The sequence below is a fragment of the Adiantum capillus-veneris genome, chromosome 15 (genome assembly GCF_014529385.1).
Source record: "Adiantum capillus-veneris isolate H3 chromosome 15, ASM1452938v2, whole genome shotgun sequence".
In the NCBI taxonomy this organism is placed as follows: domain Eukaryota; kingdom Viridiplantae; phylum Streptophyta; class Polypodiopsida; order Polypodiales; family Pteridaceae; genus Adiantum; species Adiantum capillus-veneris.
In genome coordinates this window covers 52,503,604-52,791,961 of record NC_140945.1, presented here as the reverse complement: position 1 = coordinate 52,791,961, position 288,358 = coordinate 52,503,604, and the positions used below count along the sequence as shown (strand labels likewise).

Genomic DNA, 288,358 nt, shown 5'->3' with positions numbered 1-288,358 from the left:
CTAGCACAAGAGTTATGATAAGTGAGGAACTAGCTCTTTCTCGTATGAAATGTTTCTTCTTCCTCTTCCCTACCCTCATTCCCTGCTAGCTCTCTCCACCTTCGAAGGTGTTTGAGGTCTTGGGACTGAGGCTTGGTATAGTTAAATCTTTCTTCAAGTTTAGGTTATGCTATGATGGTGATGCATGAAGCTTTCCATCTTCATTGCTTCACCTAGGTCACAAGGAACACAAAGAATGTATTGTACCAAGTCTCTCTTTATGGGAGAAATCATAATACAAATGCCTATTGGAGGGGGGACCGGCTCCACATAAATCCGGTCCTCAACTGTTGTCATGTTCTCTAAATTCTCTCTCTTGCAAAAGTATTGTTCATGCCAAGCTAACTAATTGCTATGATTATGTTGCTATCTTCAATTATGTCTACCCGCTATGCTCACAAAATCATTTCTTGAAAGTACTCTCATTGAATTCCGCTACTCTCAAATTGAATAGGCAAATTCCATTACATTGGTATCAGAGCATTTGGTTTCTCTTTTCTTGCTTAAGAAGAGAGGTCCTTAAGTAGCCTATAAATGGTTGATGTTGTTAATTATAATAGAGTAAGTGGAACTGGGATCTAATATCGGTTTTGTTAAGCCCACTATGTGGGGGATGGTGCACACCTCGGGAGATTTGGACTTAATAATGGAGTCTTTTTAGACATGCCTACGGCTTTACCATTATTGAGCCATAACAAGTCCGAAAGGAGCTAGCCCTTGGCAACTCTGCTATGTTAGACCTACTCCTCTACTCTCTATAATTAACCACTTTGAGCCGTGGGTGTAGATACTTAAGAGCCGATTTTCAAAGGCTAAGAGGAGTGGCAACTAAGGTTTTGAACTGCCAAAGCATACACTAAGTATAAACATAAATTTTGTTAACATGGCTGACAATAATCAAGAGAGTAGAATGAACATTGATAGCTTTGATTTTGCACATGAAGGTGCTAATGATGATGCTCCCATGTTTGTGAATTATCTCGTCGCTAGGTTGCAACAAGCTATGGGAAACCCTGCTTTGCGAGCTTAAGTTACTCAACAAGTTTGTGCTTATGGAATTTCCCTTCCTCTCCCAGAGGAGAGAGAGCTTAGGAGGCCTCTTGAAGAGACCCCCAAAAGAAGACTCTCTCGCATTCGAGAGGAGGAATCCAAAGAGAAAGAAAGCAATGAAAGTCTAAGCTCTTCTGAAGAGGTGGCTCCACGAAGACGGCGGTCTAGACAATCGCCTACTCCTCCCAAGAGGAAAAGAGCAACCTATAGTCCTTCTCCTCATCACTCTGAAATGCAAGAGAGGAAACAAAGGAAGAAATGGGCTAGGAAGAGGTCGCCCTCTTCTCCTTCTTCTTCACCTTCCTCCTCTTCTGATGAAATCTATGGCTATTCTCCTAGAGAATATAAGAGGGGAGGACATCGCAAATCATTTCCTGCATGGCGAAGGTCACAAAAGCTAAATAAGTTCAAGGAGGGAGAAAAGAGTATCTCTTTTCTCACCTACGATGGCACCTTTGGTGCTACCGACAAAGTGTTGGCCTTCATCCAGCAATTTGATGCGGCCTTTGGGGACGAGGGCTTCACAAAGTCCTCCAAGCTACGCCATGTAGCTATGCACTTCCAAAAATCAGCTCGTCATTGGTGGGCTAGCCTTCGTGGCAATGGAGAAGCCCCAAAGACATGGAAAACTTTACGAGTTTCCTTCATGAAGCAATTTCTTCCAAGAGATACTAAAGATAAAGTTCTTACCGAATGGCGCGGCTTCAAGCTTCTCTCTCATGAGTCTATCAACAAGTATGTAGACAAGTTTTGGGATTTACATCTCAAAGCTACTGTCTTTCAAAAGATAGACTTTGCCGAGCAAAGACAGCAATTCTGTGCGGGATTACCTGAAGAGATGGCCGAATACATCAACTCTCAACGGCTTGGTACTATTACCGAAGTAATCCATCACACCATGGTTGCTTCACGCATCAATTTCCATCAAGGGGCTAGATGTAATGTCAAGCCCATGGAAAACAAAGATAAAAATGATGCAAAGGGGAAATCCAATGCACAAAATAATTCCCAAGGCACTTCCAACAACAACAATAACAACAACAACAATCGGTCCGAGGGAAGGGAGTTTACAAAGGTAAAAACAAACTCTCTCCTGAAGAGCTTGAAGCTTTTCGCAAGGACCATAAATGTTTCAAGTGTGGGGAGCAAGGACATGGCTATCGTTCTTGCCCCAAGAAGAATACTCGCAATGAGACTCCTAGGGCTTCCACCATCGAAGCTCCAAAAGAGGATGCTCATTGCAAAGGATCATCACTCTCCTATGCTTGGGGAAAGGTAAGAGAGCATGATGCATTCATCTTGTTTGACCCTGGCTCTACTCTCAACTTCATATCAATAGATTTGGCCACCAAGTTGGGCATTCAAGCTTTTGAGATGGGAGATATAGTAACAGCTGATGCAGCTTTCAAGGGACAACAAGCCTCCGTTACTCCCTTGATTGGGAAGTTGAGTCTTCATGTCCAAAGCTATGTCGACAAAGAAGACTTCTTCATCTCTCCTCTCCAACATCAGGATGTTATCCTAGGGGCACCATGGTTTGATCGCATGGTTGCCAACATGAAGTTCCCTGAAAGGAGAATTTACTTCACCTACAGGGGAAAGAACATGTATATAGATGCTAGTGAGCTTGGTCGCACTATTCCACTTGTAAATCCTCTTTCTTTTGATAAATCAATGAAGAGCTCAGTTTCTGCGTACATGATTTATGTCAAAGAGTCTCTAAAAGCTAATAATGTTTCATCAAATGAAAATGATAGGAATCAAGAAGAGTAAGACTTGTCTACTTTTCTAAAAGGATTCAAAGATGTGTTCATCGATGATATCCTTATGGACCTACCTCCAAAACGAGGGGATGATGACCATCGTATTGAGCTCCTTCCAGGAAGCTCACCGCCTAACAAACCTCCTTATCGAGTCTCACAAGCTTAACAAGAGGAGATTATGAGGCAAGTACAGGAATTGGTAGACAAAGGGATGGTGAGGCCTAGTTCCTCTCCCTTTTGTTCTCCAGTCCCTTTAGTGCAAAAGAAAGATGGTACATACCGTATGTGTGTGGACTATCGAGCACTAAACCATATCACTATCAAAAACAGATTTCACGTGCCTCGGGTAGTAGATCTATTTGATAAGCTACAAGGCTCTACCTACTTCAGTAGGATTGACCTTAAGAGTGTCTATCATCAAATAAGGATAGTGGATGAAGATATCCTAAAGACCACGTTTCGCACAACATTTGGTCTTTATGAATATCTAGTCATGCCTTTTGGCTTGACTAATGCACCAGCTACTTTCAATCGTCTCATGGAGAAAAAATTTTAGACCATATCGTAAATTCACTGGAGTGTTCTTTGATGATATCATCATCTACTCCAAATCTTTGGAGGAACATAAGCAACATCTCCAAGTGATTTTTCAAGCCTTGAGGGAAAACAAACTTTTTCTCAACCAAAAGAAAAGTGAATTCTTCCTTCAAGAGATTCAATATCTAGGTCATATTATCTCTCACGATGGTATTTGTATGGATCCATGAAAGGAGAATTTACTTCACCTACAGGGGAAAGAACATGTATATAGATGCTAGTGAGCGTGGTCGCACTATTCCACTTGTAAATCCTCTTTCTTTTGATAAATCAATGAAGAGCTCAGTTTCTGCGTACATGATTTATGTCAAAGAGTCTCTAAAAGCTAATAATGTTTCATCAAATGAAAATGATAGGAATTCAGAAGAGTTAGACTTGTCTACTTTTCTAAAAGGATTCCAAGATGTGTTCATCGATGATATCCCTATGGACCTACCTCCAAAACGAGGGGATGATGACCATCGTATTGAGCTCCTTCCAGGAAGCTCACCGCCTAACAAACCTCCTTATCGAGTCTCACAAGCTCAACAAGAGGAGATTATGAGGCAAGTACAGGAATTGGTAGACAAAGGGATGGTGAGGCCTAGTTCCTCTCCCTTTTGTTCTCCAGTCCCTTTAGTGCAAAAGAAAGATGGTACATACCGTATGTGTGTGGACTATCGAGCACTAAACCATATCACTATCAAAAACAGATTTCACGTGCCTCGGGTAGAAGATCTATGTGATAAGCTACAAGGCTCTACCTACTTCAGTAGGATTGACCTTAAGAGTGTCTATCATCAAATAAGGATAGTGGATGAAGATATCCTAAAGACCACGTTTCGCACAACATTTGGTCTTTATGAATATCTAGTCATGCCTTTTGGCTTGACTAATGCACCAGCTACTTTCAATCGTCTCATGGAGAAAACATTTTAGACCATATCGTAAATTCACTGGAGTGTTCTTTGATGATATCATCATCTACTCCAAATCTTTGGAGGAACATAAGCAACATCTCCAAGTGATTTTTCAAGCCTTGAGGGAAAACAACTTTTTCTCAACCAAAAGAAAAGTGAATTCTTCCTTCAAGAGATTCAATATCTAGGTCATATTATCTCTCACGATGGTATTCGTATGGATCCATCAAAGTTAGAGGTAATAAAATGATGGCCTAACCCAAGGAATCTACATGAGCTAAGAAGGTTTATTGGTGTGTGTGCATACTATAGACACTTCATAGCAAAATTCTCTCAAGTAGCAGGACCATTACACGACTTAACAAAGAAGAACGTTAAGTTTGTATGGACTGCTAAGGAGCAAAATACTTTTGAAAAACTCAAAGAGAAGCTTACTTCCCAACCAGTCCTCGTGCTTCCGGATCTCTCAAAACCATTTGAGGTCCAATGTGATGCTTGTGGTGATTGCCTTGGAGCGGTTTTGCTTCAAGAAGGGCATGCCATAGCATATGAGAGCCGAAGGCTCAATAGTGATGACCAAGTCTTGGGCATTTATGAGAAAGAGCTTTTAGCTGTTCTACATGCCCTAGATACATGGAAGCACTACCTATTGGGGACTCCATTTATCCTACGAACCGACCACCAAAGTCTCAAGTATTTCATGACGCAAACCAAACTTTCCGACAAACAAATGAGGTGGGCAAATTTTCTTTCGCAATTTAATTTCCATATTGCTCACATAGCTGGTAAGCACAATCAAGTTGCCGATGCACTTTCACGATGACCAAAAGTTAATGCGGTGTCTATAGCTACTCACAATGATCTATCCTCTATGATAGATGAGTATGCTACTGACCCTGACTTTAGAGACATAACGTCAGGCCTTGCTTTGGGGAAGAAAGAGGAACCATTCACCTTGCAGGATGGTTATCTTCTCCACGGCAATAGGCTATGTGTTACCCATTCCCTTCGTGAGAAGGTTATGTATGAATCCCATGCTCCTCCATATGCAGGGCATAGAGGTATTCAACCTACTCTCTGAGGAGTAGAGACGTATTTCTATTGGCCTACCATGAAAGTGGACATACAAGAGTATGTTTCAAAATGTGTAGTATGCCAAAAGACCAAGTATGATAGAGGGAAGCAACCTGGATTACTCCAGCCATTGCCTATTCCAAATTCACCATGGGAGAGTATATCCATGGATTTCATCATTGGATTACCCAAGTCTATCCATGGGAATACAGGAATATGGACAATAGTCGACAGGTTTAGCAAGCAAGCACATTTTATTCCTGTCAAAAAGACTATTAAGGCACATCAAATGGAAACTCTCTTCATATCTCAGATTTTCAAGCACCATGGATTACCCATATCCATCGTGTCAGATAGAGATCCTAGAATGACCAGTAATTTTTGGAAAGGTCTCTTTGAAAATCTAGGAACAAGATTGAATTTGTCTTCGGCCTATCACCCACAAACGGATGGCCAAAGTGAGATAGCCAATCTTACGATACTCGATCTACTCAAGACTTATGTTACCGAAGTAGATCAATGCTCACAATGGGAAAAGTATTTACCTCTAGTAGAGTATGCCTACAATAATACTGTACATACTTCTACGGGGAAAGCACCTTTCGAGATCATAGAGGGAAGACCTAAAAGTCCCTTGCTACTCAAAGTACATGGGAAGATCTTCGCCGCCGATGAGTATAGCCGTGACCTACAAGAATCTTTTCAAAAGATTAGGGAGGCTATAGTCATCTCTCAACAAAGGCAAAAAGCTGTTGTTGATAAGCACAGAAGAGCCTTAATGTTCAAAGAAAATGATTGGGCCTTACTCAAGTTTCCTAAGGCTCGATTTAAGGCAAACGACGGGCAAAAATCCTACGGGCCATCAAAAGTATTATGCTAAACTAGCAAAAAGATACTATGGTCCTTTCCAAATCTTGAAGCCCATCAATGAAATGGCTTATCAACTCAAGTTGCCCAACCATTGGATTATACACAATGCCTTTCATGTAAGCCTACTTAAGCCCTATAAAGGAGAGCCACCAACTGAACCAATTATTGAAGACCCTCCCAAAGTTGAAGACCAAGAAGAGGTGCTACAACCCGAAGCTGTCCTTCGGCATGAAGACAAGGTACTACGACATGGTAAGATAACCGACGGTATCTTATTAAGTTCAAAAATTATCCTTTTGAAGATGCTAAATGGATGCAAGGAGTACAACTTAAGGATAGTATGAACCTTGTCAATGCTTACAATGCTACATTAGACTAAGCAAATGTACAACTCTCTTTTAAATGACTCATGTTTTTGTCTTATAATACTAATCCTTTTTTTAATTGTGCACAAATTTAACTAGTATGCATGCTTAGAATCATGTTTGTGATGACGACGTCTCTCAAACACCAAGTAGAATTTGTCACTCTACTTTGGGAGAATGAAATGGACTAAAGAGCAGACATGCTTGCGGCAGCTATGTCTCCCAAGCACCAAATGGATTAGTCATCCATCTTGGAAAGATGTCGTAGGGTAAAAAAGGGATCCTCTACCCGCTAAGTACGATTGACTAATGACTAAGGCTTTATCTCTTCTACCTCATAGCCGAGGACGACAATGATTTCAAGAGAGAGAAAATGCCATAAAATCTCATATCTAACCAACCCAAATGATTTTCTCATATTAAATTGATCACTTAATGTGGGAGAATAAATGGGAACAACTGTTAAGATATAGATATGTGCTTATAGATCTATCTCAACACGGGGCCAATAGTAAAGGGGCCCAAATGGGAGATGGTCTATCAAGAGCAAGGCTAACCAATGGAGCATAAGACCTTAGGGTTAGCTTCATTGAAGACCTCCAATAATGTGTGTAAAAGTCCTTTGACCTTAGGTAAGCTAGGACTGAGCTTAAGGTGGGAACCCGGCCCAAGCTCAAGGTGCTTGTCGTGCTTGAGGTGCTTGATTAAGATGCTTGAGGTGCTTGAGTGGCTCCATGCTTGAGGTGCTTGACTTGGTGCATGATTAAGGTGCTTGAAGTGCCTTGAGAAGCTTGCCTGAGATGCTTGTGGGAACACCCCCTACTTCAAGTGCTTAGTCATGCTTGATGACTAAGGGGCTTGCTCATCCAAAGTCAAAACGATCCCTACAAGGAGGGGGGCGAGCCTACAAGGGGGGGGGATGAGAGAGAACACACACACACACAAGGGAAGCCCCAGCTTGAAGAGGCAGCAAGGACACTTGTCAAGTTCCTCCTCATGTTGCCCTCATGGTGTGCCTGAAACCTATTGGTTGGCCACCCAAGGGGTCCAATGATAATTTAGGATATTTAATTAATTGATTTTGCATTTATCAAGTCCTCTCTCTCAAAGGGGAAAGGGGGACACTTGTCCCAAGGCTACCCATGTTGCTTGTAATGGCTCCTGCTTGTGATTGGCTAGGCCTGGAGGGGTCCAATGAGCTTCAAGCATGAGCTACAAGGGAGGATCGACCCAAGAAAGCTAGGGGGGTGCTTAGGGGGTATACTCACCCACACACACTCACAAACACTCTCATTGTGTACTATGCAAAGTGCAAGAGCTCCCTCTCTTTCTCCAAGCAAGTAGAGGTTGAGAGCCTACACCAACACTCTTGGCTATGGAGTGCAAATCCATCCAAGAGCCATGCTTCAATGCTTGAGCTTTCCATCTATTTCTTCTTCATTACTATGCTATTATGTATGCTAGCACAAGAGTTATGATAAGTGAGGAACTAGCTCTTTCTCGTATGAAATGTTTCTTCTTCCTCTTCCCTACCCTCATTCCCTGCTAGCTCTCTCCACCTTCGAAGGTGTTTGAGGTCTTGGGACTGAGTCTTGGTATACTTAAATCTTTCTTCAAGTTTAGGTTATGCTATGATGGTGATGCATGAAGCTTTCCATCTTCATTGCTTCACCTAGGTCACAAGGAACACAAAGAATGTATTGTAACAAGTCTCTCTTTATGGGAGAAATCATAATACAAATGCCTATTGGAGGGGGGACCGGATCCACATAAATCCGGTCCTCAACTGTTGTCATGTTCTCTAAATTCTCTCTCTTGCAAAAGTATTGTTCATGCCAAGCTAACTAATTGCTATGATTATGTTTCTATCTTCAATTATGTCTACCCGCTATGCTCACAAAATCATTTCTTGAAAGTACTCTCATTAAATTCCACTACTCTCAAATTGAATAGGCAAATTCCATTACATTGGTATCAGAGCATTTGATTTCTCTTTTCTTGCTTAAGAAGAGAGGTCCTTAAGTAGCCTATAAATGGTTGATGTTGTTAATTATAATAGAGTAAGTGGAACTGGGATCTAATATCGGTTTTGTTAAGCCCACTATGTGGGGGATGGTGCACACCTCGGGAGATTTGGACTTAATAATGGAGTCTTTTTAGACTTGCCTACGGCTTTACCATTATTGAGCCATAAGAAGTCCGAAAGGAGCTAGCCCTTGGCAACTCTGCTTTGTTAGAACTACTCCTCTACTCTCTATAATTAACCACTTTGAGCCGTGGGTGTAGATACTTAAGAGCCGATTTTCAAAGGCTAAGAGGAGTGGCAACTAAGGTTTTGAACTGCCAAAGCATACACTAAGTATAAACATAAATTTTGTTAACATGGCTGACAATAATAAAGAGATTAGAATGAACATTGATAGCTTTCATTTTGCACATGAAGGTGCTAATGATGATGCTCCCATGTTTGTGAATTATCTCGTCGCTAGGTTGCAGCAAGCTATGGGAAACCCTGCTTTGCAAGCCGAAGTTACTCAACAACTTTGTGCTTATGGAATTTTCCTTCCTCTCCCAGAGGAGAGAGAGCTTAGGAGGCCTCTTGAAGAGACCCCCAAAAGAAGACTCTCTCCCATTCGAGAGGAGGAATCCAAAGAGAAAGAAAGCAATGAAAGTCTAAGCTCTTCTGAAGAGGTGGCTTCACGAAGACGGCGGTCTAGACGATCGCCTACTCCTCCCAAGAGGAAAAGAGCAACCTATAGTCCTTCTCCTCATCACTCTAAAAGGCAAGAGAGGAAACAAAGGAAGAAAAGGGCTAGGAAGAGGTCACCCTCTTCTCCTTCTTCTTCACCTTCCTCCTCTTCCGATGAAAGTTATGGCTATTCACCTAGAGAATACAAGAGGGGAGGACATCACAAATCATTTCCTGCATGGCGAAGGTCACAAAAGCTAAATAAGTTCAAGGAGGGAGGAAAGAGTATCTCTTTTCTCACCTACAATGGCACCTTTGGTGCTACCGACAAAGTGTTGGCCTTCATCCAGCAATTTGATGCGGCCTTTGGGGACGAGGGCTTCACAAAGTCCTCCAAGCTACGCCATGTAGCTATGCACTTCCAAAAATCAGCTCGTCATTGGTGGTCTAGCCTTCGTGGAAATGGAGAAGCCCCAAAGACATGGAAAACTCTACGAGTTTCCATCATGAAGCAATTTCTTCCAAGCGATACTAAAGATAAAGTTCTTACCGAATGGCGCGGCTTCAAGCTTCTCTCTCATGAGTCTATCAACAAGTATGTAGACAAGTTTTGGGATTTACATCTCAAAGCTACCGTCTTTCAAAAGACAGACTTTGCCGAGCAAAGACAGCAATTCTGTGCGGGATTACCTGAAGAGATGGCCGAATACATCAACTCTCAACGGCTTGGTACTATTACCGAAGTAATCCATCACACCATGGTTGCTTCACGCATCAATTTCCATCAAGGGGCTAGACGTAATGTCAAGCCCATGGAAAACAAAGATAAAAATGATGCAAAGGCGAAATCCAATGCACAAAATAATTCCCAAGGCACTTCCAACAACAACAATAACAACAACAACAATCGGTCCGAGGGAAGGGAGTTTACAAAGGTAAAAACAAACTCTCTCCTGAAGAGCTTGAAGCTTTTCGCAAGGACCATAAATGTTTCAAGTGTGGGGAGCAAGGACATGGCTATCGTTCTTGCCCCAAGAAGAATACTCGCAATGAGACTCCTAGGGCTTCCACCATCGAAGCTCCAAAAGAGGATGCTCATTGCAAAGGATCATCACTCTCCTATGCTTGGGGAAAAGTAAGAGAGCATGATGCCTTCATCTTGTTTGACCCTGGCTCTACTCTCAACTTCATATCAATAGAGTTGGCCACCAAGTTGGGCATTCAAGCTTTTGAGATGGGAGATATAGTAACAGCTGATGCAGCTTTCAAGGGACAACAAGCCTCCGTTACTCCCTTGATTGGGAAGTTGAGGCTTCATGTCCAAAGCTATGTCGACAAAGAAGACTTCTTCATCTCTCCTCTCCAACATCAGGATGTTATCCTAGGGGCACCATGGTTTGATCGCATGGCTGCCAACATGAAGTTCCCTGAAAGGAGAATTTACTTCACCTACAGGGGAAAGAACATGTATATAGATTCTAGTGAGCGTGGTCACACTATTCCACTTGTAAATCCTCTTTCTTTTGATAAATCAATGAAGAGCTCAGTTTCTGCATACATGATTTATGTCAAAGAGTCTCTAAAAGCTAATAATGTTTCATCAAATGAAAATGATAGGAATTCAGAAGAGTTAGACTTGTCTACTTTTCTAAAAGGATTCCAAGATGTGTTCATCGATGATATCCCTATGGACCTACCTCCAAAACGAGGGGATGATGACCATCGTATTGAGCTCCTTCCAGGAAGCTCACCGCCTAACAAACCTCCTTATCGAGTCTCACAAGCTCAACAAGAGGAGATTATGAGGCAAGTACAGGAATTGGTAGACAAAGGGATGGTGAGGCCTAGTTCCTCTCCCTTTTGTTCTCCAGTCCCTTTAGTGCAAAAGAAAGATGGTACATACCGTATGTGTGTGGACTATCGAGCACTAAACCATATCACTATCAAAAACAGATTTCCCGTGCCTCGGGTAGAAGATCTATTTGATAAGCTACAAGGCTCTACCTACTTCAGTAGGATTGACCTTAAGAGTGTCTATCATCAAATAAGGATAGTGGATGAAGATATCCTAAAGACCACGTTTCGCACAACATTTGGTCTTTATGAATATCTAGTCATGCCTTTTGGCTTGACTAATGCACCAGCTACTTTCAATCGTCTCATGGAGAAAAAATTTTAGACCATATCGTAAATTCACTAGAGTGTTCTTTGATGATATCATCATCTACTCCAAATCTTTGGAGGAACATAAGCAACATCTCCAAGTGATTTTTCAAGCCTTGAGGGAAAACAAACTTTTTCTCAACCAAAAGAAAAGTGAATTCTTCCTTCAAGAGATTCAATATCTAGGTCATATTATCTCTCACGATGGTATTCGTATGGATCCATCAAAGTTAGAGGTAATAAAATGATGGCCTAACCCAAGGAATCTACATGAGCTAAGAAGGTTTATTGGTGTGTGTGCATACTATAGACACTTCATAGCAAAATTCTCTCAAGTAGCAGGACCATTACACGACTTAACAAAGAAGAACGTTAAGTTTGTATGGACTGCTAAGGAGCAAAATACTTTTGAAAAACTCAAAGAGAAGCTTACTTCCCAACCAGTCCTCGTGCTTCCGGATCTCTCAAAACCATTTGAGGTCCAATGTGATGCTTGTGGTGATTGCCTTGGAGCGGTTTTGCTTCAAGAAGGGCATGCCATAGCATATGAGAGCCGAAGGCTCAATAGTGATGACCAAGTCTTGGGCATTTATGAGAAAGAGCTTTTAGCTGTTCTACATGCCCTAGATACATGGAAGCACTACCTATTGGGGACTCCATTTATCCTACGAACCGACCACCAAAGTCTCAAGTATTTCATGACGCAAACCAAACTTTCCGACAAACAAATGAGGTGGGCAAATTTTCTTTCGCAATTTAATTTCCATATTGCTCACATAGCTGGTAAGCACAATCAAGTTGACGATGCACTTTCACGACGACCAAAAGTTAATGCGGTGTCTATAGCTACTCACAATGATCTATCCTCTATGACAGATGAGTATGCTACTGACCCTGACTTTAGAGACATAATGTCAGCCCTTGCTTTGTCATGCTTGATGACTAAGGGGCTTGCTCATCCAAAGTCAAAAATATCCCTACAAGGAGGGGGGCGAGCCTACAAGGGGGGGGGATGAGAGAGAACACACACACACACACACACACAAGGGAAGCCCCAGCTTGAAGAGGCAGCAAGGACACTTGTCAAGTTCCTCCTCATGTTGCCTTCATGGTGTGCCTGAAACCTATTGGTTGGCCACCCAAGGGGTCCAATGATAATTTAGGATATTTAATTAATTTATTTTGCATTTATCAAGTCCTCTCTCTCAAAGGGGAAAGGGGGACTCTTGTCCCAAGGCTACCCATGTTGCTTGTAATGGCTCCTGCTTGTGATTGGCTAGGCCTGGAGGGGTCCAATGAGCTTCAAGCATGAGCTACAAGGGGGGGTCGACCCAAGAAAGCTAGGGGGGTGCTTAGGGGGTATACTCACCCACACACACTCACAAACACTCTCATTGTGTACTATGCAAAGTGCAAGAGCTCCCTCTCTTTCTCCAAGCAAGTAGAGGTTGAGAGCCTACACCAACACTCTTGGCTATGGAGTGCAAATCCATCCAAGAGCCATGCTTCAATGCTTGAGCTTTCCATCTATTTCTTCTTCATTACTATGCTATTATGTATGCTAGCACAAGAGTTATGATAAGTGAGGAACTAGCTTTCTTCTTCCTTTTCCCTACCCTCATTCCCTGCTAGCTCTCTTCACCTTCGAAGGTGTTTGAGGTCTTGGGACTGAGGCTTGGTATAGTTAAAGCTTTCTTCAAGTTTAGGTTATGCTATGATGGTGATGCATGAAGCTTTCCATCTTCATTGCTTCACCTAGGTCACAAGGAACACAAAGAATGTATTGTAACAAGTCTCTCTTTATGGGAGAAATCATAATACAAATGCCTATTGGAGGGGGGACCGGCTCCACATAAATCCGGTCCTCAACTGTTGTCATGTTCTCTAAATTCTCTCTCTTGCAAAAGTATTGTCCATGCCAAGTTAACTAATTGCTATGATTATGTTGCTATCTTCAATTATGTCTACCCGCTATGCTCACAAAATCATTTCTTGAAAGTACTCTCATTAAATTCTGCTACTCTCAAATTGAATAGGCAAATTCCATTACATAGAGGTGTTTGAGAAAATCCAAGTGCAACCACGCCATGTTGGATCCCTCGAAGACTATTGCATATTCTTCCATGTGCTCCATCATGTAGTCAAGAAAGCTTTGGAATCCCTCTACATGAAGGTTAGCAGTGGCCTGCATGTCGATCGTCCCCTCAAACACAATAACTAGTTCATGTGCATGATCTGCAAGTCCTATCTTCTTTAATTGTGTGAGAAGTGCATCAGAAGATGTTGCCATGGGTCTGTTCGCGAAGAAGATGGGAAGAGAGCTGAAAGCTTGTGTTTTGTGAATGTGAGAAATGAAGTTTAAAACCTAAAAAATCACTTTGATACTCAATGTCACTTTGATACTCAAAAATCACTTTGATACTCAATGTCACTTTTTAAAAGCACTTAAAATTAACGTCACATTAACTTAAAACTATAATTATAAACAAAATCATGCAACAAGCATTGAAAGACACCAACATTGAAAGTATTCACGCTCCAAACTAAAAAGCTTGCATATTTCAAACGAAATTTTAAACAAATAAAAAATGAAAAAGAGATTCAAAACGCCATATGTATTAATGGGAGCGAAATAGCTTCAGTTACAAGCTTTTACATTGTACATCGTGGAAAACCAATGTTTTCACACAAAAAGCTCTTCTCTTTTCCTGAACGAACAACCTTTTTATTGATTACAAAAACATATTGATTGAGCAAGGTATATCTTAGATTAAGATACTCGCGAAGGTGACTGAGATTCTAGTCGTTATCCACCGAGATGTCGTACACTACATTGTTGTGGAGGCATATTTGCAGATCAATTGATTCTCTAGGAGCAACATCAGAGTCTAGTGCCTCCCATTCAGGAAAGACAATTGACAAGCTTTGCTTTGCAATATGGTATCTGCACGCCACATTCTCACCAACTACAGAGCACTTGATTGTATCTCCTTGGTGGTTGAACACCTTAGTCTCCCATCCAACTGCAAGGAAACCGTTGATCGCACTTCCCCCTTTGCAAGTCCACATTGTTGGTGTCCTGTGAAGACTCTGCAATCAAAAGATAAACATGACCACATGAAGGGACATAAACCAAGTTAGGGAAGCTTTATGAGAACCGTAGGTGCACTTCAATGATGAATGCACATCTGCCTCGATTCTCCTTTTGGTTGATGTGATTAAGGCACTATCAGGCTTATGCCATTCCATACTCTGCAAGGTTGGTGGATGAGCCGGAGAAAGATTACCATACCCAGTTTTCCTATGCGTTACATAAGTATCGTTATAAAAGAAATGTCCGATGAGATAAGCTCCACGGATGGACAACCAGCATAAATCAGCTTGCCAAGGTGAACGTGGATGGCCTCAAAAGTTCTTGTGAAGGACTCTATTGTCTCCCACTCTACAAATCGGATGGGAATACATTTGTAAACATGAACAAGAAATGAGCACCTTATAGACATCAAAGAAACATATACAACAGAAATACAAAATATACAATGTAAAAACTTGATAGAGGAGTGAAATTACAGTTTGCAGGAAACCTCGACGGAGCCACTATTGTCTCTAGCTTCACTTGTGAAGCAACATACACATGTTGCCCCTTTGCAAAATGCTTGCCGTCATAGGTTTGCTTGAACTCCATGATCCTTCCCTTCCAATGGTGTGCTCGAGAAGCCATGTGTCTCCTTGAGACCTTGTGTGCACCTCTTGAGCTGGGCTGCATTGTCACCCACATCAATCGTTTGAACTCCATCATCACCCAACATCTGTTAGAAATAAGGCGTAGCTAAATAGATAATTGAGTAGATTACTTAATAAAGAGATACAAATTTACATACAGGAGATTATACAGGAAATTTACATACAGGAGATTACCCACTGGCCATTGACTTCCGACCACCGGCCACCGACCATTGACTACTGGCCACCACCGGCCAATCGCGACGGTTGTTTTCCGACCAATTTTCGGCCGTCGTTTGGCCATAATATTCCGGCGAAAAGGAATATTAGGGCGAGGGAAAAAAAAGTATCAGGGACTTCCGCCCCCAAGGCCCCTAAAGTTGCCCCTGATTTTTTGCCGTGAAAATTTTGGTTTCCGACGAGTGATTTTCCTTCACGCACGATGGCTTCTCCTCATAATGGGAGCCTTACAAATGTGCGCTTTTACCACAAAAAATTACAAGGGTAAATCAGGCTCCATACTTAACAATCTTCCACTTGGAGACTGATCTCCAAACCAAACCTGTGAGACTGCTTTTCATTCTGGCTTCTTATCCTTGAATGCCGATTGAAGATGAGCAAAAGCTCAACTTCTCCTTGTTGACCACCTTTGTAAACATGTCTGCAGGATTTTCACTTGTATGCATCGTTCCTAGCTTTAGCTATCCCTCTTCCAAAAGAGTGCGTATGAAGTGATATCTCACCTCAATATGCTTTGTCCTTGAATGAAAGGTTGAGTTCTTCGCAAGATGGATAGCGCTTTGGCTATCACTGTACAAGACACACTTGTCTTGTTTAAATCCAAGCTCTTCTAAGAATTTGTGAAGCCACAGAATTTCTTTGCTTGCCTCCGTCATTGCTACATACTCTGCTTTCATGGTAGAAAGTGAAACCACTTTCTGCAGCTTTGAAGCCCAGCTTATTGTTGTGCCTCCAACCGTGAACACATAGCCAGTAGTGCTCTTTCGAGTATCTTTGTCACCTGCCATATCTGCATCAGCATACCCTTCTAGAAAAATATCAGTTCCTCCAAAATACAAAGCATTTGTTGTTGTCCCTTTTAGATACCTAAGTATCCACTTCACAGCTTGCCAATGCTCTTTACCTGGGTTGTCCATGAACCTACTCACAACTCCCACTGCATGTGTAATGTCTGGCCTTGTCCAAACCATAGCATACATTAAAGAACCTACCGCTGCAGCATATGGAATTTTAGACATATAGGCTATCTCCTCTTGAGTCTTTGGACACATATCCTTCGTTAGTTTAAAGTGACCAGCCAAAGGTGTATAAACTGGTTTTGCATTTTGCATTGCAAACCTTTCTAGTACCTTCTTGATGTAATTTTCTTGAGATAGCTTTATTGTCTTCTTCGTCCTATCCCTTGATATTTTCATACCGAGTATACTCTTTGCAAAACTTAAATCTTTCATTGAAAAAGATTTAGACAGATCCTCTTTTAGGTCTTTGATGTCCTGCATGTTAGCACTCGCAATCAACATGTCATCAACATATAACATTAGGATGATGAATTTTCCATCTCCCAAATTCTTCGTGTAGACGCAGTGATCTGAGTTGCATCTTGTGAATCCATGATTCAACATCCATCGATCAAACTTCAAGTACCATTGTCTTGATGCTTGCTTTAAACCATACAAGCTCCTCTTTAATCTGCAAACCATTTTCTCCTTACCTTTTACTTCATACCCCTTTGGTTGAAGCATGTAGATTTCCTCTTCTAAGTCACCGTGAGGGAATGCCGTATTTACATCCATTTGCTCGAGATTTAGATCATGAGTAGCCACAAGGCTTAGGACAAGCCTAATTGAGTTCATTATTACAATAGGAGAAAATATTTCATTGAAGTCGATACCTTTTTTTTTGAGAAAACCCTTTTACCACAAGCCTAGACTTGTACCTTTTGTTCCCACCTTCTTCTTCCTTCACCTTGTACACCCATTTGTTTTGAAGTGCCCGCTTACCTTTAGGCAACTCAACCAACTCCCATGTTTGGTTGCGATGTAGTGAGTCCATCTCCACTTGCATGCTCTTCGTCCATTCTTCTTTGGATTCATGTTGCATAGCTTCTTCGTATGATTCCGGCTCTCCAGAATCTGAGATCAAGAGATGGTTGAAGGAAGGAACAAACCTTTCTGGAGGTCTACTTGCTCTTGTAGATCTTCGGGGAATAGGTTGAGGCTCCTCACTTGATTGACGTTGTTGCACATTGTCCCCGTTTGTAGTCCTTGAGTCTTCACCGTCCTCAAGCTCCATGTACTCATCACCTGTTTCTTTTGTTTGTTTTCTTTCCAAGTAATCTTTGTACATATTTTGTTCGTTAAAAATTACATCCCTACTCCTTAATATTTTACCATCTTCAGGATTCCATAGGTGATACCCAAAGTCACCTTCTCCATAGCCAATGAAGAAACACTTTTTGGACTTTGCATCTAGCTTTGATCTTAGGCTTCTATCTATGTGCATGAAAGACTCACACCCAAACACTTTGAGATTATGCATAATTCACCGGTTTACCTGTCCATGCCTCTTCTGGAACTCCCCCATCCAATGCCGTTGAGGGTGACCGGTTGATTAAGTACACAGACGTACTTACAGCTTCCGCCCAAAGCTCAAGCGGTAGGCCTGCATGTAGCCGCATGCTTCATGCTCGCTCCATGATTGTCCTATTCATCCTTTCCGAAATCCCATTTTGTTGAGGTGTCCTTGGGGTTGTCCTTTGCCTCCGAATGCCATTGCTAGCACAAAAGCTTTCAAAAGCTTGGCTACAATATTCGCCTCCATTGTCGGATCTGAGGCATTTAACCTTGGTACCTGTTTCATTCTCCAGAAAGGATTTCCACCTTTGAAATATGGAAAATACATCGGATTTATTCTTCATGACATAAACCCATGTTTTTCTAGTCGTATCGTCTATGAATGTTACATAGTACAATGAGCCACCAAGTGATGGTGTACTTGCAGGACCCCAAACATCAGAATGAACCAACTCAATTTTTTTATTTTTTCTTTCATTTCCTGATTTTTGAAATTTTACCCTCTTTTGTTTACCATAAACACAATCTTCACAGAACTCTAAGTCCACTTCTTTCAAACCTGGTAGAAGCTTCTTTGTTTGAAGGATTTGCATTCCTTTGGCACTCATATGCCCATGTCGATAGTGTCACACCGCACTGTCAACTTCTGTAGTTGCTGCACAAGCTGAAGGTTGCATGCTAACAGTACACAAGTAAAGTGTACCGACTTTTTCTCCCTTGGTAACCACCAAAGATCCCTTTGAGATCTTCCACCGTTTGTTTTCGAATGCAATGTTGTGACCTTCATCGTCCAATTCTCCTGTAGAGACCAAATTTTTACGAAGAGAAGTAACATGCCTAACATCTTTAAGCTTCCATTCATTTCCGTTAGTAGTTTTGACAGAAACTGTACCTTTGCCGACAATCTCACAAGCTTCATCATCTCCCAAGTATACATACCCAAAATTACCTTTGATGTAGTCTTGGAAATGTTGCTTGTGTGGTGTCGCATGGAATGAAGCCCCGGAATCTACTATCCAGGAATTAGACACATTGTCTAATGAGAGAATTAGAGCATCTTGCTCTACTTTACCTGCCACATTGGCCTCCGATGTTGGCTTGTTGTCTTGAGACTCTGTCTCCTTCTTCTTCTTGGACCAGCAATCCTTCTTGACGTGGCCCTTCTTGCCGCTGTTCCAACATTCAAGAACTGACTTTGTGCGTGACTTGCTTCGTCTTGAGCGATCACGACCCTTTTGGTTTTTGAACCTCTCCTTAGGCCTTCCTCTTGTTTCCACTGACAATGCAGCACTTGATGATTCTCCTGTGCTTCTCCTTCGTATTTCCTCACTTAGGAGAACACCCACAACATCATCAAACTTAAGAGTATTTGTGCCAGAAATAGAACTACTTACAGCCATCACAAGGCTGTCCCAACTATCCGGTAGAGATGATAGTATAAGGAGAGCTTGCACTTCCTCATCGAAATTGATTTTCACCGATCGAAGTTGACTTATGTTTGTGTTAAAGTCATTTAGGTGTTCTGTAACAACTGAACCATTCTCTGCCATCTTTAGATTGAACAAGCGCTTCATAAGAAATACCTTATTGGATGCTGATGGTTTCTCATAGAAGTCGTCAAGTGACTTCATCAAGTCCTCCGTGGTCTTCATCTCCGAAACATTGAAGGCCACCGTTGATGCCAAGCTTAATCGGATTGTTCCTAGTGCCTTTCGATCAAGGACAATCCATGCTTCATCTGCCATCATTGCGAGCTTCTTTGCAACACCGCCTAGTGGCAAATAGAGGTCCTTCTGGTAGAGATAGTCTTCAATCTGCATCCTCCAATGTTGGTAGTTCTTGCCGTTGAACTTCTCAATCTTGAGCTTCCCTTCCTCTGCCATAACTCCCACTCAATTCAAGGAATCCTTTCCTTGAGATAACGTAGCTACGAGCAAACCTTGCTCTGATACTAGTTGTTAGGAAATAAGACGTAGCTAAATATATATTTGAGTAGATTACTTAATGGAGAGAGATAGATTTCACACACAAAAGATTATAGAGTAGAGAGAGAGAGAGAGAGTACACACGATATACGTGGTTCACCCAATGTGGGCTACGTCCACGGGAAAGCAGCCACTCAATCACTCACCACCTCACACTCACCTTGTTGTATCAACTTCACACTATGAAATGTGTGTAGAAATGGCCTCTGTTTATAGGCCAAAAGGGCTGCTCTCTCTCATGAGAGGCAGCCATGTGTAGCCGCCCTTGTGTAGATAAGTCCAAATCGGACCCTTCAATCCGCCCATTTGTGGCCGCCCTTGAGAAGACAAGTCCGCTTTTAAATTCGGCCACCGGCCATTGAATTCAGCCACCGACCACCGGCCATTGACTTCCGACCAACGGCCACCGACCATTGACTACCGGCCACAGCCAATCGCGACGGTTGTTTTTCGACCACTTTCCGGCCGCCGTCCGGTCATAATATTCCAGCGAAAAGGAATATTCCAGCGAGGGAAAAAAAAGTCTCGGGGAATTCCGCCCCCGAGGCCCCTAAAGTTGCCCCTGATTTTTGGCCATAAAAATTTTGGTTTCAGGCGAGTGATTTTCCTTCACGCACGAAGGCTTCTCCTCATAATGGGGGCCTTACAAATGTGAGCTTTTACCACAGAAAATTACAAGGGTAAATCAGGCTCCATACTTAACAACATCCACTGTCGTCTTGTACATTGTTGCATGAAATGGAGTCAATTACACTTCTAGGTCGTCGAGTACCTGATGATGCCATGGGGAATAGTGGCACAACGTGCAGACAAAAACTTCTGATTAGAGATTGCACATCATGTTCTCAGTTGTATGGAGCAAGATTCTTGATGGTACAGAAAGACGAAGGATGCCACTTACTGCTATACTACTCCACCTTCTTGTTGGCTTAATAGGGAAGATAATGTTGCAAAGCTTGAGAGGAAAGTAGATCCTCTCTAGAGAGCACAATGGAGAAGGAGCAAGAAACCTGTTGAGGAAAGAAAGAGGGATGATCTAGCAAAAGGATATGCTGCAGATCTTCAGCTTTAGGTAGAGATGTTTAGTTAGGCTCATGGAGAAATGGAGAACTTCAGCTTGAGAAGAATCCATCAAGCATGAGGAGCATGCAGTAAGCTTGAGGAGAGAAAGCAGGTTTAAACTTCTGCTGCAGAGTTTTTGGGAGGAATAACTAAAAGGAAGGAAAGAGAAGCAACTCTTGCAAGGTGAAGTGAAGAGAAGTGAGAGATGGTACAATAGAGAGAGAGGGAGGGAATGATCAGCACGTTTTTGGTGGGACCCCTTTTTAGGAGAGAGGGGCGAGAAACTGACAGCCACTAGAGAGAAAAAGGATTGGTTTTTACTCAACTATTTAGAGAAAAGTTCATTTTTTTGAACTTATAAGAGATTTTCTCTTTGTATTTTATGATAGAGTACAAGTTTGACCACTTACTTTTAGGCCCTACCATACCCACTATTTAAGTCCGCATGGCATCCACCCATTTGCCCCTTCCATAATCTCCTTTTTAATCCCATGGCAAATAAAGAGGCCCCCTTAGACCCCATTCCCTTCCTAATGTGTGGTTTCTCTCCGAGTCATCCTAGTGGTGGCAACACACATTGTCTCGCATTTGGTAGAGTCATCTACCTTTGAAGGAACGTGTTTTCTTGTGGTGCTGCTTGGTGGGAGCTCTATCTGTTGGCAGCGTGTTACATGCTCGGCATATTGCGCCTTCCCACTACCCCAGATGCCTTGAAGCTGAGGTGGTCGTGCCACACTTACTATGGCGTTGTCGCCACTCCAGAGCCTTTATTTGGCAAGTGTCGACTGCTCTTCCGCTGCGTTTTTCTTCCGGGTCTTTTTACAGACGCTTTTGGCTTTTTGGGGTGCTCCAGTCACCGCATTCTTAGTTTGTGGTGTTCTTCACCTGGGTCAGATTTTGGACTCTGTGGGCCATCCGGCACCATAGGAACTCCTTAACGTTTCAAGGCACTTATGTTGACCCCTTCACCTATTTCAAAATATCTCTTGGTCAAGCACTACAATTTGCTTATGACACTGGAGACATCACTCTTGATGCCTACAAGATTTACTTTGACTAATTCTAGCTTCCAGAGCCTCATAGTGCTCCGCTCTTTGTATGCCTTTCTTTTCGTGGGTTTTCCTCGCTTTGAGGTTTCCCACTTGTAAAGTAATCAAAGCAGATTTACAAAAAAAGTGGGTGTGTGAGTATGCTAATAAAACAAGGTGAGATTTCACGATGGCTTTCCAAAAAGGAAATCAAGATATGAGGAAAATACACATAAAATATATAAATTAGTATTTGTATTTTAGCTTTGTAAATAACACAATCAAGTATTGAACAAGCATAATTCAAAAAGAGAAAGAAAAACAAAAGGTGACTGAATCAAAACCATTTAAAAAAAAGGGATAAACACAAAAAAATGTACAATAATTATATTTTTAAAGAAACACAAACGAGTACTGAGCAAAAAAGAACCGGATTGCTACAAGGTCAAATCTAATGATGGCTTGCTGAAAACATGAGAGAGAGAGAGAGAGAGAGAGAGAGAGAGAGAGAGAGAGAGAGAGAGAGAGAGTCACAATCGCTTGTCCTTGTGAGAAAGGCTCTTCTATACTATACTAGTAAAACGGCACCGCCTTCGGCGGTGGCATGGCCCCTCTCACCCTCAAACCCCTCGCTCTCCTTTCATAAAAGCAGATGAATAAAAGTTATCTTTGTCTGTGTGTGTGTGTGTGTGTGTGTGTGTGTGTGTGTGTGTGTGTGTGTGTGTGTGTGTGTGTGTGTGTGTGTGTGTGTGTGTGTGTGTGTGTCCCATCGCCCCCCTCTTACCATAAGTTTAGTGTAATCTTTTCTCTTTCTAAATATTTTCTTGCTCTCTATCTATCGCTATCAATCTCCATTCTTGCTCTCTCTATCTCTATCACAAAAGTGCAAAAAATGGTTATCACAATTCAATGTAATATTTAGTTTTAGTGATCACTCATACTCAAACATGGTATCAGATTCACCAATTTGTAACAGTCATTTTGGCCTCTCTATATCGCTCTTTCACTTCATTTCTCTCTCTCTCTACCACTCTATTTCCCCCTTTCTCTCTACCCCTACCTCTCGTTAAGCTCTCTCTCTCTCTCTCTTCTCTCTCTCTCTCTCTCTCTCTCTCTCTCTCTCTCTCTCTCTCTCTCTCTCTCTCTCTCTCTCTCTCTCTCTCTCTCGGCGGGTCTCATGTGCTCTATCACAACACGTGTGTCGAATGGTGAAGGCAGATGGAAGGCTGACAGGGCAAGGATAGAACTCGACCATAGATGGAAGAGCAAGCCCCCCTTAGGCTCATCATCCACTTCTTGTGCTTCTAAAACTGCACCACAATTTATTAGAAAAAATCATGCCAACCCTCTACATAGTGTGGCATGTCATCAAATGTCAAGCATAGGTGGTTGTGTTAGAGAGTAGCCCTCATGCCAAAGCCCTTGCCTAACCTAAAGGTTATGATAGGCTACAAGGGAACATATGTTGGAAAATGTAGACAAGGTAGCCGTGGGAGCTTTGATCACAATCTGCTACCTTCTTGGGAGAGACATAGAAAGACAAAAGGTAGTTACACATGATTCTCAGATCACACAGAGAGAGAGAGGGATGGATTCTACTGGAGCACTCCATGTTGCAGACTATCGACAAAGCAGGAAATGGATGTAAGCTTGGCTACATAGGACGCAAATGAATGTTTAGCCAACCCTTTTGAGGCCTAGTAAACAAAGAACGATGCTTACAATTGGTTGAGTTTTGAGGATCTTTAGTTGCTGATAGACAATGAAAATCTCTAATTTGAAGGTGGATAATATCGACGCTCTTTAGTGGTGTACGGGAGATCGATGCTCTCGGGCTGTTGGGGTCCCTGCCTACCTCAAATTGCACATAACAGCAACGCACCATCCTCAATGTTCATATTGTGGCATTTGCCTCAAGGCTTGGGTGAATTCTGCTCCATTGTGGCAGCTGCATGGAGATGAGTGTCATGGCGAGAAGGTTGCTAGGAGTGGAATTAGGTGTGAAAGCATCGACGCCTAGAGTAGACAATTTGCAAGCATTTCAATTGGGCAAAATTTTGACGAAGGCAAAGGATGAACTGAAGAGGAGATTAGTAGGCTGAGCACATGACAGTGGGCTGCACCACATGATTGGTATGGTGACAGCTCAGAGTGAAGCAATCCAAGGCATGTGCATTATGCAGCGCCACCATGTCACACAGTTAGAGGAGTCAAGGATGCAGGTGCGGTTATAGCATAAAGCTTGCATACAGGGAGTATGAAGAAAATTTGAATTGGTAGAGCATAGGTCATTTGGTTGCCTCCCCGTGGGTCGAGTGCCCACAACTTGTATTCGGTTGGCTCTCGCTATTCGAGGCATTGCGTCTGGTGTCTGTGCTAGCTCCCTAGCTACTCGTCCTATTCAAGGCAAGTGATGGGATGCTAGTGTGCTAGCAACGCATTTGCCAGGCTCGAAGTAAATTCGGCCGCCTCTCTCTCTCTCTCTCTCTCTCTCTCTCTCTCTCTCTCTCTCTCTCTCTTCGTGGAGGCTGTTTCTCCCTCTTTGAGTACGCTGAGCGCGGTGGGCTGCAGGCTACACTGGCTTGGGCCCATGGATGACATTTCCAAGTCTTTTCGCTTGCATAAAGGAATTGTGCGAAGACAAATTTCTCTTTCTATTGTACATAAAATACATGTGTACACCAACATAACTATTTTTACAAACAAAATACACGCTTAGGTCATCTTGCATGCTTGGAGGCCCATGTGAGAAATGCTTGGCAATGTTTGAAGGTGCTTGGGGTGCACTTGTAAACATTCATAGGTTGAAAGAAGTTTTCTTTGCTGGAGTGCTAAGCTAAAAAGGACACCTTGTGAGGGCATGCTCATCATGCAAACATTAAACAGTAAATTCATCAAAAACCAGTTATGCTCAAATCTGCAGAGCACACAAGAAAGGATCAAAAGTTTCTGTAGACGAAGGATGGCACAGGCTACAGGGACGAAAGGCGCACAACAAAAATCAGGGCAACCTTTGGTGGCTAGGAGCGGCACGAAAACGAAGGCCACTTTGCAGCATCTGAAATAAAATGCATAGCCACCTTACGTCGACAGGAAACTTTCATGACCAACAGGGAACTCCCATCGGCTCTACTCATACATCAAGAACTCAAAGTGCTTGGCCTACATTTGTTGCAGGTGCCAACGAAGAGTACGACAATAGCAGGTTGGCTTGAAGGGAAGTGTCTTTGAGAGACTGCCAGTAGGAGTTAAAGACAAAGGAGGCATGCACCGCTATGGAGTTGGGTTGGAAGCAGGGCACGCCGGGTTGGTGTTAAGTATGGAGCCTGATTACACTTGTAATTTCTGTGCTAAAAGCGCACATTTGTCACAGGCCCCCATTATGAGAAGAAGCCATCGTGCGTGAAGGAAAATCACTCGCCGGAAACCAAAATTTTCATGGGCCAAAAATCAGGGGCAACTTTAGGGGGAATATTTCTTCGACTTTTTTTTTCCCTCGCTGGAATATTATGGCGGGACGGCAACAGGAAAGTGGTAAGAAATCGACCGGTCGGTTGGCCGGTGGCCGGTAGTCAATGGCCAGTGGCCGGTGGCCGAATTCAAAAGCGCATTTTTCTACACAAGGGCGGCCACACATGGGCGGATTGGAGGGTCCGATTTGGACTTATTCCACAAGGACGTCTACACATGGCTGCTTCTCATGAGAGAGGGGAAAGCCCTTTTGGCCTATAAAAGGAGGCCATTTCTACACACATTTTATAGTGTGAAGTTGATGCAACAAGGTGAGTGTGAGGTGGTGAGAGTGAAGCAAGGGGGGAGCTCCATTAAGGGTATAATCCCTTTGTAAACTACTTCTTGTTTTGAAGTACTAAAGCCATTGAGTGGCTGCTTTCCCGTGGACGTAGCCCACATTGGGTGAACCACGTATATCGTGTGTACTCTCTCTCTCTCTCTCTCTCTCTCTCTCTCTCTCTCTCTCTCTACTCTATAATCTTTTGTGTGTGAAATCTATCTCTCTCCATTAAGTAATCTACTCAAATATATATTTAGCTACGTCTTATTTCCTAACAACTGGTATCAGAGCAAGGTTTGCTCGTAGCTAAGTTATCTCAAGGAAAGGATTCCTTGAATTGAGTGGGAGTTATGTCAGAGGAAGGAAAGCTCAAGATTGAGAAGTTCAACAACAAGAACTACCAACATTGGAAGATGCAGATTGAAGACTATCTTTATCAGAAGGACCTCTATTTGCCACTAGGCGGTCTTGCAAAGAAGCCTGCAATGATGGCAGATGAAGCATGGATTGTCCTTGATCGAAAGGCACTGGGAACAATCCGATTAAGCTTGACATCAACGATGGCCTTCAATGTTTCGGAGATGAAGACCACGAAGGATTTGATGAAGTCACTTGACGACTTCTACAAGAAACCATCGGCATCCAATAAGGTATTTCTTATCAAGCGCTTGTTCAATCTAAAGATGGCAGAGAATGGTTCAGTTGCAGAACACCTAAATGACTTTAACACAAACATAAGTCAACTTCGATCGGTAAAAATCAATTTCGATGATGAAGTGCGAGCTCTCCTTATACTATCATCTCTACCGCGGATAGTTGGGACAACCTTGTGATGGCTGTAAGTAATTCTATTTCTGGCACAAATACTCTTAAGTTTGATGATGTTGTGGGTGTTCTCCTAAGCGAAGAAATACGAAGGAGAAGCACAGGAGAATCATCAAGTGCTGCATTGTCAGTGGAAACAAGAGGAAGGCCTAAGGAGAGGTTCAAAAACCAAAAGGGTCGTGATCGCTCAAGGCGGAGCAAGTCACTCACAAAGTCAGTTCTTGAATGTTGGAACTGCGGCAAGAAGGGCCACGTTAAGCAGGATTGCTGGTCCTAGAAGAAGAAGGAGACAGAGTCTCAAGACAACAAGCCAACATCGGAGGCCAATGTGGCAGGTAAAGTAGAGCAACATGCTCTAATTCTCTCATTAGACAATGTGTCTAATTCCTGGATAGTAGATTCCGGGGCTTCATTCTATGCGACACCACACAAGCAACATTTCCAAGACTACACCAAAGGTAATTCTGGGTATGTATACTTGGGAGACGATGAAGCTTGTGAGATTGTCGGCAAAGGTACAATTTCTGTCAAAACTGCAAACGAAAATGAATGGAAGCTTAAAGATGTTATGCATGTTCCTTCTCTTCACAAAAAAATGATCTCTACAAGACAATTGGACAATGAAGATCACAACATTGCATTCGGAAACAAATGGTGAAAGATCTCAAAGGGATCTTTGGTGGTTGCCAAGGGAGAAAAAGTCGGTACACTTTACTTGTGTACTGTTAGCACGCAACCTTCAGCTTGTGCAACAACTACAGAAGATGACAGTGCGGTGTGACACTACTGACTTGGGCATATGAGTGCCAAAGGAATGCAAATCCTTCAAACAAAGAAGCTTCTACCAGGTTTGAAAGAAGTGGACTTAGAGTTCTGTGAAGATTGTGTTTATGGTAAACAAAAGAGGGTAAGATTTCAAAATTCGGGAAATGAAAGAAAAAATAAAAAACTTGAGTTGGTTCATTCTGATGTTTGGGGTCCTGCAAGTACACCATCACTTGGTGGCTCATTGTACTGTGTAACATTCATGGACGATGCGATTAGAAAAACATGGGTTTATGTCATGAAGAATAAATCCGATGTATTTTCCATATTTCAAAGGTGGAAAGCCTTTGTGGAGAATGAAACAGGTACCAAGGTTAAATGCCTCAGATCCGACAATGGAGGCGAATATTAAAGCCAAGCTTTTGTGCTAGCAATGGCATTTGGAGGCAAAGGACAACCCCAAGGACACCTCAACAAAATGGGATTTTGGAAAGGATGAACATGACAATCATGGAGCGAGCACGAAGCATGCGGCTACATGCAGTCCTACCGCTTGAGCTTTGGGCGGAAGCTGTAAGTACGTCTGTGTACTTAATCAACCGGTCACCCTCAACAGTATTGGATGGGGGAGTTCTAGAAGAGGCATGGACAAGTAAACTCGTGAATTATGCATTTCTCAAAGTGTTTGGGTGTGAGGCTTTCATGCACATTGATAGATTCATGCACATTGATAGAAGCCTAAGGTCAAACCTAGATACAAAGTCCAAAAAGTGTTTCTTCATTGGCTATGGAGAAGGTGACTTTGGGTATCGCCTATTGAATCGTGAAGATGGTAAAATCTTAAGGAGTATGGATGTAATTTTTAATGAACAAAATATGTACAAAGATTACTTGGAAAGAAAACAAACAAAAGAAACAGTTGATGAGTACATGGAGCTTGAGGACGGTGAAGACTCAAGGACTGCAAACGGTGACAATGTGCAACAACGTCAACCAAATGAGGAGCCTCAACCTATTCCCCGAAGATCTACAAGAGCAAGTAGACCTCCAGAAAGGTTTTTTCCTGCCTTCAACCATCTCTTGATCTTAGATTCTAGAGAGCCAGAATCATACGAAGAAGCTATGCAACATGAATCCAAAGAAGAATGGACGAAGAGCATGCAAGTGGAGATGGACTCACTACATTGCAACCAAACATGGGAGTTGGTTGAGTTGCCTAAAGGTAAGCGGGCACTTCAAAACAAATGGGTGTACAAGGTGAAGAAAGAAGAAGGTGAAGGTACAAGTCTAGGCTTGTGGTAAAAGGTTTTTCTCAAAAGAAAGGTATTGACTTCAATGAAATATTTTCTCTTGTTGTAAAAATGAACTCAATTAAGCTTGTCTTAAGCCTTGTGGCTGCTCATGATCTAAATCTCTAGCAAATAGATGTAAATACGGCATTCCCTCACGGTGCCTTAGAGGAGGAAATCTACATGCTTCAACCAAAGGGGTATGAAGTAAAAGGTAAGGAGAAAATGGTTTGCAGATTAAAGAAGAGCTTGTATGGTTTAAAGCAAGCATCAAGACAATGGTACTTGAAGTTTGATCAATGGATGTTGGATCATGGATTCACAAGATGCAACTCGGATCACTGTGTCTACACGAAGAATTTGGGAGACGGAAAATTCATCATCCTAATCTTGTATGTTGATGACATGTTGATTGCAAGTGCTAACATGCAATCAACATCAAGAAGGTACTAAAAAGGTTTGCAATCCAAAATGCAAAACCAGTTTCTACACCTTTGGCTGGTCACTTTAAACTAACGAAGGATATGTGTCCAAAGACACAAGAGGAGATAGCCTATATGTCTAAAGTTCCATATGCTGCAGCGGTAGGTTCTCTAATGTATGCTATGGTATGGACAACGCCAGACATTGCACATGCAGTGGGAGTTGTGAGTAGGTTCATGGACAACCCAGGTAAAGAGCATTGGCAAGCTGTGAAGTGGATACTTAGGTATCTAAAAGGAACAACAACAAATGCTTTGTATTTTGGAGGAACTGATATTTTTCGAGAAGGGTATGCTGATGCAGATATGGCAGGTGACAAAGATACTCGAAGGAGCACTACTGGCTATGTCTTCATGGTTGGAGGCACAGCAGTAAGCTGGGATTCAAAGCTGCAGAAAGTGGTCTCACTTTCTACCACGGAAGCAGAGTATGTAGCAATGATGGAGGCAAGCAAAGAAATTATGTGGCTTCACAGATTCTTAGAAGAGCTTGGATTCAAACAAGACAATTGTGTCTTATACAGTGATAGCCAAAGTGCTACCTATCTTGCGAAGAACTCAACCTTTCATTCAAGGACAAAGCACATTGAGGTTAGATATCACTTCATACGCACTCTTTTGGAAGAGGGACAGCTAAAGCTAGGAAAGGTGTATACAAGTGAAAATCCTGCAGACATGTTTACAAAGGTGGTCAACAAGGAGAAGTTGAGCTTTTTCTCATCTTCAATCGGCATTCAAGGATAAGAAGCCAGGATGGAAAGCAGTCAGAGGTTTGGTTTGGAGATCATTCTCCAAGTGGGAGATTGTTAAGTATGGAGCTTGATTTACCCTTGTAATTTTATGTGGTAAAAGCGCACATTTGTAAGGCCCCCATTATGAGGAGAAGCCATCATGCGTGAAGGAAAATCACTCGCCGAAAACCAAAATTTTCACAAGCCAAAAATCATGGGCAACTTTAGGGGGAATATTGCTTCGACTTTTTTTCCCTCGTCGGCATATTATGGCCGGACGGCGGCCGGAAAGTGGTCGAAAATCGATTGGTCGGTTGGCCGGTGGCCAGTGGCAGGTGGATCGGAAGTCAATGGCTAGTGGCCGGTGGCCGAATTCAAAAGCGGATTTGTCTACACAAGGGCGGCCACACATGGGTGGATTGGAAGGTCCGATTTGGACTTATTCACACAAGGACGGCTACACATGGCTGCCTCTCATGAGAGAGGGCAACCCTTTTGGCCTATAAAAGGAGGCCATTTCTACACACATTTTATAGTGTGAAGTTGATGCAACAAGGTGAGTGTGAGGTGGTGAGAGTGAAGCAAGGGGGGAGCTCCATTAAGGGTATAATCCCTTTGTAAACTACTTCTTGTTTTGAAGTACTAAAGCCATTGAGTGGCTGCTTTTCCGTGGACGTAACCCACATTGGGTGAACCACGTATATCGTGTGTACTCTCTCTCTCTCTCTCTCTCTCTCTCTCTCTAATCTTTTGTGTGTGAAATCTATCTCTCTCCATTAAGTAATCTACTCAAATATATATTTAGCTACGTCTTATTTCCTAACAGTTGGATAGCCTACATGGATGCCTGCAGCACGTTCGGGTCGGCGCCTGGATTGGCCACGCACCACTCCTTCATGACAGCTGAGCGGTCGGAGCAGGTGCAGGGGAGGGGCTGGTGGACGCTGAAAATGGTGAAGGGATCATTGTGGGAAAAAGGGGCTGAGAGCTGGAGAAGGTGGAGGCATTACTGCAGCAGGAGAGTATGCTAGTGTTGGCACTTGTGTAGGGAGAGCAATTCACAGGGTGCAATGGTGGAGCCTGCATGACCTGGCGGAGCTTCTGCTATAGGTAGGCAGAGGCGATCGAGGAGCAGGGTGAGGAGAGCAACCATGAGTGAAACGTTGACTGCAGAGCTGGAGAGGGGTTGGACTCCTGGAGTTGGAGAAGGCGTGGACCTGTTGAGTCGTACCGCATGGCAAGAAGCTTCAGTTGTGCCTCTATCTATGTCATCAAATGACGTCACAATTCGTAGCTTCCAATGGATTCTTGAATATCTTCTTGATAGCACACACACACCAACACATCGGTGATGATGTTAACAGGGAGCATCAGTTTAGTAATTTGGCTCCAAATCCGTTGTTGCCAGTGCGCACCTACAACATTCAGGTTGCTGCAACTGGTGGGCTGTTGCTGCACAGTATTGCAACCCCCAATCTTTAGCATCTGCAGGGCCAATGTGTAGCTTGCATGCGCAAGCTTGGGCTCGGATAGGAGAAAATTTGGCGATGAGCTCTAGCCGGATGACTTGATGTTGCGAAGGAGAGAGAGAGAGAGAGAGACATTTGGGCCCAAGTTCCAACGTGGGTAGAGCTCATTAAGTTTCTTTACTGAGAGGGAAGCAAGAGAGAGAGGAGTTGTAACGGTACTAACGTCGACTCTGTGTATAGATAGAGGAGCCGTAACGTCGTTCTGTGCATTTAAGAGTGCCAACTTGCTTGCAATGCATTTCAATTTCAAGGGTATGTGGGGAACTGGCGGAAGTTTTTCTATGTCACGTTGTTGCAGAACTCATTGGCCGGAGGAAGTAGGGATCAACATGTGTCCAGGGGGAGGGGCCGGAATCCCTTTCCCCATTATCTATTAGTATCTATACTCTTTATAATGCAGCTTAAAATTTTCAAGGAAGGAGAGGGTGTCCACGCGTCACTCCTTGATTCATTTCAAAAAAAACCTTACAAACCATCTAATCTAAAATGTAAAGTAAAGGGTAAGATTGTAAGAAATGACCGCCTTTTACTTTTCAAATATAAGAAGTGACAAGCCTTTTGAAATGTAAAATCAAGAGACTTTCTATTCCACATAAAATAAATGTTGAAGTTTGATTGCACATAACAAAAAGGGGATAACTTTAGTGGAGGTTTTGTTACTACTTTTTGAAGATATAACAAAAAAAGAAAAATTTTAGTGATTTTTTTTGTTTAATGGAAATGTAATTTTTGAAGACATATTTGGTTTTATCTTTTCAAGGGGTTTTTTCAAGACCAATATTGATATGTTTTAGAAAATTTTGGAAATATGTATTTCTTTAAAGAGCTTGAGAAAAAGAAAAAAGCTCGCCTAACGTCGACTTGGGGTTGTCTCGCTTTGAGGACATGCATGACATGCAAATGCAGGGAACATTATCTACATTATTGACCGAGAGGGAGAGAGAGAGAGAGAGGGAGAGACCACCACATTGCTTATGTGTGTGTGTGTGTGTGTGTGTGTGTGTGTGTGTGTGTGAGAGAGAGAGAGAGACCATCACATTGCATGTGTGCATGACATGTACATTTATGAGGGAGAGAGAAAGAAAGAAATATTTTACCGTTGAGCTCACGCACTTTTCAAATTTTCAAGATATTAATTTTTGGCATTAGTGTATTTTTAAAAGGGTAGCTAAAGTTTTTCACCTATAGAAAATAGATTAAATGCTCGACAAAGATCAACCCTCACATTAACACCCCAAATGGGTAGAGAGATTTCCTAGTTGATGGACCGTTTACCAATTCTTGAATATTTTTTTCTTTTTATTTTTAAGAGTTAACATGTGGGCCATGCTCAAAAAATCTATAAATTCCTTAAATTTTGGCAGGCAAGGGTGCCAATCTAAAATCAACGAGAGTGAACACCACAAATGGGTAGAGAGATTTCCCACTTGATGAACCTTTTACCAATTCTTGGATATTTTGTTCTTTTTATTTTTAAGAGTTAACATGTGGGCCATGCTTAAAAATCTATAAATTCCTTAAATTTTGGCAGGTAAGGGTGCCAATCTAAAATCAACAAGAGAGAGAGGGGGGGGGGGGGGGGGGGACAATTATTAAGTGCCGTATTTAATGTGTTGAAATGCAAAGTCCAACAAATGACGCAAGAGTAGAGAGGAGGACATAACAAAATGCTCATGTGCAGCACCAATCTAAAGTGACTTTAAAAGTTACAAGACAAGCCTTCAACAAAAGTGAATATCTATGAGGAGGAGGAGGAGGAGGAGAGAGAGAGAGAGAAGATAAACAAGAAGAAATTTTTTAATGCCATCGGAACAATCCCAAAAGATATATCTCACAACATCGGTAAGAATAAAGTTCTTTTTGTTTCATCTTCTCTCTCTCTCTCTCTCTCTCTCTCTCTCTCTCTCTCTCTCTCTCTCTCACTCACACACACACACACACACACACACGTCTTGATAAAAGGAGAATTTGAAATGTTGTAGGAACATCCAATGAGATCTCAAATATCTATCCGATGGTAGAGAGAGAGAGAGAGAGAGAGAGAGAGAGAGAGGCAGAGAAGATAGCCCTATGAGAATAGAGGCATTGTTTCCTTAGCCGCAGCAACACGCGGGTCACATACTAGTAGATATGAAGCACCTTACAATTATCAAGGAAGGAGAGACCCTCCATGTGTCACATTCTTCTTCATTTCAAAGAAAACCTTGCAAAACAAAAGTGAAGGGTTAGATTTGAAATGCAAAAGTAAAGGGTAACATTGTAAGAAGTGACACTATTTTCATTTTCAGAATGTAAAGTCAATAGACTTTCCACTTTGCATAGAATAAATTTTTCACTTTAAATATATATAACAAAAAATGGATAATTTTATTGAAGATTTTATTATTTAATAAGAATTTAATTTTAAAAAATATATATTTGGCTTTATCTTTTCAAGGGATTTGTTTCAAGACCAATATTGATAATTTTTAAAGATTTCTAAAAGTTTGTCTTTTTTTTAAGAGATCGAGGAAAAAAAAAAGCTCGCCCCATGTCGACTTGGTGATGTCTTGCTATGCATGCAAATAAAGAAGTCGATTCACGTTATTGGCTATGAGAGAGAGAGAGAGAGAGAGAGAGAGAGAGAGAGAGAGAGAAGATTTTATCGTTGAGCTCATAAGCACTATATCTCACCAAGGGCATCCTTCAAGCCCTTCCAATTTCCAAGATATTATGCATAGTTTTCTTCACATTATAGTGTAATTTAAAAGGATAGTTAATTTTTTTCACCGATAGAAAATGGATGACATACTTGATAAAAACCAACCCTCACATTGGCACCCCAAATGAGGAGAAAGATTGTCCAATTCACGAACCTTTTACCAGTTCTTGGATATTTTTTCCTTTTTATTTTTAAGAGTTAAAATGTGGGCCATGCTTAGAAAACTATAAATTCTCTAAATTTTGACACGCAAGGGGGCCTATTAAAAATCAATCCTAGAGAGAGAGAGAGAGAGAGAGAGAGAGGGTAATTTTTGAGTGCCCAATGAATGATACAGCAAGGAGAAGTAAGGAGAGAAAGACATAGCAAAATGTTCAAGGGTGTAGGAACAATTTAAAAAGACACTGAAAGTTGTATGAGTCTTCAACAAAAGTGAATATCTATAGAGAGAGAGAGAGAGAGAGAGAGAGAGAGAAACTGACCAACCATAGTCCATGTGTGTGTGTGTGTGTGTGTGTGTGTGTGTGTGTGTGTGTGTGTGAGAGAGAGAGAGAGAGAGAGAGAAAGAGGTTGAGCTGAGGGGGAAAGAAATTTTGAATGTCATAATTACTATATATGAAGCACCTTAAAATTTTCAAGGAAGGAGAGACCCTCCATGTGTCACATTCTTCTTCATTTCAACGAAAACCTTGCAAAACAAAAGTGAAGGGTTAATTTTAAAATGCAAAAGTAAAGGGTAACATTGTAAGAAGTGACAAGCTTTTCATTTTCACAATGTAAATTCAATAGACTTTCTCCTTTGCATAGAATAAATGTTTCAGTTTAAATATATATAACAAAAAATGAATAATTTTAGTGAAGATTTAATTATTTAATGAGAATTTAATTTTGAAATGTATATATTTGGCTTTATCTTTTCAAGGGGTTTTTTTTCAAGACCAATATTGATAGTTTTTAGAGATTTCTAAAAGTTTGTCTTTTTTTAAAGAGATCGAGAAAAAAGAAAAGCTCGCCTCATGTCGACTTGGTGGTGTCTTGCTATGCATGCAAATAAAGAGGTCTATCCACATTATTGGCTATGTGTGTGTGTGTGTGTGTGTGTGTGTGTGTGTGTGTGTGTGTGTGTGTGTGTGAGAGAGAGAGAGAGAGAGGGTTTGTATGTGTATGCACACATACACATGCACATGCATGAGACACAGGTCTAGAGAGAGAGAGAGAGAGAGAGAGAGAGAAGATTTTATCGTTGAGCTCATAGGCACTATATCTCACCAAGGGCATCCTTCAAGCCCTTCGAATTTCCAAGATATTATGGTTTTCTTCACATTATAGTGTAATTTTAAAAGGATAGCTAAATTTCTTCACTGGTAGAAAATGGATGACATGCCTGATAAAAACCAACCCTCACATTGGCACCCCAAATGAGGAGAAAGATTGCCCAATTGACGAACCTTTTACCAGTTCGTGGATATTTTTTCTTTTTATTTTTAAGAGTTAAAATGTGGGCCATGCTTAGAAACCTATAAATTCTCTAAATTTTGACACACAAGGGGGCCTATTATAAATCAACCACACACACACACACACACACACACACACATAGAGAGAGAGAGAGAGAGAGAGAGAGAGAGAGAGGATAATTTTTTAGCGCCCAATGAATGATGCGGCAAGGAGAAGTAAGGAGAGAGAAAGACATAGCAAAATGTTCAAGGGTGTAGAAACAATTTAAAAAAACACTAAAAGTTGTACGAGTCTTCAACAAAAGTGAATATCTATAGAGAGAGAGAGAGAGAGAGAGAGAGAGAGAGAGAGAGGTTTTTGCTGCGGGGGGGGAGGGGGGAGCATAGAAATTTTGAATGTCATAATTACTGTACTAGAACAATAGCAGGATGCCTCAAGACCTATGTGGCAAATCTTTGATTCAAGCATTATACTCACACATACACACACACACATATATATATACATACATTTATTTATTCATTCATTCATTCATTTGTTTATTTACACACACATATACATACATTCATACGTACACACACACATATGTACATATGCATGTGTCTCTGTGTGTGTGTATACTTATTTATTTATATATACACACTCGCAGAGAGACACATGCATATGTATATATGTATATGTGTGTATCTATATATATTTATATAGGAAAAACTACCAAAATACCCCTTTAATTTATGGAAATTTCCAAAATATCCCAAATATTTTGTCATAAATTCCCAAAATACCTTGGTTGTGAGATTAATTTTCTCCAACGATATGTAGCTTTTCATAAGAAGACTGGTTATCTTTGAATACAAGAAGCTAAAACTAGAATTCGAGTTAGTTATGTAGATTTTGGAGATGAATTGCTTCATTATTTTTAGACATAATATGTATATGTATGCATATATACATGTATACATACGTATGTATGTACACACACGCACACATATATAGAGAGAGAGAGCATCACGTCTTTTAAAAAAACCATAATTTCAAAGAAATATATATTCATAGAGTCTTGAACTCAAGCACACATTTTTTTTTTGTGTGTGTGTGTGTGTGTGTGTGTGTGTGTGTGTGTGTGTGTGTGAGAGAGAGAGAGAGAGAGAGAGAGACTTATATGTATCATTTCTATATCATTCCAATTTTATTAGATTCTTCAAATCTTTAAAATAATTTGAGGTTTTTTCTATGATTTTAGATTATTCTATAACTTCTTTATTGATGTCAATGGTGACATCTTCTTTATTGGTGGTATCTTTAGAGGGTTTCCATAAAGAAGATGCTCCGCTACTATGGATATAATGGTGGCAACTAACAAATTGAGTCCATGAAGTTTCTAGGAGAGAAAGAAATGTAGGCCCTGATCCAAGCTAAGATGTAAGAAAATAAATTTGACGTGATCAAAAGCTGAACATTAAAGTAGGGTATGGTATTCATACTCTCAAATTTTCAAAGGATATAATGTGCATACAAAAAGACTCTCTCCTACATTGCCTGAATGTAGGAGAAAATAAATTTGACGTGATCAAAAGCTGAACACTAAAGTAGGGTATGGTATTCATACTCTCAAATTTTCAAAGGATATAATGTGCATACAAAAAGACTCTCTCCTACATTGCCTCAATGTTCGGTCTCACATGTAAGGGAGCAAGAGCTAAGGAGCTAAGCCGAATGGTTGGTATGATATAGATTGTGCATAAGGGAATAGTCTCAAGCGTGTAAATGGTTGAATACAATATGCTCTCACAAAGAGGAACATGCTTTTGTAATTCAAGGAGAGAGGGAGAGAAAAATCAATGGCATGCATGATTTCAGGTCATCGACTTCATTTTGCACCACATCCTTCAATTTAACATAATGGCCAAAACTCTTACAAAAATAAACAACTAAGCAATCTTATTTTACTTTCAGTTCTATCACATTTAAAAATGCAAATGACGTGAAAGTATAAATGAACAAATAGTGTGAACCTTATTGTATTAAGTTGCTTATGCATTATGTGATTAGGCGATGATTTAAACCATTACTATGCTTGTGCAAAAAAATAGATATAGATGCAAGCGAGTCATCTAGAGAGAAACATATATGGAAGGGTCAATCACAATCTTAATATTAATACAAAGCCAACTCATCTCTTTGAAACTTGACACTTTCGTGGTACCTTGGAAACTATGAGCCCTATTCTTTTCTTACACAATGTAGCAGCCATTGGTCCTCACCTTCAATAGCTTGCTAGCTTACCCAGTTTGTACTTCTTGACTTGGTCGCACTTTTGTCAGCCCTAGGTAGACCAAGGAAAAGAAATCCTTCTTATTATATAGGCAGTTATGATGTGACCTACCACCATGTCTTGCTCATAAGAACGATGCAAGGATAGAAGCAAGTACGAGAGTGGAGTAGAGACATTGAATCCAATTGTGTTCCTATCATTGAAACCAATTCTAGAACCCACTCCGTTTTCAAAAAAATTATTCACATTGACTTCTCTTAGCATTCATCTCTACACACCATACTAACTTACCTAATCTCTATAATAAAGTTTGGTAGCATTACTAGATCAAGATAGAACAAAAGGAGGACTCTGTGTGTGTGTGTGTGTGTGTGTGTGTGTGTGTGTGTGTGTGTGTGTGTGTGTGTGTCTCTCTCTCTCTCTCTCTCTCTCTCTCTCTCTCTCTCTCTCTCTCTCTCTCTCTACACCCACCCCAATAGGAAAACACTCCTAAGTTTGTTGAACAAAGGCTAGCACCTCATGAAAGATAATGTTCATGAGAATCTCCCAAGCTTGGTTTTAAAGTATGCTTTGCATTATAGACCAAAGGAGGAATCTTTCTATCACCCAAGTGTGGTAGATTGGTTATGCCATTTCCCTCTTGAATAACAAGTCTTGAGTTCAACTCCTCATTGGCTAGATCTTTAAGGTCTCTTGGCCGGATAGTTTCCTACGCTGTTAAAACTCTCTTCTTCTTCTTCTTCTCTCTCTCTCTCTCTCTCTCTGTCTCTCTCCCCACCCCAATAGAAGGAGAGCACTCCTAAGTTTGTTGAACAATGGCTAGCACCTCATGAAAGATAATGTTTATGAGAAGCTCCCAAGCTTGGTTTCAAATAATTCTTTGAGCATCTTACATATATTCATGTTTGTTAAAATCTATCAAGAGGTTGTGTCATGCATCATTTTTAGAAATGCAATAGATTATACATGTAGAAAGAGAGTATTGATAGTGTTCTAATTGGAACATAAGATAGACCTATGAGAATACATGTCATGTTTCCTTGACCTCAGCAACACCCGGGTCACATACTAGTTACTCTTTAAAAGCTTTAAAAAAGAAAGGTACACAAAATAAAAGCAATGCAGTCCCATCCTAAGAAAAAATAACTGTCCCATCCTAAGAAAAAAGAACAAGTATAGATTGTGTGTTCATGTTGAAAAGAATATTAGATGAGCAAGGACAAAAAAAATAAACAAGGTAAAGCTTTAAAAAGCCATATAAAGCTTTGAAACCAAGGGACCCATTTGACAAACTCCATCATCTATACTCTATATGAATGAGACTAAAATTCAGGCTGCTACGTGTCTTCAAAAGCACATTCCGGCTCAAATACAAGCGGGGCGATCTGAGGAGTTAAATTGCAAGAAAACGTTAGACGAGCACTTCAACCAACCTTGCAAGAAAACAAGAAGAGAGAGACCCTTCAACTCACATGGCCGTCGTGCTATAAAAGCATCTATGAGTGAAAAGTTTCGATGCTGCTAACCTACGACTTTGTGCAAGGTGAGCTAGATACTCTACAATTTGGCTCTCTCCCGCCACAGTATGTAGACAACTAATGTTCTTTTTGTTGCTAGGCGGTTCTCTCCATTGGCTATAGGCGGTTCGCTTCTCTCCATTGGCGCAGCCAGCTGACCTACAACGACCAGCTGCCCAGGTTCTCTCTCTCTCTCTCTCTCTCTCTCTCTCTCTCTCTCTCTCTCTCTCTCTCTCTCTCTCTCTCTCTCTCTCACACACACACACACACACACACACACACACACACACACACACACACAATGTAAAGATACTCTGTCGGGAGGGCAGTAGGAGCCGCTTATAAGCCTTTCTCAACCTTTCTCTTTCTCGGTTCTCCCTTCGGCCAGCAGCACAACGCTTCAACGTAGGGGCACTTCTCTCCGACAGTGAAGCGACATCTTCTGGCTGCTATAACTGCAGTGACGGATGTCGGCTCCATTTGCAGCAGCAATATTTCTGGTTGCATGGCTGCATGCAGGGCCGTCATCATTTGACAGGGGGGGGTATCAACCAAGGCAACAGGCCGTTGCGGTGTGTGGGCAGCTACTTTGTTAGTGGTGTACGCGTGCGCGGCTCAGTAGAGGAGTAGGCGCTGGGAGGTGCAGCCAGTTTTGGGCTCCGGCAAGCCTGCAGTGTCGTGCCCTTGCATGGAGGAGGGCACTGGACCCCACTAAACCCATGCGGCCAACGCCGCTGCCACCCCAGCCTGCAGTGCGAAACCCATGCGCCCATGAATATTTGCTTCATTATTTTTAGCACTCAGAAACGAATCTCAGGAATAAAGACTAGAAAATCTTTAACAATCCAACCAAAATAAAAACAAGGGTATTTTGGAAAAAAGCGAAACCCTTTCGCCCATGAATTGCTTCATTATTTTTAGCACTTAGAAACGAAAACGAAAAATAATGAGCACTCATTATTTTAGAATCTCAGGAATAAAGACTAGAAAATCTTTAACAATCCAACCAAAATAAAAACAAAGGTATTTTGGGAAAAAAAATGAAATTTGAGGGGTATTGTGGGAATTCCTACAAATCAGAGGGGTATTTTGGTAATTTTCCCTAAATGTAATTATGGGCGGCACCCACATGTGCATCCTTGCGAGAGTAGAGGAGAGAGAGAAGACCTTTTACCGAGCCAATACCGGATTCATCGAGGGGTGAAGGGGCAGTGTCCTACTCCTCGCTCTCCTTCAAACACTAGACTCTCGACAAACCGGGGTTAACAGTCTTCTTTAGCCCTGCATGTTATGTGAGGTTCTCAACAAGTGAGCTTATATTACTAAGAATGCCTTGCTCAACAGAAAGTTACGAAGGTACCCAAGCTTTTAGGTGTAAGTTGCAGAGAGAGACATAGGCAAGACCCCTGCGTTTAGAAGTAGCCGTCCTTGCGGCCCTTGAATCCATGAAGGAGAACAATGAAGACATTGTCTTCTTCTTTATATTTTATGGGAATTTATTGCACCTGCATGGTACCGCCCCCTCCCCCCCTCTCTCTCTCGCAGGTGGAAGAATAAAGGTTACTTCTGCACAAAAGGTATAGCATTGCCCATAGGTCCACCATTCCACTAGTGAGCCCTCTCCTCAAAAGATCACACAATCCCATGGATGACGCCATCGCACAATCCCACGGTGCACTATTGAAGGCGTTCCCTCCTCAGCATACCACACAGTCACATCCCCTAGTCTCCAAGCATACTGTCAAGCTCCTGCACAGTCCTTAGCAAAGCAATTGAGTAGTGCAATTTGTCGGCATGGGTTTGCATATGGGCAACCGTGTTGTTTTAACTCTCTCTCTCTCTCTCTCTCTCTCTCTCTCTCTCTCTCTCTCAAGTCCTTGGGCCTAAGTGACACCTATATTTAATGCGGAGCCGTGTAATGGGATTGACGGTCTGGGTTGGGGGCGGGATCTCGAGGCACACTAAACTTGGCCAACATGAAAAACGAGGCGCACCGCAGAAAAAATGGGGGGCGCTAAACTGGGCCAGCGCGAAAATCGTCCACGTGTCTTGATGAGGCAAGGGTTGGCTCCAAGATGCCTGCGGCATGAATCTTTCTATACTTAATCTATGTATGTAAGTTAGCTCAAAAAAATAGATAGGACCTTGGAGCTACTCTAAGCAGTGGGATGTTGGGGCTTATTCCTTCCCTTCCGTTTGCCAAGAGGAAATTTTCAAAAATTAGGGTTATTTTTTGGGTTTTTACACTATTTTTCATATCTTTTTCCTCTTGCCCTCAATCAACATTTTTGAAATAGTTGAGACACATTTTCCCCAAACACTGTTGTTCACTGTCCAAGTTGTTATATTGTGATGATACGATCGTAGAAAAATGCTTAGTGCTCATTTCGAGTAGAACTCGAAGATATCAATGGTCATGGTGGAATGCATTTTTAGACGTCAACAAGGTAATAATGACTATATATACATATGGGATAGGCTCAACACTTTGTATAGATGGTATTCATGACTAAACACTTTGTATATATGGTGTCATGGCTTGAGCCTATCCCATATTATTTTTCTTCAAACGAGACCCAAGATCTTGCTTTGTTTAGTCATAACGTTTTGCACAATGCCATGACACCAAAAATTAGTTAGCAGGTTGTGAAAGTAGATGATGGATTTGGCCTAGAGTCTGCATGCTTTGTCTGCATTTTTCTTTGTCAAGTAATACTTTGAAACATATTCCATGAGTAACTCTAGGCCCGCGTAAGTTTAGCTTAAGGTTTTAGGAGAGAAGTAGGTGAATCTCTACGATGGCCAGACACCTAAGTTTAGTGTACTATGACCTATTAAGTTTAGTGTACTCTAACCTGTTAAGTTTTTGAAAGTAAACCCTCAAAAAATTAATAAACAATCAGGGAGAGTAAGCTTATATAATTTCTACTTCATTTTCTCTGCCCATGAGAAATACTACATCTAATGTCTTGCAATGACAATTTTGTCCCTCCCTCTCTCTCTCTCCTCTCTCTAGACAATGACAAATATCTTTCTCTTTTTATACCTAGATTTTCCCACTTTATCATAATTCACTTAAACATGTTTCTCCCCCCCCCCCCCCCCCCCCCCCCCCCCCCCCCCCTCCATCTATCTTTCTATCTCCCTCTCTATATATGTCCATGTTATATGAATCTATTGAATTTGTCAATGAAGTCATCATGCCTACACCTCCAGGGCGCAATAGCGTGCGAGCCGCATATTGCCAACAATAGATAGGGCTAGGGCCATAAAGCTGTGGCCTATTTTTAGTGGATGTGATGTGGAGAGGTCTCTCTAGATGAAAGCCTGATGCTTGGCCGAATGTGGTCTCCCCCCCTCTTCCCCCCCCCCCCCCCCCCCCCCCCTTTATCTATCTTTCTATCTCCCTCTCTATATATATCCATGTTATATGAATCTCATGACTAGGTTTATAATTAATTATAATTTGCCACATGGCGGGCTTCCCACAGCTCTTTTAGGTGCAGCTGTTGCCAAAGAGCATGGACGAGCTATCTATCTATCTATCTCCCTCTGTATATATATTCATGCTATATGCACCTCCATGACTAAGCACTGACAAGTGTCTCTCTCTTTTTAGACCTAAGTTGTTCCACTTCATCATAATTTGTTTCTACTTAACCATACATGTTGTTACCAACATACATTTTCATGATCACTTGCAATTAATCGATGCATCTATTCTCTTTCAGTGATGGATAGCCCTTCTTCCGACTCTGGGAATGTTTCTCAAGGAGATCATGATGTAAATGAAGTCATCATGCCTACACCTCCAGAGTGCAATAGCGTGCGAGCCGCAAAGCAATTGGCTAGATCAGGGGGGCAATTGAACTGCGAGAGTCCTTCAAAGCATTTACAAATCATTCATGGACTTTGTGAACGCAACGAAGTTGTCCAACAAGAGTGCAAAAACTACTTACAAAAGGTTTGCAAACAAGTTCAAGGTGAAGAAGACCACATCACCTTTCAAGAGGAGGTGATTTTGGCATTGCAGGGTATCAAGGACGAAACTGCACGTTTGGAAATCAATCAACATAAAATCTATACATTCATGAAAAATTTCCAGAATGAGGTTGTGCAACAATTGTCTTTGTGCTTCAAGGAACACAAGGACCAAGTCGAAGCCTTGAAAGCACTTGTGATAGGTTTGGGGTTTGAGATTAGGACCTTTAAAGAACAGAAGGAGCAAGTTGAAGCTCTGAAAGTGCATGTAGCAGATTTAGGGTCTAAGATGAAGACCTTAAAAATTGCAATTAATCGCTTGAATGCCATCGATAGGAGACTTAGTCGTGTTGTCATGCCTAACGCACAGGGAGGTGTTACTACATCCTATCCTAAAATGTAATGTTTTTTTAACTAATGCTGTAGCAAAACTTCAAATTATCATTGCCACGCCTAACGCACAAGGGGGTGTTACTGCATCCTATCCTAAAATGTAATGTTTTTTGATCTAATGATGTTGCAAAACTTCAAATTATCATTGTAGTCTCTCTCTCTCTCTCTCTCTCTCTCGATCAGGTAGCGAAAGGGGGAGGAAAGGAGATATGGAATGATAAGTAATTCATACCAAACTTATGTGACACAAATATTCAGGGACAAGTAGATTGGTGGCTCATATTAGATAGATGCAAATCTTCCTATTTAGAAGACTCAAATTTATTGAAAACCTTTAAAAAAGTATTATTTAACACAGATGGTGTCCGAACCATGGGTTTTGTCCCCAGGAAGCACACATCGAGCTAGATTGTGCAACATTTCTCGAAAATCTAGGCGAGAAACATCACGGGCTAGGGCTCAACGATCTTTGCAGCAAATCCCATTGGGTATTTTAGGAGATTGTGTGAATATCATGCATTTAAGCCATGGCGGTCAACAAATGGATGCAATGGCTATGCATATTGAAAATTGTACTACAAATGCTCAAAGCACTAGACCTTTAGAAGTATGTTCCGTTATGGGAGTTGCCAACAATTGGGAGGGTCAACAACAACATCCTTGCATTGTTTTTGAAGAAGGAGGATTCTCTAAAATTGAGCATTATTGTCTATCTATTCGTTGCATTTCTCCAAATGCAAAAATATTGAAGCATGACTCTATGCTTGCCCTCTACCATGGAAAATGCTTGGTCCACAACTTGGGTGGCTTAATTTTGTGTGCTCCTTATGTGGTGCATGTGCTTGGAAGGTTGAAGGTAGGTCTATATGCACATTTGTAGGTAAGTATTGTTGCTTATCAGGAAAAGTCAAATTACTTCCTTTGAGTGATCCGCCAATGGAGCTCAAAGAATTGATGCAAGGTGGTACTACCAAAAGCAAAAAATTTCTTAAACACATCAGAGCATATAATAATGTATTGGCTTTTGCCTCTTTGTGTGCTCATGTTAATGAGCAACTTACACAAGGGAGAGGTGTGTACACTTTTAAAGTTCACGGTGCCATCTACCATAATATTGGGCCCATGACACCGTGCGAAAGAGTGGATCAGATCCCTTGCTTTGCACAATTGTACTTTTTTGATACAGAGAATGAGCTCAACAATAGATTGCATCATGTGCCAGATTTAGATAGAGATTCCTTGCATAGTTTGCAGGCTATGATGCATCGTGTTAACCCATATGCAAATGCCTTTCGGTTTGCTGCTACAACAATGGGGAATGAAGGAATCCCAAACATGAAGATGGTCATTACTGAAAAGCGTACAAATGGTTGGCAATATTTAGCCCCACGTGGATCTGAGTTTGCAGCAATTATGCCAGGGCAAGGAGATGAGAGCAACATCGGCCATCGTGATATTGTATTGCAGTATCGTGATGGGGGGCTTAAAAGGATCTCCAACCTACATCGATCATATATGCATTTACTATATGTTCTATTATTTCCTAATGGAGAGGATGGGTGGCATCCATATATACCGCAAACTCCCAATGAGCAGCAATTTGTTACACAAAAACAATACTACACTTTTAGGTTGCAGATTAGGAGTGACACCACATAATGCCTTTTACGTGGAGGACGATTGTTGCAGCAGTACATTGTTGATGCCTACAATACTATGGAGGAGTCAAGGTTATTATGGTTTAGAAACAATCAGAGATCAATTCGTGCAGAAGTGTATCAAGGGCTTGCAGACATGGTTGCTTCCAGTGACAATGCCCATGGGGTCATGGGTGTTAATGTTGGAAGAAGAATTGTATTGCCTTCATCTTTTGTGGGGGGACCTCGGTACATGCAGCAACTCTATCAAGATTCCATGGCAATTGTACGTAAGAGAGGAAAGCCTGATCTATTCATAACTTTCACATGCAACCCAAGGTAGAAGGAAATACAAGATGCGTTATTGCCAGGACATACTGCTTCTGATCGTCCTAACTTGACTACACGTGTCTTTTATCATAAATTCAAAGATTTGATGGACTTGCTTCTTAAAAGGGCTATCTTTGGAAAGGTTGTTGGACATGTTTGTGTGATAGAATTTCAGAAGAGAGGTCTTCCCCATGCTCATATCTTATTGATTCTTGCATCCGAATATAAGCCGATAGAGATGTGGCATTACGATAGAATGGTTTGTGCTGAGCTTCCAGATAAAAATTTATTTCCTGATTTGTATGATGTTGTGAGTCATTGCAATGTTCATGGTCCGTGTGGCGCATTGGATCCAAATGCTCCATGCATGATAGATCGAAGATGTAGATTCAAATACCCACGCGAGTTTTGTGAATCTACTTCTATTGATGGTGACAGATATCCAAGGTATATGCAGCGAGATGATGGTCAATATGTGGTTCAAAAGCAAGAGAGACTTGATAACAGATGGATTGTTCCCTATAATCCATTGTTGTCTCTAAGATATAAAGCTCACATCAATGTAGAGATATGCTCGACCATATCAGCAGTGAAGTATCTCTATAAGTATGTGTACAAAGGACATGATAGGGCCACAGTTGTGCTCCAAGATGGAGAAGGAGTTCTTGATGAAATCAAAAGGTATTTAGATGCATGCTACGTATCCGCATCGGAGGCAATTTGGAGAATTTTTGGATTCTCATTGCATGAGGAAAAACCTGATATATTGCGTTTGCAAGTGCATCTCCCGCAATAGAATATGGTTGCTTTTGGAGACTCTACTGACATATCCAATTTGGTGAATAATGATGATAATAGGAATACAACACTTACAGAGTGGTTTGTAGCAAATCAACAATATCCAGAAGCAAACGATTTATTATATATAGATTTTCCCTCCGAATGGGTTTGGAACCCCAGTAATAAAGTGTGGTCACATAGTCAAAGAGGTGGTACCATCGGGAGAATGTACAATGTTGTTCCCAATGCTGGCGATCTTATTATTTGCGTATGATACTTACAATATGCAAGGGTTGTAAATCATTTGAGGAGCTTCGCACTTTCAATGGACAAACATATGCCAAGCTTGCAGTGCCAGAGGTTTGCTACAAAATGATGATGAATAGTTTATGTGTTTGCAAGAGGCATCATGTACAAGTACCGGCTTGCAATTACGACAACTATTTGTTGTGATCTTTGTATTTTGTGAGCCATTATGTCCAGGTACATTGTGGCACCGATTCTCCTTGGAGCTTTCTGAGGATTATGTTTATGATTTGCATGAATGTACAAGTGATGAGGGTGTATGTCATGAGATAGCTAAGAATCAAGCATTATGTAACTTAGAGTCTCTGCTTCAATCATATGGGAAACGACTTTGTGACTACTCTGGGATGCCCGAAGTAGACCATTCTGTATTATCTGGATGTGGGAGTGGTTTGATAGCAGAAGAGAGGATGTTCAATGCAAACGAGCAAATGAATTTAGCCATTCATATGGAAGCATCTTTGAATTGTGGACAAAGAGCTACTTATAATGAAATCATGCAAGCAGTTGACTCATCAAATGGGACATATTTTTTCTTGGATGGACCCGGTGGGACTGGGAAGACTTATCTCTATAATGCACTACTTTTTCGTGTACGTGGTCAACAAAATGTCGCTTTAGCATGTGCATCCTTGGGAATTGCAGCTTTACTCCTTAGCAATGGACGTACAACACATTCGAGATTTAAGATACCAATAGAAGTGCATTCTGAATCAACATGCAACATCAAAGTAAATAGTCAACTTACAGAGCTTTTGAGATTAGCATCATTGATCATTTGGGATGAGGCTCCTATGGTCCATCGTTATGCTTTTGAGGCCTTGGGCAAGACATTGAGAGATGTTATGCAAAGTGATGCATTGTTTGGGGGAAAGGTGTTTCTCCTTGGGGGTGATTTTAGACAAATTTTGCCAGTTGTACCCAAAGGAAGTCGAGCAGATATTGTTGATGCCTCTTTGTGCCGATCTTATGTATGGAAACATGTGAAGACTCTGAAGCTAATAGAGAATATGCGTGTACTTCATTGTTCCAATGACTTGGTTGAGAGACACTTTGCAAAATGGGTACTAGACATTGGCAATGGGAATGTATGTCATGGGGATTTACTTGATAGTGTAGCATTTCCAAGTAGTATGATACTCGAAAATAACAATGTTCAAGGCCTAATTCACAATATATATGGTGACTTACAAAATGTCCAAAGACATGCAAGCTTCTTTAGAGAGAGAGGTATTCTTGCACCCCGCAACAAGGATGTTTCCATAATCAATGACTTGGCTATGCGTAAAATGAGAGGACTTGACAAAAAATACTTAGAGTGCAGATTCTCTTTGTACATCAGATTGTAATGGTGGGTTATATCCGATAGAGTTTTTAAACTCATTGGACCTTGGTGGTGGCTTCCCACCACACTGCTTGCACTTGAAAGAGAATGCTCCAATCATGCTCCTTCGCAACCTGGATCCAAGGCGTGGTTTATGCAATGAGACAAGATTGATATGTAAGCATTTTTATCAAAGGGTCATTGAGGCGGAAGTAATCACAGGTTCTCATGTTGGAGACAATGTGTTCATACCAAGGATCGACTTTATCATAGGAGGTTCTCAAGGATTACCTTTTGAAATGAAGCGCAGACAATTTCCTGTGAGACTTGCATTTGAAATGACCATCAACAAGGCACAAGGTCAAACACTTGGATTCTTAGGTTTATACCTTGCTACACCTTTTTTTACTCATGGTCAGCTCTATGTAGCAATGTCTCACTTGCGTTCTTCTACTGCCATAAAGATTTTGATAGATGGTAGTCAAACATCAATAGCAAATTCAAATGCAAATCCAATGGCTTGCAGCCCAAACATTTTCTACAAAGAAGTGCTAGAGGTCAGAAATGTTTAAGGTATCATACTATCTTTCATCCATGCATTATTCTTTGTCATTAAATTTTTGTTAAATGAAGTTTTATATTAATCCTACTTTTTTTTTATTGTTTATAGATAGCCAGCCAATCTACAATCAAATACACAATGGATAGGGTATCTAAATATATTCGAGGTAATTTGTTGAAACTTTACAAAAAATGAGCCTCACTTTAAAGTTTGAATGACTAAAGCATACTAGCCATGTTGTACGAAGCATAGATCCACTTTTTTGGAGGGGACCCATACCTTCAAATGATGTTGTCCATATCTTAGAAGACTTTGATGTCATAAGGTATGGCTTTTGAATTATTATTATTTATGTCTTGCAATAAGTTTGGATTTTTCTTAACATACTCTTTCTTCTTTGTAGAAAACACTATTATCCAGCCCATCTATTGGTAGGTCTATATGAGTCCACGTGCTATTTAGGACTCATAGGATACTATCATGTTGCCTTAGAGCTAGACGAGGCAGCAGGACGCGGTGATGTCTCTCTTAGAGAGATAGGGTATCAACGGCCCATAAATGCACTACCTTCCTTTGGATTCGAAGTAGAGAATTGGAAAGTGAGAATGTATGTTGTCGATGATACTCCAAGGCGGCTTGGACAAAGTGTGCGATACATTGGGTCCTGGGTGTTACGAGTGCGAACCCGTGTCTATCGTAAGCTTCGCTTTAAGTCTAAATGATGCCTTCTACAATGAGCTTGGTTTGATGTTTGGGACTCCTCTCTTATCAAGAAGCCTCTTTTTTGTAACAGAACTATTGGCTCCTATTTGGAATGAAAATCATGTTGCTCTCTTTTTGTGTGTGTGTGTGTGTGTGTGTGTGTGTGTGTGTGTGATTATTTTAATTTGTGTCATAATAAGAGCGAGCAAGACCCGTCGGTAGGTAGGTCGCACAAGCTAGTAACATTTAAGATAAGTCTCCATCATGTCACTGAAAACATTGAAAGTACTAGCTTGCGTGACCCGCCGGCTCGCTCGCTCTTACTATGACACAAATTAAATTAATGACACACATGGTATTCATAAGTTGTGCTTGTATGATCTTAATTAGTTGTTTTCATGGTTCTCTCTCTCTCTCTCTCTCTCTCTCACACACACACACACACACACACACACACACACAAAGAACGCAACATGCTTTTCATTCCAAATAGGAGCCAATAGTTTTGTTACAAAAAAGAGGCTTCTTGATAAGAGAGTAATCATCAAAGACATAAGGGATAAAACATAAGAAATCCTAAGCCCAAAAAGAGATCACCATCAAACCAAACCCATTGTAGAAGGCATCATTTAGGTTTACGACGAAGCTTGCGATAGACACGGATTCGCATCCCTAACACACAGGGCCCAATGTATCGCACACTTCGTCCAAGCCACCTTGGAGTATCATCGACAATATACACTCTCACTTTCCAATTCTCTGCTTCAAATCCAAAGGAAGGTAGTGCATTTATGGGCTGTTGATACATAAGATCAACACAAAGAGGCATTAAAAAAATTTGCTCGACTTCCTTTGGGCACAACTGGCAAAATTTGTCTAAAATCACCCCCAAGGAGAAACACCTTTCCCCCAAACAATGCATCACTTTGCATAACATCTCTCAATGTCCTGTCCAAGGCCTCAAAATCATAACGATGGACCATGGGAGCCTCATCCCAAATGATCAATGATGCTAATCTCAAAAGCTCTACAAGTTGATTATTTACTTTGAGGTTGCATGTTGATTCAGAATGCACTTCTATTGGTATCTTAAATCTCGAATGTGGTGTATGTCCATTGCTAAGAAGTAAAGCTGCAATTCCCGAGAATGCACATGCTAAAGAGACATTCTGTTGACCACATACACAAAAAAGTAGTGCATTATAGAGATAAGTCTTCCCCTTGCTCTGAACCGGCGAAAATGGCGCGATATTAAGAGAGAGACGCATTTTTCCCTAAGATTGGGACTCCACACTACAAAGCTATGGGGGTTCTAAGCATCTCTCTCTCTCCCTCATCATGCAGTGTCGGTATTTTTTAAATTGGAAACGACACAATATTAAGATGGGATGCATTTTTCATGAACACTGCTCCCGAGTCTTTTCTCTCTCTCTCTCTCTCTCTCTCTCTCTCTCTCTCTCTCTCTCTCTCTCTCGTCAATGGTCATGCTTACCATCTCACACAATCCGGACCAATCATTTTTTCAAGCATATAAAATTCCTTTCCTTAAATTTTCCAAGAGCAAATTTTATAAATTTACGTTATTTTTTTGGGGTTTTGCATTATTTTTCTCTATTTCAAGGCAGAATTTTTCCTTTTCCCCTTGCTCTGAACCTGCACGATTTTTTGGGCTTTTGCGTTATTTTTGTCTATTATGGGGCAAAATTTTTCGTTTTCCCCTTGCTCTGAACCGGCGACAACGTACGGCACGATATTAAGAGTGCTTCGTAGACTTGCATTGATTGATGACAATACCCTATAACAACCCATTGGTTCCTTTACAAACAAAACCTTATGCTTTAACTAAAACTGGAGGGGTGTTGGTCTTAAAATGGAAAACCAAGCGTACAGGCTACATATAATGTTCTTAAAAAGACCACCATTGGCACAAAGAGACCCACCTATATCTTTCACCGTTGAAACAAACCTACAAATTACTAAGTGCAATAGATGAAATTCCACTCAAGTCTCAAGTTTGCAATTGAACAAAACTTGGAATGACCCAAAGAGATCTCTACATCAAAAAAGCATGACTTACATACGTGTGACAGATCTTGTGAAGACGTTAATGTATTATTAAAAGCCTTACCAAAATACCCCTCTAACTTGTGGAAATTTCCAAAATACCCCTCAAATTTCAAAATTCCCCAAAACACACTTGTATTTATTTTGCCTCAATTGATCAAGATTTTCTAATCATTATTCTTTTTTGACAATTGAGATCTTCAAAAGAGGCAATTATGTTTGAAAATAATGACGCATTTCATCTCGAAAGCCTACATAACCAACTCAAATTTTCGTTATAGCATCTTGTATTGATAGACAATCAATCTTCTTATGAAAAGCTATAAATTTCTTTATCTTTGGAGAAATTTAATCTCACAACCAAAGGTTTTTGGAAAATTTGAAGGGTATTTTCAGAATTTGTGACAAAATAAGAACGGTACTTTGGAAATTTTTGAAATTTGAGGGCCATTTTGGAAAATTCCACAAAGTAAACAGGTATTTTGGTAATTTTCGCTATATTATTTTGGACGGCCTCTTGAAGTCAATACATCATTTTAGCCTCAATCTTATTGTTAACATATCATTTCATTTCTTTCCCATGGCCATCAACTTCAAAATTCTAAGGATCAGATGGTTCTCGCTCGCTCGCTCGCTCTCTCTCTCTCTCTCTCTCTCTCTCTCACACACACACACACACACACACACACACACACACGCTCTTTCTCATGCGCGCACACGAAGACGGGATATTCTCTCTCTCTCTCTCTCTCTCTCTCACGCCGATGGGCAACGCCTATTACAGGTGCTAGGATCTCTCTCTATCTCTCTCTCCCTCTCCCCGTGCGCCTCAAATACTCTCTTGAGTGAAGTTCACTTTAAAGCATTCATTGCAAAGAAAGAGGACATCACGTTCAGTGGCGTGTCGCGCTCGCTGTTTTGCCCGGTTGACTTGAGAGGCTCAGAGAACACTCGCATGTGGCCACCTGAATTCCTATCTCCTTCATCTATAAGTAAAACGAAGCGGCCCCCTCCTACCCTCAAGCCTTCCACCTTATCTAATCCTTCTTAGTCGACTACTTCTTTCACAACTTTTCATGATTACATGATAGATTCAAGGGCTCCTTTTGATGATTACATGACAAATTCAATAGCTCCTTCGAAAGCGGAAGAAAAGAGAGCAAGATGCAAGCCAATCAATGATCTTGGTTATTAGGCTATTTTGGTCCATTTGTGTTCTTGTTGAGCAATGCAACTTGTGAAAACATAATCTATATCGCACGACCCACCGAACGATAGGTCTCGCTCGGTCTTACCAATAGTTTCAAATGATAATCTTATACAATTTCTCAAGCTCAATCATGAGTACACACTAAAACACTAACACTATCTCTCTCATTTCTCTATCGCTCTGAATGTATGTATGTGTGTGTGTGTGTGTGTGTACCTAAGAGCCAATGGGAAATCTGAGGGAGAACTCAAACTTTAGATTTTAACCTTCAAGTTGTAGCTTGTGACACGTGTGAAAGCCATACAGATATACAGAAGTAGACAAAGAGGGGGGATTGAGAGAGAGAGAGAGAGAGAGAGAGAGAGAGAGAGAGAGAGAGGCAAGACATTTCCAACCAAAGGGGCAATGAATGTGTGACCCTTGGGAAGTTGTGCATACACACTTTGCTAAGAATTTTACTTGCGAGTAGACCATACAGCAAACGAATGCAAGCTCGTGCATGCACAAAAAACATATTGATCTTCACAGCCTACAAAGGTCACTTATGTCTTATTGGGATTATAATTGTGACCTTCAATATGATCTAAACAATACGGAATTTACATAAATTTTTTGAGCATCCATTACAAATTGATGCACAAAACCAGTGGCACAGTGAAAACAGCATTGAAAAAGAGAAACCTTGGAAACATTGAGAAGAAGAGAAATGAGTTAGCATTATATCTTCTAGTAAGTCTGTAGCCCACAATAGGGGTTTAAACAACATGCACAATAGTCATTTACATAATGAACCCAAAATTGAGCGAATAAGGTATCAAGCAGCCAAAAGACTTGCAATCCATTCTTGTTATAAGCATGCTTCATTCGACATGATTGAGAGCTACCCTTCTTTCATCAGCTATTGACTCCTTCACGCAGTTGGTCCCAGAATCAAGGGCTTGATTAGCATGCTGAGCTTGTTTAGCATGCTCCCCAAAAGCATCCAAAATGACTTTCCACAACTCAGTTTGCAAGGTACGATCTTGGCTAGCATATCGCCTTTCTCGACTCGTTCTCTTTTCCATCTCAAGAATCAAGAAAAATTCTCATGGCAAAGAGTTATCAATAGACTTAAAAGGTCACCCCAACTCTTGCTACACTACAAAGACTTATATGCACAAAGGTTATGCCAAAGTATATTAGTATACAGTGCACAATAATATAAAAAAAACTAAGTACAAAGAGAAAGCTTCACTTCACTATCATATTTCAAAAGAAACAAACATGGGTTTGTTATATTGTACATAGAGCTTCAAAACAAATGTGTGTGTGTCACGGCTTTTAATAATGAGCAGGTAAACAATGAGGTTCCCCATAAATAGTGTTAGCTGTATTGTAAAACATAATCATAAAGAAAGCGAGATTAGTTCTGCAGCGGACCCAATGCCAAAACTTCAAATAATACAACCAAAGTGGTATGCTGCAGCCTGCTCTCAATACCCAAAGTTTCAGACAAAGAAGGGTTTGCACTCTCTTATACATATGACCTGCTAGCCACGATAGTGTCAATTCCTCTCTCTCTCTCTCTCTCTCTCTCTCTCTCTCTCTCTATAACACACATGCACACACTCACTAATACCTTCTGGCATTTTGCATCTCATCTTGTCACTGCCACGACTGAGGGCTAATTAAGCCTCTTTGATCTCTATCAAAAGCTATAGCTTGTAGTGCCCCATGAGAGGCACGCTACAGGCGAGAGTCCTTGAAGTTGGTGTAGGCGATGACCCAGAGTCAGAGCTAGGTGACCTAACTTTTGAGGATAGCGAGGTTAATGAAGCAGGCTTAGAGAGCTAGCAAATGAAGCTTTTGAGGGCAGGAGCTCCATACAAGAAAAGAAATCGTGTTGTATGTAGGAGAGAGAGAGAGAGAGAGAGAGAGAGAGAGAGAGAGAGAGAGAGAAAATAACGCATTTCTGGGCGCAAGAATGCAATGAGAAAGCGATGGATTAACTAGACACAGCTATGGACAACTTGGACGGCCTCTCTTGGAGGTGCTGGCGCCTGGCGGGAGGATATGCGTCTGTCGTAGCTGAGGACTCGCTGAGCCTCCTCTCTATTGAGAGTTGCAGATTATAGTGTCCCATGAGCTGGTGGATGCTACAGGCAAAGGTGAGGGTGGTGCATGCGGTAGGTTGATGATGAGTAGGCACAGGGTGCAGAGCGAGATGGGCAGATGAAGAGCGGAGGTGAAGGTTGTGAGCAGGTGAGCAACCATGGCCAGGAAAAGGTAAGTATAGCATAGGAGCTAGCCTCGACTTCTAAGCCTTGAGAGGAATGTTCAAGAATTACATGTGCATCGCATTAGAGGCAAGTCTGGAGGAGGTAGTTGACGTGTCAGTAGCCTTTATGTTTGGGCGCTCCTAGCTAGGAAATTGGGAGAAGAGCTCCTACGTGGCACTGGCACGCACTGTCTTTCTGGCTCATTTTGCTTGCACTTAGCGGTTTGCGCCATGTGTAAAGGGCACTCCCCTCCGCCATATTATGTTAGTAGATGCATAACCCAACTCAACACTAAGAGAAAGCCAAAAAGGGAAACTTTATAACCTTTCTATCACCCAAGTGTAGTAGATTGGTTGTGCCGTTTCCCTCTTGAATAAGAGGTCTTGAATTCAACTCAAGTTTCTTGGGATAGTTTGCTACGAAGTCTTCTTCTTCTTCTTCTCTCGTTAGTGCGTCTTGAGTTCAAAAGTCGCTCTCTCTCTCTCTCTCTCTTCTCTCTCTCTCTCTCTCTCGTCTCGTCTCGTCTGTTCACTTTCTCTCTCTCTCACAGTGAAAGTGGATAAGACTTCATGGGATGGCTGTGAACGCGAGAAAGAGCATCTTTTCTCTGCATACTTGCAGGGGATGGCGAAACGTATCGAGGCCTGGCTGCATAGCTTCGACTCTGCTCTGAGGAGCAGAGACATTCCTTCTGCTGTCGAGCTCTTCAGTGCAGAGGAATGCTTCTGGCGAGACCTTGTGGCTTTCACTTGGAACCTCTACACTGCAGAGTCCCGAGAGGAGATTCAGGCCATGCTTGATGCCACCCTTCATCACACCAATCCTTCTCTTTGGACTCTTGACGGACCGACAGAGGAAGCCGAAGACGGTGCTGTCCTCCAAGCCTTCATCACATTTGAAACGCAGAGAGCCAGAGGCAGGGGCTATCTCAAACTCAGAGGGGACAAATGCTGGTGCTTGCTTACATCCATACTTGAGCTTAAGGGTTTTGAAGAGAAAGCCGGGCCCCGACGAGAGCTAGGAGTACAACATGGTGCCATCAAAGGCAGGAAAACTTGGTTAGATGGCAGAGTTGAAGAACTTCAAGGTTTGGGCCGAATGAGGCAGCCTTACTGTTTGGTAGTCGGAGGTGGGCAGGCAGGCATCGCTCTCGGAGCTCGTTTGCGGCACCTCTGTGTGCCCACCATCATCATTGAGAAGAATAATCGGCCCGGGGATTCATGGCGCAATCGATACAAGTCTTTGTGCCTCCATGATCCGGTTTGGTATGATCACATGCCTTACTTGCCCTTTCCTAGCCATTGGCCCATTTTTTCGCCAAAAGATAAGATTGGTGATTGGCTTGAGGCATATACCAAGATAATGGAGCTTGTCTATTGGAGCTCTACAGAGTGCAAATCAGCACATTTCAATTCAAGCAAGGGTACTTGGGAAGTGCTTGTGGAAAGAGAAGGAGAGAAGATAATGCTGTCCCCTAAAGAGCTCGTTTTGGCTACAGGCATGTCTGGATTTCCGAACGTGCCTAGATTCATCGGTTCCGAAACGTTCCAAGGAGTGCAATGTCATTCCAGTGAGTACAAGGGTTCAGGCAAGGGCTGGAAAGGGAAGCACTGTGTAGTCATTGGGTCCAACAATTCTGCCCATGACATATGTGCAGAGATGTGGGAAAATGAAGTGGCAGAAGTAACCATGGTACAAAGAAGCTCCACTCACGTCTTGCGCTCAGAGACCATGCTGAAGCTAGGGCTTGGTGAGTACTCCGAGCACCCTCGGCTCTCCATAGATGACGCCGATCTTTTATTTGCGTCTGTGCCTTACAGGCTCGTCCATAAGGATGCCATACCAGCATGTAAAAGACTTCAGAGGATAGATGCTGAGTTTTACAGGCGTCTCAAGGATTGTGGGTTCATGTTGGATTTTGGCGATGATGAGTCTGGGGTGGCTGTCAAGTACTTGCGGCGGGGTTCTGGGTATTATATTGATGTAGGTGCATCGGATTTGGTCATCAATGGGGACATTAAACTGAAGAGTGGAGCAGAAGTTAAAGAGATTAAGGAGAAGTCAGTGATATTTAGTGATGGCACTGAAGCCAAGGCGGATGTGATCGTATATGCGACCGGATATGGATCCATGAATGAGTGGGCTGCTAAGCTTATTTCTCAAGAGGTGGCAGACAAGGTGGGCAAATGTTGGGGTTTGGGGTCAGCAACTACCAAGGATCCGGGTCCGTGGGAGCGAGAGCTGCGCAATATGTGGAAGCCCACACAGCAAGAGAGTTTGTGGTTTCATGGAGGCAACCTTCATCAATCTCGGCATTACTCATTGTTGCTGGCTTTACAGTTGAAAGCACGCATGGAGGGAATCCCGACCCCTGTGTATGGTTTGGCCAAGGTCCACCATATTAAATAGATGGTATCAGCTTCTGTTGATGAATATTATCTAGCTAGTCTTATTTGGATATCAATACCTTATTTAGATATTAATATCATCATTGGGACCATATAGCTTGGGTCATGTACATCCTTGGGTTCTCCCGAGTAAACATGGCCAGAAGACGGAGCGGACAAAGACTGTCAATAAAGGATCTTGATCAGGAATTGTTGTCGAGCCACCTTACTGTGTGATTTGGTTGTATTGGATTTTTTAAAGCCAATGCGGCATGCTCATGAGGACAAGAAAATTATGTCTATGTGGGGATCATCTTGTGCTTTATCGTATGGGTAGCATATGAATCACTCGGGGGATTCGATAAGGTTGTCGTATGGTAACATGTGAGTGTAAGGAAGGGGGGGATTTACAAGGGAGAGTCTCATATATAGGGGTCAGAAAGGGCCTAACCATATGAGTTACTCAGGGGATTCACTAAGGTTTATCCTATGGTAACATGTAAGGAAGGGGGTTTTTGCAAGGGAGAGTCTCATATTTAGGATGAGGTGACAACCCCTTGTTATAAGTGAATCCCCCGGGATCAAGGCATATATTAGTAGTTTAGTATACAGTGCTTTACCTTAGCCAGCTGACTACATTTGAAGCCTCTCTTGGAAATCCATCCAGTGAATTAAGGGGGAATTTGTGTTTGGATGTAAACCTCATATATTTACAAAGAAATCTAAGGTTACACCACAAAGGTTTATATCCCCGCCTTTGGGGGTCGTTTCTCTCTCACTGGGCTGGCTCTGCCATTAGGTGTAGATTTCAAATTGGACAAGGATCTAAGGATCTAAACTAAAGCTTGCATGAGTGTCTCATCATACAATGGGCTTGACCCCTCACGTTTGTCATCTTTTATTTTTCCATTGGCAAACTTCATAGGAAAGAGGCTTCCCTAATTACGAACCACAATTCCTCAATATGTTTTTTAAAACAGGATTTTTCTGAAATTTGAGGTGATTTTTTCATATTTTTTCAGCATGTTTTAGGTGAAATATCTGATTTCTCACTTGCTCATGCCCGGCATTCAGTGGAAAATATCTCATTCTCTTAGATTTTAGGTGTTCTCCTCTTGCTCCTAACCGGCATTATTGAATTTTCAAGTGGCACAATTGCAGGCTGAGACACTTTTCCAATAACACTGAATGCCTGGCTGAACATTGAATACCTGGTTTAACAAGTCTCCAAATTACTTTGTATGTCCGAAGAGGGGAGACTAGGCGTGCTACTATTTCGATTCTCTTTTCTCCTCCCAACCTCCTACTCGTGTTAGAAAAGTGCACTTCAGCAACCTATATATGTCTGCTACCATTAGAATTGGTGTGTGCTTACTTCGTTGCCTATTGCATTTTGCTGTCTTTAATAGCAATAGTTAGTGAAGGAGCCCTCCTTGCCCATCATATCATATCAAGATGTATGTGCGCGTGTGTGTGAGTGTGTGAGAGAGACAGAGAGTGTCGGGACTACATTGCAAACACCATGCAACAATTGGGATTTGGGCGTAAGCTCTCCTGTGTGGTATTTTTCTTGTATGCGTTCTTCTGCAGGTTTGTTGGGTGGATTTCTTGCAGACTTTTGGCCTTTAGATGGTCCCTGAGGCAAGGATGTCCTCTCAGTGCTTTGCTTTATTCATTCGCTACCCACCCCCTGCTTATGTATTTGGATTTCTTGACTTCCACTGGTAGATTGCATGGTCTAGCATTACCATCTTGGCAGCACTTTGTCAGCCAGCCTTATGGAGGTGACACTTTATTTATGCCTCACAATCACTATGATGATGTGGAGCAAATTATGCATGCTCTTCACTTGTTTGGATTGGCGGTAGGTCTCAAAGTTAATTTTCATAAGTCTAAGTTATTACCTTTGAATGAGTATGTCCCTACGATTTCTGGAAATGATTGTGAAGGCGAGAATCTAGAACGATGCTAGGGACACAATGCTGCATGAGAGCCGAATTTGATAATGCTGCAAGGACTGCACCAGTGCAGGGGTGCGGAGCGGTCGAGAGTTTCTCTCTGTGTCTCTTTTTGCCGCCTCAGAGGCGATGTGGAGAGGTCTCCCTCCCTCCCTCCCTCCGTGTGTGTGTGTGTGTGTGTGTGCGCGCGCGCGCGAGGCCTCAGAAGGCTCTCTCTCTTTGTGTCCGTGAGGGCAAGGTTGTGGGAAGGAGAGCTCGCGGGCAGGGTTGTGGAGAGCAGGGATTTTAGAGGAGGGCGGGGAGAGGGGAAAGGGGGGGAATCTTCCCACTAATGAATTTATTTTCAAGCCTACCAGTATGACTAGCATTATGGCCATAGGGGAGATTGTTTCTCCAGACAGTATAGTTCGCCATTTGGGTTATCCGCTCGCTTGGAATGCATGAACTGCATAGAAAATGGATTGGGTTCTCCAACATCTACATTCCAATTTAAATTATTGGAAATTGTCCACTTGGCCACTACATGTGCGTCTCAGCATTGTCCAGTGCATTCTCATGGCTTATGTGCATTTTTACTTATCTTTGTTATCTTAGTCTCGGTTGCGCTTGCAGTCCCTTATGTCTAGTATTTTGGAGCATTTTTAGCGCACCTTGTCTCACAAAAAGGGTCTTCCATTGTTATCTATGGACAAGTTGTGTTCTTCGAGGCGCCTTGAAGAACAGAATATTTTGGATTTGCAAAGTCATGTTCAGGCTCAAAACGCTACGCTATTGCTAGTCTTGGTGAACAACAACAACCATGGACACTCATGGTATCGCATTTGTGTGCACATATTGTCACATCATCCTTTGGTCATTGGCAGCCAGTATATTGCGAAGTCATTTTTGGGAAGCTTGAAGGGCACATTCCAAGATGTCCCTTCACCTTTTCTCTCATTGTCGATTGCAAGGTTATCACCTCATATTTGGAATGCCATGGTCGACAATCCTCTCTCAACAATTCCCTTCGATTGGAGAGCCTGCATTGGAGCAAGGCTTTCTCTTTGACTTTGGTCCGATGGTCTCGTCGTTAGGCATAATTTCTTTCTCAAAAAGGAATATGCCAAGGTATATCAGATGGTGGATGACATGGATCATGTACTTTCGTTCTCTAATCTGGACTCTCATTTTTTATTGGGATTCTATTATTCTCCTCTTTGGCGGGAGATTTGAAGATGCTTGTTGATCTATCACCTATTCCTCCTTTGAATGTGGACTTCCACTGTTCTGATTAGAATCTTGCTGATACCAGCTTGGAATGCATTTCAGACGATAATATTTATGCCCTCTTGCAATCTGATGCATGGATTGTGAGTCATGGTAATCAACTATGGTCACTCTCCAAGTCATCCTCATGGTGTAAAAGAACATTGTATACCATTTGACAGAGTCATCTCCCTCTGAAGCAACATATTTTTTTTGTGGTGTTGCTTGGTGGGAGCTCTACCTGTTGGTAGCCTATTGCGTGCATGATATATTGAGCCTTCTCGTTGTTTCAGATGATATGAAGCTGAGGAAACTATGCCACACTTATTGTGGGGTTGTCGCTACTCCATATGCTTCATTTGACAGGTGTTGAGACTGCTCTTTGGGTCCATTTTTCTCTTGGAACTTTTCATAGATGGTTTTGGTTTTTGGGATGCTTGAGTCTCTGGAGTCTCAATTATGGTCTTTTTTGGTTGGGTCAGATTTTGGGTTCTATGGACCTTTTGGGACCAAGAGTAATGTCTTGAGCATCATAAGGTCACTGCAACGCTTGACCAAGTGACAGTTTTAAATAGGAAAACATGTCAACATCAGTACCTTGGTGCCTATAGGATTTAGTTTTGACTATTTCTAGGCTCCAGTGCTCGAAAAAAACTTTTTTCTCAAAACTTGGCAAACCTACATATGTGAAACAACAGAGGCAAAGTGACAAAATTTGAAGGTTTTTACACCAAAATACACTAATTTTTTCGAAATTTTGTAGGTTTTCTCACCTTCAAAAATAAAATTTAGAGGTAAATTTCAAAATTTGTAGGTGGGATTACACTAAACCTAGGTTTTTTTAGAGTAGCTCTACTTCATGTATCTCTTCTTTTTCGTGGGTTTTCCTTGCTTCGAGCTTTCCCACTCCTAAATTATATCAACTAGAGTGCTTCGTTAGCTGGATTGTAGTGTGCAGTGCGTAGGAGCAGATACAAAGATGACAGCCTGAAGTAGATTAATACTTCTAGTTCTGTCTTAACACATTTATTGCGAGAGAGAGAGAGAGAGAGAGAGAGAGAGAGAGAGAGAGAGAGAGAGAGAGAGAGAGAGAGAGAGAGAGAGAGAGAGAGAGAGTGCGTTCCAAGAGATGACATTCTAGATAGGAAGCTCGTCGAGCACTTTGTTGAGCTTCGTAAGTATTTGGCATACATGTCAACCAAGCCATTTCCAAGCACAACGTCTTTTTTCAATAGCCTTTTCCCATATCAACATCTGCATAATGCCAGATGCCTTTAAGATGCAAGTGTAGGTGATTGCACTTGGTGAGATGCCATCTCTTTACATCTGTTGAAAACAGCCTCAAGCTTCTTGGACCTGTCTCTATTGGGCATATTCTGCAACAATCAATGCACTCCAAGAGACGACCTTCTGGACAAGAAGAGAAGCTTCCAAAGCAAGTTTTATGCTTTGTGAAGTACACCACATTTGGCACGCGTAGGTGATTGCATCTAGACAGAGGTCCTCACTTTGCATTAGCTAAAAATAGCCTAGAGCTTTCTGAACCTACTCATGTTTTGTGTATCCCGCAATTAGTGCATTCCAAGCGAACAATAAGCTCCTCAAGCACTTTTGCGATTTAGACATTCTCCCATGTAGAACCTTCTTCAGGTCTATCTAGCCATTTTACCAACACCTGTCGTCTGACATGATGTCTGGTGTGAAGCTCATGAGAATCCAAATCTTTTTCGGCTCATGAGGAATGCTTGGCGGTTTGATAAGGTCAACTAACACACCTGTGTCAATGACATTATCATTCTATCCTAGCTGTTTTCATAAACGGTTAACATGAAAAACATGATGAACTCGTGAGTGCTCTAGGAAAGCTAACTTATAGGCCACTTGACCTATACATTTAAGAATGGTAAACGGTCCACAATAGCACGGTGAAAGTTTAGCAACTTTTCCCGTCTTCAAACTTTCTGAATGCTCCGGAAGTTTGAGGAAAACCTTGTCTCCTTCTTCAAAAGTAGCAAGATGAAGATGCTCATCTTCGTACTTCTTATATCGATCTTGAGCTTGGTTAACATTCTGTCAAGAAAATCGAAGCATGACAAAATGGTCTTGGAGAAAATCCTTCGCTTGTTGTATCTTCTCCTTAGCCGACCCCACCGTAACGGGTGATCTAGGTTGAAATCCATATAAAAGCATAAATGGACTAAACCCTGTACTCACATGCTTTGAACTATTATAAGCAAATTCCAATATAGGTAAGTAGTCTTTCCAATTGGTTTGCTTCTTGCTAACGTACGCTCGTAGCATATCTTCTAGCACTTGATTAACTCTTTCCGTTTGACCATCCGTTTCCGGATGATCAGTCGTACTTAGATTAAGTTTAGTTTTCAACTTTTGGAACACAGATCTCCGGAAGTGATTACCGAACTTTCAATCTCTGTCACTAATGATACTAGCTGGAAGACCGTAGAGTTTATATATATGCTCTACAAATAGCCGTGCTAATTTCGGTGTCTTAACCGTAGTTTTAGTTGGAATGAATCGACTCATCTTTGTGAGACGGTCTACAATTACCCAAGTGGCATCATGGCCACGATTTGTAGTAGGTAGTCCTACTACAAAATCCATAGAGATACTCTCCCACTTACCTTGTGGAATCTCTAAAGGATGTAGAAGGCCACCTACCTTAAGGCACTCTGCTTTATTAACTTGGCATTGTTGGCAGTTTAGTATGTTATCTTGAACATCATGATGTAAGCCCGGCCAATAAAATTGATGTCGAACTTAGGTATACGTCTTACGAATACCTAGATGACTAGCACTTGGACTGCCGTGATACTCAAATAAGATTTGGCGCCTAGTGTCTGAGTCCTTTGGCACACATACTCTACCTTTCTGGAGTAAGTAGCCATAATCAATGGAAAAATTCTTCCATCGCTTAAGCTCTTTCTGAGTAGGGGTGGAGTTCTATGTGTTAGAGTTTTTATCTGCGCGTCGAGAGACATCTTGATCTGGCTGTTCAGAGACATGTGACTGTGAGGGATCCCTTTTTAGAACTGCACTCCACACTTTAGCATATGATTGATCTTGTGCACACTTACCATGTAATGACTCCAAAAATCCACTCTTTAGTTCCGTGAAAGGAAGTGAATTAATCTGAGGCATCCCGCTTAGTGCATCCGCTACTACATTATATTGCCCCTTGCAATAACGTAGCTTACAATCATAATCTTGAAGGATTTCTATCCATCTAGCTTTACGGCCCTTCAAGTCTGTTTAAGTAGTGAACCATTTGATACTCTCATGGTCAAAAACTACTTCAAACTCGGCACCATATAAATAGTGTCGTCAGAATTTTATAAAAACTGATGCTTCTACTTGGGGTGCCATTACAAGAGCGGCCTTCCCTTCGCATCTGCTAAAAACAGCCCAGAGCTTTCTAGCAAGAGCCAGGTTGGGTATATCTTGCAATCAGTACGGTTTGAAAAGCAAAACCCATTGCCTTTAGCCCTTCATCATGCTCTACTTGTCTATGCTTGACTTGTCTTTTGAATATTGCTTGTTCTTCGGATCTTGTTAATCAAAAACTGAGAAAATGAATTGTGTTTGAAGATCTCGTATAAGGCCACAAGCCTTCGAGGTGAAAGCGTAGGTGATTGCAATTAGAGACATGCCTTCTCTTTGCATCTGGTAAAAACAGCCCAGAGTTTTCTTGGCACAGCTAGGTTGGGTATGTCTTGCAATCAGTCCGGCTAGAAAAGCAAAACCCGTTCCTTTTAATCCTCATCATGCTCTGCTTGTGTATGCTTGACTTGTCTTCCGAGCATTGCTTGTTCCCTGGATTCAGTTAGACAAAAACCGAGAAAAAAATTGTGTTTGAAGATCTCGTATGAGACCACAAGCCTTTGAGGTGGAAGCATATGTGAGTGCAATTAGAGACGAGCTTTCCCATCGCATCTGATACAAAACAACCAAGAGTTTCCTTGCCACGACAAGGTTGACCATATCCTGCAATCCACTCACTCCAAGAGATTACAACCTAGAGAGGATCCCCATCAAAAACTTCTCGTGCTATGATGACGACACCACATTTTGCATCTGTTGAAAATAGCCTATAGCTTTCTCGCCCTGCCCTCGTTGTGCACATGCCACAATCAGTGCATTCCAAGAGGCAATAGTCCGGACAGATAGCTCCTCAAGCACTTTCTGTGCTTCCCAAGCACACCACATTTGGCATGCATATCGACCAAGGAAATGCCAATCACGACATCTTTTTTCAACAGCCTTTGACTAACAGTATAATTGTGAATTTTTTGTGTCCATGTCAGCATCTTGCATAGAGCCACATGCCTTCGAGATGCATGCGTAGGTGATTACATCTAGAGAGAGGCCCTCACTTTGTATTTGTTGAAAACAAACTAGAGTTTGGCCTTTCCCCTGGGGGAAAATCTTGCAATCAGTGCATTCCAAGAGTCCACACTCCAGACAGGAAGCTCCTCGAGCACTTGCCTAGAGCTACATGCCTTCAAGATGTAAGCATAGCCTTCAGGACCAAAGTATTGGTGACTAAATTTGGAGAGATACACTTGATTTGCATTTGATGGAAACAACATAGAGCTTTTTGGAGTTGCTCTTGTTGCGCACATCCAGCAATCAATGAATTTTTAGAGGCGACATTCTAGACAGGAAGCTCATCAAGCACTTTTTGTGCTTTCTCAAGCTCTCCACTTTTGGCATACATATCGACCAAGGCAATGCCAAGCACAACGTCTAGTTTCAACAATCTCTGACTAATAATATAATTGTGCCCATATCTGCATCTTGTATAGAACCACATGCCTTCAAGATATATGTGTGGGTGATTGCATATGGAGAGTATTTTTTCAACAATGTAATTGTGTATTTTTGTGGCCATAGTAGCATCTTGCGTGGAGCCACATGCCTTCAAGATGATGGGGCGTCGTGTATGATAGAAGAAGATTGCATGCGTGGTCCATTGTACATAAATAAGATGTTGCGTAGGTGATTGCATCTATGCTTGTGTAGGTGATTGTTCATCTGGAGATAGGCCCTCGCTTCGCATCTGTCTGGGACAAAAAATTGAGTGCGCAGATGAAAAAAATTGCAAGCTCAGCGTGCAGATGAAAATAAAACGTTAAATAAAAGAATTGAGATTGAGAAAAATATTGGAAACTATGTATGCCATTTCAATTTTTAATTGCATTCCTAGAGGTGACATTCCGAACAAGAAGCTCCTCAAGCACTTTTTGTGCTTTCTCAAGCGCACCACACTAGGCAGAGTCAAGCACGACATCCTCTTTCAATAGCCTCTGACTAACAATATAATGGTGAATCTTTGTGCCCATATCGGCATCTTGTGTAGAGCCACATGCCTTCAAGATGCATTCTTAACTAATTTCATCTAGAGAGAGCCCCTCGCTTCGTTTCAACAAGAGCTTTTTGGACATGCTCTTGTTGCACACATCCCTCAAGAGACGACAGGAAGCTGCTCAAGTTCTTTTTGTGCTTTCTTAAGCACTCCACATTTGGCTTACATATCAACCAAGGCAGTGCCAAGCATGACATCCTTTTTCAACAACCTCTGACTAACAATTTAATTGTGAATTTTTGTGCCCATACCAGTATCTTGTGTAGAGTCACATGCCTTCAAGAGACATGCGTCGGTGATTGTATCTGGAAAGAGGCCCTCGCTTTGCATATATATCGACCAAGACAATGCAAAGCACGTTGCACAAGGAAAATCTTGGAATTAGTGCATTCCAGGAGTCCACACTCCAAAACAAAGCTCCTCGAGCTCTTGCATAGAGCAAGATGCCTTCAAGATGTAAGCATAGCCTTCAAGAAGAAAGTATAGGTGACCAAATCTAGAGAGATACAGTTGCTTTGCGTCTGCTGCTGCTGAAAGCATCCTATAGAATGACATGCTTCCCCAAGAGCCCCGGACGAGGTATGGCCTCATTAATTCTCTCAACCATGTCAACGGCTTGTAGAAGGTCACATTCAGACTGAATTTGGAGAGATGCATTGCTGAAAACAACCTAGAGCTTTCTGTCGTGCGTATCGTGCAATCAATGCATTCCAAGAGATGACATTTTGGATGAAAAGCTCCTCAACCACTTTTTGTGCTTTCTCAAGCGCACCACATTTGGAAGGCAGTACCAAGCGCAACATCTTTTTTCAACAGCCTCTGACCAACAATACAATTGTGAATTTTTGTGCCCATATCACCTTCTTGCATACGTGATTGCATCTGGATAGAGGCTGCTGAAAACAAAATAGAGCTTTTTGGCCTTGCCCTTGTGGAGCAAATCATGAAATCAGTGCATTCCAAGAGTCCACACTCAGGACACAAATCTCCTCGAGCACTTGTGTAGAGCCACATGCCTTCAAGACGAAAGTATAAGTGACTGAATTTGGAGAGATATACTTGCTTTGCATCCGCTGAAAACAACCTAGAGAATTTTGTCCATGCTCCTGTTGTACACATCCCGCTTGCATAAGGTCACTGGTCTTCAAGGTGCAAGAGTAAGTAGTAGGTCTCATGGTGCCAAGCATGCCATCTCTTTTCAAGAGCAAATTGCATTGAGCCACATGCCTGCAAGATGCACACGCAGGTGATAGTGTATGGAGAAAGGCCCTCACTTCGCACCTGCTCAAAACAGCCTAGAGCTTCTTGCCCGGCCCTTGTCGGGCATATCATGCAATTAGTGTGTTTCAAAAGATGACATCCTACACAGGAGCACCACATTTGGCATACATGTCACCAAGGCATTGCGAAGTACGACAATTTTTTGCAACAACCCCTGACTAACAATGTCAAGGTGAACTTTTAAACCCATATCGGCTTCTTGTGTACATCCACATGCCTTCAAGCTGCACGCGTATGTAATTGCATTTGGAGTGAGGCCCTCACTTTGCATCCGTTGAAAACAGTCGAGAGCTTTCAACGGATTTCGTGCTTCGCAATGCCTTGGTCGACATGTATGCCAAATGTGGTGCTCCTGTGCAGGATGTCATCTTTTGCAACAACCCCTGACTAACAATGTCAAGGTGAACTTTTAAACCCATATCGGCTTCTTGTGTACATCCACATGCCTTCAAGATGCACGCGTATGTAATTGCATTTGGAGTGAGGCCCTCGCTTTGCATCCGTTGAAAACAGTCAAGAGATTTCAATGAATTTTTGTGATTGTATTGTTGTGCCCATAGTAGCATCTTGCATGGAGCCACCTGCCTTCAAGATGATGGGGCATCGTGTATGATAGATGAAGATTGCATGCATGGTACATCGTACATAAATAAGATGTTGTGTAGGTGATTGCATCTATGCTTGTGTAGGTGATTGTGCATCTGGAGAGAGGCCCTCGCTTCGCATCTATCTGGGACGAAAAACCGAGTGTAGATGAAAATAAAACGTTAAATAAAAGAATCGACAACGCCTGAGAAGCCAGATTTTTGAAAATAGGAGCAGCCACGTGGGTTAATAAATAAGATGTTGCGTAGGTGATTGCATCTATGCTTGTGTAGGTGATTGTGCATCTGGAGAGAGGCCCTCACTTCGCATCTATCTGGGACGAAAAACTGAGTGTAGATGAAAATAAAACATTAAATAAAAGAATCGACAACGCCTGAGAACCCAGATTTTTGAAAATAGGAGCAACCACGTGGGTTAAGGAGAGGGAAGCATTGCGATTTTGGCTGCTATGCTAATGAAGTAACAAGATTTACGAAAATAAAAGTGTGTGTGAGAGTCGACGGCTTTATCTCCATCGCTTCCTCTATGTTTTCTACATTTTGGCATGGTATGTCACCTTGCTCAGTGTGTGTGGGTGTGTGTGCTCTTTCTAGACGATCTCAAGCTCTGTGTCTAACACGTGCATGACTTGGGCAGTCCCTATCGTCTATAGAAGTGTTTCGTAGTTTCATGATGTATAGTCCGTGTATCTACAAGCGATGCAAAGGGATGGATTCTTCACTAATGGGCACTATGTACCTCGGTAATGAATGCTTGCATGAGGATTTTGAGGATGTCTTTAGGGTTTGGGAGGGGATTTTGAGGATGTCTTTAGGGTCTGGGAGGGCCCCAAACTTGAGAAAGAGGTCCTCATTTCTGCTCAACAACTGCTGGATCACACCGCCTAAATGTGGTTATACTTTTTCTTTCCTTGCAAAATGCCTACGGCTCAAGATGTAGGACAATGGATGGGTTTTTTGCTTTAGCGTCAAGTAGTTCGAGGAGTTTACTTCGGGGCCCGAGGTTTCTATGAGGTCTTGTTGGCAGACATTGAGGCCAGCGATGCTCTACTTGAAATGTCACCGTTGTTTTTTAACATGGAAATGACACATGTGTTTCCATGGGCTCTTACCAAGAATTATTAGAGTCTCATTCGGCATAAATGCCCGGTTTGAGTGGAGATCGTGGATTTTCCTTGTACATGGTGTCACTTTCTACCGCTACACTTGTTGCTAGTTAAGTAAAGTGGTTTGCCCTCCCAGGTTGGATGTGAATGCTAATAGAAGACATCCCCACATTAGTAGGTATAACGATCAACATGGGGGACTCATTGGTAGGGAAACGACCCTTTAAGCTCAAATGGGGCAAATTTTCCAGCTCATGTTTTTATTGTGGTCATATGCAATCTGAATGTCCAAAGCTGTACTTTCAGCTTAACTACCTTCACAATCTTCCCCTCCCCCAAAATCCCCCCCCCCCCCCCCCCCCGGATTTAGACACAATGGTGTTTCAACTTCTACAACACCTCCTTTTGTGGATAAAGGGAAAGTAAAGCAGGCATTGATGTCCTTCACTCCTCACTCCACAATATCAAAAGAAAAAGAAAAAGATATGGAAAAAGGCAAAGACAAGGACACAGCAAAGGATGCATGGACATTTCCTAAAAAGATGGTTAAGGTTTGAACTCTAGCTTCTTCCCATGATTATTTTCCCGTAATTATGTGCCCCCCTTGAAGATTGCATCTCAAACAAAGCTTTTTCGATAATAAGTATATTGTCGGGAGCCCTTCAGGCCATGCCTTCTAGCCATTGTCATAATGTACCTACAATTGCTTCTTCAGAAGCGGATGAAGATGTGTCGATATGCACCAATACTTGGTTCTCCTACTCCTTTTCCCTTTGTACATATTGCATCCTATGCATAGTTCTTTGAGATACATTTCTTATAATGTGTGTGGGCTATGCAATTACGACAAGTGGAGGCTATCCTGGCATTATGGACCTACATGTAAGGCAAATATGGTAGTTATTCAGAAGCATAATCAACATCATTTTTCCAGTTAGACATCTTATTTGCGGGTTATTGGATAGCTTATGCAAGCAATGCCAATTATTCAAGAGTGTTGATGCTTATTTGACATGAATCATACCCAACTCTTTCTTTTAATGACCGAAATGATAGGTGGATAGTGGTTCAATGTATCGTCTATAGGGAAGTCTTTGAGGAGAGGTATATGCTTTCACAACCTCTCCTGATCATGCAAGATTATGGAATGATATCTCCTCGTATTGCTGGCATTTTGATGCTTTTTTTGGAGATTTTAACAATGTGCCAAATCATACGGACAATGTATGATGGGTTCTTGTAATGCAATGGACTTTTGGTCATTGTTACATAATGGTGATTCACCATTCACTTTCTAGCACAATGTCCAATCCTCTTACCGAGCTCTCCTTGATCGCTAGTATCTCTTTCATAGGCAGCAATATATGCCTTTGTGTGTGATCTGAGGATTGATATACTTTATTTCTTTTGGATGATGCTCTCATATGTCTGACTTAACGTTTTGGCCTGTCACTTGATGTTACTTTTTTGCCCAGGAATCGGATTTTGCATGTCCATAATGCGTATCTGAAGCATGAAGTTTTTTGTGATATGATTATGGATATAATCCCACCCTTGATCTCCTAGATGCATATTAATACGAATAGTGATTGATTCCACTTTGTTATGCGTGTTCAATGTGTTGTTAGTAATTATGACAAGTATTATATGTCTTAGTTGCGGGGCAATGTTCATCAAGCAAGGAATACATGTCAACGATTAGTACATATGGCCAATTCTTTCTCACTTTCGGAGGCTAAACTTAATGCATTACGTCCATCTCACACTATTATATGACATAATGATGAGAGAAAATTGGCTAAATGACAAATTTGTGCACGAAGATCTTCTCAAAGTGAGCACAGGCTTTAGTTGCTCACTTTGGGAAGACCTTCAAAGCCCTACCTCCTCTTGAGCAAGAAGCTAGACAAGCACGCAATCTTTTTCTGTTGCATGTTTCTCCAATCATTTTCGTATAGTGGGCACAAAATTTGGAAGTTTCCTTTATTGAGGTAGAGTTGCATGCAAGTTTGTTGGACTTGGGCAGATGGAAATCTCTTGGTTGGGATGGGCTTACTGTCAAAGTCTTCCTATCCTTCTGAAAAAAATTAAACAACCATTATTGCTAATGATGAATACCGCCTGAAAGAAGGATGATGCTCCTCTTTCTTGGAAGAAAGGGCGACTCAAGTTATTGCCAAAGCATGCTTTTGGTAAGCAGTTTTCTCACTGACGGCCAATGACTCTTATGCCGGTCTTCTACAGATTAATGGCCAAAATGATAATCGTATTAAAGTTTACATGCATGAAGGACTTCATTAATTCCAATATGGTTTCATACCTCATCGATAAATCACTCACAACCTGATGAATGTTATCATTGGAATGGAATATGAAAAATGCACTCAACAAGATGTATTGGTCATGCAAGTTAACATTGAAAAGGCCTTTGATACTATGCTTTGGTATTACATTGCAGAAACAATACAAAGGCTAGGCTCTAGGAAAAAAATTCACTGGTAGTCTTTCTCTTGTACGCTCATAGTACCTCTACAGGTTGTTGGGTGGTTCTCAAACAAGCCCTTGGGATTTGGGATTTCAGTCAGACAAGGGTGCCCCCTTAGTGCTTTGCTTTATGCAATTGCTTTTCACCCCTTGATGTTGCATCTTGAGGCCCTCACTTTTGCTGGCCGTTTGCATGGTATGAATCTCCCTTCTGGAAAACAATTCATTGGACAAGCCTATGCTGATGACTCTTTATTCCTGCCCAAGAACTATAAGAAGGGTGTACAACCGATTATGCATGTTCTGAATTTTTTTGGTTTGTCAGCTGGACTGCATGTCAACTTTTGTAAATATAAGTTGCTGCCTCTGAATGCATTTGTTGGCACAAGCTCCTCTAGCTAGGGGAGATTGTTCCTTCCTAGGTCATACTGTGTCATCTGGGATATTTGATTGGTTGGAATGTGTCTGCAACACAGAAACTAGACTCGGTACTCCAAAGATTACAATTGAAGCTAAGCTATTGGAAATTGTGAACCTGGCCATTCCATGTGCGGCTCAGAATCTTCCGATGCATTATGATGGCTTATGTACTCAAGGGGGTCACTATGTATAAATGATGTATATCGCATTCATTCAAGGACTATCTCTAAAACTCCTCATCTGTGAATTTATGATAAATAAAATGCACTCTTTTTCTATTCAATCTGCAAATTCTTTCCTTGATTTCATTATACAATACCCTTCGGTATGTGAAAATGTGAGAAAAAATGAAAATAAGCACTTTTGCTGCACTCACGTGATAGTCACGTAATTATTAAGTGATCCCCTCGAGGTTATGTAAATTTCTATTTAGTGATTTTATCCTGGCCTCAGAAATGCCTATGGTCTCTTATGTCTTGCATATTGGAGCAATTCTGGCGACATTTCTAGCGCACATCCTCTCACAATAAGGGGTTGCAGTTTTCATCCATGGATAGGTTATACACACTCAAGAGATTTGGAGGGATTTATATTTTGGATCTACGTCACCATGTTCTAGCTAGGAAATCCATGCTCCTTCCAATTTTGGTGAAAGAACAATAGCCATAGACGTTCATGGTTTCACATTTATGTGGTGGTATTGGCACGCCTTCTTTTGGTCGTTGGTGCCCCTCGTATTGGAATGTCATCTTTGGGCAGCTTGATGGCCATACTCCATGATGTCCCTTTGTTTCATCCATGGTTGCTGATTGGAAGGCCATCACCTCACATTTGTCCTAGCATGGTCGTCAATACCCTCAAGGAAATCCCCTTTAGTTGGAGAGAATTTACTGGAGCAAAGCATTCTCTCTCACTTTGGTTGAATGTTCTCCTCGACAAGCATACTTTGTTTTGCAAAAAGGGGTATCCCAGGTTGAGGAGGTGGTGGATGACATTGGGAAATTCCTCTCCTTTCCTACTACCACTCTTCATTATAAGTTGGCACCCCATTATCAACATTTGTAGTAGAAAATTTAGCAGTTTCTTGCTCGTGTTTCCCCAATCCCTCCATTACTTGCAAACTCCTAGCTTTTGGATTGGAAGCTCACCCATACTAGGTTGGAATGCATAATGATAGGATTAATTTATGCTTTGCTATAGTTTGATACATGTATTGTGTCTCAGGGAAATTAGTTGTGGTCACTCTCCAAGTCTAGATAATGATAGGATTAATTTATGCTTTGCTATAGTTTGATACATGGATTGTGTCTTAGGGAAATCAGTTGTAGTCACTCTCCAAGTCCTAGTTGTAGTGGCAAAAAATGCTATCTCACATTTGGAAGAATAATCTACCTCTCAAAGAGCACATTTTCTTATGGCAATGTATGGTGGGTGCTTTATAGTTTGGTACTTTGTTGCATGTGTAGAGAATCATTTCCTCTCGTTGTGTCTAATGTCATAGAGTAACGAGATTGTGATGCATTAGCTTTGGGATTACTACTGCTCCCGATATTTTATCAGGCAAGTGCCCTTTGCTTTATAGCTTCAAGCATAGCCTCCAGACATTATCTAGCCTTTCCTCTAAGGGTGCTTTTGGATGTAGGGGTCCCACCTCCGCCCTCTCTACCCATGCCCTACTATAGCCATCAATGTTGTCCTAGCATAACATTAGGGAAAATTTGGACTCTCAAAGGGGCTGTATAAGGAGGTTTGACTTTGCCTCTCTTGTCCAAAGTGGGCAACCCGATGAAGTACATAAAATCTTTGTCAAAACCTTATCAACCAACATATCATTGGAAAGATCTTAGAAAGTAGGTTCTAAATCCCCAAACTTCGACAAATTTGGAGTTGATTTGTAGAAGTTATGGCCTCTCCACTAAAGCTAAAATGTGGGCAGAGATTCCATTTATAAGACGGAGTTGTCACATCAAAAAATGGAGTCTAAGAGAATATAAAGAATTTGATGGCATGCTATATATCAATTGATAGATCTCAATGAGTACATTCAAAATCCAAAAAGCCAGACTAGTTTTGATTTTATTTGTTAAAAAATTACCATACGTCCATTTTGGACAAGAGGAAAAAAGTCAAAGTCCTTATAGAGCCCATTTGAGAGTCTAAGAGTGCTCCTCCATACACCATCTAAAAAGGCCATCGGAGGAATGGGTCCTTTTGTACTTTTTGGGCCCTTCTAAAATGGGAAGGAGCCCGATTCAAAAGATGGAATGGGTTCAACCCCTCATGCTCATTCAAATAATAGAAAGGTTCTATGAAAAGAAAGCCCTTGGTCAACCTTCAACCTACTATAGGGAGGCCACGGGTTTGATACTCGTACCATTAGGGAGCGCGTCAATGGCATTGACTTTTTTGCAACCATTCACGTGCCTCAAGATTTCTTGGCTATATCGTCTGTTGTGGATCCCAGGGTTCATTAAAGTCCAGACTCACCCATGCTGCTCACATATCCGGATATGTAGTGCAGTTTTTGGTTATAATTTCCATTTTACCTAACTTTTAATGTCAAAATTTTGTGGATATCTTAAATTTGTGTAAATCCTCATTGTTGAATAAGTTTTCCCCTCATTATGATCGATTAAAAAACCGTTTTGGGGCGAGATCATCAATTTGTAGTTTAAAACGCATGAGGATGGGAGAGTGACGTCCCGAACTAGAAAACTTAGAAAAGTTGATTTGCATGGTTTGACCTGAGGACGTGAAATATGTGGGTCAAAAGTCTAGGTTGACTTGGATTATGGGAGTTTCGTTGGAAAGCTCCGGGTCAAAGGTTGTGTTTACGTGAATTGCACTAGTGTGACGGGGCGAGTGACATAAGGGCAGGTGCCAGGCTCACATGAGGGGCAGAGTTCGGCCATTGTAGCTCTGGCTATGCTTCGATGCTTCCGCGTCGGTGTGCGCACCGCTGCATGCCATCTGCACGTGTTCTAAAGAGAACCAGTTCTGCACGTGACGAAACCGTCGCCTCCTCCGAATATAGACCACCTTCTCTTCTCCTCATCGCTGCGCTTTGTAGTATGAGCAATACCAGCAGCCCTGCTTTCAGCCCCCCCAGCTCCACCCTTGGCGCCGAATCCGGGCACGACAACGACAGCCCACCCTCCCCCTCCCCAAGCATTTCCGCCACTAGCAGCGGCTCCCCTCGCTTTCGCGGAGTTCGCAAACGCAATTGGGGAAAATGGGTCGCCGAGATCAGAGTGCCCCGCAAGCGCTCCCGTATCTGGCTGGGCTCTTACTTCTCCGCCCGCGCTGCCGCCCACGCCTTTGATGTCGCCACCTGCTGCTTGCGCGGACCCTCTGCTAAAATGAACCTTCCCCACCTGCTCCCCCCCTCCGTGAGAGCTCTCCCTGCCGGCCAGCTCTCCCCCAAGTCTGTGCAGCGGCTCTCTTTGGCAGCAGGTTCCCAGGTGGATGCAGCCAATGCGGAGACTTCGCCCACTAGCGCACACACTCCGCCGTTCCACGAGCAATTGCGCTCACGTCGCCCGAGCAACACTGTAGCCGACGCGGCAACTGCCTCTAAATTAAGGCCTGCCCCGCTTCGCATTGCACCGTCCGCGGAGCCTTTCAACACCCTTTCTTCCTCAGCGCCCTCTGCTTGGATGCCGGGTGCCACGCTGGATTTCTCGCCAAACCCTACGATTGCACAGCTTGCGGATGCCATGCTTGTAGAGGCGCCTTCCCTGCATGATCAAGATCCTAAAGTCGAAGCTTGTGAGCCGTCAGATTCGTCCTTGTGGTACTTTTGAGAAAGGACCTTAAAAACATTTTTGGATAAAGCAAAGGGTTTTTGTATTGTGTCGTCACAAATGAGAAAAACATAGGCATAACATCCCTATTTAGACTTCTCACTGTAAACATTGACACCCAAATTGACCTCTCTCAAAGTTGTATAGACTATTATTGTAGTTTCTAGAATGTGATTGTGCGATTCATTGCTTCTTTTGGTGACTTTTAACACTAATAATATAAAACAAAAATTAGAGCTTTATTTCAAATGTTCGTTTTTCTATGAGATCTCTCTTGAGTTTAAGACTCATCAAATAGACCTCGGAGGTTTCTTGGGCCATAAAAAATAATCTCCTACATTCAACACTTTCACTAGTTCTCTAACCAATTGTTGATGGGGTAGAGAATGGTCTACCATTGAACATTCCCAGGAATGTAGGTGACCACATGGCAACTACCACGGAGCCAGGAGCCATGGTGGGAGGCTCATTCTCACCGCTGATGTGGATGCAACACAGAGGAGTTGCAAATACGCCTTCTAATTGTTGATGTGGATGCCTTTGATTGGTCGCAAACTATTTGACTTTGCTAATTTTGTAGACTGCAATTGTATCTGCAATTATAGTCTTGGTGTGGTTTCATTAGTGTGCACACTTTGAAATCACGTGTGCTGACGTGCCAACTGTAGGATACATTCCAGACACAAATTTGGGAGCCAATGATCGGCAGCCTGTCAGTGACTCTGACTTTTTCGGGTGCTGACTTCGTTTATAATGAACACGGGGTGGACTCGAGGGATCAAAGGCATGCATCCGATCCACCATTGATCCATGCTGCGTGACCTAAAAAGTTTAGGTTTCCATCGCCACATTCGCGCATCGAGCCCCCGACCTCATCCAACAAACTCCGACACCCTATCCAACCCGCCTATCATGCATCCGTGCAAGCAATGTAACGTTGCGCATATGAATCCTTGTCCCTCCCTGTCTCGTGGATCTGACGGTCCAAAGGCCACCGGCCCGGCCGTTAAATCGCCACGCTTCGAGTCCCACCCCGTGCTATTTATAAACGAGGCTGGGTGCCCCCAATTGCTTTGCAAAGTGTCCACAAGCCTTTGACATTCCGCCAGCTCAATTGTCCACCATCTAGTGACTGTAGACAACCAAGAAAAACATGCAAAAATGGTTGTTGCAATTGCTTGCCTTCTGGACATCCATTTCTCAAATGTTAATTATATTGAAGTTTATTTATATGGAACTGTCAAGGCTACACCTATGCCAAAATTCTTTACATGTGTTTCTCTCGTCACCATTCACAAGAATCTTGTGAGATTCCCATGAAAATAAATACATCCAAAATGGTAACCACTTACTCAAGATTGTGTAGAATCCAATATCATATATGTGCCTACTCGGTCTGCATCCGCATTAACGGGAATCTACCCAGATGCTGCTGTTCAGCTCAGCGGATACCGCGTAGCGCCATGGATGCACCCACAACCCTGCTGTCTCTCGCATCGCATCTCCTCCACCCCCTTGGGACCCAAGCTCCCCCCGCCTGCACCCACAACCGTCTTGTCCCTCGCATCGCGTCTATTCCTCCCGCTCCGCACCAAACCTGCCCCCGTTTGCATCCGTTGTACCGAGAGAGAGAGAGAGAGAGAGAGAGAGAGAGAGAGAGAGAGAGAGAGAGAGAGAGAGAGAGAGAGAGAGAGAACATAACCTGCGCATATAACTTGCGCCCAACACAGATACACATGGCATCCCTTGGTTTCTCTCTGGCATGGCATCTCTTGCTCCCCCTCTGCGCTGCATCCGCTGTACCGAGAGACAGACAGAGCAGAGAGAGAAATGAAATCTTAATATATATGCGCCCAATATACAACATGGCCTTTTTCTCCCGCCTCCACGTGTGTCCTCGCCACTTTTTCACTACAAATTTTTCGAAGGCATCTCCCAAGATACCGGTTAATCAGCTGCTTCCAAAATTGGGCACGCCTACTCAAGATTGTGTAGAATCCAATATCATATATGTCTATTTTAGCTAAAAGAAGGTTGGACAAGCATAGAAAGTAGGCGTGAATTTTATTTTTGGCACACCTTTAACAAAAACAACCGAAGAAAATGTTTACTTATATAATTGTGTGTGTGTGAGAGAGAGAGAGAGAGAGAGAGAGAGAATAGTTTTTGGCATCGATTTTAATTTTAATTTTTAATTATTTTTATGTTATTTTTTTCTTTTCTTTCTTATATAAAAGGAAGGCATTATTAAATTTGAATCTTCCTTTTTATGCTCCCAACAAGTGATGAGAGCTTGGCACATGCCCTTATGTCATTTGGCACGTGGCCTTTGGCAATTCAAATTATCCACGTCAACCTAAAGTCTTGACCCACATAGTGGAGGGCCGAGCCTCAGGACTATATGACACGAGCATGGGAGCATGGGATCTATGGTGAGAGCATTGAGCGTCGTAGATCTTGTCGGCACCGCAAAAAGTAATTGTACCCGAGATTACTTTTTGTACCTTAGATTACTTTTGGTCACATTTGGTATAAGAGTAATCTCAGGTGGGCCCATACCATCACAAAAAACCCGCGGGTGCTGGTGGATAGGACATGGGAGTCGCAAAGGTGAGGTCAAGGGTTCGAGGGTCAGCCGCGAAGTAATCTCGGGTGCGTACCCGATATTACTTTTTGTAATCTCGGGTACCCGAGATTACTTTGTCGCGCCCGAGATTACTTTGCCACGATCTACGGCTCTCCTTCATCCTACCATAGATCCCACCCCCTCAATGCCCGTGTTAGATAGTCCCGAGGAGGGCCGAGGCCAGGACGTCAAACCATGCAAATCAGCCTCTCTAGTTTGAACTTCAATGGGTCACAACGCGCCAAACGATGAAACTTTAAAGGTTTTGAGGGCAACAAGTTTTGAGGATACACTAAGGATACATGCTAGTGAATGAGATTTCCGATTAATCTACTAACATAATATGGCGGAAGGGGGAGCTCTTTACACTTGTCGCAATCTGCGACCTGAAGGCTAAAGTCCAAATTTAAAAAAGCCCCATTTGCACGCGATAAAGAGGGAGAGAGGGGAGAGAGAGAGGCCCCGAAGGCGGCCGGCCGTACTAGTAGCACCATGTGGAGCCACAAGTAAGCCACCTGAAGCTTGTTTTTGTGCTTTATATGTAGCCCTACGTAAGTACAAGTCATGTGTTCAAATGCGGCCAAGCGACTCAGAAAGCACTCACGGACGTTTGTATCGCTTCGCACGGAAAAAGTGTGATTTGCTACAAAAACAATTATCACACCAAAGGATTTTGGTGTATGATTCACCATATTTCTGATATCTTGTTTTGAAGACTTGCAGCGACTAAAATCCTTTCCTTGAAGCCTAGTGTTAGCTTCATTAAAAAAGATTTTCTTGCAGACAAACACAAGAGTGTTAAGGGCTTTCAACACAAAAGATGCTAAGGAGGTGCACTATGTTAGCATGTTAATGTACCATGTGAGTTCAAGGGGAGGGGTTTTTTAACGCAAACATTTTAGAGAAATTAATAAAGATACATTAACAAAAAAGATTTTTATATTTTATTTTAATAAAAAATGATGGGTAATTTTATTCATTTAAACATGTTAAGAAGAGGGTTTTTTAAATATCCCAGAAAGCGCATGTTATATAAGAGTGTTCTCAATAGTGAATACAGCAAAGAGGCCTTCCATGTTCATATGAGAATTCCTATACATGACAATGATAACATTTCTAGTAAGTTTTCTTCTTTTTTTTCTAAGCCCAATCATCCAGTAGGGTCTTCCACCACTTACAAACAATATTAGTTATACAGCAATGACATTCTAGGAATTAACTTCAAAAAACCATAGTATCTCTTCTTATAATGTATACTACAAAATTTGACGGGCAGTATCAACTTTAAGACTTCGCAACTCTCATTTTGATACTATGAAACACCAAATTTGACATTGTATAGCTCCTTACATTGATACTTGTACTATAGAATGTTGACAAATGTTAAAAATAACTGGAGTGTTATAGCAAGATTCGGACTCTGGAGACCTCACATTACACTTGATAGTGGAGTGTGGGGACCTTGCATTACACTTGGCACTCCTAAGTGGAGTGTGGAGTCTCCACACTCCACCTAGCAGTTCCACTTCATAGTGCCAAGTGGAATGTGAGGACATTGCACTCCACTTGGCATTGGAGTGTGGGGACATTGCACTCCACTTGGCAATGGAGGATGGAGACAACACACTTCACTTAGCGTTCCAAGTGGAATGGGTGTCCTTATACTCTACTTGGCAAAAAATTTGATTAAGAAAAAAATCTTGGAAAGAAAGCTTGCAAGATATGCAGTAGTATTTCTATCTCACATCAAGACCACACCGTCAAAGTCCAGGGTCAGGGGGCTGAGCATCTTGGCCCTCCATCTAGTGTCTATTGAAATCCATAATTGACACTAAATGGAGGGTTAGGATGCTCCATCACACTTGATCCTGTCAGCTACAGCACAGTCAACTATGACAGTGAAAACCTGCACACAAATTGTCATCAACTACACACACTGTCAACAAGTGCACACAACTACTGACACATCAGCATCCAGAACATCAACCTAGGGCAGACAAATCAGCAAACAGAATTTCAATCTAGTGTTGACACATCAGTAAGCAGAATTTCAATCTAATGAAGACACATCAGCAAGCAGAATTTCAACCTACTGTCCTTGTAGTTTGCTACTGCTGCTGAAGTCAGAAAGATGTTGCCTATAACCAGTGCTATGCATTCCCTTTTGTAGAAATATTATTACACCAAGAGAGAAAAGAATTGAAAATATAACATCGATCTCCATAACAAACTTAAACCAGCAAAACAACCTTGATCATAGTTCTCTGCAGCACAACTACTACTTGTCGTAAACTACAAACTTTCCAACATTCCAACTACTTCTTCTCCAAAGGTACACAGGGCATGTTTTTCTTCCCGACATACACATTAACGCAATTTGACATGTTGCACACTGGAAACACTGACACGGGAGGATTCCGACCACCAATACCTAGAGCTCTAGCCGACTCAGGCGGAAGCTCATACAGAAGGCTCTCATGAAAAGGAATGCCTTCCCCTATTCTGTAGGGAACAAAAGGCACACTTGGCTTCAAATGACCACCACCTGAACCAGCAATACCAATTGAACATCCTTTACCAGCAACAACAACTTCCTCACTGCCACCTGAACCAACAATACCAGTTGAACATCCTTTACCAGTTGAACCAATATTACCAGCTGAATCACAAGAACAACAACCAGAACTACCAACATCAAGTGACATATCAACACTAGAAGCGGTGCAACCACCAGCAAACCCTGCTGATAACCCTCCAGCAGAACCAACACAAATGTGTCCACCACCACCAACAGTGGCAACCTGTCCACCAACATCAGCAACATCTTGCTTCTTTCCACGAGCACCACCACCTGAACCACATAACAAAAACCATAAAACCAATTAGACTACCAACACCAACAATCATCAACTTACAATAACACACCAAAGGCACCACCTTCAATATTATGACAGAAGTTCGAGAACTTTTCCTCGAAAACCTGCGGGTAGGCCTTTAGTCTTCCACACCCGTCAAAAGGCTAAGACAAAATATCTTGCGCAGCAGCCATGCGCACCTCACTTGAGAGGTCATACTTCTCATATGACGTAGGACGCTTATGTTCTGTCACCATCATTCCAACCTCGCGAGGCACATGTCCAAGACTCATTCGAGTCACACAAGTGCTTCGTAAGCTCTTATTACTGAAATTTCCACCAACTCCTGTCCTATCATCAATTGACTTCACAATATTGCTCAACACCTTCACCGAGACTCTGTTACGATTATATCAAACCTGCAAGAAATTTAGTAATCGATAATTGACTCAAACAAATGTAAAAATTGCACACCAAAAAATATGACAAAAAAACTTATTAAACCTGCGTGTGAGGAGAGTTAATTGGCTGCAAAAACAAAAACAACAGATTCTTATCACCCTCAACAATACACGGCATGTGACGCATCAGCTGATCAAATGTCAATACAACATCATCATCACAAACAGTAACAGCAGGTCGAAAGTGCTCCGGCTGAAAATGCATCAAGTCAACCTTATAATTTTTGCTAGCACACTCACAAAACCTGCAAGCACAAAAAAACTCAATACCACTAAGTGCCAACTAAAAAGCTTATTGCTATAAGCCTAAAACTGACAAACCAACCTAACATATTCTCCAACCTCATCTTTACCATGTGAGAACATCATCCTCTCAAGCTTATAGAGCTCTAAACCACCCCTAATTGAGAAATGCAGCATGCAAAAGTAAGCAAATCTCATTTGATAGCCACGACCATGCTGGATACTGAAATGAACATCTTGAAGAATCTCCTGCTGCAAACTAACACCAATCACTGAAGCTTTTTTCCTCTCCTTGCAAACTCCAGCAGCCCTTCGCATCGTAGCTAGAATAGAGTTATGAGTCAATTTAAAGATAGGATTCCGTACAATATCAAACGGCACCTCAACAATACCAGTAGCAGCAACTCTCAAATCCTGCTCCTTTTTCATCATTCTACCAAAGCACCGCAACATTCCCATCAATGTGTCTGATGGAAATAAGCCACCATCCTGTTTACATACCACAACAAAAAACCTAGCAAGCATTTCATTCAATTGTTTCACGAAGATCCAGCTTCTCAAGAGGAGTATCACAATCCACACTAGACATTTTCCTCCATGTATCAAACTTCTTGTGTGCCCAATTATCCTTGTGTTTTGTGGCCCCACTATCCCCAACACTCAACAACTCCTCAAGGTTGCTATTACCAACAAGAAAACATGGCAGAGTATTGCTACCAGCTTCCACATCCAGCACAAGTAGACCACCAACATCACAACGTTCAACAATACTACAAAGCACAACACCTACACAAAGCAGAAAACACAAATTACAAAGAAAACAACATGCAGACATTGTGATCAACAAAGCATCAGTAAAAAAATCCAGATCTAAATAATCCTAAGCAAACCTACTTACATGCATATTCTACAATCACTAACAATAACATGCATGCACAAAGAAATGTTAAGAAATACAAGCAGGTCTTGTAGCACAACAAAAACCTCCATCTACTGCAGATGGACAAATTTCTCCATCAGCTGCTGATACAAATTTGAGATTTGTCCCAGAACCCCCAAATTTGCCGATATTTGTTGCTATAGAAGCCCCAATCCCTTCATCTGCTCCAAGTTCTACGACTACTTCAAAACCTCCTCCATCTGCAGCAGCTTCATTAGGTGGACAAGAACCACTACCCCCATGAAATGCACCACCCCCAAGCTACCCTCCAACTTCACAACACCCAGATGCACCTCCTCCAATACCCTCATCAACATCAGGCAGAAGCTCGGTTGCGAACTCATTCCAAGCCCTCCCTTTGAACAAAAAGACACTATACTCTCTGAACTAACAGTGAGTTTCACCCCACAAAAAACCTTCCAAAATGTTCCACACTCGTTTTTCAAGATGGCTTCCAGCAAACAAACTTCTTGCGGAACTCGGCCCCTCAAAACACCACCTTTCAAAACCCTAAAATCCATGCCTGCCCTAGGCAAAGCCACAACACTCTTCCCTACGCACAGAAAACCCTAAGCAATGCATAGAACTTGCACAAACCCTAGGAGAACCTGCAAAAACCCTAGGAGAAGAATGTAGCAGAGAAAACCGTAGGCAAAGAACCTGCACAAACCCTAGGAGAAAGGAGAAGAATGCAGCTTGCGACCATGCAGCTCAAACACCATTGCCATCGTAAACTCTAATGACCCCCTTCCCCTAGACCTTTGACGGACGGGAAAGGACCTCAAGTGTCCTTTCCAAGAAAATAATTGCTCCCACGTGGCTCCCGGCTACTAACGCCAGTCGCCATGTGGTCACAATTATTTTTGGGTAAGGACACTTGAGGTCCTTTCCCTACACCATAATATTAGCGTTCTTATCAAGAGAAAGGAAAATTTTGTTTGTATTGAGCCTAATGGCATAATATAGACATTCATTACTTTGGCAATCCTTGGTGTGTATGCCTCTAGCAAGGTCTAGAAGCCAACATATAGCTTTTTATAACTTTTCAAAGTACCCCATTTACACTAACAAAAGTCAAATCACCCCTCTAGTTGTGACATCATGTGAAATCATCGTGTGTTCTCGTGGCTCATCTAGACACTACAAATTTCTTTTATCATTGATAAATTGCATTAGACACTCTTTTTACTTCTGACCTATGGATTCATATTGTTCGATGACTTAGCAACAACTAACTCCACTTCCCAAGTCTATAGCGTACTTGCTCACTAGCTCCATTAGGGAATTTGAGAGGTCATTTGGAGGGCCTTATTGAGGAGAGAGAAAAGGAGGCGCATCCGATGAGTAGCAAGCCAATGTAATGTAGAAATAGGAAGAGATAAATCAAAAAATGCAAAAGAAAGAGAAGAAACATGAGGTAAAACCTTGTTTTTATGGCATTTAAGGTATCTATATGTGGGCTCAGGGTCTGAATGTAGTTAAGGTACTGAAAGACAACTACGATAATGTATCATACTCCTATCACTAAAATCTCTTTCTCCATTGACCAAGCGTTCAAAACCGAATTTCCCTCCATTGGAAGCAAGTTCATGATTTCTTCTACCACTCAGAAAGAGCCATGGTTTCTTCTTCTTCTTCTTCTTCTTTCTGCCCTAATAGCTCTAGGGGTTGTTGTGCTCTCTCCCTAGCCAGCCTCGCCATTAGTTTCCCAAGGAGGCCAAGTAGCACCATAAGCTCTATCACTATCTCAAACTCCATCAATATAGATAGTCAATGGCAACAACAGACAATATACAAAGGTTCTTGGGTTCTTATGCAACCAAGAAGGAGGAAAAGATCCTCAATAGTAAATCTATGTCGTTCAGCAAGGAAAGCACAAGTGCTAGATTTCAAAGTGGAGGTGGCCAAGAAAATTGTTAAGGAGGTTTTGGTATAGCATGTCTATAGTCACTCCAATGTGATTGCTAATAGCGGAGATGTCTCATTGGCTTATCATCCTTGATGCAACTGTAAGTGTGTTCATAGCCTTCCATCTCTATTATTTCTTTCAGACCTTGCTACTCTCTTAATTTATTTTTTCTTCTTGAAGAGGTAGAACAATATTAACAGAGGTAAATCAAGTTCTCATAAGTTCTAAATTCTATCCATTAGTTAGACTAGGTAGTCTATTACATTTTGTTGTTGCAATTGCAGATGTCTATCCTTCATCATACGAGGAATGGGAGCCAGGTCTCATCCCCACACTGACATTGGTGTTTTACAATATGATGGAAGAACTAGCAAGAGTCTTGCAAATGAGGGAATTTTCTTCTATGAGAATTTCTACGAGCTCAACCTAAAAAATCAAAAAGGTACTCTGGTTAAACTCCCTCTCTCTACCAATTGGAGCTGTATTGGATAGCCAATCCCGGACACCACAGCGTGTGAAGCTCTTAGAAGCAAGCTGTTTAGGGATGTGTAGAGGTCCCTACAAAATTTAGTGGCCACTAAATTGGTAAAGAATGCTAATTTTTGTCGTATAAGTTTATTTGTGGAAATATTTCAAACCTGCCACATACATGTTGCAAAGACAATGCTGGTATGTAAATCTCTAGATGCTTTCTTCAGTTGCAAGCTTTTTGATAGAGATTAGTGTGTTAAAGAGGTGGACGACATACATTGCGAGGTTGCACTGGAGACTTTGGTGGCCAAGTACATGATCGACACACACTCCCTTCTCATCTCCTTCTGGTACCATCACTCTCAAATTGTTGCAGGCTACTCTAAGTTTATTCCTATTGATCAAGAGTCGGCAGGCCCGGAGAAAAATGGTGTCATAGATGTGGAGGTATTTGACAAAGAGCTCAACCTTGTGACAATGGTCACGATAAGAGAGCAATGCAACCTTCTGTAACTTCGACACGACATCATGGACGAGACTGCAGAGTACGATCCCTCGAAGTTCTATTTCTTAATTGGTGGACGCAAAGTAATGAAAAAAAGGGAAAAAGAGTTTGTCTGTAGAGAACTAACTGGCCGATTCCAAATCGTGCCAATGTAACTTGAATGAATCTATATATATGAATTCCATTCCAATGTTTCTTGCAATTTAAATCTTGTGGTTCAATTCTAAGATGATTCCCACAATTTGGTTATAACTTTATTTCAATTGTAAGATGAAACTATCTCACTACCTCTGTTAGCTGGAAGTGTGATTACTGTATACTTTGAACAACGTATGAAGAGTTTGATGTATAACCCCTCTCTCTCTCTCTCTCTCTCTCTCTCTCTCACACACACACACACACACACACACACACACACACACACACACACACACACACACACACATCCATTTCCATGGCACCACATTGAGAATTACAAAGACTCCGTATTAATGTAGATAGTTATCATTTCAGAGAGTATTTGTAAGATGAGATTATAAAACAGTAAATGGACTGAAATACAAATTCTAGAGATAAGGGATCAAAATGTCCTCTAGAGAAAAGTCATGCTCATGACATTCAAACAAGGGTGGGGAGAGAGTGGTTCCCGATGGATTTAGCAAGCCCTTACGGCGTGTGTCATCTATCAACAAAGTGTTGATATCATCTTATGGGACATGGATTTGGAAAAAAGGTTTATATATAGGAATACATCTGGTTTGGTAGGGTGGTAGTGGCCGTCAATGAAAACAAACTCCTCCTACAAATACAAAAAATCAAATTGTGAACGTTCAATTCCCGCTACATTGCAAACCATATTCACAAGGGGATTGAGGTTTCTCTACAACATAGAGGACCATATCGCAACTCGAAACCTTGGAAGTAGAATTTGTATAAATTCCTTGGTTCTCAGATGCACAATGGCTATGCGACCACCTATCGTGAAGGTGCAGCAAGTTGACAAGTTCTGTGTGGGGATCATATAGCTCCCGAAACAACAACAATCCATTGAAATTCAAAATAATTAGTCTCTGCAAACATTTTGTAAAACAAATAAGTAGTTAGACAATAGGTTGACTTTCATATTATTTTACATTGGTCATTATCAAAACAATCATGTCAATGTCTAGCAAAGGTCCATATTGGGTTTGCCTGCCATTGAGGTTGTCTTTCCAGTGTTGACATCCTTGAGCTTCTTCTCTTGTTGTTTTGCTATTCAAGACTCTTGTGTCTCCAATGTCGAGGGATCCATTGTGTTGGGTATGCAAGCCCAAATTTGGTCCGATGTGTCAACTGTGGGAAACGCCTCTTAAAGGCATGCAGATCTTTTGGAGTGTGCATGGCAATTGCATGATCAAAATATATATGTAATAGTTTTGCAAACAATCAATAGCAGCGTGTGGTTTACTTGCTGTGTCAATTTCTCTCTCTCTCTCTCTCTCTCTCTCTCTCTCTCTCTCTCTCTCTCTCTCTCTCTCTCTCTCTCTCTCTCTCTCTCTCTCTCTCTCTCTCTCTCTCTCTCTCTCTCTCTCTCTCTCTCTCTCTCGCTCTCTCTCTCTCTCCATCTCGCTCTCGTTCTGCAGACCTCCTCTCACCATGTTTCCTTCTCGGAGGCACCCACCATAGGTGGGTGCAACAGGTGGTATCAGAGCCTGCGATTCCCAGGCCATAGGTGTGGTGGGCATAACGTCTCAAGGTGCTGATCTAGGAGGCACATAGAGCGTCAAGCTCTCAGGTGGGCAGGAAGACAAGCATAGTAACACTAGGGATAGGGGAGCAAGTTCGAGAGGTGTTGAGGTCTCGGTTTACAGAGCTGGAGGGTGCATGAGACCAGGAATAGACCCTCAGCTGCGCAACCACAGGAAAGAGAGAAGCTGAGCACAGAGCTTGTGAGCCACGCCGTTGGAGGCTAATGCGGTGCCATCCTAAACCCCTACTCATTTCTCGTGGTGCTTCAAAGAGCCGAGGAGTTGATTGTCTGACTACAGAATTGTTACTTTTTAAAAGGTTTTGATTAAAAAATCTCCTATTGAAGGTAGGGTTCACACATAGTGTGATTACCCACTAAGGCTAGCATTTCAAACCATCCACATACACTGCCAGGCTATTATCAGTGGTATTCCTCCTTGCAATGCCTGTGCTACATCAACAAAAAAAAAAAAAACATTCCCGTAGTGACGATCAGGCTTTTCCAAGACTCTCAAAAGGCTCACTACAAAGAAGCTTACAAACTTGTCAACGGTCGACATAGACAATTCTTGGCAACGGCATAGACGGAGCAGTCACAAGAAGACATACACATATGCAGCTTGATTCGAGGTATTTTGTACCAATTGAAGCTACCCATGAAGCTAGTGAAGACCCTTCCAACCGTTTGCTTCAAGCACTGGTCGACATATCATTAGATGCAACCCATGAAGATCTGCTTCGAGATTGCGGTACAAAATTTCACAAAGTACTTTTGCCAGTTTAGTGTCATAGATTTGTCATCTTTTGTCTATTGTCACAACCATCATACACTTTTTTGTCAAAGCCTCTTTTACCTTAAAGTTCTCAGTCAAATGCCAAAAACTTTGTACGGGTTATAGACACTGCCACATAAAAAAGTGGTAAGACCACCCTTTTGTTGTTTGGTCGAGTTCTGATATGTCTCACACTGATAGTTGTTTGAGGGAAGTACACACACATCCCTAGGCTATAGTCAAGGGGGGGACTTCTACTCATGGTTTCAGGTGATTGGACTCTGCCATGGTCTGTATCACATACTCTACGATGTACTTCTCCAATGCACTCTGCAAAATAAAAAACAAAAACAAAAAGGAACTGAGACACATTTTTGTCTAAACTATCACAATGTTATAGGAATGCTATGCAAAATGCATACCTTTGACATGAATGGCTTTAGTGCAAAAAAAATCTGCAGTATATACTCATCATGGAGGAGGCATCTCCATCCACACGAGTTTCCATCGATCTATGAAGGTACCGCAACTTCCTTAATTTTTGACATGTACAGCTCTAGATTTTTGCATAGCCTTCCATATACGTGCAACAGTCTTTTTTAAGCATCTACAAGCAGGAGGAGTTGGTATGAACCCAACACAATAATTGTCTCCATACTTTATTCACAATAAAACCAATTTATAATTCTCATACTCTCACAGTCTCAATTCTAGATGCGTTCCTCATGTCTAGGTAGCTATCTTGTCAAGTTCAATGCAAACGGTAAGGCTCGAGTGGTGGTTGGAAAAATTATGGTTGTTACTTGCATCATTGGACAATGGGCAAGCCACTTCTCAAATGTGATGATAGGGGTGTTTTTCATTCTGACAAAGACAAAAATTTGGGAATCCAAGATATATATTTCTACATGGCATTGTACAGGTAGTTGGCTCTTTATCAAACTAAAAGACAATTACTAGTTGTTAGTCTCTAGCCTCAAAGGATGAATAAAAATATGTTGAAGCTTGTGAAAGCATCTTACTTCAGGAAGATATATACAATTGAATCTGTGATTTGAGCATCTAGATCCCACAATATATTGATATCCGTAGAATCTAATGCAAGTCTTTTAATACCATCTTCTAGCTGTATATCTACTATTAATCCTTGCTCCATAGATGATAAAAATTTGTTGTTGCTGACATCGATTTCATGTGTAACAATGTGGTAGCTGTTAATCTCTTCTTCTATATCATTTTCTACCTTTTCCTTCTCTTTCAGTTTATTCATATCCTCTGCACACTGATTTTCTTGCTCAGCTATGGCCCTGGTATTCACATCGTGGGTGACTTCTACCATCTTCACTACCTCTAGCTTTGATGGAGGAATAAGCAAAATTTCCTTCATTTTATTGTCTATAAATTCATTGGGCTGGAACAGCTTATCATATCTCCACCTTATTCTTTTCAAAGTTTCATTGTCCTTGTCCATAATCATTACCCTATGTGCATGTGCTGCAAAAATTGTTATGTCATTGAAATATTCTAGCAAAAATCTTATGCTGCCTCTTGTAGTGCCAATAGTGCAACAAGTTTCCACCCCCTCATGGTCCCAAAACATGCTTCCTCATATATTGACCTGACTAGTCTTTGGAATGGAAGCTTTGGTACTAGAAGCTCAATACATTTCTGAGTCTTCTTGATTTCCTTAAGCAGCTTAATATGTCTTTGTAGCCTCTTCATCCTTGGAGCTTGGGATTTCTTGGTCTCTTATTTTTACTAGCAGATCTTCCTCCTGCTTTAGTAGCCAAACTTGGTCTTTTGCCCGCATTTCTCGTAGTCGCCTTTGTTCTTGCCATTTACCTCTAAGCCTCTCTCTCTCTCTCTCTCTCTCTCTCTCTCTCTCTCTCTCTCTCTCTCTCTCTCTCTCTCTCTCTCTCTCTCTCTCTCTCCCCCCCCCCCCCCCCCCCCCCCCCCGAAAGTGGCATTATGGCGCGCAGGGGAGATTTAATGAAAGATAGATTGATAGCCGCACACAATTGTGCACACTAGTCCAAGTCATTGTGCCATAACATTAAAATTATTTTATATTATACACAGGGACACCAACACACAAACCCGCTCTCTCTATCTCTCTCTCTTCCTTTTTGTAGCCTGGCTCTACTTCTCCTCCGTGGTTTCATTCCCATATCTAAATCTCTATTTGGGAAAAAGTGGCAATATGGTGCACGTATGACATTTAGCTAATAATAGAATCATCTCCGCGTGCCATTGTGCAAACTCGACAAAATTATTGGCAGTTGTCATTTTGGCTTATGTAGTAGTCCCAATAACATACCATTTCCAGTTTAGCATACACACACACACACAACACTACTCTGTGTCTCCTCTTTCACTGCTCTTAATCTACTTCCGTCTCTATGTCTCTCTGTCATACCTGTAGGTATATGTAGAATTTGGGTTTCTCTGATGGACAGCAAGACCTTCAACATTTTCACCTTGTGCGATGCTCTTTCGAGCTGTGGTTTCTTTCCCTGTCTCTCTCTCTCTCTCTCTCTCTCTCTCTCTCTCTCTCTCTCTCTCTCTCTCTCTCTAAGGTGCTACAATAAGCATGCCAACGAATATTGTACAACCCATTAAGTGTGAACGTGACCTCTCAATCAAACTTATACGGTGCAATAAATGTCCACTAGTTAATTTTAGCCGTTTGACACGTGTAAATCATGTAGTTATTTTTTGTGCATGGCGGCAACGGTACTAGGAATGATTAGAATATGTGTGTGTGTGTGTGTGAGTGAGTGTGTGTGTGTGTGTGTGTGTGTGTGTGTGAGAGAGAGAGAGAGAGAGAGAGAGAGAGAGAGAGAGAGAGAGAGAGAGAGAGAGAGAGAGAGAGAGAGAGACATGTACGCAGAAATAGAGAGTAGAGAGTGGTCTTGAAGTGTGCCCAAGGTACCAGTGAGATTTTCATCTCTCGAAGGTTGCCATGCCAAGACCAAGAAAAGGTAACAGCTACAGTTGCTCATTTCTGATAGGCACGGTTTAATGTAAATTTAGAGAGAATGAGAGAGAGAGAGAGAGAGAGAGAGAGAGAGAGAGAGAGAGAGAGAGAGAGAGAGACGATACTATTACTTGTCTTATGGTGTGCGGACGGGAGTCGTTGGTCCGCCGATTGTCGTTCACCCGCCGTAGAGCACAGAATGGGTATGTAGAGGGGGGTAGGCACTCAAATAAGAGGAGATGCTCTGCTAACCTTTTTAAAATACCAACATGACCTATGAGACCAATCTGTCATAAAGAGAGAGAGAGAGAGAGAGAGAGAGAGAGAGAGAGAGAGAGAGAGAGAGAGAGAGAGAGAGAGAGAGAGAGAGCGACACACACACACAGAGAAAAGAAACTTTATTTGTTGTCCTATGGCGCGCATATATGTAGAATTGGTCTGTTGATTGTTCTTCGCTCGCCGGGGAGCATATAAGGGGTTGCAAAATAGGGGGAGAGAGGAGTTAGAACTCAAATAAAATGAGTTACACTAGTAGGCTCTGTAAAATGCCAACTATGAGACCAATCTGTCATTCACACACACACACACACACACACACACACACACACACACACAGAGAGAGAGAGAGAGAGAGAGAGAGAGAGAGAGAGAGAGAGAGAGAGAGAGAGAGAGAGAGAGAGAGAGAGAGATACCAACAGCTTGCAAATTAGGAGAAATGTGTTATAATATTTAATTAAAAAGTCAAATGTTGGTGTCTCCCAATACTTACCTATTATTGCATGTATTATGTTTTTCTTAGGATTAAGATCTCACAAAATGAAGAGGCAGAGTGTTAACTGAGTCAACGTCAGTTAACAGAAGATGCTAAAGATCGAAGACGTACGAATGCACATCGAGGATAAATACAAAGAAGCATTGAAAATTGGAGTTACACACTTTTCACACTTTTCCAAAATGGCCATGTTTGTAATTTCCCGATTTATTTAGCCATTGTGATAATTGTAACGTGTTACGGGCTCAATAAGAGTTCCAAGATGTAAAGCATAGGACAGCTAGTGTAACTAGGTTGCAGATACAATAACTGTGGAGCCTTAAAGGTCTTGGGCGCCGGACATTACACATTTTAGACCTTGGGTAAGGTATAAAAGCCAACTTTGTAAAGTTTTAATTATGTTTTGGATAATGAAATACACAGCGTAAGATAATGGCGCTCACTTCTCTCCTTCTCGCGCTTCCTACTCCCTCTCCGGTTGTCACATTGCAGTCGCGTCTATTGCATTGCAACCGCAGGTAAGAGCTCTACGCATTGACGTAAGCATTTCACGATATTTCGTAGTTTTGACGTCGCCGACCCGTAGACTAATTTCATCATAAGTAGGAGTTTATACTTCAAAATAAAAAACTAAGTATAGGCGGGGTATTGGGACATCATTGCTAAGCATGTAGATGCATTCTGGGTCAAAAACGACTAGGTCAAAAATCCAATGCTGTTAATAATCACGATTTTTGCACTTGACCTAAAGTGGGATTCGAGACCATAAGCATGTGTGCTTAGGTCTTATAAACTTGTCCTAGAAGTTTCGTTACATTTGGATGTCATTTGGTGTTGTAACAGATGTGATTTGTTTACTGATGAGCGATTGGCTTTTGGTGATTTCAGTTACTTGAGTGTAGCTTGAGTTAGATGCGAGTTGTTTTTGTTGTTTTCAGAGAGATTGACAACCTCTTGTAGCCTCTATGCAGTAGTCAGTCTGCTTTGTCCCATGGATTGACACTTTAATCTCGGTTCTCGCTAAATCTGCAATAAGATAGGAGTGAGGTTAGACACCCGTTCCACATTTGGCGCCGCTGCCAGGGACGAATAGACCTAAACTAGGGAAAATACAAGCGTCTTGTGTAGTTGTCCATTAACTTCCTGTAGGTTCACCTAGAGTTAAACTTTGTCTTTAAAACCGCATAGCTTAAGAGTGTCATCTTTTGCTGTGTAGAGGTAGCTTGGAAGTAGATTGTACTTGCTAAGTACCTTGTAGGATTAGATTATGATTTTGAGAATGATTGATGGACAAGACAAGTCTTAAGATCAAAACTCAAAAAACCATAAAAAACAAGAAAACTAGTGTTTGTGGACACTTTCCACAACCCAATTGCAGAAGAACCTAAGAGTAGGGTAAGTAGAATCCGAGGTGAGATCTCAAATCATTGCTCACTCCAAAAGAATAATCTTTGAGTTGTTTATGTGAAGTTGCAGAATTTTAGGTCTACAGCTTGAAACAACACCAAAATACTGTTAGCCAGTGAATCCGACTGGAGATTATGCTTTAAAAGTTGTATGAACCAATGAGTAAGCTAAAGGACGCATTTGAGGTAAATTTTCAAGAGTTTGCAAAAACTCAGATTATTTACTTTTTCTTGACATTTTAGACCAAATTAAGTTTTGACTTGACTCAGAGGCTCAAAACATGTCATAAAAAGATTGAACTCTAAAAAAAGTGCAAAAAATATTCATTTTAGGTCAAAAGTAAATAATCGTATTTTTGCATTTGGCTCAAAATGGATCAAGGTTGATACCACAGACTCTATGCATGATTACAAACATCTTTTGTAAAGGTTCATAGAGTTAGAAACACAAAACAAACCAAAAACTTGGCAAAAACTGAAATCCGTACTCATCGTCATGAAATTGTGTCTGACTTTATGAATCTTGTTTAAATTAAGTTTTCACTTTGACTCAAAGGCTTAAAACATGTCATAAAAAGACTATCCAGTGAAAAAATTACAAAAAGTGTTCATTTTAGGTCAAAAGTAAATAATCACATTTTTTGCATTTGGCTCAAAATGGATCAAGGTTGATACCAAAGACTCTATGCATGATTACAAACATCTTTTGTGAAGGGTCATAGAGTTTCGATCATAAAACAGACCAAAATCTTAAAAAAAACTGAAATTTGTACTGATTGTTGAGAAATTGATTTTGACGTGGTAAATCTTGTCCAAATTCAGTGAAACTTGACTCAGAGGCTTAGATTGAAGGTTAAACAAGTGTATATGCTCAGATGACCAAAAATATGCAAAAAATTACCAAAAGTAAATAATCGTGATTATTTACTTTTGTCCTATTTTTCAACTTTTTTGACCAACTAAGCATACCACAAGTTTTATCATGCTATATTGAGCACACATATCAAATTTGGTAAGATTTGGATCTCTTAAGTGAAAATTATGGCCAAATTTGTAAAGTCAGTGTGCAAACAAAAAAACTATTGACAAATTGAGTAGTAATTATTTAAACTTGGTGAAACTTGGCTAGGGAGCTTAAGTTTAGTTGCTTAACCAGTTGGTATCAACATTCTAGCAAAAAGTCAAGATAAACAAAAACTCCGTAGTCAATAATCGCGATTATTTACATTTGCTCTAGAATTGAGAAATTTTGCACAACTGAGTATACCACAGGGTCAAGCATATCAAGTAGATTCCACAAATCAAATTTGGTGAAATTTGGATTAAAAAATTGAGACTTAAACCAGATTCTGTGGACACTAAACAGTTGATAACTTGGACAAATCTTATTGAAACTCAACCAAACTTGTCCAGAGACCACAACAAGGTGATTACTTGGAAAAACAAAAAGTATAGAAACTGAGAAAAGTAAATAATCACGATTATTTACTATTGGGGCCCAGAGACAAAATTTTGGACTTTTGACCTTGTACAGTGTTAGAAAACATAATACAAGGCCATCGGTCAAGTTTGGGTTCTATCGGGTCCAAATTGGTACCTGTTTACTCAGTTTCTAGATTGCACATTAGGTTATTCAAAGCCCAAATTTTCATTAATTTTGACACTTTTGAGCTAGAGTCTAAGAGTAATCAACGGCCAAAAGTACTTTGGCAAAAGCAGTCTTATCAAACCAAGCAGAATTTTTTTTTGCTAATCAATACCAAAATCTGCTAGAAGATAGTTTTTAGAGAACCAGTCGACATAGACTCATCTCAACCTGAGAGTTCAAGTACAGCAAAGCAAGCTAGTAGTAGTGGTAACACAAGTACAAGTGCAACATACCAGATTTTACAACTATATGGCTACGATGGAGATAAAGTCTTATATGCAGATTCATAAGGCCATAGATATTTAATGAGCAGCAAAAGTAGCACAGGAGCCAAGATCCTATTGATCAGAGTAAAGGCAGATTTACAGAACTCCCAGATATTCACAGACTTCAGTGGAGCCGAGTATTACAAGCCCAAAGATGAAGTGCAGATAGAATTTCAAAAAGTCAATCCAAGTGTTTACCCAGAAACCTGAACAAGCCAACAAAACATACAGTTGGTGTATATGCAATCAGGATCATTGTACATGGACTACAGTGGTCAAATCTATAGTCGAGAGCTAGAATTGCAAGATCCAATAGATCAACCAATAGAAGCAAGTCTAATTGGAGAACCGAGCCAAAGACGGTACAAAGGTCAAGACGGAGCAATCTATAACTTGATGCTCAGTGTTCTGAAAGAAGATGCCGACAACTTGGCAAGCACAGAAACAGGAGCTCCTCTTCAAGATCTTGACATGATAGAGCCAGTTGAAATACGACCAGTCATGGTGTACTGCTTAGACTGTGGACGAAAAGATGAACATTTTTCAGAATATTGTCCAAGAAATCCAGACAACAAGGACACGTCAACTGTCAAGCAAGGTACATAAAAAGTTGGAAATGAGAATCTTGATGTAAGTGCATTTAACTCGTCACTTTTAATGCAATCAGATGATTTTGCATTACCGTTAGAAGCACCAGTAAAAGCATTGCAAGTTCAAAATCAGCATAAAGATGCACAGGTACCTGAAAAGCTTAAAATTGATTCTTTGAACAACAAATTCCTGCATGACTTTGGTCAAGATGTCCAGATATCATCGAATGTTGAAAAGACTGTCAGGTTTGCAAATGATTCTACATCCACTGCCACAAGTGTGCAATCATTCACGAGTCTAAGGGACGCATCAAACAGAATGTTGTTAGCTTTGTATGGCACCCATAATTCATATGCACACTATGTAGACCAAAAAAGGGCAATTGTACAAAAAGAATCAACCATTGTTTGAACAACCCACATACTAGCTCATAGAAGTGCGTCCAGTGATAGATCAGAAAGGATGGTTCATTTCAGAGGAAAGAATCTATTATAGCCCATCCTCTCTAGAGCTGAAGTATATTACTCGAGTAAACCCAAAAATCTGTTCAGAGCCAAACTCTCCTCCATCAGAAATCAGACTTTGATGTTGTGACCAAACGAGCGTATACTTTGACCAAAACAGTCGTAGATATAGACGAGAGTCTAGCATCTATGATGCCTTGGGTCCTGAAACCATAGAAGCTCATATCATAGGAGACCCATGGGATAGACAATATCATGGCAAGGATAATGCTATCTATAGCTTGACTCGGGGAATAATTTGTCATGTTTCACGGAGATACATAGGAAACTATACAGAAGGTTTACAAATGCCAAACATCAACAATGCTACCCAAAGTGTGCCTGCACAATCCCAAAAGGTGAGACTCAACTAGAGCCAAACAATTTTGAGCTCTCACAATGAAGCAGGCTATAGTGACCACCCTAGGAAGGGGGGAGCTGCAAATTCATCAAGATGAGCTCTAGTACTAGGAAATGCTACACCAGATAGAAGCCCAAGAACTTCTAGCTAGTAGACCCCTTCAAAGCAAAAACCATTGGAAGATCATATGGTTGTTGGAACTTTTCCACTGACCCAAAAACCATCAAAATCTGCAAAAAAAATCTTCTATGAAGATCATAAAGGGACAAAAGTTTCAGTTGATCTCCACGAGTCAAAGTCAAAAGCCAACAAATCCCATAGTGTTCAAATAGTTGCATGAGACCAAGCTCGCATATGCATATCGAGATGCAAATGGCAATGATTCTCAGTAGGTTCATGACCTTGTACAAGCCCCTAGGGATGCTAAACTTGAAGTCAAGGACTATCTGAAGATGATGCAAAGCCTCAAGCTGCCAAAACAAGTGGCAAAAAAGTCAAAGTCAATGAAAGCTAAAGTCTAGAAGGCTACATAATGTTCACCACCAAAATCTCCTTCAAAGAGACAGATTCTACCAGAAAGTACAGTGGATCTTCTAAGATCAAAAGTTACTCAAATGCTGGCACACAATGCTCAACAATTGCAAGAAAAAGGTGCAGTAGTACAACAAAATGAGCCAACACCAACGGAAGCAGGTGATCAAGACAAAGCCAATGTAGAAAAAGTTCAACCCACGGACACTGCCACCACAAAATTACTCAATACAAAAAGAAATCTTGAGAAGATCAACTGCAACATTGTTGGTGAAATCAAAGAAAATCTGCTGGGAGAAGTAAAGCTAGATTTTCAACTAGACAAAAATCTCAAGTCCTTTCGCACTTGGAAAAGATGTGGCCAACCACAACTAGAAGATGCTCCTGAATTTGTGAGCATATCTAGAGACAAACGAGTAGAATGCTGGGGAATCATCTCCACCACCATTGAAGTAAGTTCACAGATCATCATAGCTCAATTCCACATGATCACAACAAAAGATATGCCAGAAGACATCCTAATGGGAATGCCAATGGCTCAGAAGATGTTAAAGATACACAATTCAAACATGACGGAGTCATCACAGACAAAAAATAATGGAGACCAAGACTGGTCACCCACGGACGACAGCACAAAGTCCTCAAGCACAATTCAAATGGAAGATCTTATGGAAGATGATTCATCTCCATCGCACAAAACTTCAAAAGAGCTAGAAGCAGATCAGGCAACAACAAGTGCATATCAAACAAAGCAAAGAATGCCACCAAAGTCAGAGGTTAAGAAGACTAGGGTTGCAGTCAACCAGGAAACAATAAGCGATCAAAAGATCTAAACATTTCTAGCTGAATCAACTCATGTCTCATGTCAGTCAGATTGGAAAACAAAGTCTCAAGCCACCCTCCATAGAGACATAATTAGATCAAGATGAGACCATGGCAAGAGCAAGACAAAGATCTTCAATGGAACCTCCAATGAGAAAGGCTGTAGTTGTCAGCAGTACAAAAGGAGCAAGTGCCAGATGCAATGCACTACTGGATAAAGAAGCAAAGTACAATATGGTTGCAGACAATATCCAGAGCATTCTAGAGATTACTCAAGGCAAGCCAGGTAACAGGGAAATCATGTGTAAGGTTACAAGTCAAGAAGAAATGGTTGCTATCCTTAGCATCCAAAATCATGAAGAGCAAGTAAAGTTTCAGGTGAAGCCTTTAATGGAAATGCTTGCAGATGTAATCCTTGGACATCAGTGGTCAGATCAACACACAAGGCCTACAAAGAAGATACAATGCTAATACTTTCTTTTCCAAGAGGAAGCAAGCAACAGTTACAGACACCATTAATGATAAATTTAGAGTTGCATAAGTCACAAGTATCAAAGACAAATCTTGCATACAAAGGTAAAATAAAGTGGACCCTCCACCAATTAGTACAAAAGAAGGCGTAACATCATATGCCTCTACATCAAAGAATCCTCATGGATCAGCTTCTTCAAGCAAGTCAGGCTTTCACAATTTCAAGTCAATTGCTGACCCAACTGAGACACCCAGAAAAGCAAAGATATATCAGCCAAAGTACTCAAGAAATCAAAGGAAAGTCAAGAAAGTGTTTGTTTCGAGCAGTTTAGTCAAAGTCAATGATCCGGTTTGGATTAAGGAAGGGAAATCAACACAAAAAGACAAACACATGGGATGAATAGCATCACAATGGAGCTTAAAACAATAGGAGTACTATAGCGGTAACAGACGGCCAAAACCGCAAGTTAGAGCATATGAAGTAATGTCAAGTCCCTCCCAAGAAAGAAGGCCCATTAGGTATCAACCTTGACAATATCCTAGGATACCTAAGAAGCAGGTATACAACAAAACAACATTGAAAGATGCTAAAGTCAACCACAACTCTCAAGAGGATACAGAAAAAAGATAGATCTCAAAGAATCTTACTCTTGGACAAGGATTCTACAAAGGATATACAAAGATTTGGCTACCAGTCAATCGCAAACCAACTGCAACTACACCAGACCTACATGAAGATCTTAAAAACTCAACAAGACCTAGAGCTCAACAAAGTCAACAATGGAGATACAAAGGTCATCAAGAGATTTGGATTCCTAAATCTTCCAATGCTCCTAGTAAAAAGCCAGATGCGGATAGTGAACAGAGACCTACAACAACATCAAAGACTCCTATCAACAGGCCTAATTGGAGAATCAAACAAATAATGGAGTCTTCACAGTCAAAGAAGGACAACCCAACTAATGCGAATGCAGATTCAAAGATGATAAAACAGGTATGGCAAAAGAAACCTTCAATGCTGATGGGGGCTTTTCACAAGCCAAGCTTCCATACCCCTCTTCTCTCGTCTCCACCCCATGGAAACCTCCTCTTAGGGAGGGAGTGATAAAAGGCATTAGAAAAGTAAGAAAAAAAAAGTATGATTATGTAAATATATGAGAAAGGTAAAATAGGCCACCTCATGCCTGCGGGGCAGCCCATCCCCACCTTGCCTCCTTTTTCTTCACTGATGCCCCGCCGTGTGTCCCTTTTCCTCTCCTCCACTCAAAAGGTCAACCCCCTCTCTCTTCCCCTTGTCCTTTCTCCTTTCTCTCTCCCCTCAAGCTACCCCACCTCTCACCAATAATGCATTCTAACTCACGAATAATGCACCCTAACTCACATGCAACTTATCCTATCTTCCAAAATAGTATACCCCACCCCCCCTTTCTCTCTCCTATCATATCCCATGACCCAAATACCCCCCTCTCTCTCTAAAGGGCGCCATGTCTCTTGTCTTGTAGCTAAATAACCTCCCCCACACTCACACACACTCACTTTCACTGAAAAAGGTGCCCAAAGACCCATCCCCACCCGGTGGTTACCTGATTTTTCTTGTGTTCACACACATCTGCACACAGATTCACCTCTGAACACACTCCCCTCTCTCCCCTTTTGTAATTACTTTATTCTCCATGTCACCTCTCACTTTTTTTCATCAACCCATCTCTCTCTCTTAGTCTCTCTCTCATGAGACTGCTGTTCTGGCACATATACACACAGCCAGACAAGTGGGGCCCACAGTCACATGGCCTATGTAGATAATGATTTCTTCATTTCTAAATTCTAGAATTTCTCCCCCCTCCTCCCCTATATAAAGAGGGGTCACCATCACACTAAACACACACACAACATCACCAAAGAATACACTATGCACTGTGTGTGCCTAGTGAACACACACACACACACACACCTACACCATCGCCATCGCCGCAATCACCATGCTCGTCTTGAGCATGACCTCTACACCCTTGGGCTATGGAAGATGAAGGGCAGCTAAATGAAGGATGATGGCCATAACCATCGTGCGAGTCTTCGCCATCAACTCCCACCTATCCGCCATGTGCTCTACCACTCTCTCCCTTCTCATTCCCCTACCTTATGCTCCCCATTTCATCACCTTATTCTCTAAATAAAGCTTGAGGTTTTGTGAGTATGTTTTCTTGCAATGTTTTGCCCATGTGAGGTGTGCGGAATCGCCACCTAGTCTTGTGTTTGGAGTGAGCTTGTGTATGTGTGAAGGGTGTGCGGATTCGCCATCCTTCTGTGGTGCCTAAGTACTAAGCCGCTATACCCCCTCCCTCACTCTCTCTCTCTCTCTCTCTCTCTCTCTCTCTCTCTCTCTCTCTCTCTCTCTCTCTCTCACTTGATCTGATTTCCCTTCCTCTTCATCATTACTCCCAAGCATCCATCTCTCTTGGATGAAAACTTTGTTATGGTGGTGTGTTTTTTGCGTCCTAGCCGCTGAAGCTAGGTGGTGCCCCCTGTTTGCTTTACCATGACAGGCTCGAGGCGTGCCATTCGGTCCCCGGTGTTTTAGAGGCCATCGGGGGTTCGGGGTTCCCTTTGCGCCCGTCATTTGGTGCCGCCACGGAGGATATTTTCATGAAACCCTTCAGTTTACAAGACTGAAACCCTTAAACTATTGTGAATGGATGAATGGCTAGCAGGATTTGCTAATTGGACGACAAAAGAAGAAGAGCTCCAAGCACAACTAGACGAACTCCGCATCTCCATCGAAGCTCGAGTGCTAGGCGTAACGGTAATCGATTTGCAGTGGGAGAGTCAACCAACACGCCAAACCCAGTGGATATACATAGGCCAAGTGCCAAGAAGAAGAAGGAGAAGGTCGAAACCATGTCCGCAACCTACAACCAACCCACAACAACAAAATGGAAGGAGCTCTACACAATAGAGAATCAACACTATTCTACTTTGAGAATCGGGTAACTCAAGTCACCGAGGTAATTATCACAGTCAGTTTTCAAGTTGCACCTGATGCTGCAGCATAGATAACGGAAGCATTGGCTCACACTCTCACTAGAGAAACTAGGGATCTACTGAGTTTGTTTCAGGAAAGAACACCACCCTCTCCCACAAGCTTGGACAGTGACTAAGCACCGCTAAGCTTCACATGAATCAGTACAACCTACCTCAAGACAGATCACACATACCAACACGTGTACGCTCAATCAAGGTAATACTGGATTTGAAGGCTCACTACGAGCACGTCATTAACACCATGCCGGGTGGGGAGCGGTTTGTGGAGGTTCTGGCATCAGATCAACCATTTGTCTTACCTTTGGTACAAGGCAATGTACCGTTTGATGTTTTAATCTATGTCCTAGTATAAGAGGGTATACATGCCTCCTTGTAAAGAAGAAAAAAACTTTTTCAAGTTAAGCAGTGTGTCTTTCTAGCTCTCTCTCACTAATCATGGGCAAGTGTAGCATTTCCAACATTTAAAGGAAAGGAGGGGGAGGATTTGGTAACAAACTTCCTAGATGACTTTGAAGTAGCATTTGTAGTGAGCAACAAAGATACGGATGAATCCCGGGTTAGAATCTTTAGGCATCTCATGAAGCTAGAAGCTAGATCATGGTACAATGCACTTCCACAAGCAACCAAGGATGACTGGGAACCCTTAAAAACCGCTTTTAAGAGGCGCTTTGGGGGAGGTACCACTTCAGAAAAGTTGTGGGACAAGTTGAGAGACTTGAAGCAAGAGGGTCTTTTAGAATATGCCACCTATGAGTCCAAATTTGTGGATTTGTGGGAACGGTGGGTTGAGTCACTGGCTAGGGGGGAAGCTGCACCCGATTTCCTAAAAAAGAAAAACGGTTCACGCATGGCTTATGGCCGCTTCTCAAGGAGAAGGTGAAAGGTAGATTCCCGGCTACGTACGAGTTAGCCGTTGAGATTGCTCGCCTTAAAGACAAGAAGCTGCGAATGAAAGCCAAAGAAACCGAGTGAACAGAATCAGAAACATCGCGTCGACCAGCAACTACGACAACCACCATTCCACCACCACCACCGGATCTTGGGGTAAGAGATGACCAACAAGATATGTTGGCCCATATTACTGACCAACTGCAGAATTTGTCTGTCCACTTAATACAGCAAGGGAGGAGTCAAGAAAGAGATCAAGACCCTGGAAGAGCACGATGACAAAACAGGGAGTATCACTGCTAAAACTACGGAGAAGATGGTCAAGGTATGTACTACTGTTCCAAACCACAACAAAACTATAATAGAGAAGGTAGGAGGAACCAATTGTCACCCCCTAGAGAAAGAACACCCCCACCCCGAGCACCAGCCCCACCAACACAAATTCTACGTCCGCCACAATCACCACTTACAATCATCCTACGCCCACCACCAATTGGTAACCGCACACCAAGTATCATTGGTCTTGCAGAAGAGGTCAAAATGAGTGTAACAGAAGAAGGATCAAGTAAGAAGACTATTCAAAGAACTCAAGCAGTGGAACAAGAGGTTAAAGAATCAAAAGATGCTACCCAGGTGGGGGAGGTAAGTCAAGAAAATTGTGTTACAAATGTGAGTACATCTTTAACCTTGAATGAAATAGGCACCAAAGCGATCAATCAACAGCATTGGGCAGTAAGGATAAGAAGGTGTAAAGTGTTGATTAGGCCTCGTCAGAGTAAGAGGAATGCAAAGGTCATGAAAGATACAAGAGAAGAGGAAAACCAGCTTGTTAGCAAGGCTTTGCAGAAGATGGACAACATATCAAGCAAAAAGGAGGGCTTTGAAAACGGAAGCCTATGCACCAGCATGGACCCAGGACAGTGTAGCAAGCTAAAGAAATCTTGCATCAAGGCAATTTCACTTGAGGACCATAACGAAGAGGTAAGTATGACTGAAGGTATGGAGTTGGCTATTGCTCCAGAGGCTTGGCAGCTGAGCAAGACTTTATTGTGTAGTGTTATAGATTTGGAGATGGGTAATGCCTCTAGTCTACTGAAGGGTGTTATAAACTTGGATATGGATAATGCCTCCAGTTTATGTGAGGGTGTTCAGAGTAATTTTGATGATCAATATGTTGCCAACCTTTTAAGGATGTTCCAAACTCCTCCACAACACAGCATTGTGTTTGCATGGGATGCATCAGACCTATGGCTATGGCTAGCTGCTCTAACATATAGAGAGAAGATCAGCATGGAGATAAGAGCAAAGGAGCCATGGATAGACAAAAGCCTGATAGAATGCAAGAATAAAGACCTCATTCGCAATTTGGTACAATTTTTTACAAATAGTGCATCCTCTCTTTGGAGAAAGGTAAGTGGATTACGCTTGTATTTAAGCCGCAAGGTAGGTGGCTTGCTATTAGCATCAGTAAAGGAAGCTGACATGTTTGAGCACACCCAAAAGAAGCATGATATGCTTGCAGTTTTTTCTAATGGCAGTAAGCAAGACTTTGAAGACAACTTGAGCTCACCACACCAACAAGGCGGCCATATATGGTGGATTCTTGGTACACTCTTGGGAATCATAATTTTCAGTTCTGTCTTTGCAGGAGCCAAGATGCTCATTTTCCCTCTCGCTACTGGTGGTTACAAATTTGATCCAATTTGGCATGCAAATTTTATTGTTCGGACACTACAAACAATGATCTTATTTTTCACTTGGGATCCAGGAGGACATTGGCACAAAGTTCTGGAAGCCTGGGCTTCCCATTTAATCAACCGACACTATTCCAAGGAACAAGTTATCACTCAAACCTGTTACAGATTCATGAATATCCCAGAAATCTCACCAATGGCCAAATGGAATGGCTAGTTCCGAAGGCAACTCGATATCGGATCCTACAGCTAAGCGGAAGAAGAAACAGAGCTAGAGACATGAATGCCTCTAGCCAAAAGGGGAGGGTTAATGATGGGGGCTTTTCACAATCCAAGCTCCCATACCCCTCTTCTCTCGTCCCCACCCCATGTAAACCTCCTCTTAGGGAGGGAGTGATAAAAGGCATTATAAAAGTAAGAAAAAAAAAGTATGATTATGTAAATATATGAGAAAGGTAAAATAGGCCACCTCATGCCTGCGGGGCAGCCCATCCCCAACTTGCCTCCTTTTTCTTCACTGATGCCCCACCGTGTGTCCCTTTTCCTCTCCTCCACTCAAAAGGTCAACCCCCTCTCTCTTCCCCTTGTCCTTTCTCCTTTCTCTCTCCCCTCAAGCTACCCCACCTCTCACCAATAATGCATTCTAACTCACCAATAATGCACCCTAACTCACATGCAACTTATCCTATCTTCCAAAATTGTATAACCCACCCCCCCTTTCTCTCTCCTATCATATCCCATGACCCAAATACCCCCCTCTCTCTCTAAAGGGCGCCATGTCTCTTGTCTTGTAGCTAAATAACCTCCCCCACACTCACACACACTCACTTTCACTGAAAAAGGTACCCACAGACCCATCCCCACCCGGTGGTTACCTGATTTTCTTGTGTTCACACACATCTGCACACAGATTCACCTCTGAACACACTCCCCTCTCTCCCCTCTTGTAATTACTTTATTCTCCATGTCACCTCTCACTTTTTTTCATCAACCCATCTCTCTCTCTCTCTTAGTCTCTCTCTCATGAGACTGCTGTTCTGGCACATATACACACAGCCAGACAAGTGGGGCCCACAGTCACATGGCCTATGTAGATAATGATTTCTTCATTTCTAAATTCTAGAATTTCTCCCCCTCCTCCCCTATATAAAGAGGGGTCACCATCACACTAAACACACACACAACATCACCAAAGAATACACTATGCACTGTGTGTGCCTAGTGCACACACACACACCCACACCCACACCATCACCATCGCCGCAATCACCATGCTCGCCTTGAGCATGACCTCTACACCCTTGGGCTATGGAAGATGAAGGGCAGATAAATGAAGGATGATGGCCATAACCCTCGTGCGAGTCTTCGCCATCAACTCCCACCTATCCGCCATGTGCTCTACCACTCTCTCCCTTCTCATTCCCCTACCTTATGCTCCCCATTTCATCACTTTATTCTCTAAATAAAGCTTGAGGTTTTGTGAGTATGTTTTCTTGCAATGTTTTGCCCATGTGAGGTGTGCGGAATCGCCACCTATTCTTGTGTTTGGAGTGAGCTTGTGTATGTGTGAAGGGTGTGCGGATTCGCCATCCTTCTGTGGTGCCTAAGTACTAGGCCGCTATACCCCCTCCCTCACTCTCTCTCTCTCTCTCTCTCGATCTCATTTCCCTTCCTCTTCATCATTACTCCCAAGCATCCATCTCTCTTGGATGAAAACTTTGTTATGGTGGTGTGTTGTTTGCGTCCTAGCCGCTGAAGCTAGGTGGTGCCCCGTGTTTGCTTTACCATGACAGGCTCGAGGCATGCCATTCGGTCCCCGGTATTTTAGAGGCCGTCGGGGGTTCGGGGTTCCCTTTGCTCCCGTCAATGCCAACTTGGTCCTTCACTAATCCTCTTTTTGAGGATTCAACCTTACTTTTACCTGAAGAAATGTTTGTAGTAAGCACAAGAATGTAAAAAGTCGTCACCAAGGTGCAAAAAACACTCTTTGGCATAGTCAGAGTCGCAGGCTTCTCAGCCATAAAATGAGCAAAGCATTAGTCCCAAAGCTTCAAGTCGTAATAAACTTCGTGCTAAGAGTCGTAGTTATTAGGCTTACGCTCAAGATGGAAGAGTTGAGCATATCCAAAATCATGTCGCTCATGCTGCATGAGATGAGCGTAAGAGTCAAAGTCTGTTAACTTAGAATTGGTGGAGTGTCGTAGAGTCCAACACTCAACACACAGTGCACAGTAAGATGAGAGCACTTATCCTCATCAATGAAAACCATCTATAAAGGGGTGCGAGCTTGCAAATCCATGTCATATGCTTTTATAGCTACACCATCTTTCTGAAGAACCCCTCAAAATATTTCTTGCACAACATATTGTTTTCCATGCATTTGTGTGTATGCATATATATGATGTCCCACCATTGGACATATGCATTAGATACTCTTTTCTTGCTTCCACCTATGCACCTTGAGTGGACTGCATCAGGCAAACCAATGTTCTATCATGCTACCCTCTCATATTTGCTACCTTTTTAATTCCATATCTATCAACAAATAATCCCTTGAGTACTTTATTAATATTTCCCATGCTAATAAGTACTCCAATCATGCGCATATGCCAAAGGTACTTTTTTTCCACTGGGTTTTTTTCCTTTGTTCATCCAGGTATTAGACCCTATTTTAGAACCTCATCATTCTACTTCCCTTGTACATACTTTTCTTAAATAAAAAGAAGCCTCATCATTATGCTATTACAATGGACAAATGCAACATCATTTCTGACATTAGACTATTCAGACCAATGAAGATGCTGCAGCAAATTGAACCTCACCAAAAAATTCAACGACAAATGCAACATCATTTCTCACATTAGACTATTCAGACTAATGAAGATGCTGCAGCAAATTGAACCTCACCAAAAAATTCAACGACAAATGAAGACGATCAGCCCATCAACAACCAATCAAAAACCTTCCATAGCCTCCATGGACACACTGTTCAACTGTGCCCGAGGACGGGCACTAAAATCGGAAGGGGGAATGTTAATTGAGTCAACGTCAGTTAATAGAAGCTTCTAAAGACCAAAAACATACGAACGCACATCGAGGATAAATACAAAGAAGCAGTGAAGATTGGAGTTACACACTTTTCACATTTTCCAAAATGAAAATGTATTGTAATCTCCCAATTTATTTAGCCATTGTGATAATTGTAACATGTTACGGGTTCAATAAGAGTTCCAAGATGTAAAGCATAGCACAGTTAGTGTACCTAGGTTGCAGATACAATAAGTGTGGAGCCTTAAAGGTCTTGGGCACCGGACATTACACATTTTAGACCTTGGCTAAGGTATAAAAGCCAACTTTGTAAAGTTTTAATTAAGTTTTGGATAATGTAATACACAGTGTGAGCTAACGGCGCTCACTTCTCTCCTTCTCACGCTTCCTACTCCCTCTCCGATTGTCACATTGCAGTCGTGTCTGTTGCATTGCAATTGTAGGTAAGAGCTCTACGCATTGACGTAAGCATTTCACAGTATTTCGTAGCTTTTGGGGCCATCAACCCGCGGCCTAATTTCATCATAAGTAGGAATTTACACTTCAAAATAAAAAACTAAGTATAGGCGGGGTATTGGGGCATCATTGCTAACCATTTAGATGCACTCTGGGTTGAAAACGACTAGGTCAAAAATCCACTGCTCTTAATAATCGCGATTTTTTGCCCTTGACCTAAAGTGGGATTTGAGACCTTAAGCATGTGTGCTTAGGTCTTATAAACTTGTCCTAGAAGTTTCATTACGTTTGGATGCCATTTGATGCTGTAACGGATGTGTTTTGTTTGTCGATGAGCGATTGCTTTTAGTGATTTCAGTCACTTGAGTGTAGCTTGAGTTTGATGCGAGTTTTTTGTTGTTTTCTGAGAGATTGACAACCTCTTGTAGACTCTATGCACTAGTCGAGTCAGCTTTGTCCCATGGATTGACAATTTAATCGTGGTCCTCGCTAAATCTGCAAACAGATAGGAATGAGGTTAGACACCCGTCCCACACAGAGGGTCGATCCAGAAATTGTCTTAGGTGAACAGGAAGCAGAAGGGAGACCACCTCAGTTGTTGAAAGGCTCTTTAAAGAGAGATGTGGACTTTGCTCATGCCAAAGATATATTTCTTGGAGATGATGTTATGGGGACAGAGGAACCCCTCAATGACTCAGAAGCATCAGAACAGGAAGTTCCTGTAAGCCAGAAGCTTCAAGTGATTAGCACCAAAAAGAAAAACATTGATTTTTCTTCTGCCTATGAGCCGACCACAAAATGTAGGGAGGGGGTGGATGGGGTTAAAAATCCTTCATGTGTGGATGAAAGACTCTCTGATTTTGCAGTATCTGAAGGAGATGCTGAAATGTTCGACAAGGTCTCTTCTATCTTCAATGCCCCATTCATTTTGGATGACCTTATAGCTCAGCATAACGATTTCCTCAAGTCTGAAAGAGACAAGCTTGAGGTCCACAGAGGCAGGGTGGTTCTTGCTAACATGGTGGTGGTGCACTTAAAAGATTGTTCCACAAGATGGTCGTACAAGAAGTACCATCAGCTTCCTATCATCTATAGACCCTCATGGTGTCCTATGCACAAACGACATTGCAAGCTAATCAAAGAATCCTTTGGGTTCCTTCTATTCTTACATTCTGTATTTGCTAGTCTATTGAAAGATCCTTCAGAGGTAATGGATGAGGAGGATCTACCACACGATGAACAAGATGATGAGGACATGGAGTCCAATGAGGTTCCAGAGATTGAGGAGGATTTTAAACTTGAGGTAGAGGCTAAAGAGGTGCAACGAAGAAAAATACTTACAATTAAAACATCTGACATCAAACTACCTTTAGATGTGTCTGACTTTAATGAGAAGCAAGCCACATTGATGCTTCCTGGACTGTCAGGGAGGACTTTGCACTTGCCACTATCTCCAAATTTCAAGAGGGCAGGAGTGGATTTGTATCTAATGATAGCCGTCAATGAGGCGATGGAAACCTCCAGTAACCCAATAAGGTGCTTCAAACTTTGCTTTGAAAAGGTAGAAAAGTATAGAGACACAATCCCAGATGAGGCTACCTTCCAAGCTATCATAAACAACCTCAGGCCATCAACCAGTACTCAGGAAGTAGAGAACTCGTTTACACGTCCCGCATAAGGGTCCAAAAGGTGAGTGTACCTATGGAAGCAAGACGAGAGCTACATGGTAGCCCCCCCCCCCCCCTTAACCCAAAAATTCTAGCCGTCACTTTCTTTATCTAACTCATCCTTTTGTGTACAGTCATGGATTATTGAAAAGGATGACTTCCTTTGCCGTCAGATAAGAGAGTTCATGGAAGGGATGAAGCACTTGGACAATACCTTGTCAGACTCTGTGAGGAACCCATACTAGTCTTTCGCAATGGAATGTCCCAAGAGGGAAGTACTGCAACATTCACCCTCAAGATGCTCTCACGCTTCCTAGGTGGACCAATGATACCACAAAATGCAGAGAAAGTTATCCTCGTCGAAAAAGTTTTTCTATAGAATGTTTTGGATACTATCCAAGGTACACTGGTGGTTGTGCAGTTTATTATTACACATAAACAGCAATGGCACTCACTTTGGGAAACAAAACCCAAATGAACTCTTAGATTATGACAAACATTTAATGATCCGATACAAGGGTAATGTGCCAAAAGATATCCACTATCTGTCATCAAGTTGAGAGACTTGTGACTTGTAATGTATCTATTATATCATTAGGCATCTCTTGTACATGTTGTGACCTAGAATCAAAATCTCTTGATCCACCTATGGTTAACATATTGCATTGTATCTCTCCATTTTCTCTGGTCTTCACGAGCAATGGAGTTGTTGAATGCTTGTACTCGTTTCATTTTCCTTTGTTGCAGATGCCTAATTGCTTGTGTTGTTGCTGAACAATCCAATACATGTTTTTTTTGCAGCTGGTAAAGGATTCTGCAATAAAACCACTTCAACAACTCTTTCAAATTGTTTGCCTTGTCTCGAGAGCCACCATGTTGTGTGTGTCTAAAATATGCATTCCTGGCCATGTAATGAGACTTTTCCAAGTCTTGGGTGTTGCATGTGACTATGTTTCCATACTTTTGAATGAAGTATGGTAAGTGATTGAAAATGATGTGCTACAAATAAAACAATTTGTCAAGAATTTCAAACAACCTTTTAGCCCTTATCATTTAAAAGGGTGTTTTAACATGAAATGAGTAATCTGAGTTTCAGTCCGTGATATCCTAAATGCTTTCTTTAGTAGCTACAGGTTCTTCTTAAATTCTTTTATATCATTTTGTGTCCACTCATCTTTGTCATACATCTGAAATAGCACATCGATTGAACGCCACACTTCACCCTTGGCATTGTGAGTTGTGGGTTCATGGCCCTTCACTGCCATATGGAGATTTTTCCTTTGCTGAAACTCAATTTTGCTGACATAAGTGGATTGATGTATCCTTCTATAGCAGGCTACAATGTCACTTTCACAGGACACACAATTAGTACAGTTGGTCTGGTCTGGTCCACACTGGACAGACTCTCTAGGCTGGGCACTGACAAGTGGCAGGGATATGGATGTTGGTCTAGTGGACATCGTGGCCAAGTCACCACCACCACTCAGTTTGGGGATAGACTTAGATGACTGACATTTATGAGTCGTTGGTGGCTCTTTGTGGTGGTACATGTGAGTAGTAGCGGTTGGGTCATCAGGATTATCATCTTGTTCATATACGGTCCAACGTTGTCGTCTAGAGTAGCGAGTCTATACACACAGCACATCTACACTATCCCTACACATCTGAGCCTCAACACCCCCATTGTACCTGTGAGTTCTGGGCTAGAGCTGAGTGTGCTGCCATGTTAGAGTCTGTATCGGTTCTTTCAGATAGTCGATTCCATATGTTTTGGTCTATTGCTGTGTCTCTGTGTTGATCAGTTGTTATCTATTGTTTCCTTTGTTTTAATTCTGTTTTGAGTGAGATGTCACGCACATTGCATTGAGGAGAACCCATTGTAGAGAGCACGACACACTATCTATGCTACACCTTCCACGCTTGGTTAGCTTCTTATCTTTCACGCATGTTGGTTTTGATAAAAAAAAGATGTGTCTTGACTCCACCAATAGATGGTTTTCAAGGTACATCTTTATCATCGGTTGACCTTTTCTTGTCCCGCTGGAATTTCACGTTGCCCCCATGGAGACCCATCTCTGACAAAACCAGTTCAAGCGCCTCTGCCGCAACCTTCTGTTCTTTTGAGTTCTTAATTTTTCAAGAAAACTGAATGTACAGATACACCAACTTCTCCACAATTCTGCAAAGATCATGAATTGTATAAATGTGAACATTGACAAGTGGAATATCTAGAACTAGGTGGAAATTAGGATCCTCATTTTGGCGAGTAGGAGCCTTTCTCCACCATTTTGGGTCCATCGTCTTTGCAGGCTCCATGCAATACAAGTATGGAGCCTTTACCATAGCACCCATTCCACAATTATACATACACTTTAGTGTTTTAAGGTCACCTGCAAGATGCCATTAGACTTGAAAGTCTCCCCTCCCATTGACAACCATCACCTTTCCTTGATTCATTCTTTTATCAATGATATCAAGGATAGGGGTTTGATGGAGCACCCAATATAAAATGTCGTGGTCTTCTTTCTTTACTTTTAAGATTAAATCCGCATGAGACGTGAAACTAAATCTAAAAATAAATCTCAAGAGGGCTCACCAAAGCTGAAGAGGATGGAAATGGAATACCTGAAAAGAACCAAGCTACCATATGTTTGTCTTTTATTGGACATTGAAGTATGAAGGATCATCAGTGGCCCATGGGGCATTTTGAAAGATCCCTATTCATCAATGTTATTGTCACTTGTTCTAAATTCTTGTCTTTGAGAATCTCACACTCATCTAGCTTCAAAACAAAATGCAGAATGCCATCTATCTCTTCAAACGTTACATTGTAGAAATCAACCATTCTAGTTTGCAACAAAGTGAAATCCATGAAGATATTGTTGTACTCTTCGTCATAGTTGTTCCTTGAGATCTATAAATACCATCAATATAAAATGGACATCCAATGAAATCTGTCTGTGCATGGTTGAGTTGAACTCTCTCTTTCCAAACACTTATTGCTATTGGTAGAAGTTTAGACTTTATTCCATTCTTCACAAAAATGGAGGAGATAGACTGCTGAATAGGTGAGTACCCTCTCTTACTCATGCCAAGGGAGTCAAGTGTGCCTTGTATCTCACTGGCAGGCACTGTACTCTTTGTAATAAAACGGTCAACAACATCCCGTTGCAAAACTTTATACTTTTTGTCATGCATTATATCCTTGCGAGACCACTTGTTATCAAAGGCTTCAACTGCTTTCCTACATTTGCCTTTGGATCTATGTTTTCTTTGTCTGGATATATAGCGTGTCTACATAGAAAATAAAACAGACATAAGAAAAAACAATGTATAGGTGAAATAAACTAAAAGGCTCACAATCCTAACCTCAATTAATTGGATTCTTTTCTTGAGACCTCCAGAGCCATCAAGATTCCGTAGTCTCTTCTTTTTCACACGAGCACCTAACCTTGTATCTTTCCTTTGTAAGTTCTGCACTTTTTCTTGCAATACCTGTATTTCTTGTGTGCACTGCAAAAGGGTTTTTTGGTCCTCACAATGCAAATTAGAAAGTCTTATAATCTCATTTGCTTGATGGTGAACCATGCTTTTTTGAATTTTTGATTTCCCAGTTAGAGCTTTGCAGTAGCCAAGTAAACCATTCTGTCTGTCACCTGCAAAGGTCAATAAAGTAGTGGGATTTGCAAATACAGGGGAGGCATTGGTCATAGGATTCAAAGGATAGAGTGAGCCATTTGCCCATAAATCTATGTATTTTGCTCCCTCTACTCTGAGTCTTTCTTTCTCCATGGGTGTTACTATTGTATTTGTTTTACTTCGCTTGCATAAAGGCTCATATTCAGGATTAAAATCAACGTGTAAATGATATTTATGTTGTTTACTGAGAAGGTTTGAGGGGGTGGATGAAGAAGCCATGAATACACCGTCAAGAAAATCAAGAAACAAAAGAGTATAGCACCATTACTCCCTACTGCATACATCGTATGGAAAAGAAATTCCCTCCTATATGACGATGTGCATTCAATATAACTGAAAAGGGACATTCCATCAATCATTACGGCTATTATGACTTTGTCGAAAGAATCCACTTCAAAGTACACTTTTTGAACGGTTGATGAGGACACCTTTTCTTTTACCACACCAATTTTCTAGAGAGAGAAGGAAAAAAATTGTATTTTCTTAGAAGGCTCTCCAAATGACCTCCCAAATTCCCTAATGATCAACCTTAACACACAAACAACATAAGAGTCAAAACTCAAGATGTAATTTTTCAATGTTTCAAGTTTTCTACAAAGATAAGAGTATAATATTCACCATTATGGATCCTTCACCAACCACTACATCTTGTGGATACTTCTCTTTCCATGCCACATCCTTAAAAGTACTTGCTAAGAAAACTTCTTTATATGTACGTTATCATTGTCACTCTCTTTTTAAAGTATTGTACACAGTAGAACTCATGCATGTATACCAAAGGCACCTCTTTTCACTGGGTTTTTTTTCCTTTATATTTTTGTTAATAATTGGATACTCTTTCATTGTTTTAAAATGTGTTGTTTGTGAGTTTTTGATGTGCATGCATATACATAATACACAACATAGGCTCATTTAAGGCAACTAACTGCACTCATGGATTCATCTTGTTAATTTGACTCATAATGACTACTTATAATGTTCCTTTGATACATGATGACACTCTAATCTATTAAAAATGACACTTACTCATCATTTTGGGTGATAAAATGATTGCTAATAATATTCCTTTAATACATGATGACATTCTAGTCTATTAAAAAATGATAGCCTTTGGAAGAACACACTTGAATTGATGTCCTCACTCATATAAGGCATTTTAAGATCACATGCAAACCTTGGAGTTTTGGTTTTAAGTAAGCTATAAATGAATCGGTCTATAGTGTCCATTCTAAGAACTTTAGCTCACATTAAAAGCACACTTATTTCAATAGTTAACACGTAATTCTCAATCTTGGTCAAACTAACCACATGAAAAATCACCACATATTGCAGGCACAAGACCAATAGGGTGCATGTTTTTTCCTATTCAATGATAGAAGGTCTCTTGCCCTTCGTCCCCTAGCAACAACTATTGACACACTTTTTTGAAGTTTTGTATAACCTCTTTATTAGAATCTTGCTCATGCAACTAAAACTTTGGATCCAAAACAAATGTTGCACCATGCAAAGATGTATGCATCTACTCCCAATATTTTTGAGTTGCATCCACTAGCAATGGGCCTTCTCTCTTGCCCTATTATGATTAAAATTTTTAGTTTACTTTATCGCCTCTAACATGAGCTACAACCCGTAGCTCATGACAACAACCCGTAGAAGATTCCTTTAGGGCTTTCTAATCATGACATCTTTGTCCATACCACATCACAGAGCTAGAGACTGCACCTATGATACATATTTTTGAGTAGATCCTTGATAGCTTGAATATTTGGTGATACATGCCTCCCATTGTTGGTATGCAATTGCCAATATCAAAGCCATGTGCATCATGTGAAAATTAGGCACAACATAATAGGTTTGTAGTAAATTGTGCTGCACAAAATATTTGGGGAACTTGGACCAAAACATGCCTTATGAAAACTAGTGCTCTCTTATACACTTTACTATGTGATTGGCATCTAAGAGCACATGCTTAATAAATGACATTTTCTAATGTTCAACAATAGGAAGTTTAATGTGTATGATGCACAAAGTACCCATGTAATATCATGGCACTTCTTTTGGATAGATAAGCCTTCACCCTTGTAATTGGAGACGTTATCTATCACAATTGTTGTCACATTTTTGTCCCAACCAAGGCGGTTGATGGCATGCTCATACACCTTTGTGAAGTAGTTGGAATTATGTTATTTGAGAGAGGTGTCAATGGACTTCAACTTGAACCTTTGGGACAAATTACAATGGTGTTGATCAAGTGATTTTTCTTGTAGCTTGTGCACCCATTGACCACTATGGTACAAACTTTGTTCACATATTTAGTCCATATTTTATTGTAATCGAGCAAGATGGACCCTTTTAAGGCATATTTGAAAATGGGATTCCTTATGACATTTGAAGGAATGCCACAATCCGTGAAGTCTTGTATTCTCTATAGATGTACATTTAACATATCCTACTTGTCAAATGATGCAGGCAAACTGTGTGGGGTAGAGGCCCAGCTAAACAGACAAGGGCTCCCTTCCACTTCTCCACAATAACTATTTGCAAAATAATAAAAACCATGCAAAGGTTGGGGAGATGCTATTTTCTTCATTATGTGTCTATGCATGATGTTCATAAGGTATCTCATAACAACCAATAGACTTTATGTCAATGTCTTATATGTCTACATGGCAGTAAGAACCTTGTATGAACAACTGCTCATAGCAGTTAAGATGCCCTATGCGTACATTGCATTATGATTCTAAGCCTACTTAGAAGTAAGAGCATATGCTCAAAAAACCAAATAGAACTACATTATAAATGTTTTATTATCTTTTTTCTAAGGCCTACCATTTAAATGTCAACATGTATGCACTACCTATGTATCTAAGTACATTGTAATAGGCTATACACTTTGTTTCAAAACACTACACAAAAAATAGAGATAGACAATGGTTTCACCACAATATATCACTATTTTTTAATATATATTAAAAGTAGAACGCGCTCAAGCTCTTTTTTATTTTTAATATGTGTATTCTAGAGCCAAACAATAGACTAAGATTCTTGGTACCTTCAAAGCATCAAGATGAAGATATATTTCTCAAAAAATAAAAAAATGATTTTATGAGATTTTTGCTCTACCTTTGCACTGCTCGAGGGTATCCTTGCCGTTTGTGTGTAGGTGAGTTGTACTCTTGAGGTAAAAGCTACCACTTCTTATAGTATGACATTATCAATTGATTCCATTTATGCATCAATTGATACACTATTGATTAATAAATTTATCGATTGATATATAAGCACATATGCAAGGATTTTGAAACAGGTGTTGTATCTATGAATAATACAACCGAATAAAAGAACCACATCTATAAAACAACCATTATTCACGTATAAAACATATATTGAATAAGGTTTAATGCAAGTTGCAAAAGAAAAAGAGGAGATAATCGTGGATGATGCCTTACTAATAAATAGCCTCTCTAGTTATGCATATATATAGAAAACAATTGCAAAATACATTTGAAAACTTAAAATTGAAAAAGATTAAACTCGTCATTTTTGTCTTTTCTTACTTATATGCATATGTGCAAGAGAAATGCTGCAAGTACCAAAACATGCATGATATAAAGAACGCTATGTGGTTCTAGTGTGGATGGTGTACAATCTTTGTCGTCGTATCAAATAACATCAAAGTCTTCTATTAATCTTGGGCCATTCAAGCTATAAAAAGATCGCCTTTTTCCAAAGTTTAGATAAATGCATAGGTTTATATTTTTTGTATAACTGTTCAAATGATTCTACAGGTGTACAGAGTGAAGATGTATGAGTGTTGGACGTTGATGAGGCATCAAGTTATGAGATGAATTTGAAACTTCTCAATGTTTTAACAGATAGGGAGAAGGTTCCATTGGATAGAAAATATGGAAAGGTATTTCTAAAAGGATAGAATGTTCCTACCATTTTAGTGGGTCATTATATTACTTGGAACTATTCCATTCATGCATTTAGAAGGTGTGTGTTCAAAATAATGAGAGCAACAATTTTTATCCCATATCATCTACCCAATTGTCTAAGCCCTTTATTGCTTGGTTTTCCTTTTGTATTTTTGTGGCTTGACTAGCCCTGTAACCGTGCTTTGCTATTTTGGCTTTCAAAGTAGAAGAGCAATCAATATAAACAAAACATTAAGCGCACACAAAGAACAATTGGTATTTATAATAAAATGAGTCCAACCCCTTAACTTTGGAGGATATGCAGTTAGGTATATTCTATAGTGTCCACTGAAGGACACTAGGTTACCACAACCACACTTATTTTGATATGGCTCGCATATCTTCCATGAAAGATTTGACAAATAACTGAGGTTACTATCCCCACTTATACTCAGGAGGTTCTTATTGAGAAGTATGCTTTTGTTTTGTTTTTATTTGGCATACAATCTAAACAAGGGGGGTGTAGAGGCTTGACGATGCGATTGAGATAGTGCTAGTGACACTGTGTGACTCCAACTCACACAATGATAAGTAAGATATTGAAAACTATGATATCTCCCACATGATATATATTTTCTCCACGTAGTAAGCCACTAACGTAGACCCATATATGTGTGGAGGGTGATAGACTAGGTAGGTGCTAGGCCATCTCAATGACCTGGTTATCAGTCATTCCTCCCCACCAAGGTGCTTCTCCATGAAACTAGCTCAACATAGACAATCGCCTATGCTAGTGCTAACTTTGGATGCCACCACCAAGGAGGGCTCTACCACTGCCACCATACTGCCGAAGGTTCCCTGCTCACCGACCATATCACCGACGAGCTCTATTGCGGCAACACTTCACATCACCATAAAGCCACCGAGATGCAGATGAACGAGCTATGGGGGAGCCAAGCAACTTCAGAAGGAAGCCCTTGAAGTCGTCGATGAAACTATCCTTGCCACTGACAACCCTGCCTTCGAGAACCGTCGAAACGAACCTGACCACCATTGTACCTCTAGATAGAGGAGAGGGAAGCGGCGACCCTCTCTGCCAAAAATGAAGGCGGAAGACAAGGCAATGCAAAGCTACCGTAGTCGGAGCTGTTAGGTCCTCTACCCCGAGGAACACCCAACTCCACAAGCAAGCTCACCACAAGACTCCACAAAGCCAACACCCCAAGCCACAACACCGCATTGCCACAGGCCATCCCCGTCCCATGCGCCTCGTAGGCTATAGAACATGCGACTATGGCGCTCCATCCCGAACCCTAATCTATAAGATCTACAATCTTACATTTACTTCACTTTAAACAAAGAGAATTATTTACATGGTACTTAATGCTTGGTATGCAAATGGAAACTAAGGGCAAGGCAAACTACTTTGATAGAAAAATGGTGGTTTTTTGTTTAGCAAATCATACTTTCCCGTGCGAGGCAATACAAACGTCCATGAGAGCTATCAGAGTCACATTAGAACCCGTGACCCGGGTCTCACGGAGGTCAAATGCTCAACCAACCAAGCTAGCTCCTTTGGACAAAAATGGTTGTTTACTTAAATTCCTTTAGTTGTCTTAAGCACTATATCAAGGTTGTTATGTGCATTTTGGTGGGCAAGTTTTCAAACATGGTTTTTGTTTTTTCTTCCCCTTATTGTAATGTATTGTGCAATCAATATCTTGTAATGATTTGGTAGCATTGGAAGGTCCATTTTATTCAACATAAATCATAGAAAGCCATAAACTTAGGTAAGCAAAAAGCACATGGTCATCAGGTTTTCATTGTGGGCACTTCATGATCTATCAAAAAGGCTTTTGATGGTCATGATGAGTTGTGCTTGGGAAATTCCCTATTTATGTATGTCTTAGAAACAAAGATTATCAAAGCATATTCTTGCAAAAATAAATCCCTAACCTAACACATACCATTCATAAAATAGTAGGAAGAAAAAGTAGACCTAAAGTATGTTAAGTCTCCTTTATTTTCATGTTTCCATTGTTCGATGTAGCTTTGTGCCCAAATGTCAGATAACTACAGAACATGTCCATACAAAAGTGAATATGCAAGGGTGAATATGCCAGAGTGCAGATTGCCTTCACTCTTTGACTAAGATACTTGGTTCAATGCCTCCTTGGACCATTTGGTAGTGCAAAAGACGTTATATTTTCACAGCTTGCCTCCACCTATTTCTATGCTTTTCCTCACTTTATGGATATCAAAGAATGTTCGGGCCTGAAGAATGCTAGCTTGAAACCTTTTACCACTGTTTCTACTATTCTAAGCAAGGATGATTCACAATGCTTTCTTTCTACTATTGTCGATGTAACATGGTCTTCTCCATATGTTGCTTTGAAGTTCTCCACTTCACAATGAGTTTTTGAATTTCCTAGTGTTTCTGTGTTGAGTTGTGTGCACATGTGTTATGAGTGTAAGTCGAAGCATACACAATTATGGTTTGACACAAGATCTTGAAGAAACTTCTATTGTGGCGTTTCATAAACTAGTGAAACCATTTTAAAAATTTTGAAACTGGTTTTGTATCTTGCTTCACATGCAATGTTTCAAAACTTCTTGGCTACTATTGAGAGAGGTTTTGGGGGGGGGGGGAGGGAGATCACATCAAAAGGAAATGCCATAAATGCAATGGCTTATATAAAGTGCTGCATTTGAATATGGACATCACATTTATTTTCATGCAATCTCACAGGTACAAATTCAGATTTTTGTTGATTGGATAAGCTCCAATGGTGTCCATTCACTCATGAAAACCTACACCACTTTCACATGTCTTTAAGCTATGGCAGGTATTTTCCTTCACATTCATACTTAGCCATTGCGTGACATCCTTTTATCTGAAGCTCAGCAAAAATGTCCTTATCTCCTCCATTGGAGCCAATTCGACAATGAGGTCCTTTTGATCAATGGGGCCTCCTCTTTGAGCTGCCTGTTGCATTTCACCAGTTCCTTCCACTTTCCACTTTAATGGGGCTTTCATTTCTGACTTCTTCTGATTTGCTGAAAGACTCGTCTCTTCAATGCTTTGCACCTGAAAAAAAATCATTTTCGAAAGATGAGTTGTGGCATCATTACCCTGGGTGGTCACTTTTCAAAGTGTATTATAGCAAGAGATTTAACTGGCGAGGATTACTAATACTCCAAAATGTATACATTAGAGAAGGATGGGGGTTTTCTAAATAGGCACACGACTTAAATACAACTTACATATAGGGGTATTATTAATAATCTCTTGAATGCACGCGATATAGGGAGCTTTTGACGAGTGACCGCCTCGGGCAAATTTTTACCATCTCTCCATCTACGACGTGAAAACTGTTCTTCTTCTTCTTCTACTTGATCAATGCATATAGTTGATGAAAATAGAGGATTACAACATACCATGATTGTGGTGGCCTACATTCTTGTTCAATGATGCATAATACAAAACCACCTTGCAATATTACCTGTCTGTTAGGAAAAACTTTCTTCAAATCAACGTACGCTTTTGATGACAGCTCCTCATCTTCATTCAGCTGAGATAGAAAAAATCGGTCAGATTGATAGAATTAATGCTCGCATAAAACATAAAAATGCCAATTGTTCACATTGCTTTTCTGACCATGGCTACTTTTATTTGACTATGTTTTGTTTAGGGTCCTAACAAAATGACAACATTGATCTGACACAATAATGAAGCCATATTATTGAATGATTGTTGCATATACAAGAAAAGGCATAGCTCAAAGTACAGACTTTGCCAAACAAGAAGTTGCTTACAATACAGTTCTACAGCTTTGCCAAAGACAGGGCAAAAGGAGGGGTCACTTTCCTGGCTGTTGTGAATCATTTGAGCACCACACATCAAACTAATTACAACAAGAATGAGACTGTAAATACGCATGCATGTACATGTTTTGCTGAAATGATGGTGAATGCTGCGTTTGAGGATAAGCATAAGATACATTTTGTTCCTTCTCTATGAATATATTGAGAAACAGATTAGGAATGCACCTCGTAAAGGTGCGCAAGACGAAGGAGGGTGTGACCATCATCGAGCTCCTGCTTTTAGTGACATGCAATTAGCTTTGCTCGAGCATACTTAGCAAATCAAAGAACTTCAGACCATAGACCAAATATACCCATGCAGGGTGAATAAGTGCCACATTCTCAGGCAAGTTGTAATTATTGCTCATCCAGAGAAATGAAGGAAAGCCTGTTTTGAGCCAGCTTTCATTATGTCCCTGCAATTAAAAAAAAAACAGAAAGTAGTCACTAGATTATTGATTACCCCGATTTTCTGTTAGAATGTCAGCAGCTAAATCTATTACCAGAGTTTGTGAAAGCAAGCTGTAAAGGAGAATAGACTTGTTGCCCCACCAGAGCGGCGCCACCTTGAACCTTTGCCCGAAGGGTTGACATGTAGGAACAACTTCCCTTGAACCTTCATTTGATAAAGAATTTCAGAAAGAAAGATGAAGGTGAAGGTGAATTTGAGAAATGCTCTTGAAACCAAAGTCCAAGTAATAATCAAGTCAAGAATCCCAATGGTACTGTTAGATTGTAAAGGTGTGGAAGTCATGAATTCAAAACTATAATGGCAAAAGCAATGCCAAAATCATTTGTGCATCCAGCTATTTGACAGCGTATAGTGATGAAGAATATGAAGGACAAGAATCAGCTACTGGATGGTTTTTCCAAGTGGGGATAGTGTATTGTGCTCCTCAGTGCAATGTGTGTGAGATCTCACTCCAACAGAATGAAAACACAGAAGACAATGAATAACAGAGCAGCAATCGCCATGACTCAACAGTGGGAACCTAAACAGCATGAACATCGTCTAACTCAAAGAAGCCAGTACAGACTTTGGCATGGCAGCACACTCAGCTCCAGCCCAGAGCTTATGGGTACAATGGGGTGCTCAACTGTACAGGGATGGTGCAGACATGCATGTGCATGAACTCAAGATGCTAGAATTAAGACGAATGACCATACAAAGTAGATGACGATAATGATAATGTATACTAGGACCGCACCAGCCACAAATATGTATCTCCTAAAGAGCCACCAACGGCTAGCCGATATCCCAATCCAGCTAAGCCTATCTCCAAACTAAGGTGGTAGTGATCTGGCCACGGTGTCCACTGGACCACCATCCGTAACACTTGCCACGTGTCACAGCCCAGACGAGAGTCCATCCAGTGTGAACTCCTGACCAACTATAACTAACTGTCGTCCTATGCTAGTGACGCTGTAGCCCTGCTACAGGTTGCCCACCACAAAACCACTCACTGTCTCGGTGAAGAGAAGACACTGAAAACTGCTGGGAACCTTCTTTTCATGGACAAACTTGAAGATACGTCGATGAAAAACTACAGTCTGATACATGCCACTGAAGAAGGTGAGAGGATCAACTAGGTTCAGCTGCTCAGACTCGCGATGTCAGATGTTCTGCTACAACTTCCCTTATACAAAATTTCAACAAGGATCCAGCACAAGGAAACCATTGCTCAGGCATGTCATACGTAAGCCTGAAACTTGGAGAACTAGGAGAGGAACCACAGCGAGACTTGCAAGAAGAGGTGTAGGGGCTCAAGCAAGCCGAGCAGGGGGTGGGTAGGGGCTAGGAGGGTGAGAGGGGGTAGGTAGGAGCAAGGGAGAGAGGGGGTGGGTAGGTTGGGTAGGGGCGGTAGGGTAGGTAGGTAGGGGCGAGGGCTCGGGGGTGTAGGAGGTGGGTAGGGGCGAGAGAAGATAGGGGTGTGTAGGGTCGAGGGGGTGGGGTGGTTAGGGATGAGAGAGAGAGGGGTGGGTAGGGGGTGAAGAGGGGCGAAGGAAGGCCACAAAGAAATATACTGTCAGAAAGCAGAAACAGCAAAAACTGAAGAAGGTCCAAATATAATCTTGTGCTTGGAACCTGCTTTGCGGAATCTCGTTGAAGGGTAGTTCATCAGACATTGTGACCTCCACACTTGCTACAAGCTCAGGTGGCTCGTTGGGTTCAGGTATTGTAGAAAATTTGGAAGAGGGTGTATCCTTAGGCAAAGATTGAATGTCGACCCCATAACAAGGCATAGGCTTGGTAGCTTCCAACCAATTCAACAAATCTTCTTTTGACTCGTAAGGTGGAGTAGGCTGATTTAGTTCAGGATTGGATTCCATTGACAAAGAAGTATGCTCCACCACTGTATCCACACCTCCTTAAAGTTGAATGGGTTTCATTGGGGAGCCAGGAGTATGTATCCACATTGAGTCATTTCCCCAATCATGTAGTGCTTTAGCCGCAACCATGGTCTACCGATGAGCAGGGGAAATCCTCCCTCAACTTGTGGAAGACGAGCCACAACAAAATCCAAACTATAGGTGAAATCTTGTACCTGCAAAGGCACCTTGTCCACTATGCCCATAGGGTAGACTGTCCTCTGGTCGGCCAATGTTACTGTGAAGGGAGCAGGACGAGTAGGTTGCAAGCCTAAAGCCAACATTGTGAACTTAGGCATCATGTTGATGCCAGATCCACCATCCACAATTACTCCTGAGAATTGCTGCCCCAAGATGGATGCAGTGAGACGAGGACTTTGATAATCAGTGAGGGGAGCAACGGGATAGGATACCATATAGGACGCTAATGGTTGCACTCGGAGGTGCTAGCCACTAGGACCTGCTCTGGGGTAAAGCGACTGAATAACTGCAAGGGTGTCACTTCGAAAACTCGCACCTAGCCGCAACATGTCAGAGTGACAGTTGTTGGTTCAAGATTGTCTCTGCTGTAAGCTTTTCTTTTTCTACAAGTGGTTTCTCACGCACCTTAATCTGCTGTAGGTTGGCTACTGCTTCTAAGAAAGCTTCATCAATATCTGAGAACAGCGATGAGGATCCTTGCTTGGCACGAGGGGATGGCTTGTGGACAGCTGGAAGAAGGGTATCCATTGGTGGGATCGTGGGTGGAAGAGGGGAATTGGTTGGAAGGCTGAGACCCAAGGATGCCCTATGGGCCCGAGTGAGAATGCCAGTGGGCTCGTGTACTTGCTTGAACTTGTCATTAGGGGCCACCACATGAGTAGAAGGTGATGGTTGAGAGATGGTGCTAACTGCTATCAAATTGATTTTGGGAAAGGTGAATTCAAGTTGGCTCGAAGATGTGGATGCCCTTTGCTTGGAACAATCCTTATTGTAGTGGTCCTTAGTCTCCGCCGGGAAATGACGGCAAGGAGGAGACCCTTCAGGTAAAGGAAATTTGCTTTGGTAATGCCCATATTCTCCGTATCTATAGCATAGAATGGGCCGATTGGATAGACAAAACGGGGGACGAGGCTCCTGCTGCATGGAGTTGGAGGTTGAAGTGTAGAAGCTCTCAGGGGCTGAGGGACAGTGCCATGAAAAAAATTTAAGATGGAAAAGTGCTTGGCATACCTTGTAGAGGAGGGGTATTCAACAAAGGCGGCATGTAGTTTGAATGGCCATAGGGGGAAACCATGTTGGATATAATGCTACCCCAATGTGCAATACGAATTTCCCACCAACTAAGCCATGAATCCATGTATGGAATGTTATGGTCTATGCAATGACCGTTACGCCACCATTGGTATATCAGACGAGCCTCTGCTACTGCAGCCTCTTTTGTTGGTGTTTGCCTCCATTTCTCACACATTTCTTTGTGTATGTGTTGAGAAGCTTGCGCCACATACTTTGTTGTGTGTTGATTCAAGCTTTGTTTCCAATGGAAAAGACAAGAACGCTCTCGACCGCTCGTTGTATTAGTCTTGTCGCCACCATTGAAAACAATTTGAATTGCATTCACTTGAGGTCCTACCACAAGTGCCAAAAATGAGAGCACTTGTAGCGGGGATAATGTGTCGTGCTCTCTATAGTGGGTGCTCCTCAGTGCAATGTGTGTGAGATCTCACTCCAACACAATGAAAAAATAGAAGACAATGAATAACAAAGCAGTAATCACCACAACTCAACAGTGGAACCTGAACAACATGAACATTGACTACTACTCAAAGAAACCAGTGCAGACTTTGGCATGGTAGCACACTCAGCTCCAGCCCAGAACTTACGGGTACAATGGGGTGTCGAGGCTCAACTGTGCAGGGATGGTGCAGACATGCATGTGCATGAACTCAAGATGCTAGAATCAAGACGAATGACCATACAAAGTAGATGACGATAATGATAATGTATACTAGGACCGGAACCAACCACAAATATGTATCTCCTAAAGAGCCACCAACGGCTAGCCGATATCCCAATCCAGCTAAGCCTATCTCCAAACTAAGGTGGTGGTGATCTGGCCACGGTGTCCACTAGACCACCATTCGTAACACTTGCCACGTGTCCCAGCCCAGAGGAGAGTCCGTTTAGTGTGAACTCCTGACCAACTGTAACTAATTGTCGTCCTATGCTAGTGACACTGTAGCCCTACTACAAGCTTGGCAATCAACTAGTGAGGGTAATTGATGGGCCTACTTGTCCTGTTTCCAAAACGAAGAGATTGAAAGCAATGGACATCACTGTGCTAAAATGTCTTCGAGATGATGGATTGGTCTTGAATGAGCCACTAGATGGATTTTCCAAATTGGGCTTGGCAAGGCCTACTCATCGTGTTTCCAATGGACATTATTGTGCTAAAATCTCCTATAGAGGATGGGTTTATCTTGAATTAGTTGCTAGATGGCATTTCCAGCTTGCCCTTGGCAATAAATTAGAGAGGCTAATAGATGGGGGCCTACTCACCCTGTTTTCAAAAGGAAGAGATATATCGAAAGCATTGAACATCACTGTGCTAAAATCTCTTTTAGAAGATACTAGCAAAGGCAAGTACTTACGTGGCTTGCACGCACCTCTCACTGACAATTTGTTTGATGCGATCATTTTTAGACATATTTTGCAAAATCTTAAAAATCTACAAAAAACCAAGCCCCCTTCGCAAAATCGCACATCACAAATTGTACATTATGAAACTGCAACACTCATCTCCCTTTGTAGGACCATGCAACTTCCTAAAGTGGAGATTCATACTTTTCTTGGCATAAAGAAGATTACAAGGGTCTCAGGACCGAGACCGGTTGGGATTGCAGTGGATCATGCTCTCTTGACCTTATCAATCTCCTTCCAATGCAATGCCTCTCAAGTACAAAGGAAGAAGACACACACAAGATATACTTTCACGCCAGAGACTGATTCAGTCTATGTGGAAAAGATCTATAATAGGATGTGGACAGCCGAGCCAGTATATACTGTAGAGGAGATTACTTCTCAGCTAACAAAGATACTACATGGAGCAGCACAAGAGGCATACCCACATACTCAGCCTGATCAGAAGAGAGGATCTGGAACATACCTCAAAACAGTTGGTACGACGAGGAATGCAGAGAGACGAGAACCCAGGTCCAGAAAGAGCTTACACTTGGGATCATCACATATAAGCAGTCTCGGATTGCTCTTCGGCGTATAGTACGTCGCAAGAAAAGGGCATTTTTAGCCAAAATGGAGAAGGATTTATATCAGCTCTTCTTGAGTCAAGACTCACATGAGGCCTAGCGTTTATTTCACGAGCACTCATCGCCTCCGACAATTACCTCTCCTGAGATTTGGGGTCAATATGTAACATCATTATATACGGTATCTGGACAGCCTCCATTACCAGATCCGCCAGAGCCATGCCCTACTACTAGTACTTTCTTTACTACGGAAATGGGCCATTGATAAGATGAAGACAAGAAGAGCATATGATCATGAGGGTTTAGTAGCAGAACATCTGATCCATGCAAGGGATCTACTTTCAGAAGTCCTTGCTCGTCTGTTTAATCGGGTCATGTGTGAAGGATTACCTGAATCTGGGAAATTATCTACTATCGTACCTATTTTCAAGTCAGGGGATCCTATGATACCCGGGAATTATGGTGGGTCACACATTGACTCGACTGTACGCATCCATTCTGGAACAAAAATTGAGTAGATGGGCAGAGAATGAGGGCATAAGGGCAACAGGACAAGCTGGATTCAGGAGGGGTTATTCCACTTTAGATCATATTCTAACGCTCAGAGCCATTACTGAGGAAGGAAGAGCAAGTGGGAGAAGGATGTATTGTTGCTTTGTGGATTTTCGGAAAGCTTTTGATACAGTACCAAGGGCCAGATTGATGCGCAGAATGCAAGAGTTAGGGGTCCCCAAAGAGATTATCTGGGGGATCATGGCCTTATATGGGTCAGTAACTGGTTATGTACATACTCCAGAAGGGGATTCCGACATTGTTCATTCCACCGTTGGAGTAAAGCAGGGATGCCCATTGTCCCCTACTTTATTTGGTATGTATATAGATGAGGTATCAGATTACATTGATAGAGAGGGTGACAAAGGTGCTCAACTTGCAGGGTCATGGATCCCTTTGTTGTTATATGCAGATGATATTGTATTCATAGCAGAATCACCAGATGGAATGCAAAGGCAGTTAGATGCATTACATAAATTCGCGGAGGACAGCGGACTGTCGGTAAATTTGGGTAAAACCAAAGTTATGGTGTTTAACACCACACCGCAGTGGGTTAGGAGATCGGCACCTACATTTGCATATGGCTAGGATACAGTAGAGTACACAGATGCATACACATACCTTGGTGTGGTATTTACAGGACCGATGTTTACTCTTAAGAAAGCAGCGGATGCTAGATTGTCCAGAGCCTCTGCGGCCTTGGGAGGGTTGGAGAGGATGTGTTCACAAGTGCAGTTTCAGGAACCACGAACAAAACTCTGGCTCTTTGATACTGTGGTGGCTTCGGCTATGCTTTATGGGTCCAGATTTGGGGACCATCTGTGGATCAGGATAATTGGAAGTCAATGGAGAGACCTTTGGTATCTATGATTTCCCGAATGATTAGAGCCAAGGCCTCCGTACCACACGCGATTACCCGAGCGGAACTAGCTGCCCCTCCGATAGAAATTGAAGCTCTTACCAGATCAGTTTCCTTTATACATGGTTTATGGGATACAAATAATTGCCGATATACTAGATTGGCCCTCGAATCCTCTCGACAATTAGCAATGAAAGGAGATACATCATGCTGGTATGCGCAACTGTCCTCGTGGTTTCAGAGACACGGGTTCAGTATGGAAAGATTACCCCCCTTCCAATACTCTCTTGAGGCTCCATCACTGGCAATCACACGAACGGAGATTAATAAAATCATCCGCCAAGATCTTATACAATTAGACACTAAGAGGACATGGGTAGACCCTACACAAGAATTGGGCACAAAGATGGCCGACTACAAAGAAAACTTCCTACAGCTATCTGAAGATGTTTTGTGATTCACCCGAGCTACATGGATACCCACCTGTCTCATGGTTTGAGATGTGCTATTGGTCAGATTCGTACATCCTCACACCAGCTAGAAATTGAATTTGGCAGATTTAGGGGAATCCCACGTGAGAGCAGAATTTGCAAGTTATGCGGAATGGAGCCGGAGACAGAATTACACTACATATGCCATTGCACCGTATACTATGAGATACGTGGGCGTTTCCATTTCCTATTCAAAGAAGGCTTTGGACCTCTAAATAGAGTCATGCAATACCAAGATCAAAGGTGCTTAGGCCTGTATCTACTGGAACTACATCGGCACAGGGATAATCTAATGAGAAGACAAAGAGCACTACAGCCTCAGAGGCAGATCACAGATTTCTTCGGATCGAGAGAAGCAGGAATGGAAGGAGAAGCAAGAGGCCAGCAGCGAGCACAAAGGAGTACCAACATTCATACCAAAGGCACCCTCATTGACAAGGCAATTGAGCTTAGGAAATCGAGACGACAACATCCGAGATGCAGAAGCACACTTCACCGGAGGAGACTACAACAAAGGATTAGAAGCATTCTAGCCAGACACCCAGAATGCTCCTAAGAAGTCTATCTAATACTTTGTATTTGGTTTTTCACATTTATTTTCACACTTTCACACTTTTCAGACATTGTAACAGATTCACCACTTTTGTATCAGTTTGGGCTCATAGGTCACTCTGGCCTTTTTGAAGACGTTAATATAACATTTCATTTCATTTTCATTTCTGCCCAGGGTAAAGGAGATGTCTCTGAGGTAAGCTAATTATGAATGCCAGGTGGACAGCACATCAGCAGCCCTTCAAGAAACATCAAGCATGCATGCTCCATGCATGAGAAGGATCCCAGAAATGAAACGTTATATTAAGGTCTTTGAAAGGCCAAAATGACCTACAAGACCAAAAGTCACAACCGTATCAGATGTGATACAATCATCTGAGATAAAGCTTAAAAGGAAACATCCTAGATACAATATGTGATGTAATGAAGCTGGTAGGCAAGTAGGATACAATCTCCATGTTACAAAATGGGGGCATGGCAATGAGAAGGACACACTAATAGGAGGGGCAAAAATGATGAGTCATTCCATGAACTCTTCAAAAATATGGGTGTGTGTGTGTATAAAAATGATGAGTTGGAGAAATCTGCTCTTGAAATCCCCAAGCCAACAGAATGAGTGATAGAATTTACAACATGGAATTCAAAATTCTTACAGAACTATGCCATTCAATATGTGGGGCTAAACAATACAGACAAAAAAAATTGTGTTGCAAGGCTAGTTGCTTACAGTCAAGCCCTCACAAGAGGATCCTACGCAAACCATCTCATTCAAAGGTTCACCAACTCCTCTGTTGTCATCATAAACTAATCGTCTGCTTTACAGAGAGGAAGGAAAAATTTGTTACTTTCACACTGTAATTAGCCGGCGGAAATAATTGATGCTTCCAACTACTAGTGCAGAAAATGTGACATTACCTGTGAAGCATAAGTTCAAGTTCTCCATTTTTGAGACTTGCCCCACCAACTGCTCGATCCACGAGCAATGAAAACTCATTCTTAGAGTCCGTCAAATACATTCCAAGAAGTTCACCTGCACAAAGGCAAAAACCCACAAAAACCAGCTTGAGAAACTTGGAATATTTTTAATCTTTCATGAACACTACATGATGCTTACAGGATAGTAGTTTCCAGCCACTGGTTCGTTGACTTCCAACTTCCAGTCTGTTCTGTAGTCTCTAATCTAAACATAAAACCAAAATGTAAATAATTTTTCTTGAAACTTAAAACATGTTCTTCCAGGTTTTATGGTGTCACTCACTCTTTTAATAAAATCTCGACCATTGGAATCTGTATAAAATGAAGTGTCGCTACCAACACTAGATGTAAAGCGAATTATTACATCCTTTCCGACATCATCCTCAATAGGAATGGCACCTATCTGTAGGGAAACATCAATCCAATAGGAAGTTTAATACTTTCTATAGTCCTGCAGCTTATGTAAGAAAAAGGTCTAAGAAGCAAGAAGTCCCTACCACATACTCAAGTTCAGCATAATCTTTTCCCTTATAGAGCCTGTTCACCTGAATAACAAGATAGAATAAGTTCACTAGGGAAGGGGAAGAAGATCAGACCCAGAATTTTGGCTTTCATGTCAAACATAAAATTTAGACAATAAGACCCACTGTTTATGATTCTTAATTTCCCAGCATACACACACACACACACACTCTCTCAGCTTACCCAATTAAGGAAATTATCCCCTTTGGAGAAACTGGGTAGTGTGCAGGTGGCTTTTGCTGTGTGCTTCTTTTATTTTGAAACAATGGCACTTACCCAAACAATCCTTTCTTGTTTTGAGAGTTCTGGAGAATCTTCCAGTTTTGGCAATTCAATCTAAATGGGTTGGATGCAAGTGTTCAACCAAGTTAGCATATCTACAAGATCATGTATCTGGAATAGTTAAGAAGGCCAATTTACTTCAAAATTTCTTAGACTTGTTTCCCTTCGTCAAGGGTAAGAGGCCTCATATGTGAATCACGATTCTAATGTTTGCAAGCAGCTAAAACTTTTTGAAGTTACAAACGAAATTCTTCAACTTGCACAAACCAGGAGCTCTCGGATGAAGCCCATACATCAACCAATATATCCAGTGGAAGTGTTTGGACACTCTTATAGATATACATACTATAGGTAAGTACTTTTCCCAATTAGTTTGCAATTTACTCACATATGCTCTTGGTATGTCTTCTCCAATTGGTTAACCCTTTCTGTCTGACTATTTCTTTGTGGATGCTCCGTGACTTTTTCTAGTGTCAAGTCTGATAACACACCCCTCTAGAATGGGCAGTTATATTTTTTCCTTCGACCTGACAGAAGTGTCTACTACTGGGCCATAAACTCGGTTTAGGTTCAACAAACAACCTACCCTAAGGTAGGCATCTTAACACCAAACTTGGTAAAAAGAAACCTGGTTAACCTATCCACAACCACCCAGGTTTGTCTCTGTATCTTCTAAGAAATCCAAGATAATGTCTATTGACATACTCTCCTATTTCCTTCCAAAATCTCATATGGGTGGACAGGATTACTATAATAAATCTTTACCTTTACTGATGTAGCACGTATTGCATATAGTTTAGGATGTTTTTGTATATTCAGACCAGGTAGAATTGCGTTTTACCAAAAACATGTCTTGTTAGCTCTTGAGCATCCCCTCTAGACCAATTATGACACTTATAAAGTGTCGTTGATCTCATGGGATACACTACAGAGTAGAGTGTCCTCATTTATAGTGACATTTTCCAGTTGAATCACTCTTTCATCACCCGTTTATGTTTCTTTTCCATCTGAAACCTCTTATCTTGGATCCCCTTTGTTATGGTTCCCCTAGCTTGGAATATGCATTATCAACCTGACAAATTTTCCTTAATGGATTCAAGTAATCACAGGTGAGTTGAGTGGAGCTCAACTCCTTATCACAGGAATCCAACAGTAGCTACCTATCACCACAGATCAAAAGATGCACAGAAAGCAGGAGACAGGAATACACCAGGATTGCCGACTATTAAACTTGCAGACCAGATAATCTAGCCCCTGAAAAATAGAGTCAGAGATCCATTGGCAACGTCACCTGTGAGTGGTTGCTTGCATCTTGAATGCACAGAGATGGGGGCATAGGTAGGGACTACAATCCAAGGGACAATGCTCATGTCAGAGATGCCGCCCATGAATAAATATAGAACCAGTAAAGTCTCTCTAAGTTACAGCCCTATTGGCATTGGAAGCCCTGAAAACCTGCTAGCGTCTCCACCAAAGGTCTGGTCATACCATACAGCAGAGCAGTGGCACATAGTTTTTCCGACACCCTATGAGCAATGGAAGTCGCTTTGGAGGTATCCGGTTCCAAGTTGTCAAAATATCCACCAACAGTCCACGGACCCGTGAACGACAAGGCATGTACAAGATCTCTCTAGCAAGCAGCACACGCTCACGCCTCAACAGGTGCATATGCAAAAATACTACCAATCAACCTGTCCAGCAACTGCACAGAATCAAGGTTAGCATTACCAACTAACACCCATGCAAATGTGCAGTAGAGTTGCCTAGGTCCTCGTGTCCAAATGTAGTTGTGATACAAGATCCCCACAAAATGAGCTCATTAGTCCTATTTATAGGACTAATTAAATATGTGGGAAGTTTACATGAATCCAGCCAGTGCTGAAAATGCTCATTAACGATGTATAGGGACATTACACAAGGTTCCTCTAGGCCTAGGCTACTATCTATGCTAAACACACTCAAATCGAACGGCCATTACAATGACAAATGTAACATTGATCTCCCAAGCAATGTGTTCATCCATGACTAGAAAAAGCAAGCACCCTAAACTGTTACTATATGTGTTTTGGGAGCGAATGCAGAGATAGTAACAGGACTGGTAGTCTTTCCGAAGGTCCACAATGCACAAGGAGACCCCAAACAGCAAGAGGGTCTGAAGCAGACTAAGAATTGTGTCACTGGAGCTGCGTATCAGCTGGAGCACGTCAAACAGTGCTAGGGTTTCCTGAAATTGCCACCATCTGTACGAAAGCGTAGCTGTAGACCATGGGCTAACTTTTGACTATTCTACAGCCTTTACCCTACAAGCCTTATCCTTGCAAAAATAACTTGATGTCCTTAACATGAAACAAGTACAGGCTTCCGTGTGTGCTCTTTTGTGGTGTGATAAAGTTGAAGTCCGTGGCAAGGTCAAGCATAAGGACCATCACTATTAAGCCTGTTCATATGGATGATGTCAGTACCTGGTAGATCCAAGGGGCGAACTCTTGCCAGACCTCATGCACTAATGGACCAGTTACAATGGTGACATTTGCCTGCATAGTTGTTGTTTTTTTGGTAAGATCCCAAACAGGAAGATTTATTCAAGATAAAATAAGATCAACTTTAGGATCTTAATTCAGCAAAATGCTTACAAAGGTATTGAAGAAACTTGCAGAATTGGCAGTTGGCCTAAATAGGTAAGCACCATCTACTCCCTTCAACAAAAAACCAGATAAATGTTGAGAATACAGCAATTGAAATTATAATATAGAAATGTTCACAGGTGAACTAACATACTTGCCCATCAGACCCTGTGTGTCCTTCATAGTAGAAATATGATGCTTGCATACTAACATTAGTCTACAAGAAAACAACAAGTGTTACAACATAGAAATGAAGGCACAAGATTTTTGGTCACAAATTAAGCAGAAACTCTTCAAGTTGTATAGCAGTCGTGGGCTCTCTGGTGCAGTGGGTCTCTCTATGTGATATGCAGAAGCCTCGCTAAATCGAAGACAATGTGAACAGGAACAGTAATAGCAATGAACTGGAATATCACTAAACTGCAAGACGATACAAGGTAGCACACAAGAGTTTAATTTACATGGGAGCAGTAAACGAATCGCAATCCCCAGAATCTGGTACAACAATGAACTCACTATCAGCACAACCTGCTCCAGACAAAGGGCTAGTGAGTCCAAAACAAAAGGGATGTCGACCCTCAGCTAACACTGTTCATCAAGATGGTGCGTTGCAAACTGTGTTGACGAGGACTTTGCTAGACTGACATGAGGTCATAACATATGCTATGAGATATCTCAACCCATGCCATACACCACTACTAAATGGGAAAATAACAAATGCAAGTGGCACGGAGGGACAAGGACTGCCAAAACCAATCTGATGAAAGTAAATAGCAACCCAACTGATGAAGAGACTCTGAAGCAAACAAAACTGATGAAGGGAGACATTATCATGCTACAGGGCCACAGGCTGACTGCCAATAATCTACTCACCGTCTTGATGAGAAAGGGATTGAGGAAAAGTGAAGCAAATCTAAAAGATTGTAGTACACGACTCAAACTTCAGCCAGAGTAACATGTTTTTTTTTTTGTTTTCGGAGTCGGGTAGGGCACGCCCGGCCGCTCCCCTCGTACACCAAAAAAGTATACAAGAAGAACGACCAGGACTATGCACCCAGAAACCGAAGGCCTTACAGACATAGTTACAAGGGACGGGGGGGACGGGCCCTAGGGCCGGGAACGGCCGTAACCGGGCCGGGAACGGCTGGGAACGCCGAGGGACGGACGGAAAACGGGCCGGACGGGCGGGTCGCAGGGGGGACGGACCGGGATGGCCGGGGCCGGACCGGGGTCGGACGGACCGGACGGGGACGGCAGGGGTCGGATTCAAAAAAGTGACCGTTTGCAACGGCTCTGTGCAGCCCCAGCTGCCATATTTTTTAAGCCTTGGCCCTTGGGAGGCTATAAAAGGCTCCCTTGGGCCTCTTAATACTCATAGTCTCAATGCTCAATGCTCATTCCATTTCCCTCAAGCTCAAGGCTCAAGTTTGAACTTTGAAGCTCTCCTCTCCCTCTTCTACCCACTTTGAAGCTCTCCTTTACTCTCTCTCCACACAAGCTCTCCTCTAACCCTTCTAACTTCTAAGCTCTACTCTCTCGAGTCTCTCCACCATCATGTCATCTCAAGCCAACTCCACTTCTCAAGACGCTTCTTCTCGAAGGAGGCCCGCCGTGTAAGCGTGGTCGTGGTGGGATGAAGTCGACTTTAGCTCGCGTGGCAAAGGTGGCGGTGCAAGACCATGGACGTGCAAGCTATGTCCATACAAGAGATCGGGTGGTTCAAACAAAGTGCGAGCCCATCTTCTTCATGAACCCGGTCACGAGGTGAAGTTTTGCCCTCATGTAGCTCCCGAGAAGAGGTTGGATCTTCTTGAGAAACTCACGGTGTATGAGGTTGCGGAAGCGGCCAAGAGGGGCCGTTTTGTTGCCGTTGATCCCTCCGCCACGGCGACACCGCGAGAGCAAAGGGAAGCCAACCTTGACGACATCTCTCGAACCTTCAAGAGCCATGGATCTACACCGTCCTCTTCCCTTCCGCATCGCCAAACCACTCTCAACGAAAATTGGAATCCTAAATTGAAGGAAGAGGTAGATAGGTCGGTTGCCCGATTCTTCTTCCACGACCACATTGCCTTCCATGCTTCGCGGTGAGTTTCCCTTGGCATATGCACATTGCAATCTTCCATTTTGTATTCATAATGGGTTATAATTTCTCGACTCTCCATACTAACGCAACATGCTCTATTTTGTGTGGATAGGTCTCCATACTTTCGAACCATGGTTACGAAAATAGGGGAATATGGCTCCTCTTATGTGCCACCTTCATCGGAGAGGCTTCGCACCACCCTTCTTGACAAAGAGAAGCTTGTCGTGGAGCAAGCGGCCCAAGCAACAAAGGATTTGTGGGAGACCAATGGCATCTCTCTTCTTGTAGATGGATGGAGCAACACCCGCAAGCGGTCCATCCACGGAGTGGTGGCCTACTCTCGGGGGGAGATGTACTTTGTGGAGTCACATGATGCATCCGATAGTGGCAAGGCCGCCGAGATGCTTGCTGCGGAGTGGACAAGCACATAGAGATCACCGGCCCGGAGAATGTCCTTTGTATGGTTGCAGATGGAGAGGCGTCAAATAGGGCAGCCGGAGCTATCATTGAGGGCATGTATCCCAGCATCCATGTCACATTTTGCATGGCGCATTGCCTCAATAACCTCCTCAAGGACATAGGGAACTTGTCATGGATTTCACCCACCATTGGTGACGCCTCTCGAATTGTCTCCTTTGTGCTCAACCATCAAAAAGTGCGCCATGAATTCTCAAAGAGGAGCCAGTTGTCTTTGCTCAAATATTCAGAGACAAGATTTGCATTCAATTGGCTTATGCTAGGCCGCTTGTCTACATGTGGCGGAGCCTTAAGGGGCCTCTTTCTCAGTGATGAGTTCCAGGCCATGCCGGAGTCTACATCAGCAGTAGGATTGAAATGCCGAGAATGGGCCGACGACGCCGCTTGGTGGGAGGAGGTGAAGACTCTTGACGCCATGGTCAAGCCTATTCTACACCTACTTCGAGTGGTGGATGGCTTGCAACCATGCATTGGCAAAGTCTACGAAGCCATGGATCGGATGATAGAGGCACTTGAGAAGCTTGTGCCTGACCCTGTTCAGTATGCGGAGATTCATGGCTTGTGTGAGTCGAGGTGGAATGGATACTACTCTCCACTTCATGCGGCAGCTTATGTGCTTGACCCTGAGTTTCAAGGAAGGCGTCAAGAGACCGACAAGGAGGTGAGCAAAGGATGGCGGCTTGCATTGGAGCGCCTTGAGCCTAGCAGTGACATTAGGCGCAAGATTAGAGACGAGCTACTCAACTACAGGCAAAAGAAGGGCTCCTATGGATGTGTAGATGCACAGCTTGATCGCAACAAGATTGGCTCGGTTTTGTGGTGGGAGGACTATGGAGGAGATGGCCCACATTTGCAGCGCTTGGCTGTTCGTGTCCTTAGCCAAGCATGTACCACTAGTTGCTTGGAGCAACTATGGAGTGTGTACAGCCACATTGCCTCTAAGAAGAGGAATCGCCTTGGCGTTCAGAGGGCCAATGATTTGGTGTTTGTGAGCGCTAACTTGCGCATGCTTGCCAAGAGCATCACACACAAGGCAGATCCTTTCACTGAGTGGGAGATGGCACAAGAGAATCCATCTATGGCCGATACTCTTTTGGAGGAGCTAGAGGAGGATTTCGAGCCTCAATGCGAGCCTGCCGAGCCGGAGCCCTCATACGTTGCTGACGACCTCGACTACGACGACGATGTGGAGATTCAGCAGGCGAGCACTTCTTGAGTTTGATGATCATTGATCACTCGACTCTCGAGTCTAGACTCTTGAGTCTACGACTCTACCTACTACATAGCCCTTTGTACTTTTTTTTATCCTTGAGGCCTCAGGCTTGTCCTAAGTCCTTTAGGCTTTTTGACTCTTGAGCCCTTGTGGCATGCACTTCTCATTTTGTATCCATCGATCATCGATATCGATCATCGATGTTTTATTAGCACATTTCAGCCTATATGACTCGTGTTCTTTGGTCTATTTAGTGTAAATTTATGGTCAAAGTGATGCTCTATGTGTGTGGCATGTGTGTAGGTCAAAAAATGCCAAAAAAACTCTCTTTTTTTTTTTGCCGTTTCGACCCCCGTCCCCGTTTCCTGACTTTTGCCGTCCCGACCCCGTTCCCGACCCCGACCCGCCGTCCCATGTAACTATGCTTACGGACGCTTTTGTCACTAGTTTCCTCTGGACTATGAGAGGTCAGAATTATCTACACTCTTCGGGCCATGACTAATCCCTTGAGAGACCCATTTCGCCAACTTGATTTGGGCGTTGACAGCGACCAAGTACCTCAGTTCAGAGGCCTAGGTACTGCGGGACTTGCTTCGGTCCTCCCTTTGGAGTTGCCTCCTCCGGGTAACTTATCGCTCATCTCACTAAACTTCCTTTGAAACTCGACGATTTTCCCCTAGGAAATGCCATACCCGCTTGGAAGGGCGTCGGCTCACAGGTGGTGTCCACTGAGGTTGGTGGTGTCTCCCTTTTGCACCTCCCAACCCCTATTAGGTGAAGTTGACCCCACCGGGGGGGAATGGCACTTGGGCGCTCTTGTAGCTCATCTGGCTTTGCTTGGGGAGAGTCCTGAACAGCTGGGACAGGGAATAGGGCTTAGGGGAATAGTTTCCACAAGAGGGGTTGCAAACAAGGGGACATAGCTGGGGCAAGGGGAATGGAAGGACAGTGAGGACAGGAAGCCCATAAATTGGCGTTCCATGTTACACATCGCCCCTAGTGGAAAGAATCTCCTGTGACACTATATGACAACAAAACCCTCTTATAGAGAACACTACAGGCCGTGTAACAAATCAGAAGCTATGCAACCACATGATGAAACCTTATGCCACATGATGATAACACTATATGCTATAATCTCAAGTCATCCATATCGTGAACTATATTGGTAAACATTTTCCCTCCCTTGCAAATATGCACCAAAATACATGAAGGAATCGTAGCAGGGCTACAATGTCACTCGCACTAGACAGGCAGTTAACAGTTGGTCTTGGGTTCACACTGGGTGGACTCTCGCCAGGGCAGTGAAACATGGCAGACACAATGAGTGGTGGTCTAGTGGACACAGTGGCTATTTCATCACCACACGGTTCGGAGATAGGCATAGCTGGACTGCCACAGATATTTGTGTTGGCCATTGGCTGCTCTTTATGATGGTATATATGCTCAGTTGGTTTTAGTCGTGGGAGGCATCTTAGACGTCTTATGAGTCTAGAGTCTGGAGCCTTGTGTTCAATCTAGCACCGCACATCTGCACTCTCCGTGCATAGTTGGAGCCTCGACACCCCCATTGTACATGTGAGTCTTGGGCTTGGACCTGAGTGTGCTCCCAGCCAAAGTCTATACCGGTTCCATGAGCTAGTCAAGTTCCATTGAGTTTTGAGTCTGTTGTTGCGTCTTTTGAGTTTGCTTGTTCCATTGCTCTATAGCCTTTTCATTCTGTTGGAGTGAGGTTTCATGCATATTACAATGAGGAGCACCCATAGTAGAGAGCACGACACACTTTTCTTCCTACAAGAGCTCTCATTTTTGGCATGCTGAATGGGACCTCAACAAAAGTCTCACTCCACTGAATATACATGGTTGAGGAGCTAGCTGGTTCAACCCCTCCCCTGGTCTAGTCTGCTGGTCTGGTCCAGCTATTACAGTCTTGGACACTCCAGGCGAGAAATCAGTAGGTTCTACACATTTCAAAAATAAAAAGCAAACAAGAATGTAGAGGGATCCCCTCACTCGCTCTAAAAAAACCCATCAAATAAAGTGCAATCAAAATTAGAAGTCGCATGTGCAGGTCGTCTCTCCCTCTCTCTTTCTCTGAGAGGCACTCCATTGAGAGCTGCTCTTGTGAAAAAGTGGTGATTTGGAAGGAGGTGGGACGATCTAGAGTGCATGCACAATGCCTCAAACAACGTAAGGCAAGCAATTATAAACAGATGCCTCCGCCTCGAAGATCTCTGCATGGCGCAAGACTTTGCCCTAGGAAGGGAATTAACGGGGGTGGGATTATAGACACCAACAGCTCTCTCTCTCTCTCTCTCTCTCTCTCTCTCTCTCTCTCTCTCTCTCTCTCTCTCTCTCTCTCTCTCTCTAGCGTGACAGCGCGAGCAGGCTTGGATGGCGGGACTGATGACCAGTAGCAGCGCAAGCACGCTGATGCGACTCCACAAGGGAGGAGGCTCGCGAACAAGCTGGCAGGGGTCTCTCTCTCTCTCTCTCTCTCTCTCTAGCGTGCGAGCCTCGGGGCAGCAGACAGTAGGGTCGAGCCCTTGTCTTCACAGGTTGTTTGCTGGTATATCCCTTGGCTCCCAAATATCTTCTTTGGCCTGCGTGCGTTGGCAGCAGGACACTCCCACAGAGGGGGACGCGTTCAGGTTGCAGTCAACGCCTATCAGAACCGTAGGCCCACCAAGCTGGGGACTGCGTTACAGGTGCTAAATCGGGAGCAGACCCCTGCTGGGGCTGCATCTCAGGTCTTTAGCGTTGCATATGCCTTGCACCCTACGGGGTAGCTTTTTGGTGGCAAGCTTCCCCAATCCAGGGGGCTGCGGGTTGTACGCTGGACAGTTTTGTCCAGGTTCAGATTCAGGACAGCGGGCGCAAGGCCCTCCATCACTTCTTGTTCTATTGCTGATGCCCGCAGTGGGCTGAGGTTGTGTATTTACCCGCATCGGGTTGTGGGTGTTCCATTGCCGCTTGATCTCTCAGCTGTGTGTTTAGTGTGGCCGTCTTGTGATGGAGGTCATGAGCACAAACCCAACACTTCCCGAGAGCTCTAGCCCCTCCCCCTTGAGTCGTTGCATGCAATGGCATCACCAGCAATGAAGAGTTGCATGCAATGGCATCACCAGCAATGAAGAAATCAACTTTTATGACTACCAGCAAGAGGTTAGCAAACATGAAAAAGGAGATGAAGGCGTACAAGACAAAGATGGAAGAGTGGAAGATGGAGAAGGCGGTCTTTCTTCAGTGGAAAATCAGTGAGGCCGAGCTTCGAACTGTGGAGAAAATGGAGCATCGGACCGAAATTGAAGACCTCAAGAATCAGATTTCAGCCCTCAAGAGCGACCTAACCAAGGCAAGAGCCAATGGTGGACTAGAGGGGACCATCTGTTGACAGTGCTGGATGGAGTAATATGGAGAGGCCCTTGGTATCTATGATTTCTAGGCTGATTAGAGCCAAGACCTCAGTTCCACATGACATCATACGAGCGGAGCTGGCTGCCGCACCTATGGAGATTGAGGCACTTACCAGATCAGTATCATTTGTACACAGCTTATGGGACACCACCAGGGATAGAAATGCTAGGCTTGCTCTTGAGTCATCCAGACAGCTGGCATTACAGGGGGATACAATATTTTGGTATGCACAGATGAGCTCATGGTTTCAGAGGCATGGTTTCAGCATGGACAGGCTGCCCCCTTTCTGGTATTCTCTTGATGCACCATCTTTGGCTCTTACACGGATGGAGATTACTAGACTCATTCGGCAGGATCTTATCCAACTTGATACCAGGAGGACATGGATAGAACCATCACGGGAGTTGGGTACGAAGAGGGCTTTCTATAGAGAGCATCTTCTCCAACTCATGACAGACGGGTTTGTCACACAGCCGAGCTACATGGACACACACCTATCTCATGGGTTACGATGTGCCATAGGCGAGATACGCACATCTTCACACCAGCTTGGGATTGAGACAGGTAGATTCAGAGGCATACCAGTAGACAAGAGGATATGTCAGTTATGCCATGCAGAACCAGAGAGAGTTTCACTTCATATGTCACTGCACAGTCTACTATGAGATTCGGGGACGCTTTCAGTGTTTATTTAGAGATGGTTTTGACTCGTTAGATAGAGTCATGAGATATCAAGATCAGAGATGTCTCGGATTATTTCTACTTGAGATACAGAGACATAGAGACTCTCTATTGAGAGTGCATAGACAGAGACAGTCCCAGAGACGCATCTCGGATTCCTTCAGTCCGAGTACCACAGAGGCAGAAGGGACACCACCACCACCACAGAGCTCGGTTCCCACCCATACACACACGAATGGTACTCTCATTGACGGAGCTATAGAGTTGGAGAGATCGAGATGACCACGACTGAGGAGGGGAGCCACGCAACACCGACGGAGATTGCGGCAAAGGATCCACAGGATTCTAACACGACACCCAGAGTGTCGATCAGGATAGGCTTCATGCTACTGCTATATTGAATCATGGTGACACTTATCCCCACTTTGTACCTTTGTGGCATTATACCATTGCTCAGCTTACCAGCCACCCATAGGAATCGGTAGCACTCCTATCTCAGTTTCTAGTTTGTAGTTCTCTTTGTTTGTACCCAGACTTGGTACTAGACTCACCATTGTAATCACTTCGGTCTCATAGGTCATTTTGGCCTTTTGTAGACGTTAATATATCATTTCATTTCATTTCTCTCTCTCTCTCTCTCTCTCTCTCTCTCTCTCTCTCTCTCTCTCTCTCTCTCTCTCTCTCTATATATATATATATATATATATATATATATATATATATATATATATATATATATATATGTATGTATATATATGCTAGAGATTTACTGTCAGAGGTTCTTGCGCGGTTGTTTAATCGTGTCATGTGTGAGGGACTACCCGAGTCCCGGAGATTATCTACTATAGTACCTCTTTTCAAGGCAGGGGACCCCACGGTACCAGGGAACTACCGTACTATTATGAGAGGGCACACATTGGCACGGTTGTATGCATCCATTCTTGAACAGCAACTGAGTAAATGGGCAGAAAATGAGGGCATATGAGCAGCAGGCCAGGCTGGATTCCGGAGGGGTTTCTCCACTTTGGACCATATTCTTACACTCAGAGCCATTATTGAGGAGGGTCGGGCACATGGGAGACGGATGCATTGTTGCTTTGTGGACTTCCGCAAGGCATCTGACACAGTGTCGAGGGCCAGATTGATGCACAGGCTACTGAAGTTGGGAGTACCCACAGAGATCATATGGGGGATCATGGCTTTATACGGCTCAGTGACTGGCCAGGTACGCACTCCTGAGGGGATTTCTGACATTGTTCATTCCACTATTGGAGTGAAACAGGGGTGTCCTTTGTCCCCTACACTTTTTGGTATGTATGTAGATGAGGTCTCTGACTACATTGACAGAGAGGGTGACAGAGGCGCTCAGCTGGCAGGGACATGGATCCCTTTATTATTATATGCTGATGATATTGTGTTAATGTCAGAGTCACCAGAGGGCATGCAAAGACATTTGGATGCATTGCACAACTTTGCAGAGGATAGTGGACTGTCTGTGAACCTTGGTAAAACCAAGGTTATGGTGTTTAACACCACACCACAGTGGGTCAAGAGATCGGCACCTACACTCGTATATGGCCAGGACACTGTGGAGTACACAGATGAATATACATATCTGGGGGTGGTATTCATGGGACCGAGGTTTACCCTAAGGAGAGCAGCAGAGACTAGAGTATCTAGAGCCTATGCGGCATTAGGAGGGCTAGAGAGGATGTGTTCGCAGGTTCAGTTTCAAGAACCACGAACAAAACTATGGCTCTTTGATACTTTGGTTGCTTCAGCTATGCTTTATGGGGTCCAAGTTTGGGGACCATCTGTGAATCATGACAGGTGGAGGAACATGGAGAGACCCTTGGTATTTATGATATCCCGGATGATTAGAGCCAAGGCCTCGGTACCACATGCGATTATTCGAGCGGAGGTAGCCGCCCCTCCTATAGAGATTGAGGCTCTTACCAGATCAGTGTCCTTTATGAACAGTCTATGGGATACACATATAGGCAGATATACTAGACTGGCTCTTGAGTCCTCTAGACAGTTAGCGATGCAAGGAGATGCATCATGTTGGTATGCACAGATGACCTCATGGTTTCAGAGGCATGGTCTTAGCATGGATATATTGCCTCCCTTTCAGTATTCCCTGGATGCACCCTCCTTGCCAGTCACACGGATGGAGATCACTAGACTCATTCGTCAGGATCTTATACAGTTGGACACCAGGAGGACATGGGTAGAGCCGATACAGGAGTTGGGCACGAAGATGGCTTTCTACAAAGAGCACCTTCTCCAACTTTCAGGGGATGGGTTTGTGACTCATCCGAACTACATGGACACTCATTTATCTCAAGGTCTGCGATGTGCTATTGGTCAGATTCGCACATCCTCACACTAGCTGGAGATTGAGACGGGTAGATTCAGAGGGATACCACCAGAGTTTAGGATATGTCAACTATGCGGTAGAGAGCCAGAGACAGCTACACTACATATGCCACTGCACTGTGTACTATGAGGTACGAGGGCGCTTCCATTGCTTATTCAGGGAGGGTTTTGGACCCCTAGATAGAGTCATGAGGTATCAGGACCAAAGATGCCTTGGCTTATATCTACTTGAGCTACACCGACATAGAGACAGTCTGTTGAGGAGACATGGAGTACGACAGTCGCAAAGACAGATCACAGATTTCTTTGGATCGAGGGAGCCAAGAGACCAACCACCAACACAGGGTTGTACCCGCATTCATACCAGAGGCACCCTCATTGACAGGGCGATTGAGCTCGAGAGATCGAGACGACCACGACCAAGACACAAAAGCACACTACATCGACGGAGACTCCAGCAGAGGATCAGAGGCATTCTAGCACGACACCCAGATTGTCATTGAGGGCCTATTCTACATTTTCACATCTCACATTTCACACTTCATTTCAGTTTTCATTTTTACTTTCAGTACTCGTACTTCAAACATTGTATTAGATTCACCACTTTGTATCTGATGGTCTCATAGGTCATTTTGGCCTTTTGAAGACGTTAATATATCATTTCATTTCATTTCTCTCTCTCTCTCTCTCTCTCTCTCTCTCTCTCTCTCTCTCTCTCTCTCTCTCTCTCTCTCTCTCTCTCTCTCTCTCTCTATCTATGGATCCTCTCTCGTAGTTTGCGTCGATGTCGAGAGGGCCCCCTCATCTGTGGGCGACGGGACTGCCCCAAATCTATCCCCTGATCAAGCAGTATGCCTCTGGTGCCTCTGGTGTTGTTATGCTGTTGGGGCTGCTCAGACTCCTCTGTCTGTGACTGAAAGAAATCTGTAATCTTCCGTTGTTGCTGGATCTCTCTCATTGTGCCCCTCTTCAAGAGGTCCTCTTTGTGTTTGCAAATCTTCAGTAAGTATAATCCGAGGCATCTCTGATCCTAGTATCTCATGACTCTAGAAAGTGGCCCAAAACCCTCTCTAAATAGAGAGTGAAAGCGTCCTCGTATCTCATAGTATATTGGGCAGTGACATATGTAATGTAGCTCTGTCTCTGGCTCTATCTAGCACACCTGACAAATCCTGGACTCAACGGGTACTCCTCTAAATCTGCCTGTCTCGATCTCTAGATGATGTGAGGATGTGCGTATCTGACCAATAGCACATCGGATCCCGTGGGATAGATGAGTGTCCATGTATCCTCGTCTGATCACAAAACCATCCTCCGTGAGTTGGAGAAGATGCTCTCTATAGAAAGTCATCTTCGTACCTAGTTCATGTGTAGGTTGTATCCATGTCCTCTTCGTATCCAGATGAATCAAGTCCTATCTGATGAGCCTAGTAATCTCTGCCCTAGTGAGGGAGATGGTAGTGAGGGAGATGGAGGGTGCATCCAGAGAGTACTGAAATGGGGGTGGCCGATCCATACTAAAGCCATGTAACTGAAACCAAGATGTCATCTCTGCATACCAACATGATCTATCTCCCTGCAATGCCAGCTGTCGCGAAGATTCTAGTGCTAATCGAGCATATCTGTCTCTGGGGAGAGCCCAAGTGCTATGCATAAATGAAACTGATCGAGTGAGTGCCTCCACTACCAATGGAGGAGAAGCGAGCTCCGCCCTAACAATGTCATGTGGTACTGAGGCCTTGGCCCTAATCATCCGAGAAATCATAGACACCAAAGGCTTCTCCATACATCTCCATGCATCAGTACTGCCAGCTTTGCTATGGTGATCAACTGAGGGGCCCCATATCTCCACTCCATACAGCATGGCCGAAGATACCAAAGTGTCAAAGAGCCAAAAGCTTTGTCCGAGGTTCCTAGAACTAAACCTGCGAACTTATTCTCTCAAGTCTCCCCAATGCTGCATAGGCTCTGGTCAATTGCGTATCTGCTGCACGCCTCAGGGAAAATACTGGACCACTAAAAGCCGCCCCAAGATAAGTGTATGTATCTGCATACTCCACAGTCTCTCGACCATATGTAAAAGTGGAAGCAGAAGAGAGAGAGAGAGAGAGAGAGAGAGAGAGAGAGAGAGAGAGAGAGAGAGAGAGAGAGAGAGAGAGAGAGAGAGAGAGAGAGAGAGAGAGAGAGAGAGAGAGAGAGATGAAATGAAATGATATATTAACGTCTACAAAAGGCCAAAATGACCTATGAGACCAACTGATTACAATGATGAGTCTAGTACCAAGTCTGGGTACAAACAAAGAAAACTACAAACAAAGAACTGATCTAGGAGTGCTACCGACTCCTATGAAATGAAATGAAATGAAATGTTATATTAACGTCTTCAAAAGGCCAAAATGACCTATGAGACCAATCAGTTACAAAATAGTGAATCTAATACCATGTCTGGGTACAAAAGAACTAGAAAAGAACTAGAAGTGGAACAAAATACTACTACTACTACTACAATCTAAAACTACGTGGGTGTAGCAGCTGATACAATAGGTACCCGGTAAACTGGATGTAACAGTGTGTGAAACAAAGATGGAAGAAATGGTGAGGATCCATCCTCATCTGCACTCTGGATGTCGAGAGAGTATGGCTCGAATCTTCTGTTGTAGTCTCCGTCGATGCTGTGTAGCTCCTCTCCTCAGTCGCGGTCGTCTGTATCTCTGTAGCTCCAATGCTCGGTCGATAGAGTGCCAGTAGTGGTCGAATGAGTGTGGGACGAGCTCTGCAGTGGTGGCTGCTCCTCTGGCTGTCCCATATCTAGTGAAAAGAAATCTGTAATGTGTCTCTGGGACTGCCTCTCTCTAGCTCTCCCCAGTAAAGTGTCTCTATACCTGTGTAACTCAAGTAGATATAGTCCAAGACATCTCTGATCCTCATAACTCATGACCCTAGATAGAGGACCAAAACCCTCTCTGAATAAGCAGTGGAAACGCCCCCGTATCTCATAGAACACTGTGCAATGACATATGTAGTGCAACTCTGTCTCTGGCTCTCTCTGGCATAATCGGCATATCCTGCTGTCTGCTGGTATCCCTCTGAATCTACCGGTCTCAATCTCGAGCTGATGTGAGGATGTGCGTATCTGACCAATGGCACAACGCAAACCATGAGACATATGTGTGTCCATGTAGCTGGGTCGAATCACAAACCCATCTCCTGTGAGGTGGAGAAGATGCTCTCTATAGAAAGCCATCTTCGTGCTCAACTCCTGAGGCGGCTCTATCCATGTCCTCCTGGTGTCGAGCTGGATCAGGTCCTGACGAATGAGTCTAGTGATCTCCACCCGTGTAAGAGACATCGAGGGTGCCTGAAGAGAATACTGGAAAGGGGGCAACCTGTCCATGGTGAAGCCATGCGTCTGAAACCATGAAGTCATCTGTGCATACCAGCATGAAGTGTCCCCCTGTAGAGCTAACTGTCTGGAAGACTCAAGGGCCAATCTAGCATATCTGTCTCTAGTAGTATCCCATAGGCTGTGCACAAAGGACACTGATCTGGTAAGCGCCTCAATCTCCATGGGGGGGGCAGCTAGCTCTGCTCGAATGATCGCGTGAGGTACGGAGGCCTTGGCTCTAATCAATCGGGAGATCATAGATACCAAGGGCCTCTCCATACATCTCCAACCATCCTGGCCTACAGAAGGTCCCAATACCTGTACCCCATACATCATAGCTGAGGCTACTAAAGTATCAAAGAGCCATAACTTTGTCCGAGGTTCCTGGAACTGAACCTGCGAACACATCCTCTCCAAGCCTCCCAAGGCCGCATAAGCTCTGGTCAGTCTAGTCTTTGCTGCTCTCCCCAAAGAAAACCTCGGCCCAGTGAAGACTATCCCAAGGTAAGTGTATGCATCTGTATACTCCACAATCTCTTGACCATACGTGAAGGTCGGTGCCGATCTCCTGATCCACTGCGGTGTGGTGTTAAACACCATGACCTTGGTTTTACCAAGGTTTACAGACAATCCACTATCCTCTGCAAAACTGTGTAATGCATCCAACTGTCGCTGCATACCCTCTGGTGAGTCAGAGATCAAGACAATATCATCAGCATATAACAACAATGGGATCCACGTCCCTGCCAGCTGGGCACCTCTATCACCCTCTCTGTCAATGTAATCAGACACCTCATCAACATACATACCAAATAGAGTAGGAGACAATGGGCAACCCTGTTTCACCCCGATAGTACAGAATGGGGATACGTGTCACAATGGTACAGAATGGGGATAAGTGTCACCATGATATAATATGCAGTAGCATGAGGCCTATCCTCATCGACACTCTGGGTGTCGTGCTAGAATCCTATGGATCCTCTGTCGCAATCTCCGTCGGTGCTGCGTGGCTCCCCTCCTCAGTCGCGGTTGTCTCGATCTCCCCAACTCTATAGCTCGGTCAATGAGAGTACCGTTGGTGTGTGTATGGGTGGGAACCGAGCTCTGTGATGGTGGTGTCCCCTCTGGCTCTGTGGTACTCAGACTGAAGAAATCTGAGATGCGTCTCTGGGGCTGTCTCTGTCTTTGCCCTCTCAATAGAGCGTCTCTATGTCTCTGTATCTCAAGTAGAAATAATCTCAGTATCTCAAGTAGAAATAATCCGAGACATCTTTGATCCTGATATCTCATGACTCTATCTAACGAGTCAAAACCATCTCTGAATAAACAATGAAAGCGTCCCCGTATCTCATAGTAGACTGTGCAATGACATATGTAGTGAAACTCTGTCTCTGGCTCTGCATGGCATAACTGACATATCCTACTGTCTGTTGGTATGCCTCTGAATCTACCTGTCTCAATCCCAAGCTGGTGTGAACATGTGCGAATCTGGCCTATGGCACATCGTAACCCATGAGATAGATGTGTGTCCATGTAGCTGGGCCGTGTGACGAATCCGTCTGTTGTGAGTTGGAGAAGATGAGAGAGAGAGATGAAATGAAATGAAATGTTATATTAACGTCTTCAAAAGGCCAAAGTGACCTATGAGACCAGAAAGTTACAATGCGGTGTATTTGATACAAAGTCAAATTAACAAAATAAATTAAACTAGGATAACAAAATATAAATACTGCGGGATCCTAAACTAAGCAGTACAATGTGAAGACAATATGGGAGGGGAGTAGAGATCCATCTTCATCTGCACTCTGGACGACGAAAGAGTATGGCTTGAATCCTTTGCCATAGCGTCCTTCGAAATTGTGTAGCTCCTCTCTTCCCTCAGGGTCGTCTAGATCTCCCTAGCTCCAATGCTCGGTCTATGAGAATGCCAGTAGTGCGGGTAGACCTCTCCACCGTCACTGGTTGCTCCTCTGTCTGTTCTTCTGGGTGTACAGTATCTAGTGTAAAGAAATATGTGATCTGTCTCTGGGGATGTCTCTCTTCACCTCTCAGTAAGGTTTCTCTATGCTTGTGTAACTCAAGTAGATAAAGCCCAAGACATTTTTGATCCTCATAACTCATGACCCTAGATAGAGGCCCAAAACCTTCTCTGAATAGACAGTGAAAACGACCTCGTATCTCATAGTACACTGTGCAATGACATATGTAATGTACTTCTGTCTCTGGCTCTAGATGGAATAAGCGGCATATTCTGTTATTTGCTGGTGTCCCTCTGAATCTGCCAGTCTCAATCTCGAGCTGATGTGAGGACGTGCGCATCTGGCCAATGGCACAACACAAACAGAGAGAGAGAGAGAGAGAGAGAGAGAGAGAGAGAGAGAGAGAGAGAGAGAGAGAGAGAGAGAGAGAAATGAAATGAAATGATATATTAACGTCTTCAAAAGGCCAAAATGACCTATGAGACCATCAGATACAAAGTGGTGAATCTAATACAATGTCTGAAGTACAAGTACAAAAAGTATTGAATGTAAAAAATGAAAACTGAAAATGAAGTGTGAAATGTGAAATGTGAAATGTGAAAATGTAGAATAGGCCCTCAATGACACTCTGGGTGTCGTGCTAGAATGCCTCTGATCCTCTACTGGAGTCTCCATCGATGGAGTGTGCTTCTGTGTCTCGGTCGTGGTCGTCTCGATCTCCCAAGCTCAGTCGCCCTGTCAATGAGGGTGCCTCTGGTATGAATGTGAGTACAACCCTGTGCTGGTGGTTGGTCTCCTGGCTCCCTGGATCCAAAGAAGTCTGTGATCTGTCTCTGTGACTATCGTACTCCATGTCTCCTCAGCAGACTATCTCTATGTCGATGTAGCTCAAGTAGATATAAGCCAAGGCATCTCTGATCCTGATACCTCATGAATCTATCTAGGGGTCCAAAACCCTCCCTGAATAAGCAATGGAAGCGCCCTCGTATCTCATAATACACAGTGCAGTGGCATATGTAGTGTAGCTCTGTCTTTGGCTCTCTATCGCATAGTTGGCATATCCTAGACTCCGGTGGTATCCCTCTGAATCTACCAGTCTCAATCTCCAGCTGGTGTGAGGATGTGCGAATCTGACCAATAGCACATCGCAGACCATGAGACAAATGAGTGTCCATGTAGCTCGGACGAATCACAAACCCATCTCCCGAAAGTTGGAGAAGATGCTCTTTGTAGAAATCCATCTTGGTGCCCAACTCCTGCATCGGCTCTACCCATGTCCTCCTGGTGTCCAACTGTATAAGATCAAGTTTGACATGCAGACTCGTAGTTCTCTATTTTCCATTGAAATAAGAGAGAGAACCTGTGAAGATTCTCCTCTCTTTTTTTAACAAAATGGGTACTCCCTTCTGGCACACCGACCTTTAATTTATAGGCACTTGGTCTTTAAAAGAAGCTCAAAAATCATTTTATAAAAAATAAGGTGCTTAAAAGCAGTTAAATCATCTACTTTTAATAGCTGAGTCTCAAAAAGCTTCTCCGGCATAAAAGTCCAGCCACATCACTACATCCATATGCTGTCACGTTAACAAAGGCCATACCCTCTACGTTCTGCGGTGGATTTTCCGCCATGTTTTACATCTGGTCCAACTCTAACAAGAGTCCCTTGGTCGGCTGCTTGTTCCCAAGGTTCATCCACTGCTCTCCCAGCACTGCCATGTGATCATCTTGTCACGACGACTTTGCCAGCACTAGAAGAAGGTAAAATAAGAGAGAAGTGTTGCTTTGGGAGTGATAGTGAAGTCAGTGTGGAAACTAAGATCCCAGGTGGTCTTTCCTCTCTCTATCCATTCCAAGTGCATGATGAAGAGTCTCACAAAACAAAAGAAACTAAAAAATTGTCCAGACTCCACTCTCTCCCATTCTCCTATCAGAGAATATTCTATGGAAAGCAAATGACAAACATTTCTTGGAACCTCTCAGAAGATGAGATTTACTTTGATGGCACCTAGTCAAACCATAACAGATGGCAGATGACTTGGTGCTGTGAATGGGAGAAAAAAGCAATGGAAAGGATGCTCTGACAAGTACGAGAAGAATATAAGACCATACCAGCTGTCTATTATTGTAGCCTCATTAGAAATGAACTTGCTCCAAATAAAGAAGTGATCTTATACTGTCCTCAACGCTTTTTCCTACTTTCCTATGATGATTGATCAACACTCTGATATACCCAGTAGAATATCACCACCCATAATCCTGGAAAACCTCTGTATTCAGTCTGTCACTACGCATAAGGCCACCAAGACTGCCAATACCCTCTAGGGGACCTCAATTCCCCTCTTTAGAGTGGCTGTCAAGTGCAATCCAGCTGTACCTTCTCCTCCCTAAGGGTTGCAGTCCCTGCAATTCTCTCAAAGCTACTGTATCAAGCTAGGCTCCTCCCACATGGATCTTTACCTCCTGAGTCCTGCACTCGAGCGCTGAAGGCCTCTGTAAATCTGATTGGAGTCAAGCAAGCATCTTGCAACTACGTCTGCCACGTCCGCTGAATTTGACCAGTCCTCTTTCCGTAAGGACTCGATAGAATCTCTGGTCTCTTGCATGATATAGATCAACCTTATTCGTCGAGACCATAGGTTATCCGCCAGACATGCCTGAGAATGCCGTTATCCCTGAGCATGTTCAGATATAGGCAAAATCCATTGAGAAGTATGTGACCATTGAGAATCACAGCGGGAATGTTTGGTGTATGGTAAAAATATTTGCCTATCATAATGTATACTCACGTTAGGGCAGTTTAATCGTCACTGATTCTTGTGTATCTTTATTTATTTTGGGCTTTTGCATTTTTGAGAGATTCTTTGAAACAATTTTAATCTTGTTAGAACAAAAAGACCAGTATACAATGTAATTTGTTTTGGTTTTTGTTTTCTGGATTGTTATTTAAAAAACTGTGTGTATTTGTGTGTGTGTTCTCTTTTGGGGATGAAAGAAAAAGGTCATGGGATGTTTTTTTTTTCTTTCGCAGGGGTGTTGATTTGGGGGGTGGGGGGGGTGTTTGATGGGCTTACTCCAGTGTCTGTGTCAATGATAGCACTTAGCAGACCATTCTCTGAAAAGTCCATTTTCAAACTGCTGGGACCAACAGTCACTGCAGTCTTCTGGGGCAAGACTTCACTAGTAGAGGCAGATGTATAACCTGATGATTGAAAAGATAAAAGTCATTATCTATCAGTACAGTGATGACGTATTGTGGCTTCATCTTAATCACATACCTTTCTTTTCAGAAGTAGACACAGTATAGGTCCTGTAACCTAGTGCAGGTATTGTGGCAGGGAAGGTAAGCCAATAAGCAGGTGCAGCTCCTGATGATATCCCAAGGTACCCCTGCACATACTTTCTTCGTAGTTCTTTGGTTATGCTGCTGACAGGAAGGAGTTGAGCAGGAACCGCAACCCCTGCTGAATCAGTTACTTGTACAAATTTGCTATTAACCTGATCAGCATTTCTCAAAACCTTTATTAAGAAAAAAACATAATTGGCAGCAATATATGAATAAATCCACTCTAAAATGCTACCGGAATGCGTATGTACTCCGTACGGCTCCAACCGAGAGCATTATAGGCGAGTACCACCTAAAGAATCCACAATTCGACACATAGTACCATTATCAAATTTGCATTGCGTTAAGATAAGAGAGTGACTAAACCTGAATGTAGAAATGAGCTTTTAAAATGTGTTTCCTTACCAAACTTCCATTGAAATTATTGATGGACTCTGATGCTGGACAGAAGCTCAAATTAAGTAGAGGGCACTGCAAAAAATAACCAGGGGAACATACTGTCACCTAATATATTTCTAACTAAAAACACTGAGAACAATCATAACAAATCACTGTAATGTCTAATTGAGAGAGGAATTTGTGAATCTGCTGGTTTTGTACCTAGACGTCAATTTTTGGATACTGCTACAAATGAGTACATTGGGATTGACTATGCCATATACACTAAGCAAGATGTTTGAATCATGCAAGTCGACATTTTTAAGCCCTTTGATATGGTCCATTGGGACATTTATTGTGGTTGCCATGACAAGGCTGGTATTTGGGCCCAAACTTCGTGATGTTATCTATTGGCTTTACAAGGGTGGAACATCACGATGCATACTTGATTTGGAGTTTTCAAAGTCACGGAATTTGGCATACTTGGTGTGTCAAGGTTGTCTGCTAAGTGCGTTGTTGTTGTTGTTATATATGGATAAACTCACTAAACAAGGTAGTTTACGAGGCCTTTCCATGCCAAATGGCTTATGCTTGTGGCTGAGGCTTATGAGGATGATTCGTTATTTTCTTTCACAAAATTCAACACATGATGTACAAAGAATCATGGATGCATCGTCACTGTGTGGTCTTATAGATATTAGTTCAGCGCCCAAGATGTAGTGCAACTCATCACTTCTTCCATGTCAAATTCCTGATTTATAAGATCCTTTACATGATCACTCTAACCTCCTATAATCAACTCATCCACATAGATGCAAATTATGAAGATCCTTACATACATACAATGAATGATATGCTTCAACCATACGAAGCCCTATAGTAACCTAGGTGCTTGCTTCAAGCCATATAGTACTTTCCTTAGCTTACACACATACTCAAGATGTCGCACATCCTCATATTGATGGGGCTACTCAATATGTACCTCTTCTTGCAAGTCACCATGCAAGAATGCATTCTTCACATCCATCGGATGCAAAACACAACCTTTTTTTTTCAAGAAAAAGATTCTTCCATTAGTTAAAAAACCTGCCCAATGGGCTACAAATTACCCTTACGAGAGAGGGCTACATTAAATGTGAGGATACTCTCCCAATGAAAAAACAAGATATGTACAATGATAGCTAAATCAAGATATGGGACAAGGAAATAACCACACTGGTGGGTGGTACTACCATCTAGGTGACCCATGAGCTATGGGTAAATCAAGATATGGGACAAGGAAGTAACCACACTGGTGGGCGGTACTTCCATCTAGGTGACCCATGAGCTATGGTGAAAAAGGGCATTGGTCGCCAAAGTCGCAAGAAGGCCTCGCAGCACTCCCACATGCCGTTGGAGCTGCCCTGAAGCCTATAAACCGGTTCTCTGAGTGTATTGATTCACTCCAGCCAGATGTCACACACAGTCTTCACCGGCGGGACGTGTTGCACTCGAAAATGCGAAAACATCAGATTCTCCACATGAGCCAAAGTGTCAAACTGCAGATGGGCTCCCAACAAACCTCTCTATCTCAAACTCCACCCCTGAGGTACAAGCTGTGTGGCAGCTGAAATCTAGGCCGGTCCTCTTGAATAACTCTTGAATAACAATCATCCTACTGACTGAAGCCATCTCAAAACTAAGTGCTAGGCCCAGGAGGGTGGACCAAGATGCATCATTCAAGGTGTATTGGCAAGCACTCAAAAGTGCAAACATCAGCCAAAGAATCCAAAGCCAAACAAACTGTGCCATGCGGCAGTCCCTCAAAGAGTGGCGCTCTATCTCAATTGTATGGCCACATGCGGTACATACTGCAGAATGACCACCGTGCACTAAACAACTCCCAACTGCAGTATCTCGATGGGCAACGAGCCACTAGAACATAGTGACTCTCCTAGGCTGTCTGTTGTCCCACAGGCATCCACATAAATCTAACAAGAACTCAGCCATGACACCCTCCTCCTGCCAATGGTCCGCTGCAGCAAGTCGAGCGTCTCTCCATGCTACGAGTATGTGACCTCGTAGCCATGCTATGTAGTGAAAAAAGGGAGTCCCGCGGTGATTGGCTGGAGTAAAAGGATCCCATAAGAACCACTCCCCCAAGTCCCACTTCACTTGCACCAGCCTATAGCCGCTAGTGTCCTAACTCGAGCTGACAGGTCTGGGTCTACCACACAGGTCCTCACACTGATGCCCACAACTTGGATCTGTTGAAAGCACCACTCGGTCACCTCAGGTACCTCAGTATTGACTCTATGAAGGCGAGCCTCCCTCTGAACCTCAGAACATGCAAAACCCTGTGTTTGAGCAAGCATGAACTGCAATGAGTCTCCAGTCGAGTGAAAACCTCCATCCAGCAGGGCGCGTCTGGCTGAAGAGAGATGTGCCACTCTGCTACTATAGCCTCCACAATATCCTCATACATTGCTATGCACCCCCCTCACGTTGTGCAGCAAAAGGCTTTGAACCTCCTCAGGAAGTGTTGTAAACTATAGCCAATCCCCAAAAATGCGGGTTGGACCCTCTGCCATGGGACCCAGAGAGAAACGAGGTCAGCTATTAACCATATGACCTCGCTGTGTACTGACCAGAGGATTCCATGTAAGTGGTTGTCTAAAGCGATCCTCAATGCAAGTGGGTTGGTGCAGTTCAAGGCCACTCCAAAACTAATCTGTTGTGAGAAAGTGTGTCATGCTCTCTCTACAGTGGGTGCTCCTCCGTGCAGTATGCAAAAAAACCTCACTCCAACAGAAAGAAAACATCACACTACAATGGAACGACGACTCAAAGCACAACAGACTCACAACTCAGTAAAACTCGACAAAATCAAAGAACCATAGAGACGCTGGCTTGACAACACATTCAGCTCCAAGCCCAGACTCAAGGGCACAATGGGGGTGTCAAGACTCCAATGTGTAGGGACGGTGCAGATGTGCTATGCATGAACTCAAGACTCGACAATCATGACGCTTGACTATACAAAGTAGATGATCCTCAAGACTAGCAACAACTACGGATATATACAACCATAAAGAGCCATTAACAGCTCACAAAATATCCAATCCAACTAAGTCTATCTCAAAACCGTGGTGGTGGTGATCTGGCCCTGTGTCGGCTAGACTACCACCCGTACCCCCACCACATGTGTCTACCCCGGCGAGAGTCCGTCCAGTGTGAACTCCAGCCCAACTGAAACTAATTGTCTGTCCTATGTCAGTGACACTATAGCCCTGCTACACGTTGCCCGCCACAAGACGACTCACCGTCTCGGTGAGAGGAACACTGAAACTGCAAAAAGACACCAATAGGATACTGAAATAACTGAAAAGAAGGCACTGCATATGTACAAGAGAAAGCTGAGCAGAGCAGCTCAGTACTGTCACCCAAGAGAAAGAGTTATCGCCACTGACACCGGAAGTGTCAACCTCCGGAGGGGGAGCCATTAAATCGATGGTAGGAGTTTGCTGCTGAACTAAAGGCTCCTGGACTCTGCTCTCAAAAAACTGACTCCCTGTGAAGGGAGCAACCACCTGCTGCTCAGTGGATGGAAGCACCTGTTCTAAAGTGTACTCAGGCCGCCTACTGACACAGCCATGGCAGTGCGCACCAACAAAACCATCGCGAAGTCTCTATGTCAGCTGCAGCTATGGCATGGGGGCCGGCTGTTCAAACCCCTGAGGATAGTATGGAAATTGTTGAGGCTGAGCATATCCTACAGGAGTCTGTGTAAAGGGTCCCATGAGCTGTGGAGAAGTATTTGGTTGTGCATACCCAACAGGAGTTTGTACCTCTGTCCCTGGCCCCGTCCATCCACACCCTATATCCATTGGAGCCTGAACCCCCATATCTCCGTGTAGTCGCATCTCATGAAATCCTTGCACTTGAGCCCGGAGGTCGTCAATGATTTGAGACTTCTCTTTCAATGCGTGTCGCAAAGCATAATTAGTAGCATCTCTATCGGCGATCACACTCTCTGCGACACACAGAGACCCTTTCATAGCTACATATGTGGTTGAGTGGCGCTTGTGAGTAGCACCCAACCGCTCTGCTCTAAGCTCAATGGTAGCAATAGCATGTCTGGACTCATGCAGTAACTCCTCAAATAGCAGAAAGAGGGAGGTAGATTCCGCCACTGCTGAGAAGATTCCATAGCGATGTCTGGTGGGACAAGGCTTGCAAGTGGCACATCTGGTGAACTCGTAGGATACATAGTAGGTGTCATAGTTACAGGGAACGACAATTTGTAGGTCTCTGTTCCCCGCTCCCATTCCAACTTCCCATTCCGAATCCCCATTCTGTGTTTCAGACGTGAGTATCCGTAATGGGGAATGGCATTTCATGCATGTTTCCGTTCCCCGTTCCCTGTTCCAGGTAACTATGGTAGGTGTAGCTGAGATAGGTGGAGTGGGGGTAGCTAAGATAGGTATAGGGGAAGAGATAATCGGGGTATGGGAGGATAGGCGTTCCTGAAGTGTCTGTCCAACCCATGCACAAGATGAGCGTGCAGTCTGTATAGCTACATTCTCTATCCACGAATACTCATGTACATATGCATAGTGGGGCGTATGTTGGGTGTCTACAAAGAAGTGTACCACGATGTGTCTACAACCTGCTATATAAGGTGGCATCATTGAGAACTTGGCTACTTGCCAAAGGGTCTGTATCAAGTCTATCACTCCCAAGTCCCTTGTGTGGTGAGAGAAATCAAGAGCCTGGACATGGAGCCACTCTGTGCATATCCACTCTGTGTGATCCTTGCCACACAGTGGAAAAGAGAACACAACCACTATATCCAAGGCATCCGCACCTCTTGCCGCTAGAAAAAGAGCACGTACTCTGAAGCAAGTTGCCTCAAGGTCAAAGATAGGTCACCAGGGAAGCGTGTGAAGTCATAATCGAAAATTTTCCATCGCTGGCAAATATCAAAACTGGTCAACCCTCAAGGGACTAACTCAAAAGGGGAAGCCTGCACCAACAGTGACGTCCTCAGGTAGGGCTGTCCCTCTTGAGCCAATCAACTCGTGGCAAAAGCACTGCCACGAGATCTTCGAGCAGCAGAGAAGTGTCCTTCCCCCTAAGCCGGTGGTGAGGTATGAGACAAGCCAAGAGACGAGGCTGTGGCTCTAGTGGGGGAGATGGGAGGGATGGGAGGAGAGGATGGAGGAGAAGGTAGTGGAGGCGGGGTGGTGGAGTCGGCATGCGGGGGAGGAGAGGGAGCTGGGGCTGAGGTGGAGGGGGTCTCCTCAGGGACATCTTGTTGTAGAGGATCAAATTGGTTTCCTGTAATAAGAACCGAATGTTGATGACCTATCCCATGTCAATTACCAAAGAGGCCCATGTGGGGAGCATGGCCCTGGCAGCGGCGGACATCCACTTGCTGCTAGCCATCAATTGACTGGGCACCTGGCTCTTAAGAGGTGCCAGTCGATGCACCCTAAGTCTCTGTTTGCTGTGCCTAGTCGGCCTTGGTAGGCTAAGTTTGTGGCACGTCTCCTGCGAGGACAAGCCGCCGCGAGATGGCCCATCTATTTGCATATGAGGTATTGGTTTTGGAGTCCCGAATACTTCACACTCTGGTGGAACCGTCTAACAAATACCTTAGGTGCAGTAGGACTACCTTGTGGGTGTCCGGAAACAAAACGCATATTGTAGGTATACCTGCTACCTTGGCAAGGACTGAAGCTACCATGCGTGGTGTCTCCAAGACGGTCCCAATCTCGAAACCAATCCAGGACAACAACGAGAGGTACTTACTACTCTCTCCTCAAGCCGAGGAAATAGACCAAAATGGGCAAGTTTGCTTCCTCGACAAGAACATCAGAAGCTAGGTTGAAACCATGGTGCCACTGTCGAAAATGGGCGCTAACTATTCGGATTGCCAACGGGTTCATCCAAATGACCTTGGTCACCATCTTGAGAGTCTCAAGCTTGATCTCGTAGTAGCCGCGCTCCAGGAACTGCACATCAATGATCTTTCCCACCCCCAAGAGAAGGTGGGCTTGGAGGAGATCCCGTACCTGGTCTTTGCTAGATCAGATGCCAATAATCTTGTAGATAACAGAGGTGGCCTGGAGGCGCTCCACCTCTCCTGCAGGGCTTGCTTGCTCCATCGATGAGAGAGCAAGTCAGACAACTTCGACCAGCAAGTAGAAGATGTCAAGGAAGGTTATGAGCCCAAGATGTGGGCACAACAAACCTTCCACATAACCCATTACGTAATGCAGCAAATCATGGTAGAAACTGTATCCCACGAATGGAGATCAAACTGACGTATAGTGGATGGCAGCAGAGACGAACTTCTGAGAGAAGTGCCCCAACTCGCCTGGACAGTGTGGAAGGTGTTGTTCCCTCACAAGGATCCGCCGCCCAATGCCAATAGTGTAATCAAAGAAGGGACTGGCTCCCCGTCAGTTTGCTTAAAGCACCGTTGCCACTCACTAGGATCCTGGACCAACTCCACCTAGGGGACCCCATCCCAATCCATAATCTCCAAAGAGCTGCCTGAAAACCATCTTGGGTGGCTCAAGCTTGATCTCGTAGTAGCCGCGCTCGAGGAACTGCACATCAATGATCTTTCCCACCCCCAAGAGAAGGTGGGTTTGGAGGAGATCGCCCACCTGGTCTTTGCTAGATCAGATGCCAATAATCTTGTAGATAACAGAGGTGGCCTGGAGGCGCTCCACCTCTCCTGCAAGGCTTGCTTGCTCCGTCAATGAGAGAGCAAGTCAGACAACTTTGACTAGCAAGTAGAAGATGTCAAGGAAGGTTGTGAGCCCAAGATGTGGGCACAACGAACCTTCCACATAACCCATTATGTAATGTAGCAAATCATGGTAGAAAATGTATCCCACGAATGGAGATCAAACTGATGTATAGTGGATGGCAGTAGAGATGCACTTCTGAGACAAGTGCCCCGACTCGCCTGGACAGTGCGGAAGGTGTTGTTCCCTCACAAAGATCCGCCGCCCAATGCCAACAGTGTATTCAAAGAAGGGATTGGCTCCCCATCAGTTTGCTTAAAGCACCATTGCCACTCACTAGGATCCTGGACCAACTCCGCCAAGGGGACCCCATCCCAAATCCATAATCTCCAAAGAGCTGCCTGAAAACCATCTTGGGAGTCTCAAGCTTGATCTTGTAGTATCCGCGCTCAAGGAACTGCACATCAATGATTTTTCCCACCCCCAAGAGAAGGTGGGCTTGGAGGAGATCGCGCACCTGGTCTTTGCTAGATCAGATGCCAATAATCTTGTAGATAACAGAGGTGGCGTAGAGGCGCTTCACCTCTCCTGCAAGGCTTGCTTGCTCGGTCGAGGAGAGAGCAAGTCAGACAACTTCGACCAGCAAGTAGAAGATGTAAAGGAAGGTCGTGAGCCCAAGATGTGGGCAAAACGAACCTTCCACATAACCCATTACGTAATGCAGAAAATCATGACAGAAACTGTATCCCATGAATGGAGATCAAACTGATGTATAGTGGATGGCAGCAGAGATACACTTCTGAGACCAGTGCCCCGACTCGCCTGGACAGTGTGGAAGGTGTTGTTCCCTCACAAGGATCCGCCGCCCAATGCCAACAGTGTATTCAAAGAAGGGACTGGCTCCCCGTCAGTTTGCTTAAAGCACCATTGCCACTCACTAGGATCCTGGACCAACTCCGCCAAGGGGACCCAAATCCATAATCTCCAAAGAGCTGCCTGAAAACCAGCTACCACTGAATATCTAGGCATTGATCAAGTGGTAAAATACACTGAAAGACTAGCCATCAGTGATGTCCATGATGACAATGTCAAAAATAAGAGTCCCATGACAAGCGACAATCGGCCGGCCAGAGGGGGCAAAGAAAGCCCACCAACCCTCATGAGCAGGCAAGGTAGCCTGTCCTCCAACCATGACACGCCAATCAGTAGAAATAGCAGTATCAATCTCTATCATACATGTAGCAACCCCAAGTCACTTCCCATACATGCTGCCAATGAAATCAGCAGCTAGCAAGGAACCCTCATACCAGTTATGTCGAGATGTTAATGGACCAGTCTCCTATCTAGCCCAATCAGTGTGAGTCTACTCTCACCAAGCTGCCGGCCCTCCCAGTCCGTAACTTATGCATTCCAAATCAAGGGATACCTCTCAAGCTTCTCCAAGCATCGAGGTCTCTGTCGATGCCGGATGTATAGACAACCATATCCTCAACAAGCAATGCATTAATGGTGACAAATGAGACATATCCAAGAGGGCATCAGGAAAAATGAAACGGATAATTGTGTGCCACAAGGCATCAATATCCATAGACCCAAACAAGAAAGGCATGAGATAAAGCATGGTACAGAAATTGGTTCCAAGGCTTAGCCCTAGGAAACAAACCTCGGACTATAAGCTTGGCATCATTGTGCCACTTTGCATCTCTAGATCAATAATGCCATACCTCCTTCCTCTGTAGGTATAATAACAGTGCGCCAATGAACTCTAGGCACAAAACCTTGGACTATAAGCTTGGCATCAATACGCCACTTTGCATCCCTAGATCAATAATTCCATACCTCCTCCCTCTGTAGGCATAATAACAGTGCGCCAATGAACTCTAGGCACAAAACCTCCTAGGCTATTCACTATGGAGGAGATTTATTCTAAGTTCAGCAACCTATGGGGGTGCTGATGGGATGGCTCGCTTCCTTTTCTCCTATTATCATCTCCTCCCCATTTTTACATCCCCATTACTATTATTTGTATCATTGAGGTTGTATCCTATCTACCCATCAGCTCATTACCCTCGTTGGTAAGCAGAGTTTTGTAGGATGTTGGATTTTTTCTTATTATGTTTCTCCCGGACAATTCTATCACATCTCATATGGTTGTAACTTCTGGTCTCATAGGTCATTTTTCCTTTTGCAGGCGTTAATATAACATTTCATCGCTCCCTAGGACAATTTGACTTGGAGAGTGGAAAACCGTACTTAAAATGCATGAATGCCCACAGACTTATGGTAAATACCCTCTACACTATTCTTCTTCAGAAGGTAAGGAGAGAAATAAACTAAGAATTATTCTGAATTTTTGTAGGACCATCACCTTATATAAAGTCGTGACAGCATGGTTACGATCAGAGTTAAACCAAAATAGGAGACAGGATGGAAATGTAAACAGGAACAAAAGCAAAATGCATTAACCTGAGAGAAACTTATTCCTGCATGCTGACAGATGCTATTGTTTGCTCTCTCCACCAAACAACCGAGGGCCAAGTTTACCAGTTGCTCTGCCTAAAACCAAACTTACGAAGAGTTAAAGATAAGCTGCCGCAGACTTCAATGCCATGAATCTTTTTCATGTAGACATATGTCCTTAAAATCGATGTACCTCTGAGAATGCAATAGAGAGCCTCAAAGCATAATCATTTGCCGTATGTTGTTTCTCAGTTCCACTGACTGCATCATGATGCTGAGAAACGGCCACGGCGTCCCATAGAGTATCTGTATTGGGACCATTTGACCTTCTCCGCACAAAAAACTCAAGCTGCCTTGCCATCTGAATTTGATGAAACATTACTTTTATGTTTCCCAAGATAAAAGCAGGACGAATTCAAGGCAGCAATGAGCTGCAGATTCTTACCATGAAGTAATTGCTTAGTAACCTCACATAGCTTTTTAAAGCGGGTCTGCTAGTGAAGTATCCAGTCCAGTAACAATGTGGGCAATCTGCATATCTAAAACAGTAATCAAACCAGAGAATAAGACTTCATAGAGTTATTAAGGTTTCATGAAAATAAGTAAGACTGCTTACGGAAAAAAATCATCTTGTTTCAAAGGCCATGATTCATTTGCTGCAAATTTTGCATCAGTATAAATGGATGGAGTGGAGTAGAAGGTGTTTACACGACCATCCTGACAATTTGTAGCACTAATTGTTAAGTACTTAAGAGGGATAACATATTCATCACAAAATAGAGCACAACAAAGCTGATGAACTTCCAGGATAAGGTCCTTTATGAAGCTTCCACATTGGCTTGAAATTATCTTCAAAGACATCTTTAAACACAAAGGAACCACCATACGCTAGTAAATTTACAGTGAATGAAGGGTATGAACTTTTAAGGGAGCAATGTATTTCAAGAGAGAGTAAAGGACTTGAGCTGTTCAGCATAATTTCTCTGTAGAAAAGATACACTGAGGAGGACAATAAACCACAGATTTCTTCCAAAGGTCTACCACGCTACCTATACCACCATAGCAAGGGGTCACACTAAAGAAAGCTGAGAGGCAAAGACGAAGAGCACCAAGTTATCGGACTTGTTGACTTCATCACAAAGCGACAACACACAACCAAAATTTGATATCAGCATTGTGTTCAAGGAGGCCAACACAATTTCATCAAGGTATTGTGAGAATCCTTCAAGAGATTCTCAGTCCCCCATAATTAACAATACAGTCCTACACCTACAGTACAGTATTGCATGGAGCTAGTTGAATCTAGACAGCATGACTGCATATCCAAAGCATAAACTATAACATTTTGAACCGCGAGAGATATAAGTCCATCCATCCATCCACCCATGACTTTCAGATTGTTAGTGTGCTTCTGGTGCCCCCTTTAACTAGCTGAATTTCCACCCTTTTTCATAGGCGAAGAGACAAGCCTATGCATGACTGCATATTCAAAGCATAAAACATAACATTTTGAGCCGCGAGAGATAGAAGTCAATCCATCCATCCACCCATGACTTTCCGAATGTTAGTGTGCTTCTGGTGCCCCCTTTAACTAGCTGAATTCCACCCTTTGTCATGGGTGAAGAGACAAGCCTATGCAAGGGGGGTGTTGCTTCGGTCCTGGGACAGATTTGGAGAGAGTCCGCGAGCTTCCCGTGAAGCCAATGCAGCTGCCACATATTGAGCCTCTGTAGAGGAGAAGGCCACAGACTTATGCCACTTTGTTTGCCAGAAAACTGGCTCACCTCATAGCATAAATACATGACCAGATGCAGAGAGGCCGTAGGGATTGTCACAAGCTCAGGTAGCATCAGTATAGCCAGAAAATCAGAGTGGCATATAATGATCATAGTGATATGTCGAGCAATAATTTTCAGTGCCATGCAAATATCAAAGTGTACAGTAAGCAGCTTTTTTATGAGCACAACATGACAATATAAGTGCATGAGATAGTTTATGATAAGCATAGCATAAATCCAAGCGAGTGCAAGAGATATGACATCGGATTTGACAACAAAAACATGCATATGAAAAATGTGGCAAATAGGCCTCATCTTTAGAAGTGTGAGCATGATACTTACGAGCTAGTGATTTGCGATGGCTAGGCAAGGGTGTGGTTTCTGATTGATAAATGTTCGTGACAGAACTGTACTCTATAAGGAATTTTGAGATGTACAAAGCTTGATGCCTAACCCATGTGTATCACAAATGACCTCAATCACAAGAAAGTAGGTCATAGGCCCTTTATCAAAGATGGGCAATTCTTGGCTAAGAATCTGTGTAGTAAGAAGGATCATGTGCTCAGTGGTGGCTATGGGAGGGATGTCGTCCACAAATAATCCCAGAATTTAATGGTATATATATATATATGTTATAATCAATACCTAGGCATTCCCACCCATTTCCAAATAGGTATTGATGCATACAAGAGTAGCAGCAGAGGTGGAGCGCCTCCACGCGACCTCCGTCATCTGCAAGATTCTCGGCACGAGATCCAGCAGAGGAGAGTTGCGTAATCTTCTCCAGGCCCGCCTTCTCACAGAGGTGGGCAAGATCTTGGATGTTCAATTCCTCGGACGCGGCTACTATCAGATAGAGTTTGAGACTTCCGAGATGGCGTCCAAGGTCATCGCGATGAGCCCCTTGACCATCTGAGAAGTTCGAGCCCACTTTCAACAGTGGAGACATGGTTTTGACCCAGCTTTAGATGTTCTCGTAGAGGAGGCAGACCTTTCCATCTCCGTCTACTTCCCTGGTTTGAGGAGGGAGTACCTACCACTTTTGTCCAAGATAGGCTCAGAGATTGAGACTATCCTGGAGACGCCTCGCACGGCAGCCTCAGTAGCTGCCAAGGTGGCCGGCATTCCCTCAGTACGTGTTTTGATTAGGGACACCCACACTCTACCGAAGGTCATTCTTCTTCCTCCGGTGAGTGGGGGTTGGTTCCGACAGAGCGTGGAGTATTCGGGCCTCCCGAACGAGTGTTTCATTTGTCGACAGATTGGCCATCTTGCGAAGGCATGTCCACGGAGGAGGCCCCGACCTACACCACAGGCCCCCAGCCGCAACCCTCAAGGGCTGGCCAATAGCAGCAACAAGCAGAGTCACAGAGTACGCAGACAAAGCCACCCTTCGAGCCTGGGGCTCCAACGGAGGAGGGTTGGCAGCAGGTCCGTGGTCGACGTCGGCAGTGGCCACCACGCCAGCCTGGCACTCAGAGTGGTCCTCAGGCTCTTGCCCAGCAGCAGTGGGTTCCCATGGGGAACTGATTCGACCCTCTTCAGTAGGACGAGGTCCCTGCTCCAACCTCACCGTCGACAGACCACCCCCCCCCGAACCCCCCCTCGTCCTTCTCCCTCTGCCTCTCCATCTCGCCCTCCTACCTTTGCCGATCCCCCTCGCTCCCCCTCCCTCCCCCCCTGCACCCTCACCTCCTCCCGCTCGAGTCCCGCAGTCGTCCAAAGGGGCAGGGCCATACTCGACTGCTAGGTGATCTCTTGGTAGCGCCTTTGCCACAAGTCACTTGGCGAGAGAGGGACAGCCTTTCTTGCGACCCCCTCTTCTGGTGCAGACGTCTCCCTTTGCAGCAGTTCCTCGTGGTCTGACAAGCTTCGACATTTGTGGTCCTTGGGATTTCTTTGCCTACGACTTTCCACGGTTTCTCGGCGACTCCTCACCAGACCTAGAGGCACCCTGCTTCAAAGTTCATGTACTGTTCCTTGCAGCTAGGGGGATAGAGGTGTAGCGCGGATAATGTGTCGTGCTCTCTACAGTGGGTGGTCCTCAGTGCAATGTGCGTGACAATCTCACTCAAACAGACTGAATCTCCCTCACACAGACCGAACAAAAAGGAAACAATAGACGTCAACAGAGCTCACAAAGACACAACAGCAGACCAGAACATATGACTCGACTATCTCAAAGACTGATACAGACTCTGGCGTGGCAGCACACTCAGCTCCAGCCCAAGACTCACAGGTACAATGGGGTGTCGAGGCTCAGATATGCAGGGCTGGTGAAGCAGTGCTCTGTGTAAGACTCGCTCTAGACGACTACGTACAAGATCAAAGGTGAAGAAGATGATAACATCACCAACCGCTACTACTCATATGTACCACCATAAAGAGCCACCAACGGCTCATAATGTCAGCCATGTGGTGACCTGGCCACGAGGTCCACTAGACCACCGTCGGTAGGTACCCTGCCACGTGTCACTCCCTAGACCAAAGGTCCGTCCAAAGGGTCCGTCCAGTGTGAACCAGACCCAGTGTAGCCAACTGTCCAACTGTCTGCCCTGTGAAGTGACACTGTAGCCCTGCTACAGGTTGCCCGCCACAAGACCGCTCACCGTCTCGGTGAGAGGAAATACTGAAAAAACTGTGAAAGAAAACCATTAGGTACTGCATATGTACATCCTTCTTGAAGCAGGTTCTAGGCCCAAAAATGGAGTTTAAACACACTGCACTGCTTGCAAATTTTTAATCCTTTGGAGAAGCGGGACGCAGTATGATTTCATAATCCAAGAATCCCAATTGGCAAAACATAATAAAGCTCCACAGCAAGAAGTAAGTGACCGGTAGCTCTTCAACCAATCGCAACCAATCGATATCAAATGTTTAGCTCTAACAAATGAAGTGTGCCTTAAGCATTGTCCTAAGTCAACTTCAAGTTTTGTTTGCCACTCAGACTTTTCAGGCTTCTTCTTTTGCTGCTTCACCCGTGAGTACGCAAAGACTCCAGCCAAAGCAATACCAGTCCACAGGAATGCCCCCTTCGGGTTTACTGCCACTTCTGTGAAAAATCTGGACATGAGGACAAGGATTGTTACTACCTAAAGGGATTGCACAAAATACCGCAAAGTCTTGGTCCTTCTCTTCAACAAGGGTTAGCACCATCATCCAACATGGTTTCCCACTACGGCCATCCCAACTACATGCCACCTTTGCTCAATACCCCTGCTGTCCAAGGTATGTCAAGTACTTTCCCGACCCAAAGTTTTTATAATGCTAATGCCACCTCAACCCCTCAGAGCTTCTACACTTCAGCCTCCAACTCCATGCAGCAACCACCTCGTCCCCCGTTTCGTCCTTCCAATCGGCCCATACTCTGCTACAGATGCGGGAGTATGGGCATTATCAGAGCAAATGCCCTCTGCCAGAAGGCTCTTCTCCGTGCCAACTTTGCCCTGAGGCTCAGGATCACTACACTAAGGATTGTCCAAAACAACGCGCCTCTACCTCTGCGAACCCAAGTCAGAGCCAACCTGAAATCACCTTTCCCAAGATCAATTTGATAGCAGTTAGTACCAACCCCAAGCCACCCCTTTCTGCCCATATGATTGCCTCTCAAGACAAGTTGCAGCTGGTAGAGGAGCCAGCTGGTGTCCTCACACGATCTCAGAGGGCAGCCCTCGGCCTCAATCTTCCAGCAGGTACACCCCTTTCCTCCCCAATGCCTACACCTCCTCCAGCAGCTGACATGCCATCCCCTAGTGCTAAGAAAGGATCTTTTACTATGCTCTCCGATATTGATGGGGCTTTCTTAGAAGCAGTTGCTGACTTACAAAAGATCAAAGTACCAAAGGAACAACAACAGGTAGAAAAAGCGAAGCATACAGCAGAGACAGTCTTGAAGAACACTTTCCAACAAGTGTCCCTCTATGACATGTTGCGGCTAGATGCAAGTTTCAGAAGTGACACCCTTGCAGTTATTCAGTCACTTTACCCTGGAGCAGGTCCTAGTGGCGGGCACCTCCCAGTGCGACCATCAGAGTCCTATATGATATCCAATCCTGCTGCTCCACTCACTGATTATAGAAGCCCTCGCCTGACAGTGTCCATTTTGGGTCGACAATTCTCAGGAGTGATAGTGGATGGTGGATCTGGCATCAACTTGATGCTCGAGTTCATTATGTTAGCTCTAGGTCTACAACCTACTCGCCCTGCTCCCTTCACAATTACATTGGCCGACCAGCGGATAGTCTACCCAGTGGGCATAGTGGACAATGTGCCTCTGCAGGTACAAGACTTTACTTTTAACTTGGATTTTGTTGTGGTTCGTCTTCCCCAGGTTGAGGGCAGATTTCCTTTGCTCATTGGAAGACCATGGCTGCGACACACTAAAGCACTTCATGATTGGGGAAACGACGCTATGTGGATACATACTTCTGGCTCCTCGATGCAACCCATTCTCTTAGAAGGTGGTATGGATCCCGTGGTGCAGCAAGTTTCTTTGTCAATGGAAACCAAACCTGAACAAGAACAGCCTACTACACCTGAAGGGTCAGATGAAGATCTGTTGGAGTGGTTAGAGGCTACCAAATCTATGCCTTGTTATGGAGTCTCTATTCACTCTTTGCATGAAGATACACCCTCTTCAAATGGTGCCACAGTAACTACACCAAATGAGCCACCTGAGCCTATGAAGAAGTATAGAAGCAATAAGAAATCTCCTCTACAAACACCTTTGGTGTCTGCTTCTCCGACCAGAACAAAGCTCTCCTTTGTGTATAGAAAACTCCCTTCAAAGAGCCCGTCCTGCAAGATGAATTCTAAGATCATGATCGTTGTATTGCTCATGGTAGGTGCGTGCTCATTATTTGCACCTATCTACCCTATCCCCCTCTCCCCCTCACTACCCCTCGCCTTACCCTCCCCCTCGCCCTAGTCCCTCACCCTCCCTCCCCCCCCCCCCCCCCCTCGCCCTCGTCCTACCCTCCCCCTCGCCTAGTCCCCCTCACTACCCTCGCCCTCGCCCTAAGTCCCTCCCCCTCGCCCCTACCCCTCGCCCTAGTCCCTCCCCCTCATCCCCTCGTCCTCCCCCTACCCACCCCCTCTCGCCCCTAACCACTCCCCCACTCACCCTCGCCCTAACCACTCCCCCACTCACCCTCGCCCCTACCCACCCCAGCTCACCCTCGCCCCTACCCACCCCCTCACTCCCTCTCGCCCCTACCCACCCCCTCACTCCCTCTCGCCCCTACCCACCCCTCCCTACCCTCGCCCCTACCCACCCCCTTTCCCCCTCGCCCCTACCTATCCCCTCTCCCTAATGGGATACTCTCTCCAAAATAATGCACAGCCCAAACAAGCAACCTAGAAGCAGTGTATTTTGTGTTCATTCCCTGCATTGAGAGAGCACCTGTAGGTAGGTAGATAGGAGTGAAATTCACACCTACATATCTTCAGTCAGCGGGACTAGATGTAAAAGTTTTGGCAGTTCGTGCTCTACTTGCTGCCATCTGTTTTCATGCATATCAGCAAGTCTCATACATGATTTTGCAAAGGGTTTCACCTCAAACTCAATTAGTAGGCAATTCAGTGCTCTGTGTAAGACTCGCTCTAGACGACTACGTACAAGATCAAAGGTGAAGAAGATGATAACATCACCAACCGCTACTACTCATATGTACCACCATAAAGAGCCACCAACGGCTCATAATGTCAGCCTTGTGGTGACCTAGCCACGAGGTCCACTAGACCACCGTCGGTAAGTACCCTGCCACGTGTCACTCCCTAGACCAGAGGTCCGTCCAGAGGGTCTGTCCAGTGTGAACCAGACCAAGTGTAGCCAACTGTCCAACTGTCTGCCCTGTGAAGTGACACTGTAGCCCTGCTACAAGAGGCCTTGAACTCAGTGGTTGGCTTCTCTTTTCCCCTATGCGACAAGGACCAGGCTAAGTGGACTATAGACTCAGTGTTGGAGTGGCTGCAGACACAGGCCCTAGAGTTCTCTCATCACATGGGAGACCTAGGGGTTACAGACTTGCTTCAGACTCTTTGGCCATTGGCCAAGTTTTCTATGACACCTCCAGACGCAGCAGGATGCAAACACATTGCGGTTCACTTCTTTGCTGACATGCAGAGCCCGCCATGCTAAGTACACATACATGAGGACTCCTGGATCCAGACGCAGCAGGATGCAGACACATTGTGGTTCACTTCTTTGATGACACGTAGAGCCCGCCATGCTAAGTACACATACATGAGGACTCCTGGATAGAGGAGGTTGCTCTACGCATGGCTCGGTCTACTTGGGCGTGGGCTAGACACTGTCACAAACTGCTGACGTGTCAAAGCCCTAAAGAACGGAGCCAACTTGCAGATGTTGGCCAAGGGGCCTAAACCCTAAGAAGAACACGTAATAGAAGAAGAAGTCCTCCCAACTTATAGGGACCCCGTCCGATGGGGCCCCAAGTGACATATAGGAAATAAAGCAGGACCCACCCACACACACACACACACACACAACATTGCGTAGCTGCTGATGACGTGGCAGATTTTCAAAAATTACGCTGACATGATGATGTGGCAGGCTGTACGGATTTCCGCGTTTTGCGTTGGCTGATGTCGTGGCAAGCTATACGGATTTTCGTAAATTGTGCTGGCAGCTTTTTGGCTTTGCTTTTGGACCAGATGCTTTTGAGTTTGAAGGCGTTTTACTGTAAACTGCTTTTCAGGCCAAGGGCCTTTAAATATGAGGTTAGGGCTCATTCTTTGGCATGCTTCCTGGAGAAGGTGCAGAGTCTGGGGTTCCAGCTTGTACTGTGTTGATGCAATATAAAGAAATACCGAAAGGGGCGCCAAGGTTTGGGGCCACAATACTCTCTGGAGTGGAATTCCGCCACTCCGTGTCGCGTGTCTTCTCTCTCTCTCTCTCTCTCTCTCTCTCTCTCTCTCTCTCTCTCTCTCTCTCTCTCTCTCAGTTCAGTTGTTATTGAAGTGCCAAAAGTCTGTTCAGTCTGTTCTTTTCTATTGGCACGTGTTGCCCGTCTTGTGACAAATCATGTACATATTGTGATATATGCTAAGGCGGCTACTATGGTCGCTTGCATGTACATATCTATCTGGCGAGTCGTGGCCCTTGATATGGTGCCATTGCATGTTTTCCCACGTGATAAGATGCCTAATTTGGTTTTATAATGTACATATTTGAAGTGTTTCATGGGGGCACACTCATCTCGCTTACAAAGATTGATGCGGGTGAAAACTGCCAAAAATAGCAACTAACGGGTATCGTCATAAAATTTCATGGGAAGTGACCCAAAATGGAAAAGTGATAAAAACTGATACATATCTATGCCTTTTATGTTCATGCGAGTGATCCCACAAATTTAGGGATTGTTTTGACTTTGTTTGAGATTTTTCACATAAAAAATAGTCTTTTTTGGGTGAAAAATGATCTTAAAACGACTTATATTTTACCAGAAGTGGAAAAACAGCCCAAAAATTGACTCTTCAGCTCATATGGCCATGGGGAACAGAGAGAGGGCTGTTTCTTAGTATAAAAAACTTGCAATTTTTCTAATTTGTGCAATTCACTTCATGGTTGCTCTATGAGTGTGCAGTGCAGTCCCGCCTATTTCTCCTATCTTGTATCTGAGCTTGTGAGGGAGTGAATCAGGGTTTACTTCATCAAAATGATTTGTGGGCTTCAAAATGAAAGCTCTTAAATCTCTGCAAAATCACAAAATGTTCGTCGTGAAGGTGGAAGCTTGTGAATTCCTTTCAACAGTTTGAAGTTATGACTATGTAATTGGGGACGAGGCTACATGATTCCATAAAAGAGGTTTGGGTTTTGAATAGGATTTGTGTTTATATGAGAGATGAGGTTTCATGGATGAAACTTAAGTGTTTTTAATTGCTTTTCTTAAGAGAAATTGTCAGTGAATTTGTGATCCTTTAATCACAAACTCGCTTACAAAAACAAACATATTCCAAGCACAATAGGAAAGAGGGTTTGTGACTTTTCTGTCAAAATGCTCTTAAACTTTAAGTCATCTCTAGGAAAAGGGTTGGTGACTTCCATAAACACTTTTTCACAAAGTGTCTGTGACCCTCATCACAAACTCTCACAGCCAAAGGTTTAGGACCTTTCCAGCTAGACCCCACACTTTCCGACACCCTTTTGGTGAATTTGATGCGCAATAGCTGAGGTGAGGGTTCAAAAACTTGTTTCAAAGGTTTCAATACAAATAATTAAAGCTATGGATCAACAAGAGCCCCAAGTTCAACAGACGAACATGAAACATTTTTACGAAACTCAGTGACAGAAGTACCAAGCACTAATGAATCAAACCAAGCAGATGGTACACATTGATAAAAGTCAACATCGGAAGACTTTATTTCTTTATACATTTCCAAAGTAGTAACAACTGGTATTGAAAAACCATTATTTACAGACTTCTAATTACAAAGCGACACAGATACATGAGGCATGTTCTGCCTTCTGGAACCATCCGATTCCATACATACGTATCCACTCCACGAGCCATCTTCACGCGATACTCATGGTCACTCTCCCGCGTCCGCAGGCTCAGTTTCTGCACCAATTTTGCATCCACAAAATTGTGTGAGCTTCCATTATCAAGGAGTACGGTCACGTCGTGACCATTGATCTTCCCGAGGAAACGGAGAAGATCATGCTTATCAAACACTTTGGTGCTAAAAGTACAATTAGTGCATGAATTGTGCGCTAAATGATGGATTTCAACTTGAACAACATCAGAGTTACCTGAGATCTCGTGGATTTGAACCGAAGGACGGCCTTGCGGTTTCTGCGTCTTTTTCTTCTTGGGGCAGTCCTTGATTTGGTGACCCGTCTGGCCACATCCGAAGCAAGCCCCCTTCTTCACTGCATCAGCAACTGAAGCATTTCTGGCTTTCTTCTTTTCTTGAGAGGATCTCGGCGGCGATTTGGACTTATGCTAGAATCGGGGTCGCTTCCTCGAAGCACCCGCACCGGATTGATGGTCTGCAATTCTTTTCTTCTCATAATTCGCTCCATTTATTAAATGGAATGTCCTCGCCTTTGCCACTGCATCCTCGACGTCAGTCGAGGCTTTATCCTTAATTAAGGCCCAACGGTAGTCCTCATGCAATCCCAGTAGATACATGTGCACAGCGTGCGTAGAATCCACCTTGCAGAAGGTGAGCGTCTCTTTGAAAGCTGTCGTATATTTATCAAAAGACAGAGTTTTCATCGAAAGACTCTGCAATTTGGCATAAGCTTTCAAAGGGTCCATTTTGGCGAAATCCCTCTTGAATTTCACACAAAAGTCAGCCCACCTCGTAGGCTTCTTTGTCATGTCACGCCACCAGGTAAGCGTCTTACTGCACAGATAGAGAGGAATCGTCTGAATCCTCCGGTCATCATGCTCCCCATGGAGATCAAAGTATGTGGTCCACTGGTGCAGCCAGTTATTTACGGCCAATTCCGTACACTCCTTCTCTTCACCTGAGAAATTTGTAGTTTTGTACGGAATTGTGAGAGTCAGACCACCCTGCGAACGCCCAAAAGCAGCAATCTGCATCCGCACTTGCTAGAGATGGGTTTCGCCCTCGAAAATACGCGCAGTCGTCGACTGAGCCATATTTTCGAGAGTAGAAAGTTGGGAACTGAGCCCCTGTACGACCCCTTCAAGAGAGGCCAAGCGAAGGTTCGTCTGAACATTCGCGCTTTCCAGAGCGGTGACACGCTGGTCGAAACTCTGGAAAGTACTCGCAATCCATGTGTAAAGAGCATGCGTGAATGGAATTTGGATATCACCTGGCGTGTCGTCACGCTGCACATCTGAGCTGGAGGAATCCATGGCGAAGTGCATGAAAAACTGGAAAACTCACGTGAAACCGAGCCTTTTCTGTACTTTTCGGTCACAAAAAGTTGAAGTTTGAAGAGCTCTACGCGTCGGCGTGAGCGTCTGAACGTGAGCATGTGATGGAGGGAGCGCGAGAGCGCGAGCAGGTGAGAGAGAGGAAGCACGAGGGAGAAGTAGGAGACTAAAGAAATAAGGTCTCTATAAGTTTCTGCAACTCTGTAAGTGAGTTTATTAACAATATGCAGGGTTCACATTTAACTTTTAAAAAAATGAAGTGTCAAGACCATACTTTTAAAAAAAATGTAAGTGTCTTGACCCTTTTAAAATAAAAGGGGCCACTTAATAAAGCACCAAATACATGGCGTTAAAAAACTTCAACGCAAGGCTGCCAGCGATATCAAAAAAATCGCACGCCGTACAGAGAAGAAGCGACGCGTGGAGAGAGAAAGGGCTCGTGCCCGCTTGTGCAACCCACGCAAGAGAGGCCATGCTGGCCCTCTCTCTCTTCTTGCGCAAATACACTCTCTCTCTCTCTCTCTCTCTCTCTCTCTCTCTCTCTCTCTCTCTCTCTCTCTCTCTCTCTCTCTCACACGGACCTGCTGCACCAGCGCGCGTACCTGCTGTTGTGCTGCCCCAGGCACATTACTACTGTGCTGCGCACTGCTGTGTCACCCCAGTGCTCAGCGCACCCCCCCCCCCCCCCCCCCCCCCCCCTCTCTCTCTCTCTCTCTCTCTCTCTCTCTCTCTCTCTCTCTCTCTCTCTCTCTCTCTCTCTCTCTCAGCTGCACCAGCGCGCGGACCTGCTGCACCAGCGCCCTCCTCTTGCTGCACCACTGCCCCAGGCACATTACTACTGTGCTGCGCGCTGCTGTGTCACCCCAGTGCTCAGCGCGCCCACCCCACCTGCACAGCACCCCCGGTATCCGCCTGTTGCTGTCGCTGTTATACCTGCTGCTGCTGCTGAACTGCCTTGCTGCACACGTACTCCCTCTCTTCCCCTCGCGCAGCCCCCCTCCAGCTTCCCCCTCACGCAGCCCCTACTCGCTCCCATCACGCAGCCATCTCTCTCTCTCTCTCTCTCTCTCTCTCTCTCTCTCTCTCTCTCTCTCTCTCTCTCTCTCTCTCTCTCTCTCTCACACACACACACACACACACACACGGATACATACATGTGGATTCGCCTCGAGCTCTCACGAGACAGGATCGTCTACATTGCCCTTTGCTACTTTGCTCCCACAGGCTCCAGATTCGCCCCTACTGAGCAGGAGTCACCGTACGCATGCCTCACGGAGGAGATTATGGAGTACTCCACACTGGGTGAAGTCTTCCTTATGGGAGACTTCAATGCTCGTACGCGCAGTGAGCAGTGTGAGGCATATGACCACGAGGACCCAGAGGCACTACACACTCTAGATGAGGAGGCTACTATGAGAGATACAGCAGACAGAGCTCCAGTCACAGCCTACGGACGACATCTACTTCGACTTGGCTCCCAGCACCGTCTCGTTATTTATAACGGGATGGCCCAGTGGCCCACCTCAGGGGGCCTGACTTGTATGCCACATGGAGTTACAGAGGGAGGGGGGAGTACAGTCGACTATATTCTGGGACCCAGGGAGGCTACACACCTTATCACATCCTTCACCATTCCACCCATACCCATCGGAGCCGACCACACATACCTCTCTTTCTCCATCACCGGAGATACCATCCCACACAGCTCCACAGCACACACTCCACACACCACCATCCATTTCACACATGAGCTAGCCCCTCTTTACTCGGCCGAGGTCGAGCATGGCCTATGCCTCCTCCACCCATCCACACCACTCTCAGTTCTCACATCACATATCTCTTCCGTTCTCCACACTTCAGCTATTAGCTCTTTTCCACACACCACTCACACAGGACGCACTCCCCCTCCCGGGACTATGCCTCAGAACCGCTGGTATGATGATGAGTGCAGAGGGCTATACCGATGCCTCCGTGCACGGCGAGCCTTAGGAGAGATCACAGAGAGAGAGGCCAGACGGCATATGAAGACGCTGACACGCCAAAAGCGGCGAGCATTCGAAGAGGCACAGGAGCTTGAGCTATACCGCCTATTCATGAGCATGGATAGCGCGACGGCATGGCGCACCCTGCGCGAGCCACGTCCGACTACAGCTATTGAGGATCCACAGATATGGCATGATTATGCAGAGCGACTTTATGAGGTGCCAGGGCAGCCTCCTATCCCACAGCCACACGGGCCACGCCCCACGTGCTCTTCCTTCTTTACAGCAGAGATGGTAGAGATGGCCATACACCGCATGCAGCACAGACGATCAGCTGACCATACTGGATTACAGAGTGAGCACATCATTTATGCGGCCTCCACTATAGCCCCGTTGATTGCACATGTCTTCAACCGGGCTATAGGGGAGGGCTTCCCAGAGGAGTGGACACAGCACACCATAGTGCCTATCCACAAATCTGGCGACACCCTGGACCCAGGGAACTACAGGACTATCATGATTGGCCACACGATGGCCAAGCTATATGGAGCAGTACTTGAGGCACAGCTCAGCCGCTACGCAGAGACCGAGGGTTTATGAGCTCCAGGCTAGGCAGGTTTCAGACGAGCTTTCTCCACCACTAATCACATCTTCGTTCTGCGCTGCCTCATTGATGGGGCAAAGGCGCGGAAGAAGAGGCTTTACTGCTGCTTTGTGGATTTCCGCAAGGCCTTTGACACAGTCCCACGCGAGAGACTCTTCCAGCGCCTTCACAGCATTGGGGTACCAACAGAGATGATTTGGGCCATATATACTCTCTACGAGAGGGTGACGGGTCGGGTTCGTTGCCCAGGCGGTTTTTCAGAGACCATTGCTAGCACCATTGGTGTTAAGCAAGGATGCCCACTCTCCCCGACACTCTTTGGGCTCTACATCGACGAGATCTCCGACTACATACTGCGAGCAGGGGGAGAGGGGAGCGACTTGGCAGGTACTCCGGTCCACATCATGTTATATGCTGATGATATTGTGTTGATTTCAGAGTCACCCGAGGGCTTGCAACGCCATCTTGAGGCCTTGGACGAATTCAGCACACACAGGGGGTTGACTGTGAACCTTGGCAAAACCAAGGTCATGATCTTTCACACATCCAGTGTAGTGAGGAGCGCTGCCACCTTCACAGGAGCAGGAGGACAGGTTGATGTAGTCACCTCCTATGTCTACCTTGGCATCACATTCACCAGCCTACCAGGACCCTTCACTATGAGGCAGGCTGCTGCTGACAGGCTCACCCGAGGATATGCAGCTCTGACCATGCTAGAGCGGAGGTGCCACCAGGCACACTTTCAGGAGCCCCGCACGAAGGGGTGGCTTTTCGACACCTTAGTCACCCCGGCCCTGATGTACTCGGCGGCAGTATGGGCACCAGGATTGACAGCTGACCAGTGGACACAGCTTGAGAGGCCACAGGTATGTATGATCTCACGCTTGCTCCGCAGCAAGAAGACAGTGCCATATGACATTATTAGAGCTGAGCTCGCCACACCACCTATGGTTGTAGAGGCACTATTCCAGACAGTCTGCTTCCTCCAGAGGATGAGAGAGCTACCTCCTGACAGACTTACTCGTAGAGCATTTGAGGCAGCTATACAGCTATCAGAGAGTGGGCATGAGAGAGCATGGTACTCACAGGTCAGAGCATGGTTTGAGGGACACGGTCTTGACATGGAGAGCCTACCACCATTCCAGTACGACCCCCACTCACCATACATTCACCTCTCTCTCAGTGAGAGGAACTTGGTATTGAGACAGGATCTGTGGCAGCTATACACTAGGAGAGTCTGGGAGTCACCTGGCTTGGGGACGAGGATGTCAGATTACAGAGACCAGTTTCTCACCATATTGTCTGGGGGGTTCATACAGAGACCACGCTATATGGACACATATATGCCACATAGCTCACGGGTGGCGATTGGTCAGCTGAGAGTGGCTTCACACAGGTTAGAGATTGAGATCGGGAGACACACTGGTGTTCCCAGGGAGGAGCGAGTCTGCAGAGCCTGCACAGAGGAGGTAGAGAGTGAGGAGCACTTTGTATGTAGATGCAGAGCATACACTGAGATCAGAGGCAGGTATGAGGCCTTATTCAGAGGACAGCCCACTCTCCGAGAGATCATGGACTCTCGAGATCAGAGACAGCTCGGACGTTTCTTACTAGAGATACAGAGCCATCGGGACACACTACTACAGCCACACACAGCCACACAGACAGAGGGGAGACAGTCGCAGCTCACAGACTTCTTTCAGAGGATTGCCGCCCCTCCCTCACCAGACACTCAGAGGGGAGTGACACTCCCACAGGCGGAGGTGAACCGAGCTAGACGACGACCACGAGTCACAGGCTACAGGGGCGCGAGCTCCCACCACCGACAGATCGAGGAGATCCGAGCCCGGGAGCGCCGTGCCACTGAGGAGCAAGTAGCTCAGATGAGGGCCGACCCGACAGCTTTCATCCGGGTAGCCTTGGCACCAGCCCCGCCCATGTACCACATCTTACATCCCCCCATTAGTACAGGATGGAGCTAGATAGCTTGATGCATTCTCATGATTGTACTACCTTGAGCATATAGACATGCATATACCCCTAGAGAGATAGAGCTCCATCCCTCCTCAGATACTCCACTACCTACATTCAGTTCAGTTTTGTATCAGTTTTGTTTCATTTGTCTTTCCGATAGACAGATGACATACACACCATGTACATCTGTTTTGTCTCATAGGCCGATTTCGGCCTGACATAGACGTTAAAAATCTTTCTTTCTTTCTTTCTTTCTTTCTCTCCTGCAACACAAGGACTCAAGAGCCCTGTATTGTTCCCTGCAGATCGAAAGAAACACACAGAGAGGTATCTCTCTCTCTCTCTCTCTCTCTCTCTCTCTCTCTCTCTCTCTCTCTCTCTCTCTCTCTCTGCTTCGCACAAAGAGACTTACAGAGAGAGGGATTTATAGAGAGAGATTCGAAAGTATACCATATGCTGAATTTTAAGCTAGAATCAGTGATTCAATAAGAAGTTCACTAATTTTTGTCAAAAATCAGTAGATGTAATGAAGAACTTGCACTTCCCAACTTTTCTGCCCGCTAGATTGTTGAAATTTATCAAAAATCAGCAAAACAAACTTTAAATTTCACCTACACCCACACTTATGAGAAGAAAAATGATTAATTAAATAACCATTTTGTCGAAAATTGCATGAAACAAAGACTATCCAACTCGAACCTATCCGTAGGTGTGCACACAGTCTCTCGTGCAGCCAAGCCGGCTCTGATACCATGAAACGAACGAGGAGGGAGGATCTTCCGGCTACACAGACCGCTTACAGATACTCGTCGGACGAACCACCCGACCATAGCCACCATCCGGCAGCTCCCCCGTGCTGGGACTAGCATCTGAGGACGTAGGCGTGCACCTGTAAGACCGAGCGTCCCATACCACCCGGCCTCACCTCCTCGAGGTGACCTCGCGCACTCCTAGCCTTGCGGGCTAGCCACTGGCACTCTGCCAATGGGGGTCGATAACTGTGAATGAGGCCGTGGCCTGCCTTTTATAATAATGGCCGGCCACACTGGTCATGTTCACACTACGTCCGTCCGAGCACTGGACGCCCATCCCGACGGCATCTGGGCTAGATCCCCTCTCCTGTGAGCGGGACATAACACATAACCTCTCCCAAAAAGCTGTCAAGAACTCAGTTGTGAGACCCTCCTCCTGCCAATAAGGTGCTGCAGCAGCAGGGAAATCCTTTCTCTGCGCTACCAGTATGTGACATCCCAGTCGCACAGTGTACTAAAAGAAAGGGACACCTCAATGGTCTGTTGAGGAGAAAGGGTCCCTCCAAAGCCACTCTCCAGGATCCCACTGTACTCGTGCCATTGGACAGCTCTCCCAAGCCCACAGTCTCCAATGGCCAGTCTCAAGAGCTGCTGGGTAGGGATCTATGTCACAACTCCTCCCACAGATGCCCACCGCTCGGATCCTCTAAAAACAGCACTCTACCACCTGCGGGGCTTCTATTGCAACTCGGTGTAAGCGTCCCTCACCCTATAGCTCAAAAAACAAGGAGGGTATAGTCTCTGAGCAAGCTCGAATTGATTTGAGAACCTCTAGTCGCGTGAAGGCCCCCATCCATCTGGGCGCTGCTGACTCAAGAGGTGTGAGCCACTCAGCTGGTACTGCCTCTGAGATGTCCTGACACATGCTCTGCACTCCTCTCATGCCCTGTAGCCCTAAAGCTCCTCTAACAAGCCTGAAAACTGTAGCCAGTCACCTAAAGTGCGTGCTGGATCCTCTGCCACGGGAACCCAGGAACCATGAGGCCAACTACCAACCAAGTGGTCTCTCTGAGTACTAACCATGGGGTTCCAAACAAGGGGTTGTCTCAGGCGCTCCTCCGTGCAAGTATGCTGACGCTGCTCCAGGCCTCGCCGCAGTTGCTCCCAAGAACAGAGCAGACTCACAGCGAAGCGCTCCTCCAATCTCCTGCTCAAGCCAACTCTGCGCATCTTTGTGAAAATCCATCTAGTCGACGGTCGCCAGGGGCCTTCAGCCTGAGGTACCCTAGCACCAAGCCGTTGAAGCAAGAACTCTTTCCAGGGCTCCTCTCCTCGAAGAAGTCCTCTGACAATAAACTTCCCAAGAAGGGCTCTGCTCTGTTGTGCTGGGTCTATGATCCCCAATCCTCCCTGAGAACAAGGAAGAATGATGACCTGCCATGCCACTTTGGCTTGGGCTACCTGAGTGTCACGCCTTGACCAAAGGAAGTTCTTGATCAACCTCTCAACCTGACTGATAAAAGAACTTGAAAAGATCCAATAAGAAGTGATGTACCACATAGTAGCCAACAACACCTGGTTGGCTACTACAACTCTGCCTGCCAGAGAAAGTCGTGCGGAGCTCCAATGTAAAAACTTCCTCTTGATGGATAAGAGGAGGGGAGCAATCTGCTGCTCGAGAGACAAGTCCAAACCAACCTGATAGCCCAAGTACCGAACTACAATCTCTGGGGGAATCCACCTGAAACCCTCACCTGGAATCCAAACAGGCGTAGGAGCACTACCAACCGAGAAAGCCATTGACTTTCTCCAGTTGATCAGTGCGTCTGATGCACAACAAAAAGTCTCAAGAGCCTGCTGACATGTGTGAAGGTTGGCCTCTTGGCCATCCAAGTACAAGGCTGAGTCGTCTGCAAACCCAGCGCCCAATAGCCTATCTCCCCGAATAGGGAGCGCTAAGCCATGTAAACCAACCTGCTGTGAAACCAAAAAACTGCTCATCGCCTCAGCATAGAACAGAAAGAGGAAGGGGGCAAGAGGGCAGCCCTGTCTGACCGACCTTGTGAGCATGAAATGATCACCTCTACCTCCTGACAGAAGTACCTGACTGTGTGCCCGTCGGTACAGAGCTCACACCCCTCTGATCCAAGGATCTGAGAAGCCCATCTTGCGTAGAGTGCCCTCCCAAAAGTCCCAATCGATTCTGTCGTAGGCCTTCTCAAAATCGAGAAGAAGTATCACCAGATCCTCACCACGGAGCCGCGCAAGGGTAGAAGCCTCCCAAAAAGTAAAGATGTTGTCAAAGATACTACGCTCCTTGACAAAACCTGTCTGTGTCTCATGTATAATGCTCTCTAGAAGTGGCTGAATCCTCAAACTCAAGGCCTTGGCAAGAATTTGTAGGCTGAGTTAAGGAAGGTGATGGGGCGCCACTGACGAATCTCATCCAAGGAGCCACCCACCTTGGTAATGAGGTAAATCAAGCCCTCACTCATGCTGTCAGGCATCTCTCCTGTGAGCAGGATGAACTAAAAAGCACTGCAGAGATCTGAACCAAGCAAGTCCCAGTACTCCAAGAAAAAGCTGGGAGTCAAGCCATCGTCACCTGGACAGCTATGACGTTGGAGTGCTCTAAGAGCCATGTGTAGCTCCTCTAGATGAAGAGGCAGCTCAAGCCTCTGGCGCATCTCCTCAATCACCATACAAGGCATATGTGCCCACACCTGCTCTCTGCATGCATCCTGATGCTCTGACTGAGGCTCTGCAGACAGTAGATCACGATAGAAGTCAGTAGCAACTGCACGCATATCCTTTGGCTCTGAAGCAACTGACCTGTCTGGCCTCCTGAACTGGCTGACCTTGGCATGCGTATCCCGGGGTCCCACTGCCTCAAAGAAACCGCCTGTCACTCTGTCACCCACCTAGTTTAACTGAGATGCCTGTCAATGGAAATCAACCTCATGGCGCCTCTTCTCTATGCTAGCGAGCTCCTGGCGAGCCTCTTGTAATTGCTCCTCCAACCAAGGACCGTCTGGATGCTGCTCCTGCATCCTCTACAAGGAAGCCACACCCCGACAGAGACACTGCTCCTCCTCTCTCACTGCAGCCAGGCGAACCAAAGACTCTTGAAGAAAGAATCGACTAAGCTATACAAGTCCTGAGGCCACCCTGTCAGCAGGAGAATCTTGCATGTCCAAGCTCTCTGTCCAAAGAGCCTCCACTCGCTCTCTGAGTGCAGAGTCCATCAAGACCCTCTCAGAGATGCGTAGTATCGTGCTCCCCCTCCTATTCCTATCAGTCACTGTGAGGATCACTCGTGCATGGCCCGAAAAGGAAGTCCTTGTCAGAATGCCAACTGTCCCACCGAAGTCACAAAAGTGGTCACTAGTGTAGAAGCGATCTATCCGAGATAGATTCACGCCTCCCACTCTGCCGTCCGAACGAGAGAAGGCTAGGCTGCCTGGGGGCCTCACAAAGCTAGAATGCTGCCACATATCTGAAACTCGCAGATTCATACAAAACCTCTCCCAAGCTGCCAGCAACTCCATGTGCAGTAGTATGGCTACCACCAATCCTGTCAGAGGGGTCCTCCAACATGTTGAAGTCACCCCCTATGCACCATTGCTCTGCCGACGGTAGAGACTCAACAATATGAGACCAAAGCTCTGCACGAGCACTCGCCACATTGGGCGCATAGATGTTCACGAAGCCCATGAGACAACTCTGAACCTGCATAGTGATCCACTAAGCCCTGCCTGGCACAATAATCCCTCTGCCCACAATGGCCTGCTGCAAGGAATCCGCAATAGTCATACATAACCCTCCCTGGATGCCTCCAGTCCAAATGCAGCTGACCAAAAAGTCTCATATCGTCCACACAACAGCTGACCGCAACGTCTAATGTGGCTCTCACACAAATGATGCTCCTGTAGCATAAGAAGGTCAATCTCTCCTCCCACAAGGCATCACTGAAGCTCCTGACGGAGTCGGCCCCTTTGACGCTGAAACTAGGGCCCACCTAATCCATGTACGTTCCATGAGATGATCCTCATGGGAAAAAAAGGAGCGACAGAGAACTGATGCTACTGTAGCAACTAACCGTGCTATCTTCGAGTCAGGCTTGGGTGGGGAGTAATCCGCATTCGAGCGTCCTCGAGATAAGCGTGACTGCAAAGAGTGTCTGTCACAAGATGGGCACCACGTGCCAATAGAAAAGAACAGACTGAACAGACTTTTAGCACTTCAATAACAATTGAACTGAGAGAGAGAGAGAGAGAGACGACACGCGACACGGAGTGGCGGAATTCCACCCCAGAGAGTATTGGCCCCAAACCTGGCGCCCCTTTCGGTATTTCTTCATATTACATCAACACAGTACAAGCCGAAACTCCAGACTCTGCACCTTCTCCAAGAAGCATGCCAGAGAATGAGCCCTAACCTCATATTTAAAGGCCCTTGTCCTAAAAAGCAGTTTACAGTAAAAAGCCTTCAAACTCAAAAGCATCTGGTTCAAAAGCAAAGCCAAAAAGCTACTAGTGCAATTTACGGAAATCGGTACATCCTGCCACGTCATCATGTCAGTGCAATTTTCGAAAATCTGCCACGTCATCAGTAGCTACGCAATCTTGTGTGTGTGTGTGTGGGTCCTGCTCTATTTCCTTTATGTCACTTGGGGCCCCATCGGACAGGCTCCCCATAAGTTGGGAGGACTTCTTCTTCTGTTACTTGTGCTTCTTAGGGTTTAAGCCTCTCGGCCAGCATTTGCAAGTTGGCTCCCTTCCTTAGGGCTTTGACACGTCAACAGTTTGAGACATCTCCCCTTCTTGAAAGAGAGTAATCGTCCGCGATTATAGCATATCTGCAAAACAGCTCAAGTTAGCTCAAAAATTTCCGAGGGTCATTCCGAGGGACAATCAGTTTGCTCTTTTTGTTAAGGAGTTAGCTTCTCCTTTCGGCTCTTTTGATCAAGGAGTTAGCTTCTCCTTTCATCTTGATTGGAACTCTCGATATTCCGGCATAGTAAAATTAGCCATCACACCCAGACCGTATTGATTCTCCACGCGTGTCTTGATGTACTAAAATTACATACCCAGGCAATCTCATCCAATTAGGAATATTTAGTGATTGGCACATCACAATGCAACACAAATGCTCACATATGCATGTTACAGGACATAGAAACATAAAGTCGCCGATGAACTCTCCTCCCGCATAACCTAACAAGATCCGGGCCGGGAGGTATTCAATGACTCCCTCATCATTCCTCCCGTATAACCTGAAAAGGTCCGGGCCCGAAGATATAGAGGCCTTTTACAACCAAACGTCTCCCAGACCGCAGTCTGCGTCGTTTGGAGATGCTGAGAGTAACCACTGCTCAAACTCCTTAATACTCCTCTCGCATAACCATCTAGGTCTGGGCCGGGAGTCACAACAGCAATACTCCCCCCGTAAATAACCACAAGGGTCCGGGCCATGAGTAAAAAAAAAACAGCACTTTTCAATCATTCAATACTCCCCCCGCAAATAACCACAAGGGTCCGGGCCATGAGTAAAAAAAAAAGCTCTTTTCCATCATTCAATACTCCCCCCGCAAATAACCACAAGGGTCCGGGCCATGAGTAAAAAAAACAGCACTTTTCTATCATTCAATACTGCCCCCGCAAATAACCACAAGGTCCGGGCCATGAGTATGAACAAGCATTCTCAAACATAATTTCTCACTACTCCACCTCGGAGTAAAATCACCAATCATTGAAGGCAGTATAAACAATTCAAATCGGCACCAAGACAGGTTCAAAACAGATACCATCCATTTCAAACAAATTCCAAACAGGATCACCAAACAAATTCTCAAACAGATTTCAAACTTCAAAAAAAACCAATCTCGACATTAGCCGAGCTCGAAAAAGTTGATTGACTTTCCATCCTGAAACCTGGACCAAAAATTAGGGTTAGGTTCATTCCATAAGGTCGTAGCCGAGCACAGCATGGTCCATCAGCTCTTGGACAAATAGTGTTTTCGTTGGCGGAGATGGTAGTCCCAAGATAGCAATCGTACTGGATCTCCAAGGTCATCTGCTCATGAAGAGACATCTACTGAGAGATGTCGAGAAATTTCAAGTTATAATCTGCTAGGGTTTCCATGGCAAGCATTTCAGGATACCCCACTCTGCCAGAAGTTGCACTCCAAAGAAAGATGTCAGAAACCATATAACTTCGGGCAAAAGAAATTTCTTGAAAGCTTGCCAAGTACTTGGAGTATGCTGCTTGGTAGCTGTAGACATCAACATCTGCATGGCACTGCTTCTGAGAAAAACAGTGACTTGAAACAAATCTAGATCCTTCTCTTGCAAGTGATCTTAATTGGCTTATGCCCTGTAAGACATGAGCGGTTAAGACGGGAGCGCGCCTGATGCACAATGAAGTAAGTGTGGGAGTGGCTGGTGAGTTTGGGTTGGAGAGCCAAGATACCTCAAATAAAAATTCAAATAGCTCTGTCTGCTCTTTTGTAGGACCGGTATGCTTTTAGAAAATCACGTGGCTAATGCTCTGATACCACTATCACAAGACGGGCACGACCTGCCAATAGAAAAGAACAGACTGAACAGACTTTTAGCACTTCAATAACAACTGAACTGAGAGAGAGAGAGAGAGAGACGACACGCGACACGGACTGGCGGAATTCCACCCCAAAGAGTATTGGCCCCAAACTTAGCGCCCCTTTCGGTATTTCTTTATATTGCATCAACACAGTACAAGCCAGAACTCCAGACTCTGCACCTTCTCCAGGAAGCATGCCAAAGAATGAGCCCTAACCTCATATTTGAAGGCCCTTGGCTTGAAAAGCAGTTTACAGTAAAAAGCCTTCAAACTCAAAAGCATTTGGTCCAAAAGCAAAGCCAAAAATCTTCCATCACAATTTACAGAAATCCGTACATCCTGCCAAGTCATCATGTCAGCGCAATTTTTGAAAATCTGCCATGTCATCAGCAGCTATGCAATCTTGTGTATGTGTGTGTGGGTCCTGCTTTATTTCCTTTATGTCACTTGAGGCCCCATCGGACGGGGTCCCCATAAGTTGGGAAGACTTCTTCTTTTGTTACTTGTTCTTCTTAGGGTTTAGGCCCCTCGGCCAGCATCTGCAAGTTGGCTCCCTTCTTTAGGGCTTTGACAAGTCAGCAGTTTGTGACATGATTGTTGTTATTTATATGCATCAAAAAGTGTCAAAAGTGAGGTGAATGTTTTTCTTTCATATTATGCACATGCCACAAAACCGTGGAGCATTTTGAGTGGCTATCCTCCATGGTCATAGCTCTTAAAGCAATCCAATAAAATCCGTGTCTACTTGGACTACCGCCCTCTAAATAAGGTAACAATCCCGGCCAACCCCTTTCACAAAATGAGGGCTTGAAGATGTGGCTGGGCACATCCTCCACAATTTCATGGATGGTTTAGTTTCATGGACGGTTTCAATGGCTACAATCAATTGGGGATTCATCCTGTTGATCAGATCAAAATTGCTTTTGTGACTCGTGGAGTATTTTCATTTACACAAGAATGTCTTTTGGACTGAAAAACACCACCTTCTTTAAATTGTACACTCTATCTCATCTTTTATCTTGTGCTCTCTGATCATCTTCGCATCTCCATGAATGATTTTCCGATGCTTAATGTTCCATCCAGTGAAGAATTTGGAGGAGCATCTCATTCAGCTTTCGGTAATTTTCCTTAGGTGGAAGGAGGTGCACCTTAAGCTCATCCTAACAAAGGGCATTTTTTGGTCACTCAAGGTAAGCTTTTGGCTCATGTAGTTTCTGCTCAAAGTTTAGCTCCTGACCCGGATAAGATAGTAGCCATTCTCCGGTTGTGTCACAAGACAGACACCACGTGCCAATAGAAAAGAACAAACTGAACAGACTTTTAACACTTCAATAACAATTGAACTGAAAGAGAGACAACACACGACACGGAGTGGCAGAATTCCACCCCAGAGAGTATTGGCCCCAAACCTTGGCGCCCCTTTCGGTATTTCTTTATATTGCATCAACACAGTACAAGCCGGTACTCCAGACTCTGCACCTTCTTTAGGAAGCATGCCAGACAATGAGCCCTAGCCTCATATTTAAAGGCCCTTGGCCTGAAAAGCAGTTACAATAAAAAGCTTCAAACTCAAAAGCTTCTGGTCCAAAAGCAATGCCAAAAAACTGTCAGCGTAAATCACGAAAATTCGTACAAGTCTGCCACGTCCACATGTCAGCGCAATTTTCTGAAATCCGTACAGTCTGCCACATCAGCAATCAATGCGAAATCCGGGCTGTCCGTACAGATTTGCCACGTCATCAGTTGCTTCTGCTTCTTATGTTGCTTCTGCTTCTTCTTATGCTGCTTCCTCTAGGGTTGAGGCCCCTTGGCCGAGATCTGCAGGTTCGCTCCATTCTTCAGGGCTTGACACATCAACAGTTTGTGACATCCCCCCTTCTTGAAAGAAGTAATCGTCCGTGATTATAGCATATCTGCAAAACAACTCAAGTTAGCTCAAAATTTTTCCGAGGGACATTCTGAGGCTGTAACAGACTTGGACACTCCAAGTCAAGAATCTACCGCGACACCACCAAAAAACCACTTCAAAACAGTTCACAGTTCACAATTGATTTACACTGGCCCGACGGAGTTTTGTGCCTAGAGATATTGGCCCCAAAGACTGGTGCCCCTTTCGGTATTTCTTTTTGTATTAATTTAAGTTCAAAGTACAAGAGTGCGGGCAGGCGCTCACACTCACACTCTGCATCCAGATGCTCTGAGTTGTGAGAGGCCAGCCGCTTATTTAAAAGTACAAGGGTTGCTAAAAGAAGAGCCCCAAAAGCTGTCCCAAAAAGCTTCAAAGTTAAAAGCTTTTTTTTTAAAAAAAAAGTAAAGCAAGGCTCTCTCACTCTCACTTGAAGAATTAAAAACTGCCAGCGTAGAAAATAAAGCCCAAAAGCTGCCAGCGTAGAATTCAGCGAGCCAAAAAGCTGCCATTGCTGCTTTTCTTTTCTGTACGCTGCGTGCCACGTCAGCACCGCGTTTTGCGCTGCACTGCCACGTGTCACTCAGTCAGCAAGTCAACGGGCGTCCGTACTGCAGACATGCCAGCCTTTTGGCGGGTCCATTTGCCAAGGCCACGTCACCCGTTTTGTGCCTAGAGATATTGGCCCCAAAGACTCGCACCCCTTTCGGTATTTCTTTTTGTATTAATCTGAGTTCAAAGTACAAGAGTGCGGGCAGCGCTCACACTCAGACTCTGCGTCCAGATGCTCTGAGTTGTGAGAGGCCAGCCGCTTATTTAAAAGTACAAGGGTTGCTAAAAGCAGAGCCCCAAAAGCTGTCCCAAAAAGCGTCAAAGTTAAAAGCTTAAAAAAAAAAAAAAAGTAAAGCAAGGCTCTCTCACTCTCACTTGAGGAATTTAAAACAACTACCAAAAACTGCCAGCGTAGAAAATAAATCCCAAAAGCTGCCAGCATAGAATTCAGCGAGCCAAAAAGCTGCCATTGCTGCTTTTCTTTTCCGTACGCTGCCTGCCACGTTAGCACCGCGTTTTGCGCTGCACTGCCACGTTTCGCTCAGTTTTTAGCAAGTCAGCGGGCGTCCGTACTGCAGACATGCCAGCCTTTCGGCGGGTCCATTTGCCAAGGCCACGTCACCCGTTTGTGACATACCGCCCTCTTGAAAGCATTGTAATCGCCCACGATTACGCCTACAGAACAGACAGAAGCCATAAACCGTCTTAGCAAACACTGACTGTTAGTATCTACGTACTAGGAACACACATCTAGCACATGTACCAATCGACAGTCACATCACACGACATCACAGGACATCACATGACATTCAACATCTCATTAATCTTAGATTGTGATTTATCGGCAATGTAGCTAGCAATCGCATCTAGATCCAGTCGGGACCTCATCGATGCCCGATTGACTAACCCCTATTGCAACCATGTCTATTCGAGATCAATTAGACTATAATGCTGCAGTCATTTCGTCTATCAGTTCCTGAACTTTTAAAAAAAAATTCAAGAACAAATCAGTTTCATATTCAGGAATTCCATTATAAAGTCATACAGCAGAATACTGTCAGCTCTGAGTATCCCTGAAGCTCAAAGAGACATCAGTGACTCTAGTATCAAAATCGAGGCATCTGTTTGACAAAGGAGCGGAGTAACTCCCCTCTTGTGCATCCTGCACCAAATCTCCGGCCAAGCTGAATTATGGGATCCATTTGGAGTAGACTATGCTAAACCAAAAGCTTCGAGGTAAAGTTTCACAATTTGAGGAGTATCTGCTAGGTCCTCCTCCTCCATTCACTTCGCATCCAATGCAAGATAGTTCTTGAACTTAACCAAGAACCGCCTTCGGACTTTACCTTTATTCTTTGTGTCCTTATGTGCCAAAATCTGTTCAGGAACAAGGATCTCCTCGTTTTCTTCCATTTCGGGTTGCTCATCAAACACATCACCTTTAAAAGGTTTCAAGAGACTCACATGGGATGGCATTGTGAATCCTCCAAGCGTCAGGCAGTTTCAGTCGGAAGGAGACATCATTGATCTTTTCAGAGATCTGGAAAGGTCCGTAGTATCGCATACTAAGCTTTGGAAAAAGCCCCTCCTTTCCCTTCTTCTTTCTCAGGCGTGCCTTCTCAAAACGTAAGAGAACCTAATCATCCTCCTTCAACTTCAAATCGCAAAGATGGCAATCCGCTGCCTTTTTCTCTCGTTCTTGAGATTTCTACAAAGCCTCGCGGACCTTGGCAAAAGCCGTGTCTAAGTCGCTCGTATACTCATCCGCTTCAAAAATCTTATCTTTCGTGCTTAGGAAGGGTGGAACCTCCGCAGCACCTTCAACAATCTCAAATGGCGCCTTCCCCGTCGAAGAGTGTATCGTGTTATTGTAGGCAAATTCCACCAAAGGTAGATACTTTTCCCATTGATTCTTTTCATCCGAGATATAAGACTTCAATAAATCTAAAATCACTGCATTGGCAATCTCAGATTGCCCGTCAGTCTGCGGATGAAACGATGACGAGAACTGCAACCACGTGCCAATGTTCTCCCAAATTGCCTTTCAAAACAAACTTGTAAATCTGGGGTCCCTGTCGGAGACAATCGTCTCAGGCATGCCATGTAATCTGAAGATCTGGGCCACAAACAGTCTCGCTAAGTGATCCGGCTTGACTGTTTTCTTCAATGGAATGAAATGAGCCTACTTGCTAAATCTGTCAATAACAGTCCAAATACCATCGTGACCACACTGTGTTCTCGGGATCTCAAAAATGAAATACATTGCAATACTTTCCCAGGGGCGGGTGAGTATGGGCAAAGGCTGTAACAATCCCTGTGCTTTATGCCTATCAAACTTGACCTTCTAGCATACCAAGCAATTGCACACAAACTCTTCCACATCCTTCTTGAGTCTCGGCCAAGAGAAGTATCTCTCTACCCCTTTCATGGTGGTAGCGATGCCGCGGTGACCCATAAAAGGTGGACAGGGGAATTCAGTCATAACCTTTTCCCTCAATCGCTAAGTAACGCACAACATGGTTTTTCTCATCAAGTAGCCATCCCGAATGATATATTCCGCTACTGTCTCCCCATCTCGTATACGTGTGAAACGTCTGCAAAATTTGTATCTGTGGCATAGTGGTCGACCATATCCTTGAAGCTCCTATTGTGGAAATAGCTAGAACCAACGGCTTTCAAGACAAAGCATCTGCCACCACATTCTTCTGTCCCTGAACATGGACAATCTGGAAGTGAAACTGTGACAAGATGTTCGCCCACCGCGTCTGCTTTTCCGATAGCTGCTTATGTGACAAGAAGTAGTGCAAACTCTAATGGTCTGTAAAGACAGTAAAATCCGCTCCGAGTAGGTAATGCCGCCACTGATGAGTAAGAGCGTGGATAACCGCCAAAAGCTCTTTCTCATAAATCTGTGCTGTCATTTCCGGCCTTGAGAACAATCGGCTCTCGTAAGCAATGACATGGCCTTCTTGCATTAAGACCGCACCAAGACTACGACAACAAGCATCACAATATACTTCAAAAGACTTCTGCAAGTCTGACAGAGTCAAAACTGGTCCCGTAGTCAATTTCTCTTTCAATGTCTGAAAGGCAGCCATTTTTGTGGGTCCCCACGAGAAAGGGACTCCTTTCTGTGTCAAGACATGCAAAGGGGAAGCAAGCTCTGCAAACTTTCGAATGAGCCGCCTGTAGTACGAACACAGTCCCAAGAAGCTTCTAACTTCATGGACATTCTTCAAATCGGGCCAATCACGGATAGTCTCTATCTTGGCCGGATCCATTTGCACTCCTGCTACTACTGACACAATGTGTCCCAAAAAGTGTATCTCTGGTAGGAAAAATTCACTTTTCTTTGCATTAATCACTAGATTGTGATCTCGCAATGCCTGAAAGACTTGAAGCAGATGATCTCTATGTTCTGTCTCATTCTTGGAGAAAACAACGATATCGTCAAAGAAAGTGCCAACAAATAGCCTGTACTCTCAAAAAATCCTGCACAACAGAAGGTCTCCAGAGCCTGCTCACACCTGTGAAGGTTGGTCTCCTGGCCATCTAAGTACAAGGCTGAGTCGTCGGCAAACTCAGCGTCCAGTAGCTCATCTCCCCGAATAGGGAGTGCTAAGCCTCGTAGACCAACCTGCTGCGACACCAAAAACCTGCTTATCGCCTCCGCATAGAACAGAAAGAGGAAGGGGGCAAGAAGCCAGCCCTGTCTGACCCAACGTGTGAGCATGAAGCGATCACCTCTACCTCCTGCCAAAAGTACCTGACTGTAAGCATGTCTGTACAAAGCTGACACCCCTCTGATCCAAGCATCTGAGAAGCCCATCTTGCGTAGAGTGCCCTCTAGAAAGTCCCAGTCAACTCTGTCATATGCCTTCTCAAAATCGAGAAGAAGAATCACTAAGTCCTCACCACGAAGCCGTGTCATGGCAGAAGCCTCCCAAAAAGTAAAGATGTTGTCAAGGACACTGCGTTCCTTCACAAAACCTGTCCGAGTCCCATGTATAAGGCTCTCTAGAAGTGGTTGAATCCTTTAACTCAGAGCCTTGGCAAGAATTTTGTAGGCTGAGTTGAGGATGGTGATGGGGTGCCACTGTCGAATCTCATCCAAGGAGCCACCCTCCTTGGGAATGAGGTAGAGCAGGCCCTCACTCATGCTGTCAGGCATCACTCCTGTGTGCAAAATGTACTGAAAAGCACTACAGAGATCTGGGCCAAGCAGGTCCCAGTACTCCAAGAAAAAACTAGGAGTCAGCCCATCCTCACCTGGACAGCTACCACGGGGGAAGGCCCTAAGAGCCGTGTGCAGCTCCTCAAGTTGAAGTGGCAGCTCAAGCCTCTGAAATGAAGTTGGCCTTAACTCCTCCATCCAAGAAGATCAGGGCCTCTTGGTCTTTCACTTTGCCCCAAGCTCGGCAAAGTTCTGTACTCTCGTCCATTGTGTTGGGATCGGTACCCACACAATCCGGAACCCGTCCTGTTTTCATCTTGCCTTTTCTTCCACGTTCCTCAGCTGCTCTCGAACTCTCACACCTTTCATCGTCCTTGTCATTCTATCCTTTCTGTGACTTTTTAGGGCACTTTGCAGAGATATGTCCATGTTCCCCGCATCCAAAGCACTTCCCCTCCCTGATGAAGCGAGCTTTGTCCTGGGAGTAAGCTTGGGTCGTGCATCCTTCTTTTTTGGGTTGCTCTTTCTTTTTCTACTTTCATTTGCTGAAGTCTGTTCGGTTCGTTGTGTCATGACCTCATCGGTGGGGAAGGTCAGACTGCCAGAGTGAATGGAAAAACCCCGTTTCGCATGACTCATCAACTCCTGTATAGAAGCTGACTTCTGTTCTAAGCAGTGATCTCGGATCTCTGTAGGTAGACCCAAGGTAAACCACTCAATCTCTTCTCTGAACGAGATCTTCTTGAATGAAGAGGCGGGTAGAAAAGAGCTCCAGAATCTCTCGCAAAAAGCGTCCACTGTACCTTTCTTGGTCATCCGGAGATGGCTCCAAGCAGCTCGTATATCACGTTCATACTCTTGAGTCAGCCAAGAAGAAATAAAAAGCTTCTTAAATTTCAGCCATTTAACTGGCCAGTCTTGTTTAAAAGAAGCGTGGACCACCAAGTTCGAGCATTCCCCTTAAAGTAAGAGGCAGCTCTCCGAATCTTAGAGTGCTCTGAGTAGCGTCCTCCCGCGAAAGCGATGTCAAACTGCTATACAAAAGACAAAGCCTTCGAAGCATCTCTATATCCCTAAAACGTGTCAAATTTAATTTTTTTTTCAACACACCATAGGGCCCACAAGGGGAGGTGCTTATCCCTTCCAAATATTAGCCATGTTACATGGTCGGGCAAGGGCCGCGTACCATCGGGCAAGAGCCACGCGTAGGCATCACCATGGCCACCTAATTGATGCACCACATACTGGGAACGACGGAGAGAACTCGTAGCAACCAGCTAGGAACCTCCTCCTCGGGTGACCCACCCCAGGAGGAGGATGCACTCGAGTGTCCAAGGGCAAGAGCCCTAGCAACGTGAACACCAGGTGAGCACAAGGTGTCCCTCTAGAGTGTGACCCAACAGGGGCTTTGAACCCACAACCCGTAGGTTGAGAGGCCAAAGCCTTACCGCTAGACCAACTCTTTGGGGACCGTGTCAAATTTAATTGACTGTCCACCTTCCTTAAACTCTCGGACCTTCTTGCTTTTATCTTCCAGAAAGTCATATTGGTTGGCTTCTTCTTCTTCTTCTTTGCATAAAAGTTGCTGTCGTCAGAGTCTGAACTGTCTGTAGACGAGTCCTCTGTAGAACTGTCACTCACTGGGCGAGATTTAGACTTCTTTGCCTTTTTCCTGACCTTCCCGAAGCGTTGTTTGTTGCTTCGCTTTTTGCCTTTTCGGTCTTCTTCGCTCGAGTCAAATGAGCTAGAAGAACTGTCCGAAGAAGAAGAACTGGGTACTTCTTCGAATCGAACACGCTTCTTTTGTTTCTTTGCCTTTCAAATGTCGAATGATGACCCAAATAACCCGGGAAGTCAATGCCTTTCTTCTGCTTTTTGCCGTGCTTTTTAGCTTTGTTTTGCGCGTCAAAAAGCTGAGCAATCCGTGCATCAACCACCTCTTCTAATTCCTTCTCTGAATATTTTTTGTGAGCAGAAGGTTTTTTGAGAGCGAGTTTTGGGGGTGGTGGTGTGGTTTTCTGCCACTGCGCATGCACTTCTTGAAAAGAAGTCTCGCTCATATATTTTGCAAATTTTGGGTCGTTCGCAAAATTGAGCATCATCTTTGTTGCATCGCCGATCAATTGACAACGCTCTGCCTGAGTAGGCCGAGGTGGGCCATACTCCTTGCCGGAATCTTCGTTGTGATCCCTTGCCGCATCTCCGGATGCAGAGGGAGTCAACTGATCCTTGTGTGAAGCCATAGGTGCCACGGAAAAAAAAAATTGGGATCAGATTTCCCATAGAAGAGAAATTGGTTGTGCTCTTATACCACTGTAACAGACTTGGACACTCCAAGTCACGAATCTACTGCGACAGCACCAAATAACCACTTCAAAACAGTTCACAGTTCACAATTAATTTACACTAGCCCGGCGGAGTTCCGTGCCTAGAGATATTGGCCCCAAAGACTGGCGCCCCTTTCGGTATTTCTTTTTGTATTAATCTGAGTTCAAAGTACAAGAGTGTGGACAGGCACTCACACTCAGACTCTACATGCAGATGCTCTGAGTTGTGAGAGGCCAGCCGCGTATTTAAAAGTACAAGGGTTGCTAAAAGCAGAGCCCCAAAAGCTGTCCCAAAAAGCTTCAAAGTTAAAAGCTTTTTTTTTGTAAAGCAAGGCTCTCTCACTCTCACTTGAGGAATTTAAAACAACTCCCAAAAACTGTCAGCGTAGAAAATAAAGCCCAAAAGCTGCCAGCGTAGAATTCAGCGAGCCAAAAAGCTGCCCCTGTTGCTTTTCTTTTCCGTACGCTGCCTGCCACGTCAGCACCGCGTTTTGCATTGCACTGCCACGTGTCACTCAGTCAGCAAGTTAACAGGCGTCCGTACTGCAGACATGCCAACCTTTTGGCGGGTCCATTTTCCAAGGCCACATCACCCGTTTGTGACAGAGGGACAGTGAGTTTGCTATTTTTTTGGTTAAGGAGTTGGCTTCTCCTTTCGGTTCTTTTGATCAAGGAGTTGGCTTCTCCTTTCGTCCAGGTCGGAACTCTTGATATGCTGGCGTAGTAAAATTAGCCATCACACCCAGACCGCACTGATCTTCCATGGGTGTTTTGATGTACTAAAATTACATACCCAGGCAATCTCATCCAATCAGGAATATTCAGCAGATGGCACATCACAATGCAACACAAATGCTCACATATGCATGTTACAAGACATAGAAACATAAAGCCGCCGATGAACACTTCCCCCACAAATAACCATCCAGGTCCGGGCCATGAGTTGTTTAACGACTCCCTCATCACTCCTCCCGTAAATAACCTAAAAAGGTCCGGGCCATAAGATATAGAGACCTTTTACAACCAAACGCCCCCCAAACCGCAGCCTACATCGTTTGGAGGTGCTGAGAGTAACCACTGCTCAAACTTCTTAATACTCCCCCCGTTAAACACCACAAGGGTCAAGGCCATGAGTATGAATGAGCAAGCATTCTCAAACATCATTTGTCACTACTCCACCCGGGAGTAAAATCACCAATCAATGAAACCACTTATTAAAACCAGAGTCAAACATTTCAAATCGGCATCAAAACAAGTTCAATACAGATACCATCCATTTCAAACAAATGCCAAACACGATCACCAAACAAGTTCCTAAAAAGATTTCAAACTTAAAAAGAAATCTCAACATCAGTCGAGCTCAAAAAGTCGATTGACTTTCCATCCTGAAATGTGCACCAACAGGGTTAGGTTCATTCCATAAGGTCTTAGCCGGGCATAGCATGGTCCATCAGCTCTTGGACCGGCAGTGTTTCTTTGGCGGCGATGGTAGTCCCAAGATAGCAATCGCACTGGGCCTCCAAGGTCATCTGCTTGCGAAGAGACATTTACTGAGGGATGTCAAGAAATTTCAAGTTATAATCTGCTAGGGTTTCCATGGCAAGCATTTCAGGATACCCCACTCTACCGGAAGTTGCACTCCGAAGGAAGATGTTAGAAACCATATAACTTTGGGCAAAATATTTCTTGAAAGCTTGCCAAGTCCTTGGAGCATGCGGCTTGGTAGCTATAGAGATAAACATCTGCATGGCACTGCCTCTGAGAAAAACAGCAGCTCGCAATAAATCTTGGATCCTTCACTTGCAAGTGATCTTTATGGCTTATGCCCTGTAAGACGTGAGCGGTGAAGATGGGAGCGCGCCCGATGTGCGATGAAGTAAGGGTGGGAGTGGCTAATAAGTCCGGGGTCAGAGCGCGAAGCTAAAATTTCCAATGAACTTTGGAAGTGCAATCTTACTATGTCTGCTCTTTGGTAGGACCGGTATGCTTTCAGAAAATCACACACCTAAAGCTCTGATACCACTGTCACAAGACGGGCACCACGTGCCAATAGAAAAGAACAGATTGAACAGACTTTTAGCACTTCAATAACAACTGAACTCAAAGAGAGAGACAACACGCGACACGAAGTGGAGGAATTCCATCCTAGAGAGTATTGGCCCAAAACCTTGGCGCCCCTTTTAGTATTTCTTTATATTGCATCAACACAGTAGAAGCCGGTACTCTAGACACTACACCTTCTCCAGGAAGCGTATAGAGAATGAGTCCTAGCCTCATATTTAAGGCCCTTGGCCTAAAAAGCAGTTACAGTAAAAAGCTTCAAACTCAAAAGCTTCTGGTCCAAGCTGCCAACGTAAATCACGGAAATCCGTACAGTCTGCCACGTCAGCATGTCAGTGAAATTTTCAAAAATCCGTACAGACTGCCACGTCAACAGTCAACGGGAAATCCGGGCTGTCCGTACAGATTTTCCACGTCATCAATTGCTTCTACTTCTTATGTTGGTTCTGCTTCTTCTTATGCTGCTTCTTCTAGGGTTGAAGCCCCTTGGCCGAGATCTATAGGTTGGCTCCGTTCATCAGGGCTTGACACGTCACCAGTTTGTGATAGGTTGCCTCTCCCAATCAATTCCAAAGGTGTTCAAAGCTTTGTAGACTACACAGGGTATCATCGCAGGTTCATTCGTATGTATGCCAAGGTTGCCCTACATCTAACCCACCTGATCAGTGTTGTTGTACCCTTCTAATGGTCAAAGACTAAGGCCCACGTCTATGCTTGCCTCAAAAAAAGCCTAGTTGAGGCACCTATTCTAGTTGCACCAGATTGGTCTCTCACTTTTCATGTCCTTACAAATGTGAGTCTAGCTGTTGTGGATGTCAGCAAGTCTCGATGCTCAAGCATGGTCCGTGCCATTTCTACCACTGTCCTCTTCTTCCGCTCCACAATATCATTCTCTGAAGGTGATCCGGTATTTGTAAGCTCTCGCTTGATGGCATGGTCCGCACAAAACTGAATAAAAGCATTGGAGGTAAACTCCCTACCTTTGTCCGATCAAATAGTCTTCAGCACTTGATTGCTTTTGCGCTCATTGCTGCCTACGCCCCCCCCCCCCCCCCCCCCCCCCTTCGCCTGCTGCCTTCGCGTCCCCTCCCCTGCTGCGCTTTTCAGCCAACGCGCGCCCGCCACTGCCCCCCCCGCCTGCCACTGCCCCCTCTTCCCCCGCCACAGCCACAGCTCCCGCCCCCGCCCCCCCCCTGCCCCGCCATTGCCCCCGCCCGCTGCCTTCTCCCGCTGCTGATTTTCCAGCCCTCCCCCCTCCCCGCCGCACAATTCGATTGCAGCCTTTCTCTCCCCGAAGATGTTCTTTCGACTGGCTCAGACATTGCTCGACTTCTAGGCAGTGCTCCTCAGGGTCTGTTGCAGAGGAACTTCTCTTTCCGACTCTTTGCCGTTTCTTCTCCGCCACAGCAGCAGACACAGATGGAGGCTCCAACTCCGTCACAGAGGGACTCATCCGAAGCCCCCTCGCCCGACCCCGCTGAGCCCACCATTCGACTTGCTCTTTCACCGACAGAGCAAGCAAGCCTAGCCGTAGAGGAAGAGCGCTTGCAGGCGACTTCTGTCATCTGCAAGATTCTTGGCACCCGACCCAGCAGAGGAAAGCTGCGTGACCTTCTCTAGGCCCGCCTTCTCGCACAGGTAGACAAGATCTTGGACGTACAGATACTCGGACGAGGCTACTATCATATCGAGTTTGAGACCTCTGAGATGGCGTCCAAGGTCATCGCCACGAGTCCATTGACCATCCGAGCAGCTCGAGCCCACTTTCGACAGTAGAGACATGGTTTTGACCCTGCTTCAGATGTTCTGGTAGAGGAGGCAGACATCCCCATCTCCGTCTGCTTTCCTGGTTTGCGGAGGGAGTACCTACCACTTTTGTCCAGGATAGGCTCAGTGATTGGGACTGTCCTGGACACACCTCGCACGGTAGCCTCAGTAGCTACCAAGGCGGCTGGCATTCCCTCAGTTCGCGTTCTGGTTAGGGACACTCACACGCTCCCGAAGGTCATTTTTCTGCCTCGGGTGAGTGGGGGTTGGTTTAGACAGAGCGTGGAGTATTCCGCCCTCCCGACGAGTGCTTCATTTGTCGACAGATGGGCCATCTTGCAAGGCCTGTCCAAGGAGGAGGCCTCGACCTACACCACAGACCCAACCCCAGCCTGCAAGGGCTGGCCAGCAGCCCCAGATAGAGACACAGCACACACATGCAGAGCCACCCTCTGAGCTTGGGGCTCGAGCGAAGCAAGGATGACAACAGGTCTGTGGTCGACGACGGCAGGGGCCATAGCGACAGCCTCGTACTCAGAGTGGTCCTCAGGCGCCTGCCCAACAGCAGTGGGTTCTCACGGGGAACCGTTTCGGTCCTCTTGAGCAAGATGAGGTCCCTGCTCCAGCCCCCACCTCAGCTTCACCCTCGATAGCCCCTCCCCCCCCCAGAGTTCCCGCCTTCCTCATCATCCTCCCCCCCGCCTCCTGCTCCCTCCGCCTCTTCCCCCCGCCCCTCTACCTTTGCCGCTCCCCCCTGTCCTTCTTCTCCACCTCTTCCCCCTGATCCTACTCCCCTCCCCTCCCGCTCCAGTTCCTCTGTCAACCCAGGGGGCAGAGCCATCTCCGTTTGCTAGGAGATCTCTTGGCAGCGCCTTTGCCACGAGTCGCTTGGCGAGAGAGGGACAGCCTTTCTTGCGACCCCCTCTACACGTACAAACGTCTCCATTTGCAGCTATCCCTCATGGTTTGACGAGCATTGACTTGCAGCGCCAATGGGACTTCTTCGACTAGGACTTCACTCGTTTTCTCGGCGACCCATCAGCAGACCATGAGGCAGTCTACTTCAGGGTCCATGTTATGTTCCTTGCAGCTAGGGGAATAGCGACGAGGCCTAGAGCAGCGACAGCCTACTTGCACGGGGGAGCGCCTACGACAGCCCCTTGTTTGGAACCCCATGGTTAGCATTCAGAGAGGCCACTCTGTTGGTAGTCGGCCTCATGTTTCATGGGGTCCCATGGCAGCGGGTCCAGCCCGCTCTATAGGTGACTGGTTAGAGTTTTCATGCTTGTCGGAGGAGGTGCAGGGTTTCCAGCTACAAGATATGAGAGGGGTGCAGAGCATGTGCCAAGAGGCAGCTCCTGCTCAGTGGCTCACACCGCTCGAGCCAGTAGCACCCAGGTGGATGGGAGCCTTCACACGACTGGAGGTTCTCATCTCAGTCCGGGCCTGCTCAAAGACTATTCCATCCCTTTTCTTCGAGCTACAGGGTGAGGGACGCTTACAGCAAGTTGCAGTAGAGGCCCCGCAGATGGCAGAGTGCTGTTTTCAGAGAGTTCAAGTGGTGGACATCTGTGGGAGGACTTGTGTCATCGATCCTGACCTAGCACCTCTTGAGACTGGACACTGGAGACTGTGGCCTTGGGAGTGCTGTCCACTGGCACGAGTACAGTGGGTTCCTGGAGAGTGTCTTTGGAGCACCCCCTTCTCTTCTGCAGACCACCCAGGTGTCCCGTTCTTTCAGTACACTATTCGATTGGGACGTCACATACTAGCAGCACAGAGAGAGGCCCCTCCCGCTGCAGCACCTCATTGGCAGGAGGAGGGTCTCACAGTTGAGTTCTTGGCAGCCTTCTGGGAGAGGTTGTGGGACTCCAGACAGCCGAGGCGAGTCACCTTGTTTCAGTGGGGCTGGTCGCACACAGAGCTACAGCACTTGGGAGTTGGCTTGTGCATAGTGGTCTCTCGGCCGCATTTGCAGCTTGTGACCATCTTGTGGAGAGTCAGCATCACTGTCTTTGGGACTGTCCTTTTGCACAGCAGGTGTGGCTTAGAGATCTTCGGCTAATGCCTGCTCTTTCCACGGCTCGACAGTACACTTAGGGAGCAACGGCTTGGTCCACCCTCACGGGCCCGGCACTTCAATTTGAGCTATCTTCCACCAGCAGGATGATAGTGATGCATGAGGGGCGACCTCCACTCCAGCCTGCCACAGAGCTTACTCCACAGGAGTGGTGTAGTGAGAGAGAGGAGTGTTGGGAGTTCATCAGTGGCCTAACACTCTGGTTCATCTGGCAGGCCTGTTGCTTCCGCATCTTTGAGGCTCGCCCTGTGCCACCAGCAGAGACTGTTTGCGATCTTTGGCTAGATCTGATCCACACTCTCAGAGGACAGCTCGAGAGACTTCAAGGCAGCTCCTACCGCATGCTAATTTTTCATTGGGAGAGTCTCCCCATCATGGTTGTTGTAGCCCTCTCTTGAAGAGGTGGTTGTAGCCCTATGGGCAGTTTCATTAACTAATAGAAGGATCTTTTTCTCGGAAAAAAAAAAACACTTGATTGCTTTTCTTCCCGCCAAGAGAACGCCAATTCTTGAATACTCAAGGCTAGTTGAATTTTCTAGACACAGTATAGAAAGATCTCAAAAGATACATGGCCGCCATCAGAGGAATAACGTATGACAACCAAGTAGGTAGAGATAAAGCCAAAGATGAATTGAGCGGTCTTTCCGCCTTAAGGCAACCCTGATGGATACACTATGCTGAGCAAAGAACACCTCTATGACTTGCCGCTTGTGTCCTACAACTCTACAAGCATTCAAGAGCTTTTTCATTTCAATTGTAGCTAAGGATTTAGCTGGGATTAGACTTCCTTTCTTTCTACATTTTATGGTGAAAGATATCATTGGTTGTACTTTGTTCTGGTATCATGGGACATTTTGGCTTTTAAGAGACCAGAAGACCTTTATATATCTTTCTTCCTTTCATCATCAAAAAAGAAAACAAGAAGATTATCCCAAGAACCTGGTTGTATTTGTACAAACAACCTCTTCCCGCTGCTACTTGGAATACCAAACCCCATGGCAATTTTGGCCAAAGGCTTGAACATTGTTCTACATTTGGATTGTCAGGCCTAAATAATTTTTGGCTTTGAGCTGTGTAGCAACCTTCTTGATACCAGACTGCCAAGAAAGGTAATGTATCCCCAACTGAGTTGTTTAGTGCTCTAAGGATTTGAAGCACATTGCCCTAGTAGCTGTTGACCAGATTGCAACATTAAAATTCTGTAATGTCGTCAAAAATTTTATGCAACCTGGCCTAAGTATAATATATCTTTGTGAATCTATTTGCATTGACTTGTGGTGTGAGGATGGCTGAGGGGAACTCTTCAATAATAGACCATTTAAATCCAATATAATTGTAAGCATGGATTTCTCATCATTTATACTAGATGAAGTAGCAGCAATTGGAAATGGCTCAAGAGTAGATGGTTCTGCATCTTTTGAAGTAGGTTGGATTGTTAGAGCACTGATTTCTTGGTTCACATTACTGCAAGCTTGCTCAAGCTGCACATCACTAGACTTTGGTATAAATATCATCCGTCTTGGGCACTTTAGAAATGAGAGAATCAATAGATTCTACAATTGTTGATTGATTCATAGGGGGTCTTAAGGAACACAAAGATTGTATTGTACCAAGTCTCTCTTCAAGGAAGAACATATAATACAAAAGCCTATTGGAGGGGGGACCGGGTCAAAGTAAATCCAGTCCTCAATTGTTGTCAATTTCTATATTTATCTCTCTTTTTCAAGTTATTGCTCATGCCGTGTTAATTAGGAATGTGTAAATTGTTGCTATCTCCAACCTAGCACTCTCCCTATCTCCATTAGGAATCTTCTTAATGAAAGGTTCATTATGGATAATCTATTTCCGCTACACTCAAAGTTATTAGCTTAATTTCGTTAGAGCAACATACACTTTGTGCTCAAGGCAAAGAGCGAAAACTAGATCCTTTTTCTTTGTCTATGTACAAATTGATTTTCATGCAAGAGAACACTCTAAACAATTCTGTTTTTATTCCTTCTCTAAACCATTTTGATTAAGACACGAAGGATCAAGGCACAAACCTTGTTCACCCAGTTGATAAACTTGTCCAGCTGTTTAAACCAGCCATGTGCATTTTGATACTGAAAGTCACCTCCCAGAGTCCACATGATGTGGTTTGTACGAAAATGACTGGCCTGGAAAGATGCAAAGGAAATGAGAAGAGCTCAAGCATAGAGGTTTCATGATTAACAACAGCTTTCAAACCAAAAAGGCTTACTTGAGTTTCAGCATATGTTACAAAATCCTCAACACGTTCTTGGACATTGAAATCAAAAAGCAAGGGATCATCCTTTGTTGAGCGAAAGAAAAAAAACAAGCAATAAGCATGCCGAAAGAGGACAGTTTAGGAAGTTTAAAGCCAATATCGGGCTGCATGCATGTGATTTTGAGAACACATCATTTGAAGCAGTACAGTCATACTTTTGGTTGCTCAATAATGAACAAGACAAAAAATATGAATCGAATTACCTGGATCGGTGTGTCAAATGACTCAAAGTCAAAGTTGAATCCATCAGGTGGATAATAAAAATCATAAAAAGCACCTGTAAATATCTACAGCATGTACAAATTGACTAAGGAGGAGAACTTGTATAAACTGTGCTAGAGACAATTTGAATTTTAAAAGAGCAAACTAGGGCCATTTCTATACCTGAGCAGAATCACCAAATGTTCTGGAGGCCTGCCAAACCATTTCCATTGTGCTCTCATTCAGGCGTTTTAACTTGTCTTGGTAGTCGATCCTTGCGAAAAACATACCATTGAATCCCAGCTGTTAATGTATCACACATAAACAGTCAACATGTATTGTATATTTGCACCTCTGTATGCGTATTTGTGTGCATGTGTGCTCTTTATCAAAAATTGTGCAGAACAAAGCTGAGATTAAACATGCAAGCCCATCATAGGCTACAGCATCGGTTTCATTAAAAAAAGGGAGAAATTAATGAACTGCAAGAGACTTTAGATGCTTGAAATAAGAGAAAAGCCAACAAGTAACGCCGAAATGACATGCGGATTTTGAGAGGTATACTAGAGTGGTGACTTTCTTGCTCGCCCGGTGTTGATGACAGGCTTTCTTAGGTGTAGAGGTTGTATGAGGCAAATATCAATAGAGGGGCCAGACTCTGATATAATAGAGAGCTCAAGGTTGGTTATTTGGCCAGTAGGCAAGGGCTCATATGGACACAGACTGGCCAATGTAGGAGTGGCACTAGACTGTGGTGCACTAGTATACTGAGGCCAAGAGATAAAGAGCACAGACAGAAATGCAAGGTTGGTGTAGTTATGATAATGGATTCAGAGGCACTTGATTAGAAAGCTTCGGCTCATTCTTAGGATTGGGAGCTGGTGTGCTCAAGAAAATTAGTTTGGAACGGTCAAGGTTCTCAGGGATGGTGACCCCATAACAAGAAAGTGCTTCAATTGCTGCCAGCCCTTCCAATGACTCCTCATCATTTCAGTGTCCAGGAGGGTTTTCCGAGGTGGTCTGGATAGTACGGGCACTCCGATTGATGTTTGGCTGTATACCACCTTCAATGTTTTAAGGTCGACGAGGGAAGCATTGAGTGGAGATCCACATAGCATATTATTTACCCAGTCCTGCAGTGAGGTTGGCCAATGAGGAGAAAATGAAATGAAATGAAATGTTATATTAACGTCTTCAAAAGGCCAGGATGACCTATGAGACCAAACTGATACAAAAGTGCTGAATCTGTTACAATGTCTAGGTACCTTAGTACTAAAGTACTAAGTGTGAAAAGTGTGAAAGTGTGAAAATAAATGTGAAAAAACTAAATACAAAGTATTTCTTAGGAGCATTCTGGGTGTCTTGCTAGAATGCTTCTAATCCTTTGTTGTAGTCTCCTCCGGTGAAGTGTGCTTCTGCATCTCGGTCGTGGTCGTCTCGATTTCCTAAGCTCAATCGCCCTATCAATGAGGGTGCCTTTGGTATGAATGTGGGTACTCCTTTGTGCTCGCTGCTGGCCTCTTGCTTCTTCTTCCATTCCTGCTTCTCTCGATCCGAAGAAATCTGTGATCTGCCTCCGAGGCTGTAGTGCTCTTTGTCTTCTCATTAGATTATCCCTGTGCCGATGTAGTTCCAGTAGGTACAGGCCTAAGCATCTTTGATCCTGGTATTGCATGACTCTATCTAGAGGTCCAAAGCCTTCTTTAAATAGGCAATGGAAACTCCCACGTATCTCATAGTATGCGGTGCAATGGCATATGTAGTGTAATTCTGTCTCCGGCTTCATTCTGCATAACTTGCAAATTCTGCTCTCAGGTGGGATTCCCCTAAATCTGCCAAATTCAATTTCCAGCTGGTGTGAGGATGTACGAATCTGACCAATAGCACATCTCAAACCATGAGACAGGTGGGTATCCATGTAGCTCAGGCGAATCACAAAACCATCTTCAGATAGCTGTAGGAAGTTTTCTTTGTAGTCGGCCATCTTCGTGCCCAATTCTTGTGTAGGGTCTACCCATGTCTTCTTAGTGTCCAACTGTATAAGATCCTGGCAGATGATTTAATTAATCTCCGCTCGTGTGATTGCCAGTGATGGAGCCTCAAGAGAGTATTGGAAGGGGGGTAATCTTTCCATACTGAACCCATGTCTCTGAAACCACGAGGACAGTTGCGCATACCAGCATGATGTATCTCCTTTCATTGCTAATTGTCGAGAGGATTCGAGGGCCAATCTAGTATATCGACAAATATTTGTATCCCACAAACCATGTATAAAGGACACTGATCTGGTAAGAGCTTCAATTTCTATCGGAGGGATAGCTAGTTCCGCTCGGGTAATCGCGTGTGGTACGGAGGCCTTGGCTCTAATCATTCGGGAAATCATAGATACCAAAGGTCTCTCCATTGACTTCCAATTATCCTGATCCACAGATGGTCCCCAAATCTGGACCCCATAAAGCATAGCCGAAGCCACCACAGTATCAAAGAGCCAAAGTTTTGTTCGCGGTTCCTGAAACTGCACTTGTGAACATATCCTCTCCAACCCTCCCAAGGCCGCAGAGGCTCTGGACAATCTAGCATCCGCTGCTTTCTTAAGAGTAAACTTCGGTCCTGTAAATACCACACCAAGGTATGTGTATGCATCTATGTACTCTACTCTATCCTGGCCATATGCAAATGTAGATGCCGATCTCCTAACCCACTGCGGTGTGGTGTTAAACACCATAGCTTTGGTTTTACCCAAATTTACCGATAGTCCGCTGTCCTCGGCAAATTTATGTAATGCATCTAACTGCCTTTGCATTCCATCTGGTGAATGTGCTATCAATACAATATCATCTGCATACAACAACAAAGGGATCCATGACCCTGCAAGTTGAGCACCTCTATCACCCTCTCTATGAATGTAATCTGATACCTCATCTATATACATACCAAATAAAGTAGGGGACAGTGGCCATCCCTGCTTTACTCCAACGGTGGAATGAACAATGTCGGAATCCCCTTCTGGAGTACGTACATAACCAGTTACTGACCCGTATAAGGCCATGATCCCCCAAATAATCTCTTTGGGGACCCCTAACTCTTGCATTCTGCGCATCAATCTGGCCCTTGGTACTGTCATAATATCAATATCTAATTCTCCTAAATGATTTTCTCATGTTAAACTGATCATTTAATATGGGGAAGTGCCAGGGGAGAAAAAGCTAGAATATTGGTTAAGCTAGGAGATTGGTCACAGTAGGGATCCAAAGGAGGGAAAATAGGGATCCAAAGGGGGGGCCATCTGCAAAAGAGCAATGTGCAACAATGGGCTAAAAAGACCCTAAGGTTCAGCCCATTAAAACTTCCAAAATGCTAAGGTTTCAAAATTCAAAGGTTGTGTCCAAAGGTCAACCTTAAGGGAATTGGATGCTTTGTGTGTGACCAAAAAAGTCTTTGCATATCCCTACAAAGGAGGGGGCGAGCCTAGCATGTAGGGGATGAGAGAGAAAGCCACATACACACACACACACACAAGCCCCCTTTACACAAAGGGAATGAGGGACACATGTCAGCTCCCTAGGCGAGATGCCCACAAGGTGTACCCAATTCCTATTGGATGGCCTTGGAGGTGGACCAATGAGAATTAGGCTATAGTAAATCGAATTTAATTAATTTAAAAACACTTCATAAAAGAACCAATGAGAATTAAGTCCTCTAGAAGACTATTGGACAGTCTCCCAAGGGGTCCAATGAGCATTCAACAGCCCAATGGCTTGCCTGATTCCTATTGGCCAAGAGTCAAAGGGGTCCAATGAGAGTTTAATTGAATTATTAATTAACCTCAGCTCTCACAAAAGGGGAAAGGGGGACACATGTCAGAAGGCTATCACTTATGCTGCTTAATAGTCATTGACTTGACTTGGGGAGGGCCACTGAGGGTTGAGCAAGAGCAAATAGCAAGAGGGCTCGCCCAAGAGAGAGAGGGGGCTGATTTTTGCAAGGCATTATCACACACACACACAATCTCATGTGTGAAGAAAGAGAAGACTATCTCTTCCCAAGCTTGTGAGATAGAAGCCTACATCGACACACTCTTGGCATGTGGATGCAAATCCAACCAAGAGCCAAGCTTCAATGCATGCTCATCTCCTCTACCATGCTAATTACTAAGCTAAGCTATGCTAATATGAGTGATTATGTGAGGAGATGTACATCTTTCTCGTAAGATACTCCTTCCTCTCAATCTACTCTCATACCCTGCTAGCTCTCACCATCTTTGAAGGTGTGTGAGGTCTTGGGTCTGAGAACGGGGATAACTGATGTTGTGTTTGCTAAGTGTTTTGCTTAGTGCATGAAGCTTTCATCTTCATTGCACTAGCTAGTCTTGAAGGAACACAAAGAATTGTATTGTACAATGTCTCTCTTGATGGGAGAAACCATAATACAAAGCCTTTTGGAGGGGGGACCGGCTCCATGCAAATCCGGTCCTCAACTGTTGTCAATTGCTTAATTTCTCTCTCTTTTGAAAGTATTGTTGATGCTATCTAACTAGGTGTTATGCTTTTTGTTTCTCTCTCCACCCAAGCACTCTTGTAATTCTCATTAGGAATCTATTCTAATGAAATGCCCACTATGTTCATGCTAATTTCCGCTACACACAAGTTATTAGGCCATTAAATGTTCCATTGGTATCAGAGCACAAGGTTTCTCTTTTCTTGCTCAAGAAGAGAGGTCCTCAAGCTAGCTATAAATGGTTGGTATTATTAATTGCCTGTGAGTAAGTAGAATAGGGATTTTTCAGCCTTGCAGTGCGCCTGCCTTCGTGCAGTTAACGGGGCATCACCGTCGAGAGCTATGGTCTTTATAGTGGAGTCCTACGGGGCTTGCCTACAGCTTAACCACTATTGAGCTATTAGAAGCTTGACAAGAGCCGGTGCTGTTTTGGTTTTGAACGACCCTCTCTTCTATTCCTTGCAATTAATGGTATTCGAGCCGCGAGTACAGTAGCTTGAGTGCTTTTTCTAAAGGGGTAAAGAGGAGTAGCAACTTGGGCTTGAAGTGCAAAAGTACACCTAAAAAGTTTACACCTAAAAGTTGTTAGGATGGCTGACAATAGTAAAGAGAGTGAAATTAATGTTGATAACTTTGATTTTGCTTATGAGAAAGCTACTAATGATGCTTCAATGCTTGTTAACTATCTTGTTTCTAGGCTTCAACAAGCCATGGGCAATCCATCTCTCCAAAGTGAAGTGCAACGACAGCTCCGTGCTCACGGGATTCTCCAAGCTCATCACCATGACGAGAGAACACCTAGGAAGCCTCCTTGTGAGACTACCAAAAGAGGTCTCTCTCCGATTCACGAAGAAGAAGAGAATCCGTACGAAGGGCTCAAGAATTTACTTCTTGATGATGCATCTCCTTCCCAAAGGAGAACTCAAGAGCCTCCACCGAAGGAACGAGAAAGAAGTGAGTCTCCCGCCACCTCGGCGGAGATGGCTCCACGAAGACGGCGGGCTAAACGCTCTCCATCACCACCAAAGCGGAGAAGACCATCACACTCTTCTCCACGCCATAATTCAAAGAGGGATGATAAAAAGCAAGAGAAGAAAAAGGCGAGAATGAGGACCCCCTCTTCTCCATCTTCTTCATCCTCTTCCTCTTATGAAAGTGATGGTGAAGACAACGAAGATCAAGACAAGAAAAAGGCAAGAAAGAGGTCACCCTCTTCTCCACCTTCTTCAAATTCTTCACCTTCTGAAGAAAGTGATGGTGCAACCTTTGAACCATAAAAAAGAAGAGGCCATAGAAAATCCTATGCCGCATGGAAGAGGTCATCCAAGTTGAAGAAATTCAAAGAGGGAGGGAAGAGCATCTCTTTCCTTACCTATGATGGTACCTTTGGTGCTATGGACAAACTCTTGGCCTTTATCCAACAGTTCGATGCGGCGTTTGGAGATGAGGGCTTCACGGAGTCCTCTAAGCTACGCCATGTAGCTATGCACTTTCAAAAGTCCGCCAGGCAATGGTGGTCTAGCCTACGAGCCAACGGTGAAGCTCCACGAACATGAAAAGCTTTAAGAGCTTCCATTATGAATCAGTTTTTGGCCACCGATGCCAAGGACAAAGTACTCACCGAATGGCGAAGCCTAAAGCTCTCTCCCTATGAATCCATCCACAAATATATAGAGAAGTTTTGGGACCTACAACTCAAAGCCATTGTCTTCAAAAAGTTGGATTTTGGAGAGCAAAAGCAACAATTTTGTGGGGCTTAACCAAAGAAATGGCGGAGTATGTCAACTCCCAAAGGCCACGTACCATATCGGCGGTAATACACCATACTATGGTGGCCTCTCGAATCAATTTCCAAACGGGGGCTAAAAGAAATAATAAGCCCCCGGAAAAAAAGGGTTCCAATGAGCCTAAGGGGAAGGACAATGTCCAAAAGTCTCCTAAGGGCAACTCCAATAAATCTAAAGAGAAGGGAGTTTACAAAGGTTAGAACAAACTCTCTCCTGAAGAGCTTAAGCGTTATCGCAAAGATAACCGGTGCTTCAAGTGCGGTGAACAAGGGCATGCGTACCGTGCTTGTCCCCAAAAGAACAACCGCCAAGATCCTCCTAGAGCTTCCTTGGTTTAAATCCAAGAGGAGGAGACTCACCAAACTCACCACAAAGGATCTCCTCTATGCCATGCTTGGGGAAAGGTAAGAGAACATGATGCTTTTATTCTCTTTGACCCTGGTTCTGCTCACAATTTTATATCTATAGAGTTGGCCACCAAGCTAGGCATACAAGCCTACGAGATGGGAGATGTCCTACCCGCAGACAGTGCTTTCAAGGAGCAAGAAGCTTCAGTCACTCCCTTAATCGGGAAATTGAGGCTTCATGTTCAAAGCTATGTGGACAAAGAGGACTTCTTTATCTCTCCTCTCAAGCATGAGGATGTAATCCTAGGGGCACCATGGTTTGACCGCCTGGCTGCCAATGTTAAATTTCCTGAAAGGAGAATCTCCTTTAAGTTCAAGGAAAAAGACATGTATATAAATGCTAAGGAAATGGGTAACACTATCCCCATTTTACATACACCAGCTTTCAACAAGTCAATAAAGAGCTCTATTTCCGTGTACATGATTTTTGTTAAAGATTCTCAAAATGAACCTAATGCTTTAGCAAAAGAAAATAAAAGAAACCAAAAGGAATTAGAGTTATTGAATTTTCTCAAGGGGTTTCAAGATGTTTTTATTGACGACATCCCTTGTGAGCTACCTCCTAAACGAGGTAATGATGACCATGCAATTGAACTTCTTCCAGGAAGTTCACCGCCTAACAAACCTCCTTATAGAGTTTCTCAAGCTCAACAAGAGGAGATTATGCGGCAAGTGCATGAGTTAGTTGAGAAGGGCATGGTTAGGCCTAGCTCATCTCCATTTTGCTCATCTGTGCTATTAGTGCAAAAGAAAGACGGCACATATCGTATGTGTGTCGACTATAGAGCACTAAATAGGATCACTATCAAGAATAGGTTTCCCGTTCCACGGGTAGAAGACCTATTTGAAGGATCGACCTACTTCAGTAGGATTTACCTAAAAAGTGGCTATCATCAAATAAGGATAGTTGATCAAGATATTATAAAGACCGCATTTCGCACCACATTTGGTCTTTATGAATACATTGTCATGCCTTTTGGCTTGACCAATGCACCAGCCACATTCAACCGCTTGATGGAGAAGCGAAGTGCCAGGGGAGAAAAAGCTAGAATATTGGTTAAGCTAGCACACCGACCACAGTAGGGATCCAAAGGAGGGAAAATAGGGATCCAAAGGGGGGGCCATCTGCAAAAGAGCCATGTGCAACAATGGGCTAAAAAGACCCTAAGGTTCAGCCCATTAAGACTTCCAAAATGCTAAGGTTCCAAAATTCAAAGGTTGTGTCCAAAGGTCAACCTTAAGGGAATTGGATCAGTGTAACAGGGAACGGGGGGAACACAGCCCAAACGTTCCGAAATGGCGTTCCGGATGAGTCCCGTTCCCGAAACGGAGATGGGAACGGAACGCCGTTCCGGAACGCGGTGTAACCGGAACGGTGTTCCGGAATGGGGGGAACATGAGGCGGAACGGTGAAACGCGGGGCGGAACGGGCAAAAGTAGGCATTTGGGGGAAAAAAAGTCGGCTTTGGGGGCAGACTTGGGGGTGTTCAGGGAACATATGTGGTGCAGTTTGAGGGCAGATTAGGAGCCAGATCTAGGGACAGTTTTGGTGTTGTTTAGGGGTTTATTTGGGACTAAGCTGAATGGAGGAGCCTTACTCTAGGAAGACCGTTCCGGTCCCGTTCCCGTTTCGCCCCCCCCTCCTCCTTCCCGTTCCCCTCCCGTTCCAGATCCTCCCGTTCCCGTTCCCAGTTCCCGTTCTCGGTAACTATGAATTGGATGCTTTGTGTGTGACAAAAAAAGTCTTTGCATATCCCTACATAGGAGGGGGCAAGCCTAGCATGTAGGGGATGAGAGAGAGAGCCACACACACACACACAAGCCCCCTTTACACAAAGGGAATGAGGGACACATGTCAGCTCCCTAGGCCAGATGCCCATACCCAATTCCTATTGGATGGCCTTGGAGATGGACCAATGAGAATTAGGCTAGAGTAAATCTAGTTTAATTAATTTAAAAACACTTAATAAAAGAACCAATGAGAATTAAGTCCTCTAGAAGACTATTGGACAGTCTCCCAAGGGGTCCAATGAGCATTCAGCAGCCCAATGGCTTGCCTGATTCCTATTGGCCAGGAGGCAAAGGGGACCAATGACAGTTTAATTGAATTATTAATTAACTTAAGCTCTCACAAAAGGAAAAAGGGGGACACATGTCAGAAGGCTATCACTTATGCTGCTCAATAGTCATTGGCTTGACTTGGGGAGAGCCAATGAGGGTTGAGCAAGAGCAAATAGCAAGAGGGCTCGCCCAAGAGAGAGAGGGGGCTGATATTTGCAAGGCATTATCCCACACACACACAATCTCATGTGTGAAGAAAGAGAAGACTGTCTCTTCCCAAGCTTTAATGGAGAGCTCATCACCTACTCCAAGCTTGTGAGATAGAAGCCTACATCGACACTCTTGGCATGTGGATGCAAATCCAACCAAGAGCCAAGCTTCAATGCATGCTCATCTCCTCTACCATGCTAATTACTAAGCTAAGCTATGCTAATATGAGTGATTATGTGAGGAGATGTACATCTTTCTCGTAAGATACTCCTTCTTCCTCTCAATCTACTCTCATACCCTGCTAGCTCTCACCATCTTCGAAGGTGTGTGAGGTCTTGGGTCTGAGAACGGGGATAATTGATGTTGTGTTTGCTAAGTGTTTTGCTTAGTGCATGAAGCTTTCATCTTCATTGCACTAGCTAGTCTTGAAGGAACACAAAGAATTGTATTGTACAATGTCTCTCTTGATGGGAGAAACCATAATACAAAGCCTTTTGGAGGGGGGACCGGCTCCATGCAAATCCGGTCCTCAACTGTTGTCAATTGCTTAATTTCTCTCTCTTTTGAAAGTATTGTTGATGCTATCTAACTAGGTGTTATGCTTTTTGTTGCTCTCTCCACCCAAGCACTCTTGTAATTCTCATTAGGAATCTATTCTAATGAAATGCCCACTATGTTCATGCTAATTTCCGCTATACACAAGTTATTAGGCCATTAAATGTTACATGGTAATGTATCAAAAGCTTTCCGAAAATCCACAAAGCAACAATACATCCTTTTCCCGCTTGCTCTTCCTTCCTCAATAATGGCTCTGAGAGTAAGAATATGATCTAAAGTGGAATAACCCCTCCTGAATCCAGCTTGTCCTGTTGCCCTTATGCGTTCATTCTCTACCCATCTACTTAATTTTTGTTCCAAAATGGATGCGTACAGTCGGGTCAGTGTGTCACCCACCATAATGGTACGGTAGTTCCCGGGTATCATAGGATCCCCTGACTTGAAAATAGGTACGATAGTAGATAATTTCCAAGATTCAAGTAATCCTTCACACATGACCCGATTAAACAGACGAGCAAGGACTTCTGAAAGTAGATCCCTTGCATGGATCAGATGTTCTGCTACTAAACCCTCATGATCATATGCTCTTCTTGTCTTCATCTTGTCAATGGCCTTTTTCACTATTTCCATAGTAAAGAAAGTACTAGTAGCAGGAGAGAGAAGCAACACTCCAATTGAAAAAGAGGCAGCACCACAAAGTTTAGCTCAGAAGTGAAATTTACGATCTGTAAGGGAGCTTGCTCAACAATTCCCATGGGGTACACTGTCCTCTGGCCTGCAAGAGTAACTATGGGTAGGCTGCAGACCAAGAGCCAGTATTCTAAATCGGGCATGAAATTGAGACCAGAGCCTCCATCTACAATCACCCCAGTAAGTTTGTCACAAACCTGCAGATCCCGGTCAAGGGGCCTAAACCCTAAGAAGAACAAGCAGCAGAAGAAGTTCTACCAAATTGCAAAGTCTTTCCGAATGACCAGTTCCCACCAACTTACGAGACCCCGTCTAATGGGGCCAAGTGAACCTAAACACATTAAAACAAAGCGTGACCCACAAACGAGCGCGCGCACGCGCACACACACACACACACACAAAGACTTCCGTGGAGCCTAATGACATAGCAGGCCAGTACGAAATTCGATGTTTCGTGATGACTGTGCTGACGTGGCAGCCTATACAGATTTTCGTTATTTAAGTTGGCTGATTTTCAGCGCAAGCTTTTGGGCCAGATGCTTTTGAGTTTCACATGTAACTGCTTTTCATAGGCCAAGGGCCTTCTAATATGTGCAGAGGGCTTAGTCTCTGGAACTCTTCCAGGTGAAGGTGCAGAGCACAAGTACCGGCACTGTACTGAGTTCAAGAAATATAAAGAAATACCAGAAGCGGCGCCAAGGTTTGGGGCCAGTACTCTCTCAGGGTGGAACTCCGCCACTCCCCGTCTCGTGTGCCGTGCAATCTCTCTCTCTCTCTCTCTCTCTCTCTCTCTCTCTCTCTCTCTCTCTCTCTCTCTCTCTCTCTCTCTCTAGATAGAGTCATGCAATACCAAGATCAAAGATGCTTTGGACCTCTAGATAGAGTCATGCAATACCAAGATCAAAGATGCTTAGGCTTGTACCTACTGGAACTACATCGGCACAGGGATAATCTAATGAGAAGACAAAGAGCACTACAGCCTCAGAGGCGGATCACAGATTTCTTCTGATCGAGAGAAGCAGGAGTGGAAGGAGAAGCAAGAGGCCAGCAGCCAGCACAAAGGAGTACCCACATTCATACCAAAGGCACCCTCATTGACAGGGCGATTGAGCTTAGGAAATCGAGATGACCACGACCGAGATGCAAAAGCACACTTCACCGGAGGAGACTACAGCAAAGGATTAGAAGCATTCTAGCCAAACACCCAGAATGCTCCTAAGAAGTTTATTTAATACTTTGTATTTAGTTTTTCACATTTATTTTCACACCTTTCACACTTAGTACTTAAGTACTAAGGTACCCAGACATTGTAACAGATTCACCACTTTTGTATCAGTTTGGTCTCATAGGTCATTCTGGCCTTTTGAAGACGTTAATATAACATTTCATCTCTCTCTCTCTCTCTCTCTCTCTCTCTCTCTCTCTCTCTCTCTCTCTCTCTCTCTCTCTCTCTCTCTCTCTGTGCTTAGTTCACACCTAGCAGTTCAGGATTCCATAGTATTTTATTTTGTCATTTTGTTACTGACTTCGTATCAGATCCACCACATTGTAACTTTCTGGTCTCATAGGTCACTCTGGCCTTTTGAAGACGTTAATATAACATTTCATTTAACATTTCTCTCTCTCTCTCTCTCTCTCTCTCTCTCTCTCTCTCTCTCTCTCTCTCTCTCTCTCTCTCTCTCTCTCTCTCTCTCTCTCTCTCTCTCTCTCTCTCTCAGAGCTATCATTGAGGAGGGTCGAGCACATGGTAGACGGATATACTGCAGCTTTGTGGATTTTCGCAAAGCCTTTGACACAGTGCCGAGGGCCAGATTGATGCACCGGCTTATGGAATTGGGGGTACCCACAGAGCTGATGTGGGGGATCATGGCATTGTACAGTTCAGTGATGGGTCATGTACGCACATCAGAGGGGATATCCGACATAGTTCACTCCACCATCGGAGTGAAACAGGGATGCCCACTGTCCTCTACTTTATTTGGTATGTATGTTGATGGGGTCTCTGATTATATTGACAGAGGAGGAGATAGAGGTGCTCAGCTTGCAGGGACATGGATCCCTCTTTTATTGTATGCTGACGATATCGTGTTGATATCAGAATCGCCAGAGGGTATGCAGAGACATTTGGACGCATTGCATAGTTTTGCAGAGGATAGTGGATTGTCTATCAACCTTGGTAAAACCAAGGTCATGGTATTTAATACCACGCCACAGTGGGTTAGGAGATCAGCACCTACTTTCACATATGAACAGGACAGTATGGAGTACACTGATGCATACACATATCTTGGGGTGGTCTTTAGTGGACCGAGGTTCACACTGAAAGTGGCAGCAGACACTAGATTGACTCGTGCCTATGCAGCCCTAGGTGGTTTAGAGAGGATTTGTTCGCAAGTTCAGTTCCAGGAACCTCGAACAAAGCTCTAGCTTTTCAATACTTTGGTCGCTTCAGTTATGCACTACGCGGTTCAGGTTTGGGGACCGTCTATTGACAGTGCTAGATGGACTAATATGGAGAGACCCCTGATATCTATGATTTCTAGGCTGATTAGAGCCAAGGCCTCAGTCCCACATGACATCATACGAGCGGAGCTGGCTGCCCCACCTATGGAGGTTGAGGCACTCACCAGGTCAGTATCATTTGTACACAGCTTATGGGACACCACCAGGGACAGGTATGCCAGGCTTGCTCTCGAGTCATCCAGACAGCTGGCATTACAAGGAGATACATCATGTTGGTATGCACAGATGAGCACATGGTTTCAGAGGCATGGTTTCAGCATGGACAGGCTACCCCCTTTCCAGTATTCTCTTGATGCACCATCCTTGGCTCTTACACGGATGGAGACTACTAGACTCATTCGGCAGGATCTTATCCAGCTTGATAGCAAGAGGACATGGATAGAACCATCACGGGAGTTGGGTACGAAGAGGGTTTTCTATAGAGAACATCTTCTTCAACTCACGACAGACGGATTTGTCACACGGCCCAGTTACATGGACACACATCTATCTCATAGGTTACGATGTGCTATTGGCCAGATTCACACATCTTCACACCAGCTTGGGATTGAGACAGGTAGATTCAGAGGCATACCAGCAGACAGTAGGATATGTCAGTTATGCCATGCAGAGCCAGAGACAGAGTTTCACTACATATGTCGATGCACAGTCTACTATGAGATACGGGGACGCTTTCATTGTCTCTTCAGAGATGGTTTTGACTCGTTAGACAGAGTCATGAGATACCAGGATCAAAGATGTCTCGGATTATTCCTACTTGAGATTCAGAGACATAGAGACGCTCTATTGAATGGGCAAAGACAGAGACAGTCCCAGAGACGCATCTCAGATTTCTTCAGTCTGAGTACCACAGAGTCAGAGGGGACACCACCACCAGAGAGCTCGGTTCCCACCCATACACACATCAGCGGTACTCTCATTGATCGAGCTATAGAGTTAGGGAGATCGAGACGACCGCGGCTGAGGAGGGGAGCCACGCAGCACCGGCGGAGATTGCGGCAGAGGATCCACAGGATTCTAGCACGACACTCAGCATGTCGATCGGGATAGGCTTCATGCTACTGCTATATTGTATCATGGTGACACTAATCCCCACTTTGTACCTTTATGGCATGATACCATTGCTCAACCTACAAGCCACCCATAGGAGTCGGTAGCACTCCTATCAGTTCTTTGTTTGTAGTTTTCTTGTTTGTACCCAGACTTGGTACTAGACTCATCATTGTAATCAGTTGGTCTCATAGGTCATTTTGGCCTCTTGTAGACGTTAATATATCATTTCATTTCTCTCTCTCTCTCTCTCTCTCTCTCTCTCTCTCTCTCTCTCTCTCTCTCTCTCTCTCTCTCTCTCTCTCTCTCTCTCTCTCTCTCTCTCTCTCTCTCTCTCTCTCTCTTCCAGCTTACAGAGGATGGTTTTGTGACGAGGCCCAGATACATGGACACCCACTTGTCTCATGGGATACGATGTGCTACTAGCCAGATACGCACATCCTCACACCAGCTGCGGATCGAGACTGGGAGATACAACGGATTACCAGCAGAGGCCAGGACATGCCCCCTGTGTGACATCGAGCCTAAGACAGAGTGGCACTACACATGCCACTGCCCCGTCTACTACGAGATACGAGGCCGCTTCCATTGCTTGTTCAGACAGGGCTTTGGACCATTCTCTAGAGTCATGTGGTACGAGGATCAGAGATGCCTGGATTTGTTTTTGCTCGAGCTGCGCAAACACAGAGAGAGCCTGATGAGAGGAGAGGCTAGCCAGTCTCAAAGACAGATCATAGACTTCTTTAGAGCTGCCACTCAACACCGGGAGGAGTTACTACCACAGCAGATCTCGTCGCCTCACACCAGAGACACACTGATCGACCGAGCGACTGAGCTGGGGAGATCCAGACGCCCACGACTGCGGAGGACTACACAGCATCGACGGAGGCTGCATCAGAGGATTGGGATCACTTTGGCTCGACATACACGACACCTGGTCAAACTACTTACCATGGAGGAGATTGATGAGATCCGCCAGCGACCGATGCTGGATCTCCTATGATCTAGCTATCCCAACTAGCTGTTTAGCTGCTTAGTTCACACCTAGCAGTTCAGGATTCCATAGTATTTTATTTTGTCATTTTGTCCTTTCTGTCATTTTGTCATCTTGTTACTCTGACTTTGTATCAGATCCACCACATTGTAACTTTCTGGTCTCATAGGTCACTCTGGCCTTTTGAAGACGTTAATATAACATTTCATTTCAACTCTCTCTCTCTCTCTCTCTCTCTCTCTCTCTCTCTCTCTCTCTCTCTCTCTCTCTCTCTCTCTCTCTCTCTCTCTCTCTCTCTCTCTCTCTCTCTCTCTCAGTTCAGTGTTATTTGATGTATATGTATATGATGCCTCGACTGTTAGAGAGCTCCATTGTATCAGCTCACCCTTTGTATTCCCTTTGTATCAGCTTTCACCCCACCCCTATCCACTATTTTCTTTTCAGTTCTTTGTACTTTTTGTACCTAGACCTGGTGCTAGATTCACCACATGTAGCCTTTTGGTCTCATAGGTCATTTTGGCCTTTTGAAGACGTTAATATTACATTTCATTTTTCCGTTGACACGTGGTGCCCGTCCTGTTACAGTGGTATCAGAGCTTCAGGCGTGTGCTTTTCTGAAAGCATACTGGTCCTATCAAAGAGTAGACAAAGCAAACCGGCACTTCCAAATTTTGGCCTAAAGAATCTCCATGTCCCGACCCCGGACATATTAGCCACTCCCACTCTTACTCGATCGCGCATCGGGCACGCTCCCATTTTCACCGCTCTGCCTTACAGGGAGAAATCCATAAAGAACCCAAGACATGGCGTTTCTGGATTCTACAAAATACTTGCAGTTTCTCCTCGACGAGCTTCGCGACATTCTTGCACGGCATCCGCAACAAAATATCCCGATGCTGCAAAGTTTTCAACAGTTTCTGAATTACATGTTACCCCGTCTGATGCCCTTGGTGATACCTCCTCCTCCTCCGACACCAGAAAGTACAAGAGCTTCCAATCGGCAACCTTCCCAACCATCTATTCCGATTGGGGGAGTCTTCGGGAATATGGTGCAGCCATCTAACCTTGATCCAATGCAACCGCCTTTGCCACCGCCGTTGCCCCCACCACCACCGCCCGCCACCACGCTACAATGGTTGGAGCCCATATGGATACCCTTATTATCCGTACCTGGGATACGCGCCTAACCAAACAAACCATTTCAAAGATGGCGGCACGACAGTTAAATTTTTCACCTTTTCTAGGAAGAAAGATCAGAAGAAAGCATTGCAGTTCCTATAGCAATTCGACAACATCTATGCTTTGGGGAACTATACAAAAGAATCCAAGATCTCTCGAGCAACGGGATTTCTTAAAGATAATGCCATGCAGTGGTGGAGGTCAATCGCGACGCAACCGCATGCTCCAAGGACCTGGCAAGCTTTCAAGACAATATTTGCGCACAGTTATGTGACTTCTCTTTTTGAAGTTCGGATCTTGGCAAAATGGGGCAACTTGAAAATGCTTGCCATAGAGATGATGGACCACTATAACCAAAGGTTTCTCGACGTCTACCTCTCAGTGTTCTTCTTTAAGTTTATTTCCTTGGAGGACCAGTGCGAGCGATACACCATTGGACTACCACCACCATTGCAGGAATATTGCCTGTCCAAGCAAGTCTCAACTATGCAAGAGCTTATGGACCATGACGCAGTCGGCTACAAATTGATGAAAGGCAAGCTAGAGTTTACTACAGAAGTAACTCCGGCCAATAACCAAAACTCTCGGCAACCACGAACAAATTCTCGATTTTTGGTGAAAGTCAACCGCAAAGACCTCGTTTGACGCCTCTAACAATGAGACACTTTATTACAAGAAGGCCGATGTTTTGGATGCTTTCAAATAGGGCATAACTATTTTGGTTGTCCCCAATGCACTGTGGCATGGATAATGTGTCGTGCTCTCTACAGTGGGTGCTCCTCAGTGCAATGTACACGACAATCTCACTCAAAACAGAATGAAAACAAAGGAACAATAGATAACAATTGATCTCACAAAGACACAACAACAGACCAGAACATATGACTCGACTACCTCAAAGAACCGATACAGACTCTGGCGTGGCAGCACACTCAGCTCTAGCCCAAGACTCACAGGTACAATGGGGGTGTCAAGGCTCGGATGTGCAGGGATGGTGAAGACGTGCTGTGTGTAAAGACTCGCTACTCTAGACGACGACGCTGGACCATATATGAAGAAGATAATGATCATGACCCAACAACTACTCCTCATATGTACAACCATAAAAAGCCACCAACGGCTCATAAATGTCAGCCATCCAAGTCTATCCTGAAACTGAGTGGTGGTGACCTGGCCACGATGTCCACTAGACCACCGTCCATATCCCTGCCACGTGTCACTGCCTAGCCCAGAGAGTCCCCGTCCAGTGTGAACCAGCCCAGACCAACTGTACTAACTCTGTGTCCTGTCTTGTGAAAGTGACATTGTAGCCTGCTACAGGTTGCCCGCCACAAGACCGCTCACCATCTCGGTGAGACAAACAACTAAAATTGCTAATTGACCGCAAAAGAAACCACTACTGCACAGCACTGTCATTATGAAAAAACTGCCTTACAAAGGGTAGCACCTGTCCTGTAGTGTACTGAGGACGTCGAGTAACACAGCCATGGCGGTGTGCTCTAGCAATACCTGAGCATCAAGGAACGTTCTGCGTCTGAGGCAATGGTGACGACTGAAACCCCTGAGGATACTCTTGATTGTAGTACTGAACTGGAGTCTGTGGGTAGAGTCTCATAAATTGTTGAGAAGGATCCATTGCTGCATTCTGCACTGGTGTACCTGCTCCAGTCCATCCATACCCCATACCCATCATCATAGACTGGGTTGCCCTATTTTCATGTAAGAGCAGTCCTCTAAATCCTGTACCTGAGCTTGAAGGTCATTAATCACTTGAGACTTTAACTTCAAGGCCTATTAGAGTGCGAAAATAGTAGCATCTCGCTCGGCGATGCCGCTCTCAGCGACTCACAGAGATCCCTCCATAGCTGCGTAAGTAGCTGCATGACGCTCGTGAGACAAGGCTTTCTTTTTAGCTTGCTTGCTTGTACCAGCCATCGGGGAGCAACTGCGAAGCAACTGCGAAGAGGCCTAGAGCAACGTCAGCCTACTTGCATGGAGGAGCGCCTGAGACATCCCCTTGTTTGGAACCCCATGGTTAGCACTAAAAGAGGCCGCTTGGTTGGTAGTCGGCCTCATGTTTCTTGGGGTCTCATGGCAGAGGGTCCAGCACACACTTTAGGTGACTGGCAACAGTTTTCAGGCTTATCAGAGGAGCTTCAGGGCATTCAGTTTACAGGGCATGAGAGGGGTGCAGAGCGTGTGTCAGGACATCTCAGAGGCAATACCAACTGAGTGGCTCACACCTCTCAAGTTAGCAGCGCCCAGATGGATGGGGGCCTTCACGCGACTAGAGGTTCTCATCTCAGTTCAGGGTTGCCCAACTGTAATTAATTGTCTGTCTATGCCAGTGACATTGTAGCCATGCTACATAATAGACCAAGTTGGACCACACAGACAGACTAGACCAGGCAAGGAGTGAAGTGAGTCTTTAGTTGAGGTCCCACCACCGGGCGTGCCAAAAATTGAGAGCACTTGTAGTAGGGAAAATGTGCCGTGCTCTCTACAATGGGTGCTCCTCAGTGCAATATGCAAGAAACCTCACTCCAGCAAAAAGAAAACATCACACAGAAATATAGCAACAACTCAAAGCACAACAGACTCAGAATCACTTAGTGGAACTCTACAAACTCATAGCACCATACAGACTCTGGCTGGTAGCACACTCATCTCCAAGCCCAGGACTCAAGGGTACAATGGGGGTGTCGAGGCTCCAATGTGCAAGGAGGGTGCAGATGTGTTGTGCATGAACTCAAGAATCAAGACTCAAGACAATCGACCAGACAAAGTGGATGATGATGCTATATCCGACCACTGGAACCAACCACACATATGTATCACATAAAGAGCCACCAACGGCCAACTACGTGGAGGTGGTGGTGATCTGGTCACAATGTCCACTAAACCACCATCTGTATCACTTGCCACATGTCATTGCCCAGGCGATCCAGGTGAGAGTCCACCTAGTGTGAACTCCAGACCAACCGTAACTAACTGCCCATCATGTGCCAGTGACACTATAGCCCTCCTACATGCTCATCCAAAAGTCTCCAGCTTCCACTGCCTCTTAGAGAGGGTTTTGGGCCTCTATCTAGAGTTATGACATCATAAATAGGTCCTCTATCTAGAGTCTAGCTGTCTAGAGTAGGGACAATGACCAAGCCTCATACAACAAGGCTTGAGGCATCAAGGCTACAAACTAAACGCCACAAAACTTTGGAAAGTGATCTGAAATGAGCACTTTTAGCTTCTTTAACAAGAAAACGAGGTTCCTTCTATGTCCACAAGAAGACTTATCATGGGTCTTGTTGGGAATGGTAAAGAAATGAAATGTTATATTGAACGTCTTCAAAAAGCCAAAATGACCTATGAGACCAAACTGATACAACCTTGGTGGATCTAATCCAATGTCTGGGTACAAAAATAAAAATAAAAACGAAGTAAAGTGAAAGACTAAAAACATCATCATCATCATCATCAATGCCCGAGGATGCCCGGCATCCGGCATTGTCCTAGAAAGTATTGCATTGGTCGTTGAAGAGCTTCGTCAATGTCCACCTCTGTAAATAGTCGTATTGGGCATCTCCCATGTCGTGGTAGAATAGTCCTAATCCTCTGATGGAGCCGGGGAGTGAGAAATCAACACAATATCATCATCATATAACAATAGTGGGATCCATGTCCCTGCCAACTGTGCCCTTCTATCAACATCCCTCTCAATGTAGTCAGCAACCTCATCCACATACATGCCAAATAGTGTAGGAGATAGCGGGCAGCCCTGTTTCACCCCGATAGTGGATTGAGCCAAATCAAAAATCCCTTCAGGAGTGCGTACCTGCCCCACTACTGACATGTATAGAGCCATGATCCCCCAAATCAACTCTGTGGGTACCCCCATCTCAGACTGCACATCAATCTAGCTTTGAGCACTGTATCGAAAGCTTTGCGGAAATCCACAAAGCAACAATAGAGTCGTCTCCCACGTGATCTTCCTTCCTCAATATTGGCTTTGAGTGTCAGAATATGATCAAGAGTAGAGAAACCTCTCCTTCAACCTGCCTGTCCTGCTGCCCGTACACCCTCTCTCTCTGCCCATCTACTCTACTGCTTCTCAAGGATGGATGCGTACAACCGTGCCAATGTGTGTCCAATCATGATAGTGCAGTAGTTCCCAAGCTCCATAGGGTCTTCTGACTTGAAGATAGGTAGGATAGTAGACAAACTCCAAGTATCAGGTATGCCCTCGCACATGGCACGGTTGAACATCACTGCTAGAAGCTCTGCAAGCAGATCTTTGGCATGTATAAAATGCTCTGCTACCATGCCATCGTGATCATATGCTCTCCTAGTCCTCATCCTGTCAATGGCCTTCTTTATCATCTCGGTCGTAGAGAAAGAACATGTGTGTGGGCATGGCTCTGGCGGATCGGGAAGAGGTGGAGACTGTGTAAAGAGATGATGCATATTGACCCCATACCTCCGTAGAAGTGATGAATGGTGGGGGAGAATGTCCATGGAAAAATCGCCATGCCTCGCCTGAATCCTGGCTCAAAAACTGCTGGTATAAATCTTGTTCTAATCGAGCTAGAAACGCCCTCTTCTTCCGTCACACCAAACGCCAAGAAGCAATCCAAGACTACCTATGAGTGATGACTCCTAGAAGTACCTCCCTTTGAAGTCTGACTCTGGTCTCTCTACACTCCTCATCATACCAGCTATTCTGGGGTATGCTCCCAAGACATCGTCGCTGCCCAGGCTCAGTGTGTGGGTATGCCTCTGCTACTACATCCCGCAATGTCTCTGTCAATATATAAGTGAGCTCCTCTAGAGGTCTCCCCGGATCCTCTTGTAGCGTGAATAGTGTGTCGTGCTCTCTACAGTGGGTGCTCCTCAATGCAATGTGCGTGACATCTCACTCAAACAGACTGAAAACAAAGGAAAATAGATAACAACTGATCACATAGAGACACAACAGCAGACCAGAACATAGGACTCGACTATCTCAAAGCATCGATACAGACTGTGGCGTCACAGCACACTCAGCTCCAACCCAGGACTCACGGGTATAATGGGGGTGTCGAGGCTCAGATGTGCAGGGATGTGCAGACGTGCTGTGTATCTTAACTAGCTATTCTAGACGTGAAGAAGAAGATGTAAACATGACCCAACAGCTACTACTCATATGTCCCACCATAAAGAGCCACCAACGGCTCATAAATGTCAGTCATCTACGTCTCTCTCCAAAGTGAGGGTGGTGACCTGGCCACGATGTCCACTAGACCACCGTCCGTATCCCTACCACGTGTCACTGCCCAGCCCAGAGAGTCCGTCCAGTGTGAACCAGACCAGACCAACTGTACTAACTGTGTGTCCTGTGAAAGTGACACTGTAGCTTGCTACAGGTTGCCTGCCACAAGACCGCTCACCGTCTCGGTGAGAGGAATACTGAAAAACTCTGAAAGAAAATCACTAGGTACTGCATCCGTACATCTTTCGTGAAGCAGGTGCTAGGCCCAACCATGACCTTACATGCCTCAAAAAGTGGAGTAATAAACACAGACTTCTTGCAAACGCCTTAAGCCTTTGAATAGGCAGGAACCCGGTATGATTGCATAGTCCAAGAATCCCAATTGGCTAAACAGAATGAGGCTCCGCAACAACAAAGAAATATGATCGATTTGGATCCAACACACCTTTATCTTCCATAACCATAGTGAGAGAAAAATGACATGGTCCATGCTTGCAAATGAACCTTGCAACACTTTCTGCACAACACTCTTCTCGAAAAGAGACATGACCATAAGGTGGAGTAACATCGCAAATAAGATTAAGCTCCATCGTGATGGCGTAATGAAAAGCATTAACAGCAACGAGATGACAACCAGGTGAATGCTTGAAAGACACAAGAAAACCAGGTGACTGCTTCAAAGCCGAGGGGTGCGTAGGTAGTAGGTAGGGGGCGAGGCCTAGGTAGGGGGAGGACGAGGGCGAGGGGGAGGGCGAGGGCGAGGGATAAGTAGGGGGTAGGTAGGGAGCGAGGTCTAGGTAGGGGGAGGGCGAGGGAAAGGCCTAGGTAGGGTGAGGGCGAGGGGTAGGTAGGGGGTAGGTAGGGGGTGAGGTCTAGGTAGGAGGAGGGCGAGGGATAGGTAGGGGGCGAGGTCTAGGTACGGGGAGGGCGAGGGCAAGACCTAAGTAGGGGGTAGGTAGGGGGCGAGGTCTAGGTAGGGGGAGGGCGAGGGCAAGGCCTAGGTAGGGTGTCACAAAGTGATGACGTGGCGGACAGAAAAAACCCTAATTTCCAAAAATCGCGGAGGTTGGAAAAAAAAAATTTGATTAGCGACGCAAATTTTGCTTTTTTCTCTACGCAATGAGAAAGAGAGAGAATGCTTTTGCTTTCAAGTTTTGACTCTCTGTGAGAGAGAGAGAGAGAGAGAGAGAGAGAGAGAGAGAGAGAGAGAGAGAGCAATTGCTTTTGATTTGAAGCTTTTGGGGCTCTGCTTTTGGGCATCCCTTGTAACCTTTAAATTAGTGGTGAGGGCCTCACTTCTCGTAGCATCTCGACGCAGAGTCTGAGAGTGAATCCCGACCCACTCTCTTGTACTTTGAACTGATTAATATAAAAAGAAATACCGAAAGGGGCGCCAATCTATGGGGCCAATATCTCTAGGCACGGAACTCCGTCGGGCTAGTGCAAATCTATTGTGATCTATGAATTGTTTTGAAGTGGTTATTTGGTGTTTTCGCGGTTGATTCTTGACTTGGAGTGTCCAAGTCTGTTACAGTGGTATCAGAGCACGGCAGATTTCTCTTCTACGAGAAATCCGATCCCCAATTTTTTTTCCGCGGCACCTATGGCTTCACGCAAGGATCAGTCACCTCCCTCTGCATCTGGAGATGCGGGCAGGGATCACAACGAAGATTCCGGCAGAGAGTATGGCCCGCCTCGGCCTACTCAGGCGGAGCGTCGAGAGATGGAGCGTCGCCAGTTGATCGGTGATGCAACGAAGATGATGCTCAATTTTGCGAAGGACCCAAAATTTGCAAAATATATGAGCGAGACTTCTTTTCAAGAAGTGCATGAGCAGTGGCAGAAAACCACTACACCCACTCTCAAGAAACCTTCTGCTCACAAGAAATATTCAGAGAAGGAATTAGAAGAGGTGGTTGATGCACGGATTGCTCAGCTTTTTCACGCACAAAAGAAAGCCAAAATCACGGCAAAAAGCAGAAGAAAAGCACTGACTTCCCAGGATATTTGGGTCGTCAGTCGACTTTTGACAAGGCAAAGAAACGGAAGAAGCGTGTTCGATTTGAAGGAGTACTAAGATCTTCTTCTTCTTCTTCTTCTTCATCTGACAATTCTTCTAGCTCTTCAGACTCGAGCGAAGAAGACAGAAAAGGTAAAAAGCGAAGCAAGAAACAAAGCTTCGAAAAGGGAAAGAAAAAGGCAAAGAAGGCTACATCTGACCCAAAGATTGACAGTTCTACTGAGGACTCGTCTACAGACAGCTCAGATTCCGATGACGCAACGAGCCGAACAGACTTCTGGGAATGAAAGTAGAAAGAAAAAAAGCAACCCAGAGAAGGATGCACGACCCAAGCTTACTCCTGAGGAGAGAGCTCGCTTCATCAGAGAGGAGAAGTGCTTTGGATGCGGGGAACATGGACATATCTCCGCGAAGTGCCCTAAAAAGGCACAAAAAGAACATAATGATAAAGACAACGACAGGCCTGAGAGTTCGAGAGCAGCTAAGGAACGTGGCAGAAAAGGCAGATAGAAAAGCAGAACTGGTACCACATGGCGTGGGACCTGCATCGAATCTAATGAATGAAAGTACAAACTTTACCGCTTTTGGGGCAAAGTGAAGGATCAGGAAGCTCTTTTGAAGGAGCCAAGGCCAACTTCTTTTCACTTGGAATTGGCGGCTCTTTTGAGCGACGCAAATTTTGCTTTTTCTCTACGCAATGAGAAAGAGAGAGAGAGAGAATGCTTTTGCTTTCAAGTTTTGACTCTCTGTGAGAGAGAGAGAGAGAGAGAGAGAGAGAGAGAGAGAGAGAGAGAGAGAGAGAGAGCAATTGCTTTTGATTTGAAGCTTTTGGGGCTCTGCTTTTGGGCATCCCTTGTAACCTTTAAATTAGTGGTGAGGGCCTCACTTCTCAGAGCATCTGGACACAGTGTGAGAGTGAATCCCGACCCACTCTCTTGTACTTTGAACTGATTAATATAAAAAGAAATACCGAAAGGGGCGCCAATCTCTGGGGCCAATATCTCTAGGCACGGAACTCCGCCGGGCCAGTGCAAATCTATTGTGATCTGTGAATTGTTCTGAAGTGGTTATTTGGTGCTGTCGCGGTTGATTCTTGACTTGGAGTGTCCAAGTCTGTTACATAGGGTGAGGGCGAGGGGTAGGTAGGGGGTAGGTAGGGGGCGAGGCCTAGGTAGGGTGAGGGCGAGCGCTAGGTAGGGGGCGAGGTCTAGGTAGGGGGTAGGTAGGGGGCGAGGTCTATGTCGGGGAGGGCGAGGGCGAGGGCAAGGCCTAGGTAGGGTGAGGGCGAGAGGGGGGGCGAGGTCTAGGTAGGGGGTAGGTAGGGGACGAGATCTATGTCGAGGGGGAGGGGGAGGGCGAGGGCGAGGCCTAGGTAGGGTGAGGGCGAGAGGTAGGTAAGGGGTAGGTAGGGGGCGAGGCCTAGGTAGGGGGAGGTGAGGGCGAGGGAGGGGGTGGGTAGGGGCGAGGGGTAGAAGGGGGCTAGATTGAGCAGAAGAAATACTGAGTAAAAGATAGCCGTACACGCATTGATCTTCCCCGAAGTTTGACACCACGCGCTTTCAAAACCATCTGCTAATGAGTCTAATCTTACCCTCTGTGACACAGACCGTAGCAAATTTGATTGATCACTCTGCATATGATCTATCAGTGCCGGTGGGGCTTCAAAACTACAAAGTTTGGTCCCTTTATGGGGTCTTGAGTGGGCGCTGCTGAAGATTGCACTATAGGTGAAGAATTTGCAGCGTCTTGTCGTAGAAAAGAGGCGCCATTAGCTGGAGTGGCATCCACTTTGAAAGCGACATATTCGTGTTGTAACTCGCCTTGAAGAAGCTTGGTGGGGGGTAGTATAGCAAACACAGAGGATAACTTTGGTTTGGTCGGAGAGTCAGACATAGACATAGATGGGGTTGAGTTTGAGGTGTGTCGGAACTCCTGGAGATCTTCTACATTGGCTACTGGCTTCGACGACTCATTGGGCTCATCTTCATCTGAAAATGTGGAGGAGTTTGTATCCTCGGGCAAAGGCAAAGGTTGAATAGAGACTCCATAACAAGGCATAGACTTGGTAGCTTCCAACCACTCTAGTAGATCTTCGTCTGACCCTTTAGGTGTAGTAGGCTGTTCTTGTTCAGGGTTGGTTTCCATTGATAAAGAAACTTGCTGCACCACGGGATCCATACCTCCTTCTAAGAGAATGGGTTGCATCGGGGAGCTAGAAGTATGTATCCACATGGCATCGTTTCCCCAATCATGAAGTGCTTTAGTGTGTGGCAGCCATGGTCTTCCAATGAGCAAGGGAAACCTCCCTCAACCTGGGGAAGACGAACCACAACAAAATCCAAGTTAAAAATAAAGTCTTGTAGCTGCAGAGGCACATTGTCCACTATGCCCACTGGGTAGACTGTCCGTTGGTCGGCCAATGTAACTGTGAAGGGAGCAGGGCGAGCAGGCTGTAGACCTAGAGCTAACATAGCGACTTCGGGCATCAGGTTGATACCAGATCCACCATCCACTATCACTCATGAGAATTGTCGACCCAAAATGGACATGTCAGGCGAGGGCTTCTATAATCAGTGAGTGGAGCAGTGGGATTCGATATCATATAGGACTCTAATGGTCGCACTGGGAGGTGCCCGCTACTAGGCCTTGCTCCAGGGTAAAGTGCCTGAATAACAGCAAGGGTGTCGCTTCGAAAACTCGCATCTAGTCGCAGCATGTCATAGAGGGACACTTGTTGGAAGGTGTTCTTCAAGATTGTCTCTGCTGTAAGCTTCTCTTTTTCTACCTGTTGTTTCTCTGGTACCTTGATCTTCTGTAGATCGGAAACTGCTTCTTAGAAAGCTTTATCAAGATCGGAGAGCAAAGATTTGAATTCTTGCTTGCCACTGGGTGATGGCTTGTCAGTAGCTGAAGGCAAGGTATCCACTGTTCGGAGAATATGTGGGGGAGTTGAACGTGTTGGAATACTAAGACCGATGGCAGCTCTCTTGGCCCGAGTGAGGACACCCGATGGCTGCTCTACCAACTGTAGCTTATTTTGAAAGGTAACCAGGTGGGTAGAAGGGGGCGACTGAGGAACGGTGCTAACTGCTATCAGATTAAGCTTGGGAAAGGTAAACTCATTCTCTCTTTGACTTGGGTACGAAGCCGTGGATGCACGAACTTTAGGGCAATCCTTACTGTAGTGATCCTTCGTTTCAGGGCAATGACGGCAGGGATGGGACCCTTCTGGCAAGGGGCATTTGCTTTGGTAATGCCCATATTCCCCGCATCTGTAGCACAAAATGGGCCAATTCAATGGGCGAGTCAAAGGGCCTGCTCCTGGTGCATGGAGTTGGAGGTGGAAGCATAGAAGCTTTGAGGTGATGAGGGAGCATGGGTATGATAAAAGCTCTGAGCGGGAAAAGTGCTTTGCATACCTTGCATAGGAGGGGCTGTCAATAAAGGTGGCATGTGGTGTGGATGGCCACAAGGAGAAACCATATTGGATGCCGGTGCTCCCCCTTGTTGAAGAGTATGACCAAGACTTTGCTGTATTTGTCGCAATCCTTTGAGGTAGTAGCAATCCTTGTCCTCATGACCAGACTTTTCACAGAAGTGGCAGTAAACCCGAAGGGGACAGTCCTGTGGAGGGTGTCCTGGAGAGCGGCATGAGCTGCACCATACCATAGCCGTAGTCTCCTGCTGAGACCTAAGCTCTTCTAGCTCTCTCTTTATTTGATCCAAAGCGTCGTGATGTGGGGGCTTCTCCTGTCTGAGGGAGATTGATTTCTCCTCTTGAAGAGCTCTCTCTAACTTTAGGGCTTCCAGTTCCTTGCATAAAGAAGTTATCGGATCAGAAGGACTTTCCCAAAACACTAAGGTGGTCTCTACCTGAGGGGAGTTGGTGAACAGCTTCCTAGCTCTCTCTATCTTAGTAGCAGCCGCGACAAACTCCCACTTTGGAGACTCTCTCGGAGTTTTTGCTGGGAAGTTTTGGGAAGAGCCTCCTCCACCCACTTCTTAACCATAAATTCCCCTGGTTGTTGAGGAAGTTTGGCAACCAGAGACTTGGTTTTAGTCATGAGTTCTGCAAAAGTCTCCTCTGGCTAGAGCACCATGTTGGCCAACTCATCCAAAACCTTTTCCCGGTAGTCACATGGCCTAAACGCTGCATAGAACTGTTGTCTTAAAGCTGCCCAAGTTGAAAAATGGTTCTCTGCAAACTGACTGTACCACTTGTCTGCTAAACCATCTAAGGTTGATGGAACAGTACCTAATAAACATCTTCCCTGTTAAGACCACAACCTCTACAAAGAGATACAAACCTCCTTGCATGGTCGTATGCATCTTCTGAGGAGAGTCCCTTTAAGGTGGCAAACTTGATGTTTACCTTGGCCAACACACTGGTCAACGCCTCCATGGCCTCTTGCTCAGGAGTCTGCTGCTCAATAGCTTGCTGTAACAAAATGGGGGAGAGCTTCACTGGGGAAGGTGACCTTGAAGATGTAGAACCAGATGGAGGAATGGATGAGGCTGTATGTGGAGGTATGGGTGATGAGGTTGGTGGACTTCTACCAGGTACTAAGGGTTGACGCCTTCTATTGTAGTACTTCAGAGGACTTAGTAGTGCGCTTTGACGCTCAAATGACCGCCTTGTATGTGTCATGCATGACCACAAACCCAACCAAACTCTGAGCAAGAAGACCTATAAATGTGGCTGAATGAACATAGGTCTAGGCCAGGACAAGTGACTAGACCACCTGGTCCAGGACTAGGGCAAGTGACTAGACCACCTAGCTGGACCAGGGACGAGGAAGGCTAGACCAGGGACGAGGACTTGGACGATGGTGAGAGAGGACCAGGGACGAGGAAGGCTAGACCAGGGACAAGGACTTGGTTGGACGAAGGCGAGAGAGGACCAGACTAAAGGGCGAGTAGATTAAGCTGTCCAGGGTGGAAACCCAGCTAGCGCCTCGAGTTGCACCTCAACAGAGAGTGAGACTTCGGTTGAGGTCCCACCGTGATCGCCAAAAATGAGAGCACCTGTAGCGTGGATAGTGTGTGTGCTCTCTACAGTGGGTGCTCCTCAATGGAATGTGCGTGACATCTCACTCAAACAGACTGAAAACAAAGGAAAATAAATAACAACTGATCACACAGAGACACAACAGCAGAGACACAACAGCAGACCAGAACATAGGACTCGACTATCTCAAAGAACCGATACAGACTGTGGCGTGGCAGCACTCAGCTCCAGCCCAGGACTCACGGGTACAATGGGGGTGTCGAGGCTTGGATATGCAGGGATGTGCAGACGTGCTGCGTATCTTGACTGGCTACTCTAGACGTGAAGAAGACGATGATAAACATGACCCAACAGCTACTACTCATATGTCCCACCATAAAGAGCCACCAACGGCTCATAAATGTCAAGCCATATACGTCTCTCTCCAAACTGAGGGTGGTGACCTGGCCACGATGTCCACTAGACCACCGTCCGTACTGCCCAGCCCAGAGAGTCCGTCCAATGTGAAACAGACCAGACCAACTGTACTAACTGTGTGTCTTGTGAAAGTGACACTGTAGCCTGCTACACCTCTCTGCATAAGCGTCTGTAGAGACCATCTATGTAGACAGAATCAGTCTCCGAAGTAAAAGCGTATCCCACCCCTTGTGTCCATGAAATTAGCAACAACAAGATTGAGAGCTCTTCGTAATATAAATGACACCATAAAGCTTGCTGAAAAGAAGATTACAACATTTAATTGTTAAAGTCCAATCATCACAAAAATGATATAGAATAGCAACGTACCTATAGGCTGCCAACAAAAATCAGCAGTTCTGAAGTTGGAACATACCTCTGCACCAAGTAGGTACCCTTGCACTGCTGAGTGTCCAAAAGGGTCTATTTGCCATCCACATCGTGGAACTTTCCCAAATTGATCTTTGATGTATTTATGTCCAAGTGTAGTTTGGTCTATCATATCAATGTAGTGAGTCGTGGCCTCATCATGCATACACCAGCCTCCATTTCTGAGGTTGTGCACCATAAACAACATCATGTACTTTCTTATGACTGGACAAGCATTTTAAGGTTGTGTGCGATGGTACCTACATAAACTCAAGCTGGCCTGCATTAACAAGCTGTTTCACAATATTTTGTTTCCTTGGCGTTTGCTCTCTCCACCATCGTTGAAAGAAAGCCTGAACCAATCAATAGGCAAGTAGTAAGTACAATCAAAGGAAAGGCTGGGAAAAGGTAAACCATGACATAAGACAACAGGATGTATGCTACAATGCACTTAACATTGACAAACTACATGCCATCCATTTAGATTACAAGTTTAGATAAGAACTAGATGTGGTGGAAATTGAGATGTAGTTGGCTGGTAAGGCCACCAACCCAAATCCAATAATTTCTTCTGCATAAGGTGTTAAAGTCAACTGCGGTCACAAACAAAAAGCAACCATCACAGCCCTATTTGTCATGACTGATTTGATCTTATGAAGAAGAGTTGAAGATGCCTTTTGAAGCATTCAAAGATATGTCAATCAGCATGAAAGTTGTTTTACTACACTGTAATGTTTGCAAAAACTTGAATAAACAACAGCATTTTTCACAAAGAGCATGACATTGCATTTGAGCTTGACACTACGAAAAACTAAAAAGACGCCAGAAAGGGAGCTTAATGTTGACACTCAAGAGCAACCAGATTTCTTGTACAATAGATAAACTGCCATCCTGTGTCTTTTTCCTTTTTGTTTTCTCTAGCTAGCTGCACTATCCAGTGTCTGATGCCCTACATCTTCAGTCTATAGACTCCTAAAGGCACGGTTACCAAGTCTCAGGGAAAGCCTTGCAAGTGAAGGCAGCCAGCTTAAGAACATCGAGACGTATGCTATACTGGAATGTTCCACTTGGAGTTAAATCTTTACACTCAAAACCCAAGAAAATTAATTGAGCTCTTCATAGGCTCAGTTCAGTGCTCTTTACTGATTTCCTCAATGTACAGAAGTACGCTCAAGCTTTTTCAAAGTTCAATTTCCTTTGCTTCCTGGTGAGTCTTTAACAGCAAGTCTTTTGTCAGATTCACAAAAATTATGAATATATGCCCAGGACAGATCGTTCTACCAGAACAGACAATAAGATAATTTGGGTCTTCAGTTGACGTGGAAAATGTCTGCGAAAAAATGCTGTGTAAATTTTACATTAAGAAAGCATATTGTAAGTGTGAGATGTGCTTGCTCTCACTACAACAATAAACTCGCGAGCTCCCTTTGCTCGTAGAGAAAAAATGAGAGAGAGAATGGAAACAGAGCTAAATGTGTTTAACTCTCTACCCAACCTTTGCTTATATAGGAAAGGTCTTGCCAATTTTAGGGCAGCCAATGTGAACTGGCCCTTGAGGCTCCATTTCCACTTGGCATTCGCATTAGCCCTCTATCCCACACTTTGCCACTTTTCCTACTTATAAGCACCCAAGAGTGTAGGCCAGATTCCTAGCTGCTTGCCGCAATCCATGGCTAATCTTGGCACCTTTGTCCTTGTGCGCTGCAGCGCACACTTGACGTGCCTAGCCATTCAATCAGCTTACATTGCACTTGGTCTATCTCTTGGACCTAAGCCTTATCCAAAGACCCTAGTTGTTCCGAGATCTCGTAAATTCACTCACCTTTGACTATCTGTCACTTTGTAAATACGCCAGGTTTTTACCAGATATCTAATATTCTTACTCCCTTAGCCTAAATCATTGTCCTTAATGATCAGGTGTAGCTAGAAAAGAAAAAAAATTCTAGCAAAACACATGCCAAACTAAACAAGAATTAGTCATGCTCTGGCTGTCTTGTCCAAATTTGGAACTCATTTGCCCTTGCAATATCTACTGACTACATGGCTACACTGAGGACACTAACGAACTAGTAGTCAATCTAACAACCCCATTAGAGATCATAAATTCTTCGATATGAAGATTCTTTCAATGATTGTACTGATCGTGATATTTGGAGTACCTGTTAGTCTATGACTCTCCATGGAGTGAAAGTCTATTACTATTTTGTCCACCCCTTGAAAAGATGTATTTTCCTAAACGATAGCTAATTACCTAGAAGCTTAAGTTGCTACGCACCCACAAAGATACTCGACAATTGTGTCCCATATCACATTGGAAAGGAATCCACGTAGCTAAGTAAACGTAAACTTGTCTTTCAAAGATCCTGGTCTACTTGACCAAAACATAGATACATAGATACTTGACAGATGTGTCCCATACCACACTGTAAAGCAATCCATGTAGCTAAGTAAACTCCTCGTTCCAGAATATTGGTCCAATTGACCCAAACAAAGCAATCATTTTGGTCAAACACAAAAAAAAAATCTAACAAAGGTTACGTTTTTGCTACATAGATACTTGACACATGTGTCTCATACTACACTATAAGGCAATCCATGCAACGAAGTGAACTCCTCTTTCAATAATATTGGTCTGCTTGACCAAAACAAAGAAATGGTGTTATCCCCCCTCTCCCACAACCCCTTTTGCCTCACTGTATCGACCTCCCTTTGTCCTAGTTCGGAATTTCTCCATAGTAAGGGTTTGCAACAACAAAGATCGTGTTGGCACCCCACCCACCAGCAGTAGCAGACAGACATGGATACTCATGCTCTGCCACAGAGGGACTCAAATAAAGCCCCCTCGCTGTTATGAGCGCGTATAGAGCTAGAAGAGAGCAAGAGGAGGCGCTCACAATATACAAGAACTTGGGACTTGATGATAAGCTTAATCTTGATTACAAGACTTAATACTTTATTAAGAGAGCTTGATACGAGACTTGGATTACATGACTGGAGTACAAGACAAGGCTTGATTGCAAGGACAAGATTTGAGCATAAGACAAGAACTAGAAGAGTGCTTTCCTCATAGGAGCCTCACAACTGGTGTTGGCAAGATTGAGGGGCTTGTGGCCCAAGACCCCTATTTATACTAGTGCTTGAGGAGGTTACTTGAGGAGGTTAGAACTTTCTAGATTCTTCTTGAGGAGGTTAGAATTTTCTAGAACCTTCTTGATCCTTCTACTTCATCTAGAACTTTCCATAAACTTCTAGATTCTTCCGGAATCTTCTCCAAGCTTCTAAAAACTTCTAGATTCTTCTTCAAGCTTCTAGAACTAGATTTCAAGAAATTGATGGGCTAATTTACTATAAGGGTCTTCTCTATATTCCGCCAGGACCAACACGCTTGGAGGTACTTAGGCAGAGGCATGATCTTCCATCCGCAGGGCAATTTGGGGTTGATAAGACAATTGAGCTTCTATCCCGTGACTTTTCGTGGCCTCAAATGTGGAAGCTTGTCAAGGAGTATTTATACACTTGTGACACTTGCAATAGACCAAAAAGGCACCTCGTCATCGTCCTCATGGGTTAGTCCATCCCTTGCCCATTCCAAGCAATCCATGGTCATCCATCTCCATGAATTTCATTGTAGAGCTACCCTTGTCACAAGGATTTGACTCCATTTTTGTGGTCATGGATCGGTTTACAAAGATGGCACACTTCATTCCAACCACTAAAACCATCATCGGAGAAGTACAGCCAAACTCTTTTACAACATATCTATTGTTGTCATCGCCTACATCATCGCTTGTATATACTATAATCGCCTGCATCATCGCCTATGTCATCATCTGCATCGTCACTAGAAGACTCTAGAAGAATCTAGAAGGATCCAAAAGATTTTAGAAGGTTCGAAAGTCCTCATAACCCCTTGTCCTTGTAGTTATTGTCTAATATTCTGCGCAAGTGGGTCCTTTGCAATTTGCTTCTTCACCTTAGAAAAGAAAAGTAGAATCTTTAGGAGCTTGGCTTATGGTGGTGTTTAGATTAAGTTGCTCAGGTTTCAAAATCATCGACTCTTGTTGATCAAATGCTGCGTCGCCTTCTCTAGGTGCAAGGTAGGATCTTCTTGATAAGGCATTTGGCTTACCTTATTGACCACCAAGCCTATAAGAGATAATAAAATCAAACCTTGATAGGATACCACTCCACCTGGCTTGGCGACGATTCAAGACGCGGGATGCCATGAAGTATTCCAAATTCTTGTGATCTGTATAGACAGTGATCTTATGAGGAGCTCCTTCAAGTAGGTGATGCCAGGTTTCAAAAGAGTCGATGATTGCTAAGAGCTCTTTGTCATGGATTTCATAATTGATTTCTGTAGTTGAGAACTTGCGAAATGAAAAGCCACTAGATGTACTCTCGACCATCCTCACCTACTTGGGATAGAATAGCGCCAAGGGCAAAATCTCAAGCATCTGTTTCTAGGATGAAAGGCTTTGTAGGATCTGCATGAATTAGAATGGGTCGTGAAAGTTTGCTTGAGAGTCTAAAAAGCTTCCGCGGCCTATGAGTCCCAAACAAACTTATTATGGCTTGTCAACCTTGTGAGTGTTGTAACCACCTTGGAGTACCCCTTGATAAAGATACGATAAAAATTTGCAAATCCGAGGAAACATTGGACATCTCTTACCGAGGTGGGTGTCTCCCAATCAAGGATGGTTTGAACCTTCTTTGGATCCATGGAGATTCCCTTTTCAGAAATAACATAACCAAGAAATTCCACCTTAGATTGGTGAAAAGAACACTTCTCCAGCTTTGCATATAACCCTGATGCACGAAGCTTTTCACACTAACCGTACATGCTCTTCTTAATCCTTGGAAAATATCAAGATATAATCCAAGTATATTACCCCAGAATAATCCAAATACTCCCGCAAGATGTCGTTCATTAAATGTTGAAAAACTGTTGGGGCTTTTGTGAGACCAAATGGCATGACCATATATTCAAAGTGGCCATTCCTTGTCCGAAAGGCTGTCTTCCATTCATAACCTTCTTTGATCCTGACTAGGTTGTAAGCAGCACGAAGGTCTATTTTTGTGAATATTCGTGTCGTGCCAAGGCGCTCAAGAAGCTCTAGGATCAAGGGAAGGGGATACCAATTCTTGACGGTGATCTTGTTCGGGCCCCTATAATCCACGCACATTCGGAGAGTTCTATCCCTTTTTTTTACAAAGAGTATTGGAGCTCCTGCTTGGGACTTTGAATGTTTTATGAGCCCCTCAGCAAAATTATCATCAATATTTTTTCGTAATTCTACCGATTCATCTTGAGATAGCTTGTATATTGGACCAAAAGGGGGTTGGGTTCCCTCTTGAAGCTTTATAGCACAATCATGGGTCAATGCTCCGGTAAGAGGTCTGCTGTCACAAAGTGATGACATGGCTGCCCAAAATTGAAACCCTAACTGCTGCTGAAACCCTAATTCTCGAAATCCTAACCCTAAAATCTGCAAAAAAATCCTAAAACTACAAAAACCCTAACCCTAATCCTAGGGCAGCAGGACTGAATCCTGGAAAAAGCGCTAACATGATGACGTGGCACCGTACACAGCTTTCCGGAAATTGCGGCGCTAATTAAGGGCTGCGGCAGATGTGCTTTTTGCTCTACGCAAATTGCAAGAGGAGAGAGAGAGAGAGAGAGAGAGAGAGAGAGAGAGAGAGAGAGAGAGAGAGAGAGAACTACATTGCTTTATTTTTTAAACTCAAGAGAGTTTGTGAGAGAAAAGATCTTTTGCTTTATTTTTAGGCTTTTTGATTTGAAGCTTTTGGGGCACAGCTTTTGGCATCCCTTGTAAACAATAACTATGTGGTTTGGGCTCCCACTCTGCAGAGCATCTGGACGCAGAGTCTGAGAGTGAGACCCGAACCACTCTTGTACTTTGAACACTGATTAATACAAAAAGAAATACCGAAAGGGGCGTCAGTCTTTGGGGCCAATATCTCTAGGCACGGAACTCCGCCGGGCCAGTGCAAAAATCTATTGTGAACTGTGAAGTGTTTTGAAGTGGTTATTTGGTGCTGTCATGATTGATTCTCGACTTGGAGTGTCCAAGTCTGTTATAGTGGTATCAGAGCACGGCTGATTTCTCTTCTATGGAAAATCTGATCCCAATTTTTTTTTCCTAGCGGCACCTATGGCTTCACGCAAGGATCAGTCGACGCCCTCTGTATCCGGAGATGCGGACAGGGATCACAACGAAGATTCCGGCAGAGAGTATGGCCCACCTCTGCCTACTCAGGCGGAGCAATGAGAGATGAAGCGTCGTCAATTTATTGGCGATGCAACAAAGATGATGCTCAGTTTTGCGAAGGACCCAAAATTGGCAAAATATATGAGCGAGACTTCTTTTCAGGAAGTGCACGAGCAGTGGCAGAAAACCACAACACCACCCCCGAAACCCGCTCTCAAGAAACCTTCTGCTCACAAGACATTTTCAGAGAAGAAATTAGAAGAGGTGGTTGATGCACGGATTGCTCAGCTTTTTGACACGCAGAACAAAGCCAAAAAGCACGGAAAAAAGCAGAAGAAAGGCACTGACTTCCCCAGTTATTTGGGTCGTCAATCGACATTTGATAAGGCAAAGAAACAGAAGAAGCGTGTTCGATTTGAAGGAGTACCCAGTTCTTCTTCTTCTTCTTCTTCTTCTGACAGTTCTTCTAGCTCTTCGATTCGAGCGAAGAAGACTCAAAAGGCAAAAAGCGAAGCAAGAAACGACGCTTCGAAAAGGGCAAGAAAATGGCAAAGAAGTCTAAATCTCGCCCAATGAGTGACAGTTCTACAAAGGACTCATCTACAGACAGTTCAGACTCTGATGACGGCAACTTTTATGTGAACAAGAAGAATTTTTATAAAGCCAACCAATATGACTTTCTGGAAGATAAAAGCAAGAAAGTCCAAGAGTTTAAGGAAGGTGGACAGTCGATCAAATTTGACACTTTTTCCGGATATAAAGATGCTTCGAAGGCTTTGTCTTTTATACAGCAGTTTGACATCGCTTTCGCGCAAGGACGCTACTCAGAGCACTCCAAGATTCGGAGAGCTGCCTCTTATTTTAAGGGGAATGCTCGAACTTGGTGGTCCACGCTTCTTTTAAACAAGACTGCGCCAGTTAAATGGCTGAAATTTAAGAAGCTTTTTATTTCTTCTTGGTTGACGCTAGAGTGTGAACGCGATATACAAGCTGCTTGGAACCATCTTCGAATGACCAAGAGAGATACAATGGATGCTTATTGCGAGAGATTCTGGAGCTCTTTTCTACCCGCCTCTTCATTCAAGAAGATCTCGTTCAGAGAACAGATTGAGCGGTTTACCTTGGGTCTACCTACAAAGATCCGAGATCACTGCTTGGAACAGATGTCAGCTTCTATTCAGGAGTTGATGAGTCATGCGAAGCGGGGTTTTGCCATTCACTCGGGCAGTCTGACCTACCCCACCGATGAGTCATGACACAACAAGCCGAACAGACTACAGCGAATGAAAGTAGAAAGAGAGAGCAACCCAAAAAAGAAGGATGCACAACCCAAGCTTACTCCTGAGGAGAGAACTCGCTTCATCAAGGAGGGGAAGTGCTTTGGATGCGGGGAACATGGACATATATCCGCGAAGTGCCCTAAAAAGGCACAGAATGAACAAGATGAAGAAAGGCTAGAAAGTTCTAAAGCAGCTGAGAGACGTGGCAGAAAAGGCAGATAAAAAGAAAAACTGGTACCACATGGCGTGGGGCCTGAACCGAATCAAATGAATGAAAGTACAAACTTTGCCGCTCTTGGGGCAAAGTGAAGGATCAGGAAGCTCTTTTGAAGGAGCCAAGGCCAACTTCTTTTCACTTGGAATTGGCGGCTCAATTTGGAACTACGTCCGACAGGCTGAGGCCACAGGCGGAGGTAGTTCGAGTGGCACCCGGACGGGATGTTGCCATTACACCGAGCATTGGCAAACTTCATTAGAAATGACGGGGGTGTTCAAGGCACGCGAGTGACGTTCTACTCGAAATCCCTTGGTACCACAAGAACTACGCCGTGGTTGACTACCAGGCCGAGAAAGCGACTTTGACAAATGAAGGGCTCAGAGATTGTACTTGATGAACTTCAGTTTCTTTACTCATTCTTTTGGGAAAGAACTAAACGATGGATAAAGGTCGAATATGTTTTGACCTGAACAAAAGAACGCCAAGATTTTTCTCCACACTCATGCCGATTGTTTTTTAGAGGGCCTAAGGATCATACCATTGATCTGATACCTGGAAGCACGCCACGAACCGGCCACCTTACCATGTGAGCCGAGCACACAATAAAGAGATTATGAACCAAATGAAAGACCTCTTGGAAAAGGGTCTTGTCCAGCCTAGTACTTCACCGTATTTCTCTCCAGTGTTGTTGATTTTGAAGAAAGACGGATCTTGGAGAATGTGCATCGATTATAGAGCTCTGAACAAAATCACCATCAAGAACAGATTTCTGATTCCTAGGATCGATGATATACTCGACAGATTATAGGGATCCTCGTGCTTTAGCAGGATTGATTTGAAGAGTGGATATCATCATATCAAAATCGCGCCGGGAGACGTCTACAAGACAGCTTTTCGAACGACTTTTGGGTTATTTGAGTTTTTGGTGATGCCTTTTGCCTTAACCAATGCTCCTGCGACATTTAACCGGATAATGGACAGGATTTTTTGAGAGTACAGGCTATTTGTTGGCACTTTCTTTAACGATATCATTGTTTTCTCCAAGAATGAGGCAGAACACAGAGATCATTTGCTTTAGGTCTTTCAGGCATTACGAGATCACAAGTTAGTGATTAATGCAAAGAAAAGTGAAATTTTCCTACCAGAGATACACTTTTTGGGACACATCGTCTCAGCAGCAGGAGTGCAAATGGATCCGGCCAAGATAGAGACTATTCGTGATTGGCCCGATTTGAAGAATGTCCGTGAAGTTAGAAGCGTCTTGGGACTGTGTTCGTACTACAGGCGGTTCATTCGAAAGTTTGCAAAGGTTGCTTCCCCTTTGCATATCTTGACACAGAAAGGAGTCCCTTTCTCGTGGGGATCCACACAGGTGACTGCCTTTCAGACATTGAAAGAGAAATTGACTACGGGACCAGTTTTGACTTTGCCAGACTTGCAGAAGTCATTTGAAGTATATTGTGATGCTTGTGGTCGCGGTCTTAATGCAAGAAGGCCATGTCATTGCTTACGAGAGCCGATTGTTCTCAAGGCCGGAAATGACAGCACAGATTTATGAGAAAGATCTTTTGGCGGTTGTCCATGCTCTTACTCAGTGGCGGCGGCATTACCTACTCGGAGCGGATTTTACTGTCTTTACAGGCCATCAGAGTTTGCGCTACTTCTTGTCACAGAAGCAGCTTTCGGAAAAGCAGATGCGGTGGGCAAACATCTTGTCACAGTTTCACTTCCACATTGTCCATGTGCAGGGACAGAAGAATGTGGTGGCAAATGCTTTGTCTTGGAAGCCGTTGGTTCTGGCTATTTCCGCGATACATCATAGGAGCTTCGAGGATATGGTCGCCCAGTATGCCACAGATACAGATTTTGCAAACGTTTTCACACGGATACGGGATGGGGAGACAGTAGCGGGATATTCCATTCGGGATGGCTACTTGATGAGAAAAACCATGTTGTGCGTTACACAGTCGTTGAAGGAAAAGGTTATGACTGAATGCCACTGTCCACCTTTTACGGGTCACCGCGGCATTGCTACCATCATGAAAGGGGTAGAGAGATACTTCTTTTGGCCGAGACTCAAAAAGGATGTGGAAGAGTTTGTGCGCAGTTGCTTGGTATGCCTGAAGGTCAAGTTTGACAGGCATAAAGCACAGGGATTGTTACAGCCTTTACCCATACCCACCCGTCTCTGGGAAAGTATTGCAATGGATTTCATTTTTGATGTCCCGAGAACACAGAGTGGTCATGATGGTATCTGGACTGTTATTGACAGATTTAGCAAACAGGCTCATTTCATTTCAGTGAAGAAAACAGTCATGCCGGATCACTTAGCGAGACTGTTTGTGGCCCACATCTTCAGATTACATGGCATGCCTGAGACGATTGTCTCCGACAGGGACCCCAGATTTACGAGTTTGTTTTGAAAGGCAATTTGGGATAACATTGGCACGCGGTTGCAGTTCTCGTCATCGTTCCACCCGCAGACCACCCGCAAACTGACGGGAAATCTGAGGTTGCCAACTCAGTAGTTTTAGATTTATTGAAGTCTTATATCTCGGATCAGAAGACTCAATGGGAAAAGTACTTACCTTTGGTGGAATTTGCCTACAATAACACGATACACTCTTCGACGGGAAAGGCACCATTTGAGATTGTTGAAGGTACTACGAAGGTTCACCCTTCCTAAGCACAACAGATAAGATTTTTGAAGCAGATGAATATACGCGAGACTTAGATATGGCTTTTACCAAGGTTCGTGAGACTTTGCAGAAATCTCAAGAACGATAGAAAAAGGCAGCGGATCGCCATCGTCGCAACTTGAAATTGAAGGAGGATAATTGGGTGCTCTTACGTTTTGAGAAGGCACGCCTGAGAAAGAAGAGAAAGGGAAAGGAGAGGCTTTTTCCAAAGCTCAGTATGCGATACTGCGGACCTTTCCAGATCTCTGAAAAGATAAATGATGTCTCCTTCCGACTGAAACTGCCTGATACTTGGAGGATTCACAATGCATTTCATGTGAGTGTCTTGAAACCGTTTAAAGGTGATGTGCCTGATGATGGGGAGCCTGATGAGCAACCCGAAGTGGAAGAAAACGAGGAGACCCTTGTTCCAGAACAGATTTTGGCACATAAGGATACGAAGAATAAAGGTAAAGTCCGAAGGCGGTTCTTGGTTAAGTTCAAGAACTATCCTGCATTGGATGCGAAGTGAATGGAGGAGGAAGACCTGGCAGATACTCCTCAGATTGTGAAACTTTACCTCGAGGCTTTTGGTTTAGCATAGTCTACTCCAAATGGAACCAAGATTCAGCTTGGCCGGAGATCTGGTGCAGTGGGATGCACAAGAGGGGAGTTACTCCGCTCCTTTGTCAACAGATGCCTTGATTTTGATACTAAAGTCACTAATGTCTCTTTGAGCTTCAGAGATACTGAGAGCTGACAGTATTCTGCTGGATGACTTTACGAAATGGAATTCCTGATTATGATACTGATTTTTTCTTGACTTTTTTTTAAGTGCAGGAACTGATAGACAAAATGACTGCAGAATTTTGGTCTGATTGATCTCGAATAGACATGGTTGCAATAGGGGTTAGTCAATCGGACATCGATGAGGTCCTGATTGGATCTAGATGCGATTGCTAGCTACATTGCTGATAAATCATGGTCTAAGATCCGAATGAATGTTGAATGTCATGTGATGTCCTGTGATGTCGTGTGATGTGACTGTCGATTGGTACATGTGCTAGATGTGTGTTCCTAGTACGTACTAACAGTCAGTGTCTGCTAAGACAGTTTATGGCCTCTGTCTGTTTTGCAAGCGTAATCGAGGGCAATTACAATGCTTTCAAGAGGAGGGTATGTCACAAAGTGCTAACGTGGCTTCCCAGAACTGAAACCCTAACTGCTGCTGAAAACCCTAATTCCGGAAACCCTAATCCTAAAATCTATCAAAAACCCTAAAACAACAAAAACCCTAACCCTAACCCTAGGACAGCAGGTCTGAATCCCGAAAAAAGCGTTGACATGATGACGTGGCACCGTACACAGCTTTCCGGAAAGTGCGGCGCTAATTAAGGGCTGCGGCAGATGTGCTTTTTGCTCTACGCAAATTGCAAGGAGAGAGAGAGAGAGAGAGAGAGAGAGAGAGAGAGAGAGAGAGAACTACATTGCTTTATTTTTTAAACTCAAGAGAGTTTGTGAGAGAAAAGATCCTTTGCTTTATTTTCAGGCTTTTTGATTTGAAGCTTTTGGGGCACAGCTTTTGGCATACCTTGTAAACAATAACTATGTGGTTTGGGCTCCCACTCTGCAGAGCATCTGGACGCAGAGTCTGAGAGTGAGACGCGAACCACTCTTGTACTTTGAACACTGATTAATACAAAAAGAAATACCGAAAGGGGCGCCAATCTTTGGGGCCAATATCTCTAGGCACGGAACTCCGCCGGGCCAGTGCAAATCTATTGTGAATTGTGAACTGTTTTGAAGTGGTTATTTGGTGCTGTCGTGATTGATTCTTAACTTGGAGTGTCCAAGTCTGTTACATCTGCATTCTTCTTCTCAAAAACATCATTGTAATTTTGATATTGACACGGCATTGCCTCCATGCTTTTTTCTGTTGCCGTTGATAGAAGTTTTTTGGTTCAAAGTTTACCAGCCCATGTATATATGGTGTGCTCGTTTTTCCATTTTTGAGTGTGGTATGATTGCTTGTACAATGCTGGGCAAGGCCAATCTTTGATGTATGCTCTTGGCTATACAGCTCGCTATTTGACCAGGTTTGCAAGAGTCCAGTAGTGTTAAAGTTGAGCATGAATGCTCAACTAGAGGGTTGGGCAATGATGATGGAATCCAAATCCTCCTCGGCCAGTGCATTCGAGGGCCAAGAAACCCTATGATCGACCACTTTTCTAATAACTATGCAAGTGCTAAAGTGAATTCGAGGTGTATCTAAGCAGAAGCTTCAAAGTTGAGCTCATTGTGATCAGTCTAGAGTATGTTTAGAAGCTTCAAATCAAGCATCATGTAGGACAATCTCCAACGAGTCTGGGAAATGGCCTTCCAACTAGAAGCGTCTGTGTATATTGCACCACCATGGAAGACAAATGAAGTGTTGGAGTGTGCTCGGCCAAGCATTATGATCATTGTTCCCTTTTTCAGTTACTTTGCATTTATATGTCTTTGCGTCGGCATGGTCTCTTTGCGAGGTAATCACTTCACTCGAGGTGCTTTGGCGAGCTACGGTCAGATGTGAACAACTCGAGTCGAAAGCTGCAGTTGCCATGGCTAGGGTCGGATGCTCAGTGGTGGGGAAGAGGGAAAGGCTTTGAAGCTCAAGATCTTGAAAGGGGGAGGTTAGTGGGAACCCGCCTTTGATTTATTTTTTTTTTGAAGCCAATCTAAAAAAATGCAAGTCGTCAAGAATGATTGAGCGAGGCGTGGGCAGGAAGTGGGCTGCCGCCATGAAAGGGAAGGTGGACAAGCTGTAGGAAAACGGATTGGAGGACCAAGAAAGGGCATGTGGGTGTTGCAGGGGGAGCAGGTAGAGAAGGATACAGAGCGGCCAAAGGCTGGAGAGTAAGCACAGAGAGGGGAGCAGATTCTGAGCCGACTCTGAGAGGCCACGAACTTGGCAAGCAGGGGGGCTCAACCGTGAGCAAGAGGAAGGCTGCCAGTTGAAGGCTCCCAAGGAGTGCCAGTTATATGGGAGAGAGGTCACCGAAGGGCTGTGCATGAGCAAGACAGAGAAAGCATACAGAGGGGTGAGCAAGAAGAGAAGGGGCTCTCGAACCAGGCTTGGCAAGAGCAAAAGAAAATGGCGCCAACTTGAGGCAGAGAAGGGGTAGCCTTGAGGAGTGTGAAGCCGAAAGGCAGGAGAAGGCGCTGCAGAAGCTCGAAGGAGGAGCAACCGAGGTTGGGCAGGCGTGCAGGTACCCAATTGGATAGGAAGTGGGTGTGTAAGAGGGGAGTGGCCAGTATGGCCAGGAGAAAGCTCCAAAGACTGAGCTCAAGGGCTGGATATAAAGTCATTAGTTCATGCCAAAAAGCTTGCCCACTAGCCTCATGTATATATGTATACATAGCCCTGCAAGTCTTGGAAGCGACCATGTAAAAATTCATGTACAAAGGTGTGATTTTTCTATGCTTGGGTGCTGATGTTTTGGGTTGTTCGCGTCTCCAAGACATGGTTTTTAATAAAATATTTTCAGCCGTGCTTTATAGCTCGTGAATCGGACTTGTACATCATGAGTTATGAGCATCCGAAGCGAGCGGTCTCAACTTAGATAGTGATTGCGGGTGCATGTGTAACAGACTTGGACACTCCAAGTCAAGATTCTACCGCGACACGACAAGAATTCACTTCAAAACAATTCACAGTTCACAATTGATTCGACATGGCCCGGCGGAGTTCCGTGCCTAGAGATATTGGCCCCAAAGTCTGGCGCCCCTTTCAGTATTTCTTTTTGTATTAATCTGTTGCACAAAGTACACGGAGTGGCTGGATCTCACTCTCAGACTCTGTGTCCAGATCCTCTGAGAAGTGGGGGCCCAACAACACTTATAAAGAGTTACAAGGGATGCCTAAAGCAAAGCTGTAAAAGCTGAAAATCAAAAGCTTTTTAAAAATAAAGCAATGCTTCAAAAGCTCTCTCTCTCTCTCTCTCTTTCTCATGCTTTTGCGTAAAATAAAGAAGCCCCTTTTGCGTAGAGATGCTACCGTACGAATCTGCCACGTCAGCCAGGTTTCCTGTGAACTGCGCCGCAAAACGCGGACTTCCGTACAGTCATGCCACGTTAGCCCTAGCGCGGAATTTTTGGGACATGTCTCCTACCAGCCGGGGGGGGTTTGTGTGTACTGGGCAGCCACGTCACCAGTTTGTGACAGCATGCAACAAAGGCAACTGGGCCAACTTAATGATTTGAATTGGAAATGCTAAGATTTAAGATTTCTAGAAGTAGCCGAGATGGTGGGATTTGAGCCGTATGTTACGGTGTGTCATTCAGTGACCGGAGCAGCAAGTTATGCTCGGAGGAAAGTGTCTACGAAGTTCTTCTTTGGGGAGAATTTGGAAAATTGTTGGGCACAAGGAGTTTGGGAGCCTTGGGGAGGAGGTTGCCATGTGGAAGGGGGATTATCCCACATGGGAAGGGAAAAGGGGAGAGTGGGGGGTATATAGGCTAAAGAGGGAGTGCCCTTTAGGTGTATCACTTGGTGAAAGGCTTGGCTTGATGGGCTCGTGGGCTCCTTGGGGAGAGAGGGTGCCTTTTCTAGCTGTCCACACTTCCTAGCCAGGCGCTTGGTCCACTTTTGGTCCACTGGACACCTGCCCCCACCCCGTTTCCTTGGTCAAAGGGTCACCGACACCTGATTTTATGCCCAAAAAAGGCCAAAAATGAGCCAATTAAAAGATACCTTCAAAGAGAGCCTTGTCGACTGAGAAGAGAGAAAATTTTGGGATAAAAGATAAGAAAGCCCCCCATTTTAATAGCTGCAACACTTCACGACTTCTAGAGAGCTCAATTTTTAGCAAGAAAAAGTATACCCCCGGTTTTGAGCGGCCATAACTCTTTCATCTTCCATCTATTTTTTGCTTATAGATACTCTACGGACATCTCCACGAGACGAGCTTTGTCATGTGTCCTCGGTTTCTCCTAATTTCGAGTGTGTTTCATGCTTGAAGGGTTTTTCATAGAAGGGTTTTTCCTAAATCTCTCAGATGTTATCACAAGTTTTTCAGCGGTGTAATAGTTCTTCCTTCCGATGGTGTGATTCGTGCAAGGCTATAGAGGCACTCATTTTTCTTGCCGTTTGCACGCTAACAACGCCTTCCCAGTAATAAAGATACTCTTTACGGGGAAAGACCAGCCCATCTCTTCGTCCCAATACGATGTGGGTCTTCTTTCTCTCTCTATCTATCTATCTATATTAATTGGCTTCATTATTAAGTGATAATTTATTTTTTTTAAATATCCAAGTATATTTGATATTATTATGTGATCCCGTTTGTGATGCAGATATTGTAGGAGTCTATATCTCACTCCCAATGGTGTGAGGCTATGATAGTTGAGATGTCTTCTATTTAGGACAATCATATTATGGAGTAGTTATCGCTTGGACATTCATAAGAGGATCTTCAAGAGATCAACCCCCAATTTTATGTACCATCGTGATAATGAGACCTTCCCTTCTTCCATGGTTCATTCTCAAAGCACTAGTTCTTTAGCACATAATCCTATTGTTCATGGATGGGTTCATTACCACTTTGTTTGAGATTACATTGAAGGCGGTTGTATCAGCTTGGAGTATTGTCCTATTGTCAAAAATCTTGCAAATTTTCCCACCAAGCCTCTACCTCGACCTAGACTAGATTATCTTCTTTAGCGACGTGACGTTAGACCACCCATCTGGCATGTTGCACTCAAGAGAGAGGTGTTGGAGATATGTCACCACTAGCTGGTGCATCCTAGGTTGCATCAACATGTCATGTTATATGGTCACAAAGGCTGTGTATTTGTATTTTCAGTTCATTTTGCCCATTTGTTGGCTATTTTAGCTGATGTGGCTCATTTATTAACCTTTTATAGACACTTGTTAGGTTTTTGCTGATGCGGCAAATTTATGAGCTTGAGTCACACAAAAACTAGGTACCCCCATGTTTTTGGACTCTAGATCACTTATATCAGTATATAAATGAGCCTTACTCCTTCATTCTCAATCATCCAGTTATCCCGGCACACTCTTGAGTTATTGAGCAATTGCGCTCTCTCTCTCTCTCTCTCTCTCTCTCTCTCTCTCTCTCTCTCTAGGCTGCCCCCTTTTCAGTGTTCCCTAGATGCACCATCCCTCACCCTCATACGTTCAGAGATTAGCAAGATCATCTCATTCAGTTGGATGCTAAGAGGACTTGGCTATCTCCGTCACATGAGTTGGGGACAAAAATGGCTTATTATCGGGACCATCTTCTCCGCACAACAAATGATGGGTTCATCACGCCCCAAGTATATGGACACCCACCTATCTCATGGCATTAGATGTGTTATTGGTTAGCTACGCACCTCATCTCACCAGTTGGAGATAGAGACTGGACGATACAGAGGTACAAACCCCAAAGGAGAGATTATACCAAGTTTGCCACAGAGAGCCAGAGACAGAAGAGCACTATATCTGCCAATGCACAGCATACTATGAGATTCACAAGCCTTTTCATTGCTTATTCACAGGAGGGATTTGGCCCCTTATCCCGCATCATGGATTGCTATGATCAGAGGTGCCTAGGTCTCTTCTTGCTCGAGATCCGTAGACTCAAAGAGACTACCTGAGGAGCGGAGGTACTACACATAGAGGATCCATACAAAGGCAGATCGCTACTTTTTACAGAGGGACTATTCAGGATGGCCCACCACAGGTTACCCAGTCACACCCTCATCAAGGAATTCTTCTTGATCGAGCCATCCAACTTGGCAACTCACGACACCCAAGGATGCGAGGATCTTCACATCATAGACGAGGTCTACATCGGAGCATCATTGAGAGACATCAAGCACCCTCTCCTCCCCCCCCCCCCCCCCCCCCCCTTCCCCCACAAGAGCTGACCATGGAGGACATTGAGGCCATACTGCACAGACCCATGAGAGAGTTCATGGGATGATCACCATTGTCTACTTTCCCCATTGTGAGCCTCATTAGCCCTCATGTGATTGTACCCCTCCCCATATGTTTTGAGTTGATCTATTATGTGATAAGGATGTCGATGCTGATGAGGATGATCACCCTTTTCTACTTTCCCCATTGTGAGCCTCATTAGCCCTCATGTGATTGTACCCCTCCCCATATGTTTTGAGTTGATCTATTATGTGATAAGGATATCGATGATGATGAGGATGTAGGTTAGGCTTACATACCTACCCACTCTAGGTACCCTCATTTATTTTTATCCTTATGTTCCCTTGACACTGTACTAGAGTCGCACATGGATGTAACCTTTGGGTCCCATAGGTCATTTTGGCCTTTTGAAGACGCTAGTATAACATTTCATTTCATCTCTCTCTCTCTCTCTCTCTCTCTCTCTCTCTCTCTCTCTCTCTCTCTCACACACACACACACACACACACACAGGTCATTTTGGTCTTTTGAAGACATTTAATATAACATTTCATTCCCCTCTCTTTTTTTGGCAAAAAAGTGGGGCTTGGTACCCTTTTGTATTACGTAATCGAAATTACATGCTCGAGGGCATTACATCGGCCCGTAGGCAACACACATAATGGATCTCATAGTGAAAAACCCCCTGAGATATTCAATTATTACAAACCATAGTGGAAAGACTACTAGTGATACAAAGTTACAAAAGATGGGTGATACGTCAAAAGCTAGGAGAAGGGGAGTGAGGGAAGAAAGTAGCAAAGAGTTAACGCAAAAGCAAGCCACCCTAAGTCAAGAGGAGGCCGAATCCGATAGCCAACTCCAAATCTCCAAGGCAATATACAATGGCGCATCCAAACAAAAGAGACATCATTGCCACAAGAGAACTATGCACCAAAAATCCGGGGAAGAGATAGCCTGTAGCCATCCCTGGCAATTATCAACAGGGCTATGACATTTTTCAATCTGCAAGCAGAAGCAATATATGGTGCAAATCTAAAGGCGAGGCAAGAACCGTCCAACACACCCACCACACCAATTCCACACCTAAATCACCCTTTAAATAGGAGAAAAAACAAAAAGGAACAAGCAATAAACAGGCGCGCACACACACACCTCAACCATAAACAGTCATGCAAAACACGCTCACCCCCAAGCACATGCAGATCCACAAGCACAAGCATCACACATAAAAGAAATAAGGCGTATACAAGGAAGGAAGCTAAACAAACAGAAACCATGAGAAACAAAGGAAATCCCTGCTTAAGAACAACAAACAAAACGAAAGGAAAGAAACCATCGCAAGCAGCACAAGTGATATAAGAGAGGAACAAATATCTGATGAAGGTGGCCAAGTAGAGCACCTACGGTTCTATAAACCTTAAGCGACCACCGTTGTTAAAAGTATGGTGGTTGGTTAAGGTGGGGAGCCATTCATCACAGTGGAAAATATCTCTCTCTCTCTCTCTCTCTCTCTCTCTCTCTCCATTTTTTCAATTGTATCCTTCTTCAAGAGATAGTCCAAGGGGAGATAGAACGTATAACATCCAGATTGCACAATGCAAGGTCGCTTCAATTTTATTGGTATTACTCATTTTTAACCTCCTCATTTAATGATATATACATACATATCTTTCACATAAAACCAACCAACCAAAAAACTTTATATTCTGAAGCTTTGTTGGAGTGTTTACATCAGAAGTGCTGTCACACTCACTTGTTCCACATAAATGAACTTCCTGTTGGGATCCTCCTGTAGTGCAGCAACCACCGTGTCCAATATTAAATGAACTGCCACATTCTGTGTCCATCCAAAATCAACATGAATTTAGCAAATGATCCATTGCATAAATTCTGAGTTGGGCAAGTGTTTCAAAAAAAACGTAACACACGCATGCACAGACACACACACACACACACACACGTGTCTGTACACATGCGCTGATTTCCGTGTGTACGTCAGCTCCATGAATGGTTACATACACAGATCATACATCCTGATGACAAACCTGAATGGAGTTGTTTGTACCGCTGTAGTATTGGTCCACAGTTTTGAGCCAGCCCACATCGTCATGTGTGTGGGCTACTAAATGCACATTCAGCTTGCCTGCCACTGGTCCTGATGTGGTGTTGTATATCAATGGGAGCCCCATGGCTAGTTCAACATGCACCAGACTCACCATAGCCAGCAACAAGCTCAAGAGAGCCATGTGGGCGCTCTCTCTCTCTCTCTCTCTCTCTCTCTCTCTAAATAATCATCCGTCTATGTGCAGAATTTGCTGGTCTCTGCACGTTGAAAGTGTGCAGAAAAAACATCTCTCTCTCTCTCTCTCTCTCTCTCTCTAGCCCCACACACATAATGGAGCTGCACGGTAAAGGCCATGTGGTCCTGAAAGCCTTTCGCCATGAACGATGTTGTTCTGTTAAGCACAGGAGTGCGGAGGCACCAAGGATGCACATCCATATCTTTTTCACGTACACTCTTTTTGGCCTGCCATGCAAGACGGCCTTACAAGACATTGGCATATTTGGCATTCCCCGTGTCCCACGGGGTGCATCTTAATTTTTCGGCATGCCAGTAGTTACTAATAGTATCGTGAGAGAGTCTACTAGCTCTCCATGCTACCTGTGGCAGGTTCTCAATTTATTAGGAGGAATCCTCCAAAGATTCCTACTCAACGTCATAAGACAAGTGATGTGCTCCCCTTCTCTCATCAAAAGAGGGGTTTGAACTCACGTGGAGGTGACGAAGGTTTTAGCTCTGCTACCCTACACCACAAGGGTCACTACGGTCTTATGCTAAGAGCATCCACATTAACTTTGAAAAAACATGCTTGCCACTTTCCTCTCCACCTCATATGCTTGAGCGACCCCTCGCGTCTGTGTCCCCTCCCCCTCAAACAACATGCTTGCCACTTTCCTCTACGCCTCCTGCTTGAGTGCGCCCTCGTGCCTCTGTCCCCTCCGCCTCCTGCTTGCGCCCCACGCCTTTGTCCCCCTCTTCTACCTCCTACTGCCTCTTACTTGCATGGTCTCTGCCCCCTCTTCTGCCTCCGGCTTCCACCGCTGCCACCTATTTGCATGGTCTCTGCCCTCTCTTCTGCCTCCGGCTTCCACCGCTTCTGCACCCCATCTCCGCATCATCTGAGATTCCCCTGTTTTATTGAATCAACTCCAACCGGCATGGTCTCTGCCCCCTCTTCTGCCTCCGACTTCCGCCGCCTCTGCACCCCATCTCCGCATCATCTGAGATTCCCCTGTTTTATTGAATCAACTCCAGCCGGCACCCCCTACTACTACTCACAAGTCTCACGATTGATTCATTCATTAGCAAGATGCTTCCACCCCCAACATAGCCTTGGTTAAGGGCTTTTCACCTTCTAAGAGCGGTTTGCATGGGAGTCGATCCCAGCATCTACGCAACGTTGATTGATTTGCAAACGTCGTAAACCACTTTGATGACCCCAACTTAGCGCTAGTCGCATAAAAACGAGGCATGCCCCCCCTCCACCGTGCGGCCTTGCCAACTGCCCACACCTGGTTCGGGCACTGTTTTCCATGCGTGGTACCTAGCCCACCATCACCTTGCGGCTTTTGCATGATGCCGCCTTCGCTCGCATCAAGTGAAATTCTTCAACCATGGATCTGCATGGAACAGCAGAGATTTTTCGATTTTCTTTCAACTGGTACCACCTACTCGTATGTGTGGTACGACAATAAACAAAGCTTAACTAAATGGAATCTTGCGCAGATATGTCACTCTCCTTCCATTTTTCTTTGTAGCAAGGACTCCTGCTATCTCCCCGCCTTTCTAGAAATTGCTCTCTTGAAGTACATATTCGAGCTGAACATAGCCCCTCTCTCTCTCTCTCTCTCTCTCTCTCTCTTTATACATACGAGTGGGACTCCCGCCGCCTTTCGCGGCAATGCTGCCTATGGCAGTAAGAAAGAGAAGTTAATTAAAGCTACAATGAAAGATTTTCAAGAAGCTTTTTATGTCATTCATGAATACAATTCCTTAAGTCAGTCCATAGTTCTCAAACAAGTACTCGAGGTCACCATTATTAGGTCTAGCCAAGGCATATAAGACAAAGAGTTAAAAAAAGTGAAACTTTTATCAACAAGCTTATAAACTTTGGCAGTGTATCTATCTTTGCAATGGCGACCTCAACGAGCCCAAAGAAGAGAGAGCACCATACAGACAACAAAATCATTCACCCCTCAATCTTTATGTTGAGCTTTTTGAGCACACAAATGCAGACAGCTTTGTGCATGTAAGTGAAAAATCCAAAGCCCTTGCTCTTACCAACCATTCTACCTAACGACATCCTAAGCAAAAAGATTGTCAACTACCTTCTCTGCTATTACCACCATCCTTTTAGGTATTCATCAAGCTCTATTTAATTTTTCACAAAAATTATAGCATGTATTTATCCAATCTTCCTAATGCTCATTAACCTATCTCATCACTAGTATGTGTGCCGCTATCAACATCTTTCATTATGCCACATGCCTTCAAAATGCATGTAGTTATTTCAAAATGCATGTTTGGCAACTTATTGTGTGTGTTGTGTGTGTGTGTGTGTGTGTGTGTGTGTGTCTCTGTGAGAGAGACAGAGAGAGAGAGAGAGAGAGAGAGAGAGAGAGAAGAAGAGAATTTTTAACGTCGTAGGAAGCTATCTCAAGAGACCTCAAAGATATATCTGACAAGAGTTGAACACAAGACTTGTTATTCAAGAGTGAAATGGCATAAAAAATATACCACACTTTGTAGGAAGCTATCCCAAGAGACCTCAAAGATCTATCCGACAAGAGTTAAACTCAAGACTTGAGGGAAATGGCATAACCAATCTACCACACTTGGGTGATAGAAAGGTTATACCATTTTCCTCTTCTTATTAATGCACCCACACACAAACTCGAGAAGAAGAGAATTTTTAACATCGTAGGAAGGTATCCCAAGAGACCTCAAAGATCTATTAGCGAAGAGAGTTGAACACAAGACTTGTTATTCAAGAGGGAAATGACAAAAAACACACACACACACACACGTAGAAATGAAATGTTATATTAACGTATTCAAAAGGCCAAAGTGATCGATGAGACCAAAAAGTTACAATGCGGTGTATCTAATACAAAGTCAGATTAACAAAATGAATTAAACTATGATAACAGAATATAAATACTGCAGAATCCTAAACTAAGCTGATAGGTGTGAAAGGTGAAAGGTGCGAAATGTGTGAACTAAGCAGTACAATGTGTAGACAATATGGGAGGTAAGTAGAGAATCCATCTTCATCTGCACTCTGGACGACGAAAAAGTATGGCTCGAATCCTTTGTTGTAGCCTCCTTCGAAACTCTGAAGCTCCTCTTCTCCATCGGGGTCGTCTAGATCTCCCTAGCTCCAATGCTCGGTCTATGAGAATGCCAGTAGTGCGGGCAAACCTCTCCATTGTTGGCGAGCAATGACTGGGCTCTAAGTAGTGATTGTTCAATGATCTAGCTATGGTGAAAGAGACTAAGTGAGATCAAAAGATCAAGAGAAAGCAATATGAGATGATTTCTGCACCCGATGGGTATAGTGAGAATGACCCAACTCAGTAGTACTTCACCCTGTTGAGCACCATCATTTGTGCATTCTCCCTCCTTTTTGCAAGACCCACAAATCCTTCTTCACGTATAATTGGTTGAGCTAATTGCTGCATTTTTTATCATCACTCTTGACCTCTTCACCCTCGCCTTGCTACTGTCGTGGACGTTGTAGCGCAAGCTCTTTTCCCCAGCTCAAAAATCCCATCCTTCTTGCTAATTAATGTCTCTTATCATAGCCAAACCAATTAATTGCATAGCTAGATCACCGTCTTGCTCCTTCCTATTCAGTAGTGTCACTGAGCTTGTCATTGCATGTGTGTTGTCCAGTCTAATGTCCACACAACATGAGAGTACAGTAGCACGCTGGAGGAAATGGTCCATCATGCCATGGGAAACGGTCCTTCAGGCCATGGGTTGTGGGCCTTCGCCTCTGCTGGTCCGCTCCTCAACTGTCGCGTTTGGCTTTTCTCTCTCTCTCTCTCTCTCTCTCTCTCTCTCTCTCTTTTTTTTTTTCCCCAAGTGTGTGTGTGTGTGTGTGTGTGAGAGAGAGTGGCACCCTACTGCGAAGTATTGAACGGACCTCCCATCTGGCTCTCACTCTCCACGTGCACAGATGAGTTCAAGGGCCAAGCCAATTCCTTGCTGTTGAGGCCTGCATGAGAGAGTAGAAGTGCTAGTGGCATCAAAGGAGCCACCATTGTCATGCTTGTTGTGGACACTCCGCCAAGTGTTGCATGTTACATGGTGAGTGAGAGCGTGAGGCATGTTTCATAATGATTTCAAAAACTATGTAGGGAGAAGAAGAAGAAGAAGGGAGGAGAATCTATAGAGTTACAGAGAGAGAGAGAGAGAGAGAGAGAGAGAGAGAGAGAGAGAGAGACCCAGAAACTGCAATCCTGTATGGAGAGAGAGAGAGAGAGGGAGAGAGAGCCTTACTGGTTGCTCGCTTGCAGATTATGCGCTTCTGATGGCATTCTGTCTGTGTGTGTGTATTTGGGGGTGGGGAGATGATGATCGGGTATGGAAGTGGAGGATGCCCGATGAAATAAGAGAAATAGAAGATTAGGTAGCAAGTGGGAGACGAAGGGTTGGGTTGAAGTAATGGCCTCCTCTTCCCACACAGCCTAAGCCTTGTGGCAGCGTGAGCCTCAATTAGGATGGCAGTCCGTGGCCTAGCACCTCAACTGTGGCAACCAGCACATCAAGGGATCGCCCACCTCAAGGCTAGACGTGGACGCCCTAGGGGTACGTTGGAGCTTTTACCTCATTGTGGCTACAGATATGGAAGCATTCTAAGCTGCAGAGCGAGCGGTCCATGCCATATCAGCTACGCTATGTTTGCAGCCCATGTAATGGAGAAACCCTATGTGCGTTGGGTTTTGCTCGGCACTATATCAAGCACTGTGCTATGCACTGCAACAAAAGGCTACGACATGCCACATTGGAACCCTTTGTGTTGCCACGACAAGGATCAAAATGTTTCTAGGGAGAGGAGTTGGAAGGCAAGGTTGGCACTCCATCCATTAATTGTGGGTGCATGGAAAACCAGCCACCTGGATGGGAGGCCAACCTTATACACAAACACACACACACATATATATATATATATATGGAAACTTTTGAAAAAAATCATTTTTGAAAAGTATTTTTGGAATCTATCATTTACGCTCATAGTCCCTCCGATTTGTGCCCACCCTCGACCCACCCTACATCTCCTCCACCCATGCTGTATCTCCCTCTTTGCCTCTCCTTCACCCTTGCTCTACCTTCACTCCCGCCCCTCAGCATTGGAGTCACCATGGAACCCATGATGTGGGATGCATGCTATGCTGCACTCATCGTGTTCTCGTAAAAAATGTAACTAAAGAAAGAGAAACGAGAGGCACTCTGGATTGGGAGACTAGAGTAAGCGAACAAAGTGCAAAGGACTTGGGAGCGCAGAAGAGAAGGACAATGAAGCATGCCTCCTTGAATGCTCCAGCAACATTGTCTTGTAATGTTCATTGAGTTGTTGTTGTTGTTGTTGTTGTTATTGTTGTTGTTGTTGTTGTTGTTGTTGTTGTTGTGTGTGTGTGTGTGTGTGTGTGTGTGTGTGTGTGTGTGTGTGTGTGTGTGAGAGAGAGAGAGAGAGAGAGAGAGAGAGAGAGAGAGAGATCCAAGTTAGTATTGTAGAATTTTTTTAAGATTTATTAAGTGTAGAATTGTAAACTTTAAATTTAATTGGCTTACCGACTACCATGTACAATCGCGTCTTGATTGACTTAATGAGCTCAAAGTCTTGCTCGTGGTGGCTTTTCGTATGGCCTTCTCGATTGCATTTCTTATGCATTCGAGTTTCCAATGTCCCTTGAACCCGTCATCAAATCCTTCATCGCTACGATTGCGGATGTCGAACGATGCATGGAGTGCTGCCCTTAATAGGGGAAGGTGCCCAAAATAGGGCACACATTGTTGCTTTTCTCCCAAAACTATGTGAAAAGAAATTGAGGCATGGCATTGCAACACATAGAAGACATAGAGGAGAAGAAGCCCACTTACTGAAGGTTCTCGGCATCGTTTTGACTCGTCCTTCAAGAGAGAAAGACGATCCCCTTGCCAAGGAGAACCTGTTTGGTGCCGCTCTTGACACTTATAATAAAGGTCTTAATGGCGCCTTCTTCCTCACAAGAGTCATTTCCTATGGCTTGTCAAAACCACCATAATACTTGCAAGATCCGTTCCCAGTCACCTATTGGAACAACCATACCCAACTTGAGAGAGAGAGAGAGAGAGAGAGAGAGAGAGAGAGAGAGAGAGAGAGAGAGAGAGAGAGAGAGTCTCCATGCACCCCCTGCAACATTGCAAGGCCACGACCTTCCCTAGGCTCTGATACCAGTGTAAGAACAGGAGGACTACTCCATGCTCATCTCCACCCATCTTTGCCCCTATTGTCAGGCCTAAGGGAGGATTGGGGTGGGCACGGCCCAATCTACGCATGCATAGTTCACAGGGCTCCTAAAAAAAGGGACCAAGGGCCTATTTAGGGCAAGGTTGGGTGCAGACGAGCATGTCATAGTTCCTTTCTCCTCATATTGGTATTAGAGCTTGGAGGAGAGGGGTAGCAAAAAGGGGGACAAAGGCGTGGGGCGCAAGCAGGAGGCGGAGGGGACAGAGGCACGAGGGGTCACTCAAGCAGGAGGCGGAGAGGAAAGTGGCAAGCATGTTGTTTTTCCAAAATTAATGTGTATGCTCCGTAGCATAAAAGCGTAGTGACCCTTGTAGTGTAGGGTAGTAGAGCTAAAACGACAGAGACCATGCAAGTAGGAGGCAAAAGAGGGGGACAAGCAGGAGGCGGAGGGGACAGAGGCACGAGGGGTCACTCAAGCAAGAGGTGGAGAGGAAAGTGGCAAGCATGTTGTTTTTTCAAAATTAATGTGGATGCTCTGTAGCATAAGACTATAGTGACCCTTGTGGTGTAGGGTAGCAGAGCTAAAACCTTCGTCACCTCCACGTGAGTTCAAACCCCTCTTTTGCTGAGAGAAGGAGAGCACGTCACTTGTCTTATGACATTGAGGAGGAATCTTTGGAGGATTCCTCCTAATAAATTGAGAACCTGCCACAGTAGCATGGAGAGCTAGTAGACTCTCTCGCGATACTAGTAGTATGGCATGCCGAAAAATTAAGATGCACCACCCCGTGGGACACGGGGAATGCCAAATATGCCAATGTCTTGTAAGGCTGTCTTGCATGGCACGCCAAACAGAGTGTACATGAAAAAGATATGGATGTGCATCCTTGGTGCCTCCGCACTCTTGTGCTTAATAGAAGAACATCGGTCATGGCGAAAGGCTTTCAGGACCACATGACCTTTACCGTGCAGCTCCATTATGTGTGTGGGGCTAGAGAGAGAGAGAGAGAGAGAGAGAGAGATGTTTTTTTTGCACACTTTCAATGTGCAGAGACCAGCAAATTCTGCACATAGATGGATGATTATTTAGAGAGAGAGAGAGAGAGAGAGAGAGAGAGAGAGAGAGAGAGAGAGAGAGAGTCTCCATGCACTCCCTGCAGCATTGCAAGGCCTTGACCTTCCCTAGGCTCTGATACCAGTGTAAGAACCCGAGGACTACTCCATGCTCATCTCCACCCATCTTTGCCCCTATTGTTAGGCCTAAGGTAGGACTGGGGTGGGCATGGCCCAATCTACGCATGCATAGTTCACGGGGCTCCTGAAAAAAGGGACCAAGGGTCTCTTTAGGGCAAGGTTGGGTGGAGACGAGCATGCCGTAGTTCCTTTCTCCTCATATTGGTATTACAGCTTGGAGGAGAGGGGTAGCAAAAAGGGGAGACATGGCGGTCATGGTCTCTCTCTCTCTCTCTCTCTCTCTCTCTCTCTCTCTCTCTCTCTCTCTCTCTCTCTCTCTCTCTCTCTCTCTCTCTCTCTCTCTCTCTCTCTCTCTCTCTCTCTCTCTCTCTCTCTCTCTCTCGTGAGTGCACGGATGCGTATGTGCGTGCGCGATGCGATGCGTGCGAGAAAGGGGAGGAGTACAAGACAACGTGGGTGGAGCAACCTCGGGAAGTAGGATGAGTGAGGTGCTCCTTATTCTTATGTATAGAAAAAATAAGGAAGTGTGTATACATAGTGGGCGGTCGGACATCGGACGTCTGGCCCGGGCAAAGGTGCAGCGCCTTTACCCCAACAAACTCCTACTTAAAGGCGATGCGCCGATAAGTGAGACCTACTAGATAAACTACTAGTATGTACAAGAAAACAGGTGAGAGACTCTCTCAACCTATGCCCACTATCTCACTCTGTCGATCTACGCACAGTCGTATCGCCTTTAGTGGTAGGCTAATGTGTGTACCCAAGCTAGAGCCTGCATGTAAATCCCGCAGACAACTCTATATGGTCTACAAAGATCCACGAAGCATCATGCTAGTGTCAGTCACCGTACGACTGACTATCCCTGTTGCAAATGCTCCCACTGCAGCTACTACATCGGGCCTCAACACTAACAAGGCAAACATGAGACGTCCGAACGCTCATGAAATCTGCACAAACCTGGATGTACTCGCCTCTCCTATGCTATTTGCAAACACTACATCATCAGGACTACCCATCATGTATGGATGTGTAACTGCCGACACTGGAAAACCTACATCCCTCTCACCCATAGACAAAACTGTGCGTCCTGGCACCAACTCATCAGCCTCTATTATGAGCATGTCAAAAAACTCCATATCTGTCAGCTCTGCCTGTGTCTCTAGGGGAGCAGACCTGCTCTACCTCTACCTGCACAAAGTCTGACAACACCTGTTGTGTCTCACTAGAGCACTGCCGCTCTATCTCTATCTCTACAGAATCTACTGACACGTCCTGCACAACTAAATGCTCTATCTCGTGAGCATGGTGGATCTCACTCGCGAGGGAGACACGTCTCGTCTCTCGATCAAAGAATGCCAGTAACAAAATCGAGACTCCGCCGTCTCGAACCTCAGATACATGCATAGGATATACCAAGCCACTGTGGGCTCCTCTAGCAATCACTAATGAACCGCAATGCATCTAGAAAGATCGCTCTCTAAGCAGTATTTGACAACCAATATCTGGTAACTATCTCACCGAGATCAAGCTCTGAGAAACGTAGTGGACATGTCGTAGTGTGTATGACACACCACTAGGCAAAGACAAACAAACATTCATGCACCCTCTATGTCAAATGTCGAAACATTAGCCAAGTGTAGACAACCAAAACTCCCACTAGAGAATGCGTTAAACGAGTCACGTACGGTGTCACATGGAAAATTGCATCCTCATCTAGCAATTAATGTGGAGAAATGTCACTATTCAAAGACATGTAATCAGGAGTAACGCTAAAGGCAAATGTGACAACACTGTCTCACTGGCATAGACTGCCACGGGAACTGCCTCTCTAACCTATGTGAAAGCCGTATCTTCACTACGCATACATCTCCGCTGCTGCCTCATACGTTTTCATGCATTTTTTGGATGAGCATAGTCACTAGGTCATGCCAAAAAGCTTGCCCACTAGCCTCATGTATATACATGTACATAGCCTGTAAGTCTTGGAAGTGACCATGTAAAAATTCATGTACAAAGGTGTGATTTTGTCAAGCTTGAATGCTGATGTTTTTGGTTGTTCAAGTCTCCAAGACATGGTTTTTAATAAGTATTTTCATCCGTACTTTATAGCTCGTGAATCGGACTTGTACATCATGAGTTATGGGCATCCGAAGTGGGCAGTCTCAACTTAGAAGGTGATTGCGGGTGCATGCGACAAGGGAAATTAGGCCAACTTGTGGGTCTAAGATTAGAAATGCTGAAATTTTACATTTTTGGAGATAGCCGAGCTGATGAGCTTTGAACCGTGTGTTACGGGACGTCATTCTATTATCGGAGCAACAATTTATGCTTGAGGGAAGTTGTTCGAGAAGCTCTTATGCTTTGGAAGAAAGCTGGAAATTTTGGGCTTGGGAGGATTGAGGAGGAGGCTGCCATGTGGCGGGGGGATTATCCCACATGAGAAGGAAAAAGTGGGAAGTGGGAGGTATATAGCCTAAAGGGGGAGTACCCTTTAATTGATCAATTGGAGAGAAGCTTGGCTTGATGGGCTTCATGGGCTCATGGAGGCTAGGAGAGAGATATGGCACTTTTTTCCAGCCTGTTCACACCTCCTGCCTAGGCGCCTGCCCTCCTTTTTGGTCCCCGGCCACTTGCCCCCATCCCATTCCTTGGTCAAAGGGTCACCGACACCTCATTTTCCACCCAAAAAAGGCCTAAAATGAGCCAATTAAAAGGTGCTTTGATAGAGAGCCTTGTCGGCTAAGAAGAGAGAGAAAATCCTTGGGGATAAAAGATAAGAAAGCCCCCATTTTAATAGTTGCAACACCTGCACAATTTTCAGAGAGCTCATTTTTTAGCAAGAAAGAGTACACCTCCATGTTCGAGTGGCGATAACTCTTTCATCTCTCATCTGTTTTTTGCCTATGGATACTCTACGGACATCTCCACGAGACGAGCTTCGTCTCATGATGTCTCTGTTTCTTCTAATTTCAAGTGTGTCTCATGCTTGAAGGGTTTTTCATAAATCCCCACAGGTGGTTACAACAGGTGTTTTCGGCCGTGCAATAGTCCTTCCTTCCGACGTTGTGGCTCGTGCAAGGCTATAGAAGCATTCACTTTCCTTCTCGTTTGCATGCTAACATCGTTTTGGTTCCCCACCTGAGGAGCAAGTTCTCCTATGCTCCAACTCCTGTTAAATGTGTTTATTCTGCACGCAAAGAATGTAAAAGGGATGTGGGTCCTTATGGACAACCACCTATGCATGTGCAAATTGTGGACAGTACTTGAGGCGGTTGTATAATTGGATTGCAGCCTTTGCAGAGTTGTGAGGTTTTGTGAATCCAAGCACTCGGGGTCGGGTTACCCCAGTGTGAGGTGGATTAGGTACCAGAGCGATCCATCAACATCCCTTGAGCTTTCGATGTCACATGTAAGTGTTTTTGTGGCAATCAAACATGGCAGACGAGTTCCCGCAGTTTCATGGATTGACTAATGCGAATGCACATAATTTTATTGAAAATTTGGAAGTCAATTGCTTACTACAAAAGATACTAGACCAAGCTATATTGTTGTGGTTGCTGCAATACAATTTACAGGATGAAGCAAAAGTTTGGTTACACAATTATGAGCAGGCACAAACTCCAAGGGTGGTTTGGGACGATAATCGTGTGAAGCAAGATTTCTTGGCACAGTACAGATCCATTGAAGTACCTGATGAAGTTTGGCATGAAATTCTAGGGTACACTCAGAGGGCTAATCAAAGTGTTGATGATTTTTTCATGCAGTTCACCTGTTTATGGGATAAATGGGCCCGAGCTGTGGGAAATGAAATCCCTGCATCCATGTTAAAGAAGGACCATTTTGTGGCAAACTTAAAAGAAAGTTTGAAGTTTAAAGTTGAGTTGAAAAGGCCCACAACCTTCGAGGAAGCAGTCACTATTGCCAGGAGAAAGAATGGAAGGCTCAAAGACTTAATGAGTACGGGAAACCGGTCCCTGTACAAAGTAATGGTGGCCAAAAGGAGGAAAATCAGGCAAAGGTTGGAGCCCAACTTGCTCAAAGGGTTGCTAATACTGAAAAGCTACAATGAAATATGCAAGACATGATGACCATGATTCAGGAATTGCAACTCAGTGTTCTTGGAGGTGGTCGTGGTCACGATAGTGATAAGAGGAATGGCCCAGGCATGTGACGCTCAACCTAATGCTAATGCAGGTCGTGGACAAGGCGATTTTGAGCCACACAGGAGGTTTATCCCTACTTGTTATAATTGTGGTGAACTTGGTCACATTAGCACTTATTGTTCAAAGCCAACAAGGATGGGCGGTGATGTAATGGAAATGGCCTACGAACTTTGAGAATAGCGGAATTAAAAGAATTAAAGTGAGCATTTTTGTGAGATCACTTTGAGAACATAGAGGGTGAACTTAATTGATGGTAGCAACATAAACATAGTACTTAATTAACTTGGCATGAAGAATACTTTTGCAAGAGAGAGACTATTAGAGAACATGACAATACTTGAGGACCGGATTTACTTGGAGCCGGTCCCCCCTCCAAAAGGCATTTGTATTATAGATTCTCCCATCAAGAGAGACTTGGTACAATACAATCTTTGTGTTCCTTGTGACCTTGGTGATGCTATGAAGATGGAAAGCTTCATGCATCATGTGCATAACATAAACTTTGCAAAAAGCATTAACTATCCCAAGCCTCAGTCCCAAGGCCTCAAACACCTTCGAAGGTGGAGAGAGCTAGCGGGGAATGAGGGTAGGGAAGAGGAAGAAGAATCATCCCTAGGAGAAAGAAATAGTTCCTCACTTATCATCACTCTTCTTGCTTAGCACAGCATGATAGCATAGTAATAAAGATGAAGAAGATGGTAAGCTTAAGCATTGAAGCATGTCTCTTGGTTGGATTTGCATTCCATAGCCAAGAGTGTTGGTGTAGGCTCCCCACTTCTCAACAAGTTTGGAGAAAGAGATAGAGCTCTTGCACTTTGCACTTCACACAATGAAAAAGAGAGAGTGTGTGTGTGGGAGAGTATACCCCCTCTCATGCTTGGTCCACACCTCTCTCTCTCTCTCTCTCTCTCTCTCTCTCTCTCTCTCTCTCTCTCTCTCTCTCTCTCTCGCTCGTATTATTTAATTATATCATTTAGACACGTATCCTCTTTTTACTCTTTGAGAGAAAGAAATTAATTATTTATTTTTATGCATCTAAATTCTCATTGGACCCCTTTAAAGTCTATCCAACTGAGGATTCAAGCACATCATGAGGGCCACATGTGGAGGATTTTGACATCTGTCTCTTATGCTTCTTAAGTCATTTGGTTTGAATTGAACACTCCAATCACTAAGTCAATTAAGCGTGAAACCCATTTATGCCTCTTGAGAGTTTATCTTTGAATTCAACACTTCAAGAACCTTAGTCATTTAAGCATAAATCACCTCAAGCTTTGGGCAAGGTTTCCACAGCCACTTTAAGCATCTTAGCACCTCATGCTTGGGTAGGATTCCCACCTCAAGGTTAGCCCTATCTTGCTTAAGGTCAAAGGAATTTTTAACACTACCTTTTGGAGGTCTTTAATGAAGCTAATCCTAATGTCTTTTAAGTTCTATTAGATACACATTGCTCTTTGATAAACTACCTCCTTTTGGACCCCTATTGAGATGTAACCATCTCTCCTCTTGGTCCCTTGTTGAGATAAATCTAGAAGCACTTATTGCACATTACTCTTTGGTAGACTGTCTCCTTTTGGACCCCTATTGAGATGCATCCATTTCTCCTTTTGGTCCCCTATTGAGATAGGTCTAGAAGCCCATATCTATATCCTAACTCTTGTTCCCCTTTTATCTTCCCATATTAAATGATGAGTTTAATATGAGAAATTCATTTGGTAAAGTTAGATACTATATTTTATGACAAGTGATATGTTCCCACTCCCCCAGTAGATTCCTAACAGGGCTAATGATTATGCATTAGATATACGGGGAGATCAAGATACCAAACAGGAAAATTAGGCTCAACCTTTGGTGGTCGTGTGAGTATTGTGCAGGTTGAAAAGAAAGAAGTAGATATGCTGCCCGTAGGCAAAAGAGAGAGGGAAGGCTCTGCTACTCTAGGTCCTAGTAAAAAGAAGTAGAAAGAGAAAGAGGGTGAAGATCCAAAAGCCAACACGAAGAGAAGACCTTATAGACGATTTGAAGTTGCTAATTTATCTTTGGGAGAAGGCCAAACGGCCTATAGTTTAAAGGAAGACCTGGCCTATAGTTTAAAGGAAGACCTGATTGGGAGGAAAGTAGGTTGCACTTTTGGCCAGTTGATGAATTGGTGCCCAAAATCAAGAGGCAATGGAAGTCATTAGTGAATCTAGAGAAAGAGCCGAAGCATGGACAAGTCAGAATGTTGGCTGTGGGAGAGTTACCTGACAGTTGTCCTGTGGTGAATGCTTGGCACAAAGGTGTGGGCATGGGAGAGGCCTACATTGATGGAGGTGCTCAAGTTTATGTAATCACACAGTCATGTGTCGAGAGACTAGGTCTCATTACATGCGAAATCTCTAGGTTTTGGATTTGCACCACATCCTTCAATTTAACATAATGGCCAAAACTCTTACAAAAATAAACAACTAAGCAACCTTATTTTACTTTCAGTTCTATCACATTTAAAGATGCAAATGACGTGAAAGTGTAAATGAACAAATAGTGTGAACCTTATTGTATTAAGTTGCTTATGCATTATTGTGATTAGGCGATGATTTAAACCATTACTATGCTTGTGCAAAAAAATAGATCGAGATGCAAGCGAGGCATCTAGAGAGAAACATAGATGGAAGGGTCAATCACAATCTTAATATTAATACAAAGCCAACTCATCTCTTTGAAACTTGACACTTTCGTGGTACCTTGGAAACTATGAGCCCTATTCTTTTCTTACACAATGTAGCAGCCATTGGTCCTCATCTTCAATAGCTTGCTAGCTCACCGAGTTTGTACTTCTTGACTTGGTAGCACTTTTGTTAGCCCTAGGTAGACCAAGGAAAAGAAATCCTTCTTATTATATAGGCAATTATGATGTGACCTACCACCATGTCTTGCTCATAAGAACGATGCAAGGATAGAAGCAAGTACGAGAGTGGAGTAGAGACATTGAATCCAAAGGGCGGTAGGGAGGAGGATCCTACGTCTTAGTCTTCTAGGTCTTACACTGGTATCAGAGCATGAGAAGGTCGTGGACCTATTTTGAGAAGGAGAGGTTTTGCATGTTGCATGATGGTGAAGACGAAGCCCAGGCTTGGCTGTGCGGGCATGGCCGCTTAGTCGGGGTCGAAGACCAAGCAAGTAAATACCGCGTGTGCAAGGGGGCTTGGGAAGGAGGAGCTCGCGGGGTCGAGCTGCAGGAAAGCCATCGAGGGTGGTCTCATTTAGAGCGCAACGCTATAGGGAGTACTTCCCGTCATCACAGGCGCAAGCACCAGGCCGCACTACAACATGCAGTCTCTTTCTATCTCTCTCTCCCTCTCTCTCTCTCTCTCTCTCTCTCTCTCTCTCTCTCTCTCTCTCTCGCGGCATTCTGCAGCACCATTCCCATGCCTTGCGTTCATCTTTTTTGGTTTTTTTTCCCCCACTTAAGCGCCCAAAGGCCTTTGGCCTTAGGGCAAAGGACATATTTTTGTTTTCTTTAAGGGTCAGTGCCTACGGGCTTCTGCAGCTGACGGTGACATGCAAGATTAGATGCACGATTAGATGCATCAAGTTCGACATGCACACATGATTCGCCAAGGGCAAAGCCACCCTATATGGCTGTATCGACATTAAATAAGCCATTTGCTCGTCGTACAAATCCGCAAATAATCAACAAGCTTTGGCAAATTCGGCATGCAAAAGGGGCATCAACATGATTCAACATGGAATTTTTCACAATCCTCGTCATGGCCATGCGGCTAGCAGGGTAAGTTGGCACAAGCAGGGTATGCATTTGTTTTTGAAAATTTTTGGCAAATTTGTTCAAACATGATGAGTGATTCTTGTCCCAGCAAGGCTGTTGTACAAGTAATCAATCTCCATTCATTTGCATGGTTTTGCTAGCATGAATGATCATCACTTGCACATGCAATTGCATTATGCCTATAATGTGCATGCTCCATTGTTACTTTAACAGTTACATAATATTTCGGGCAAGCAAGGCTTGCATTGCTTTCTAGCAAGGCTCGCATGCAATCGAGGGGAGTGCACTTTAGGCACTCCAAACACAAGCAAGGCTTGTGACAGTTATCTTCAGCATCAAAATTTTGCTGCATATATTATTGGCAAAAGTTCAATGATTAATTACAAAGCCATATCAAGCATGGCTTGGATACACACAAACCTCGACAACACACAATTGTCGGAGGTTAAATGGAGTAATATCAGGCCAAGGGCCAGGCAAGACTAATTGGACCTCATGCAGATCATCACGGCTTGTACCTCGTCTTGATGTGGTACAAAATTGTGCGGCGTGGCCGACTCTTTGCAGGACAGACAACACTCTTTTTCCCATGACTAGGAAACCAACAGTGGCACACATGATCGGCATGGCTGACTTATTGTCACTGTCTCTTGAAATCGGTGGCAAGACTCGTCGACGGACATACTCAATGAGCATTTGTTGGCAATGAAGCCAGACATAGTTCTACAACACAAGGCTTCAATTTATACATCTTGCATTGAAGCTAGCCATGCTTGGCATCTACTATGAGCATACAAAATGGGGAAGGAATAGGCAATGTGTTTGCAGGTTATTTCATTATGTACCAGATGAGTGTATAGGATATACGCCATTTTGGAATGAGTTTTTCCTTCCAAATTTCAGGACAATTGGTTGCACCAACACCGACCAGGTTAGCCAAGTTTAAGTTTTCCTTGTTTTTCCCTGTTTACACTTTACTTGGCAATTTTATATGAAGCACGGCTTCGGGGAACATGCAAAATAGGGAATATCAGCTCACAAAATCACTTGTGGTTTTGGTTCTCACATTTGAGGCCACCACTCTCTACAAGGTGTACAATGCTGCATGCAAGGCATGCTAATGAGGTGGATTCAATTCTACTGCTTCATGCATTACACTTCCGCTATCACACTTGCACCTTTGCCAAGGACAGACTACGGATGGATTATTAATATGATTGTTGGTTGCTATCGACACACAACAACACTACAAAGAACATAATATTTCGACTTATTTCACAGGAAAGTGCCATTTTAAGTCATTTTTCTAAAGTCACGACCCCATACATGGTAAGATGGTCATGCTGTGCCTTATGTTTTTGTTCCCTCTCTCAATGAGAGTGGTATACAGGAAGCTTGTTGCATGCTTATAGGGTAAGATGCAAGTCCGGCATAAGATGCGTCAGAGGACACGGATTGGGCACAACATATACAAGCTCGTCACTTAAGGAAAGTTCCTAAGCCCAGCATGCTATTCTTCTCTCTCTTTTTCTTATTGCTCTCAAGAATAATGAAAACTTCCTAAGAAGCTTTTCATACATGTTTTGTTTGGAAGTCGGCATGAGCCAAGGTGCTCTAACTCTCAGCTAGAAATAGGCCAAGATGCCATTCACATTAGTTTTCATCGGTTTATCGATTGAACACTAACTATCATATGAGATAGGAGCCACACACATGCTGGCTAAGAGCCGTTGGCAGATCTTGCCATTCCTTGGGTTATTGTTCTTAGGATCGAACATATTTGCCCAATGGAGTACACATCGAACATCTTGACGTTAATGGATGAGCAAGAGACTTGTCATTTCGGAGGATTTCTTGCTCTCTCTATAGCACTACGAGTGTCTATGGCATCACAACTTTGGGGTATGACCCAACGGGTGCTTACTAAATCACCCCATACGCATTGAGGATCACAATTTGATATTTTATACTTTCAAGGAAAGAATTCCTCAATCTACCATGCGATAGCGGGAAAATTCAACTTTTTAAGTTGACTCTCATCATTCTGTACGCGGTTAACTAGGTTGGTTACCGTTATCTGCTAGTTGCGCAGTTCTACAAAGGGTCTTACCAAGGCGTTTGACTACGTAGCTTCTACCCAACGGGTTTGGATTGTGAAGGCAACACCCAAGGTTTCTAGTGCAATGTTGCTTGTTTTTTCACATGTGGACGACGTGTTTCTCTGTATTTGAATGCGGATAAGTGAACATTCAGTTCAATCTCCACGTACGCATCTATTGATTTGGTGTTATTCCAGTTTCTAGTATGCATTGCTTGGTTTTTTTCAAGTCATTTAAATATGCTTGAATATTTCAGGGCCATGCCAAGGGCAGGTCAAAACAAGTATTTTGGGCCGTAGCATCCAAAGTACATTATGCTGTTACGAATCCACTTGTAGGATTCGCTTTGGCACATGTTGTCACATGGGATACAACATGGTTTAGGGACTCAAAGAGTTCGATTTAGCCAGTGTGGAGCAAAGAATGAGGATCCCTCTCACTCTTGTCACGAGTGTTTAGAGTTACCTCCACACACAAGTACATCTTGTACTTGAAGGATGTTTCTTTTTGTACATCCTTACATGAGACATATTCCACATGTGGAGAATATATGAGTCTCTGGGCTGACACTAGCACCATTTCAATTATGTGTCACGACAAAGCCCCTAGGTGCTGGTCACATCTGTTTTCTCGACCATTTTTAGCACGATGTATTAGGAGCAATTTCGTGGCCAACAATTGTCGGATACTTATAATGACTTCTTAAGGTACAGGTACTGCTAAAAAACATTACAGATGGTTGTTTTAGCATATAACAAGGCTATGAGTTGTTAATGAAAAAGTTTCATTGTTTGCACGTGGAAGTGACTTTGTTTCACCTCCTATTATGGTTCAGACGTTTTGGCAAAGCTTCCAAAAGATTGCAACTGAAAGTATTTAGTTTCTTTTCAGAACTATTTACATTCCTCTTAATGTGTGCTAGGCACATCACATTTGCCATAAGTATTGGAAAAAATTACCATGAATATACAGGTTCGGATCTGTTTTTTGCTAAATGCATGCACACTAGGTGTTATGGGCCCTAGTGTTTAGCAAATGCTGATTTGGAACAACATGCATATTCCTCAAGTTGTTGCTTATGAAGCATTGTGCACTCTATGAGTAGTATCTCTAGGATATTACTTTTGGGTCTACTAATCACCAATAGAGGTCATGGCTCGGTTTGAGTGTTTGTGGATTTTTCAAGTTAACCACGATGGTTATTCTCGACATTGTTGACTCCTCAACAATGTTACACGACATTGTGATTCCCATTTACCAGTCATGTGGGATGACTATCTGTAAACCGTAAGGAAACACACCTCAGTACTGTCAGCTATCCAAGGGGATAGGTAGATTACAAAGTGTAATCTTGGGCTAAATGATATGAAAAGTGCGTACATTAGCACCAAGCATATCCAATTAATAAGCATTTATTGCTCTATTTGGAGTTTACTTACTATCCGTTAAAGCATGTTTGCGACTAGGTTTAGTCTCTTTATGTATAAGTCATGTTCTCAACTTTGAACATTAGTTATGGTTGTTTATTGATGAAATTTGAGAACAAGTCAAGGACTTAAACTTGGCCGATGAGTTATGTCAGTAAGTCACTTTCAAGGAAACTGAAAAAAGTTACACACTTTCGACTGAAACAAGTGTTTTCTGTTATGATCTAATGTGTTACCTAAGTAAATGAATGCTATCCATCTATGATGATTCATGCATTCTTGTATTCTACAGGCTAGGATAAAGGTTTGTTATTGCATGCACACTAGGTGTTATGAGCCCTAGTGTTTAACACTCTTTTCTCTAAAGCAGCATGAGACTACATCTCCAGTTGTTTCAAGGATGAAACCTCTTTTTCGAATGGAAGGAGTAAATCATCAATCATTCCTGTAACTTAAGTGATGAGCATGTTATAAACAAAGGTTTATATCCTGCAACTTAAGAAAGGACAATAGACAAGCTAAGAGCATAAACTTGCTACGAGCATAACATATAGGTGGCTACACCATTCAGAGGTGCTAAGAGCATACATTTAGGATATGCTAAATAGCATATGCACATTACAACTCTTGATATGATTCTTATGGTACGGTTTTAAGATGATTTGACTAGTCTACAGTCAAGTCTATTGCTTTACAAATTTTGTGAAAACTTATTCTTTTCACTCTAGTTTTCGAGGATGAAAACTCTTCCTTAAGGGGGGAGTAATGTCAGGACAAGGGTCCTACGGGGCAAGGCCCAACCTAAGGGGTCAGGGACCTAGGCCAAGGGCTTGGACTGGACCAGTGTGGACTGGGGATCCGCTTAGGGCAAGAGCTAGGAGCTAGGCCTATATAAAGGGCGGTAGGGAGGAGGATCCTACGTCTTAGTCTCTTAGGTCTTACACCTAGTGCCAATGTCGCAGAATGCAAGGGGTGTATGTAAGGCTTATGAAGGGTCACACACTCTCAATGTTGGCTAAGGATCTTGAGGTAAGTGTCATTTCCAGCAAAGCATGTTTGGTTAGTGTATTTTTTCCATGATTGACTTATTGGAATCCTTTCTTCTTTGAAATTAGGAGGATTCTTTATTAACAATCTCTTGTTTTAGCATATTCTCCTATATCAACAGCATTGAAAGTTGGTGCTAGTGTCTCCCCAACTTATATTTGTAAGTTGCTAGTCAATGTCTTGGAAACCTTGACTCCAATGCATTTCAGCAATGTAGGCCACAAGATGGATTGGTCTAAACTCAACAATGTTAACTACTTGCTCTTCGAAGAGGTAAAGTTTTGAATGTTTATATTGCAATCAAATTCACCTATGGATTTAAAAAAATCAAATTATATTTAGATTCCGATATTGTAGATCCATGTGTTCACTTTTGATATGCAGAAGGTGTAGCACAAAAGTTAATAACGTGGAATTTCATGCCTGCACTATTTGAAAAGTCAAGCCCTGGTGAAATATAATCAGTCACTTGTGGCTCAATTGCAGACCAAGAACCAACCAAGCCAAGATGGACATTCAAGTGTGGAATCAAATCTCAACAACCAAGAATCAATTGAAAGTGTCTGCTAAACTCACAGCTGCAAAGAAAGGTGCTGCAAATGGAAGGCAAGATGAAGGGGCCAAAAGGTGGAGCAATAGAGTAGAAGTGAGAGAGAGAGAGAGAGAGAGAGAGAGAGAGAGAGAGAGAGAGAGAGAGCCTAGCTTTGTTTCCCATGTACGGAACATTTAAGTACACCACTCATATGTTAAGCGAGTGGGCTCATGTAATTGATTAAGGCAATACAATCTTTACCATCTTATTGTGTCATCTCTTTACTTGCACTGAACTTTGTCATTGTTTTGAAGTTACTTTATGTTGTCATTCAAATACTGGTTAACTATGTGCACTTGTCTTGAAATACTATTGTTTCTCTCATTTTCTAGGCCCCACAAAAATTTGTGTCGAGAATCAAGTTAGCCCATAACTTTTGTAGATGATACATTCTTGTACATAATTGGATATCAATAGTGGCTGGTGAAAGAATGGTCAAAAGGCAAAGGAAATATCATTATTCATATTTCTAAATAAAGGGCATCTAGATCTAAATGTGAACATGAAACATATAGCTGTTAATAGTACAATCAACCTTTATAGAAATTAGGAAGATAATGGGATATAGGAGGGACTCTTATTTGGAAATTTAAGTAAGTACTTAAAACTTAATGAATCTTTGAACAAATTTCAGAATGGTGGGGGAGGTGGTGGACTTTAGGACATATGCACAAAAGTTCCTTGGATCAAGTTAGTGGCTTTGACCACTCAGGTCATGGTAGATTTTGGTAATCTCACCATAACTTTTGTATACAATATGAAATATTCATGAAAGTATAGTAAGTACTTAAAACTTAATGAATCTTTGACCAAATTTCAAAATGGTGGGGGAGGTGGTGGACTTTAGGACATACGCACAAAAGTTCCTTGGATAAAGTTAGTGGCTTAGACCACGTAGATCATTGTGAATTTTGGTAATCTCACCATAACTTATGTATACAATATGAATATTCATGGAAGTATAGTTTTAATATGTTAAAAACATGATAAGACTCATATTTGATTTCAAAGGACCCTAAAAATTTATTTTTGAAAAATAGAAGTTTATGCAATAGTTGCAGTTTATTGTTAAGCTTAAATGAGTATTGAATTCCATCAATCTTTATTGACATATCGTAGAAGCTTCACATTTTTACCACATACTTAAAAATGGTATTTTTTTTAAAAATTGAGCCAACTTAAGAAATACCTGACCTACATTCCTGACTTAGTGAAAATTCTTGCGATTTAAATAATTATTTCGTTGAAGATGAACATGGGAATGCATTAATTATGGACCTTGATTTACCTTTTAGTTCTTATTTTAAAAAATCACATTTGTAAGACCCGCATAATGAGGAAAAGCCATCGTACATGAAAAAACCACTCACTGAAAAACTAAAATAACTCGTAAAAAACAAAAAAGGCTCACCGGAATATTCTCGTTTCCAAGAATATATTTGCTGGATTGTGGCTAAAAGAACGGAATTTTCCATGCGAGGTCATGTTCCTAGGGTAGATTGTGGCCAAAGCACGCCTATTTTGCACCAAAGAACCCGATCGGGTGGTTTTCGGGACCCGAGGGGCTCGGATCTAGCCCCGTGCACCACAGCACAAAAATGGCATGTTTGACCACCAAATAGCACGAAAATGACATGTTTGACCACCCGGCCGGGTTCTTTGGTGCAAAATAGGCGTGATTTGGCCACAATCTACCCCGGGAACATGACCTCGCATCGAAAGTTCCATTCTTTCTCTCCAAAAATGTAGCATAGACCTTGATCGTGGTGCAAAAAAAGCTCATACTTTGATGGACCCAATAAGTCTCCAATGCAACACATTCTTCCAAATCTTTTTCGAAGTGGCCCCATTTTCTCAAATAAGTAAACTTTTTACAAAGAGGGTACACAAGACTAGATCCTTAGTGAACATACCAGAGAAAGTTTAAAAGAGGAAGTGTAATACGGCTTAAACCATAGAGGAACAAACAGTTGTAGAGAGTGAAGAAAAAACTACAAGAACAATGTCCTTGCATCGAAACAACAATCACCTCCTCCCACACCAACATTGAATAAGAAGAATAGGAAATGGGGAGTCATCATAGTAACTTTGCATGATATACAAAAATATTAAAGAGCATGAATCCCATAATACCCAAAGCTCCATACTAAAGGCTGAATCGTGAAATAATTAAAATTTTTCCTATACTATTAAAGTCCAACGGTCTTTAGAATGTCGTTGTTGACAAAAAGAAATCAATGACCCTTTATCACCATTGCATACAAAGTGAGTAGATGAAAGTGTGGAACCTCCTCCATCACCTCATCTTTATCTAGTACTTAAGTTATGTTGTCCGTCAGGTTAGAGTCATGAAGGAGCTCAAGCTTCGTTGAGGCCTCTTCATGCTCACTTATATTTTCAAAACTCCCTATCTCTCTTCATGCTCTTTTCTTTGTTCTTATTTCTCTCTGTGTCCTCAAGCACTAGAAAAGCTAGGTCCATGTCCTAATTAGGAAATTGAATACCTATACAACTCATGCCCAAGTCGATGAGGCCATTGTGATCATCTACCTTGCAGTCCCTCTTAGAAAGCCCTTTGACAAATTTCAACAGGCAATATCAAAAATTCTTGTGAGATTTGTACATATGCTTTAGAAAATAAATCGATAATTATATGGTGTAAGCCCTTCAAAACGATTCATATTCACACATATGTGCCTCCATGTAGTACTAATTAGAATTCACTTAATTACTAAAATTTGAGTTTGAAAATATTTTTTTGTGGAGAAGATAAATAGAGAACTAAACTTGTGTACTTGCACAATAATACAACTCTTCGATGTCATTCCCTAAGACTTAATTACTTTAAAAGTTGAAACACTTAGACCTTAAAAAGTTCATGAAATACCAAAATAATCACACCTAAATTGAATTAAAGATTAAAAGAACTTAAATTAAACTCTACAATCAATAGTTATGCACAGAGTTGAGATGTAATACAAGTTTTCATTAAGATAATTCCCTATGGTTGAGCTTGTACAATGATACACCCTGGAAATGAGATGTCCTTACAAGTACAACTCTTCTCTTCTCCTAACCTTACAATTTTTCTATTCACACAAAAGGAATACTATTTGAGGATTGAGATACTTGCAAAAATTGTAAAGATGTCAGTCATCATTGACACAACTATTGGGCACAATATCAATGTGGGGAAATATTTGAAGGTCCACAAGGTCTTCAAAAACAATATTGGAGTCGAGCGCCTCCCATACTCCCATTGTTCGCTTTTATCTTCAGTATGGAAATTTTATTGACAAGCCTTGATTTACAGATTGGTATATGCATACCAATTTTTGCCAAAAATAGTGCATTTGATGTGGCATAAGCATGGCCATATAAGAATCTCTCTTGTGAGGGAATCTCTCAACGTAAACACTCTGCATATAAAAACTTGCCAACACCTACATGGATAGATTCAAAGCCGCCTATAAAAGATTCCATTGGCTCCCACTTGCAAAGTTAGATGGAAAATATATGAAGGAAAAACACACGAAATTATTCATATATTGAAGCAACCTAAGAGGTAAAAGCATAAATGGTACAATTCAAAACATTTATATAGAAGCAGAACATGTACACTTTTCAAGAAACCTAGGTTGAGGCAAAGACATGTCAAGCACCAACAGAGAAGATATATACACATGTTGTACCTTTGTAGACGCTTGCCATCTTGAGTTTGCTTGAAACCCATGATCGTCCCCTTCCAATGATGTGTCTGAGAAGCCATATATTTGCTTGACACCTTGTGTAAACTCCATGAACTTGACTGCATTTTCACCCACATAAATCATTTGTAGTCATGATAGCAAGCGAAGAACCGCTATCGTCTTGCATATTACTGCAACTTATTGAGTCAATAAAACTCCCACGTTGATGAGCACCTAAAGAATCCATGAAAGCAATGTAACACATGCTATGACAAAAATGAAGATTAGTTCATATACACAATTTTTATTAGTGCAAGGTAACGAGAAATGCTAAGATATGTATAAACACAGACAATGACACTACCACAAATCTCTACATGTAAGATGGAAACAGAAACCAGTATGGTGAGTGAGCAAAGATACAAGAACATTGAAAATAGGAATGAAGCTCACTGTTCTTACCAACACATATGTTGAAGAAGCCTAACAATCTTACCCAACAATGCTCTTATGAAAAATCTCCAAAAGATGTGGATGAGTGAGGGGAGATCATTTTGGATCTAGATGAGGAAGAAGGACTGAGGAAGGTGTTGATGAAGATACTCAAGAAGTAGCTACTGCTTCAGATCTATACTTTCATGTCAAGGTTTGAAGGTGAAATTAAGTGATTAACCTCACCTTCACACCTAGATAAGGAAGAAGGACCAAAGAAGGTGTCGGTGAGGCTACTCCAGAAGCAGTTGTGTTGTAGATCTACAGCTTTCCATAGAGGTGTGAAGGTGAAGCTAAGTGATCAATAGAGAAGGGAAGTGTTGATGAAGATATCATAGAAGTATCCAATGTTGTAGATCTACAGCTTTCTGTAGAGGTGTGAAGGTGAGGCTGAGTGATCAATGGAGAAGGGAGGTTTTTAACCTCTGCTTCAAAAGGTATTTGGAGGGAAAATTGGGCATGAAGAAGTGTAGCAGCCTTAGAGAGAGTAAATAGGAGAGAGAGAATGTTAGCACATTTTTTGAAAGACCCCCTTTTGAATGATACCAGACAGTTGGCCACTTTCATACAGAAGGTTAAATATTTGTCTCGTTTCATACCTTTGGCGTCGTAGCTATTATACCCATTGCAGCAAACATTTAAGAATGATGCCTTAGAGTGGTCTCGTGACTGTGGCGATGTTTTTGACAGAGTCAAAGAGGTTTTGAATACACTACCCATTTTGTAAGCTCTTGAGTGGGAAAAGGAGTTTAATGTTAACCCATCAGTGGGAGATGATGCCATTGGGGCCATGTTATTGCAAAAGGGGAAGGAATCTTAGTATATGAAGCCTATTCATATGCTAGCAGAGTGAAAACTCCTCATAAAAGAGATTTCTCTGAAATTGAATTGGTGATGATTAGTATGGTTTATGCTTGCAGACGATTCGGACACTACTTTCTGCAAAAGTCATTCACCTTTCTCACCAGTTATTCATTACTTCCCCAGCTGTTCAATAATTCAAGTATATCAAAAAGAGTGATGAAATGGGTTATTGAACTTCAGGAGTTTCAATTCACCTTTTTGGTGGAAGAGAGTACTCAAGCTACCTTGGCAAATTTACTCACTTATGAAGACACTCCTGTTTTGGTTAAAGAAGAGGTGGTGCGAAAGAAGAAAGTCAAGACTCTTGCCATCTCTGATGCTCACTGTTATACTTCGATGGTTCTTATCAAAGAAGTCATGACTCTGCTTCAGGAGGCATTGTCATTTATGCACAAGTAAAAAAGGACTGAAACTTGATGTAAAAAGTAAAAATGAAGCAGAGTACATGGATCTTGAAGGTGGTTTGCACATTTGCTTACAGTTGGGAATTAGACGCTTGTAGATCAAAGGAGATGCCTTGTTGGTTGTGAAGCAAGTATTGGGAGTATGGAAGATAAGAATCCGAAACTGAAGAATTTATGCTTCAAGGTGAAATTGTTGCTCAAAAAGTTTGAAGCATGGAGTTTGCAACATATTGAGAGGTCTCAAAATGAAGAAGCTCATGATGCTGCTTAAGAAATGATCACTTGTGTGTTTGTGTTGAAGACAAATTCCCCTTTATATCATGGGAGGGAAGTGTTATCAAAGGAGATGGATTTTTGTTGACAGGTGTACTACCTAAAGGTTTACCATCCTCCAAAAAGTATGCATTTATAAGAAAATCCAGGAAATACAAAATGCTTGATGATGTGCTTTACATTAAAGGAAGTGATTTGGTTTTGTGTTGTGTGCCCTGGAAAGAGGAAATTCACGAGATTTTGGAAGAAAATCATGAGTGATCTTGTGGATGCCATTTTGCTATGAAGATCATGTTGCATAAAAATTTGCAAGAAGGCTATGTGTGGCCAAGCATTCAGCGAGATGTTAACCATTGGTGCAAGTTGTGTTTGCCTTGCCAGAAGATGGGAAAGAGAATTTTGAAACCCGAATTGTGAAAGACAATTCTAGCTTTTGATGTGTTTGAAAAATGGGGTCTTGATGCTATTGCACCCTTACCTATGACTAGCAAAAGAAATGCTTACGTTTTGACAGCAGTAGATTATTTGTCATGATGGGCAGAAGGCAAGGCTGTCAAACACATTACCAGTAAGGAAATGGGGAATTTTTTTTATGAGCATATATGCTGCAAATTTGGTGTTCCCCTGGAGCTACTTTATGATAGAAGACCATAATTTAGAGGAGAGCTGTTTGATTTCTTATGTGAGACGCTCAATATACAATATAGATACAATTCTCCTTATTATCCACAATGCGATGGTCTCAATGAGAGGTTGAATGGAGAGTTGGTAAAGATCTTAACAAAGATGACCCAGACACATGGGAAGACTTGGGATTCGGAATTTCCTTGTGCATTATGGGCCTACAGAACTGCTATCAAAACGAGCACAGGATTTTCTCCTTACCACTTGGTTTATGACAAGGAAGCTTTGTTGCCAATTAAAGCGGAGATTCCTGCACTCAAGTTATTGTCATTGAAAATGAAGAGCAAACAAACAGTTGGCAAAAAAGGTTTTTGGATTTGCAATGTTTGCAATTGGACAAAGTTTTAGCTTTGAGCTACTATGAAGAAGTGTCAAAAGATGCTCAGCTAAAGGCTAATGAATGCGTACAGGATAAGGGGATTAAAAAGGGTGATTTTGTATTGCAGTACAATAGTAAGTTGGATAATATCTTTCAAAAAAAGTTTGAAATCAAATGGGAAGGTCCTTTTATTGTGGTGAACAAATTTGACAATGGCACATATTAGATCGCAGATTTAAGTGGTGCACATCAAAAATATCATGTTAATGGTTACATATTGAAGAAATATCTGACGTGTTTGATGATAATTTTGATAGATAAGATGCTGAAGCAATTTTTCACCCTAGGAACCTCTGCAGCAGTTGTTCACCCTAGGAACCTTTGCCTGTCATGAATAATCAAGCAGGCTAGAGGGGGTTGGCAAGCTATGTCAGGCATTTTTTGGATGAGCATAAAGTCACTAGGTCATGCCAAAAAGCTTGCCCACTAGCCTCGTGTATATACATGTACATAGCCCTGCAAGTCTTGGAAGTGACCATGTAAAAATTCATGTATAAAGGTGTGATTTTGCCAAGAATGAATGCTAATGTTTTTGGTTGTTCGAGTCCCCAAGACATGGTTTTTAATAAGTATTTTCAGCCATACTTTATAACTCATGAATCGGACTTGTACATCGTGAGTTATGGGCATCCGAAGTGGGTGATCTCAACTTAGAAGGTGATTGCGGGTGCATGCGAAAATTTGGGACAACTTGAGGGTCTAAGATTAGAAATTCTGAGATTTTACATTTCTGGAGATAGCCGAGGTGATCAGCTTTGAGCCGTGTGTTACGGTACGTCATTCGGTGAGACCGGAGCAGCAAGTTATGCTTGAGGGATGTTGTTCGAGAAGCTCTTATGCTTTCGAAGAAAGCTACAAATTTTTGGGCTTGGGAGGATTGAGGAGGAGGTTGCCATGTGGTGGGGGGGGTTATCCCACATGAGAAGGAAAAAGTGAGAAGTGCAGGGTATATAGCTTAAACGGGGGATACCCTTTAGCTGTATCAATTGGAGAGGAGCTTGGCTTGATGGGCTTCATGGGCTCGTGGAGGCTAGGGGAGAGAAATGGTGCTTTTTTCCAACCTATTCACACCTCCTACCCAGGCGCCTGCCCTCCTTTTTGGTCCCCGACCACTTACCCCCACCCCATTCCTTGGTCAAAGGGTCACCGACACCTCATTTTCCACCCAAAAAAGGCAAAAAACGAGCCAATTGAAAGGTGCCTTGATAGAGAGCCTTGTCGGCTAAGAAGAGAAAGAAAATACTTGGGGATAAATATAAGAAAGCCCCCATTTTAATAGCTGCAACACTTGCACAACTGCTAGAGAGCTCATTTTTTAGCAAAAAAGAGTACACCTCCATGTTCGAGTGGCCATAACTCTTTCATCTCTCATCTGTTTTTTGCCTATGGATACTCTACGGACATCTCCACGAGATGAGCTTCATCATGATGTCCTTGTTTCTTCTAATTTCAAGTGTGTCTCTTGCTTGAAGGTTTTTCATAAATCCCCACAGGTGTTTTGGGCTGTGCAATAGTTCTTCCTTCCGACTGTGTGGCTCATGCAAGGTTATAGAGGCATGCCTTTTCCTTCTCGTTTGCACGCTAACAACGTCTGAAACAACAGCCTCTTATGTGCCATGTGTGATCACAATGCCAACAACGTAAGTATCAGCAAGAACGAGACTGTTGTCTCTCAATGTCACGCATGGCTGCTGCCATAAGTGAACGCCAAAATGGCAACAAAGTGGGAGGTAACTCAATCACTACACAATCATCAAAAGCATGATCAAATGCATCAAAACTGATGCTCACATTGCATAAAACCAACTCCACAATCTGCAAACTCTGCAAGCATAAACTGGGACAAACATCTCAACCGAGCATAAAGCGCAAAACCATATACACAAGTAGAGAGCAAACTAGTTCAAAACGCATCCCACAAACTGTATGCAAAGATCTGCAAAAACCTATGAAATGTGTGACTGTCTATCTGTAGCCACACAAGCATAGGCAATCCTCACTCGTGTGAGAGTGAGTACAAGAACATCAAACTGTGTCCAAACTGACAAAACCTATCAAAAGTGAGAGTGAACGCTGGATCACTATCAAAATGGGAGTCTAGCTCGACGACTAAAACATCAGAGAGCAAACTGTGAACACGCATAAACCATGGCGAGAAATCCTGGGAAAAATTCGACAAAGTTTTTCCTAGAAACTGAGTAAAAACTCAAAAAAGTCTCACCAAATCGCGTAAAGAACAGACACTCAGTGTCTTAGTAAATAGATCCACAAATGGTCTACATGAAATGCCAAAAGCTTGGCAAACTGGCCTACTCCTGATCGAGTAGTTGTATGGACGTGTACCTATCCAAAAGAATGTTGCAAGCCTGTAAATCTGCTACATACCAGCTACACCTAGCTCAAGCTGTATCCACGAATGCGTACATAGCATGAAACTGCACAAAACTGTGCAAAAACTGCTCTCTAGTGCTCCACACAAGTTGATTTGCAACCTGTGAGAAAAGCCGCTAGAAAATTGGAAACTACTACCTCATCAACGATAAACACGTTGACCAGAAAAACCAAGCAAGGGCTGAGTACGCTCTAGGGGAAAAAAAAACCGCTCCAAAATGGGGTGTCGGAGCCGTATTGGCCGGTATGTGTCGTCGAAGCCAAAGTTGGAGATTGTCGAGTCAAAAACACCGTGGAGACTATGTTGGAGCCGGGTCGCTCCGGATGGGGGTAGAGGAGAGCTAATGCCGCTATTTCAAGTCGTCTCCTATGAATGTCGAGGTCGTAAAATCGAGGATCTCCATCCTAGCCAAATCGGCTCTGGAATGGGCGCGGGATGGAAGCCGATGGCAAAGCAATGCTAGAGGAGAGTCGACTGCTCTAGCTATGTCAAAACCAAGAAAAGGCTCGATGTTGCCTTCCATCGTCAGATGGAAGCGTTGATGTTGTAGCCTCCTGCGCTCGAATCGAAGAAAATGATTGATGTCGCCTTCCGCCGCCGCTGGGCAGAAACACGCTAGCCAAATAGCCGCTTGATCACTGTCAAAACCGATGCCAAGCTAATGTCAAGAGTCAATATTGAGAAATACGAAGCGGATCCAATGCCAAAAACAAGGCGCTACCGCAATCCCGAGAAAGGATGCCGTTGAGGGTGAGCTTTTTGAAATGGGGCCTCTAAACCCAAACCAATGGGCCTACCCTCACAAAATGTTCGTAAAGAGGTACGCACACTACTTGGGGCACCACCTTCTTTTGGGAGTGGAGAAGGAAACCAATCAAAATAACATTTGCACTCACCCACTCAAGCAACACACTTTGAGAACCCTTACTCTATGCACACTTTGGACACTTGACACCATCAACGATTATGCAACCCAATGCCGTGCATCAAATGTAAATATGCAATTTGTGGAATAGCATTCACCTTCTCCCCATAAGAATACCCATGATACATCCAAACTCCTCTTCTCTCAAGGACTCATAAAAAAATCATGCACACAAGACCTGCCTCTCAAAAAACAAACAAGAGAATCACCTACATCGAACTAACACACTTTGCATAGAGAGCTCATCTCCATCTATGCAATGCCGTGACAAATAAAATCACCATGAGAGGTAGCCACATGCATATGTAATGAAGCAAAAGAGAGTTGGAGTGATAATTTTTCTTTAGACCAATTGAATAAGTGTGGAGAAACAAACCAATGGTAAATTGAGAATAGAACACTTACTTGATTTCTCGCACACCTTTTAAGGGGAGGACAGACGTTGGCTAACCATCACGAATTGCGACACTTGAAAGTTTTGAAGATGATTTAATGATCATTAACATAACCATGAGAGAGATCATGATGTATTTACAAGTTATTGAGGGGCTACAAATGGTTTATTGGGTTGATGGAGTAAGAGATTGTAGAATAGAAAGAGTGGAGGATCGAGTTGCACTTCCTCCAAAGAGGAGGGTTAGGAGGGAGGATGTGAAAGAGGGAGAGTTGGGGTTTTCTCTACTATTGATCAAGAAACAACATGAAGTTGAAAATATAGGTGTGTGTCCTTGAGTCTCTCCAAGGGGGGCTATTTATAGTTGTGTAGGAGTGGGATTATGCTACACTTAATTAGGGTAGGTGATTAGCCCTAATTAAGTGTCCTTTGACCACTCATTGAATATTGGACATAAAAGGGACTATTTATTCACCAAAAATATCATTTTAGACCGTGAAGGCTCCATAGGGGTGCATAATGTAGGTGGGCCCCACCATGAGGCCCTACGGGTGGCTCCTGCGGGGTATCTCAACTTGTCTGTCTTGGCATTTAGAAAGCATCTTTAGGTTGGTCCCATCACATGCAAGTGACCTTGAACACTCATTGCTCTTCTAGAAGATGAGTAGGGGAAAAATAAGATCTCACCCTCTTGATTTACTTGATTTACAGTTTCCTTTTGCTGCGAATTTGACAGATTTACACTATTTTGACCATAACTTTTTACCTGTAGCTCGGAATGACATGCTTCAAAAGGCAAATTTGACCTTCTTAACATGTTTGATATGAATTTGGACTATTCTTCACGCCCATGCACCAAGGAATTCAGTTTGGAAGGTCGACACTAAGCTAGGGAACCTTTTGCTTCCAAGTCTTCTTGTATGGGCCCTTTGCTTGTATGCATCCAAGGGGAATCATGCTTTTTCAAAAGGCTATGATGCTTAAACAAATAGAGGAGGGCCCAATATTATTTTTTTGTGAAAAGAATATACAATTGGAGTCTTTTTGAAAGGAGAAAAACTATATGTATATTCTTAAGAGATATTGGGCCACCTATGTAGGGGGCATAGAAGACTTGTAGAGATGGACCATAATCTTTGGTAAAGACAAGTGGAGAGCTGATTTCCATGGTAATTTATCTATATGGGATGGAAGATGGATATGTTATTTTTCTACTACTAATTCACAAGAGGTAAGAAAGTTTGGGGGTAGATAGTTGGTTATTGTATGCTTACTTTTATTTACAAAGCAAAAAGGAAAAGGGTGGTAATAGAAATATATGACTAAGGTGACATTTTTGGGAAGAGTACAATGTATGTGTCGCCACAAAGGTTAAACGAAGAGGGGGAATTTACTCTAGATAACTTCATAGCATAGAAAAATATATACACATATAAGGAAGAGGACGTTGAGTAGGCTGAAAAATGTTGCAAAAATATGGTTACCATTTTATGCCACTCATATTAGCCCTCCCCCAAGCCTAGAGATATTCATATCTTTAGGAGGACGTGTTGCTTCTTTTTCTTTCTTTTTTCTCTCTTTTTTTTGTCATTTTTCCTTTTCTACTTTTTTTTTTTCAATAGGAGGAGTGTCATGCACTTTTTTACTCTATTAGACCTGCTTTTCATTACCTTAATCCCATAAATCGGAGATGGGAGGGTTGCCTTGGGTATGTTCAGATTCCAAGGCTGGTTCTTCTTTGCACATCAAAGCTTTAAAAATAGGTGGAGCATTTGCCAAGCCGAAGGGAGCCATGCCAATTTGGAGCTTAGACGATGTAGGCAGATGACTGCCTATCAACGGATTGATACGTTGAAAGTAGGGCTTTAATCTCCATCCATTGACTCTGGACTTGTGGAGTTTTCCTGATAAATCTGCTAATCTGTAACTACCATTCCCAAACTTTGTTTTTATCATGAAAGGTCCCTCCCATCTTTGCAAAAACTTTTTGTCAAGTTGAGTATCAAGTCGGTTATCATAGCGAAGAACCAATATACCTTCCTTCAATCCTTTCCCCTTGAGATTCTTGTTGATTTTGTCCCTTTGGCTTGTCGCTTTGGTGATGTAGTGATCAATGGACTCTTCTCTATCTAGCTCAAGTCGTTGGAGATCTAAGATCCTTTCATGTAGAACCTCTTTTGGTTTTTTTGCCACTCTTGCAAGAACGCGCAAGCTTGAGAGTTCTACCTCAATGGGGAGAAGTGCCTCCTGTCCATAAACTAGATGAAAAGGGGTGAATTGGGTAGATACCTTGAAAGATGTCCTATACGCCCAAAGAGCAGCCGTCAAATGGCGATCCCAATCATTAGGCGGGTCCACAGCCTGTTTAGAAATGATCTTACATATCATTCCATTCATTTTTTCCACCAATCCATTGCATTGAGGATAGTAGGGTGTGGAATGCAGGTGTTTCACTTTTAACCTCCTCAAGAGATCATTCAGAAGGTCAGCCCTAAAACCCGGGCCTCGATCTGATAAGATTTCTAGGGGTGTTCCAAACCTACTACAAATATGATAAAAAATAAACTTTGATACCTCTTCAGCTGTGATTCGGGTTGTGCTTGTTGCTTCCGCCCATCGTGTCATGTAGTCAACACCCACGATGATGAAAACCTTCCCTGTAGAAGTACGAGGTAGGGTACCTATTGCATCCACACCCCACTTTTCAAAAGGGCCATAAGATATTATTGGGACTCGAGGCTCATATGTTAGTCGTCTATCCCCAGAAATTTGGCATGGCTTACATGCCTTACACCAATATTGGACATCACGATGTAAGCTCGGCCAAATAAACCCTGCTTGTAAAATCTTCCTACTTGTAATATCTTGAGAAAAGTGACCACCACAGACATCATCATGACATGAAAGAAGAATTTTCTCTATCTCTTGCACACTTGGTACTCTCCTCAAGACCAAATCTTTCCCTTTGTGATATAAATCATCCCCGATCAACTAGTAAGGTGTGGCCTTCTTAACTAGTCTATGTCTTTGCACCTTGTCTAAGTGTTTGGGACACTCACCTGCTTGTAGAAAGAAGATAATGTCTTTTAGCTCCTCTTGACCTTGATATTTGGGTTCATATAGTTTCACACCTCCTATCGCCATTTGAAGCTTTTCATTTGCGAGTAAGTCTGCTTCCTTGTTATGAGTTCTCACAATGTGTTATACCTGTGTTGCTTTAAAACCCTTCATCAAAGCTCTTACACTACTAAGCCACTCAAACAATGTACGATTCTTGCACCTCCAAGTCCCTTGGATTTGCCTGACCACTAGCAAAGAATCACCTTTTATAATAAGTCTTTGTATGCCTAATTCTTTGCATTCTTCTAACCATTGGGTAGAGTGATACCTTTTCTAACCATTACCTCCTTTTGTGGGTTCAAAATGATGATCCCCCCTGCTGCTTTGTCTTGTTGGCGTTGATAAGCTCCGTCAAAGCATAAAGTATGGTCATTATCAATTTCCTTCACTTTGAACTGTTTTGAGCCTTCCTCTCTTTGTAGTCGTGATCCTTCCCTTTCTCTCACTTTGTAGGTGAGAATGTCTGCAAGTCCTACTCTTGTGCTATCTTCTACAAGGAAAGTGTATTCAAATTCTTGGAGTTCAAGCACCCACTTTGCTATTCTAGATGAGAGGCTCATGTGTTGTAATACATATGGTAGATTGTGCTCTAAGGTGAGAAAAACAAATGGCACAGGGAGAAGATACGATCGAAACTTCCTTACCGCAAACAAGATTGCGAAGACCACTTTCTCCATTTCAGTGTATCCCTTCTCGACCGGAGTCATCACCTTGCTTGCAAAATAGATCGGCCTCATGTATGATGTTTTAGGATCTTTTTGCATCAAAACAACACCAATTGCTTCGAAACGTACACTTGGAGTGACATAGTAGGTCTCCTTTGGATCTGGTGGCATTAGGATTGGGAGAGAGCTAAGAATGGCCTTCACTTACTCAAAACATTTTGCATGTTCCCTCCCCCATTCAAATGTAGATTGGCTTGCCAACCTATGCAAAGGGGCGATGGCTTCTGCTAGGAGATGGATGAAGCGAGACATGTACCTCACTTTGTGGTTGAAGGTCATTAGCTCCTTAGTTGTTGTTGGTGGAGATAATGACAAAAGGGCCTCTACTTTAGAGGGATCCACTTGAATTCCTTGTGAAGAAACCACATGGCCTAGCAAAACCACCTGAGATTCACCGATATGACACTTCTCTGGGTTGAGTTGTCCCCCAAATTGATGGAGCCTCTTAAGCCCCTCTTCAACCTTTTGGCAGTGAAGTGATCTACAACTATAGATACAGAAATCATCCATAAAGACTCTTATAGATTTTCCAAAGAATGGCTGAAATACAAATATTGTGAATCTCATGAAGGTGCTAGGAGCATTGGTGAGCCCAAAAGGAATTACTCTGAATGCAAAACATCCCCAAGGTGTGATGAAGGTGGTTTTCGGTTGGTCCTCTTCTGCTATTCTAATTTGAAAATATCCTGAATACCCATCACACACAGTGTAGCATTCGTGACCTGCTACTTCATTCAAAATTTCATCTTGGAAAGGGAGAGGGAAATGGTCCCTCTTTGTCGCAGCGTTGAGGGGTTTGTAATCCACGCAGACCCTCCACTTACCATTCTTCTTGGGAGTGACTACAATAGGTGATACCCATTCGGAGTTGGATACTGGATAGATGAAGCCAGCCTTCAAGAGTCGATTCACTTCTTGTAGGAGAGCCTTTTGTTGCACAGATCCTAGTCGCCTTAACTTTTGAGCCACGAGTTTGGTCCCTGGTTTCAATTCAATTCGATGCTCTATTACATCTACACCTCTTATTTGTGACTAGTCAGTGATAAACAAATTGGGATACCTCCTTAACATATTGATGTAGGACCTCTTCTCCTCACAAGTAAGATCTTTTGCAAGCATCTTCTCAAATCCTTCTTCAAGGTGGTGGCATCTTTCATCCCCTCGTGTGTGATTGTCTGTTGGCTTTTCTTCTACAGAAACATCTTGGGTGTTGGCGTTGAATACAATTCCCATTACCTCCAAAGAAGACTCCTCTTCACTGGTTGATGCACTGGTTGATGCTTCCTCATCACTTGAGTAAGGACTCTCCTCCTCGCTCTCTTCATCTGCCGTGGTTTCATAGTTGATATCTAGTTGCTTTCCTTCTCGCCAATCATACACCACCGGTTGACCCTTCTTAAGAATCAAACAACCACTTCCCCATTTTTGATCTGCATTCACAGTAATGAGCCAAGGCCTCCCTAGGATGATGGGATAGCCCTCCCCCTTAGCTGGCATGACATACGTATCCACTCGTGCATCTATGTTACATACAAAGACTTTTACATTTTCAATGATCCCCAAACACTTCACACTTGAGTTGTTGGCTAGCCTAGCTTGACAATTAGAGGACTTTGTAATTTCAAGCCCTAACCTGTTCATTGATTTTTCCGTGATCACACACATTTGAGCTCCACCATCAACATATACATTAGACACCTTTTTACCCCTTATGTAAGCATCCACAATGGGTTCCACATCTTTTTGTAGCTTTGAGGCCACAACCTTAATGGAAAGATTTGCTTTCTTTTTTGGAATTCTTGTACTTACCAACTTTGGCCATTGCCTTCTTACTTTGGCTGATAGGTGTAGAAGTTGAGGCCATGAAATGTTTGGATTTTGGGTTTGTAAATCCTCCAGGATGTTTTAGGGCTCTAGCTCCTTTCCCAATGGGAAGTCGTTGATACCAATTTCCCTTCGCCTTGATCTTTTCTTCCTGCTACTTTCAGCTTCTTCCATCTTTGACTTCTTCTTCTCGTCCCTTCTGGCTGAATTTGTTCCTTCACTTCTCATGTCTTCATCCTTATCATGTGCTCTTGTGCATTTTTCTGCCGGCATAACATCAAAGTTTAGAGTATGCTCATCTATTACCTCTTCTAGCTTGATGATGTTGACTCCTCTTTCTTCCTCCTCATGTGGGACGGGAGGTATATTTGCTGGTGGTGGTGGTCGACGAAGGATTTGTGGGCCTTGAGCTAGTTCTTGCTGCATAGTGAGAGGAGGCGGTCTGGGGGGATATACGTC

At 43.8% G+C, this 288,358-nt stretch overlaps 2 protein-coding genes and 1 pseudogene across 2 annotated transcripts; 1 reads left to right on the top strand and 2 right to left on the bottom strand.

Moving 5' to 3' along the window:
- The first annotated feature begins 55,296 nt into the window (after nt 1-55,296).
- Nucleotides 55,297-57,502, top strand: LOC147440659 (indole-3-pyruvate monooxygenase YUCCA1-like). The gene has a single exon (XM_086482521.1). The coding sequence runs from the start codon at nt 55,438-55,440 to the stop codon at nt 57,220-57,222; it is 1,785 nt and encodes a 594-aa protein (XP_086338647.1). The 5' UTR covers nt 55,297-55,437; the 3' UTR covers nt 57,223-57,502.
- Nucleotides 57,503-80,426: 22,924 nt separating this feature from the next.
- Nucleotides 80,427-82,102, bottom strand: LOC147440658 (uncharacterized; annotated as a pseudogene).
- A 37,540-nt stretch (nt 82,103-119,642) lies between these two features.
- LOC147440657 (alpha-mannosidase-like) lies at nt 119,643-251,423 on the bottom strand. Its single transcript, XM_086482520.1, has 29 exons — nt 250,976-251,423; nt 250,684-250,767; nt 231,862-231,950; nt 231,605-231,779; nt 202,727-202,846; nt 202,546-202,629; nt 202,295-202,366; nt 202,098-202,211; nt 162,243-162,343; nt 162,072-162,165; nt 161,820-161,987; nt 161,633-161,722; nt 152,454-152,519; nt 152,284-152,340; nt 151,981-152,200; nt 151,777-151,904; nt 133,243-133,305; nt 133,098-133,160; nt 132,927-132,998; nt 130,158-130,205; nt 129,944-130,063; nt 129,800-129,865; nt 129,601-129,746; nt 129,413-129,497; nt 121,120-121,232; nt 120,931-121,018; nt 120,803-120,850; nt 120,256-120,324; nt 119,643-119,840 (listed from the first exon to the last, which is right to left on the bottom strand). The coding sequence occupies exons 1-29, from the start codon at nt 251,174-251,176 to the stop codon at nt 119,643-119,645; spliced, it is 3,042 nt and encodes a 1,013-aa protein (XP_086338646.1). The 5' UTR covers nt 251,177-251,423.
- Between the last annotated feature and the right edge of the window lie 36,935 nt (nt 251,424-288,358).

Excerpts from the sequence above, each read along its gene's own strand:
- LOC147440657 (XM_086482520.1), bottom strand. The coding sequence starts at position 251,176 with ATGGCTCTCTTGAGCTTGTTGCTGGCTATGGTGAGTCTGGTGCATGTT. Across the intron at positions 202,630-202,726 it reads CATTTGGTGATTCTGCTCAG|ATATTTACAGGTGCTTTTTA; the intron begins GTATAGAAATGG and ends TACATGCTGTAG. Across the intron at positions 130,206-132,926 it reads TCGCCCCTTGGATCTACCAG|GTGAACAGGCTCTATAAGGG; the intron begins GTACTGACATCA and ends CTTGTTATTCAG.
- LOC147440659 (XM_086482521.1), top strand. The coding sequence starts at position 55,438 with ATGGCGAAACGTATCGAGGCCTGGCTGCATAGCTTCGACTCTGCTCTG.